Source organism: Mytilus trossulus, chromosome 5 (assembly GCF_036588685.1).
Source record: "Mytilus trossulus isolate FHL-02 chromosome 5, PNRI_Mtr1.1.1.hap1, whole genome shotgun sequence".
Classification (NCBI taxonomy): domain Eukaryota; kingdom Metazoa; phylum Mollusca; class Bivalvia; order Mytilida; family Mytilidae; genus Mytilus; species Mytilus trossulus.
The window spans coordinates 17,417,849-17,695,070 of NC_086377.1; the positions used below are offsets into that span (position 1 = coordinate 17,417,849).

The 277,222-nt window shown below is 32.4% G+C and overlaps 10 protein-coding genes and 1 long non-coding RNA gene across 13 annotated transcripts; 6 read left to right on the forward strand and 5 right to left on the reverse strand.

Annotated features, from left to right (window-relative positions):
* Positions 1 to 10,893: 10,893 nt before the first annotated feature.
* On the reverse strand, positions 10,894 to 34,358 carry LOC134717671 (uncharacterized). The gene is made up of 16 exons (XM_063580169.1): positions 34,148 to 34,358; positions 32,896 to 33,018; positions 30,645 to 30,717; positions 27,502 to 27,584; positions 26,062 to 26,247; positions 24,711 to 24,929; positions 23,951 to 24,070; positions 23,423 to 23,590; positions 22,413 to 22,528; positions 18,761 to 18,932; positions 17,506 to 17,672; positions 15,511 to 15,622; positions 14,182 to 14,380; positions 12,712 to 12,781; positions 11,802 to 12,031; positions 10,894 to 11,089 (listed from the first exon to the last, which is right to left on the reverse strand). The coding sequence occupies exons 1-16, from the start codon at positions 34,356 to 34,358 to the stop codon at positions 10,894 to 10,896; spliced, it is 2,445 nt and encodes an 814-aa protein (XP_063436239.1).
* Positions 34,359 to 53,040: 18,682 nt separating this feature from the next.
* On the forward strand, positions 53,041 to 61,540 carry LOC134719468 (DNA ligase 1-like). Its single transcript, XM_063582458.1, has 6 exons — positions 53,041 to 54,115; positions 54,495 to 54,693; positions 56,191 to 56,260; positions 58,720 to 58,779; positions 59,550 to 59,682; positions 60,975 to 61,540. Exons 1-6 carry the CDS (start codon positions 53,421 to 53,423, stop codon positions 61,210 to 61,212), a joined length of 1,395 nt encoding a protein of 464 aa, XP_063438528.1. The 5' UTR covers positions 53,041 to 53,420; the 3' UTR covers positions 61,213 to 61,540.
* A 777-nt stretch (positions 61,541 to 62,317) lies between these two features.
* LOC134718607 (low-density lipoprotein receptor 1-like) lies at positions 62,318 to 68,531 on the forward strand. The gene is made up of 3 exons (XM_063581238.1): positions 62,318 to 63,004; positions 65,641 to 65,766; positions 68,286 to 68,531. The coding sequence occupies exons 1-3, from the start codon at positions 62,920 to 62,922 to the stop codon at positions 68,432 to 68,434; spliced, it is 360 nt and encodes a 119-aa protein (XP_063437308.1). The 5' UTR covers positions 62,318 to 62,919; the 3' UTR covers positions 68,435 to 68,531.
* Positions 68,532 to 74,421: 5,890 nt separating this feature from the next.
* On the forward strand, positions 74,422 to 83,827 carry LOC134717672 (uncharacterized). The gene is made up of 10 exons (XM_063580170.1): positions 74,422 to 74,426; positions 75,712 to 75,821; positions 76,860 to 76,874; positions 78,633 to 78,692; positions 79,788 to 79,868; positions 80,356 to 80,403; positions 80,877 to 81,011; positions 81,429 to 81,464; positions 83,205 to 83,231; positions 83,703 to 83,827. The coding sequence occupies exons 1-10, from the start codon at positions 74,422 to 74,424 to the stop codon at positions 83,825 to 83,827; spliced, it is 642 nt and encodes a 213-aa protein (XP_063436240.1).
* Positions 83,780 to 90,152, forward strand: LOC134718606 (uncharacterized). Of its 3 annotated transcripts, XM_063581235.1 has the most exons (7): positions 83,781 to 85,748; positions 86,511 to 86,525; positions 86,880 to 86,930; positions 87,240 to 87,260; positions 88,573 to 88,626; positions 89,082 to 89,363; positions 89,988 to 90,152. In XM_063581235.1, exons 1-7 carry the CDS (start codon positions 84,395 to 84,397, stop codon positions 89,996 to 89,998), a joined length of 1,788 nt encoding a protein of 595 aa, XP_063437305.1. In that variant the 5' UTR covers positions 83,781 to 84,394; the 3' UTR covers positions 89,999 to 90,152. The 3 variants fall into 3 exon arrangements, with proteins under 3 accessions (XP_063437307.1, XP_063437305.1, XP_063437306.1); XM_063581236.1 differs by lacking the exon at positions 86,511 to 86,525; XM_063581237.1 differs by lacking the exons at positions 86,511 to 86,525; positions 86,880 to 86,930; positions 87,240 to 87,260 and having other exon boundaries at positions 83,780 to 85,748.
* A 1,824-nt stretch (positions 90,153 to 91,976) lies between these two features.
* On the reverse strand, positions 91,977 to 123,067 carry LOC134717673 (immunoglobulin superfamily member 10-like). The gene is made up of 16 exons (XM_063580171.1): positions 122,923 to 123,067; positions 121,842 to 121,889; positions 120,558 to 120,634; positions 118,650 to 118,721; positions 117,101 to 117,197; positions 115,014 to 115,186; positions 114,110 to 114,254; positions 112,988 to 113,106; positions 112,087 to 112,228; positions 110,295 to 110,461; positions 107,927 to 108,074; positions 102,919 to 103,061; positions 98,296 to 98,422; positions 97,553 to 97,671; positions 94,465 to 94,633; positions 91,977 to 92,042 (listed from the first exon to the last, which is right to left on the reverse strand). The coding sequence occupies exons 1-16, from the start codon at positions 123,065 to 123,067 to the stop codon at positions 92,017 to 92,019; spliced, it is 1,917 nt and encodes a 638-aa protein (XP_063436241.1). The 3' UTR covers positions 91,977 to 92,016.
* Positions 123,068 to 123,554: 487 nt separating this feature from the next.
* Positions 123,555 to 124,725, reverse strand: LOC134719469 (uncharacterized). Its single transcript, XR_010107595.1, has 2 exons — positions 124,404 to 124,725; positions 123,555 to 123,604 (listed from the first exon to the last, which is right to left on the reverse strand). It is a non-coding gene; the product is annotated as an uncharacterized LOC134719469 (long non-coding RNA).
* Positions 124,726 to 128,864: 4,139 nt separating this feature from the next.
* LOC134717674 (uncharacterized) lies at positions 128,865 to 129,716 on the reverse strand. Its single transcript, XM_063580172.1, has one exon. It carries the CDS (start codon positions 129,714 to 129,716, stop codon positions 128,865 to 128,867), a length of 852 nt encoding a protein of 283 aa, XP_063436242.1.
* An 8,112-nt stretch (positions 129,717 to 137,828) lies between these two features.
* Positions 137,829 to 147,889, forward strand: LOC134717675 (fibrinogen C domain-containing protein 1-B-like). The gene is made up of 6 exons (XM_063580173.1): positions 137,829 to 137,984; positions 138,658 to 138,745; positions 139,419 to 139,549; positions 140,615 to 140,717; positions 142,473 to 142,637; positions 147,648 to 147,889. Exons 1-6 carry the CDS (start codon positions 137,829 to 137,831, stop codon positions 147,887 to 147,889), a joined length of 885 nt encoding a protein of 294 aa, XP_063436243.1.
* A 70,248-nt stretch (positions 147,890 to 218,137) lies between these two features.
* On the forward strand, positions 218,138 to 256,037 carry LOC134718608 (dTDP-D-glucose 4,6-dehydratase-like). Its single transcript, XM_063581239.1, has 12 exons — positions 218,138 to 218,195; positions 223,344 to 223,405; positions 224,537 to 224,593; positions 225,155 to 225,209; positions 226,321 to 226,412; positions 229,774 to 229,887; positions 236,454 to 236,607; positions 237,289 to 237,468; positions 242,448 to 242,533; positions 243,839 to 243,952; positions 245,427 to 245,528; positions 248,941 to 256,037. Exons 1-12 carry the CDS (start codon positions 218,153 to 218,155, stop codon positions 249,064 to 249,066), a joined length of 1,185 nt encoding a protein of 394 aa, XP_063437309.1. The 5' UTR covers positions 218,138 to 218,152; the 3' UTR covers positions 249,067 to 256,037.
* Positions 256,038 to 260,659: 4,622 nt separating this feature from the next.
* On the reverse strand, positions 260,660 to 270,722 carry LOC134718609 (serine-rich adhesin for platelets-like). Its single transcript, XM_063581240.1, has 3 exons — positions 270,542 to 270,722; positions 265,340 to 269,365; positions 260,660 to 262,576 (listed from the first exon to the last, which is right to left on the reverse strand). The coding sequence occupies exons 2-3, from the start codon at positions 269,360 to 269,362 to the stop codon at positions 262,364 to 262,366; spliced, it is 4,236 nt and encodes a 1,411-aa protein (XP_063437310.1). The 5' UTR covers positions 269,363 to 269,365; positions 270,542 to 270,722; the 3' UTR covers positions 260,660 to 262,363.
* Positions 270,723 to 277,222: the final 6,500 nt, after the last annotated feature.

The window sequence follows — 277,222 nt, forward strand, 5'->3', positions numbered from 1 at the left end:
TATTGATCCTTTTACGTGGTTCCCAAATAGATGTTCAAAGGGTTATCGCCCCTGTAATGGATGCGCCCATGATATTTTTATAAGAGTTAGTTTTTGAGGCATTTATACTGTTGAGAGGGGCAGAGACACATATGTATGTGTTAGATATGTTTATGTGCAGTTAATGCAGTGCGTGTAAAAACAATACAGTACAAAAAACGATATAATTTACGATTTTCAATGATATTCCCAATCGCTATGATGCCAATGTTACATGTACACTATCGTGACTATTGAAAGTGTTTTTGTAATTTACGCTTGACTTTTTTGACTACTTGATATGAATTATAGAATTCACATAACTTTGAGAAACGAACCATATATATCTAGACTAAACTCCGGTGTCGTACATAGATGAACAATACTGTATACATGTAGTAGCAACTGTTTACATGTAGTTACCAGTGTGTGAAAATATTTGAAAGTAAGCAACCTAATATAGCATCTTTTCATACAATTTAAAGAATATCCAAATTACATATTAATATTAATATGGCATCAGCTGACTTTAAAGAGCTCAAAAGCCTCATAATGGGAGTTGATAAAAAAGTAAGTGACTTTTCACAGCAACTTAAAAAAGTTGAACATAATTTAACAGGCATGATCAATGAAGTGAAAACTGACGTTAATGTACTGAAAACAAAATACGATGAATCTCAGGTAGAAATAACCACTTTGAGACGAGACTTCACAGAGTTGGAACAGGGTGTTGCAGGTATGGATCTGCAAATACAAGCAATTGAAGGTGAAAAATTACAAAAACAAAAATATGAGCTTCAAACTCAGATGAATGAGTTAAAGGATCAGGTTACAATGCTTGAAAAGCACGAAAGAAAATATAATGTTATGATTTATGGTATTGATGACAGTAATGCAGACGAGAATATCTATTCTGTTACTCGTCAGTTGTTTAGCGAAAATTTAAAAATTGAACAGAGAAAAGCAAATGCCATTCCAATTGCTAATGCTCACCGCGTACCAACAAGGGGTAGTGGACCCAAACCAATTATTGTTCGATTAATCCACTATGGAGATAAACAACTCATTATGTCCAGTGCCCACAATTTAAAAGGTAGTCAAATTCGTATTCTAGATGATCTACCCGTATCCATGAAAGAGGAAAGATTCCTTCTGTCTCACGTAGCCTACAAAATACGCAAAAAAGAAAAATTGCAAACACGTATTCGAGATGTCGGGGCACATATGACACTCGAAACCCGTAAAAATAGAGGGGAACCATGGAGCACAAGAGAATGATCAGCGATACAAAACAATATACCTTTTTCTAATAATTTACATGTCTTTATACAAAATTTTACTTGTAAAACAATAAGCCATTGCCATAGTTATTTGTTTAAATACATACATGTACATGTATAACCTTTTTCTTCATCATATTTTCACAGATACCATTAATAAATTGATACCAAATTGTAAGTATAGAACAGGGAATTTCATTCCAGCTTTATAATCTATTTATGCAAATACTTAATTTTTGGTTTGTGTTTTTTTTAATTTATTTTTTATTTGTTATTTGCTTTTTATTACTTTAGTTTTGCTTGTTCTCTATGCTTTCTTGCATGATTATCTGCAATATATTGGCAGACACATATCAATGTAAATGCTAATTCTGATTTATATATACATATACTCATTTTCCAATTTTTTGTTAAAATTTTTGCCTTTATTATTCATTTATATGTTTATTCTCTGCTGCTTATACATGCATAGTTATTTATAATTTTGCTATTGCTAGTTATTTACTTTTATTCTGAACTGCTATAATGTGCTTAATGCTGTGGTTGCTATATGCTTTACTTTATTTTATCAAATGCAGACTGACACAAATGAGTTGAAGTTAGAATATGTAAAGTACAGACCACTTTTAAAGTGATGTTTATTTCATATTTAAGAATGAGACGCTTGTTTAAAATTATCTTTCCTTGGTTGTGTTTATGGTACATGTACATTATAATGAAATGACTTTACTGTAGTAAGTTTTACACAATCTTTGCTGAAACTTACTCATTAATAAGATATGCATACACACACTCAGAATGTGTAGTCTGTGTTTGACTGTTAGATAGTTTTGTTAGTTTTCAAGATATATTGATCATGCGTTAATTTGATTTACACTGTGATACAAAAGTTTTGCTACATATATATAGTGACACTACATTTGAAGTCAGTCAGAGTTTTTAAGTTTTTGAAATCATCTCTCAACTACGCACTGTTCTTTTAAGCAAGAAATATTAATATTTAGATAAATCTTATATATTTACAACTGCACCTCATAATATCATAAAGAATATTGATCTTTAATGGTACAAATGTATCAGAGATATATTGAGTATAAAACATCTCTGCCTTCTTAAATAGACATAGGATTATATAAATCTGTGTATTTGACTTGGGAGTTTTAATACATAAATACAAAGGACAAACATCGAAATTCCAATATCTACATGTAGTCAATTGAACAACTCTGACAGTCTTGAAATATTGTACATAATAGGCTTATTTAGAATGCATCTAATAGTTCATTTAACTAAAACTGTTTTTCAAAATGAATGAATGCGTTATAAAGACAACATATTATGATAAAAATATTGACAAATCTGACTGGATCAGATTTGAAGGCAGAACAATGGACATTTGTATACTTGTGCTTCTTGTGTGATCTTTTCTTTTTTGCCATAACCACATATAATGGAAAAGTATCTGTGTGTGTTTGAAAGAATGACAGTAAGAAAATTAAATGTAATATGAAATTATAGGAATGAAATAATCTTTCAAAATATGTACATAACATGAACTATACAGATATTCACTGTTGGGTGCTCAAATTAAATTTCCATCTGAATCCAATGTATTTATTGAAATTTCTTCTGAGTTATCTCCCATAGACCATTTAGAGTGACTATCCTATACAACAACAGTGAATGTCTCAGTGTGCAAATTTAGTATTTGATTTTAATGTTGGACTTTGTCTTGCTATTGTATTTTATGTTTTCTTATATATGTATTTATTGTAAATTACAAATATGTCTTAAGGTTTCACAGATCTGGAAAAACTATACAGTTTTAAAGGAAAAGAACTTTAAAAGTCCCTTGATTTCACAAATTTCATGGTATATTTATGTATACTCACTAATCATTAGAGTTATAAATATTGATAAAGCTAAACGCACGCATGAAGGGTGATATTCTTAAAATAATTTCTTATAATTGTCAAGGTCTGTATACAAAGGAGAAACGGAGAGATGTTTTGAACTATTTAAAGTCGAAGAATTTTAATGTATATTGTCTTCAGGACACACATTTTACAGAACAAGATGAACTAAATATTAAAAATCAGTGGAAGGGAGAATGCCTTTTCAATTCATTTACATCCAATCAGAGAGGGGTGGCCATCTTTTTTAATGAAAACTTTGATCTTCAAATTCACAAAGTTAAAAAAGATGAGGGTGGAAATCTTCTTGGATTGGACATTACAATTGAAGAACAAAGAATTACTTTAGTAAATATTTATGGGCCAAATGTAGACACTCCTTGCTTTTATCAAAAGGTGGCTGACATTATTGAGGAATTTGATAACCAATCTTGTATTCTTTGTGGAGATTTTAACCTCATTCAAAGTTTTAATCTTGATACCCATAATTATGTTAATATCAACAACCCAAAGTCTAGAGAAAAAGTATTACAGCTAATGGAAGACTTTAATCTAGTTGATCCATTTAGAGAATTATACCCCAATCTGAAAAGATTTACTTGGAGGAAAAAAAAGCCCTTTAAACAATCTCGTTTAGATTTTTTTCTGATTTCTGATAATATTTTTCACTTTGTTAATGATGTTAAAATTGATAATAGTTACAGGTCTGATCATTCACCTGTGGTCTTTTCTTTCAAGATTAATGAATTTATAAAAGGCAGAGGCCTTTGGAAGTTTAATAATTCTCTTCTTCATGATACTGACTATGTTAAAGAGATAAAAAACCTCATAAATATAGTAAAAGAACAATATGCCGTCAAGATATATAGAGATGAAAATTTACAAAATATTGACAACTCTGAAATTGAATTTACTGTTGATGACCAGTTATTTTTAGAAACTCTACTCACAGAAATACGTGGCAAAACTATTTCATATGCCTCTTATAAAAAAAAGGCGGGTATAAAAATTGAAAATGAAATTATTTCAAAATTAAAACAATTAGAAGAAAATGCTCTAACAGTAGAAAATCTGGAAGAGATTGATCAGAAAAAAGCAGAACTTAAAATGTATAGACAAAAGAAGGTTCAGGGACAATATGTTAGGTCAAGAAGTCAGTGGATTGAAGAAGGAGAAAAACCTACTAATTTTTTTTTAAATCTAGAGACTAGAAATTATATTAATAAGACTATTCAAAAACTTACTTTAGAAAATGGTGTTATAGTGGAGGAACAAAAAGAAATCTTAAATCAGACAAAGGTGTTTTATGAAAAACTTTATAGAAAACAAGATTGTTTAAAAAAGGTTGATTTAACACGGGAATGTTGTTATGACGAGATACCAAAGCTTAGCGAGGATGAAAAGCAATTATTGGAGGGAAATATTAATTTTTCTGAATTAACTGCAGCATTAAAGAGGATGAAAAATAACAAAAGTCCTGGATCTGATGGTTACACTGCAGAATTTTTTAAATTTTTTTGGATTGATATTGGTAAATTTGTCCTTAGATCTATAAATTTTGGGTATGGGAAGGGCCAAATGTCTGTCACCCAGAGGCAGGGAGTGATTACATGTATTCCAAAAGATGGTAAACCAAAACAATTTCTTAAAAATTGGAGACCTATTACTTTACTTAATTCTACATATAAATTGGCATCAAGCTGTATAGCAGAGAGAATAAAATCTGTTTTGTCAAAATTAATAAGCTCGGATCAAACTGGTTTTGTTCCAGGTAGATATATAGGCGAAAATTGTCGATTGATATATGATATTCTACATTTTACTGAAGAAAATAATATTCCAGGAATTCTCCTGCTGATTGATTTTGAGAAGGCATTTGATTCCATATCTTGGTCATTTCTTTATGATACATTAAGATATTTTAATTTTGGTGAATCTGTTATATCCTGGGTTAAAACCTTCTATAACAATATAACAGCTGCGGTGACACAAAACTGCTGTCTGTCAGAATTCTTCACTATAGAGAGAGGCTGTAGACAGGGAGATCCTTTATCCCCTTATATTTTCTTGCTATGTGCAGAAATATTAGGCATTTTGGTGAGAAATAGTAGGGAGATAAAGGGTATTACTATAGATGATACAGAGTTTGTACTTTCTCAATATGCAGATGATACATCCTTGATATTAGATGGCTCGCCAGAATCGCTCGATGCATCTCTTCGTGTTCTCCAATTGTATGCTGAAATCTCGGGACTTAAGATAAATATAGAAAAAACAAGTGTTATTTGGATAGGTAGCAAAAAACATAGTCAGGATCAAATTTGTGTAAAGTGGGGATTGAAATGGGGCTCCAGTACATTTAAACTACTTGGAATTACTTTTTCAGTCGACCTAGATAGAATGATTAATTTAAATTATAGGCCAGTTTTAGATAATATAGACAACACTTTGAAAAAATGGTCAAAACAGTATCTCACCCCCTTTGGAAAGATTACCATTTTAAAAACTTTGGTCATAGCTAAATTAAATCATCTGTTTCTATCTATCCCTAGTCCAGATGAGAATATGTTACTTAATTTAACAAATAAAATGTATGCTTTTATCTGGGATAATAAACCAGATAAGGTCAAGCGAGATCTTTTATGTCAAGATTATTATAAGGGTGGTTTAAAAATGCTAAATTTAAAAGCATTTATACAGGGACTAAAACTTACATGGGTGAGACGTTTGTATAATTCGAATTCAAAGTGGGTGAGATTAGTCTCTATTGTGGAGCAAATAAATTTTATTGAAATAAGTTATATTGGGCCTATTAAAAGGTCATCAAATAAATTTTGGCAAGAAGTTTTTGATGCTTGTAAAACCCTTAATCAAATTAGAAAACCAAGATGTATTGATGAAATTCTATCTTATTCTTTATGGGAGGTAGAAAACTTTAAAATTGGTGGTTCAAGAGTCTACTATAAAAACTGGGCAAATGCGGGAATTTGGACTGTGCAAGATTTGTTAGATGACCAGGGCAAAGTTATGTCATTTCAAAATTTCCAACAATTATATCAATTTAGGCCAAATATTTTACATTATTATGGAATAGCACACTCGCTTAATGAGTGGTTAAACACGATAAATATTGAAGTAAACGAGAGAAAAATTCATGCAATAATACCTTTTAACATAAGTATCTTTTTTGAATCAAAAAAAGGTTCAAAAGACATGTACAACATATTGAATGAAAAATATATTACATTTGCTGCAAAGGAAAAATGGGAGAACCATCTTAATATGACTGGGATTAACTGGAAAAAAATACACACTTCGTGTACAAAATATAGTAAAAGCACTAAGCTTAGCTGGTTCCAATATAGAATTATCCATAGAATTTTGGGAACTAATTCACTACTTTACAAGATGAAAATAAATAGTAACAACATGTGTACATTTTGTAAAGAAGGACCAGAGACCATAGAACATTTATTTTGGAGCTGTCCGATGGTCGCCAGTCTCTGGCATGCACTAAACATTTGGATTTTTGAAATGACAAATATTGAACTGCCTTTGAATATTATGATTATTTTATTTGGTATCTTAGAAAATGTTAAATTGAATTTTGTTAAAAATAAGATTATTCTTTTTTCAAAATACTACATCTACCGAACAAAACTACAAGAAGTTTTGCCAAATTTAAATGCTTTAAAAAACTATTTAAAGGAACACTTGAATTTAGAAAAATACATTTCATTTAAAAACCTCTCTGTAGAGGAATATAACAAATACTGGAGTCCCTGGGCCCCTATCATAGAATAAATAATAAATGTTAAAATTTGATTGAAACACCACTTATGCATATCGCAAGAACAAGTAAGACTTCAATGTTATAAGATATTTATTTATTTTCAAGCTACTATTGCACCACCATATATATTCAATTGTTGTTTTATTATATAATACTTCTTTTGTGTTAAAATGCCATTCTGTACACCTTTGTTCATACATGTTGTGTTAGTCTTTTTGTTACAATAAAGAAAATTCATTATAAAAAAAAAAAAATAGATGTTCAAAGAGTGAAAAGTTCACGGACGTCCTACCCCAAATTAGGACATTTAATATGATATCTTTTTATCATATGCCTCTACAGAGAAGAAAAACCTTAAAATTTTGACGAAACAACCAAAACAAAATTCCAAAATATACATAATAAACACTGTTTGAAAAAGTCAACATTTTTGTAAAGTAACTTTCTAAATTATGTTTGAAACTTTTAAAAAATGCATTTTTTTTATAATTTGATTTCTTTCTTTTTTTAATTATTTTACAAAGTATTCTTTTCAGTATGCAAATAGTTGTTTTGTACACTACTTTGTAAAGTTTTTTAGTGAAAACGTAGCATTGAGTTGTATTTTCCGGAATTTGCCGAGCTTCACTTGAAGCATGTGATAAACTTTTCATATCAGCCCGCTAAGCACAAATTCGAAAAATATGGAATTCACGTTAATTTAATGCTATTATCATACAGTAAAAATCATATGTTATTAAGTCTAAGTATATGATAAATATATATATATATCTCTGTCAAAATGCGCAACAAACAAAAATGTATTTAGTAGCATTGCAAATAAGACTCATTGTCATTATCTTTAAATTTTTCAAGTCTATTGTGAAATGAAAAAGATATGTTGTGAACATTTCTTATTGGTCTGTTCTGTGTACCATTCATTGATGTGATGCAGTATTTCTTCTTGTTATTCTTACGTCCGAAATATGTTTTAGTTATTACACCAATCAATATGACTATACATAGCAATAAGACGCACCCACTGACAGCTCCAATGACTACATATGACTTGTTGGAGTTTGTCTAAAAGAAAGAAAAGTTGGAGTTTATAGACTTATATGGCATATCTTCATTCAAGCTTGGAATTTTAATGAAGCTTTTTGCAATGTAATTTGGGGGTTGTGTTGTTATGTTTCCCTTTATCAAGTTCACACAAATGCTTTAAAGTCCACCTTATTTTTTAATCAACATGTATTTTGACATATTTGTAGAGATTAATTTTACTTAAAGTCAAATTAACTTAGTATGTTGTCACCTGTACCAAGTCAGGTATATGACAGTTCTTGTCTATTCGTTTTTGATGTGTTTTGTCATTTGATTTTGCCTTGTGATTATGGACTTTCCGATTAGATTTTCCTCTTAGTTCAGTATTTTTGTGATTTTACTTTTGTTCAGTTTGTAGATTCAGACGTACATTTTGATTGATTGATTGTTGGTTGATTAACGTCCAGTGGCAAATATTTCATGCATATTCAGGACGAGAACAAGTTCACAATAAATTCAATAGGTAGGTCTGGTCATAGTAGAGGCCATTCAGGATGATGGTCGGGAAAATTTGAACTGCCACAGGAAAATGAGGGTATATTGAATAGGGACCGAAATTTTGCCTTGCAACAGGCCACCTACGTAGATTTTGAAACGCAGGCATTTTTTTAATAAATTTTACAATTGAGGGATTGTTTCATTTTACTAGAATATATATGTCTTACACTGTATTGACTTCTTAACTACAGCTTTGTTCTTTATTGAACACTATGACGGGTGCATCATGGTTCGCAGAAACTGTTTACCCTTTACAATTAAGTTAACCGCAATTTATTGTAGGATTCTTGTTGATATATATTTTAGTAGTTTATGTTGAAATTATACCCCATTTCGTTGTAGTTTTTGGTGAAATTATACCTCATTTCATAGTAGTTTCTGGTGAAATTATACCTCATGTCGTAGTAGTTTGTGTTTAGTTTGTGTCAGGATGTTGTCATTTTTGTTCTACTTGAGCGTCCCCTTGTTCCCTTAACAATTGTCGCTTGGTGGCAAAAGCGGAATAATTAAGTTTTAAAATCGGTTGTTGCCAGTGGCGTTAACATTCTGATTATTATGCCTTGTGCAGGTTGTGAGCACTTGTTGGTTTTTTAGTTGATAAAGTAACGTTTAAATCGATTAAATAGGTTAATACATATCACTGAGTAATGCCCTTCTTTTTCAACGCACCTTCACATTGATATGCATTCAAAAAGTAAAATCACAAAAATACTGAACTCAGAGGAAAATCAATTTGGAAAGTCCATAATCACATGGCAAAATCAAAAAACAAAACGCATCAAAAACGAATGGACAAGAACTGTCATATCAACCGAGAGATTAAAGACTTGCATTATTTACACACATTGTAACTTGCTCAATCAAAACTGAAGTATTTATGGTAAGCGTTGTGAAGACAAGGCAGTTTACGTTTTGTGTGTTCCCATGTTCATACACACACTTCATATTCTCTAATATTTCCCTATGCATTTATTGGAATGAGTATCAATAAACTCATCATAGATACCAGGACTAAATTTTGTTTATACTCCAGACGCGGGTTTCGTCTACAAAAGACTCATCAGTAACGCTCGAATCCAAAAAAGTTAAAAAGACCAAATAAAGTACGAAGTTGAAGAGCATTGACACAAAAAGAGATGCTTCTCGTACATTATTGATTTGACTTTTTCAGTGCTGAATGATAATGTGAGGGTTAAGGTTAATTTCAATATTTCAATCTTTAAGCTACATTTCCATCAGATAACAGTCATATGAATTCTACTAAAGTACGAAAAAGTAAATTGCGTATGCCAATACTCTTAATAAAATAAAATAAAAACAATTAAAATACCCGATGAGGCTACACGATGTCCCGACCAAGTGTAATGTTTATATTTACGTACAATGAAAAATAAAGAACTGCAAAACCTTAAAAGACATGAATATCTTAATTACTTTGTATGCTTTGTAAACCGCTTTGATTTAACATATTTCAGTCGAAGTCGAAAATAACAGAAAACGTATTGTTTTGGTTTTTTTAATAACGTTATAAACAACACAGCGGTGTCTAAGTTTTATTTTATGAGCCTCCATGACAGAGAAGTGTAATGCATCACTTCTCTGTCACAACGTAGGTTGTAAGTTCGATCCCCGTAAGTTACAGGTGCACTCGACCCCAATGATAATTTATTAGGATTTTCACTCTTCCTGATTAGAATCTCTTGTTTATTTCGAGCACTTTTGATTCGTTCACAAAGTAAAATTGACCGCCATTATATAGCCAATTTGGCTTTGGAAATTCAAAAATACTCAATTCTACTACAGAACAGTGTTTACCAAAATATTGAACATATATTTAATGAACAAGTTGTTCGAATTATTCTAAAATGATCATCATGTTTTACCATCTGTACATGTAATACTCAAAGAAGTAAAACTAAATTTGAATTAAATGTCTTCTTTTGATTAACAAAACACTACACCTAATCCATGAGACAAATATTTGCATAAACACGACACCACATTTTACATCTTTTCAAATGTTACTTCTCTGAAATTAATTGGTCGTCCCTTGCCTAAAACGTTTTAATATGAGACAAACACAATATGGTGAATGGTGATCACCCCTCAACTGAGAAACAGTTTACCGATTGAAAACATTAAAATCTCTCAAATTCATTTAGAATTCGCCGTTTTAGAATCTAATGCATCCTGGGTAATATTTCAAAAGTGTACACCAAAACGTTGTGATTGGTTGAAAAGGTTCTATACAATTGAAATTCAATCAATGACGTAATGTTATTTTCATTTTGTTGTACAAACAATGAGATTACCCATAGACCTCTAGTTTCTTAAAAGGCAAATTGCACTGGCTACTTACAGGTGTAGATGGAATTGTAACAACATCATCAACTGGATCGACGGGTTCAACTTCAAGTCCGTCAGATAAATCTAGTATACAATGTGACATGAAGCCGTCAACATCGGTTGCATCAATTGTTACATAAGGTGTACAACATACACCACTAAAATACAAATAATTATAACACATTTAAAAAATACTTAAGGAAAAACTGCAATATTTTGTCTGTCTATGAAAAATGGCATCAAAAATGTGGTGCACACTGACTAACTCGCGTAGCGTGTTTGTTGAAAGTGTGCACCACATTTTTATGTAATTTCGAATAGACAGAGAAAAAAAACTAAAGTCGTTCCTTATAATTAAATTCTAATAAGAAGTAAATAATGATAAAAAAAACGTTGATGACGTCACCGTCACATGACTAAATTATGTCTATGAGCTGATAAACAAACCGCTGTCATTCAGTAAGTAGACGTGTTACATCCAAAATTAAATTATTTCTATATAACATGTATAATGTTGAACACACATTCCACAAAGTAAGATCGTGGAGCAACTTCGAAAACTTCGTATGTGTACGCTCAGTATTACCTTTAAAGGTTCACATCTCGTTTTAAATATAACTTCTTCCTTGATTGAATTGGTTATATGTTGTTCCCCTTAAACAATATGATGACCGTTCATTTGTCTAGTCTATCAACGGTGAATTTGGGCGTGTTTTACGTATATGTATATCATGTGCACTGTAAATAAATTAAGTCTCGTCAATGAACCTATCAAAACGTTGAGTTGAACTGTGTTATGAATGTTCTCGTTGGTAGTCGGAAAGCTTAAATAAGAAACAATACCTGAAAGTCAAAGAATAAAATATTTACCTTATATTTATTTTTAGGGGTCCTTCAGTGATGTCTGTTAAATTCTGATATTCCAAATGAACAGCCGAACCACCGGAAGACGATATGCTTTCAATTTCTGTTCCACGAAAATATACAGAACTTTCAGCATACCAATTATATTTTGAACAATTTGCAGTATTTAGTGAAGGAATTTCACACTTGCCAAAAACATATACTACTTCACAGACTGGCCGCTCAGTTGTCGTTACCTAGAACAGAATTGAAGAAACTACTGTTACTTCGAACTTTTTGTTTGTACATCTAATTTGTCATCTATTATAGACGGATAAATCATATTACCAAGATGCAAAGGTAGAAAATTAATGTGATTAATGAATCAAAAACATAATAGAAGGAAATTATGAAGCGTTTATTCTAAGGCCTCGTGTAGTTTATATAAAATAAAAAGCACCAGAAGGACAATAATGACTTATGACGGTAGCAGTAGTTTACGATGACCATTATCATTCTGATATATAAAAAACTCAGAATGAACCCATAAAAAACTTGTAAACTTGAAAAAAGAGTTCATCAATGTTATAGCATGTAATTTTACACGAAAACTAACTATGTCTGTCCTCAAAAAGTGTGGGCCGATCAACGCAAAAGAAACAAATTCTAAGCATACCATTCGATGCGAGTGTCATACAAGTAAGAGGTTTAGTGCCATAAAACCAGGTTAAATCCACCATTTTCTACATTTGAAAATGCCTGTACTAAGTCCGGATTATGACAGTTGTTGTCCATTCGTTTGATATGTTTTATCATTTGATTTTGCCATTTGATAAGGGACTTTCCATTTTAAATTTTTCTCGGAGTTCAGAATTTTTATTTACCTTGATGTGTTTCATCGCAAATCAAAACTGAAGACATATCTGCTAATACTTACCGATACCCTTTTTGTTATAGTTTGTCGTCTTTCTGACGTTTTATTCAGTTCTGCTATTACTTGGTACGTTCTATTTAAAAAAAAATGAATTTAATAAAGTCACATTACGCACTATTTATTTTAAGCAATTCTAATCTTATAAATGTCTAAGTTTATTTTGGACAAGACGAGTTTACAGGACTTATTTTTAATCGTGTATATAACGTCAGTCTAATTACTTCCCTTTCTTTTGTTCAAAAGTTTCGCTTGTTAAAGGGTTATAGGCATGTATTGTCTTTATTTAGTTATTTCAAATTTGAAATAGTGGAACTTTTGTTTAGAGTTTACTGTTACGATCTCCATCTGTTGTCAATTTAGATCTAGCACACATAGATCATTTAAAGTGTAGGAATTATAGGAGGACACCTCTCTGCAGTGGATTTGTTAATCTTTAAAATTCGATAAAACATATATACGAAACTCAAATTATAAAAGTCGTGTTCCTGTAAATATGAAGGGTTCCTGGTTGGTCAAAACAAAAGTTCAGATAATTCTTGTGTCGCATTTACAAACATATGTGTATACTAACATGTATATTACGAAAGTGTTATTCCTACAAACATTTAAATATATAACATTTCCAAACAAAAAGACTGCCGATTAACAACGAAATGGAAATATACTTTTCTGTTAACCATTTCTTAATAACTTAGAACTAGTAGTATACTGCTGGTCAATAATCATTAAACGATTTAACTTAAGCAAATCCGGGTCAAGAACTAAAACCGATCAAGTTTAAGAGCAAAACAAAAGAACAATAGAAACACTGAACTGCAACAAAAACAAATGCCACATTATTGTAAAACGCAATCTCAAATCTGACAAATATTATAATTTAAAGTTGCTTTATTAAAGCCAATGCTATGGAATACTAGCGTCTTTCAATATCACATTTTTGTTCAAATTAGAGGAAACTTTTTTTCTTTTTTTTTCTTAATACAATCATTAAATAGTATAAATAACTACTTCCATTTTGATGCTACTAGTCCTGCTATTTCTATAACAACATATGTTACGAAATTGTACCCTTAACGGTTGTTATTTTGATAAAACTATAACGCTATTGAAAAAGAAAAAATATAATAAGAATAGATTTGTAATTAGATTCTGTATCCCTCCTCTTTTTAACGTTAAAGTTTTAATATTTTACATTAAAAACATTTTTTAGCAAAACAATTGAGAAAATAGTTTGGAGTGTTTACAATGTGTAAACCTCCATTACTAAATTAAAATATCTAAAAAAAAACATTTATGAAGGATGACCGGCGTCTTTAAAAAGAATAAAAGCTGGCATTTGACCATAAATATATGTTAAAGAAATTGAAAGATTAAACGTTTTTCCAACAAATCTTTGGAATATAAGTTTGACAAATGTAATGAAAGACTTTTGAAACCACGACCAAGTGTAAATCATTATAGATTTTTACTTACAGTATTCCAACATCGTTTTTCGGAAAGAAGATAAAACTTCCATTTGCTTGATCTCCAGCATGTAAGGTATGGTAATGTGTCAGAGGTTCAAGAGCAAAGGATTTATCGTCGTGCAATCGAATATTGTACATCTCTGTATTTGTCCCTGTATTAACAACACTGTACCAGACTTCGTGTTCCTTGTCAAGAGCAATGTCATCTATTTTGAAAAAAAAGCAAAACAGCAAGATAATGAGCTGCTTATCTGACGTTTACACTATAATACACACAACATTCTGATAGATCATAGATATCATGAAGCCCATGCCTCGTAAAGTGTTCATTTGCGACTTTTTATCATTTGTACACTAGTATACGTTTTAGTATGTCATAAAACAAATATGAGAATTTGAGTCGAAACATTGAACATGAATTTGAAAGAGTAAGCCCCTAAGACGGTCTTTAAGAAATTATTGTTTATGATGACCTTTGTAAAACATAACTTAATTCGAACCAACTTAAACTTGATTTTGAACTTCCTATCATATGCAAAAAACCTATGCAAACTTTATTTTGTAAAGTAATTTGTCAAGATCTTCATTACAATAATTTGATGTTTTTTTCATGTAAGTTTATTCTAAATATATTCGACCACTTAATTCAAATACAACGTATGACCATGATGACACACAGACTATCGATCTTACGAACTGCCAGAGGTGGATTAAGGGTGGGGGCACGTGGACCGCCCCCCATTTTTTTTGGAAAAAAAATGTTGATCATATAGAGAAACACTGAAGCGTGACCGGAGCGGTCCCCCTCTTAGGCAGTCAGTGAGCCCCGGATGACAACCGAAAATGTTGGAAAAAAGAGAGTGTACGATGTACATTCAGCATGTGGAATATTTAAGTCAATTGTGAACATTTTTACATAGTGAACATAATTATAAATAGTTTTGACAGTGTCTATAAATCAACAATGATGTGATCAGAAGTACATATAGTCAATCATTTTGTTTTATGCTGCGTTTATGTCGAATCTATAATGTATACTACATATAGACTCCTGTAGAAATGTGTAGCTGCTTTAAAGTCGTCCATGGTCTTAATTTTAAGTATCAATCAGACTGTCTTCCTCATATATTCATAATTGTTACAATTGTATTTCTGTAGCATTTTTTTCTGTTTGTATAAAGATTTGTATTGTAAACGTACTATGTACGACATTTGAGATACTATGAAGATAACGTAATTGCACAAACTTGCACTTGACATATCATATGTCATAATAATTAAACAACTTTTTATATAACTATCAAATTCAAGTTAAACACCAACCAACGTTATATACCTCTATATGATGTAATTGTCAGTGCAACACTAGAAGGTCTTATGACCGATGGAACAGTGCGAATGATTATGGTATTGGACTCATCTATAGCAACTACTTTAACTTGAAATGCCTACAAAAAAAATCCACATGTACTTAATATATATTTGAATGCCTAAAAGAAAATCCGGATGTACAAATATGTTCAACACAATTATAAAGATGATTTATGCAATTCTCTGGAATGTTTTTGTTCCTCATTGTTTTTAAGGATGTATGCTTCTGACGTTTCAGTCTGATTAAACTCTCGTTTTAGAAATAATTCCAAAACATATGATACAAATGGAAAATATCAATTAATTTAGAAATTATTGTAATCACACTGAACTCTGTGAAAAAATTGGGTATGAACAATATGTGGTTTTTGAGTAATTTTCAAATTTTATCACCCCTCAAATCAGTCTTAAAGAAATGTCGAAGAAATGAGCTAGGGTTACAATAAATGATATAACATGAAACATGTACATCCCATACAATTCTTTCTAAATTTCTCAGATGTTTTCAATCATCCATAACAAAGATTTTTTTTTTGATTTTTTTATTCTTAATTGTTTTTTACAGATTTGACAGCAGGGTGAATTTGATATGAAATAGCAACAAACTTTTAAAACCTTTTCTTATTTATCTTTAAACTGGTTCAGATTGGTCAACATCACCTTTATTGAAAGGATGAAAACAGTTTATTTTAAGAACTGTAATTTTTTATGATAAAAGCCCAAAAGTAGGTAAATATTGATGGAAAAAAGTAAATCTTCAGAACAGGATACTTTCACATGGCTGCAGCAAAAAAGGGCAGTTCAACACTATTTGATTTTTTCTGCACCAATTACCTTTTCAGAGTCATATTAACCCAAATATCAGGCCACGGAAACTTTTAGTTCTAGACTTGTTGACTCCTCAGAAGTGTTCATCCTTTATCGTTCTATGAGATATGAATATCGGAAAACTATTGTTTGCAAATATTGAAAGTGCTTGATAAACTCATTGTTGAAGGCAATACGGTAAAATGTAAGTTGCTTATATCGTTTAGTCTCTGGTGGAAAATTGTCTGATTGATTTCGCCATCTTTTCTGCGATTATGACCATATCAAGAACGACTTACCACTGTCAATGAACAACCTGACCATGTGTAAGATATAAAAAAAAACTGCTTCCGAGTCACCTAAGATCAACCCTTATTTTGTGTTTAAGGGATTAAAGTTGATTTAACTTTTGACTCTAGTTTTTGGGTATTTTATTTTTTAATTTCTGTTTGGTTTAATTCGCCTAAACTCTCCCGTGGAATCTGTGTCTGCATTTCAAACTTTCATTTTCTGTCAGGTATTACAGTTGGGAAATAAAGATGTACCAGTTTTGATCGTAGTAAAGTATGTACACATGTATTTATTAATAATTAACTTTGAAATTACAATAAGATTCGTATCCGTACAATACAAAGTGTCGTTAAATTTATAATACGCAAGATAGACGCCCAAAGTGTCATTCATCATGGACGATTTGATAGTTGATATATTATTAGTTAATCATCCATAAAACAGTAGAGATACTATAATGTGAATCGTATTATACCCTCTACCACATGCATAATAATAAATATATGGTTTAAAGGGAATATATATAAGAAACGAATGGCAAATGTCGATTGAGCGGACGTCTCTTTTGTGTATTTTTTCGTTTATACTTCACTAAAATTAGAACATTGTATAAATATGGCACAACACCGGTTTTAGCTAGGTTTAAGGGGGGTAGACCTAGGTTCAGGGAAATAACTCTTCAAATCATCAGTACGTTTGTCAGCCATTTTCATAAATACGTTCTAAGCTTCTAGGATACATTCTAGGATAGATGATCAGGTAAATGCTTAAAATACATTAATAAAACTTGACTATTACAAACGCATTACTGAATTAAAGAGTCATCTCCCTGGACCAAGGTCTATCCCCTTAAACTACTTACAGTGTTTGGTGCAACTATATCTGCAGAACACAACATATCAATGTAAGAAAATGTCACAGCTGGTTCGTAGCTCATTAGCATATTCCCATCCATATCCACGATTGAAAGTTCAGTGCATGTGCCGTTACCAAAATTAACTATTGATACTATGTACGTGTATTTGTTACCTGTTAAAAAGTAAAATTACTGGGTTTTTTGGTGTTTTTTCAAAGATGTATTCAATGCACAATAAGGCAACTCTTTATTTAAGTCACAATTTGTGAAAAAAATACCCCTAAAGGTCAAAGGACAGTCTTTAACACGGAGTCTTGGTCAGCGTCACTATTAATCGCAATTCCCCACATGGATGTCTTTTAAAACTTCATATCATGCATATTATCAACTTGATTGTTTACATAAACTATGGGATATCCTAATTTAGAGTCATTTCTCGCAACTCGATTGGCTAATAAATTTCAGTACAACTTTTTATTACGTCAATTGGAATTATCTCCCTTATTTATTACGTCAATTTGAATTATCTTCCTTATACCATTGACCTAATAAAAAGAATGAGATTTGAATTGCTTTATAGTCCTAATATTTTTAATTTTTCACAGTTTTTGTTTAATTATCTAAACTATTTGGTTGATATTGTCCTAATATTGATTTTTAATATTATAATATGTAATAGATCAAAATCAGGATAAATTGGTTACACCGTATTCAATTGTCCTAATACAGAATTTATCGCTTCACCCGATATGAATTTTTATTGTCCCTATAAATTCTTGTATTAAAACAATTGCACATTGTGTATCTAATAATATCGTAGGTCCAATCTTTAGTGGTTCATGTATGTGTAGTGTTTTGTTGATTGTTTTTTGTATTTTTTTTTTCTTTTAATTGCTTCTTGTTTTCTCAAGCCCTGGTCTGATTTAGTTTACCATATGGTATGCGTACTGGTAATTGTTCCAAGCTTCATAATGTTCTGTCATTTTCGTTTTTCATTGATGATTTTCATTTGCAATAAAACCACTTCTCCTTTTCTACAACTTTTTATCATCTTTTAATTGATATTTAAGGCATTGTCTTTCTGTGTTTTAGACCAAATGGTGGCCGTCGGTTGTTTTTCTCTTTGATCGGATTGCTGTCTCTTTGGTAAAGTCCTTATTTCCATTCCCAATTTTATTTAAAGAATTCATATGAAAATTTGATAACTTTTTTGACTAAGACAATTCCTAATGTTAAATAACAGAATTGTATCGTGATTTACAAATAGCTCCTGTACTATTACCAACTATTGGAGACCCTTCAACTGATATCGATGATCCATTCTCGTTTTCCTCAACAATTTCACCATCAACTTCAATTGAACTTTGAGCTGTTATATTCACTTCATAAGCTTTTTTCGTTCTAAGTAAGTAATACTTTTCTGGAGATAGCTTCTGCAATTAATCAAATGTTATATTATAATGATTGTGGCGAATAGACGACAAAGAAATTTGTTTTTGGGACCACCATAAATTGAAAGAACTGACCAAAATTTAGTTTTTCTCCGCTACATATTATTCAGATAAGACGGGATTTTGTTTTTCATTTGATTTAAAAGGTACTTCAGCATTAAAGAGTTGAAGGATACTTCATGATTAAATACTTAAAAAGTACGTCAGCATTTAAGATGTAAAGAGCACTTCAGCATTTAAGATTAAATAGGTACTTCAGCCAGTTTCAAAATGTATTTAAGCAATTAAAAGAAAGTACATGAGAATATTTATAGCGCAAATACTTCAAAGGTAATCTCGCAATATATCTTACGTACAAAATTATGTTTCTAGTGTATATTTTATTGTTCGAAAAAGTTACGAAGACAAAGTAAGCGATGTTCTTATGTCATTAATCAGACTGATGTTTTCTCTTTGTCTGGGTTGTTGTCTCTTTTACACATTCCTCATTTCCATTCTCAATTTTATTTATATATACATATAATGATAAAATAACACTTTTATTATCAATAGCATTAATTTAAAACGAAACGAAACGAAACGAGATCATTTTTTTTTAAACTGGGTCAACGTCAAAAATACTCTTCACACGCAATGTGTATTGCTGAACATCGATTTGAAACTACAAAGGTTCAACAAAATGTTTTATCCGTACTATCACATTGTATAACGTATAAAGGCGCATTTAAGAAAAATGTCAGAAAAAACTGTCAAAATCAAACGCTATCGATTAACGGAACTAGTGAATATGAAATGCATATTACTGGTTTGGTACATATATTTTCCGAAGAAATGTGGGTACAGAAAATTGCAGCCTTTTTTTGGAAATTACAACAGTTCTATATTAGAAGCAGAAGATTTTTATTTTAGTTTCTTGATCTCTTTGTATAAAATAGGACTCGAATCGACATTGATTTTGGAAATATTTTCTCCCTGTTTCTTTTTTTTATGTCAATTCGGTTATTTTTTATTTTATCTTTATAGTTTTTTCGCTTATGATATAGTTATTTTTGCCCTTGTCTTGGTCTACACACAATTTACAAATAAAAATTAATCAAACCTGTATAGACATTATTAACTCGTTCTTGTCCGTAAATATACGTGATGCAGTTGGTGTTGAAAATGTTTCTTTTGTCCCTATTATACAATAAATGGTATACCAATAAGTTACAATATGTATCCGTCAAACTATTTTATTCATTTATACTACTTTTTTTCTGTTTAGTGTGATTTAAATGATATACATTTCACGTGAAACTGTACTTATGTATCCCGTCATACTTTGAACCACACAATTATTTTATTTATTATTATTACTTTATGTTAAGTCTGTTTTTTGTTATATCTACTTTATATGACTCTGCATTAATGTATGCCGACATACTTTGAACGACAAAATTAATTTTATGTCTACCTGTGCGAATTTCAAACTCGCAATTTTACACCAGGACTGAAAACCTTCTATCCTTTACGGGAAGACTTTACATAAATAAATTAAGTCGTATTAGAAAAAACAAAATGAGTATGTAAAATTTGATGTATGCCATTTTGTGCTTCTTTATTAGATTTGTTGATTTTATAGTGATATTAAGATGATAACACAATATTGACTGCTGTATCCCTATTTTTTCATTTTTACTCTTTGAGTATGTTTGTTTTGTTCATGTATCGTTGACAATGTAATGAAATTTGATGCGACTGTCATACAAGTGTGAGGTTTAGCTAGCTATAACACCAAGTGCAATCCACCATTTTCTACATTAGAAAATGCCTGTACCAAGTCAGGAATATGATAGTTGTTATCCATTCGTTTGATGTGTTTGGACTTTTGATTTTGCCTTTTGAATTTTGATTTTCCTTTTTGAATTTTCCTCAGAGTTTAGTATTTTTGTGTTTTTACTTTTTTTTCACACCCGATAGTGGATAGGTTCCTAATGTCGTAGCTACAATTTCCTAAAATAAGATTTACCGAATTAAGACTTATTACCAGATTTGTTTCAATATTAACAACACAACGAGTAGCACATGTGGAACAATATATGAGCACCTGAAATTACCCAAAGTTATTGGTAGGGTTGATAAGTCTTCAGTTTTCGGTGTTATGTTGTGAGTAATATTGTTTGTATGTTGTTGTTTTTTTAAAAGGCGTTGTCCGTTGATTTTTGACTTTTGAATGAGTTTGAATTTTCTTCTGGTCTCTTTAACATATGATCATTCTCAAAATAAACGCATATCGTATATTATTTAATGTATTCTTTCTTTGTAAACCAATATTTTACAATATATTCCTTCAATTCTTTGATCTTATATCGCCTATTGGTCAGAATTATTCTGCCTTCTTCTATTGCGTTAGAATTTTTTTTTTAAATATTCAACTAAGCTTGCATCTCTAAACTTTCAACTTTAACTTTGGTGCATGATGTTTCCTATATTAACTACAAAACTAGCTAATAATAGTTCAGTTATAATAACAGCTATGTAATGAGTTCATTACTTCAAATTATATAAAAGATGTGATAGTATATTAATTCTTGAATGAAATGACAAGAAAATAGTTTACCATTTGGATAGAGGAAATCAATTTCATCTTTTCTCGATGCTCCTTTGATAACAATTTTCAAGACTTGAATTGATTTGTCGACAAACACAGCTCTAGTATGATTTTCTTCTGAGTTCCATGAAAATTTTTCTAATATGACCTCTGACGTTGGGAAATCAATCTAAATAAATTTTACTCTTGGATACACATAAAGATTTCCGTAAAATTGCAAGAAAATAATAAATTGAAACCACGAATATAAAGTAAAAGGTTCATACTTTATTCTATTATCAAGCAAAAGAGTTTAGAATACCAAGTTTGTTTTTTCCTTTCTTTTAAAAGTTATGTATAAGAAACAGGAGATATTTAAATTATAAAACTATTTGCCATGTTATTAATTGTATGTACGTCATCAATTATACGTATTTCAAGTTTCAATGTTTAAAGGTAATGACTCTACAAAAACAAAAACATCTGATTACTTTTAATCATCATTTAATATAAATTCTATAATACATTCATAAACGTTTCGTCCCAGAGGGTATCACCAGCCCAGTAGTCAGCACTGGACATGAATATCAATTATATGGTCACTTTCATAAATTTCATGTTACAAAACTATAAATTTTTCAAAAAAAAATAAGGATTTTCTTATCCCATGAATATATTACTTTAGACTTATTTGGCACAACTTTTCGGAACTTTTGGTTGCTCTTCAACTTTGTACTTGTTTGGCTTTATAACTGTTGTGATCTGAGCATCATTGATCTGAGCGTCACTGGTGATTCTTATGTAGACGAAACACGCGTCTGGCGTAATAAATTATTATTCTGGTACCTTCGATAACTATCATGCACATTGTAATGGGTATCAATTATAGATACCTCAATAACTTCATCCAAAATATTTCCTATATCTTCCTTGTTCGTTTGATAAACCTTGCCTCCAGTGGAAGCCGCTACAGTCTCAAAGAAGTTTGTGTCACGTTGATATCGGTAATCTACAAGATAAATGGGGTATTTCTTTTGAAAACATTAAAATGAATTAAATAACATCCCCCAAATAAGCAATTGATATGTTTATATAGTACAGGCATTTAGTTTATTTGGTGAAATAGTTCATGCAATTCAGATATGAATCAGAGTCACCGGCTGTGGTAAATTACAATGACCCAAGATTTGAGCATTATTCATATCCAATATACATTATTTTGTCTTTACCTTTATACACCAATACAACTACAATTAGTTTGTTTATTTAAAATACATGTCCACATTTTCAAATATCTGTTTGCGAATGAGTTTACTAGTATTGAGAAACAAAATAATTTACACCATACGAACAAATTAAGAATACAACAGTCATGCAGAGAGTCTGAACAAAAGTTCAAAATACCGAAGATGGTGATCCTTATTCTTTATTTACCGTGATGTTAAAAGGTGTAAACGATAGCCCAAAAATACCAAGAAACATTGAAATTAAAAAACAAAGTTGCAAAGTATCATAAAGACAATTAACAGTACACAAAACAACAAAATAACAAAATGGAAAATTAAAGACTGAGTAGCATAAACCACACTAAAACTAAGATAGCAGGTGATATGGCAAGGTAAGCAATCCCACTTGAGGTATGACATGCGTTATGCATCATTTAAGGTGTTTAAAGATTGACGTAGCATGTGTATTGATAGACCAATTATTTGTTCTAAATCCTGATTATGTAAACAGACTCACTGTCTTAATTCATTCCAAAAGAATGTTTTCTTTCTTGCATTTAACCAATTCTCCCAAAGTTTCCAGGCGAATTATGAAATTGTTTGAAACTATTTTTTTAAACCTGTTTTGTTCATTAACCGGATAAGGAAAACCATACTGTTTCAATTTCTTAATTCACCTGAATCCGAATTCCGCTTTCTTCTTGCACATTTATCAGTCTGAAGTGTAGTAACTTTAATTTGTTTGGATTTAGCTGCGGTTTGTATCTCTAATATCCTGTGTGCATCTTTTGCATCAGCATCAGTGAAAACAAAAATTGTTGAATCGGGTAGAGACAATTCAATAGCTGAAAGAAATAGTTAACAATAATATCTTACAAATGCATTGAATTTCTGGCTGCAGTGGAAAAAGGGAATTAAAAAGTTGGTGTTTTTAGTCAGTTTTGTGCGCTATTGTTGTATCTATGTATAGAAGCAGTAAGGTTTGTAATGCGTCAAAAGATTTGTTAACCAAGTACCACATACGTTTGTTAAATGAATCATAAAAATGATAGAGGCATCGGTCAAAATATAAATAACAAAATCAGTGCACTTTGACAACAAATGTCTCTTCGGTTTTGCCCCGAGGCAAAAATATCCCAGGCACCTGTATAAAAAAAATAATGATATTTAAAAATCTAATACTTCATGAAATATTTGATATTTACCATTTAATATTCCGGCTGCTGCTAGTTCTGGACAATCATTTCCTCCTCCAACTATTACATTTGATATGTTTTGTATCATGTCAGATCCACTGCTAAATACGTTGGCCTTATTTAGACTAGCTGAAGTACGGTTTATAAAAATTTAATTTAACTTATTGTGTGCAGTACTGTGATTTCCGTTGAAATTGTAGAAATGCATGTTTTCTTATAACTATAATGTAGTTGTCATTATAATATTGTAAATACCACTAACGTCAGAAAATGTGATCATAATAGGTAAAAAATAGATTACTTTTTTGGAAGGTAATTTTGAGATAATGAAGACTGAAAGACTGAACCATTATGCTTCCTGATTAAAGCAGTATACAACACGACACTGTATGCGTGTCGCGTAATGGCTGAAAAGGTTACATTACAGATGTATTTATTCATTTTTTTTTAATTAGAAATCATTTAAGCATCATGCTATTACCAGGTTTTTTTTAAGATAATGTACGCTGTTTATTGTAGTTTTTGGTCGGTTGTAGATTTAGTAATTTTAACTATCTTTTTTTTTTTAGTTTTCATGTTTAATTATCATTGTTTTGTTCGACCATTGACTTGTGGTGCTCGGAATCTCATTGATTTCCTGTTATTGCTGTTAATCTAATATGTAGAGGCTGTTATTTCATTTTTAAAATGGATATCGAGGATTCAATACCCAGTAATAAACATTAAATAATCGTACACAAAATGTTGTATAAGGCGACTAATTACTTACCCGGATCATTAAATAAAGATAAAACGTAGTTTGCCGGTTCATTTTCAGACCCTAGTGTACTTGTGACAATTTGAATTATTTTCTCCTTGACTGCTGCTATTTCTGATGCCATTGATCCAGAATAATCAAGAGCAAACGATAATGATACTTTTCTCCGTTGTTTGATATGAAAAAGCAAATCAAATGTTTTGTTTCCGAGGTGTTGAAGAATACCTGTATCTGAATTTGAAAAATGGAAATTCAACAAAAAGACGAAACATTGTTATCCTTACTCTTCATTTCACATTTTAACTGAGTTTAGATTTAATACATAAAGAGACCAAACACAATACATTCTTTTATAATACTTTATTTTATTTTATATAAGTTACCATGTACCTTTAATTGTACTTGAACTAGTTTCGAGTCGTTAAACATAATAACATAACGTAAATTCCCAGGAAATTAAACGAGCTTCCACGTGTATTTAGTGTAAAATCGACGAGTACTTCGTTCTTTATTATGTTTTTTTTTAAGAGCATCACTGAGTCTTTTTAAGACGAAACGCGCTTCTGGCGCATATACAAAAATTATATCTTGTTAAATTCACAGGAATTTAAAATATCATCTTCATTTTCAAATGTATTCACCTATGAAAATAACTTCTTTTTTTCAAAGCTCAAGTGAAGATATTTATTTTAGATTTATATTAATCTCAATATGTGTGATGAATATATATCCATTAAACAGAAACCAAGAATGCATTATATAATACCAGACTTTTCGAAGAACTGTAACTGAAAGCAGCAGACATCCTTTATATAAGTAAGTAGAAAGTACCCCTAGTTTTATTCTATATTCATCAATACAATTATCAAAACGGGAAAAACACATATATTAAAAAAATAATTATATACATAAATAAAAACTCACAGCTATAGTGCTAAAAAACTTAAGTTTAACAAACCAAAAAACGTGTATTTATATATGTAGTTTTGACCGTTAAATTGTTTTGTCTTCACATGTCATTTTTATCTATTGCAATTTTGTTCTTGTAACCCCTAATCGTTCGAAAAAAGCATGAATAACATTATTCAGGTGGTTTCTTAAAACTATGACAAAATATCCACTTTCACCCTTTGACAATATATATATTAAATTATTAAAACTTGAACCACACACTATATTGGCAAAACACCATTGAAAATATAGCAATTTGTCGGACACTAAATTTTGATCACTAAGAGGCTCAATATTTCCTTAACAAAAACACGTTATTAAAACGTTTAGCTAGTTTCAACTAAATTACATCCCTGTAGTATTATGTTTCACCTTTGCGCAAAACAAAACTGCGGTTCCTCAGTAATTTTACCTTTATCGATTAACAAATGTTTAGTTGCAGCTACAGCTGCGAGATAAGCATCGTCGTGTAGATGGTAGTGTGGTGAAAGCTTTTCTACTGTTGTATCTTTATTAATTCCACACTTCGCTGGCAATCGTCGGCTTGTATCGGCCGGTCCACCATGACTACATTTTCCTGTCTTGGAACCTCGAGATCCTCAAACACAATTCAAATGATTTATTGAAGATCGTTAAAAGAAAGCAAAATGGTTAAGTAACATATGATACAATTGACAATGCATAACATCATGTCATTGTTTATTCTTCATATTAACAATGTAAATACTTTGATGCACAGATTTTAAATTCATAAAGCGAAATTTTAACGTCGTTTAGTTTTTCAGCGCATAGACATAATTTTGTCAACGTTTTTTCGTGATTTTCTCCGGTTTAAAATAGAATTAAGAATTAAATTATAAGAAATGACTTTAATATTTTTTCTGCCTATTCGAAATAACATAAAAAATGTGGTGCACTCTTTAAATAACCCGCTACGCGCGTTATTCAGTGTGCACCACATTTTTATGTTATTTCCTCATAGACAAAAAAAATATTACAGTCATTCCTTAAAAACCATCATATGCACATGGGCGTATTTTTCCTTTCGACAGAAATACATAACTTTTTTGTTTTAAAAGATAAACACAAGATGTTTAATTATGTGTAATGTTCATGAATACAGAAAAATAACGTAATTTTTGCTGTATACATGTATTTATCAAATTTAAATAAAATTCCACTATTGACATATTTATGAAAAATGGTATACATAATCCTTAAACGTAATCAAACAAAATATCACTTTGAAAAAGAAGGATCAAGGAATTCGTTTCAAATCAAATCAGTTTGAATGATACAAATCAGTCGAAAAATGCATCTGTTCCCGATATGTAACAGTTTAACGTCGAGAAAATAAATACGTTCGCAACGGTATTCCCTTCCCTGTAACTGTATCGTATACCCCTATAATTTGGCTTTAGCATGTGTTCCCCTATCAGTTTCGAAAGAGCAAATTAATCAGATTAAAATTGTCTACTGTGCTTAAGGTGGAACCCAAGACTTTCGCATAAATTAATTTGGCTCGTTTGATTTTTATAAAATTATGTTGGAGTATTTACTTTGACCCTTTAACAAAAATATAAAAATTTCAAAAATTTTGAACCAACTGTTTTGTCAGAAAAATTACACTGGTTGTATAGCAGTTTGACAAACACCAATTTTGATCATTGAGAAGCTTAATATTCCTTTTACAACACAACGTAATTAAAACGTGTAGCTGACTTTTCCGAGTTATCTCCCTGAAGTGTTAGGTACCACCTTAACATTTATTACTTTAAGCACACAGTAAAACACCGGAACTTACACATTAATTACACATGATGCAAAAACTATGTTATATAACGTTACATACTTGGGGGTTTTACATTTCCTCGACCATGGTGATAGCCACTCGTCAGTTTGTTCTCTACTAACATGTTATCTTTACAGCCTTTACTACAACAAATACAAAAAAAATGTTCAGATAAGCATCTACAGATAAGAGGCAAATTTCGAATAACATTTAAATATATGGTCAATGGTGTCAATTACAAAGTTGACTTTAGACGAATTGGCTATTATTTTTGATATTTTTTGTCGTATAGCTCTTCAACGGTTTCGGTACTTATACATCCTCGAATTTCAAACTTTTGGCTGTGAGCGTTCCTGATGAAGGTAAATAAAGCAAAGCGCTTCGGACGCATGAAATTATTAAACGTGTTGTTCTCAATTTTTATACAACTTACAGGCACTTTCGATAGTCATTTCTTTTATATATTTTTTTTATTTGAGCGTTGCTGGTGAGTCTTTTGCAGACTAAACACGAGTCCAGCGTAGTCTTTAAGTGTGTCTTTCAGTGTGTAGACTATAGCTTGTGCCAATGTTTTTCATTGTTTGAAAGAGCGTTGTTGTGGTATGATGTACCGTTCTTTAATACTATAGAATATACACAAAAGTTTGCTAAATAACTCAGCATAGTTATCCAATAATTATCATTTACATATGTTTTTGTTCATTGGTAACTGTTCACTGTCACACAGACGAATGAAATTCTCGTATTCTAAGACCCCTGATCACTTAATCAAGTAACGAGAATCGCCATGATATTGTACCATCTGAAATATAATGAGAAGAATAAAGAGTAGGAAGAGAAATATTATTTGGAGGATAAGTTACAATGAGTATATAAAAAGGCATGAATGTAGAAGAGGGGGAGAAGGAAAGGGTATAAATATTTAGGAGGAGGAGGAGGAGGAGGAGGAGGAGAAGGGGGAGTAAATGTAAAAGGTGAAAGACAATGCACATCAATGAAGGGAGGAGGCGAGACATCAGTAGGACAATTTAAGAGGAAATAAATGTCTGAAATCACATACATGATCATTTATCATGTCTCAAGTCATAAATCAAATCTTGGATCTGATCAAAAGAGAGAGATTTTTTAATTTCACAATATGACCTTCGTGAGCTGATCGATATACAGAGGAAGTATTTTATCATCCTCATTTGAAAAATGTGTGTGTCAGATGCTTTGGCGAATTCCAAATTCGATTGTTTGATTTTTTTCATAACTCCCAATGATTACGATAACTGATGTAACCTTCATATGACATTTGTCCTCTTGAATCTCAATATGTTCAATGTTCGGTCATATAAGAAGTTAAATCATTTTATATTTATTATTTGCATGATAACATGTCTATACATAAGTGGACGCCTATTAGTTTTTAGACCATTATTGATACAATAAATTTATTTATGCTATTCAGCATATATAGAAAGACCGAAGAAACGCTCTCAAAATTTCTTTTATTCAGTCATATTTTTCATTGAATGTATCATATTTTAAAGTATTACGACACAATGAATAATAAAATATGATATTATAAAGGACCATTCAATAAGTATGTCATAACAAACAAAGGATAATAAAAGTGACATCGCTTATCTATCTAATACATTTTGTTTACCTTTCCTAATTAGGACTATAGTTTTTCGTGTTTGACTATTTGGGAAAAAATATTTTACTTTTTCATTTGTGCAGTTCTTCTATATCTCTGGTTTATCATATTATATAGTACACAGAATGTTTATTTGAGTTTTTTTTGTATAAGAGTATGAATACACATAAAACAAAATTATTTTACATGCTAACACCAGTCGACTCTTTACCTCTGGGTCCAAAACCACCACATAACACTACCGTTAACTTATAGAACACCGTAGCTATTAAACCAAGAGTTCCAAATGGTGAAGTTGAAATCATCCCATCGTAAATTTTACGGACGTCATCACGAGTTGGTTGACCGTTATGGAATAACCGTTTCACAAATGATATAGAATATGTTCCTTACGTCGTAACTACAATCCCCTTCCCTTTCATGAATGTGACCTACCGAATTTGACCATTTACCGGATTTGTTATCACATACGCAACACGACGGGTGCCACATGTGGAGCAGGAACTGCTTGCCCTTCCGGAGCACCTGAGATCGACCCCAGTTTTTGGTTGGGTTCGTGTTCTTTATGATTAGTTTTCTATGTTGTGACATGTGTACTATTTTTTAGCCATGGCTTTGTCAGTTTGTTTTAGATTTATGAGTTTGACTGTCCCTTGTCAAAATTGAAATTGTTCATACTACAGAATATCTTTCAATGTGATACAGATTTGTATTACCTCATTTTGTAATTTTGTAAAGTTTGCTAATGCGCAACACCAATTCACCATTTCGTTGTATAGCGAAAAATACTCAAGACTTCTCTTTTCCTTAATTAAATTGAAACTGTTATAAATTATCATGCGTTAAACTAACTAACATGGTTATAAATACAGTGACAAACATCGGGCAAAGGTTTGAGCAAAATATTCATGTGATTTGTGCAGTTTTGCTTACTGCATTAAGTAAAGATTTAGTGAAGAAATCGAACAAAACTATTAAAAATAAGTGTTAATAAAACATAAAGCAGAATATTGCAGCAGCGATTATTTTCCAAGAATCTAGAATTCAAGCATTTTATGACACATTTTTTTTTAGATCAAGCCCTTGGGCCATTTCTTGAGAATTCTGGATCTAAATTTTGTTCATAGTAATTTTTTAAAAAGTATTCCAAAAAACAACGTAGAATTTAAGTTTATGACTGCATACACGCTCAAATTGATATTAGAGAACCGTATCCTCATGCATACTTAACCACAAAAGATAAATTACTTTGAGGACACTTCAGGAAGAAATAAAAGTGTTACAAAAACCTCACTCGAAAATAAGACATATAGTTATAAGGGTGCTTTTTTTATACTTTGCATTTATTTTGAAATTCAAAACGATAGCTTGAGTTAGTCACAGGTAAATAATAAACTTTTCACAACAAAACTGTATGATTTTGTTAAATCAAAATGTTGTTTACCAACGAATTCCATTAAAAACCAAAGGTATACAATGTAAGGAACAAATTTCAAATACACCATTGATCAAGTTCGTTGTATGATACAAGTAGTATGCTGCTTAGACGTCAACTTACTCTATGTTAGGTACGTCTTTACAAGTATCTTCCTCTGGACTTGCTATTGTCATTAATTGCTTTCCTTTAATACCTTCAAAATTTTAATCAGATAAAACAATACATACAGAAGATGAATAGGTGAATTTTTCCGAAAGTAAAAGGGGTCAAACAGCAACCTCTGTGTGTTTGATACCTATATTATAATGTTTTCCTTCTTTTTTTTTTCTTTTTTTTCTTTTTTTCTTTTTTTTCTTTTTTTTTCCTTCTTAAAATGATTACGGATTACATTAAGTCCGGAATGTATTCATTTGTATAATCATTTATCATTTTTATTAGTGTGAATTTGATATATTGTTTCAATTAACAGCAAATTTAACTTTCGTCATGGAAGTATATATAAAACGTTTGTAACCATAATTAAAGACTCCATTCGAGTTTTTGGCATTGTTGTTTCATACGTAATGCAATATATCATAATGTGCAATAGATTACGTTAATCGTCTTGATTTGTAAATAACGTTCTCAAAAGGCAAAAACCAGAGCATTTCCATACATGTTTGCATGGTTTAATTTAGCTAGATGTTGCCATTTATTGTATATACATGTAAATCATATAAAAACTTGAAACTGAATCTAAGGGGGCCAGCGGGTATAAATCGCTTTTAAAAATATAGGGCTGCGTAATTTTTATCTAAAAACTAACTTTATCGTATACTTATAGAAAAATAAAATAAAAAAATTGGGGTCCCCTTCATTTAAGCTCACAATCTGTCTTCGAAAGAAGCATGCACTTTTGTTAAGTTGCTTTTTTCTGTTAAACTAATAGGAGAAATATGGGTTATATCGAAACAAAAAAGAACTAACTAACATTAGATGACTTAATTTTACAATTGTTTAGTTTAGGTACAGCTTATTTGAAAATAATAATTAAAAAAAATAGGTCACCGATGAGTTAAAAAAAAAAAATTAAGTTTAAATGCAAAAAATGACATTTTTGCAAACAAGGGGGGGATAATTCGGAGCTTTTTCAATAATATAAACATTTTAAAAGTCAACTGGGGCCTAAAAGAATTGATTGTATGGGCCGTTTTTCCCACCATATTATAAAATAACAAGTATATAAATAGTGTAATAAATAAATTTTATAATGAAAAAAAAATGTTTAAAATTTTTGTGAAATTTTTGTACTCTCGAGCCTCCTTAAGATAAAAGATGTGATCCTTAACTTCAAAATCAGTTTCGAATTGAAAACACGTATATATAGGTCATTAATTTGAAGAAAAAAACACGGTCACATGAATACCACAACTTTTTTCTATCAACCACCAATGAATAAAATCCCAAAACAATATCAGGAAAAGTAGGTATCATATATGTCTCAACATATTATTTACTCTATGTCTATATTTCAACCAAATTATGAAGTCCAAAAACATAGCAATCATTGCATCGTCATCTAATATTATGTAATTTCATATTTGACTTCATTTCCATTTCGCAAAAGCTTTCTCAAATTTCAACCATTTCATTTTGATAAAACCACAATAAACTGCAATGCGTCTAATTTTGAGATTGAGAAAATGTTTAACTCACCAAAATCCAAATATGGCTTCGGTCCATACATTTCAACCCAGTTGGTATTGCTATAAAATGATTGAATTGTATATAAACATTCACCAAGCTGTCTTCGTAGTTCGGTTAAGTCCTCTTTTCGTTCTAGTAATTTGCTTCTACAGGAAATTATACTGCTATGTGCTGCAATTTTATATGGATATAGGGAACAAATCATTTAAAAAAATATTTAAAAAGTAAAAACACAAAAATACTGAACTCCGAGGAAAATTCAAAAAGGAAAGTCCAATTAAAAGGCAAAATCAAAAGTCCAAACACATCAAACGAATGGATAACAAGTGTCATATTTCTGACTTGGTACAGGCATTTTCTATTGTAAAAAATGGTGGATTGAACCTGGTTGTATAGCTAGCTAAACCTCTCACTTGTATGACTTGTAAGATTCTTACATCACTGGTTTAAATAACTACCTAGGTAATCCAACTGTCATAACAGCACTGAATACATTTTGAGAATCTTTGTGATATAGTTATGATTTTTGTTTCTGTTTTCTTCATTTGTTTTGGTATTAACAAGTACTATGCCAAAAAATATGACAAAAATATCGGGAAATTCAAACAAAAAGTCCCCCAAACAAATAGCAAAATCAAAAGTCCAAACTCATCAAACGAATCGATAACATGAAAATATAATTTACCAAGCTTGATTTGATCTGCATTACAATGAACATAACCAACAGTTCTTTTGTTTTCTTGTGTGTCTGCAACTGCAGTTCTAACGTGTCTAACTGTTTCAAACATCCTTGCCATTCCATTATAATCTAAAATGCAGAAACAGTTATAATCATACACAAAAATGTGTATAAGAAAAAAGCAAAACGGTGAATCTTTATTCTCCTAGATTACGAATATAGTCGCTAGTGTTGTCAGTGGGTTACTTGCCATTAATTTTTATACCCCTTCCCAATTTATTTCTCCATGTTTAATGCCTCAAATTACAAGTAAAAAAAATTGGCTCTAGAATTTTAAAGGAAAGTAGTGATTTGGTCCAGCTGAAAAAGGTTAAAAATTAGCACTTCGAAAGCTGTCAAAAGATTTCAAGACGCCCTAAACATAAAATTGTCCATATTTTGAGTAAGAGCCGATGAAGTTTTTTATAAGTTTGATATAATTTGTAAAACGTAGTACAACACACTGTAAAAGTTTTTTTGAGAAAGCGCAGGTGGGATTTCTTTTTTATTTTCATTTATGTTCTAAAAGAAATGCACTATGAAATACTTGTGGTCTCGGACCTACTGTCCTAAAATTGACATATGATCACGTCACAACAATGCATAGCACAAGACAAACAACGCTCTTGATATTATTCAGAATATCATGGTTGTAATTCCTTAGGGGTTAAAGTGTTCTATGAGCATAATATTTAATGTGAATAGCTTCCATGCTTCATACAAAATGTGGTTCTGATTATACTTGTACATCGCTATAAAATTATCAAACGAAGAATATACTTTTAAAATAACAGAATATGTATTAAGTAAAATCACAATTATAATACTGAACTCCGAGGAAAATTTCAGATGTAAAGTCTCAAATTAAAAAGCAAAATCAAATGATAAAACACATCAAACGAATGGACAACAACTGTGATATTCCTGACTTGGTACGCGCTTTTTTCCAATGTAGAAAATGATGGATAATTTACTAAAGCGCAAATACGAAATCGACTTTCCTTTACCAACTGAATATATAAAAAAAAGATGTGGTATGATTGCCAATGATATAACTCTTCACAAATGACCAAGTGACACAAAAATTAACATTTACATGTTATCGTACGGACTGCAACAATGAGCAAAACTCATACTGCATAGTTACCTATAAAAGTCGCGAAATTAAAAGTTAATTTCAAGATCTCCTGGAACAGAATTGGCAATATTACAAACTTACCTGTACCGAAGAAAGCATTTAAAGCAAAACTTGGAGATGAAGCACTGGTATTTTTTGTCTCGAAAATGTACTCAGAAACTGCTTGTAAAATTCCAGTGTTGGTTATATCAAAATGGGTTTTCGTTTGCCAATGACCCGGAGGTGGAGTTCTTGGTAAGAATCCATTTACCAAATGAATGGTAAGAATAAAGATGTATATACTTGACTTCATTCTTGCGTTCGCTGCTGTGAATGCGCTGAATTTTGAGTACTATGACATTTTATCGTTATGAGACCTCGTGACAAATTACCCAAATAAAACATTACGTATTTATATATTGCGTTCACCCGATTATAAAACAATCAGGAAGGGTGTTTTCTACAAATAAGAGTCGCTAGTAAATCATACAAAATATAGAAGCACAAATACGTACACTGCTTAACAGAAAAACGTCTCAAATATTCATGTTCATGACCAAATTCGTTAAATACATGGTGCAGAGTAAATAAGATAATTTATCGGACCACAGATGAATTATCACGTTGTGATTAGTGAAACGCCGTCACGTGGTGACCCTCTATGAGACCGTATGGGGTAAGTAAGTTTCATTTGGGCTTCATGACGCGTTAATGGCGACGTCATCGTTTAATGTTGTTGTGTTTCATTGTTTTTTTTTTCAACAAAACGCCGCAGAAAAAGTCCAGCGTCCGATAAATTCGTTATACGGTTAACTACTGACCCCCTACGGATCCATAGAGGATGAATAAAATGCATAGGGGACTCGGCCTCCGGCCTCATCCCCTTATGGATTTTACTAACCCTCTATGGATCCGTACGGGGTCAGTAGCGAACCATATAACTTATATTTTTTAAAAGTGAAGTGTTGCATTTTCACACAATTAAATCAAGTTTCCATGGTGATTTAATTGCTTTTCTAAAACTATTTTTCGGCATGACGAAATCCTGTCTTGTAATATGAGTGTACATGTTAAAGGTTGATGCCTACAATGCTTGATTGAGGAAAACAAAACGTGTGTTTGGGCGTCAATCTTTACGATTAAAATCCCCTGAAAAAAATTAAAATGCATAAATTTAAACACGTAGATAAATTAAATCAGAAAAGAGAAATAGATGAAATTCTAGTAATAGAGGCAACAAAACATAAGAGTAAAAAAAAAAATACGACCAATACGAAAAAGGTCGTGTTGACAACAAACACTGATTATACATTAATTTAAACGAATGATTGAGGAGGAGGAACAGTTCAAAAGAAAGAAAATACATTATTTTATGGAAACACTAGAAATCCCTTCAGCATTTGCATACTCTTGACTTTATAATTTAATATATCTGTAATGCAACATTTGAGAAAAAAATACTTTGATTTAATATATCTGAGTATACTTTTTCCCAAATAAAAGCACCTAAATATATAACTATTAAGAACACTGTATGTAATGCTATACATATTAAAACTTCAAGTTTAAATATAAAAATATAGGGGTACGGTCGTAATTCTGCCATTTAACACGATACTCTCGAGCTCATTATAAATCATCATGTGGGAATTAAAACAAAAATGTATTTCGGTTTTGATCAGAATATCAACTGTTAACCAATGCGTTTCAGAGGTAGAAGAAGATTAATAACAAAACCTTAATGAGTATATTCTATAAATTTATAATGACCATATGTAACATTAGCGTATATAATTTGCTTTAATTTGACTTTTAGTCGTATTACTATATATATTTATTATAATATATTTAACAGCCAGTTGGTTCTGAACATTGGTAAATAAGACATCTTCATATGTTATTAAACATGTAGCGGTCATTTGCTCAATATAAAAAAAAGATGTGGTATGCTTGCCATGACACAACTATCCACAATAGACCAAAATGACACAGCAATTAACAACTATAGGTCAATGTACGGCCTTCAACAATGAGCAACGCCCATACCGCATAGTCAGCTATAAAAGGCCCCAATTGACAATGTAAAACAAATCAAACGAGAAAACTAACGGCCTTATTTATATAAAAAAAAAATGAACGAAAAACAAGTATGTAACACATAAACAAAAGTCTGCCTAGGTTGAGCAATATTTGACAGAGTTTTTTACTTAAGAATTTTGTCAAACAGACTGCACAAATGAGGAATTATACTGACCTTTTTAGCTACAAATATATTGTTAAGGTGGTGCCTATCACTACAGGGAGATAACTCTATAAAATCAGGGAAAAAAAAAATTTAAATGACGTTGTGTTGTTAAGGGAATGTTAGACTTTTCAATGATCAAAATTAGTATTTGTCAAACTGCTATATAACCAATGTAATTTTTCTGATATAATGCTTGGTTCAATTTTTTTGAAATTTTTATATTTTTGTCAAACATGTCAAAGGGCCAAAGTTAATACTTTGTCCAAATTTCATGAAAATTAAACGAAACAAATTAATTTTAGTGAAGATGTTAAGTACCACCTTAAAGGGAATGATACGAGACAAAATTTATTATACAAATGTAATTAATGCATTTCCGTTTCGGCAGGTGAATGCTGATTTACGATAGTACATTGTACATGTTTCAACCATCTGAGTCATAGGCTTCTTACCCTGTACACAGGCATAGTACGTAGAATATAAGAGACGAACTGCTAGAGAGTGGTAGTATGATCAGGTCATTGTCGAGGTTTTCATAGGAAATTATATCTTTGTCAAAAACAGATCAATTTATGTTTTTATTAATAGTTTACTTGTATAAGCACTATAAAAGTTTGACGGTCTAAAAATGCATGAAATATTTGCCACTGGATGTAAATCCACGATTAAACTTTCAATTCGTCATTGGTGTTTTGATTCAAGGAAGTACATGTACATGTACAATGTAGTTAAAGGCCACACTTGGCAAAGGGTTTACTTATCGAAAATATATTTGTATACCTCAGATATATTCTTGGGCGAGGATATTTCGGAGTTTGAAGAACAGTGTCTCGTCGTAAAGAAAATGTCCAGACTGCAATTTACTCTTCGAAACTAGAAAAATTTCATTGATAAACAAAAACGAAAACCTTACTTTAATCAAGCATGTTGGTTTCAATCTCCACCGAACTTGAATTTGAAAATTTCTCATTGTTGAAGACAAAACGGTGACCTATGTTTGTTACTCGCTGTGTCATATGTTCTCCTGTGAAGAGATGTCTAATTGGCAATCACACCACATCTTCTTTTTTATACTTGCAGTGTATAATATTACTGCTTCATATTACAGCTCTTTGCTTGATATAAGGGGCCACGGTGGCCGAGTGATTTAAGTAGCTATTTGTGTATAATCACTAGCCAGACAATTCTGAGGTACCGATATTGGTTTCGAACCCCGATCGTCCAATCTTAATTGACTAGTCTAGGATTGTCAGTGTTCCTATCGAAGGCTGGTGATTTTCTCCAAGAACTCCGGCTTTCTCCATCAATAGAAACTGACAAAACAGCGGATGGACTTTCAGATGATTAATATCATCTTCACCTATAAACGGCTGGGGCATACAAATATGTATCTGCGTACCTAGCCCCTGTGCAGCGAAAGCGTTAAAAACAAACTAAAGAGTATTGTTTAAAAGAGAGTGACTGTGTTCTGTCATAATGTTCCTCTTTCTTACATATTGTATCCCATATATACAAACAAAACATGTGTTCTTCTTCAACTAATGGCATTATACTAGTACTATTATTGTTTAGCTCCTATCACTGTGACAGTGCACGTCGCGTTATACTAGAGTTATCGTTCTTACTCCAGACAGACTTAGTAACTATCTGAACTAGTATATATTTGTTTAGAGGCCAGCTGAAGGACGCCTCCGGGTGCGGGAATTTCTCGCTACATTGAAGACCTGTTGGTGACCTTCTGCTGTTGTTTTTTTTATTTGGTCGGGTTGTTGTCTTTTTGACACATTCCCCATTCTATTCTCAATTTTATCTAAATCCTATACACACATAATTAGTCCATATTATTCACTATCTTTAATAAATCATTCTTATGCGGCCGATGCGATATAATTATTTTTCGAATATAAAATTAATTGAAATTTTGTAAAAATTAAGTATTAAAAACTGTTGCAAAATAAATTCAATGCTAACATTGATAGATGTTACAATTATTAAAAACACAATATTAATTGTTTGTTGGTTCCTACACGTCCAGTGGCAAATATTTAATGCATGTTCTGAACGAGAATAAATTAACATCACACATAATAGGTAGGTCCGTAAATAGAGACCGTCCGGATGATGGTCGGTTGAATGTACACTGCTACTGGAAAATAAATGTATATTGGATTGGGACAGCAACCTACATTTTGTACGAACCCATAACAGAGTTGTGAATCATGCAGACAGACCATATAACTTTAATGTCCCTATTTGTAGGAATTATTTGAAGTTGTTATAGCTTGTATCTAATTCTATGATATAGACAGACATTAAAATATGTGTAAACTAAATTAAACGTATATTTATAAGTGATCAAGTTATAACGCATTAGGATAGTGTCGCTATAAGTTTGCATAAAATTGTATAAACGGCTAATATATTCTGTTAAAAAAAACTGTCTCCTGGAAAACATTACAAACTAGTAAATCGCCGCTAAACTTGTTAACTTTAATGTAGAGAGGATCGATCATTCAATTTAAAGGTAGTGTTAGTATATTTTGCCTCAAAATATATTCAGATTCCGAACTTTAAAAAAAGAAGTTAAGTTATAGAAAGAAGGAAATTGTATTTTCCGATTTCGATTTTTTTGTCATCTAATTTAATGTAAAAGTTCTTGAAAAAAAATTAAGTTGTTGCTTTCAAAGTACAAAGAATTTTTAGATTAGAAATAAAACATACCCTCTCCCTCTTAACCAAATTTAAATAATTATGTATTCCTAAAGTAAATTGATAGGTAACGCTTTTTTCGAAGGTAATTCAAAATCCTTTTCACAAAGTATAAAAGGTTGACGGTTTAATTCTATCTGGCCTTGTCCATAACAAATCGACCTTTTTATTACCTTTGTTCGAACCGTTGGTATCATGTTCTCGCTCGAGCTGATTATTAATTAATACACAGATGGACGGCGACCATGGCGGGTTTATGACGGATTTAATTTGAAAAAGTAAGTTTTTTTCATTTTTCTTTCAAATAACCACATGCATTATTCCAGGATATTTTTCTAATAGCATTTTATATTCATAACTTGGAAACAAGCTTGTAGACCGAATTTAAGATTTCAGTTGACACGTTGGAACTAAATCTGGCAAAGCAGGAATGAATTCTATTTGTTTCTGCTTAAATTCTCATACTACAATGTACCTTAATATAAAGTACGGAGATGTGGTATGGTTGAGTCTAAATGAAGTGGATTTTGTTGCTTAACTCGCATATGTTTTTTGTCATTGCTTTGTACATAAATCAGGCTATTGGTTTTCTGGTTTTAATTGTTTTACACTTGTCATTGTGCGGCCTTTAATTGCTGACTTTGCGGTCTAGATTTGTTCATTGTTGAAGGTCACAGGAAGATCAAAAGTTGTAAACTTCTATGTCATTGGGTCTCTGGTAGCGAGATTTCTCATTTCATGGCAACTACATGTATATCACACTCTACGGTTTCGGAAAAGATTAAACCCACACATTTAGTCAAATAGAAAAAGGTACTGGTATATATACATGTATGTAACTGAAGAGAAAACATCTGCTTATTCTGCTATTGAGTAATGATTTGTTCTTTTTGTGAAAATATTACTAGTTTTCTTCTTTTGGATTGAATTCGATGACGGCTTACGGATGATCGCTACTTTATATTTAATTAAGATGGTACCTAACACGACAGGGAGATAACTCTGTAAAATCTATAAAGATTTTAATTACGATGTTGTTGTTAAGGGAATACATGTATTAAGCTTCTCAATGATCAAACGCAGTGTTTGTCAAACTGCTATATAACAAGTGTATTTTTTCTGATGAAATGGTTGGATAAATATTTTTTCAAATTTTTATATTTGTGTCAAAGGGTCAAAGTAAATACTGTGTCAAAATTTTATGAAAATTAAACGAGCCAAATTTATTTTAGGGAAGGTGTTGGCTACCACCTTATTAATGTGTATAACGTGAAATTTTTATTGGCTGTTCTTATTTTATACATATATTGCATGATTGATAGTTTCATTAGTGAGGCTTTGTTGACAAACAAAATGAAGTGTATATAAAAATGCAGATGTGGTATGATTGTTTTAATAAGACAACTCTACACAAGACACTAAATGTCTCAGAAATTAACAATTATAGGTCATTGTATGGCTTTCAACAACGTGCAAAGCTCATATAACATAGTCAGCTATGATAGTCTATTTTGATCTTTAATATCACCAGTACGTATACAGACTAGACAAATACAATGTACAATGTACAATGTACCAACGAAAAGAATAGGGAGGAAAAGGATGCTTTACTAAATTAACAATGTTTATGTTTTCTTAAAAGCGGATTTAAGCGGTATATTCAGTACATGTACATATAGTTTCAATTTCATGTTGCCGTTTACGATAAGAAAAAATTATCTTTCAAGCTTAAAACTTAAAATCGTATTTCGTATTTAATGTTTAAAATGCATCGAGACTCTTATTCGGTAAACAACTAAAGGATTTTCAGCACTAATTAATGGCCCCATTGCTTTCTATGTTAAATTCCTCAATTTTGAGTGGTCACAGCTCTTTTATCTTAAGTTCAAATAAAGTGACAATCATTGCATGTCAAAGCAACACCTTCTTGTGTCCTGTACTGACAAAATCAACATACCTTACATGCCATATAAGAAAGAACTGGTTCCCGGAACTTCGGATGTACCAAAAACAGGTACTTCCAATCTGACAAAAAGGCAAAATGTACCCTCCTTTTTAAATTTCATGCAATTTTTTTATTATTCAAATTTATCAGTCAAAAATTGTTCTACAATGATCACCAGTCATGCAGCTTTCATTTGATACCAACATTAATAAAATATTTTAAACATTTTGAAAGTTATGTCCATGGGTAGGAACTATTTTGTGTTAAATATGGTCTACTTTCTGGTATGTGCTTTCTGGTCGCGCCCGAATTAGTGGTGTTACACCTAAGCATGCATGTTTATATATATATATAAAATTTCATTTTTAATATCATATTGCTCGACAATAGATATTTCTTAAAATTCTGTAAAAGACTTCTGGATCAACAAACTTTAAAATTTCGATATAAAGGAACTGGGTTTTTAGCTTCAAAATACATTCAAAATATCAAAGTGTGTAAGGGAAATTTTTTTTTTTTTATAAAATAGAATTGCTTGAAATTAAATTTCTGAGAGAAAAGTGCTTTTCGTATATTCATCAGAAAATTTAAATAATAATATGCGGTCTCTTGCCTTATTTTTAAAAATGCAAAATATAACAAGTTGTACTATCGAATTCAATCTGATTATCAATTCAATTCGATACTTTATTAGACATGTTACGAGAAGGTATATTCACGACGCTGAGGTTGAAAAATTACATTTTAAATGTGGGGTTGTGTCAAAACATAAAATAGATAACCTGTGTATACATTGAATATAATTTAAAAACCTGCATTAATCGATCCTTTTGGAGGAAATTCCGCATGGAACGAATATTCGATAACAGTTTTACCATTAGAAATATGAGAAATAGATAGCAATGAAAAAAATGAGATTAGGGGGGGTACGTTCATGTAAATGCAGTAGATGTGCGGGGCAACGGAGACACGGGGTACATACATGTGTGAATTCTTCGGCGAGCCCTTAATAGGTCTTTCAAATAATTTGGTTTTATAATCTATTTTATACCTACTCGTGAATAAGTTTCTTACGGTAATTTTTACAAAGCATTTCGATCCACTTGTTTACCACCTATTTTTTTATTTAACGGGGTCTATTTTAAAACACCTTAAACAGGATTTTGTTTTACAATTTCAACTAATTGAAATATGTTGCATTATAGTTTTAGGAAATTTACTCGCGATCATATAGCTTCGAATACATGTATTTTCCCCTTTATTTCCTTACAACTTTGTCTTAATTTGAACAGTTACAGCTCAATTTGTATTTTCTTTATAAGGGGTTTGTGATTTTTTGATTATTGGTTGCTTTACATCCAGTGGCAAATATTTCATGCGCGTTCAGAACGGTAAGAGGTTTGTGTAATACATGCCCCACTACTCACCGGTTGAACATCCCTGCAGCGTTTCAAATGCATGATAGCATAATGACTTTACATTTACACCTTAACACTGCTTTATGAAGATATTTTGTATTTTATAAATTCCTGAAACGATTTGTGGAAATTCGCCAACCGTTTCAATAAAAAATGACGATAGTAAAATTAACACCGATAATCGATGGGTCTTTTCTCCATCTAAGATAATAATGCTAGGTGTTCTCTAAAAATATTTATGCCGTTTTTATATCAAATCTGTTGGGTGTGTACCTATTACTACTCTACGGAGGTACCCTTTTTCAGGGAGGGGAAGGGGGCAAAGATTAAATTTGAAAAAAGGCAGGACAGGAGTTTCGAGATTAAAAAAATGGCAGAACGAGCAACTCACACAAAATAGACAGGATGGCAATTCATGTCAAACAAGGCTGAATAAACTTTAAAAAAAGTCCGGATAGCATAGGGCGATAAAAGGGCAGGAAATATATAACGAAAGTGTTAAAACCCGCAATACTTTTCATTAGCCTGTCCTAAGTCAGGGCCTGTAGTTCAGTGGTGGTTGTTAGCTACTCTCTGTCATATGTGTTCTTCGAAAATGTTTACCCCTATAGACGCCACCAACTTGGAAGCTTAACCACGAGTAGAAAGAAGAAAATGTAAACAAATGAATTTTCTATATCAGAGTGTCGGATATATGTCGAACACGCTATAAAGGACTTAAACACTTTCCGTCATTGGAAGCTTATAAAGACACCCGAGAGAAAAAAATCAACCAGACTATAGAGCTCTGTGTATGATGAGTGGAGCGACAGAATGAACTTTTTCAGGAACTGTAATACAACAATAAAACTAATATCTATTTAGCTTAATATATATATTATCAATCTATAATCGAATGAACTTGTATAACTCTCAGCCCCCCTTTTTCTTGCCCACCCACTCCTGCACGAATACACTTTTCATTTCTAAATCTAGCCAGAAATGATATCACAAAAGCAATTACCATCATAGGATGTTACATTATGATGTTCTAGATAAATGTGACTTGAATTTACCAAGACGCACAAGAATTAAATTTTACCTGTTTAAATTATAATCAATGTTTTGACACCGTCCCTTAATTTAAAGTCTAATTTGTCACCCTCAGCGTCGAGAATATACCTTTTCGTAACATGTCTATTAAAGTCTCATTCTCAACAAGTACAATCAATAATCATACATTGTAAAACAATAAAGCAATGATCTGTCTTTTGATTTTAAAAGGATGCTTTTCGAAAATTTAATACACTTAATACTAAAGTTTATGGTGGATTTAACATACGTTAATAAAATAAAAAAATAAAAAAAGCAATGATCAAGTTAATGAATATAAAGACAATCTTGACAAAGAAAGTATATCTCAATTGCTATCTTTTATTATGACAAAAACTGAAAATGTTCAAAATGTTGATAAAAATACTATTGATGAAATTGTAAATGAAATAAGAGATGTTTTACTCAATTCTGCTAGAAATACATTTGGGGAGTTCGTACAGAAAACTTATGCATTTGATTACACGGGAGGGAAACAAAATCACCGTGATTGGTTTAACACAGAATGCCGCCGCGAAAGGAGGGCGTTTAGAAAATCAAAAAGGTTATATAAACGATATGGTTCACGTATATTCAAGGAACGTTTGAGACGTAGTGAGACTTTATATAAAAAAACTATGGATAAATATATTAGATCATTTAACGTTGATTTACGTTCAAAGATGAAAAAGATGCGAACAAAAAACCCGAAAGAATTTTGGAAAATTATTAATCGGGGTAAACGAAAGAAAAAAAATGATATTAATATTGAAGATTTGTTTTCTTTTTTTAAGGATCTGAATAAAAATAAAGAAACAAATGATCGGTATATTTTAGAAAATGATGTAAACGAAAATTCATCAAATGTATTTCTTAATGCTTGTATTACAAAAGATGAAATATTGAAGGCAATAAAAAGCCTGAAAAATAATAAGACCCCTGGTGATGATCTTATTGTAAATGAGTATATATGCTCGTCTATTGAATTTTTTATTGATGTTTATGTGTGTTTATTTAATCTTGTTTTTGACACAGGATTGTTGCCCGAGGCATGGTTAATAGACATGTTACGAAAAGGTATATTCTCGACGCTGAGGTTGACAAATAAGACTTCAAATTAAGGGACGGTGTCAAAACATTGATTATAATTTTAACAGGTAAACTTTAAATCTTGTGCGTCTTAGTAAATTCTAATCACATTTATCTAGAACATCATAATGTAACATCCTATGATGGTAATTGTGTTTGTGATAGCATTTCTGGCTATCATAAGACATGAAAAGTGTATTTTTGCAGGAGTGGGTGGGCTAGAAAAAGGTGGGCTGAGAGGTAAACAAGTTCATTCGATTATAGATTGATATTATATACATATTAAGCTAAATAGGTATTAGCTTTATTGTTGTATAACATTTCCTGAAACAGTTCATTCTGTCGCTCCACTAATCATACACAGAGCTCTATAGTCTGGCTGATTTTTCTCTCTCGGGTGCCGTCATAAGCTTCCAATAACTGAAAGTTTTTTAGTGCTTTATAGCGTGTTCGACACTCTGATATAGAACATTCATTTTTTTACACTTTCTTCTATCTACTCGGGGTTAAGCTTCCAAGTTGGTGGCGTCTGTAGGGTAAACATGTTCGAAGAACACACATAACAGACAGTAGCTAACGACCAACACTGAACTTCAGGCCCCTGACTTAGGACAGGCCTATGAGAAGCTTCAACATTTTTGTTATATGTCCTGCCTATTTATCGCCCTATTCTAACCGAACTGTTTATTAGCTTGTTCAGCCTTGTTTGACATGAATTGTCATCCTGCTTATCTTGTGTGAAGCTGCTCATTCTGCCATTTTTTTAAATCTCGAAATTCCTTTTTTTCAAATTGAATCCTTGTCCCCTCCCCCTCCCTGAAAAAAATACCTCTGTAGAGTAGCAATAGTGTAGAGTAGCAATAGATACACATCCAACAGATTTGATATAAAAACGCCATATATATATTTTTAGAGAACCCCTAGCATTGTTATCTTAATAGAGAATAGACCAAATGGTCATCGGTGTTGATTTTACTATCGTCATTTTTTAATGAAAAGGTTGTCGAATTTCCACAAAACGTTTCAGGATTTTCTAAAATACAAAATATCTGCATAAAGTGGTGTTAAAGTGTAAATGCAAAGTCATTATGCTATCATGCAAACCATCATTGAAACGCTGCAGGGATGTTCAACCGGTGAGTAGTGGGGCATGTATTACACAAACCTCTTACCGTTCTGAACATGCCTGAAATATTTGCCACTGGATGTAAAGCAACAATCAATAAATCACAAACCCCTTATAAAGAAAATACAAATTGAGCTGTAACTGTTCAAATTAAGACAAAGTTGTAAGGAAATAAAGGGAAAAATACATGTATTCGACGCTATATGATCGCAAGTAAATTTCCTAAAACTATAATGCAACATGTTTCAAGTTGAAATTGTAAAACAAAACCCTGTTTAAGGTGTTTTAAAATAGACCCCGTTAAATAAAAAATAGGTGGTTAACAAGTGGATCGGAATGCATACACCCCTTCTTTTATTTTCATAACTTTATTAAAATTTACCGAAGAAACTTATTCACGAGTAGTATAATACCAGATTTTTTGAAAGACTTGTTAAGGGCTCGCCGAAGAATGCACACACGTATGTACCCCGTGTCTCCGTTGTCCCTAACATCTACTGCATTTACATGAACGCCCCCCTCCCCGTCTCTCCTTTTTGAATTGCTATCTATTTCTCATATTTCTTATGGTAAAAATGTTATTGAATATTCGTTCCATACGGAATTTTCTCCAAAAGGATCAATTCGGGTTTTTAAATTATATTCAATGTATATTCAGGTAATCTCTTTTGTGTTTTGACACAACCCCACATTTAAAATGTAATTTGTCAACATCAGCGTCGTGAATATACCTTTTTGTAACATGTCTAATAGGAAATGTAATTCCATTGTTTAAAAACAAAGGCTCTGAAGGTGATCCACAAAACTATAGGCCTATAACGTTATTGTCTACTCTGGGTAAACTTTTTACCTCAATATTGAACACAAGATTATGTAATTATCTTGATGAATTGTGTATATTGAATGAAAACCAACCAGGTTTCAGAAGGAATTATTCTACAACTGAACATATTTTTACTTTACATATTTTATTTGAATTGTTAAAATTGGGAAAGAAAAAGTTACATTGTGCTTTTATCGACTTTGAAAAAGCGTTTGACTCTCTACAGCGAAATTTACTTCTGTTCAAATTATTGCAGAATGAAGTAAATGGGAAATTTTTTCGAGTTATTCAGAGTATGTATGATTATGCCAAATCGCGTATTATACATCAGGATAAAAAATCTGATTTCTTTCCTTGTGAGATGGGGGTGCGGCAAGGGGAAAATCTTTCACCTGCTTTGTTTTCTATATTTTTAAATGATCTTCAAACTTTTTTTGAAAAGAAAAACATAACAGGCTTAAAATCTATATCACAAGAAATCGAAAATGAGCTGACAGTATTTTTGAAATTGTTTTTACTTTTATATGCAGATGACACTGTTTTATTAGCAGAAAATAGCACTGATCTACAATACATGTTAAATACATTTTACGAATATTGTGACGAATGGAAAATGAAAATAAATACAAATAAAACTAAAGTTTTGATCTTTTCGAGTGGCAGAATGCCAGCAAATCTCAAGTTCACAGTTAATTGTAACGACATTGAAATTGTAAAAGAATACACATATTTAGGTATTTTATTTTCTAGAAGTGGATCCTTTTTATCAAATAAAAAATATTTAAAAGAACAAGCAACAAAAGCTATGTATAGCGTTTTAAAAAAAGGTAGACAAAACAATTTGTCAATAGAATGTCAACTTGATTTATTTGACAAAATGGTTGTACCAATATTGTTATATGGATCAGAAATATGGGGTTTTGAAAATATAGATATTCTTGAACGTGTACATTTACAATTTTGTAAAATGATTTTACATTTAAAACAGTCTACTCCAAATTTCATAGTGTATGCAGAACTTGGCAGATACCCTATTACTGTGACTGTAAAACTGCGAATGATTAATTTCTGGAGTAGACTTCTTAATGGAAAAGAAAGTAAAATTTGTGCTGTATTATATAAGCTTGTATTTTTATATTATAATGATTACGGAATAAACACTAAGTGGATATCATGTATTAAAAATATTTTTGATAATTGTGGTATGTCCAATATATGGAATGCACAGTTTGCTGATAAATGGGTGTTAAAATGTATTGAGCAAAAACTTAAAGATCAGTTTCAACAAGAATGCTTTGCATTTGTTGCCGAATCACCTAAAACTTTATGTTATCGTATTTTTTAAAATAATTTTCAACTGGAAAAATATTTTTCTGTTTTACCTTACAAATTCATTTATACATTATGCAAATATAGATGTGGTAGTCACCACTTGCCGATTGAGTCTGGAAGGTGGCAGGGTTTACAGAGAGAAGACAGAATCTGCCGTCTCTGTGACTCAAACGACATTGGTGACGAATACCATTATATTATGAATTGTGGATCTTTTAGGTTTGAAAGAAAGAAATTTTTACCTACATACTGCTGGTCTAACCCTAAAATCTATAAGTTTGATCAACTGTTTAATTCATGTAATATTGTAATATTAGAAAAACTATGTAAATTTATCAAAGTTATAAATGTGAAAGTCAGTCCTCCAAGTTAATTTCATTGTATTGTTCACACATGCATGTAAAAATTGTACCTTATAGTTATATTTATGTATGTTCTCTATAACTATGTAATTGTAGTTTTATGAGAAATAAAGTATTCGTATTCGTATTCGTTAAATTTAATTTAATGCCTTTTTGTGTTCCTTTGTTAAATATGTGTTTGTTTTTATTGTGATTAAGATACGTGTGGTACTTGTACATCCTGTCATTATTGTTTATGATATTCTCGTATTCTTTTCTTTCAATTTTGCTAATGTGCTTTCTCTATATGCCTTTTTGTGTTACTTAAATACATATAGCGTGGCTCTGTACTTATACATCCCTCTATTGTGCTATTGTAAAACATGTTAGTTGTTTGTCTTTCATTTTTGTTATTTGCTTTGTCTAAAATGTATATGCCTTTTTATGTTTCTTTGTTACATAATAATATGACCTGGCTCTGAACTTATAGATCCCGTCATTGTGATATAGTACTATGGTAAACTTGTGTATTCTTGTCTTTAATTTTTGCTAATATGCTTGGTCTATGTGTCATTTTGTGCTTCTTTGTTACATATTTGTTTTTTGTTTTTTAATGATTTAGATTATAACACAATGTTAACTGCTGTATTTTTTAACATTTTTACCTATTATTTCTATTTGTTTTGTGCACGCAACGTTGTCAATATAATGGAAGTTGATGCGACTAACATACAAGTTAGAGGTTTAGCTAGCTATAAAACCAGGTCCAATAAACCATTTTCTACATAAAAAAATGTCTGTTGTGACCAAGTCAGAAATATGACAGTTATTTATTCATACGTTTGATGTGTTTGAGCTTTTGATTTTTCGATTTGATTATGGATTTCCCGCTTTTAATTTTCCTCGGAGTTCAGTATTTTTTTGTGATTTTACTTTTTAAACACTTACCAATACCTTATTTTTTTATAGTTTAATCTTTACCTTTCACTTTTTGAAATGGGAAGATGTTTTTGATGTTTATAGAATGATACCTACGGGCGTTTTTCTCACAGTGACTATGAATCACTTGATATATAACTTATTAACTTATTTTACGCAAGCAACTCGACGGATGTTACATGTGGAGCTAGATAAGGTTAGTGGCCTTCCGGGGAAACCTTGGCTCATTCCTTAAATTTTTGATTGGGTTCATGTTGCTAAGTATTGGTTTTCTGTGTTGTGTTTTGTGAACTGTTGTTGTTTTTTGTTGTTTTGTTTTGTTTTTCATTTTTTGTTGTTGTTTCTTCTTTCTTTTTTTTTCTTTTTTTTTTTGGGGGGGGGGGGGAGATTTCTATTGTTAGTTTGGTCATTCCTTTGATATCTTTCACCTCATTTTGATAACTATAAACTTTGTTGTCAATCTAGACAATAAAAAAGGGCCATGACTTAAATGTGATAATTCGGGACAAGATCAAGTTCGACATAAAATCTCGCGATCTGAAATTGCGCTACGAATCGCAAATTTATTTTAAATCCTAGTCTACGAAAAATTGCAATTTTTTGGGGGGTTTCATTCCTATTTGCCGTGATACGTTGTTGTTATTTCTACTTTTTTAATAATATTATTAAAACCATGTAAAAAACGTAATTCATTTTTATTGAATTTAATGAATTATTTTATTTATTATAGATCTACATCATATCTTTTGTTTCACCAAAATGTCATAAAATGGCGGTTCGTTACGATCTGGAATTGTAAATGAATGATAGAATTGCACTTAATCATTATTAGTGAGATCTGGCTTGAAGATGAACTTTAAAATTGAAACGAATTATGTTACTGACGAGGAGATGATACCAATGAGTATGTAACTCTATATTATCCATTGTGTATTGAAAAGAACAATTGTCCTTCTCTGTTTGTTTACTAAATTACAAGATTGTCATTTAAAAAGGGGTCAATTTACAATAGGTACGACTGCGTGGTACATACCCACTTAAATCTAAACACAGTAATTATACTTTTGACGATTAACGTCTTTGTATAAAAACACATCACTTATGTTTAGTTGACTCCTGCCATGTGAACGGACCCTTATTAAAAATAACGGACTTTCTCTCATTCAACAAACGGATTATGTTCACATGTGGTCACTTAAAATTTGTCTAAATATGTGTACCAAAATGTGAGTTAATTTTCGTCATTTTATCGGTTATATTTATTATATTATAGTCAAACATATAGTACACTTTTTTGAATTCACGAAATCGATAAGTCTGATTAGGGGCGGATCCAGCCATTTTAAAAAAGGGGGCCCCAACCCAGGATGAAGGGATTTCAACTGTTTGCCAGCACTCAAATGCATTGATCGGCTAAAAAAAAGGGGGTTCCAACCCCTGGAACCCCCCCCTAGATCCGCCGCGTTTTGGTAGTAGGTGATATCGGCTCTTACATTGAGTACCCTCAACCTTTTTGTATAGTTTGAATAAACCCTATCATATATATATTGTACAGAAAACGTACGATATTTCATGAAGAGAGAATTACATTGGACATAATTATATCTGATAAATTGGTGTAAAAAAGGGAGGGGTAACATTTTAATCTCATTAATTTCTGATACTTATTATTTTAAAAATCACCGATCTCTAGTCGTAATATATTTCATCTTATTTTCTCGACCATATCATAAACGTTGAAGATCGAAAACTCTGAACTATTTTAACGACTCATCCCAACCTCAAATAATAAAAATGTTGCCCCACCACAGAAGAAATTATTCAAAATATTTCTGAGCTAGCATCAAACACGTTAGGATCCCGAAAGGATCAGATCAGTCTTCCGACAATATAAAAAAGAAGATGTGGTATGATTGCCAATGAGACAACTATCCACAAAAGACGCATAATCAGCTATAAAAGTCCCCGATAACACAATGTAAAACAATTCAAACGAGAAAATTAACGGCTTTATTTATATAATAAAATGTCTGCAACCGATCGATCTTGATTTTGACGGAAATTATTCCATATTGTAAGCTTAGGAGTAAGTTTGATAAGTTTCCGATATTGACGATATTTTTAGCTAAAATTTCTAATACGAATTTATTGACAAATTTTCAATTTAATAATAACAAAAACAATAACTGGATTTTTTATTGGTAAAACTCTTTTTAGAACTTCTCAAAATCACTAATAATTATTTTCTACGAAAATTCAATGAAAAAAGACAAATTTACATTAATTTTTAAACTTCCATGATGTCTCTTATTGTAATTCAAATATCTGACGTGAAATTCTAGCGATTTTGTCAGCTTACAAAAATCACCACAATCTCTATATATGAATTGGTCTTATGAACTTATCTTTTCTTTTATAAGCCAAATTTTTCTACTAGATCTACCATGAGCCATTCAAATTTTCCAAAAATCAAGATTATAATGAATTTGGGAAAAAAAAATGCAGAATAAGGGTCTAAAAATATTTGATTGACGAATATACATGTATATCCCATTAATTATATTGACTGTCTTTTTTCTATGTAATTCGTTCATTTCTCAGTTTTATTGGGTGAAAATGAAAAGAAGGGTTTGAAGTTATTTTTAAAATTTTTCAAGTTGAAGTAAATTAAGTTATGTTTTATAATAGCCAGTTGTGATTAAAAGAGCGATTTATATGACGGATACAAAAAAATATAATAGGAGCTATTTTTAACTTTACTACAATCGCTATTTTTTGTAATTTTTTCAAATATAATATTGTGGCTTTTAATCTAACACAAAAAGGAAGCCCAATGACCTATATCCCTGCTTATGTTTTTTTTTATAAAAGCACGATATAATTGAACTTTTCAAGTGGTAGAGTAATTATTTTCATCTATTTGTGTTCTTTACATCTTTAAATATTTTCCTACTGATATTTTACACCTTTCCATTATGTTCTCAGGCAAAAAACTCAAATATCACACAATACACTATTTGTATTAATTCAATGAAAACAAACAGAACGAACTTTTGATAAGAGTAAATACGTGAATTTCAAGGTTTTTTTACGATTAAATTAAAACGCAATCTAAAAATGTTTTTAAAAGTGTTTAAATTTAATTCAAATTGTATTTACTTTTCATTAAACCATTTTCTTTTTAAAAAACATGATCGATTATTGTAGTGTCATTTTTCATTTAGTATTTGTTCTCGGTAAGCACCCATATTTGCTGAACCTCAAAAAATAAGTTCATTTAAGGTGTATGATCCCAATTTTGTTGATGCTATTAGCCAAATAGTTACATAGATTACTAGCTTAAAAATAATTCATACTTTTTATCATAGGATTATATACAATATGGAATTTTTTCATTGTTGAGAGTAGTTTTCGTCCGTATGGTGATCTATATACATGTAGTTGCTTACATCACGTGATCTTTCTTTATTCTCAGGTGGTAAGTTGTCTCCTGTATGCCACACCTTCTTATATTTTGATATAAATTATAAACCCCCCGACCCCTTTTCTGGGTTAAATATTTTATACTCGGGGTTTACCTAACATTAATTTCATTTAGATAGTTGTCTCATTCTCAATCTTACATGCCTTCTTTTTAAATTTTAACATTGGAAATGTATCAAAGGAAGATATTTATCATAGTCAATAAGTCGAAAACATTTCTTATGATTTCTGGAAACTGCTAGGTGTATTGTTCTGGATATATATATCAGGACAATAATAGCACCAGAGTAGTTTAATCAGCATGTGATCTCGGACTGAAATTTCAACTTATGCTGTAGTCGAAGTGTACTGTAGTTTCTCTGTAAACTTGTATTAAGTTTTTAGAGAATAAAGTATCTATCTATCTATCTAGCAATAGTTTTATTTTGTACTTTCATTTTATGAACTTCATATGTGTTATCATTTCAGCTAGAAACTTTTTTTTAATCAATTCTATGGACAAAAAGTGGATATATTATGCTTAACAATTCTACTGAAAATGAGATAGGAATATTTTGCTGAACAATTCTACGAACAGAAAGTTTTCAATATTTTGCTTTAGAATTCTAAATACAAAAAGCTGGAAATATTTTCCTTATTAATTATACGGACTAAAAGCTGGATATATTTGTTCCGAATTCAACTGATGAAAAGTGGATATGTTTTCTTTAAAAATTATACTAACAAAAGGCAAGAACTATAGTTTGTGTGCTTAAAAATTCTTTAGACAAAAGACAAGAAATAGTTAACCTAACAATTCTTCGGACAAAAGGCAAGGAATATTTTGCTTCACAGTTCTACGGATAAAAAGTCACATGATGCAAACGGATGAAATGAATCAATTAATAGAAGGTCAAAAAGACCAAAGAGAAAATACATTATTGTGTTCGTTTTGCCTTCGTATTTTTGACAACTTTAATGATTTGCAAGATCACCTCATATTACACGACCCGTTAAATCTATCAAATGGCCAATGTGAGGATTACGGAAGCTTAGACTGTGTTAGCGAAAATATAAACTTCGATTCACGGAATTCTATGAATACAGGTGCGTCTAAATTAATTAAAACAAAACAAAACTATGTTGGCACACAACAACAACTATCGCCAGCGATACATTCATTACTACAGTTGAAAAACGTCATGTTTAAACGAAAACGTGATAACCATGACAACGAGGAGGACGACGATGAAGAAATGTACAACGAGGAAGAAGTTGACGAAGAGGATGAGGACGCTGACGAGGAGTTAGTGATTGAAACCGAGGAGGATGACGAAGAGGACGACGACAGTGATGATGATATGGAGGGAAATGATGACGAGGATGGGAATGCAGACAGTGACGATTATCAGGACGAAGATGAGGATGACGGAGAGGAGGAGGAGGTGGAGAGATTGTACGACGAGAAGGATGACGAGTGGAACGAGCAAAGGAAAGCGGTGAAACTGGAACGAGATAAAATGGGAGTAAAAAAAGAAGATAAGAAAACATGTACAGATGTTAAAATTAAGTAAGTTCAAATTTGCTATCGACAAGCTATCAAACAATGCCAATGGGTAGTTTTTGAGTCAGAAAGAAGGAGATGTTAAATCAGCGTATATATATGACAAATTACCCTAAAGAAATATGGTATATTTTAATGTGAACTAGTTTTCTTGCTTGAATTATTAGCATTTTTCGTTTTCGTGCCTTTTATAACTTGCTCTTCAGTATGGGTTTATTCGTTGTTGAAGGCCGTACGGTGATCTTTAGTGATTAACTGTTACGCCGACTGGACTTTGGTGGATAGTTGTCTCGTTAGTAATCATACCATATCTTCTTAATTTTACAGCCATTAACTTAAAAAAAAAATGTTCCTACTAGTATATTAAATGATTTTATTTTTTCAGGGAAATAAATCACGTGGCACAAACTGAGTCTGTTAGATACAAATTACTTATGCACAGTGATATTGTACGGAGATTAGAAACTATGGTAAAAACTATGAAGAAATCACCGAGAACACATGAAAATAACAAGGAATTACATCGAAAACCCGAGAATAAGATGGACTCACCTAGAACACATAAGCACAAAACCCGCCTGTTTGTGAGTAACACTATTGCAAATAATGATATGGTCCGATTACACAGTTATCGATATCGTCACGAATATAGTCCCTAATGTGGACAGTGTGTTACTTGTCAATTTTTTTTATACTACTTCCAAATTTATTTCTTTATGTTTTATGCCTCAAGCATCTTCGCTAGCCAAGGGTTACGATCCACTCCCGCTCTCTTCAGATGAAGAGAGCGGGAGTGGATCGTAACCCTTGGCTAGCGAAGATGTGCCTCAAGTAGCAAGAAGGGGGATAAAATTACACTATAAAAACATTTGATTCATGAATTATAAGGTAAAGTAGTGATTTGGTTCAGTTGAAAAAGGTAAAAAATTTCGAAAGCTGTCAAAAGATTTCAAGACTCCCTTTACATAAAATTGTCAATATTTTGAGTTAGAGCTGATGATATAATTTGTCCCAACAGTAGTACAACCCACTGCAAAAATATTATTGAGAAAGCGTAGGTGGCATTTTTTTATTACATTTATTGTCTAAAAGAAATGCACAACGAAATAACTGTGTACTCGGACCATAAACCAATTGTACAAAGTAGCTGTTTTATGAGGTTGATACGCTAACATATTGACCTCGGACTTTTTCCGCTGTCAATATACTTCTTTTGGACTGAAATTACCATCGCATGGACTTATACAAAGGCTATGAGTAAATTATATTGGTCCCTGTATTTACATTCGGGTATGGATGCTGTAATATTCCCTGAATTTGAATAATTCAATCTGGTCAACACCCATCAGTTTTTGCCCCTTTTTGTTCGTCAATTATTATTTCAAACACTTGACAAGATATGGTGTTTAATTCCCAATATACACCTGGATAAACATCAACCAAAGGAACAGTGCTGTTGTTGATATTTTTTGGTTAATATTAGTATCAATTCATAATGTGTAAACGATAGGGGTCAGTAAATTCCATATGGGGTGATAACGATGGAATTTACCGAACCCGTATATATCGTATATATCGTATTAGATCACTTGCACACTATGTAATGAATTTATCCTACTGACTTTTTTTAATTTATTTAATTCAGACTAGAGTTGTCTTATTTGCTGTCATACCACATCTATTTATTTTTATATTGAAGTGTTCGAGTGTTAAGTTTTAAGAAGTTCCTACTTTCATTGGTATGCACACAAACCTAATGTCAACAATAACAATTTTATATCAACAACCTTGATGTAACAGTATTAAACAGACCTTTCGTTACTTTTAAATAAACAAATAGTGCCAAAATAAACTACTAAAGGTGTATTGAATAAGCCCCGCTTCCCTAATAACCTAATATGGAGTATGCACGGTCTCCGAGCAGACGCTTTTAACTAATCATTTTTCTAGAAATGTATAAGAGGTAAGATCATTTTATGCCTTTGGAATGGACTAAACGCTTGAATCGGTCTGCCCTTTATATTTAAGAGCTTGCTTAAAAAAGTTCTATGGTAACAAAACAATCGTTATTTATTTTTTAGGCACTAGATGGCAAAATGACAATCCATAAAAGTACACAGACAGATCCACAGACAGAGAGCATTAATGAAGGTAGAAACAAATATTGAAATACTGAATATATGTACTTGGTAAAATATCAAAACACGTGTTTTGAATGTCGTATATTTTAATTATTATTTGTACATGTATAACAATAATATTAGGTACAGTTTTAATAGCACAATAAACATTGTTCCGCTGTGCACTGTAACACAAATGTGTACAAGTTCAGTGATAATGGACATCATACTAAACTCCGAAACATATTAATGAACTTAACTTACAAATCACACAAAACTGACAAAGACCAGAGGTTTTCTTACTTGGGAAACTCTTGCACAAAAATACGGCGGGGTTAAACATGTTTTATGATATCTCAATCCTCTCCTTCACCTCTAGCAAATGTAGAAAAAAAAAAAAACGCATAGCAATACGCATGTAGTAAAAGTTTTTAACTCGTTTTTAGGGTGTTTGCTTAAAACATAAAAAAGATTTTATTTAAGATTGGTATAAATTAAAAGAATATAAATAAAAAAAATATAAAAGCCGAAAAAAATGAAGAGTTCGTTTGCTTGTTTTCGAGATATAATAAGCCATTGAAAATTTGGCAGGAAATAATTCTATCAAGACTTTTCATACAATTAACATGGCCACCTGTTTCTTTAAAAAAAAAAACAATGAAATAATAACAAGGATTTGATAAGATTTTCAAATATGAAATTTCAAACTATGTGTATTCAAATCATGAAAAGAAAAGTAGAGTTTATTATGTTGTACTGTTATACCACTGTCCCAGGTTTGGGGGAGGGTCAGGATCCCGCTAACATGTTTAACCCCGACACATTATTTATGTATGTGTCTGTCCCAAGTCAGGAGCCTGTAATTCAGTGATTATCGTTTGTTTATGTGTCACATATTTATTTTTCGTTTATTTTTTTATTTAATAAAGGCCGTTAGTTTTCTCGTTTGAATTGTTTTACATTGTCATATCGGGCCTTTTATAGCTGACTATGCCGTATAGGCTTTGCTCATTATTGAAGGCCGTACGGTGACCTATAGCTGTTAATGTCTGTGTCATTTTGGTCTCTTGTGGACAGTTGTCTCATTGGCATTCATACCACATCTTCTGTTTTATATTAATAATATATTAGGCAACTTTGAAGACGAGAATTGTGTATTTAAATATCAGCAAACGCATTGAAAAAAATTAAGCAGACGATGTTTAGGTTTTAAATCTTAAGTTCTTATATCGTTTCTTGAATTTTTGGGTAAAAAATACAATTTTTTAACAAAAGAAAAATTCAATAAAAAAAGATTCGCTATATTGCTTTAATCATCTGTAAAAATTGGAATAATTGGTCAATTATTAACCCTTGGTACAGTGTATAACCAATTTCATTAGGCCACACTTAAAAATATTTTGGTTTGCTCACACCCTACCCAATGGTTGAGATAGTGGGTAGGTAGGTATAGGCATTTTCTTTTTTTTCTTTTTTCAAAAAAAGATATTGAAGTATCAGATATTTATTAGTCTTCATGCCTATTTGATTAAAAAAAACTTCTTAAAAGAATTTGAGTAGGCAGCTTTTTTTCTGGATAGGTAGCGTTTGGGCAAACAAACCTATTATTTATTATGGCCTTATGTATGGAAAATACATTGCTTTAAGCTTGTATGGTTTATTTTGTTGAGTATGTTTACATTGTTCCAAAGTAGGTTAGTGATTTTTTCAACAGTAAAAATAAGTATGATTGAATAACATGTATCGTTCTAAATTACGACATAGTTCCTTTTATTGAAGTGTAATCATTTATCAGTGCAGAAAAGTACCGGTGAAATAAGTACACATTTTGACGATTTAACAATAAATTCTTTTAAATAGACAAGATTGCAGCGATTTATATTGCCACACAAAAGCTTTTTTTTCAATCTAATCTTCACACCATCTTTACGTGTTAATGTCTGCGGTTGAACAATTTGAGGTTAATATGACACTTTTCTTGTTTCATCATAACTGATCGCTCTTTTTAGAACACGAGAAAAGACTGAATATTTATATTTTACTTCGTTTGAGATCAGATGAAATCGTGTCATATCGTCGGGCTTCCGCTACTCAGATAAAAGTCAAAGATAGTATTGATATAAAATCCAAAATCTGCATTGTCATCAACACACAAACAAAGAACAAACAATAATCATTACAATACATAACATAACAAAAATATCAAGATAAATATACAACTCGTCTAAACATCAACCCAACAATGTTACATCTGTAAATTTGCTTTCACAATTTTTTTATTCTTCCCTTGCTGGGATTCGAACCCATGCTACTGAGATATCGTGACACCAAATCGCCTGCACTGTAGCCGTCCCGCTAGACCACATGACTATCTGGGCTATATATAGTTTTGTAATTTTTCAACACCTCCCTCTTGCCCGTTTGTATCTATTTGCAAGAGATAACTTATTAATAAGAAGTTTACATCTAAGTATATTTTTTTTTATCTAGATCAAGGTTGCTGTCAGTGTAAGACGTGTACCTGTAAGTGTCACGCACATTTGCAGAATGGTATGTGTATTTTTAGATATCTATTATTTATGTTACCCCCCCCCCCCCCCCCTTTTACTCCCATTATTCTCTACTCTTTATATTTTTGTTTATCTATATTTATTTATTTACCCGTTTTTCAGTAGACTTGACTCATTATTTTAGATCCCTATTGTGTAAAATGTCATCCAAACCGGCAGTATAACTTTCTATTAAATGTATTTGACTGTTACTTTAAAAAAAACATAAATGTCAGAGGGAAAATTCTGAGTTAAATCGTAGACAATTCTAAATCTTGAGTTGCAAAGAAGTTTCATATTCAGTTAAGTGTACATTGAATTACTTGTAATTTAGAAATCCGGATCCTGCATGAGATGAGGAACCACTGGCATCTGATGCAACTGTCATACAAGTGAGAGGTTTAGCTACATGTAGCTATAAATCTAGGATCAATCCACCATTTTGTACATTTGAAAATGCATGTAGTTAGGCATATGCCAGTTGTTATCCATTCGTTTTGATGTGTGTGTGCTTTTGCCATTTGATAAGGAACTTTCCGTTTTGAATTTTTCTCGGAGTTCAGTATTTTTGTGATTTTACTTTTTGTGTCAGCGTCTTCTAATTACCAAGTTAAAAAAAGACATTAGAAAAAAGAAATACTTTTTGTCGAAAAAATATCAAACTAGAAGTAACTTATGAATTATATGAGTACATATGAAAAAGCCATTTCGATCATTTAAAATAAAAATAAGCTAACATCATTGAGTATGTGTACCCTTTACTTATTTTAGATATGCAGAATGCCTTAAAATGTAGCAAACAAATGTTCCAGTCAAATATATTTCCAAAAGAGAAAGACAAGAAAAAACTTTTAACAAAAACATTGACAATCCAAACTGTAAATAAATGGTTTATAAACTATAGGTGAGTATGTTATCTCTGTTTGATTTTTAAGGCAATAAGAATCGTCTTAATAAATCTCAGTCAGTAAGCTTTGACCGATAGGGGTCAAGAATCGTCTATGAAAAAAATCAAATGCTCAGTATGAAAAACAATCTTCTGAAGGCTTGTTGTTAAGTTTTGTCATATTCAAAATATACTAGATATTCTTTGCTTATTTTTTTTTTTATGGAGAATCGTATTTTTATAACAAAATCATACACAAAAATATAGACTTGTCATTGTATACATAATTCAATCTGTTCACGCTTCAGTGTGTAGATATCTGTTCGGATGTCGAAGTTGCTTCTTTTAAAACCCCAGTCCAACTAGACCATGATTGCACAACGCTCACTGCGGTCTTAAATTACTTCAGATTGTGGTGAGATCGCATATGAGCAGCATAAAAATGTTACTTTTCGTTGCTTTCACGATGATACTACGTTCTCATTACGCTTCTACAACGATCCCGCTTCGATTATACCAAGTTCTCACCACGCTTTTTGTACGATTATCATTATCTCACTACGCTCATCACGTTCTCACTACGACCATACCAAGTTATCTGATTGTAACACGATCTTATCACGCTTCTACTGCGATGATAGCACGTTCTTACCACGATTTTATCAACACTGCTTCATTCCTTCTTTTTCTGATGAATACGTATATTTATCGGAAACATCACAGTCATGCAACCAAAGCTACAAGAACACACGGGCGTGGTGGTAGGGGTAGATGTGCAGGCAAAGGGAGCTTTGATAGTAACAAATATAAATCGAGCAGACTAATCCAACCTGAATCACAACCTATCACGCTCAAATTTCGATATTTTTAGCAGGGATGACACAGATGTGGCAATTATGGTTGAGCCGTTAGAGAAATAGGACAAAAGGTCCAAAGTACATACAAATGAACAAAACCTGAGAGCTTTTATATATTTTAAAATGACAATGAGCATGATGGTCGTAGTATGAACGTAGTCAGGTCGTAAGCAGAGCTTGACGAGAACGTCATGGGCGTGCTAGAATCGCAAGCTTACATAAAACAAACCAAAATGTATTCATGTCATTGGATAGAAAAATAACTTGAAATGATGGGCACAAGATTATTTTAAAGAATATACACATTTTCATCATGATAAAAAAAATGTACGGGTTTTACTCTTTATTGAAGGTAGTACGGTGGCCTTTAATTCCTGATTTGTTTTGGGAGTTGTCTCATTGGTACAATGTAATCATACCGCATCTTCTTATTTTCATGTTTTGTACTTTCAGATATCACTTTTTCCTCCACATTAAAAAGATTGCAGTTGATACCATCTCATCAAAGTCAACAACAATAGAAATAAACAGATTGACAAACAAACATTATACTCAATGTTTTCAATGTGTTTCCAAAAAGCCTAAACACCATTCGAAACAACAAGTGAAACGGGCTTTCATGGCGTGGAGATTTGCCTTGCAAAACAACCTTAATCCGGAAAAATACATGCGGCAGGCTTTAAAGTCGTAAAGAAAAATATAGTCCATATTCATTCAAACCAAAGATCAGGATTTAAGACACAGATCGTCAAGCGCTGCAGAAACGGCAAAGAGACTTCAGATGACAATCGATACAAATTATCTCTGCTTTTTACTTTGATTTAAGTCATATCCATTTGTTAATCCGTCTTTGGACTCTTTTACCACCAATTGAATGTGTTTTTAGTGTGATCTTCATCTGTAGAAATCAAAACGGGATTGGATAGACTTCATAAAGTCGTAACGATAAATATATTGCATAATCATGAAGAATTCAAACCAAGGACCGTGAAATAAGCAGTAGATCGTCAAGCACTGCAGTAACGGCATAGAAACTATAGATGATGTTCGATACAAATTATCTCTGCTTTTTATATTGATTTATTCATATCCATTCGTTAATTTTGGGATCCTTTTATATAATTTTGGGATCCTTTTACCACCAATTAAATGTGTTCAATGTGATCATTTGTGTGTAAAATTCAAAATGTGATCGGATGGACGGTACACTCCATTTAAATGCATGATTTGTTGTAGACGCTAAACATGTATGAGAAATGGGAGTTGTTAGGGGATTTTTTTTTAACTTTATAGTATTGTTGATTTGTATGATATAATGTATGACATTGTACTATGCAATCTACTGTCATGGAGCAAAGAATCGATGTGATTTTATCCGGGTTTTTTTTTACCAATAAAAAATGACATCACAATATTATAATCGCACACAGGTTGAGCATTGATGCGTTCCAATTCTAAAAACATATTTGTATTCATTTTATCTCAAGTTTCGTCTTCGGTAAATTCATTTTTGCCATGGAATGATATAAAAAGTAAAATTACAAAATACATGAAAGGTACATTGTTTTTGTCAGCTGAACCCTTAGAGGTAGAGTTTACTTCCACGCTAGACAGTATTCAATTATGTGTATCTGGGAACTAACTATATGTCCCCATTAGGGCTACATTTTTTGCATGTATATTTAGATCCCTACCAAAACGAACCGAACACAAAACATTGTATAGTCAGTTCTACTTTATTAAGTTTATATGTAAAGACTACAACTCGCTGGGAATGGTCAATTATCGACCGTTCCAGTTTCTGTATCACTTTGCTCAGCTAAATAAAAAAAACTTCCAAGTGCAATATTTCTTGTACAAATTCAAATCAACTTTCTTGTGCAAATATAAAATACAATATTTTATTCATTTTCAAAGACAACGTGGGAGTTCCAAGTTAGCATATGATTAGTTCGTCGCGTATTTTGCGATTCAATTTATGACTAAGGCTCGTTTATTACTATTATATTATTATATTTTATTATTTTCTATAATTCGTACATCAGTCACGGCTAGCGAACTTAATAGCATATAATAAGTCATTTAGAATTGATTTAATAATGATAATGATTTTGTCCATTAATTTGCCTTTCCTCCCTCTGATGATATGTTTATTTTACCGGAATCTGCAATGCAAATCGAAATAAGTTTACATTTAATATGATGACAAATTGAGTAATTCGTTGTTTTCATGTGTGACATTAACTATATAAACACAAGTTTTAATACAAAATGATGCTGACATTTTTAGTTCGTATTATAAGGGAAAAGTCAAAGTTATAAAATTACAAACACAGATTTGCTGTACAGGATGTGAAATATTAAATGCTAAATAAAAACATAAACAAGATTGACAGTCATGACGCGAGTGTTTGTACGAAATTGTCTTTTTTCAGTCATTATTTTGACATTTAGTGGATTAGTTACAGGAAAATCAGTTAATGGTAAGAAAGTTAATTGTCACTATTTAAAACCTTTTATTTTCGTATATAGTTATTTGATTTATTACAACAAAATAGAAATGTTTTCTTTATAGAATAGAAAATTGTATTTTGTAATTGTAAGAATAAAGAGATCTGAATATTTAAGTTACTCTCATAGTCATTTGATGTTTTACCACAAAACAGAAATGTTTTCAAAATAGAATATACAATTATTATTGTAAATATAAAAATAAGAAAATCTGGTATGCCAATGAAACAACTCTCTACGACCCAATGGCATAGAAGTCAACAACTGTATGTAACAGTATGGCCTTCAACAACTAGCAAACATATATGACAAATGTAAAACAATTAAAACGAGAAAAGTAACGGTCTAATATATGTGTAACAGTTTTAGACAGTTCTACCCTAGAACTCATCCTGACAGTTCTACCTATAACTGATTTTGTCAGTTCTGCCTAGAACTGGTTCTGACAGTTCTACTTAGAACAGTTCTAAGGTAGAATTGTTCTAGGACAGGTTAGAACAGTTATATGACAGATTATTCTGACAGTTCTAATGAGAGATTAGAAGTGATCTCCACTGAATGTACAAAATGTTGAACGAAAAACAATCGACGGAAAGCAGAAATACATCTAACATAGACACAGATCGGACGTGTACATTTGTAAGCATGTAGTTCTGGTTAAGCCGATGTCTTGACTATTGTTTTATGCTGTAAGCCTTTAACCATTTTTGGAGGAGTCTGTGCAAATAGTTGGTGTTGTGTGCTAACCAATAATCTAGTAGCTTCTTTATTTGTTGATCCTTACCAACCTAGAGACAAACAATATATTAATAGAAGTAAAGGTTTTTGAAAGAAAAAAAAATATTTCAAAAGGGTTAGTTGTGTTTGAATGGAAACTCTATAATGCTATCATGTTCCGATACGGACTTTAAAAGCATCTACATTTCTGAAGTCAAGTGAAAAATATCAATCATCTATGCAAATCGAAAAATAGAACAGACAACAGCAGAAGGTCAACAACAGGTCTTCAATGCAGCGAGAATTTTCCGGACCCGGAGGCGTCCTTCAGTTGGCCACTAAACAAATATATATACTAGGTCAGTGATAATGAACGCCATACTTATCTCCAAATTGTACACATGAAACTAAAATTAAAAATAATACAAGACTAACAAAGGCTCCCGACTTGGGACAGGCACAAAAATGCGGCGGGGTTAAACATGTTTATGAGATATACACCAGTGGCGGATCCAGGGGGAGGGTTCCGGGGGTTGGAACCCTCCTTTTTTTGGACGATCAATGCATTTGAATGGGGACATAAAGGTGGAACCCCCCTCCTTTTGTCCTGGGTTTAGAACACCCCTTTTTAAAATGGCTGGATTCGCCCCTGTACCTCTGGCCAATGTAGAAAAGTAAATGTAGGTATGAGTTATATGATTTGTACTGCTGATCGACCGATCTCATTGTTCACGCTAGAAAATTGTAAACCATTAGAACAAATGTCCTGCTGATGAAATTCATTAAAATATCAAACGTATTTGTGCATGGTAATGACGCCAAAAAAAAGTCTCTGTAATACATTTTTGTATTTGATTAATCATTTGAGCAGATTGCTACCTCGTTTTCGATGGTTTTTATAGAATGCTGTACTTATTATCTGCCGCCGCGTCATAAAAAAGTTATAAGACAAATCAAAATAGTTTGTAAATATATCAAAAAAGTTGAATATTTGTTTTTGAGAATTATTCAAATGATTATAATACACAAACAGCTTCTAAATCAAAGCAAAACAAAATTAAGTCCACATTTGCTCCTGTAAGTCAAGATGGTAGGTTCATGTCTGTCAATTTTTGTTCGTAAATTGTTTATCATTGCATGTTTTTTCTCATCTGAACTGTAGTGCATGGTTGTCAGTACACATCTCCTTATTCATTTAATGATGCTATTTTCAATAAAATACATATTACTATTAATAGAGGTCGGTAATTTGAAAAACGCATCAAACATATCATACACGCTGACGTACCAAAAAGTATTACATGATCCCGAGCTTAAGGGAGCTACCATTTGATTATTATGGGGGGCTAGGATGAAATTTGAAAAAAATAGGCAGGACAGGAGTTTTGAGTAAAAAAAAAGGCAGGATGATACACTTGCAAAAAAAAAAGTCAGGATGACAATTATTGTAAAAAAAAAGTCAGGATAAACTAAAAAAAAAAGCAGGACCGGATAGAGTGAAAAATAAAAAGGCAGGACAGAGATTACAACTAAAAAAAAATGCAGGACAAAATTTTTCATCCTAGCCCCCCCCCCCCCCCCCCATAAAAATCAAATGATAGCCCCCTAAGACTATTAAACGTTTTCCCTCTGTCCCTCTGGTATCTTTCGCCCCTCTTTTCCAACAAATAAGTTAAGGTCAAAATTAAATACTAGCCTTAGAAATTAATCAGTTGCCCATCTGCATCAAAGTGTATACAATTAAAGCTCGGGATCATATAATGTTTATTGGTAACTCTGCAGATGCGTAAACATACGTCAACGTATATGAAACGGTTGATACATGTACGTCTTTAATATGAACGACCTCTAATATAACAAAATATTAGCTTGTGTCTGTTTTTCTGTCAAGGCGTTTCGTGTGGATCTGACGAATTCCGTTGTAAGAATGGTAAATGTATAGCAAGTAACTGGAAATGTGATGGTATGGTAGATTGTGGCGGAAACGACCAATCGGACGAAAAGAATTGCAAAGGAGGTATATCATGATACACATTCATATTATTCAAAAATAGTATTTCCTATTACAATGGATCTAAATTTATTCGCAGAGCCAAAATCTGACAATGAATGAATCCTAGTGGATTTTTAATACATGTTTATGATAGTAAGTCTGAACACATGAACTAATATTTCGTTTAAATGCATATACTAGTAATTACATTAGATGTTTGTTTCATTATGATACAATACTCTGATTGGCTAGCTGCACATAACGTGTAATAATTCCTTAAGCAATTGCATCACACAATAAAATTGATTATTCATGATTACACGAGGTCCCATAATAAAGTTTGTGTTTTCATGATCCTATCTAAAAAAAATGTAATTATTAGTATTGATACTTCTTTTGTAACTTCATAGGGTTGTAAACCTATTTGATAAAGTTGAAGCTGTGTGACAGGATTTATATGGTAAAACTCAGATGTTCAAATTAAAAAATTCCTGTAGAAACGGGAAGATGGTCCGGAATTCCAAAAAATGCACGAATTTGTCATCTCTGTGGAAATGGAATAGGAGATGAATTTCATTATCTTTTTAAATGTCAAAAACAGGAAATAAAACTGCTTAGAAATAAATATATTCCACAATATTATACTGCAAATCCAACGGAGAACAAATTGAAACAGCTTTTAACATTTTGTTATGTAGAACTTTACAAAAACTTAGCAATATTTTTAAAAATTCTTACACGATACTTGTGATTTATGTTGGTCTTTTTCTTTTTTTTTAAAGTTGAATGTTATGGTAGTTTGTAAATTGACAATTTGCTATCTTTTCCCATGTATATAGCATTAATATGTTTAGTGTGAATGTATTGATTATAAACATGTGTATACGTTTATATATGATGTCCTCTTGTACACCTATGTGTCTGAGGTTTTTTAATTAATAAAGTATATAAAATGTACTTCGGTCAACGCTTTTTGTCAACAAAATTGTGTCATCATTTATTATTAATCATGTGTTTCTTTGTCTAATACATTCTCCTATTTATTTGTATGGAAGTCTTGTAATATTATGTTGTCATTTCAATGTTATATTTAGCATTGCCATTAAAGTGCGAGGTTTGGCATGCCACAAAACCAGGTTCAACCCACCATTTTTTCCTTTAAAAATGTCCTGTACCAAGTAAGGAATATGGCCATTGTTATATTATTGTTCGTTTCTGTGTGTTACATGTTAACGTTGCGTCGTTTGTTTTCTCTTATTTTTTAGTGTAAATTCACATTGCGATAATACGTGTCACGGTACTTGTCTATCCCAAACTCATGTATTTGGTTTTGATGTTATATTTGTTATTCTAATGGGATTTTGTCTGATGCCTGGTCCGTTTCTGTGTGTTACATTTTAGTGTTGTGTCGTTGTTCTCCTCTTATATTTGGTGCGTTTCACTCGGTTTTAGTTTGTTACCACGATTTTTTTTGTCCATGGATCTATGAGTTTTGAATAGTGGTATAATATTGTTGCCTTTATTTACACCCCAATAAAGTTACAAATAGAAGCATTCAATTCTTAAATGAATTTTTGTTTAGACAATAAATTCAAATTAAAAAAAAAAACGCAACTGCTCTATCTCAAAAAGATTTTTACAGTTATAAACCAAAGGACGATAACTGTATCCTTGAACCAGACTAAGTCATGTAGATATATAAAGAGTTATAACTATAAGATACCATCTACTTTTAAATTAGTGCAATTGTTATCTGTAAGAAATGTTAAAGAGCTAAACAAACTAAGAAAATATTTATTTTCTGCAGAAAAAGCATGTAATGGTTAATTATTCAAATGTTTATTTTTAGTTTAATATGTCTATATGTCACACTCCGCTTAATTCTTTCATTGATATGTAGAACTTGTGTATAAATGTTATATTATGTTGTATATTATCTAAATGGATAGTTATATTGTGTTAATCCAATAAGCTGTATTTGCTTACGGAAATATAGTGTTATTATTATATACATGTATATAGGTCACAATACGGCCGTATGCTAATTTTACTGTCTATTATCCGTACTGAAAAGACCGTATATAATAAATAATCTTTATTGCAAAATTACACCCATGAGGGTCAAGCAATACAATGAAACAATAATTTTATACTATACAATGCAATACAATGAAATACAATGTAATACAATGAAATACAAAATAATACAATACAATATATGGAATAATAGAACATTAGAGTTCAATTATAAATGTATGTAAAAAAAAAACACCATCATAACCTTGCCTGACACGGGTCTGACTCCCTCAGTTCTAAAGACTGTTTAATGAAGACTCCAATATGACAAACAAGTTCAGGGATGGGGTTTAGAATGTGTTTAAGTTTATTGAATGCATCAAGATGCTGAAATAATGGTACATAGTCTTTTAGATAAAAAAATCGGTTGTTTGGCATTTTTATCGACGTTGTATTCGAGAATGATCTACTCTGATATTTTTTGCTGTGTAAATTAAACTTACATGCTGATTAGTTTTTTTTTGCAGACGATAAGTGTGATCAGTTTTCATGGTACTACTTCCGGTGCACGATTACCCATCGATGTATACCCAAATCGTGGATGTGCAATGGGGTACCAGATTGTCTTTACAACGACCGTTCTGATGAAAGTCATTGTCAAGGAAATACAACATAAAAACTGAAATTTTATTTTGACATCTAATTGTTCGTTTTTATATGTTTGTTATTAAACTGCGTGAACTTTTAACAGTCATATATTCATTAAAGAAATCATCAGCCTCTTTGTTAGAATACTGTTAATTTAGCTTATAAAAAATATGTGGTATGTAAGCCATTGTGACAACTCTTCACAAGAGACCAACTGACACAGAAGTTTACAACTATCGGTAACCGTACGGTTTTCAACAATGAGCAAATCCCATACTGTAAGTCGGGTACTAAAGTCCCTGAAATGAAAAATGAAAAGAAATCAAATGAGAACGGCCTCATGTATGTACAAAAAAATATGAAAAACAAACATGTAACACAGCAACAACAAAAAAAACTACTGAATTGCAGGCTCTTGAATTAGAAATAGACACACACGTACAGCATGTGACGTACATAATGTGGCGGGGTTAAACGTGTCAGATGGATTCCAACACTTTCCTTAACCTTGGACAGTGATGCAACAGTACAGTAACAGTACAGTAACAGTACAGTAACAGTACAGTAACAGTAACAGTACAGAAACAGTACAGTAACAGTACAGTAACAGTACAGAAACAGTACAGTAACAGTACAGTAACAGTACAGTAACATTTCAGTAACAGTACAGAAACAGTACAGTAACAGTACAGTAACATTTCAGTAACAGTACAGAAACAGTACAGTAACAGTACAGTAACATTTCAGTAACAGTACAGAAACAGTGCAGTAACAGTACAGTTACAGTACAGTAACAGTACAGTAACCGTACAGTAACAGTGCAACTACAGCACAGTAACAGTACAACATAGTAACAAACTATGAAATCATTTGAAAAAGGCTAAAGTCATTAGATGTATATAAATAGAAATACATCTAACAAAAACACAGAGTGAACGTGGTCGGGTACTTGTACATCCCAACAACAAAAACAAACACTTACTAGTCTAAGTACTCTCAGTTACTGGCAGCTAGTTTAAAGACAATAACAACTAATGACAGTTACATGTTTTTGTTCATTTATATATGAAAATAATGAGATGTAATATGATTGCCAATACCAAATACAGAAAGCTCATTTCAGATGTGGATCTCAATAATCACACACCGTGTGAGACCCTCGTGGGTAGTCCAAGTCGTTACCCTCCCCTCCCCAAACCCTTTTCCGTCATCGTCTAAATGATTATTTACATGTATCAAGGTATGATGGTACTTTTTGTAAAGCTCGATATGAACATTGATACAAGTTAATGACCCGATGTTAACCTTACATGACATACGCAAACTGCCCCGAGCATTAAATATTGCTTTTGTTTATGTATTTGTTCTTTACGTCAACAGTCTGATAACATACCCTATATCTGTCAAACTACAAGTTACAATTAAACCTGTTTAAACCGGACCTATTCAGGACTTAAGATTTTGTTCGGTTTGGCTGATGTTCGGTTTTATCAGGTTCACAAAGCATAAAATTTGATATGACGGAGCTTACGGACATATTTTGTTTATACAGGGTTACGGTTAATGCAGGATTCTGTTTAGCCAGGTTTCACTGTAATTGGATATTAGTAATGTATATTGGACATTTGCGTAACAGGGACAACATTCTGGATTTATCACGGCAAGGGCAGGAGCAGTTTGTTTTGGCGACCCGATTCTCCTACATTTTTGTTATGAATAAATTACTTCAATTGCAGTAAATATCGGAATTTCAAGATGATTTCAAGATAAAGTAAAAAATCTTATTTCATTGAATACAAATAATAGTGTTGATTTCTCCAAAGTCATGCAACAAATGGCGTTGTAAAATAAGTTTACATGTAGAACTCGAAGAAGAGATATAGTTTCTTGTATTTTCTAATTTATTTCCATCGAAACTTGATTTGTTTTATCTACATATTTATACAAAGAATGAAACATAAAAGAAGAAGAAATGGCTTGAAAATAAGAATAAAATCATCATAAAAATAGCTTTGCCTTTTCTCCCGATTTAATCATTGACTTATTGGTTTGACCTACTGCCGCTAATACAATCTTGTAACGTTAGACCTTGACCTAGCAAATTCGTACATATATTACTATAATACATGGTAATATATTCAATATATCATGAACAAACCATAATATTTGCATACAATGTGTTTAAATTGTGCATTATGAGATAGTCACAAATACATGAGAACCATAAAGGTGTATGGTCAACCCTGGACTTCGCAAGATCCAGTAGTTAAACCCTTGTCATAGAGGGGTTTTTGTGTGGCTGTCCCGAATGTATAAATACGCAGTAATAGAAACTTCAATCGGATGTATCTTGCAGGCAGAAAGACATGTTAAGGCTTACTACACGTTAAAAAAAACATTGCGACATTTCTCCAAGAGGCTTGTTGATAATTATAACATGTTGTAAAGGAAAATGTCCGCATCTTTTCAACATGTTCCTATAGGTGTTATTCGTTGTGTCCGCGTTTCATCCTAGCTGGTCGGCCTGCATGCAATACCTACCTTTTGTATTAATAAAAGAGTATTAACGTCCCAGATATGAATGAAATAATTGCCACTGGACATTTTGCATATAAAAATCAATGTATCTATTATAGGAGTATCGTCAAATTACTGAAGTCAGCTGAACTCATGAGAAAGATTTATCACGTTAAAAAAGGTTGTGCTCTAGCCTTTATACAAAAAATAAGGAGATGTGGTGGTATGATTACCAATGAGACAGCTTTTCACCAAAGTTCAAATGATTCAGAAGTAGATGTAAGCTAAATGTAGTATAGGCGACCTATATGTTTATACTTATTGTATAATTTCACCCTAAATGCGACTGATGATAAATCATAATTATCTCGAGGCACCAGATTGCAAGGGTACAAACTTATAGAACTTTTTTTTTATTTTCCTGTTCATGATTTTTTCTTATAGTCGTTGTTTTTCGTCTGTGAACTCATAACCTCGCTCGTGGCAATCATCATTCGACTGCGGATATTCTGTGTATCTCCATCAAAAACAACTGGCAGTCATTGTATGGCTCAGTGTACTGGAATAACCGTTATGTGTATACTAGTACATAATTAACAATCAATTTTGTCTTTTTAAAACCGTGAATATGCTTCGGTGGCCGAGTGGTCTAAGCAGTCGAACCAATAAACGTATTTACACTTTTGGTATTTAGCTGTATTTTGCCTCCGAATGACCTTACATCACCTCCAAATAACCTTTTGACGTCAAGCAACAATCACTTTTTAGTTGTGACGTCATATGTTTTGAATTATGAAGTCAAAGTTTACGGGAAACTGTGTGATGTTATGTAATGGCGGACAAATTTGCATACAAGTGTAAATACGTTTCACTAGCCAGTCATCACTGAGGTATCGAGTTCTAATCCCGTATGTGGCAGCACACGATCGACCCGAATCTTTATTGAATTGAATTGCTATTTTTCTTACCGAAAGTCATTGGTTCTCTTCGGGGACTCCGATGTCCATCACATATAAAAACTGACCGCCACGAAATATCACAAAAGTGTTTAAAATGGTGTTTAGTGCTCATCAATATTCTTCGAAAGGACTGGTACAATTTGTCTTATCTTTGCAACGTGTTTCATTTTCAAAGTTATGAACTAGCTGTCAGTAGCTGCGAGAAGTCTCCGATCTGAACTTTATATTTTTTTTTATTGTTGGGATGTACAAGTACCCGGCCACGGTCACTCTGTGTTTTTGTTATATGGTTTTTTTATTTGTATTCTTCTGTTGCGTTCAGCCCTTTTCAACTGACTTGTATAGTTCTTATGTTGTACTGTTACATCACTGTCCCGGATTAGGGGGAGCGTTGTAGTCCCACTAAAATGTTTAACCCTTATATTCAGTATATTTGTGCCTGTCTCAAATCTGGAGCCTGTGATTCAGTGGTTGTCGTTTGTTGCTGTGTTCATATTTGTTGTTCGTTCATTTGTTTGTTCATTGATTTGTCCGTTCAACTCGTTTGAATTGTTTCACATTTGTGATTTCGGGGCCATTTATATATAACTGTGGTTAGGGCTTTGCTCATTGTTGAAGGACAAAAATCTTCTTTTTTTAATATTTTGTACGATGTTTCTCAAATTTAGTTAAACAACATGTATTTAGTTCTTGCCTATAAATGGGCGTTTTTAAGGCTTTCCTTAGTTTATATTTTGTTTTAGTTTATTGTTTGTTTTAAAACAGAAAAGGTAGAATACTATATGTAGTGGTCAAATATCCATTAAATTTGTTTACTCGAGAGCCGTTTAAAAAAGGACTTTTATCTTTTTAATATAAAAATTCGGCAAGCTTGATGCGTATTTGTTAAGGTTTTAGTACTACATTGTATGATGATGACATTTTACCAAACTTATGACGATCAAAATTAAACTCATCATAGATTCTAGGATTAAAATTTATACGCCAGACATTAGTTTCGTCTACAAAAGATTCACCATAGACGCTGGAATCAACCGAGATTTAAGAAAGCCAAATAACTTACGAAGTTAGCAACATGTTGTACAATGAATATATAAAATAGAAGATGTGGTATAATTACAAATGACACAACTCCTAAGACCTTATAAGAGACCAAGGACACATATTTTTTGCAAAATATTGAGTATATGTATCAAAAAATGAATACACTGAGGCCTCTGGACTTTAAGCAAGTCTAGGCATAGCTTAATAGTAAATTTTTATTTCTTGTTTGTCAATTTCTAGTTTTGGGTTTTTTTCATTTTGCTGTTGTTGGTGTACTTTCATGTAGAATTTTACAAAACTATATAGAATTTACCGTTTTGCTTCCAAATGCCTTCGACAGCTGAACAACATTTCTATTGTATGGACACATGTTGAAAAAATATTATAGGTTTATGATTTATGATTTTTTAATTCCCTGTTTGTTTATGATTTTTTTCGGTCAGTTTTATAATATCAAAAATAGTCTAACTGGTTAACAACATTGTAAATGATTAGATTTAAAGTTAAAGGAAGCTACTTTCATAAATCACAGAATTGTTCTCTTGCCTTTTTTTTATTGGAGAAAGGGTATTTGAATCCATCACTTCATCGAAAAGATTTCAGTGACAGTTGCAAATGTTTTATAATCGTGGTACCTTTGATAACTATTTACACCACTATAGGTCGATGCCACTGCTGGTGAACGTTTCGTCCCCGAGGGTTTCACCAGCCCAGTAGTCAACACTTCGGTGTTCATGAATATCAATTATATGGTCATTTTTATAAATTTCCTGTTTACAAAACTTTGATTTTTTCGAAAAACAAAGGATTTTCTTATTCCAGGAAAAGATTACCTTATCCGTATTTGGCACAACATTTTGGAATTTTGGATCCTCAATGCTCTTCAATTTTGTACTTGTTTGGCTTTATAACTTTTTTTTATTTGAGCGCCACTGATGATACTTATGTAGACGAAACACGCGTCTGGCGAATTAAATTATAATCCTGGTACGTTTGATTACTATTACTATTTATATATAGATTAGACCGTTGGTTTTCCCGTTTGAATGGTTTTACTCTAGCAATTTTGGGGCCCTTTGTAGCTTGTTGTTCGGTGTGAGCCAAGGCTCCGTGTTGAAGGCCGTACTTTAACCTATAATGGTTTACTTTTTAAATTGTTATTTGGATGGAGATTTGTCTCATTGGCACTCACACCACATCTTCCTATATCTATATTATGATGTTCTACTCGATTAATTGCTGTTCATAAACTTCCATGCATTGTATTTCATATGCTGCACAGTTACTGCACCTGAGCTGATTTTTGAAACAAAAGTTTTAGTTCATATTGTAAAGTTTCATTGTGTATTAATTTTTATTTTTTTTTATTGTATTTCATTCTGCAAGATCTATTTATCTATAGAATATTAAATTACGTTTAATTTATTTCACAATACAATATATATATCAACAAGAGGTTTTTTTTTGTGAAACTATAGAAGTTAGATATAAGAGGATGAGGTATAAGTGATAGTCAATGAGACAACTTTCCATCCAGTCATAATTTATAAAAGTAGACCATTATAGATCAAAGTACGGTCTTCAACACGGAGCCTTGGCTCACACCGAATAACAAGCTACAAAGGTCCCCCTCCCCCCAAAAAAACAAGCTAGTATAAAACCATTAAACGGGGACACCAACGGTCTAATCTATATAAAAAACGAAAAAAGCGTTGTGGACTTTAGCGGGAAATTGTTGTGGACTTTAGAGGAAGTGTGGACTAAGATGCCACTAATGAACCACATCGACAAACAACAGCTACAGAACATCAGATTCCTGACTTAAGACAGGTGCAAACAATTGCCGCGGTTAATAGAAGTCTTTGTTTTAAATTAATGTTCACTTGTTTGTTTAAAACCTATTTGTCTGAAGGGGTATAATAACAACCATTGTACTTTTGTATTAATTTCGTTATTTTTCGTTTTATTTATATAAATCTTTGTTTTTTATTTTATTTTTTGCAATACAATTTAGTAAATAAATGATTAGGTTTTTTCAATTAATCTCGTACAGTCTTATTTTCAAATGACATTTAACAAATATTTGATTTTCACCTCATTTGTCTGAAGTGGTAAATGTTACATTGATATTAGACTACATTTTGTTTTATTCTATAATATGCTGCAAGAACTATTTTTTCATAAAATATTAGACTTAGCTTATTTTATTTTGCGATACAATTTTATAGCATTGATGAGGTGGTTTCTTTTTGGTGAAACTGTTGTGGTCTTTGTTTCAAAATTAATGTTAACTTGTTTAATACATATTCCACCCTATTTGTCTGTAGGGGTATAATAACAATTGTACCAGACTACATTTGTCTGTACATTATGTAAACATATCAAATTTAAACAATACATAATTATATGTTAACTGACCATTGACATCTGATTTACATGTTGTACATGCATGCAACTGGTCATGTACATGCTTTATGGTGATATATTGTTAACATCACCATGCACAGTACCCATCCCGAATAGGGGCCCCGTATAAATAAAGGGGGAAGTGTGCAACAACATTATAAAAAAAACAAATAAAAAGTTTAAAAAAATATTTCAATTTGATAAGTTTCAATATTTGTAAGTTTGTACAAGTTTTGAGAAAAAGAAACACTTGTTAAATAATAGTCTTGACATTTATTGTCCAAGGTGTCCCCTAAGATGGCCTCTGATCTTTAGAGTTGACAGTAGATAGTAATAAATCATTATTTTATAGTAAATATGTATAAATATATGTTTTCAGCTTATGTAGATTCGCTCATTACCAGGAAAGATCCACCAGTGATTCAGTCGACTTGCCCAAAATGAACAAACTTATCTTGTTAGCGCTTGTTGTCGTAGCATTGGAATGTGGTAAGACTTTTATTTGCATGTGCATTCTATACAAATATGGATTTAAAATTTTCTTGTTTACTCAATTTTCAAATTTTTAAAATGTTTTTTTTTTTAAACCATTTTTCTGTTTATTCACTTAATTTTTCATGTGAGTTCTATATAAATATGGATTTATCATTTACTTAAGTTTTCTCAATTTTCTCATTTTGTTTTTTATTTTTTGTACATTGGAATGTGGTAAGACTTTTATTTTCATGTGCATTCTATATAAAAATGGATTTAACATTTTCTAATTTTTCTCAATTTTTCTCATTTTTTTAAAATATTTTTTGTACATTGGAATGAGGTAAGACTTTTATTTTTCATGTGCATTCTATATAAATATGGATTAAGCATTTTTTAGTCTACTAAATTCTCTCATTTTTTTAATGTTTCATGTGCATTCTATATAAATATGGATTAAGCATTTTCTTGTTTACAAAATTGTCTTACGTATTTTTTTTATTTTTCATGTGCATTCTTTTATCTATAAAAATATGGATTTAGCATTTTAGTACTTCAAAAACAAACAAAGTCTACGTTTATAGCCAAATGGTCTACCACAATCCTAAATGTGTTGTACCGTTGATCGGGTTGTTGTGGCTTTGACACTTTCCCCATTTCCATTTCCATTCTCAATTTTATTTTATACACGAGCTATCATAGAATGTCAGTTGTTGCTATTATAACTTAGCAATGATATGTGGTATTTATTTGTCTCGTTATATTGTTTCTCAATTAAGTTATGTATTAAAAGAAGCCTAATGAAGCCCAACAATATTAATGTCAGCACAGAAACTTTGCTAAATAACATTGTTCCCCCAAGAAAGATTCGAATTCATAACGCAGTGACATTTGCTGCAGCCCTGCCTGTGCAGTGCCCCAAACCTTAGATAATTCCATCATCTAGGTTTCACAATTATTTTGGGTTTTTTTCTAAAAAAAATGAATTGAAAGTATATTTATACATGTACATTTTGTGAGTACAATGTTATTAAAATTATTGTTACTTTTCAGCATCTGCCTATAAGAGTAAGTAAAGATTTGGTTTAATCTTGAACTTCATACTTTAATCTTGAACTTCATACTTTAATCTTCACCTTCATCTTCATCTTCATTCTTGAAATGCTCATTTCTTCTAACGCACGAATTATCCTTTTTCTTGACTTTCTTCTTTCAGTTTCGAGTCACCAATGTAAGTATTCACTGTCTGTCTGTCCATCTATCTGTTGCATGTGTATCTTTTCTTTTAAAATTAAAACTTACCGAAAAAATTTATGTAGCCTCGAAATTTTCAGTAGAAATCCAACCTTCAAAGATCTATGCGAAATTATTTTCTGAATTTGTTTAGTTTTATTATCTACAAAAATGAGAATAATTGTCAAAAAGAAAGATAATAATAGAGGGGGTAAGGGAGAAAGTTAAAGGGTTTAGGGGGGGGGGTATAAGAAAGGAGAAGTATTGGGAGCGCCAAAATAAAGAAAGAGAATTATAGGCAAACAATTTAAATATTCGAGAAAAATGGCATAAGACCTAAACATGTGGTTACAAAGGCGTTATCCACATTTGTAAGTTCTTTCTCATGTAAGCTGTCTGAAATATGTAAATAGTGTGTGTATCATTTAAACCAGTTTAAGGTTCTCAAGTACTTTTGAGGGAAATAAGTTAATGTAATATATTTTGTGTGAAATTTTGTTTGTGGTCAAGAGTAAGAAGAACAGATATCTATTATCAACAGAGATTAATTGAATAGATCTTCTGTTCCCATCCATCACCTTGTCACAATGTTACAATGACGACAAGTTGAATGTAAAAAAGGAAAAACTTTGATAGATATAAAATATTTTCTCATGGCATAATGTGAATTATATTTATTAATGGCGATTCGTATAGGTCTGTATGAAGACCATAAAAGGCATTAAAATCACGAACCATAACGTTCCGATAAATTCACACGTACAATAACGTTAGTGTCAATCATCTGTCAGTACTTGTCTTTGTCGGACCATTGTTAAGATATGTCCTCGCAGACCCTCAGGCTGTACATTCTAATAGAGGATTTATTTGATGTTCCATAGCTTTATTATGATGCAATAAATATACGGATAATTGTACATTTTCTCGACCAACTGTTAATTTCAGTTTAAGACATTTTAATAATCATATTCGCAGGAATGGTTAACTTTTTTGATATAGAAGAATTTCAATTATTGTCTATTCTGCCCTCGTTTTCAGTTTTAAGTAAAACATTTCTGGAAAAACCTCCCATTTCAGCCTCTGGATAGAACTCGGTATCATGTAGTTTATGAATTGTTATGTTGTTTTCTTATTACCAATTATAAGTTCTAACCAAATTTTTAGTCTCCTTTTAATTCAAGTTGATACAGTCAGCTGAATGTATTTGAGTTAAAGCTTGTAGTGTTTGTTTTTTTTAAATTTTCTTGTCCTATGCTTTATTTATAAAGGATAGTTTTGGGTTTTATATTTTGGAGAATAAGTGATTAGTTCGGTTATGAATTTGTTTACATGTATATAATACATTGTATGCCTAAAATGCACCCCAAATCTAATCAATTTTCTTCCTTTTTCATTTTTGATAATTTGTGTTTGATTTTGTTGACCTCTAAACCTCAGAGATTTCCATTTGTTTTTGCCTTTGAATTAAATATAAAGTTTATGCACCCCACAAATTACACCGTCCTAAATATCAATGCTATATTTGCTACTGGACGTTGATCAATTTACAATCAACCAATCACTTAAGTTATAACAAAGTTTGAATTCATTTAGATCCATACAGACGGCGATACTTGCCTAGATCAAAACTTGGTTTAAGATATTCTAAAAAGTGTAAGTACGGGAACGGACATGTGTAGTATACGTTTGCGGTAACGGACCTGTATTGTCCATATACAATAGCGCATTTATGTACATGTATGTCAATAACACGTCGATGTAAATCTATGTATGTCAAAAATGTAACATTTTACCCGCGTATAGCAATAACCATGTCATTTGTACGTTACTAGTAGTAGTATATATATAGTCTGTTTTGTATTTGATATAATCTTTTGAAAATTATATGCATTTAAAATTATATTACCATATCTCGTCAAAATATTTATTTATATCTAATTCAATTTTTAAAGTATATTTGAATTGGTGGAAGCAATCCATAATATTTATTGTAGCATATCTTACTCTATATATACTTCCGGTCTCGCTCCGGTCTCGCTCCGGTCTCGCTCTTTTCGGAATTTATACAGATAAATGGCTTTTTAATAAAGACTGATAAGGAAATAAACGGCGACAACCAGTCCCTTATATAGTACGAAAATCATCACTCGTAGATGTATTGCTTTTCTCCTCCTCCCCTCTTTATTCTGCTAGTTTCTGTACGCATTCACTCACTAATCCTAGTCGTGCTTGTCAGCAAATAAGTCCTCGTATGCACTTGTGATTTAATAGATTCAGCATTCTTTTTATTTTCAACCCAAATTATTTTGTCAAAGCGCAGTTGCTTATCTATAAATAGAACACTGTATTCCTCTAACTGTGTTCGTAATAATACTGTGTATAAAATTCTAGCTAAGTTCGTCTACTAATGCATGTACAACATCATATGCTTCTGATTGTTGTAGTTTGTTTGTAGAATATTTTTTTATGTAATTTTGGATAGTAGACTTTTATTGTTAACTTCAATCATCGATAGTGAACAAAATCTAAACTTTATTGAATACATTTTTATTTTTGTCACTTTTATAAATTTGACAAATTATATATATTTTAGATCAAGTGATGCATTTTAAATAATATATTTAATCACGTTTTGTTTTTACATCTGTATTATCATTTTTGTGCACAAGGATATATTTAACAAAATTCATTGACTCACCACGGAGTATTATGATGTTAAAAATAATTAACTTGTATATTTTTTTACAGTGCCAGTAAAGTATGTGCCAATTGTAAAGCATGTCCCAGTCTATAAAACTGTTCCAAAATATATTCCAAGATATATCCGAGGTAAGTTCCTTTATAGGAGGACAAATATTTATACCCAAATCGTAACAACTCGGCTGATTCCGTACCTCCACTCGTCACAATTCGTCCATCTAACGAAAGACAAGCGGAGTCACCCGAGGTTTGCCGATTGGTTTATATGACTTTACCAAAGGGAGATAATAAATGATATTTGTTTTTGTCACACTGTAAAGATGTGTTTTTGTCTTCTTATAACTCAATAACTAATTTGTTAAAGGATTGATTACTATTTTTATATTTACACTGAGCTATACATACTTTAAATTTGTGAAATCGATCATAATACAGCTTTAAAAAAATAAGACCTTTTTTTTCGTTACTGACTTGTCTTGTTAAAAATAAAACTAAGTTTTAATAACAAACCTAAGACAATGCCATATATGAAGATCTTCAGTCGCAGATTAGAAAAAAAAACTTTATATCTGCTGTTTTAGCCGCGTTTTAAACATGCTTGGTTTTTATCTTTCAGTTCCAGTTATACAAAAGATCAAGGTACCTCACACAGTTATCAAAAAAGGTAATTATTCATATATCTACACATGTGTTTTAAATTTAGTCTTCCATACATGAAACTTATAGACACTGCTTATATAAATCAGTCATTTTTTAAAGAGCATCTTACGTATAATAGATCTTTTAGTATTTCGGTCAGGGAATATAATATTTCACAGAAGCAATTTTCTCAGTAGACGAAATAGTAGTAAAAATGACAGTAATGATGACATCAGAAGAACTTTCCTTCTTTTAATCAGAGGAACATTCACATGAACAATTGTGGATTGTTATAATGTAGCAGTATACATAATACCATATACATACACATAACCGGACGCTAGATAATGAGGCAAACCTCACTGACATGTTTTTCTTAGTGTAATACAATATACATTTCCGCTCATACTTCGTCCATTCCTTTATTGTTTACACAATTATCATTGGTCAATTTGTTTTTCTTCTTCAAAAATTAATACTTTTGTTTCAATCTTTCAGTACCCGTTTACAATACCATCGTGAAGTACGTACCTAAAGCAGTTAAGGTTTACGTGCCAAAGGAGAAAATCGTAGAGGTTCCAGTACATCACCACACAGAAAAAGTTATTGAAGTACCAGTTCCAGGACCAGCAAGTAAGTCCAGTCATATGTTTTTGTGGGATTCGAAGTTTAGGGGGAGCCTTTTATGAATTTTTAGATAAACGATTATCCAGTAATACGTTAATGAGTTAAAAAATATTTTCTCCGTGGCATTTTACCACAATTATGTCAGATACTGGTATAACCTGATATAAAGGTCTTTTCAAGATTTATAGGTTGCTCATTGTTGAAGGCCGTACGGTGACCTAAAGTTGTCAATATTTGTGTCATTTTGGTCTTTTGTGGATAGTTGTCTCATTGGCAATCATACAACATCTTCTTTTTTATATTAGATAATAGCATCCTCTTTTGCTAGTTTCTAAGTTGTTTTTTAATGGCAGCGCTATGACAAAATAGAAAAAAAAAAAAAAAATAGTATTATATTTTCATTGTTGTCATTATTATTTACAGTTCACCATAAACCAGATGTTATTGTTGCTGGCGGTGGTAAGTTCCTACTTAGATAAGCTGTGTACTCATGAATTTTTCAAAATAAGGGATATTAGATATGAAGTACATATTGTAATTAAGGTGGTACCCAACACTTAAACTAAAATTAATTTGGCTCGTTTAATTTTCTTGAAATTTTGACTAAGTATTGACCCTTTGATAAAAATATAAAAATTTTGAAAATTTTGAACCAACCGTTTATCAGAAAAATTATACTGGTTATATAGCAGTTTGACAAACTCCAATTTTAATCAATGAGAAGCTTAATATTATCTTTACAACACAACGTAATTAAAACGTTTAGCTGACTTTACAGAGTTATCTCCCTCTAAGTTAAATACCACCTTAAATACATAATTCTTTGATTTCTTTTTTCCTCGTACACAAAACAGTTTCAAATTCTTGCATTATTATATTGGATTATATTCTCGTAAAAAAGAATGAAAATATGACATATCGCAATCACTGAAAAACTCATATATATATACAGTACTTTTGTGCAAAGAGAAATACTATATGGTCCATGCAAATACCACTGACAACTCTTACAAAAAGTGGAATACTACAGTCTCGGTTAATAATTTACCATCTCATGATAAAGATTATAATATTTTAAAGAAATTATCACACTTTTATATAAATATGTAAGAAAGAAGACTTGGGCTATATGTCAATTAGACAGAGACAATTTGTCAAAACAACGCAACAATACAATACAAATGTCATCTAGATAAAGTTTTAAGAACAGTCAAATGTTTACCATACAACATACAAAACACATGCCTAATATTCAAGTTTAATTTTGCAATGATATCGTTTATTTCTGTTTGCGCCAAGCGCTGCTTGCTTAGTCGCTGCAGTCACGCAAGACTATATGGCAACTGTCTTTCCATAAGGATAATTGAATAGCTTCATTCAAGCAAAATGCACTTCTGCTAGAATGGAAGACATCTGTCACCATAATGTATAAAATAAATCAGTTATGCATGCAAATAGATTTTTTGTTCTATTTTTTTTTTGCAATTCATTTACAATGCTTAATCATTTTGACGACCAATACGAAATATTCGTCAACTTATCTAAACTGGATGTTGAACTGCTAGTGTGTCCAGATCTTAACTGGTTAATTTAAAAAAAAAAAGATCCCCCATAAGGGAAACATTTCATCTGTCAAGTTTTGATTAATCTAAAGCACCAGACAAAAGATTCTTCTTTTAATGCTTAAGGCTTATAATGAGTATGTTTTTCTGTCATATTCATCTGCTTGACCGGCTTATAGAAAACATGACAGGTTTCAATCATATTTTTATTCTCAGTGTAAATAAATCTGCATTGCTATCAGTCAACATGGGATCGTATAATTGCTCTTTCTCCCCGCTTTTTGAACAGTGTTTGTCCATACCTGCCAACTGTCACTATTTGCTGGGGATTTGCCCCATGAAAGCTCCCAAATGGAAATTTCAAAAGAACAATTGTGTCCACAATTATAACAAAACAGTTAATCTTACAATTGCTTTAGTCTTTTAACAGTATGAAGTATCCAAAAAACAACATTAAAACACATTTGAAGGCTCCCTTGAAGGTTTTTCAAGACTATAAAAGCAATCTTGCACGTAAAACCACCATGGTCGTTTTGAAAAGTTGGCAGGTATGCCTGTCTAAGTATAATATGTTAACAAACACACACACACATATATATATATATAGCTATACTAACATGTTATACCTTGCTTGTAGACAACATCCAGATTGGAGGCGGCAACGGTAAGATTGGCTTTGCATCGCTTAAAATTTGATTTACTTATTTTAGACCAAATTTGCGTGCTTTTTCGTGTTGATCGCAAAATAAAACATGAAATAAAATAAGCTAAAGATTTACATGTAGTTTAGTGTGGGATTAATTTAAATGTTTGATAAATAATGTTTTCTATCAAATTACACGTCTGTTTTTGAATATTTTTAACCAAATTAAGATAAAGGCACAACTAAAATTAAATTAGTTATCAAACACAACTTTTGCTTAATTCAAGGAAAACGCCTTTTCCCTGAAATTTCCAAATAAGGGATCATATACAAATGATTAATAAATGATTAAAAGATAATTTATTTAGATTTCTATAAACTTTGCAACAAAATAATAATAATTGTCCTTTTTGGGGGGTTAAACGTTTTCATTCGTAAAATTGGGATATTTAATAAAACAACAATACTAACCTTAATTTAAAACTATTTTAGATTTTGGCTTTGACGGAGCATGGGGTAACGATTTCCAGTTTAACGGTGGAGTCGGTAAGATATTGTTGCGCACAGACGCACTGCGCATTATCATTATTAACATCGGTCAGACAAGTTTGTTGTGATTGATAGATAAAATTGTTGGTTTCAGCCAAACTTTAATCTTTCATTTATTAAGGCATTGAAATATTAAAATTAAATGTTGATAATGATAATTTCCATCTTCATATTTGACTTGACAAGCCGACTTGTCTGTTTAATGCGCATGCTATTTTGTTTACTTAGAAAGACATACAGTGACATCAACATTTCATAAACCTCATTTCGATATATAAATTCAATTACAAGATATTTCTATTTTCCTTTTTTTTACGTTGTAATTTTCTCTTTAATTTAAACATTCTTTTCACTAACAACCTGCATGCGCATGCGTTTATAATCTGCTGTGCGTACGCACCAATTTTATTTACAGTTCCAACTCAGCAAACAGAAATATGCGACTTGCAAAAAGAATCAAATACAAAAGGATGATTTGTTTACTATTTTAGGTTTTTAGATAAACATCCTTATAAGTATACATTATAGAGTTAAAACAACAAATGTAACATTTAGCAAATATATACTTTGAAAAAGAAATAACTGCATACTTAAAAAGGATGTTTATTTAAAGAAACTGTAACTATGATTTTAATATGCAACAATCAGTTATTTCGTCCTATTTTTTCACTGGTGGCGGAGGAATTTTTTCCTCTGGTGGCGGAGGCGCCCATGGTGCTGGAGGAGCCAATGTTATGAAACTAGGCAATGGTATAGAAGTTATCGATACCGGTGCAGCCAAAATATTCGACCTTGGTTTCGGACCTGAAAACCTTGAAAAGATTCTTCAAACTCAAGCTGTTCAGGCCATACTAAATGATGCCACTGTTACTGGTGGTGGCCATGGAGGCGCTGGCGGCCATGGTGCTGGCGGTCATGGTGGCGTTGGAGGTCATGGTGGTGGTGGCGGCCACGGTGGTGCTAACGGAGGTCATGGTGGTGGTAATGGCGGCCATGGAGGTCCAAGAGACATTTTCATTGACCAAGCAGGACACGCAGGTGGGGCTGGAGTTGATTTTCTAGGTGGGGGACAACAACTTGTCTTCGATCAAGGAGCTCCAATTGGCGGGGAGGTTGGTATAAACGCAGGTCAATTTGTCGACTTTGGTATTGGGGGTCATGGTGGACAAGCAGGGGGCGGGGGCCATGGTGGGATTGTAGATATGGGACATGGAGGTGCCGGAGGACATGGAGGTGCCGGAGGCCACGGCGGACTAGGAGGAGGAGGAGGGCACGGCGGTCACGGTGGATTCGTAGATGTTGGACATGGCGGTGCTGGAGGTCACGGTGGACTCGGAGGAGGAGGCCATGGTGGACACGTAGATTTCGGACACGGTGGTGGAGGCAATGGTGGGCAAGGCAGTGGGAAAGGAGATATAAATATTGGAATCGGATTAGGCTCTGGAGGCGGCATGGGTCAAGGAATTGCCGGTGGAGGAAAAGCTGTCGGAATAGGAATGGGAGGTGGTGGTGGACACCATGGCGGCGCCGGTGGACATGGAGGCAGTGGTCATGGTGGCTCCGGGGGACATGGAGGCGGTGGTCACGGCGGTGCTGGTGGACATGGCGGCGCTGGTGGTCACGGAGGCGCTGGTGGACATGGAGGCGGTGGTCACGGCGGCGCTGGTGGACATGGAAGCGCTGGAGGTCACGGAGGTGCTGGAGGACATGGATTAGGAGCTGATTTCGGATTTTTGCCTCAAGATATAGGAATGGGTTTCGGAACTAAAGATCTAGCACTCGGTGTTGGAGTAGGTCCTGGAAGTATTGGAGCAGGAATCTCAGGAGGTCAAGGAGGAGGAGCTGGGATGGGAATGACCCATGACTCAGTCGGCATTGGTGGAGGAACTCATGGCGGTGGTGGAGCAGCAATGGGAGGTGCAGATGCCCAAGTTGGCCTTGGATTTTCGGCTGGTGATGGCTTGGGTCTTGGTATGAGTAAACCTGGAGGTAACAGAAATGTGTAATGTGTTCTGTGTAGCATGTGACCTAACGCAAACTTACTAACATCTGACCTTTCTCACTTCTCTCTCCCTTCTCTATATGTATGAATTCATTCATTAACCTTGCCATCGTTACTATTTACAGGACAAAACGCCCCTCGAGCTATTGTTATTTGTAAGTATTAAAGGAACGTTTTGGATACTGGGTTCTTTTGTGATGATGTTGGTTTTTGTTCCTATCAAACAATCAGTTTAAGTTAGCGCATGCCTATTAGATAAAAAATGAAGAAAAAAATATCAAAATACTTGAAAATGAAAAGAATATGTTCATCTATTTAAAAGACAAAAATGTTGGTTTGCCTTGTTGTATTTATTCATTTCTGTTTGTTTGTTTTGTATTTCAAAAGTTGCATTGTATTTAAAAAAAAATCAAATTTTGGTTATAGGACATGGTCTCGAAATTTATGGTTGTGGTGAAAGTTGAATTGCAAATTTTATAGCACTTTTGTCGAAAAGTTCATTTTAAGCCTTTTGAAAACGATTATTAATATAAAGCATCATTAGTATTACTTTCCTACAACACTAAATAAACGATAAATTATCTAAAAATAATTTAGAAAAATCCATTGCTCTTTTAACATCATCTAGTTAGCATCAAATTAAATGTATGTGTGTGAATGTGTTGTTTTGTTCTCGTTTTATATTAACACGTGTTTTATATGTTGTGTATTAATATATCTGTTTTTATCTTTTTTCGTCACGTGATCAGCTGATGCTGACAATGGTAAGTCTTCCTCGCACTATTTTTTTTTTTTCTTTTTGAATTTGATTTAAAAATATAATTCTTTTCATAAGAAATTGATAAGAGATAAAAAAAAAAAAAAAAAAAAAAAAAAATTGGAAGGAAATAATACAGAAAGTAATTCGCCATTTTCCATTACATTAATTCATTTCGATTTATTTTTTTATTTTTATATTCAAAAATATAAACAAAAAACCCTTTCTCATTTTGGCATTTCCTGCTTCAATAAATTACGAATAAAACAAAACAAATTTGACAAAATGTCATAGAGGAACGATGATTTTGATTGGTCGCTTGTATTTACTGCTGTACTAACATTTATTTAACTACTTGTAGTTCAAGTGAACGCTGCTCCCGGCGGTGGTGCACCAACTGATCTAATTATAAGTAAGTCTATATATTTGCATTATCGCATAGTTCGCCATTAATGTATAAATACAGTAGCATTGCTTTTGCTTGTTTATTCCCATGTTTTGAATATGGAAAAGTTAATATTCATTTTTTATGCAAATTTATATATAAAAAAAAAATACAAGCCATTTAGATAAAGCATTGAAAAATAAATCATTGAATAAAGTCAAAAGTCCAAATAAAAAGAACTCATGAGTTGAGGTTCATCGTATTGTGACTTTGTTGTTTTATACTGCTTTTTTCATTTCTGCTCATTGTAACCATGCTTATTTTATCTGCTTTCAGACGGCGCTGATAATATCAATGGTAATGTAAAAAAAAAAACAGCACGCTTGCAAACATTGAAGGCGCTTTACTTTTTATTTCTATAAAAAATAAATGATGATCAAACACTGTTAAATGATTGATAAAATTTTCTGAGAGTTGATATATCGGTCACACGATGCACTTAGTTGACACACGCCAATGCGATATCCATGGCTGTTTGTTGACACACGCCAATGCGATATCCATGAATGCTTTAAATGTAGCATCATTCCATTCAATCTAATATTTAAACAGTTTTTGATCATCTTCTTATCTAACATATCCTTAATTCATGACTGACAAATACCGTTTCTCCTTCTTCACTAATTTCTTATTCATAATGGTGATATCATTTTTTCTTCTTATTTTGCTGCTTTTGTATATACTTTTTTCTTTTTATGTATTCTTGATCATCTGATTTATCTAACATATCCAAAATTCTCATGACTGTTACTGACAAAATTCCGTTTCTACTTCTTTCCTTAATTCTTATTCATAATGGTGTTGGAATTTTACTTCTTATTTTGCTGCCGTTTTTATCTACACGTTTTTGTTTGTGTTTAAAACCTCAGATAAACATTAACAGTGAAACCAAAAAAAAAAGAAAGTTAATAAGTGGAAATGTGTTTAAAACAATAACTTATTAAATCGGAAGTGCGTTTGTAACAAACAGCTACCTCAACGTTTTTTAAGCATCAGTGTGAGACAGAGTTTAAAAACAAATCTTAATTAAAGTTATGAAAAAATAATTGAAACATTTCTAAGAGTTATGTTCCTTACCAAAGTAAAAATCTTTTTTCCATTGATGATCGATATCGTTCGAAATAAATAACCACAAAGATTAATACATCTTATTGCATTTTTTGGTATTATTCGTTATACTATTTGGCTTGACATTTGTTTTGCAATGACATAAGAAATAATAGACAATTTCTGTTTCATCTCATTAAAAAATTTTAAACAAAACATTAATGTTTACAAGAAAAGAATATTACATTTCCTTAAAATATTTTTTTTTAATTTTCTTTCTTTAGACTCATTAACGTTGAATATGACTGTGCACGTGTTTATGGAATTGATGCAGATGAATTTGGACAGCATCTGTAAAATATATATTTGCGTTGGGTTATTTTTTTTGGCCGAATAAGATAAAAATTAAACAAATACTACTAGAAGTTTTTAGCAAGTATCTACTCAATGATGGATCAACCAAATTCTGAAAAGATTAAAAAATTATAGTTCAAATGTAGCTTATAAAGCGGGAGTTTTAGATTTTTCATTTGGTTTATGTACATGTATTTGTCTTTTTCAGTGGACAGTGGCATTAACTTCGGACATTTAGACGGAAACGGAGGTCACTTTGGAGGTAGGAATTTAATAAAGTTTCTTATATGCAAATGATCGAAAAAGCATAACATATTTGATATAAAAGATTTTTTTCACGAAAATGAAAACAACGAACTAAAAAAAGCAGTTAATAAACAGTTTTGTTTTTCATCTTTGAACATTTTTTGATATCTACTCTATATCTTTCTTTAAAAAACCATTGTGTGTCCGATTTAATAGTTTGATGTTTAGATATTATTAAGATATCAAGCACATATATTAACATTTAGTTCATGTTACATTTATTTAGCTGTTTAGTAATGAAAATATGCATGAATCTCGTTTATCGTGTGGAAATCTCGTTTAACATGCTGAAATCTCGTTTAAGCATTGTCTACAGGTACCTGAGCTGCAGTTGGCAAAACCTTTCCGAATTTGGTGTCAACAAAAAAGTATACACGTATTAATGATAAGTTTATTTTGACCTATTTATAGCTGATGCTGGACACCACGGTTCTCAACACCCAGTAGCAATCATTGGAATCGACAAACACGGTCAAGGCGGACACGGTGGTCAAGGTGGACATGGTGGTCAAGGAGGTGTTATTGATAACGGAGCTCAATGGGACCAAGGATTCGGACATTTCGATCAGGGAGCAAATGGAGCTTGGGACCAAGGATTTAACGGACACATCGATGCTGGTCATGGTGTCGTAGACCTCGGAATCGGACAAGGATCTGGACATGTTTCCGGACATGGAAAATCTGGTGGCAAAGGTCAGTATATTGTTTTTCCGCAAAAGATTTATTATACACCTTTATTACCAATACTATTTAAAGCCTTTACTTTTTTTTATCTCGCCCTGTCAGCGCATGTGGTCAATCAGTTCGGATTCCATACGTGTCCGTTTGGTATTGTTTTATATCTGGACTTGAGTAATAGTACTTACACAGTGGTATATGACGGCTATAAAAGTCAAAGTTATTGTTCCTTCCAGCAGATATAAAACAGGACGCGTGTTATAGACATATAACATAGTTTATTGAGCAATTTCCGCAATGGTTATAACAATAAATATGAATAGTTATTCGATGTGCATGTTGACCGAATGACTTCTGTTTTTTTTTTGTTTTTTTTTAATCATAATTATGATGATAACATAATGCAGAACACATTATAATCCATACATTTAGGTGGACAAGTAGTTGATTTAATAACAAAATATCGCTTTCATATGACAATAAAGGTACAATTTTATGTTATACGTTTTAAAGATTAAAAAAAGTGAAATAAAAATTAATCTCAAATCAAGTTTATTGTTTTTTCATGTTAATGGATGCATGATCATTTACATGAATTATATATGTCAAACCAAATTAATATTTTTCTTTTTCTTACAGTTCTTCATTAAGAATCATTGACGAATATCCATTCATATCGCCTGAGAAGCACGCGCATCACCCAAGGACAGTTCATTCCATTCATCAATCATCCTAACTTATGTAAAATTCATTCATTTGTACAATAAATGGTGTTTAATAAAAAGTTATTTTTATAAATAATAATGTGTTCTTATCCTAATAAACCCTTTAAGTAGATAATGGTGGGTTAAACCTGGTTTTATAGCTAACTAAACCTCTCACGTGAATGACATTCGAGTAAACTAGTTTAAGCTTACTTCAAGTAAACGCGTCTGTACAGACTCTTATCAAGCATGCTGTTGTATCGCTGCTATAATAATTCTTTGTTTTATTTTGTGTTTCCAGTACACAATTTATTTTCCTGAACTGTTATCTTTATGGTCCTTTTTGTTGGTGTTGCAATGTTGAATTAAATAGGGTACTTTATTTAGAGAGTATATTTTGCTGACAGATCTTTGATAGTGCATTATATATATAAAGAAAGAAGATGTGGTATGATTTCCAATAAGACAACTGTGCACAAGAGACCAAAATGACACGGACATTGACAATTATAGGTCACTGTACGGCCTTCAACAATGAGCAAAGCCCATACCGCATACTCATCTATAAAATGCCCCGATATGACAATGTAAAACAATTCCAACGTGAAAACAAACTGCGTAATTCATGTACAAAATATTGAAACACAACAAATATGTTTCACAGCAACAACCGACAACCACTAAACTACAGGCTTCTAGCAATAAAAGGCACACACAGAATGAGGCGGAGTTAGACTAGTTATATGGCGCCAAACTGTCCCCCTCACCTGGGACATAACAAATATTCATTAATTGTATATAACAAGATGTGGTATGAGTGCCAATGAGACAACTATCCATCCAAGTTACAACTTATAAAAGTAAACCAATATAGGTCAAAGTAAAGTCTGTAACACTGAGCATTTAGGTCACTCCGAACAGCAAGCTATAAAGGAACCCCAAAATGATTAGTGTAAAACCTATCAAACGGGAAAACTTACGGTATAATCTATATAAAAAACGAGGAACGAAAAACACTTATGAACCATATCAACAAAACCTGTGTCCTTAACTTTAGGTCATACACTGATGTGTATTGTGTCACATGTATAAGAACAAAATCACCTAGTTGTGTGGATTTCAGCGATGCTCCTGCTCCTTTTTATAAGGAATGGTTAAAATAACTAAAAAAAATATATGAACAAAAAAACTGAACACCCAACGCACGTTCAAAAAAGAGAAGTCCAATAAATCTGACTCAATCAACGTTCGATCATATCAACCAACGGAACAAAAAGAAAACCAACCGTTTTATTCCTAACCAATCGGCAACCATCGGGTGAATCCGCTACTCTAGATGAAGGTACGGAATCGACCGAGTTGAGACGAATGATTCCAAACTTGTACTCGGGTGAATCCGCTAGTCTAGATGAAGGTACGGAATCGACCGAGTTGAGACGAATGATTCCAAACTTGTACTCGGGTGAATCCGCTACTCTAGATGAAGGTACGGAATCGACCGAGTTGTGACGAATGATTCCAAACTTGTACTCGGGTGAATCCGCTACTTCAGATGAAGTTACGGAATCGACCGACTTGTGACAAATGCTTGTACAGGCATTTTCCAAAGAATCTGGTTTTATAGCTAAAGAAACCATGGTTGGACAATTGCTTATATATCTTTGATAATGAAAAAGTGGGGAGCGGTATATTGTCGATGTGTTAAAGACCCGTTGGTGGACGTTAGCTGTTTTCTGCTCTTTGGTTGGGTTGTTGTCTCTTTATCACATTCCATGTTTCCATTCTTAATTTTAAAAGTGGGTGAGCAACCCAAACACACATTATTGATTATAGTGGCAATGCGAGGTTGTGATTTTGCCTCTCTCCCATTTTCTATGAAATATAAAGGAATTCACTCAACCATTTTCTTAACATTATTATATTCTTTCGTGAATGTCTTTCAATTTTGATATCGTCAGTCCTTCTCATCGTCCTACGACTAGATCGTTCCCTGTAAAAAGAAGGAAAAAAAAATTCATTGAGGTAAAGTTTGTTGTACCCAATATTTAATATTTGCGATTATATTGGAATAAAATTTTAACAAACAAAACATTAAGGAAGAGCAAAATTCAATGATTTAACCTTTTCGTTGTTTAATTTTGCTTGAGAGGGGAGGATGGTATACACATAACAGCGGCACGTGTTGATATACATATAACAGTGGCACGTGTTGGTACAATGTATACACATAACAGCGGCATAAATATAAATATAAATTCATATTGATAAATAGACTCAAGTAGTTGGTATCGATTAATTAACAATTTTAAATTGATAAGGGTAAATTAATTTTTAATTTGTATGTGAGGAGAATTATTTCTTTATAAAGACAATAACAATCAAAACCAAGGAGTAAACAAAGACTTATAAAACCAAAAGACATTTACATCAACAGTTCCAAATAATTAATAAGAAACAACACGAACTCCACTAAAAACCGGGAGTGAAAGCAGGTGCTCCGGAAGGGTAGGCATTTCCTGCACCGTATACGTTACCCGTCCCTCAAAACGTGCCGGTGATATTGGTCACTTTTTTAGGTGCCAAATATATCAATGGTTTTAATTTCGAGGAGGACATATAACACTGCTAAGAAATATACATGTATATGTGTCAATGGGTCATGCATATTCAACGTATGGTAAGTAGTCTGTAAAAAAACCTAAGCACTTATTTTTTATATAGTTATTGTGAATAAATCATGTCGTATACATCTTATTAAGGAGGCTCGCGGGTACAAAAATTTCAGCAACAAATCAAACATTTGTTTTTTCGATACAATTTGTTTTTTGTTACATAATTAGTTATTACTTTTTGGTATGGTACAAAAATCACCCACAAAAATCGATTCGGTTAAGCCCCAGATGAATATAAAAAGGTTATATCATTGAAACAGCTCCAAATTAATTTAGTTTTTTTTTATTGCGATATTATCTCCATTTCTCCTATTAGTTCAACATAAAAAAAAGGACATTAACAAAAATGTATGCTTCTTTCGGAGGCAGATTGTGAGCTTAAATAAACGGTGACCCAATTTTTTTATTTCATTTTTCCATTAACAGATTAAGAATATGATAAAGTTCATTTATAAAAAAAATATAGCGAGATTCTATATTAGATTCATACCCGCGAGCCTCCTTAAGATGGTACCCAACACCTTCACAAAAAATGATTTGGCTCGTTAAATTTTCATAAAAAATTGACAAGTATTTACTTTGACCCTTTGACAACATTGAAAAAAAAATAAAAATGAACCGACAGTTTTATCAAAAGAATAACACTGGATAATAGCAGTTTAACGCAAACAATTTTTGATTAATGAGAAGCTTAATATTAACTTAACAACACAATGCAATTAAAACGTTTAGCTGATTTTACAGAGTTATCTCCCTGTAGCGTTAGGTTCCACCTTAAGGTGGTACCTAACACTACAGGGAGATAACTCTGTAATATCAGCTAAACGTTTTAATTACGTTGCTTTGTGAAAGCAATATAAAGCTTCACAATGATCAAAATTAGTGTTTGTCAAACTGCTATATAACCAGTGTAATTTTTCTGACAAAACGGTTGGTTCAAAATTTTTAAATTTTCTATATTTTTGTTAAAGGGTCAAAGTAAATACTTTAACAAATTTTTATAAAAATTAAACGAGCCAAATTAATTTTAGTGAAAGTGTTGGGTACTACCTTAAGTTGTCAGTTGTAAGTTTGATAGCTGGGAAATATATCATCGCTTGGCTTCTAAAATGTCGTATATGACTTTTTTGGCTAAAAATACTTTTTGACACCACTGGTTTGGGCGGGAGGAAATCTTAAGTATTACAAAATAGCATACAGTTAGACCAATCAAAACGTTTGAAATAAGACACATTACAAAATTGCCAATTTCGGTTGTTTGTAAGGTTTGCTTCCAAAATGTTGTATGAAAACTTGAAAATCGTTGTATAGTGACTTTGGAAATTATACATCTCTTTATTTCTGTGATGATAATTTAAGTTCTAGGATAATCCAGAAATGTCAAAGTTTTTATTTCACTGAAATTTGCAAAAATGTTCACATACGACATTTTGAAAACATGCATTTTGTCAAAATTTTCAAAGCCTGTTTGTGAGATATTTTTTCTTGCAAATTTACAACATTTTGGAAGCCCAGCGACGATATGTGAATGAGGAGTTTTCCTATGCAAGATAATAATGTTCAATTGGTAGGGATGTTTTTAATAATTCAAAATATTCGCTACTTTGAAGACCCATTGGTGAACTTCGGCAATTGTCTGCTCTATGGTCGGTTTGTAGTCTCTTTGTCACATTCCCCATTTCCATTCTCAATTTTAAGGTTATAATATCTTGGGATGAGAAAAATAAGTTATCCACTTACTATCAGACATTAATATATTTGCATGTGCCGATACTGTTCCGTAAGGATTTGTAACTGTACATTTAAGTATACCAGAATCATGGATATGAGTCAGCTGAATTCTCCCGCCATCTGAGCTGGTCACGTGAGATGGCATAGTATGGCTATCACGGCTACTAGTATGTAAATACTTGAAAAAGAAAATATTTTGTCTGTGAATTTATCAACAAAGAAAACAATAATTTAATGAAAATGTTTATATACAAAGAGATTTTCTTTTTGTATTCTCGAACACTCCTTGGACACAAAAGACAGAAAAACCATAAACAAAATCGACAAATATATGGGGAAAAATATGGTTAGAGAATTCCAATAGAATCACATAAAACGGTTTGTACATACTGATATGCAAAAAAAGTTAATTAAGAAATATACCAAACTATTTCTATATATTGTGATTTTCTTTTCTCTGCCGGGGTATTTGCCATAAGGGAATTCCATGTTCCGGGGTATTTGCTAGCAAATACCACGGCAGATGGGAAATACCCTAGCAAATACCATGGCAGATGGGAAATACCCTAGCAAATACCATGGCAGATGGGGAATACCATGTCGAAAAATAACTCAATGAATTGTTTTTATTCTAATATGACAAATTCATTGTCATTCTAAATATATGGTTTCAGATGAAATATGTAGGATGAAAAGCATCATTATTGAATTTGGACCGAATGACGTAAAAATTCCGAGAATGACGTCATAAATAAAACTCAACGGAAAGGAATTGTCAACCGGTCATATAAAACTGGAATCCACTTGTAAATACACTTCACTGAAACTGATGAAAAAAGTGAAGAAGTCAGCCGAGAAGCAACTTATTATCATAAAAAGGGAGATATAAATACAGTCAGTGACTGTACATAAAAAAATGATAAAAAATGATTACAAGTATACGGTCAATGCAATTTGACTGCGCATTTAGCACAGCTGCAGTGTATACAAAAATTATACTTTCAAGTCGAAATTTCATATGATACCTGATTATAATAAACTTTCTGAGGTGGAACATTCGGTGGAATTAAACAATTATATCATGCTTACAAGGGGTATTTGCCAAAAATTCCGGTTTCGAGGTAACCAAATTTCCCTCGCCTTACGGCTCTGGAAATTTGTACCTCTCAATCGGTATTTTTGGCAAATACCCCTTGTAAGCATGACATATTTGTATACAATGTCAGAACCGAAGCACTGTCTACTAAGCTGAAAATACCTCGGGTTCTGACCGTTCAGATGTATTATCATATAAAATGTGAATGTGTTAAAGATAATCTCAATGTGTAACATGTTTCCGTCGATCTTGATATCTACATGTATATCACCAACGGAAAGCTTAATACTAAAATTTATGATAAATGAGATCATTTTTTCCTTTCCTATCGTTAATTATCCATTTTTAGATGGTGACGTTCCCTTGTCACCATCTTACGGTGTTTATATATCTCAACTTGTATGATTCTTTCATGTATGTGACAATGTTTTAGATTTTAACGAGAGACATTCATGCATTACCTAAAAAATAATACACCAGGGTTTTCGATATCACAAACTAGTCAAAACATTTACTAAATTTTATCATCGGTATAAGGACATCATTCGTAAATATAGCTCAACATGCAGACTTCTTATACATTCAGGTATTTCACATCCAACATTTTATGGAAATATTGTTTATAAATCACAAAAATGTCAGTATTCACCTCAGAAACTAACACAACCTATAAATAGACTTATTAAGAAGGGATATAGTTACGATACTGTTGTCACGTCATTAAAAATTGCATAGTTTGGCGTTATTATTGATTCACTTATAGAGTCTTTGCATCGGAACTAAACAAATTTATTCAAAAACAAGGGTTATGTTCTTCTCATATATGTTATGATGGTATGATACTAAACCCCTAACGGGAAGGATTATGCCTAATATTCATATGATGAAATCATAATCTTTCAATCAGTTTAATTGAAGTCTGGAGCTGGCATGTCAGTTAACTGCTGTTAGTCTGTTGTTATTTATGTATTTTTGTCATTTTGTTTATTTTCTTTGGTTTCCTCTTCTGACATCAGACTCGGACTTCTCTTGAACTGAATTTTAGATGTACGTTTTGTTATGCGTTTAATTTTCTACATTGGCTAGAGGTATAGGGGGAGGGTTAAGATCTCATAAACATGTTTAACCCCTCCGCATTTTGGCGCCTATTCCAAGTCAGGAGCCTCTGGTCTTTCTTAATCTTGTACTATTTTAATTTTAGTTTCTTGTGCATAAATTTGGAAATTAGTATGGCGTTCATTTTCACTGAACTAGTATATATTTGTTTAGGGGCCACCTGAAGGATTTCTAGTAGCCGTTCTCACATGCATAGTTTGTTTACTTACTGAGGTGTAAGACCAGGTAATGGTGAGCTGAGAATTTCCAGTAGCCGTCCTTACATACATAGTTTGTTTACTTACTGAGGTGTAAGACCAGGTAATGGTTGGTACGAAATTTCTAGTTGCCGTCCTTACATACATGGTTTGTTTACTTACTGAGTTGTAAGACCAGGTGATGGATGGCTGAGGATTTCTAGTAGCCGTCCTTAAATACATAGTTTTTTTACGTACTGAGGTGTAAGACCAGGAATTGGTTGGCTGATGATTTTTGGTAGCCGTCCTTACATACATAGTTTGTTTACTTACTGAGGTGTAAGACAAATTATTGGTTGGTTGACGATTTCTAGTTGCCGTCCTTACATGTATAGTTTTGTTTACCTACTGACGTGTAAGACCAGGTAATGGTTGGTTGAGGATTTCTAGTAGTTTTCCGTTCATACATAGTTTGTTTACTTACAGAGGTGTTACACCAGGTGATGGCTACTTGAGGATTTCTAGTAGCCGTCCTTACATACATAGTTTGTTTACTTACTGAGGTGTAAGACCAGGTAATGGTTGGATGAGGATTTCCAGTAGGCGTACTTACATACATAGTTAGTTTACTTACGTAGGTGTAAGATCAGGTGATGGTTGGCTAAGGATTTCTAGTAGCCGTTCTTTCATACATAGTTTTTTTACTTACTGACGTGTAAGACCAAGTAATATTCGGTTGAGGATTTCCAGTAGCCTCACACAGGAAGCTTTGTACGTCTCCTGCATGTTTAACTACAGATGAAGGTGGAACAGTGATGTGTGGTGCATCTACAAAAAAATTAATAACAAGATACATGTATTATATACGTGTGCTATAGATTTGAAATATTACTGCCTAACGAACTAAATGATATTAACAGTCTTAGTTACAAAATACCTGTTGAATTTATTAATCAATATTGAACAATCCTTTAGTTTAGTTTCTTTATCTCAAACGTTTTTTCTTGTCTAATTATAAAAGCAGATGTGCATTGCCAATGAGCAATCTTACGAAAAAGATGACACAGGAATTAACAACTATTGGTCACCGTACGTCCTATAATGATGGAGAAAGCAATTAAAAAAAATATGAAATTCCGCATAATCAATTAACTTTATTTTTAATTAATAGAATTTAAACATATTAGCAGTGTAAAAAGGGTCCCTCATTTATTCAATCCTTTAATATTTGAGACCATTTCTTTTTGTCCTTTATATTTTGGATTCTAAATCATCTATTATCTATATTACAGCATCCCATTAATTTCTAACCCTTATCTTATTTTACATATTACAGAAATTATTTACTATCCTCTTTCTTTTTTGTTTTGCCCATTATTCTGCCTAATTTTCTCATTATTTTGTAAACTATAAACCCCACCTAGACCCCATGAAGTAGATATGAACTGTTACCTCCTGTTACAGATACCACTGTGCTGGCTTGTGTTTGTCCAGCATCATTAATGGCAATACACAAATACAACCCATTATTATCTAAAGTGGCGTTGGAAATCGGAAGTGTCTTGTGATGAATAGTTTTCTGCAAACATGGTACATTAGTTATAAAACTACATTAACACAACTGCTTATACTCTAAGATATATATAAGAAGTGTCTTGTTTGCTGTAGTAATGTAGAATGGCTAAATACCCCACAACGTCCGGTCTATGGTTTTGTTTGATATTTTTCTACTTTGTTTCGAACAGATGATATTAATTTTTTTTCAACTGATTTTCATAGTTCTTTTTTATATGTTGTCACATCACCGTATAAGATAGGTATGCTTGAGCGCTCACAACATGTTTATCATCGCCAGATTTGTTCTATGCTTTTCCAACTCAGGTTCTGTAGCAGATGATTTTATTCTTTTTCAATTGATTTTTATAGTTCTCTCTAATGTGTTGTGTGGTTACATCACTGTATTAGATGAGGTTAAGATTGAGCGCTGACAACGGGTTTATAACACCGCCATACTCGTTATGCGCTTGTTTCAAATCATGAGTCTGTAGTGTAGTGATTGTTCTTGCCTGTCATGTTTGTTTTTAGTAAAATGTTTTGTTTAACGTTTGGCCATCTGATTTATTAATTGATTTAAATCCAGTTTTGACTAATGGTTGCTTTTAAAGCCGCGAGAGCCGTGATGTTGCCTAACATTTAATGTTGGATATATTTTTCCCTCACTGGCAACCATACCAAATCTTCTTATTTTTATTCAAGCATTAAATATTAAACTGTTATGTTCATTTGTTTAGTCCTATAATACATGCATTTAATTGTTCTCATCTTTATTCCACATTTTTGTTCTACTTATAAATTGTACAATGTTGTATTGCGATATTTTATTTTGTCTCAAAAAGCAAAGCAGTATAAAACAAAATAAAAAAATAATTGTGAACAATTTGCAAAAAAAACTGTGTCTAACATAAAAAAACTGTTAGATGGTAAAATGAATCAGAGACATACTTAAACAGAAGTACACGCGGCACTCAACCCTCAGCTCATACGTTGATGTTATAAAGGTAAAAACACAAAAATACTAAACTCCGAGGAAAGTTCAAAAAGGAAAATCAAAAGGCAAAATCAAAAGTTTAAACACATCAAACGAATGGATAACAACTGTCATATTCCTGACTTGATACAGGCATTTTCTAATGTAGAAAATGGTGGATTGAACCTGGTTTTATAGCTAGCTAAACCTCTCACTTTTATGACAGTCGCATCAAATTCCATTACATTGTCAACGACGAATGAACAAAACAAACATACTCAAAGAGTAAAAATTCCAACAATAGGGGTACAACAGTCAATAATGTGTTATCATCTTCAAATCACTTTAAAAACAACCAATGTAACAAAGAAGCAAACAAAGGCATACATCAAATTTAACATACTGATTTTGTTTTTCTTATGCGACTTAATTTATGTATGTAAAGTCTACCCGTAAAGGATAGAAGGTTTTCAGTACTGGTGTGAAATTGCGCGTTTGGAATTCGCACAGGTAGACATAAAAATAATTTTGTCGTTCAATGTATGACGGCATACATACATGCAGTGTACGTAAAGTAGATTTAACAATCACAGATTAAACAGTAAAAGTAATAATAATAAATAAAATAATTGTGTGGTTCACGTTTGACGGGATACATAAGTACAGTTACACGTCATAAAAAACAGACTTAACAGAAAAAGTAGAGTTATTGAATAAAATAGTTTTGTTATATTAATAAAGACAACTAAAAGAACACTTTAACACGTTATGAAGATGATAACCAACGTCAGTACGCAAAATCTATACTTAAAGACCATCTTGTATTATTTGTGAAGTTGATACGGAATATTTATCAACAAGTTCTGGGCATCTTCCGATGAACTTTTTTAGAAAAAGGATAAGACGTTCTTTGACATTCCCCTGGTTCGTCAACTTTCTGCTCAGACACTGGTGACGTTTTACAAAGTCTGAATAGGAGCTGCAAGCTCTTGAATATCTATTAAGTTGGGAAATGTATATTCCATATGCAAGTCAAGTTGGTATATTACTACTAAGGTGGAGGAAAATTGATAATATCAAAATTAAAATCGTCTCGTTTGTCATAGATTCTGGTACTGAGATGACTGGGTAAATCAAATTCGAGGTATAAATCTAAAAATGAGGCGGAGGAAGCCGTGTCTGTGGTCTCTTTAATTTCTAGTTCTGGTGGGTATATTAATGGAACCCAATCGGAAATGTTCGGATTGTTAATGGAAAGAACATCATAATATATCTGAAAGTGAAATTAATTAACCTGGCTTCTTTGATCTTCTTGTTTTTGACAAGTGTATGAAGGAACTCCGATTCATATGAAAATAAGAAGAGGTCGGCAAGGAGAGGAGCACAGTTCGTTCCCATAGGAATGCCGACAATTTGTTGAAAAAGTCTACCTCCAAATTCGACAAATATGTTGTCAATAAGAAACTCCAGCATACTGATCACTTGTTCCTCTGTGTAGTATGTTTTACCCTTTTGTTCCTTATTAACAAAATATGCCTTATGGTATCCCAAAGTGATAAATTTATAGCGTATTCTAACATTTTTATGATGAAAAGCATTGTGGATTATTTCTTTTAGACGGTTTTTCAATTTCACATGGGGAATGGTTTTTACTTCAGTTTCATTATGTATATCTCTTTCATATTCATTTGTTAAAATTTACTGTTTGCAATAGTGTGAATTGTTTTATATAATATGAATGTTCTTATCCTGGGCATACAAACAATGCCGTATTTGGCAAAACCTTTTCAACTTTTGATCTTCAGTGCTGTACAATTTTGTATTTTTTTCGTCACTGGTGAGTCTCGTGTGGACTAGACGCGTTTTTGGCGTATTGAATTTTAAACCTGATGCTTTTTGTTATCTATTAATCATGCTTTTCTTTGTCTAATATGTTCTGCTTTTTATTTGTATTGTAGTCCTGTAATATTTTGTTTTCATTTCAATGTTATATTTAACTGTGCCATTAAAGTGCGAGGTTTGGCATGCCTTAAAACCAGGTTCAACCCACCACTTTTATTCCCCTTTAAAAGTGTCCTGTACCAAGTCAGGAAGATGGCCATTGTTATAATATTGTTCGTTTCTATGTGTGTGTTGCATTTTAACGTTGAGTCGTTTCTGTTTTCTCTTATTTTTGATATAAGACGTGGCACGGTACTTGTCTATCTCATATTCATGTATTTGGTTTTGATGTTATATTTGTTATTCTCGTGGTGTATTGTCTGTTGCTTGGTCCGTTTCTGTCTGCTGTTGCGTTTCGGTGTTGAGTCGTTGTTCTCCTCTTATATTTAATGCGTTTCCCTCGGTTTTGGTTTGTTGCCCCGATTTTGTTTTTTGTCCATGGATTTATGAGTTTTGAACAGCGGTATACTACTGTTGCCTTTAAGTCCTCCGATTTGTTGTCCAATGCAATGTTCATAGAAGCCATGAAGGACTTATGATTCGACAAAATCTCATCCTTGTCAAATGGTATGTTTTTGTATGTGGGATTACCTGCGTGCTCATTTATTTCTAATTCTTTTATAAGACACTCGTAGTAATACGATTTACATACAAAGACAATATTATTTGAAGCTTTGTCCGCAGGAACAACAACATACTTATCTTGAAGAGATGATAGACATTTTACAGCCTCTTTCTCACTGAAAATGGACTAAGGTCGATCATTCACACAGTTTTTCAACTTATGAATGCGACGTTTATCAGAGACCTGATCGTTTTGACCCATTCTGACAAAGTGTCCAGTTGAACTTCTTCTCGCTTAGCCAATGCTCTGGCGTAGTTCTCAATGGAATCCATAACTATTTTGAAGTTATGGTTCCAATTGATGTGTTGGGGTTCTCTAAACTTAGGACCACGAGAAATCACCTTTCGGAGATTTTCATGTTGAAATATGTTTAGATCCCCAGTAGTAACATGTCCAGAGGGGCTATAATTGTAAGGCGAGCGGGAACAGTCACATGTCAGAGGTTGTTTTAGGTATTTTTCTAAATAAAGGTCCTGTAATGCTTGTTTATAATCAAATTTTGTGGGTGCAATGGTTTTGGTGTAACTGTAGGATACAATAGGAACATACTGATTTTGAAAATAAATCGGAATTTTAGATGTTATTTCCTTGTGATGTAGAACGTTGCTGATGTTGATTGCATCATTTCCTCTATTGGTAAGGTGAACAGGAAGGAATTTCCTCTTTTCCTCATGTAAAGGTTCCGATCTTACTGGTTTAAAGAGACGGAAAAGAGCTACATATTAAATTATACTGACAAGTCTGTATATTGGAGAAAATGTATTGGTGCCTCCTTTGTCAAGTGCATAATCATAAGGATGATTCTTTCTATTAATATATATTGTATTAAGTTTCGTGAGTACACTTTATAGTAAGATAGCACAGACCGATCATTTCTTTCCGGAACAATATTGAATCACAAGGTTTATCCAAGTCAGCTTTGAAAATCCTTCTTTTTTTTGGAGGGGGGGTAAGTTTAAGTTTAAACATATACTGTACTTACGTGATGTGCGTGCCACGTGATCTGTGGCTCCGGATATCCGGTTGCATTGCAGTTCAATGTTACAGACGATCCAAATCTCACTTCGACAATTTGTCTTGAACTTATAACTGGAGATATATGTGGACGCAACGTTGTTGGTTTAACTACAAATCAAATACACCTATGTTGAAATATGCTTAACCAGAATATCTAATGATATGAGTTAATGATGAAGTTTCAATAAACGAGCATGTAAGGGGTTGATGTTTCAATGACAAAGCCAGGTCGTCCGATACCAAAACGACTGTCAAGAAATAAAGGCAGAAGTTTCAAAATTCCAGCATCATCACGTGATTACTGGATAATTGTTTTTCTAACTTAAAGTTGAACTTATGAACAATATGCGGAAGGGGTTCGTTTACGCATAAACAGCATGTTTTAAGTGGTAATTTCTATAATCATATTAAACATGTTAAATTCAAATACATGTACTTGTCTTTTTAATGAGCATGAATAGGTAAAGCAACGAAAAGTAAATTGAATCTTGGTAAAGTTATTCGTGGTTGTAATTCGTAGTAATTCTTCAATCTTACTTAACATGCTTAATAGATAAAGGAAGATGTGGTGTGAGTGCCAATGAGACAACTCTCCATCCAAATAACAATTTAAAAAGGAAACCATTATAGGTTAAAGTACGGCCTTCAACACGGAGCCTTGGCTCACACCGAACAACAAGCTATAAAGGGCCCCAAAATTACTAGTGTAAAACCATTCAAACGTGAAAACCAGCGGTCGAATCTATATAAACAAAAGGAGAAACGAGAAACACGTAAATATTACATAAACAAACGACAACTACTGTACATCAGATTCCTGACTTAGGACAGGTGCAAACATTTGCAGCGGGATTAAACGTTTTAATGGATCGAAACCTTCTCCCTTTTTACTGAAACAATAGCATAACATCATAACATAGAAAAATATACGATAAAATATCAATTGGCAGACTTAACTCAATAAAAAAAACGTATGATTACACAATGAACGAATAAATTTGATTAAGCCTGGCAGGAATATTAATTTACTGGCATCACAACCCTTACCAAGTTTGTCTGGTTTGCTTTGATTATGTAATATTTGTATATAAAGTCTCTTTCGACGACATATCTTTAAGTTGATGCATGCAAAATAGCAGTTAACCAGAAGAGTAACAAACCGATCCTTCAAATAATTTGTCTGAAACCTTATGCATCTACTAAGATTAGAGATTGAAAAAGATTTTTAGAAAATTATTATTATGTTATTACATGTATAATTTACTATGACGTAGACAAATTTGGTATCAGTTCCAGCAGTAGATATATTAACGTTATTACCTGTATGATTTACTATGACGTAGACAAATTTGATGTCAGTTCCAGAAGTAGATATATTAACGTTATTACCTGTATGGTTCACTACGAAGTGGACAAATTTGATATCAGTTCCAGAAGTATATATATTAACGTTATTACCTGTATGGTTCACTACAAAGTGGACAAATTTGGTATCAGTTCCAGCAGTAGATATATTAACGTTATTACCTGTATGGTTTACTATGACGTGGACAAATTTGGTATCAGTTCCAGCTGTAGATATATTAACGTTATTACCTGTATAATTTACTATGACGTGGACAAATTTGGTATCAGTTCCAGCAGTAGATATATTAACGTTATTACCTGTATGATTTACTATGACGTGGACAAATTTGGTATCAGTTCCAGCAGTAGATATATTAACGTTATTACCTGTATGGTTTACTATGACGTGGACAAATTTGGTATCAGTTCCAGCTGTAGATATATTAACGTTATTACCTGTATGATTTACTATGACGTGGACAAATTTGGTATCAGTTCCAGCTGTAGATATATTAACGTTATTACCTGTATGGTTTACTATGACGTGGACAAATTTGGTATCAGTTCCAGCAGTAGATATATTAACGTTATTACCTGTATGATTTACTATGACGTGGACAAATTTGGTATCAGTTCCAGCAGTAGATATATTAACGTTATTACCTGTATGGTTTACTATGACGTGGACAAATTTGATATCAGTTCCAGAAGTAGATATATTAACGTTATTACCTGTATAATTTACTATGACGTAGACAAATTAGGTATCAGTTCCAGCAGTAGATATATTAACGTTATTACCTGTATGATTTACTATGACGTGGACAAATTTGGTATCAGTTCCAGCTGTAGATATATTAACGTTATTACCTGTATGGTTTACTATGACGTGGACAAATTTGGTATCAGTTCCAGCTGTAGATATATTAACGTTATTACCTGTATGATTTACTATGACGTGGACAAATTTGGTATCAGTTCCAGCAGTAGATATATTAACGTTATTACCTGTATGGTTTACTATGACGTGGACAAATTTGGTATCAGTTCCAGCTGTAGATATATTAACGTTATTACCTGTATGGTTTACTATGACGTGGACAAATTTGGTATCAGTTCCAGCAGTAGATATATTAACGTTATTACCTGTATAATTCACTATGACGTAGACAAATTTGATATCAGTTCCAGAAGTAGATATATTAACGTTATTACCTGTATAATTTACTATGACGTAGACAAATTAGGTATCAGTTCCAGCAGTAGATATATTAACGTTATTACCTGTATAATTTACTATGACGTAGACAAATTTGGTATCAGTTCCAGCAGTAGATATATTAACGTTATTACCTGTATGATTTACTATGACGTGGACAAATTTGGTATCAGTTCCAGCAGTAGATATATTAACGTTATTACCTGTATAATTCACTATGACGTAGACAAATTTGAAATCAGTTCCAGAAGTAGATATATTAACGTTATTACCTGTATAATTCACTATGACGTAGACAAATTTGATATCAGTTCCAGAAGTAGATATTTTAACGTTATTACCTGTATAATTCACTATGACGTAGACAAATTTGATATCAGTTCCAGAAGTAGATATATTAACGTTATTACCTGTATAATTTACTATGACGTGGACAAATTTGGTATCAGTTCCAGCAGTAGATATATTAACGTTATTACCTGTATAATTTACTATGACGTAGACAAATTAGGTATCAGTTCCAGCAGTAGATATATTAACGTTATTACCTGTATGGGTTACTATGACGTGGACAAATTTGGTATCAGTTCCAGCTGTAGATATATTAACGTTATTACCTGTATGATTTACTATGACGTGGACAAATTTGGTATCAGTTCTAGCAGTAGATATATTAACGTTATTACCTGTATGGTTTACTATGACGTGGACAAATTCGGTATCAGTTCCAGCAGTAGATATATTAACGTTATTACCTGTATAATTTACTATGACGTGGACAAATTTGGTATCAGTTCCAGCAGTAGATATAGTAACGTTATTACCTGTATAATTTACTATGACGTGGACAAATTTGGTATCAGGTCCAGCAGTAGATATAGTAACGTTATTACCTGAATGATTTACTATGACGTGTATAACCTTGATATCAGTTCCAGCAGTAGATATATTAACGTAATTACCTGTATGATTTACTATGACTTGTATAATCTTGATATCAGTTCCAGCAGTAGATATAGTAACGTTATTACCTGAATGATTTACTATGACGTGTATAACCTTGATATCAGTTCCAGCAGTAGATATATTAACGTAATTACCTGTATGATTTACTATGACGTGTATAATCTTGATATCAGTTCCAGCAGTAGATATATTAACGTTATTACCTGTATAATTTACTATGACGTGGACAAATTTGGTATCAGTTCCAGCAGTAGATATAGTAACGTTATTACATGTATGTCTTACTATGACGTGGACACATTTAATATCAGTTCTAGCAGTAGATATATTAACGTAATTACCTGTATGATTTACTATGACGTGGACAAATTTGGTATCAGTTCCAGCAGTAGATATAGTAACGTTATTACATGTATGTCTTACTATGACGTGGACACATTTGATATCAGTTCTAGCAGTAGATATATTAACGTATTACCTGTATGATTTACTATGACGTGTATAATCTTGATATCAGTTCCAGCAGTAGATATATTAACGTTATTACCTGTATAATTTACTATGACGTGGACAAATTTGGTATCAGTTCCTGCAGTAGATATAGTAACGTTATTACCTGAATGATTTACTATGACGTGTATAACCTTGATACCAGTTCCAGCAGTAGATATATTAACGTTATTTCCTGTATGATTTACTATGACGTGGACACATTTGGTATCAGTTCTAGCAGTAGATATATTAACGTATTACCTGTATGATTTACTATGACGTGGACACATTTTGATATCAGTTCCAGCAGTAGATATATTAACGTTATTACCTGTATGGTTACTATGACGTGGACAAATTTGGTATCAGTTCTAGCAGTAGATATATTAACGTATTACCTGTATGATTTACTATGACGTGGACAAATTTGATATCAGTTCCAGCAGTAGATATATTAACGTTATTACCTGTATGTCTTACTATGACGTGGACAAATTTGGTATCAGTTCCAGAAGTATATATATAAACGTTATTACCTGTATGGTTTACTATGACGTGGACAAATTTGATATCAGTTCCAGCAGTAGATATATTAACGTTATTACCTGTATGTCTTACTATGACGTGGACAAATTTGGTATCAGTTCCAGAAGTATATATATAAACGTTATTACCTGTATGGTTTACTATGACGTGGACAAATTTGATATCAGTTCCAGCAGTAGATATATTAACGTATTACCTGTATGATTTACTATGACGTGGACAAATTTGGTATCAGTTCCAGCAATAGATATATTAACGTTATTACCTGTATGTCTTACTATGACGTGGACAAATTTGGTATCAGGTCTAGCAGTAGATATATTAACGTTATTACCTGTATGTCTTACTATGACGTGGACAAATTTGATATCAGTTCCAGAAGTAGATATATTAACGTTATTACCTGTATGATTCACTATGACGTGTATAACCTTGATATCAGTTCCAGCAGGATTCGTTGCCTTGCAGAAGTAAATGTTGCTATCGTATACACCAGCGTTATGAATTATTAGATATGGACCATGAATTTGGACATTGGATGGAAACTTGTGCTAGAACGAAAAGTATATAAAAAAGACAGCCTTCAATAAGGAACAAAGCCCATACTGCATATAAAAGGTCACGAAATGACAAATTTTATACAACTAAAACTCATATGTTCATATAGGTGTAGAGTCGAAATGAAATAAAATAAATCCGTAAAATGTATGAATGAATAAGAAAATCAAAGGACAAACATACGCGCACATCCAAAATAGACGCATTTTCTAAAAAGATTTGTATTTTAATATTTTCCTTTTGTTGCCCCAACGAGGGATGTTTTTGGTGAACATCAACCCAATTTGTGTCAGGAGTAGACACTAGTATCCAATATCCTTTGTTCTTCTTTCATTGTTAAAAAGTATAGAATAGTGTAGGGATACCGCTAATATATTTAACCCCGCAACATTATGTATGTATGTACCTGCCCCAAATCATGAGCCTGTAATTCAGTGGTTGTTTTTGTGTTACATTTTTGTTTTTCGTTCATTTTTAGCTCACATGGCACAAATGGCCAAGTGAGTTTTTTCGTCACCTGGTGTCCGTCGTCCGTCGTAGTCGTTAACTTTTACAAAAATTTTCTCCTCTCTAACTACTGGGCCAAATTTAACCAACTTGGCCACAATCATTATAGGGGCATCTAGTTTAAAAATTGTGTCCGGTGACCCGCTAACCAACCAAGATGGCCGCCATGGCTAAAATAGAACATATAGGTAAAATGTATATTTTTGTTTAAAAAAAATAAACCAAAGCATTTAGAGCAAATCTGACATGGGATAACACTGTTTATTAAATCAAGATCTATCTGCCCTGAAATTTTCAGATGAATCAGACAATGGGTTGTTGGGTTGCTGCCCCTGCATTGGTAATTTTAAGGACATGTTGTCCCTTTTCGATTAATAATTTGAAGATCATTATAGATAGCGATAAACTGTAAACAGCAATAATGTTCAGCTAATTAAGATCAACAAATAAGTCAAATGATCAAAATGGTCAGTTGAACCCTTAAGGAGTTATTGCTTTAAAAAGTTTTAAAAATGTGTGCTGTGACCCGGCAAACCAACCAAGATGGCCGCCATGGCTAAACATAGAACATAGTGGTAAAATGTAGATTTTGGCTTATAACTCTGAAACCAAAGCATTTTAAGCAAATTTTACAAGGGGTTAACTTGTTTATCTAGTAAATAAATATCTGCCCTGAAATTTGCAGATGAATTGGCCAACGGGTTGTTGGGTTGCTCCCCAATTGGTAATTTTTAAAGAAATTTAGCCGTTTTTGGTGATTATCTTGAATACTATTATAGATAGAGATAACCTGTGAACATCAATAATGTTCAGCAAATTAAGATCTACAAATAAGTTAAATGACCAAAATGGTCAGTTGATCCATTAAGGATTTATTGACCTTTATAGTAAATTTTTAACAATTTTCATTAATTAAGTAAATTTTGGAAAGTTTTTACAAAATGTTTTCCTCTGTAACTAAAGGGCCAAGTTCATTACAGATAAAGAAAAATTGTAAGTAGCAAGAATGGTCAGTAAAGTATGATCTACAAACATATCACCATCACCAAAACACAATTTTGTCATAAATCCATCTGTTTCCCTTGTTCAATATGCACATAGACCAAATTTTATTTATGTAAGCGACACAGGCTCTTAAGAGCCTCTAGTTTATATAAATAAGATCGTTAGTTTTCTCGTTTGAATTGTTTTACTTTGTCATTTGGGGGCCTTTTATAGCTGACTATGCGACATGGGCTTTGCTCATTGTTGAATGCCGTACGATGACCTATAGTGGTTAACTTCTGTGTCATTTTGGTCTCTTGTGGAGAGTTGTTTCAAAGGCAATCATACCATACCTTCTTTTTTTTTATAGTTGAGCCTTTTAGTTTTGGTTCATTTTTTTATATGATTACGAAATTTATAAGGTATAAAAACTTTGATAACATCATTGATAAGTAGCATAACGTGGAATTGCGAATAATATTACATTGCATGCAGTGAATTACCCTGATTTCCAATTGAAATAAAAGTGAAAATTTCACTGGGTGATTTAACTCTCCTGACGTCGTACAACAATAGTATTTGATAAGACGTGAATTACTTATTATTTATTGGAATAGTTCGATTATTTATTCCGTCATTAATATTAGATAAGTGCCCATTGTTAAACAATCATAGTTGTACAAATACGTTAAAATTTGTGAGTTTAGAGTACTAAGACATACATCGAAAGTGTCCCAGGTAACAGTAGGTGTGGGAAACCCTTGTACTTGACAGGCTACAACTGATGATGGCTTCCCTTCTGGTATGATTAACTTCTGTTGGAGGGTAACTATTGGTGGAATCATAAAGGCTGTTGTTGGAAGAGTGGTCACAGAAGCTACAGTAGTTTCTGAAAGCATATATAAAATAGAATCAATACCAATAGACATAATCTGGAATTGTGCCACATGTGGAACAGGATCTATTTACCTTTCCGGGGCATCTGAGATCACCCCCAGTTTTTGTTTCGGGTTCGTGTTGCTTACTGTTTAGTTTTCTATGTTGTTTCTTGTGTTATATAATATGTCTGGGTTTTTTTTCATTTTATGCCATGGGGTGTTTTTGATTTTATAAGTTTGCCTGTTCTTATGGTATTTTTTGCCTCTCTTTTATCTTTCTTTATCTTCCCATCAAAATCATCTTTGAAACTTCCCACCGATGCTTGCAATTGTTATCAGAAGTACCAGGATTATATGCAGAGTGCTAGCAAAAACGGTAATTATCATCGTGAAAAGACATCTTGGTATTACGTAGTTTGACAAAAATATTTTTCGGGATGCGAAGGGAGTAGTACGATTTCAGAACTTTATCATAATAAGAAGTCAAGCAATTGTGCATGCATTTTAATTCTAATTTGACATTTTTCTAATGTTTCCAGTATACAATCGTGATATAATTCAAATATATTCATATGTCAGCTAAAAGAAAAATTCATGATTTATTTTACCTGTTCCAAGAGTACTCCCATATTAGAATGATTAACTCTCATTTCAAATGGTTTAAAGGACATCACTGAACGATGACGTAAGAATGACAGGATTTTACAGAAAATGTATTTATTTTTACAACGGGTTGTCTGATATTTGACCCCTTGTTTTTACTCGTGTAGCCATATTTTACACAAAGGGTTAATCTGTGGCAAAATCACGATAAATTCACGCCCCGGTCAATTATTCCTTAAACAGAAATGGGGACCATAAGAGTAAACTTATAGAAAATACCAAACTTCGAGGTAATTCATAACGGAAGGTGAAAACATCAAGCGAGTAAAACAACTGTCATATTCCTTTTGTTTTGATTTTTGTTGTATTGTCCTTGATTTGTTGTTCTTTAACTTAGCATTATAAAATTCAAAGGATTAAACCCATTTAGAAATTACAATGTAAGATTAAACCAAACTATTATAGTCAGTTGAAAAGGGTTTTACTCATCAGATCGACACAAAGGCATTCACAAACGACAGTGTTTCCAAGCCTATTAGTATGAGATGATTAAGGTACTGAGTTGTTTTTTATACTGCACTCGTTCTATTTGAGCAGCCAAAATGCGTTGACTGTATATTTCTATGTCATATACAGTCACATAAGTTTCATTAGTGCATCATATACGTTGTACTTGGAGTTTTATTGGTTCATGATACATTGTCATAGCAACAGCTATAATTTATCTTATCAAAATCCAGATGTTGCTTGAGAGAATTTTCCGTTATACATTTCGTAGAGTTGCCTTACTTTTTTAAGCTTTTGTTACAATTGTACAATCGCTGGTATGTTTCTTAACGTTGGATTTTTGAAAATGTCTTCTTGTTTGATTCGAAGTATTCATTTGTTATACTTATACTTCTGTAATATTTGGGTGATAAGTAATGTGGGATATTTTTTTAACGGTCAAAAGTCATCTTTTTATGTTTATTTTTCAAAATGATTCCATTTGTTTAAACATAACATTAACATATAATTATTATACTATTCTCACCTGGAGAAATATACTGAATGATATACTCGGTTGACGTCGACCCAAAGTAATTATGAGCCGTACACGTGTATTTTCCCGCCATTTCGCTATTCATTTGATTTATATGCAAGTTATGTCCGATAGTACTCATATGTCCTGCGAGCTGTAACGAAATCAGGAATGTTTGTTTCTATATATCTAACAAAATATCTAGTGTGTTTCTATCGAACAAAATATATAAAGGGATACATATGTTTAATCGATATAATTAACGTTATTTGACTAAATACATTATAATTGAAACATGTTTTTTTCATCTCATAGTATTATAATTGTACTCCTGTCTTATAAGTATAGCGTTAATTTGATTGACTATTGCTGCCAAAAAATAAGGTACACACCAAAGGGTACTAGTTAGTTTATGTCATTTCACTAAAAAAATTCCAAATAACACTTTGATTTAGTCAAATGTATTCGAATATCTATAGTGCCACTTTGACAGAAAACAACGAATATCTTTTAATTAGGATTACAGTATCTAGTATACCGAATGCAATTTAGCACAAAACTTTACCTGCTATGAGCAAGACGCCCGATGCCACGAAAATAATATGTTAATACTCATCATTTTCCGTTTAATAGAATTTTATGCGACTGAAAAACAAGTAAAAGGTTAAGCTAGCTTTTAAATCCATCACCAACAAAGACAATGCCTGTAGCAAGTTAGGAATATTACAGTTGTTGCTCATTCGTTTGATGAGTTTAAACTTTTCATTTTGCCATTTGATTATGGACGTTCCGTTTTTAATTTTCTTCGGAGTTAAGTATTTTTGTGATTTTACTTTTTAATAATATACCGTTTTATTAGTAAAGACATTAATATTAGAGCAATATACAATTATGTGTGTAATATGATAATAACCCGTGCATAATGCCACGTAACTACAGGTGAAGGGAATCCTTGTGGTGAACATAAAAGTGCTTGATCTTCTCCTTCATGCAGGGATATCACCTGTCTTGCATGAGCGAAATAAGGTTTATCTGAAAAGCAAGAAAGAAAAAGACACACTAGTAGAGGAAATTATTTTTATGATGGCGGCTAGTCTTAAAAAGGAATTTATACATGTAACTTTTAGTACGTGCATGCACTATTGATGTTTTTTTGTTGAAATAGCACATTAGTTCAAAATTGAATTATATTGTGCCAAGCAGCTGATATTTAACATGAAAATTTGCATTTTGCGCTGGTCTTAAGTCAGGAGCCTCTAGCCCTTGTTAGTATTGTATTTTTTTTAATTTTAGTTTCTTGTGTAAAATTTTGAGTTTAGTATGGCGTTCATTATCACTGAACATGCATATGTATTTGTTTATGGGCTGAAGAACACATCTGAGTGCGGGTGTTTCTGGCTACATTGAAGACGTTTTGGTGACCTTCTGTTGTTGCTTGCTCTATGGTCGGGTTGTTGTCTCTTTATTACATTCCACATTTCCGTTTTCAATTTTGTACAAGTAAATAAAGACAATTTGAAGTTCAAGAAATCTAGTCGTCTCGGAATAGAATATAACGATTAAATATACATTGAATAACAACCTCTTCAACTTCAATTGAGAACAATGAAGATGTATGTAGTACTATCTATGCAGAAATAACTTTTTTTTTCATTTTTCTTCCAAAATTTGCCAAACAGCCAATAGGAGTATTGATAACTTTCCCAGTTCTTTTTCATGTATGTTATATATGTTCAACTTGGTAATAGTATCGACATTAAATTGTAATACCGATATATCGGTTTGAAACTATTTATTAATCTGATGTCGATTTTTCGTTTTGATATCGATATTTCACTTTGAAACCGGTATTTGTTTTTGTGTATCTGGGTAGTGATATTTCATTTGAATGCAAATATTTGACTTGTGAATCAAGGAAAAGGAAAATACAATTCTGTATATATTAAATATACACTTAACTTAATTTAAACACCATCGTTACTGTAATGGATTATTCTTAATAAACTCGAATATTCATATACTAGTATATATTTACCACCGGTTACAGTTATTTGTATATTTGTTGTTGTAACAGCTTTTAGCTGTATGTATCCTGTGCAAATAATGTACATATCACTCTGTGGTGTTATATAGGCATGTGGTGTCGGGGATTTAGTTGTGGGTATTGCTATTTTTTTACCCTGAAACATGTTAATCATTAAAAACAATTACTTAAAATACAGAATATGAAATTAATTCAATGTTTAAATACGTATGATTTTGTTTCTTGTTTTGTTTTCCCACATACCTTCAAAAAGATAAAAATTTTAAGTAATCTAATTTAAATTTTCTCTAACCAGTTGGTTGCGAGTTGATATAATTACATCGTGAAGGTTTGTAGATTATTTACCGGGTTTGTTATAACATGAGGAACACGACGGGTGCCATATATGGAGCAGGATCTGCTTACACTGCCGGAGCACCTAAGATTACCCCCAGTTTTTGGCGGAGTTCGTGTTGCTCAGTCCGTATTATTCTTTGTTGCGTTTTGAGTATTGTTAAATTTGAAAATCCTGAATCCAAAAGTGAAACTATAAATCAGAAGAGTAATAAGTAATAGTTAAAAAAGAAAATAGGCGAAACATATTGATATGTTATGAAACTTTATTTTGAATTTTTGATTTAACAATAATGACATAGAAAGCCATTTGAAGGCTAACTTTAACTTGTTCCTATATCACTGTGTTTTTTGTTTTTTTTCGTAGGTACCAATTTTCATGGATTTATGAAAACTTGCATATTCTTGGATATGTAAATTCGTTGTTTTGGCGAATTCTGCATACATTCCTTTAGAAAATCTGTATTTCGTTGAATGAAATTCGTGGTTCCCCAGTCCCCACGAAATCCACGAAAATTGGCATCCAACGAATATTAATGAATTCGCAGTTAGCAATGCTTACATGTAGTGAACCAATTTGCATCTGCATTTGCACCAGGTCCACATTATGTCCATAACAGGATATTTCCAACCTTGTTCCCCATCTTGTTGTTATACTGGAATGGTCAGTTGATATATAGGGACGTTGTGTTGGTTTTATTGTAGTCGTTGTAGGTAACATTGTGGTTGTTGGGGCTACATTAAAAAAGTTTAATTTACGGTATATCTAGATATCAATATTAACGCCTATTATTATATTACGTCTACAGAATGCCCATCAGCGTCGCCAAAATAAGAAAAGTACGAATAAACTCTTTTAAGATACTAGGATTACAATTATGTACGACAGAGGGGTGTTTGGTTAAAAATGACTCACCAGCGACGCTCAAGTAAAACACTTTAAAGGGACCAATAAGTTGAGAGATTATTGTAACTACAATTTCCAAAGTTAAAGAGTCATAAGAACACACAATTACAATGTTGTTCATTCTGTATTAAAGTTTCCTTTTTCTTCTATTTCTGGTGTTGTATTCATGTTGACAAGTTATCACAGTAAATGAAGTGTAAAAAGCAATACGTTTTCTTACAATAAAACAAATTAAAGACATATAAATATAATTTGTTAAATTGTTATTGAATCATAAGCTTACGACAGATACGACCTTGTTCTAATAAGACAATTTTGGAATTAAGATAAGTTCAAATACTTTTGTCAGAATAAAGCATATTTGAATACACGTTGCGATTATTGAATCAATGACCTATCTGTTCAAAACTGAACGCAGTGTTTATGACTGTCTTTTTGTTAATACATATTATAACATGACGTTCTTCCAACGCTTTGAGTACACACCCGTGGTAGAATATGAGTATATTGCCAAGGCTGTTCCGATTGTACCCCCATGTCATATGCTTTTTTATGAATGTGGTAACCGACGTCATATAACGTAAGAATATAAGCATTTAACGGGAAAATACACGCTTATGAAACCGAAAATCATCACAACAAACGTAAACAAACGATGCTAAAATGTGGTAAAAGCCATTTTTTTATACATATAAGACATATAAATAAAATTATCATTTAAATTCATCCAAAATTATCTGAATACGTCATTGTAAATAGTTTAAGCATGTCAATTACTCAGTTTGATCCGTTCTTTTACGTCAATTTAATAGTGCGTTTATTTTTGGGAACGGTACATATTTGCCTCCACCTATAGCTAGAGCGCTTCGATCCAAAATAATTGCTGTATTTGTCCTATTAGAAATGAAATAATTCAAATGGGCTTACATATATCGTGATTTTACTACGGGTTGTCCCTTTTTGCCAATATATTACCCCTCGCTATCGCTCAGGGTAAAATATTTGTCCTACAGGGCCAACCCGTGGTAAAATCACGATATATTCAAGCCCCCATGAATTATTTCTTAAATGAACGATGCACGTTGATTATTATGTGGATAATTGTTATGAACAGACACTGCTGCCCCATGTCAGGATCCTGTAAATTAGTGTTACTGTATCATAGAAAAGAAGTATGTAAATGGGGAATGTGTCAAATAAACAAAAATCCAATCATTTGCCAATAAAAGAGCTCAAAACATCCGACGGTCACTAATATGTCTTCAGAACAAAGCGAAATATGCACTCGAATGCATGCTTCATCTGGCCTCTTAACAAAATAACATTTGTTTTTATATAAACAAGAAGATATGGTATGATTGCCAACGAGACAACTCACCACAAGAGACCTAATTACACAGAAATAAACAACTAAAGTCACCGTACGGCCTTCAACAGTGGGCAAAGCCCAGCACACATATTCAGCTATAAAAGGCTCCGATGTAAAACAAGTCAGACGAGAAAACGTTTTATGTTCATTATTATGTTGAATTTTATCCCATTATTTTTCTCGTTTGAAATGTTATACTTTTGTCATTTCGAAGACTTTTTTTAACTCACTATGCGGTATAGGTTTTTGCCTATAGTCCGTATAGTAAAATATACTTGTTAACAGCCATGTCATTTGGTGTCTGGTGGCGAGTTGGTAAATTTACAATCATACCATTTCTAATTTTCATATCTATCATAACTCGCAGACTCACCCGATGAACATAGTTGATTGTTACATTTATTTGAATCACAGCAATCCATACAGAACGTAACGCTCAATCCAGCACTGCCCATGATAGCATTACATTGCTGAAAATAGAAACACATTGTGTCAGTACAAAGATACTTTTTTTTCCATTTTAAAAATCAAATTTCGTCGGTTTAATGCTAGTCCCTCCTTAAATGAAATACAAAATCTTCAGATTTATTGCAGGATAGAATCGGTATCAAATCACAAATATCGTTTTGCTATTTCTAATGGAATTTTAACAATGACTAACTTCTCAGGCGAATATATATACACTGTAGCACTGTCTGGCCTTTGAATTTCCTTTCCCTAAATGTTTTGTCTTCAAAGAGTTCAATACGAATTTAACATCTGGTCCATACCTACCTTAAATCGTGTGGCGGATAAATAGAGGCAACAATAGTCCTCGGCTGTTTAAATTCATAAATCGATAAAGCAAATTTAATCAGGGCAACAAACCTAATAAAACCAAAGGAAACGCATGAGCTTTTACAGAACAGATCTATCATGAAACCCGCTATTCATACTGTATCCATGTTTAAGTTATCTGACAACAGTATATCAAATAACATTTGTTGTCGTTCGTTGCTGTAAATGCTATTTATATTTCCGTTCATTATTTTTAATAAAAAATAGTCCGTTATTTGTCTCGTTTGAATCATTTATAATAATTGTCATTTCGGGTTTGGGGTCTTTAATTGCGTACTTTGCTGTATATTTTGGCTTATTATTAAAGACCGTACGATGATAGTAGTTGTTGACCTGCATGTCATTAGGTCTTTAGTGAAGATTTGTCTCATTTGCAATTATACCACATCTTTTTATTTCTAAATTTAGTCTCACTGAATTACTTTTTACATAGCATAATGACACAGGATATCTTTTTAAGGTCGCTTTTACCCTTGGAATATATAACTGAATGTGAAAAAAAAAAAGAAAAAAAATGTAAAACGGGCTTTTAAGAAGTTTTAATTTATGTCATCTAATGAAGCTTTGTTATGTAGATTTCAAATATGTAATACGATATGGCAAGGTTTTTTAATATAAAAAGTAAAATAACAAACATATTCTACTCTAAGGAAAAATCAAAACGGAAAGTCTTTTATATCAAATGGCAAAAGTTCAAACACATCAATCAAATGGATAACAATCGTCATATTTTTTACTTGTTAAATAAATATAGGCAGATGTAGTGTGAGTGCTAAAGAGACAACTCTCCATCAAATTACAATTTATAAAAATAACCATTATAGTTCAATGTACGGCCTTCAACACGGAGCCTTGGAAAAACAAACTATAAAGGGCCCTAAAATTACTAGTGTAAAACCATTCAACCGGGATAATAACCGGAGGTGTCCTTCAGCTGGCCCCTAAACAAATATATACTAGTTCAGTGATAATGAACGCCATACTAATTTCCAAATTGTACACAAATAACTAAAATTAAAATAATACAAGACCAACGAAGGCCAGAGGCTCTTGACTTGGGACAATCATTAATTGTACGTATTTACCCTCTTTGAATGACAGCTGAGTTTGAATCTTCTTTCACCACCGATACTCCTTATTTCTTGTGTCATACACATCTGTTTGAATAAAGAATCATATAACCTTCTTTGTGATGAGTTTGTTATAATGGTCTTATATGATCATTTATACTGAACTTAACTTTCTGGTTTGTGTGGTTTTGTCTATTTAAAAAGTGTATTCTTTTTGTTTTAAATGCTCTACTTAATGTTCTGTTTTATTATAATTGTCAACATGATGTTGATGATATCTTTTCTATTGGTTCATTGAAGGTGGTACCGAACACATACACTAATATTAATTTGGCTTGTTTAATTTTCATAAAATTTTGACAAAGTATTTACTTTGACTCTTTGACAATAATATAAAAATTTCAAAACATTTGAACCAACCAATTTATCAGAAAAATTACACTGGTTATATAGCAGTTTGACAAACACTAATTTTGATCATTGAGAAGCTTATTTTTCCCTTAACAATACAACGTAATTAAAACGTTTAGATGATTTTACAGAGTTATCTCCCTGTAGTGTTAGGTACCACCTATAATGCCGTGGATAAGTCGTATATTACAATATGTGTAGTCTATTCTTATGTAAAAATGATGAGTTTCAAATTTGGTCGATGCAAGTATTAATTAACATCTTGGTTTTTCAGCGTATAATTGGTCCAGTAGTTAGAACTACTATGTGGAATTGCTATGTAATGGAGCGTATAATTGGTCCAGTAGTTAGAACTACTATGTGGAATTGCTATGTAATGGATGCAAAATCTTTTACATCAAGTGTTCCTAGAAAGTACAAGAAAACATATAAACACCAGAGTTTTATATTTCAAACGCGTGACTGCCTTGTCTCGTATGGTTTGATAATTTTCTGTTTGTGATTCTCTATAACTTCATTATTAATTTGGCCTACTTACATTTTTTATTTCATATTTCGGTGATAAATTTCATTTAACTAAGTCAAGCAACTTCCGTACTTATGCTAGTACTAGTTCTTTATGAGTTTTTATTAAATCTTAAAGTTCCCTTTTAAAGTGTTTAACGATTTCTCCAAAACTTGTCGTCTATTATAAATGGCAATTTATTTGATGATCAAAATCTTAATAGATGTTTAGGAAATGTCATGTAGTTAGGTGGAATTCAGATGGAAATCATCTACACTACACGGTGATGAGGTAGTGTTTATGGAAGTCAAAGATATAGAATACACCTATAGAGTTTACTTTTTTCATCTTCTATATTATTTATTAAATCTTACAGTATTCACACGGGTGTCACATGTGGAGCAGGATCTGCTTATTCTTCCGGAGCACCTGAGATCACCCCTAGTTTTTGGTGGGGTTCGTGTTGTTTATTCTTTAGTTTTCTATGTTATGTCATGTGTACTATTGTTTTTCTGTTTGTCTCTTTTATTTTTAGCCATGGCGTTGTCAGTTTGTTTTAGAATATGAGTTTGACTGTCCCTTTGGTATCTTTCGTCCCTCTTTCACATGAAGTATGTATGGACATCAAAGTAATAGAATATAGCTTGAAGGTACACATATTGTTCATTTCCTATATTTTAAAGTAAATCTTACATTCAAGACAAAACATGTTGTTCAGGTACTAGTAGTATGTATATACCTCAAAGTTATAGAAAATACCTAGGGGGGTTACTTGTTTCATCTCCTTTATTATTCTGGATTTATTATTATTCGTTGGATTTCTATTTTCGAGAATTTGGAGGGTACAGGGGAACCACAAATATAATGTTCAACGAATTACACGTTTTATGAAAGACTGATGCAAACTTAGTCAACAACTTAAAATTAAATATCCACGAATATGCAAGTTTTCCAAAAAGTTGGTACCCACGTAAATAAATGAATTGATTGTAGTTTGTAAAACTTACATCATCTACACCACACGTTGTGGAGGTGGAACAGTCTGATGGGTGAATTACATCCTCACAATGTAAACATTCCAAAGCTGGCACACAACAAAATTATCAAATATAGATTACACATATAGTAAAAAACTAACTGAAACATTAACGGTTTTAATTTCAGTGCACCAGATGCGTATGTCGACAAATAATATGTTTTTCAGTGTATCTAGATGACATAAATATTAGAATGAATATTTGATATTATGGAGAATCAGTAATCTCATGACTATCAAATGTTATCATAAGGAAACCCTGTAATTTTTTTACATTTGTCAATATCGGATACTTTAAGAGAACTGTAATTTTTAATCAAAATTCTATGATATTTCTTTTATTTTGGGCCTCTTCTTGAAATTAATATTATACACAAATTTATATTTTGTTTATCAAAGGAGGAGTTTCAAAATATAACTGATTTAGATTCTAAGTTCTTAGTGGTGTTGAATATACGTCTGCGACAAAAATATGCCGATATCATATGTATAACAGGTTTTAATTGAGGTATCTTTAGTTTTTTTCTAATTTTACTGGTTTACTCAACTTTTATATCCTTGACATTGCTGTTAATTCGTTTGTCTATTGTGCTATTGATTTCAATGAAGATCCCTTATAGTAAAGTTATTTCGGTGTCTTTAAAGTGTTATATTTTTGCTTGTATGGCCGTTTTGAAATCAACAGATTAATAAAGGAAGAGAAATTGAAAAATATGAACTTGTATTTTCAGAGGAAATGTTTTGTTCGGCCTTTTCCGATAATGTTGATATTCGTTGACTGTTTCTGTGCTTTTTTAAACCTTATTTAATGAATTAATGAAAGTTGTCCATGAACAATGTTACGTGACTTTTAATTTCAGCTATCTTGTATTGTCTGACCTGCCAGAAACTTTAAATGGGTATCAGATTGTAAACTGCTTTTTACAAGGTATACTTTTGATATTTTAATAAAACATGCACTATAAACATTTTCTCAAACACGACATTATAAGGATCTTTATACGACAGTTCTCATCATTTATTCAGCCTATCCTTCCTGAAATTACCAATAGTTTTCAGTAGGGTTCGTGTTGCTCAGTCTTAGTTTTCTTTGCATTGTTTGTGTACTCTTTTTTTCTTTCTTTTTTAAGCCATGGCGTTGTCCATTTATACTCGACTTATGACTTTAATAGTCTCTTTGTTATCCTTCGCTTCTTTTCTTCTTTTTTTATTTTCTAAATATGACCAGTTCGTCATAAATTTATTCATTACTTACATTTTGTTGGTAGTAAACATGAAAACAACACGGTTAGTTTCAGCCAGACTAAAACAGACGATTCATACAATTAAAGCTTTGTAGGTGCTTCCATGTAATGTCATGTTGTAATCATGTGTTTCGGTTTCCATACAACAACACGTTAAAACTATTATGATGCGAACAAATCAGTTTCAAAACTTTTATCACATTGATGATATAAATACCCTTAAACAAAGACTACAAAAATGTTTTGTTTTGCCTTGTATTTATTACTGTTTTAATATATATAAATGTAAGTATCTTCTCAGAAAGAGTTCACCTTGCAACACAAACTTTGTATAGTCAAATGAATCATCATTTATGTTATACTACAATAAAATGTGATATCGGCATATATATTATGAATTGAGGCCAGTGTATTCAATCGTATTACACAGTTACTATTTAAAATTCATAATTAATTGCCTTCTCACGTCGTAATGCACTTGTGCCTATTTCATTGCATTCTTTAATGTAACACCGAAAAGTTCACGTGAACTCAAACCATTTCGTTTATCTTTAAACGTGGACCGAACACCTTCCTAGATATATCGGTTACATAATAAATCAGAAATTCTATAGTGAAAACAAAGACACTGTTAGCTGAATGATTTACGTCAAATTTCCAAATTACTTATATCTTTATCAAATACTGAATTTGTTTGCTATAAAGATTGACAACGCATACGCATTCTGATCGGCGTCAATACAATTAAGTTAAAAATGTGATTTGAACAGATATTTTCAAAGGATTAACAAGCTGTATTAAATCATTGAAGAAATTTATATATAGCAATAATGCATGTACTTGTTAATATAAAAAAATGTTGTATGATAGCCAATGAAAAAACTCTCAATAAGATACCAAAATGACACAGACATTATCAACAAGTCGATGAACATCCAAAATTATCAACCCGAGTACGGGTAATTAATCTAGGACTAAAGTCCCTCATAGAATAACCCTTACTCGGGTTGACAATTTTATAAATACACCTCCTTAGTAGGCAATACACTGTTGGTTTTAAAACTGAGATTAATAAACGAATAGATTTCTTACCTAGCATGTTTATTTCTTTATCTACAACATGTATAAGACAAGGTAAAAGTGTGAATCCTTCTATTTCAGTAGGACATGAACTTGTTATCAATTCAACAGATCGAAGATTATACTGTTCACACTTTGATATACATATTACTATCATTATAATTAGTATCAAAGTTTGTATCAATAAAAAAATGCTGACCATTGTTAATTTATCCAGAAACCGTCTGCACTCCGTGCGAATGAAGCGATGTATGGTGTAAAATCTATTCGAGTTTTCTATAGTGACATTTTATCAAAAGTCATACATCATTTTGTTGAATAATATATTTTATTGTTAAAAAAATTATGGTATTGTTAAATTACATTTTGTGTTCTTAACTACTGTATTATATTGTTAAATATGATGAATATTTTGAAATGTTTAATATGCCAAATGCTTAAGACTTCATAAGTCTGTATGACTGGGATTATCATTCAATTTGTTTTTATGCATGGTTTTTACCTAACCAACATTCATCCAATATTACACATTTGAGGAAAGAGACAGAAACAAAGGTCTTTACAAGAAGACCGAACGTAGGAAACATTGCCATAACTTTATATTATGTAGCCAGGTGTATAGTGAGGCTGATAGAAGTGACATATTGATGAATGATCTTTATTTCATACTAATTAACAAAGGTGGCAGGTAGTCCTGCAAATACACAAAAAGAAGGTTTTTATAATACAATTGTCTACATGTAGAACACAACTTCAGTTATAATGTACACTATAATGTAAATGATATCAGCAAAATACATAATTACAATAATTTGCTTGCCATAGCCAATATTACTCAGTATTAATACCAATAACTCTTGTATACATTTAATATGACAAAGTATGGTTAATATGCAGTAAATATTGCTTAAATCATTTCATTAACTCTCTTTCATATTCAAAATGAAGTTTACTTAATCAAAACACTCATTTAAATAGAATTACAAAATATTGTTAAACCTGCGCTCCATAACATTACACATTAATGTTAAACAGGCTTTCCATAGTTTTTATAGCAATTAGCTCTCGTTTGTGTACAAAATAAATGTTAATTAAACTTTGCAGAAGTGAACACGGATGGTTATTATTCCATCATTATAGATGCATGTGATTAATATACCAAAACAATTATTTAACAATGAAAAATTCAATGTTTATGCAACAAAAACAACTAACCTAAATTATAGTATTCTACGTGACATAAATTATGTGTCACATAATTACAGAAGATATTATATGATATGTTTGTCAGTGTTATTAATTCATAGTGCTGCTGTTTACACAAATAATGGTACAAAAATATGAAAATACGTCGGCAATGGTTTGCCGTATGAATATTGTTTGTTTTGATGTGTTTCTCATGTTTATATATGTGTTGAAATCTTTACACAAACAATAAAAGCAATTTATAATAATATAAAGGCCAGGGAATAATTAATACAGTAATAATTTACCTGCAGATGGTATAAAAAGGCTTATTTTAAGATGTTTCTTTGATTCATTCCAGCGTTATCATAAGTGCATATTAATACGTCATCAAAACGGTGGTTCCGGTTACAATAAAAATAGAAAATTACCGGTTACACATGAATAAATTCCGGAAACGTTAGTGACTTGCTCACATACTCCCCTGCTTATAAAAGTAACGTCCTCGTTACTGCAATCATAACACAAAAAGTACAAATTTACAGTACAGAATTGAATTTTAAAATATGATACATCTCATAATATAATAAGACACACACAAAAAATTGTTCTTACTTGCAAGGCGTGATTATCTTCAACTAGAAATGCAATTCCAAGTTATTTTTGACTAGAACTTGACTTCAAAACTTTCAATGGGATAATGTTTAACACAAAAATGAAAAAAATCAGCAAAAAGTTAATGTTATCAAGTTTCAAGAAAATAAAAAAATTCAAACAGGCAACTTTTAAAATTGAATTAAACAAATAATCAAATAGCATTAGTAAACAACCTTGACTAGAAAATGTAACATACATCACTTTAAAAGTCATTAAACATTTCACATTGGTACAATATCAAAAAAATATTTGATTGTCAAAAATTGTCAAAGGCATGAACATACAATTTTAAACAGTTGACCTTGGTTCATTAAAAACATTTGAGTGTTCACCAAAGTTAGTTCTGTTTGATCGTCTCAGCTGTCGGTATCCGTTGTATCCAACTGCAATAGGGTCTTCGTATGAACTACTGTCACTGTCTGTTTGTGGTTTGAATTTGCACACTTGTAAATTTGTTCTATTTTCGACGCGAGGTTGTCCAGATTTATCAATTGGTTCAATGAGATAAACATGACGGTCAGCGTCTAAGCACTTTATCACTTGATATTGTAAAGAATTCCACTTGTCCTGAATTTTATTTCGGCCTTGTACTCTATTTCGAATACGTACTCGAGTACCAACTCCAAGTTTATGTTCAGACGCTTTTGTGTTATGAGCTTTCTCTCGTAAAACAGCTTCTTTCCTTAAGTGCTCCCCTGCTTTTTCATGAACAATCTTCATTTTACTAAGATGTTCAGAAATATACTCATGTCTATTGTCACTAATATTTCGATCTTCTTCAAAGTCAAAAAGAGAGTCAACAGGTAATCTAGGCTGTCTACCCATCATAAGATAAAATGGAGAAAACCCTGTAGACGCATGAACCGTTGAGTTGTATGTAAAGATTAATTCTGGCAGAAAATTTGGCCATTGTTGTTTCTGTTTTGGTGTTAGTGTTAGAAATAGGTCATGTAAAGTCCGATTAAACCTTTCACATTGACCATTACTTTGTGGGTGATAAGGAGTAGTTCTGCTCTTTTTGATGTTGTAAATATTGCAAAGCTCACTAATAAGTTCAGATTCGAAGTTTCTCCCCTGATCCGAATGGATACGTTTAGGTATTCCATAACGCATGAACCATGAAGAAACTAGTACTTTGGCGGTAGATGCTGCGGTTTGATTTCGTGTCGGAATCGCTGCTGTAAATTTCGAAAATACATCTGTTATAACTAAAACATTTTCTCTGCCATCACTTGCTGGTTCTAGAATCGTAAAATCTATAGCTAGGATTTCATTTGGTTTGCTTGCTAACAAATGACTCATCGGAACTGATATGCGCGGACATGGCATCTTAGCAACATTACAACGTTCGCATGTCTTGCAGTAGTTTTCGATATCCTTGAACATTCCTGTCCAGTAACACCTTGAACGAATCAAGCTTGTTGTCCTTTCTATTCCTTGATGACCTGCTTGTTCATGTAACATTTCTAACACTTGCTTTTGTAAAGCCTCTGGTACAACGAATTGATGTGTTTCACCTTGTTGTGGATCAGTTACCTTTCTATATAGAATCCCGTTTTTGAGGAACATTCTGTCCTTTTGACGTAACATAGATATTACTTTAGGAGACTCTTTCATTCGCTTGATGACGGTTTTCTTTGTTCATTAAAGTATATCAAAAACTGTTTAATCGTATCGTCACTGTTTTGCATTAGTTTCATGTCACTGTTACTATATCTAGGTAATGCACTTACTTCATTACATAACGCTTGTAATATTCCATCTTTGTCAGGCTGTTCATGTTTTCTCTCAACTTCATATTGAATTGATTCTATGGTTCTCTGGTATGCTATAACACGTAAATCGGTCGGTATATCTGTCGTGTAACTGGGTAATCGTGATAAAGCATCTGCGGCGCCATTTAATTTTCCAGAACGATATGAAATTGTAAAGTTGAACTGAGCTAACTGAGCTGCCCATCGTTGTTCTACTGCTGCTAGTTTCCCACTAGTTTGTAAATGTGATAGAGGATTGTGGTCTGTTATAATTTCGAACTTTGAACCAAGTAAGTAGTCTTTCAATTTTTCAGTTACTGCCCATTTGACGGCTAATAGTTCAAGTTTAGCAGAACTATAATTGGCATCATTCCGTTCACTAGGCCTAAGTGTGCGGCTTGCATAGGCTATAACACGAAGATCTTTTCCTTGTTTTTGCATTAAAACTGCTCCAAGTCCTCTGAAACTAGCATCAGTTTCTAGAATAAATCCAGATTTATAATCTGCAAACCAGTCGTCAGATTTTCTTTTAGATGTGTAAATGCGTCGGAGCATTCCTCTGTCCATGAAAGTTGCATTTGTTTGTTTGACTTCTGTTTTGTCTTTTCCTTGTTACAAACACTGATAAGATGATATAAAGGTCTAGCTACGTGTGCAAACTTGGGAACAAATCTACGATAATAACTCGCAAATCCAAGAAAAGAGCGCAAGTCCTTTACAGTCTCTGGTTGCGGCCATTTCTTTACAACATCCACTTTTTCTGGATCGGTTGCGATGCCATCTGAAGATATAATGTAACCTAGATATTTTACTTGTTCTTTGAAAAAATGACATTTCTTTCCTTTTAGTTTCAAGTTATGTTCTTTTAGCTTCGTTAGCACTTTATCCAATCTTGTCAAATGTTCTTCTATTGTTGAAAAGTAAATAATCAAATCATCTAGGTATATAAGCAAAATTTGGAAGACGGAATCATTAAAAATGTGCTGCATCAACCGTTGAAATGTGGCTGGACTGTTGCACAATCCGAATGGCATTCTAGTATATTCATATAACCCAAATGGTGTACTGAAAGCAGTTTTCTGTTGGTCATCGGGGTGCATTGCAATCTGGTGAAAACCACTAGCAAGGTCCAAAGTACTAAAATATTTTGCTCCATGAAGTGCATCCAAAGTCTCATCTATCCGTGGAAGCGGAAATGCGTCACGGACTGTCTTCAAGTTCAACTTCCGGTAATCAACGCATAGGCGTATAGACTGGTCTTTTTTCCTTGCCACAACAATTGGGGCCGCATACGGACTTATACTTTCTTTAATGATATTTTTCGCCAAAAGATCTTTGATATGCGCTTTAACTTCTTCGTATTGACTTGGTGGTATACGTCTATAGGGCTGAGCTACGGGTTTATCATCAGACAACTTAATTTGATGTTGCATAGTAGTGGTGTATCCTAGGTCAAACTCTTCGGATATGAAAACATCTTGATGCTTCTCTATCAAATCCACTATTTTCCGTTTTTCAGTTTCGGTACAGTTTAATTCTTTTAAGAAGTCCAGAGAAATGTCTTGTTTAAAATTGATTTCATTAATTTCAGCTTTAAAACTATTGTCTCTTCATTATCATTGGTTTTAAAAAATTCTACTTCTGATTCCTCTTGGTTTACCAAACAAGTAACTTCTCTTATAACACCAATCCTAGAATTTGGTTTTAGCCATAAATCAGTTGATTTCAAATTTGCTATCCTCACCGGATATCGGTTTCTTTCTGTAGTTGACACAGAGTCAATTACCATAACTTCTGTATTTCTAGATAACGGTTCAATGTTTATAATTTTGTTCTTTGACCTTTTCTGTGTTGGTCCTACAACTGTTACAATACTAACAGAACTAGCTGGTACACAAATTTCAGAACTTCCGGCTACTCTTGCAAATCCCTTAATTTCAGAATGTTCTGGTTTAACTGAGTTGTTTATAGTTTTGAAAAGATCCATACATTGAGATATAATGTTCATACCAATAAGGCCAGACGAGTCCTTCCTGTTTACTCCAGGAGAATCCTTTAAAATCAAAATTCCTCTGTCCTTAATAGTTTCACCAAATAAAGGTAAGTATACATCTGTTTCTATATATCCAACGTACGGAATGTCTAATCCATTGACTGTCCTAAGCCGAAGCCAACACTTATCTTGATGCAATTCAAAATTTGACTTTAACATCTTATTGAAAAACGATTCGGAAATAGTACTAACCATTGATCCAGTATCTAAAATACATGATTCAACAACATCTCCAATTTTCATGTCAACAATAGGACTACTTCCAACGGATTTCTTAACAAGGGACGAGCCATTTGTACCAGCGCCTACGGACCGGCTCCCTGCCGTAGACTGTTTTCGTTTAAATCATTTGTTTCATTTCTTTGGTTATGTGTAGCATTACCTTGATCTCTGATGAAGCTGCGACAGTTTCTTTTTATGTGCCCAATCTTACCACAATAGTAACAATCTCTTGGTTTTCTATATGCTCCTTGTTTTTCTTCTTTTAACGTTTTTACCTCTGATTTGATGCTTTGGAGTTCCGATTTGAGATCTTCAAGTACTTTTGCTATGTCGGAAGCTCCAGATGGTTTGGCTTGAGTAGCGAAAATGGGGACTTCAAAGTCGTCTGTCCTGTTGTCTTGTTGTTGGCTAGTTTCTTGTACATCGCCGTTCTCCATGAGCAAAGTTGCTTCCTCCCGAATATCATTAAATGAAATTGTGTTTGTACCTCTTATGCGTTTCTTTAATTCTCTTTTGAGCCATGTTGGTCTTAAGTTCTCAGCAAACTGGTTGCGCAAGACAATGTCTCGATCTATTATGCATTTGTGGTCTCGCTTGCATATCTTGTCTAGCTTACACATGAGGATATGTGAAAATTCTTGTAGTGTCTGGGTTTCTGCCTGTTTGCAAACATAGAAATCTGACAATAGTTCTGATATTGTTTCCCTTTCACCAAATACTTCCCTCAGTATAATCAACACACTTTTTGTTGTTTTCTTTTCAGAGAGTGGTCGGTACCTTATCTCTTCTTTAGCTGGACCCTCTAACAGACTTATTATAAAGTTAACCTTTTCTTCCTCTGGGGTGGGCCTACTCTTTATTGTCAATTCAACGTCTTCGATAAACTCCTCTAATGTTTGCGAGTCCTCTTTGTAGGTGCTTCCATGTAATGTCATGTTGTAATCATGTGTTTCGGTTTCCATACAACAACACGTTAAAACTATTATGATGCGAACAAATCAGTTTCAAAACTTTTATCACATTGATGATACAAATACCCTTAAACAAAGACTACAAAAATGTTTTGTTTTGCCATGTATTTATTACTGTTTTAATATATATAAATGTAAGTATCTTCTCAGAAAGAGTTCACCTTGCAACACAAACTTTATATAGTCAAATGAATCATCATTTATGTTATACTACAATAAAATGTGATATCGGCATATATATTATGAATTGAGGCCAGTGTATTCAATCGTATTACACAGTTACTATTTAAAATTCATAATTAATTGCCTTCTCACGTCGTAATGCACTTGTGCCTATTTCATTGCATTCTTTAATGTAACACCGAAAAGTTCACGTGAACTCAAACCATTTCGTTTATCTTTAAACGTGGACCGAACACCTTCCTAGATATATCGGTTACATAATAAATCAGAAATTCTATAGTGAAAACAAAGACACTGTTAGCTGAATGATTTACGTCAAATTTCCAAATTACTTATATCTTTATCAAATACTGAATTTGTTTGCTATAAAGATTGACAACGCATACGCATTCTGATCGGCGTCAATACAATTAAGTTAAAAATGTGATTTGGACAGATATTTTCAAAGGATTAACAAGCTGTATTAAATCATTGAAGAAATTTATATATAGCAATAATGCATGGACTTGTTAACATAAAAAAATGTTGTATGATAGCTAATGAAGAAACTCTCAATAAGATACCAAAATGACACAGAAATTATCAACAAGTCGCTCAACATCCAAAATTATCAACCCGAGTACGAGTAATTAATCTAGGACTAAAGTCCCTCATAGAATAACCCTTACTCGGGTTGACAATTTTATAAATACACCTCCTTAGTAGGCCATACACTGTTGGTTTTAAAACTGAGATTAATAAACGAATAGATTTCTTACCTAGCATATTTCTTTATCTACAACATGTATAAGACAAGGTAAAAGTGTGAATCCTTCTATTTCAGTAGGACATGAACTTGTTATCAATTCAACAGATCGAAGATTATACTGTTCACACTTTGATATACATATTACTATCATAATAATTAGTATCAAAGTTTGTATCAATAAAAAAAATGCTGACCATTGTTAATTTATCCAGAAACCGTCTGCACTCCGTGCGAATGAAGCGATGTATGGTGTAAAATCTATTCGAGTTTTCTATAGTGACATTTTATCAAAAGTCATACATCATTTTGTTGAATAATATATTTTATTGTTAAAAAATTTATGGTATTGTTAAATTACATTTTGTGTTCTTAACTACTGTATTATATTGTTAAATATGATGAATATTTTGAAATGTTTAATATGCCAAATGCTTAAGACTTCATAAGTATGTATGACTGGGATTATCATTCAATTTGTTTTATGCATGGTTTTTACCTAACCAACATTCATCCAATATTACACATTTGAGGAAAGAGACAGAAACAAAGGTCTTTACAAGAAGACCGAACGTATGAAACACTGCCATAACTTTATATTAGGGGCAAACCCACCATTTTCTTGTTTTGAAATGTCTGTATCAAGTCAGGAAAATGGCCATTGTTATATTAAAGTTCGTTTCTGTGTGGGTTACATCTTAATGTTGTGTTTCTGTTGTGTTGTCATCTTATATTTGATGTGTTTCCCTCATTTTTAGTTTTTAACCTGGATTTAGGTTTTTCTTCTCAATCAGTTTATTAATTTTGAACAGCGGAAAACTACTGTTGCCGTTTCCTATATAACTATATCACCATTTATTACAAGTTTTTTATTACAAAAAAAGGAACATAAGAGTAATCCGACACTAAATGATACAGATAACACTAATGTCAATAAAACAACAAGACGAAAAGGTAATAATAATATCATTCACACAGAAGTTCGACCAGCAACTTCTATTCTAACTTAGAAATAATAATAAAAAAAACTGTTGTCTCGAACTTGTTATGATTTAGAAGTTGCGTATAATGTATCGTTACAATAAAACCTCTAAACTTTTTATAACATTACAAGATTTTAAAAGTAAGGAATAATTACGGGATTTAATATAACATTTTCACCGACGTTAAATTAAATTCAATTGTTTAATTTTTTTGGGAGGAGTTGTCAATTTAAAACAAATATAATTATAACTGCAGCATCTAATTGATTTAACAAGAAATATGAAACATATATGCTGTTATACATTTTATTTCGAATGTCTTGTAACTTTATCACAAAGTAGCTAGCAATTAATTGCAAGATGGCATAGAACTGTCAACGAAACATACATTTATATCTATTAAAAGCCTAATAATTACAGGTTTTTGATTAAGTAGCACTGACGTTTAACAATGTAATTATATCATGCATGTAATTATTGACCTGCTGGTTTAATAAAAGCGGAATTTTCATGCCATTTAATCAATTTAAAAATTACACAGAAAAAAAAAAACACGTTTATAGGCTACATTAATTTAGAGTTCAACGAGTTCTAATTTACGGAAATTGGCAGTCTAACAAACAACGTCGAATATGAACAAATTTACTGTAACGGGTGCATTTATATATCTAATACTTTCTACCTGTAATTGTAATATCAAGATTGGAAGTTTAAGTGAAAACCTTTATCGAGAATCACATGTCATCAAAGCCTACAACATCATGGAATAAGAAAACTAATCAGAAATATTGCACTGGCATCAATTACAATCATGCATTGTTATCTTGTGATTTATAAGCTGAAATACTATATGACACAAATTTAAGAGTTGTAGACGGTATATTCTCAATAATTAACGCATGGTCTCTGGTATGATGTTTTACTGCAATAAAAGAACATTTTGAATGACCTGTTTGTTTTAATTGGTTCATGTTGGGTTTTTTTTCTGTTTCATGCGAGTATTGAAACTATCCTTTATCATGTTTATGATACTGAATGATTTTCAAAGAAACCACAACAGAAATTACAGTAGCATATATTTGGTGAAAGCAGATGTTTAATTTTCATGGGAAAATATTAGAATAAAGAGATGTGTTATGATTGCAAAATGAGACATATCCACCGGTCTTGTCAGTCCTGTATAACTACTAGTAGTAAAACCGCCATATGACAAAACATTAAACAACGAAAAAAGAGGTCATCAATGTCCTTATCTGCTAAAAACAATTAATGATAAACAAAAATCAAGTATCAAATATCTTTAAATCTAATAGCTTTTGGTAGGATGCTGAATCAAATACATGTTAACATGTTACACGATCCTGAATTTGGTTTGCTTGCGTGTTAAACCGCAAACTTCACATTTCCAAAGAATTATATTATCAGGCTTCCTTCAAGGTAGTATTTACCAAAGCAGTTTAATTGTTGTTCGAAAATTTGTCAGAGTATCAATAACATATTATACGTACAGACTCGTAATTGGTTTAAGTCGAAATACGCGTGCTGTGTTTTGCTATTTGTGTGTTCTTGTGGTAATGAGATGATGTGTCATGTACGTATACTTCTACTTCTACCATATAATACCAAAAGTACATGCATACGTTTCATGACATATCAACACATTGCCACAATACCAAAAAAAACCTGACTATTCTGTTCTATATATAAAAGGGATGAATTGAAACCTTTATTATCTTTATTATATTATCTTAAATGTTACATTTGTACCAGCATACGGATTCTACTTAACTTTTTCTTATATATGTATGTATATATGTTGGTTTTTATTTTCGTCAGAATAATGATCCATGCAACTCGAATCCATATTTAGGTTTCGAAAGATGAGTCAATACACAAAGAAGTGAATATTACTGCTCGGGTAAGAAAACATTATACGTTGAATAAAATAGATTGAAAAACTGAGTTCGAGTAGAAGCAAGTATTTTCTAAGAATAATTTAAAGGTAGAGTTCCAGCAAGTGCAATATAAATCCGAAATAAACACGACAAAATGATTATGAATCACACGAGACCAAAACCTCGATAATTATAAATCAAAATATATATGACTATCTATCTAAACTACAATATGACGAAAGTCTTTATTTGCATTTGAACTATATATATTAACTTATCTGACTTTAAATATATTTTCGATATAAGAAAACAGACTAGTATAAACTTCAACATGTCTATCTGGGTATTCGAGAAATCAATGTAAAGTTGTTAATTCAACGCAATAATTACAAAACTTGTCAATTACTAAGTGATTAATTTCGTTACTATTAACATCTTTTAAAACATGATGTCATATATAACAAAAGATATGCTTTTAAATTTGGTTTCATATGAAGAATTCAGACTAAAAAGGGGATCTCGCTTTCTTTTTAACGACAATATTTATTATACCACATTTAATTTAGTAGCGATCCATATCAACATATTTCTTTTTTTAAACAAACTTATTTTTAAATATTATCACTGAATAACGTAGTAATATAGGGTTATTGCATAAATGTTCCCCAATATTTATGCAATAACCCTTTTATTGTATAACAATATAATATTTAAAAATAAAAAATGGTTTAAACTGATATTTTTGTCGTTGATGACGTCATGATTTTTTCAAAATTTATTGCACTAGTGCAATATTAGAATTTATTGCACGCTAGCTTTTGGTTCCTTTCTGTGGGAAATGTTATATTGCTATGTACTAATATCATTTACTATGTTTCATTTGCTATGATATTGACCGAGTTATAAATAAACTTTTAACCTGATTTTCTCAGAGAAACAAATATATTTTCAGCTGGACCTTGTTCCTATCAACCATGTCTAAATGGAGGTACTTGTTTGGAATCAAATCTATCTTATTCTGTACATGTCGAAGAAGTTGTTATGGGACTAATTGCCAAAGTAAGTTATTAAAATAACAGCTATGTATTAGGTAATAAAAATACGTAGCATGTTTGCTAAAGAGACAAGTCTCCACCAGAGAAAAAGTTATGCAGACAGACGGAATAAGATCATCAGAATTTCAAAGTAATTCACTAGTTTTCTTAGAGCTCTCATCGAGTTTTCTTCATATATTTAATTCAGTTAATGCGTAGTTAATTCAAATTCATGTACAGTAAAACATATAAAGTATTGTCATGCATTTACTGAAAATTTGAGTTCGTTACCATTGATGACACCACACTTGTACTAAATCACTCCATTGACATACATATTTGATTTTGAAGTTTGACTGTACTTGCGTAATTCTTTAAACGTGATATCATATCCATGCAGTTATGTAATTTATAAAGCCAATATTAGTTATCCTCCATATAAACCCATTGATTCTTTGATAAATTGTTATACAAATAATATCAATTCAATACAGTAGTTAGATCTTTGGATAGTTTTTATATCGATACTTACTTTGACTTTGTATATAATTACTTAAAACGAAATACCACAGCATTGTTATACATTTATTTAGTCTTATGGTCTAACATCTAGTGGAATCAATTTTAAAATTCTAAAACTTCAATGTTTTGTCAGTCCGTTATGACGTCTTCTCACTTATCCCTTTGAATGTTGTTCTTATTCATAATTTGCTTATAAGGTGTAAAAAGTTGAGTGTTCGCAAAAACGTTTGACTGGCTATCTTTCTCTACAAATCGTCAGAATCGGACATTGCTGTACCTCTTCCACGAACCATGTGACGAGTTTGAATTTAATAGACACTATTGTACGTTCAACTTTTAATTTGACGTATTCATAGAACAAACGTATTTCTCAAAGAATGTATGTAAATAAAGTAGATAAACTGTACGGCGAATAGCGATACAATGCTGTTTACTGGATGTTATGTTTTGTTTGTTTTTTATTCGGGGGGGGGGGGTGTCTTCGGGGAGACCTATGTTGTTACACAGTTATCAATTATTATCTGTATAATAATAAATTTATTTTCTTTATTTTATTACCAATTTAGAAGACGAAACGCAATTTTACAAGGAGTGTAAAGACGACACCTGAACGACCAGAATTCAATTTCGAGCCAGGAAGTGCCCAAAGGACAACTTAAATGTTAAAACAATTGTTGTACAACTATTTTTGCAAATAAAAAGCTTTCCATCATATATGTATAAGTGATTTTTTTCAATAAGAACAAGAAAGAAAAAACTATCCTCTAACCGTTGAGTATTGGCAAGAATAAATTGCAGAGTTTCAAAACTTATAAATCCATAAGAAGACACACACCAAGGTTTAAAATCATGGTCTACACTTTTGAAAAAGATTGCACTCGATAAAAAGATTGTACTTGTTTTAAAGATAATTTGTGTTGCTTGTGAATGCGTCTGCATCTACATTACATGTATCGTGTGTCATGTAAATCTGCAACTGGTCAAACTAGCAACATCAAGTATATATGACATCAACTTAAATTTACAGATCAGATGACTGTTCTTGTATATTACTAAATCAAAAACAGAAAATAGTTGGCTGGTGAATTAATACAGAGACACATCGTTTTGGTCAAACGACCGTAAACTTACGTTGCGCACAATTCAGTCGTGTGTTCTCATTTGTCTGTTAGAGATGCCTTTCTAAACTCGAAAACATTCCTGTAAATGAAGTCTATGTAGTTTGAACATGCACTAAGCTAATGTTTTAAAAGCAAACAATAGGGAAGGTGGTATGTTTATTGGGAGAATTAGGAGGTTGACAATTGGGAAGTTGAAATCCCCACGTTCTGCATATACCTTGTTTAAGGTCATTTGTCAGTGTCAATATCTAGAAAAGGGTTTCACAAGCCTATTAGTCAACACTTCGATGTTTACATGAATATCAATTATATGGTCATTTTTATAAATTTCTTGTTTACAAAACTTTTAATTTTTTTGAAAAACGAAAGTTTTTCTTTGCCGAAGCATAACTTACCTAGCCGTATTTTGCACAACCTTTTGAAATTTTGGGTCCTCAATGCCCTTCAACTTTGTATTTGTTTGGCTTTAAAACTATTTTGATCTGAGCGTCACTGATGAGTCTTGTAATCCTGGTACCTATAATAACGTTTAACACCACTGGGTCGATGCCGCTGCTGGTTGAACAACTCAGTCAAACGTGTGTCTGCAAATATCACAAGACCCAATCTAAAATTGTATTCATTTCAATTCTAAGAGAGGAGCTCAACGCACATAATGCTCACAAATAGTGGTTTATCGGATGTCACTGTTTTTGAAGTATTTGCATTTAAGATATGTGTTTGTGAAATTTAAGCTCATTGTAAAAAAGAAGAACTGAAGAAAATTCATTGAAAAACACTGAGTTAAAAGTGTTAAAAACATTTTGAATTTTGGTTGTTGCAGGTTATGTTTTAATTACCGCATAGAGAAATTTGTGATAAAATCACATGGTTTACACTTCTGTCGGTTTTCGCATGTCTTTAATAGATTAAAGAAATTATAATTCATATAATTATAATTAATTGCATGTTTGTTAGAAAACGACTAGGCGGTATTCAAATGCATTACAATCAATTTGAACTTTGGTATAATTATGTTTTTAAACAATTCTGATTATATTTAAATCAGGTATCAATTTTAATGGTTTTCAATACATAATCATATGTACCCATGTTATATTAGGAAATAGAAGTTATTGATTGAATATCATGTTGTACTAATTATACCTTTTGCAATATAACCATGGCATAAAACAAAGAACCATAGATTATGTATTAAAATAAAACATGTGTCTTGTAATTACAGGATATCAGCTGCTGTCAGTTTTCAGTGGTTTTTGAGAAAATAAGCCAATGAAAAACTTGAATTATACTTATTCAATTTTCAAGTTAGTAAAACAAAGCCGTGAAATACAATTTCCATATGATTCTACTGTTACCGTCGCTACTTATACAGAATAGTTTTTAAAAGATTTATATCATGTATATAACTTTATAAGAGTCTTCAGACTAAATTTAATCACAGCAAGTATGAATCAACTTAATTTGATTTTTACATTTGTATATCTTTTAATACTTTCTAAATGTCGTTGTGATATCCAGATTGGAACTTTAAATGAAAACTGTTACAAGAATGCACATGTTCTGAAGACCTACACGAACATTGGATTAAAGATGTGCGGTCGTCGATGTCTGCATCAGAAATTATGCAGTGCTATCAATAACAATCCAGTACAGTTGTATTGTGAGCTATTACATGAAACACTTAAGGACAGGAAAGTATCCTCAGTTCCAGACTTTAAATATTCAACAATTGATACGTGGTCTTCGGTAAGTTGTTTTAAAAGATTTTACAGACCGTTTACAACTGAGATTTTTTGGTTGTGTTCTGTACGGATTTTGTTTCGTCATAATAGTTCTTAAGATTGTTTTTCTTTTATCGTGGAACACATGACACTGTTAAAGGGTTCTATTTTTAAATAAATTTGACATGTTACAGAGAAATTTAAATTAGTGGGTGTTTTTTTTTTGTTGTAATTGTTGCTTTTATCTGCAAACAAATATATCTATAAACACATAATAATAGTCAATTGAAGTTTTAGCAGTCAACTTGATGCATTTAATATACAACTAATTTAACGGTTCTTTAAAACGAATCAATACTCATAAAGTATTAGTTCAGAGAAACAAAAGCCGACTGTACATTGTTTCGCGTAAAATGCAAACCCTTCGAAAAGTGCTAACTTCTATTTAAAGGAATTCACCCGACGACCAAAATACCAGAATATACACAGAAGCGACATACAGCATCCGACATGCGGTGTCTGGTCCTGGTTCCTTTATGTTTCAAATAGAAACAGATAACAAAGTGTTAACAACAAAACTAAAATATATAAAAGTTATCATGTGTTGGTTGTGTCGTGTCGTTGCTGTCTCATTGATGTTTAAACCAACTTATTTAAGGTATTATATCATTTTGATATGTCAAATTGTTTTTCATCAGAGTAACGATCCATGTTACCCAAACCCATGTCCAGGATACGAAAAATGTTTCAAAACACAAATTGATGGATATTACTGCCAGAATGTGGGTAAGTGAATATAAAAAAAAATACAATCATAAATGAATTCCAACATCTCTTATAAAACACGAAAGAACTTATACATGTATGATGTGATACTGGAAAGAAAATAAAAGATGTTATCAAAGAGGGTCGAAAGATACATACATTTATCAATTTACGCGTTTCAAGTGTCTGCCTTCTGTTTTTTGTATTAATTTGATTTTAAAGGGGTTTGTGTTTTTAAAAGTAAGTAACTTTTAAGCTATTATTATATGGAAAGAAAAACTTCCTAAGGACTGATACAAGGTTACATTAATATTAGTGTAGCTGTAAAAGACCTTCCATTTCGCTGCTATAAATGATTTTACTTTTAATTGTGGTCACACCGAATGTAATTTACAGAAAAAATATACAAATATATTTGGAATATTTGTACATATTATTCAACAAATTGTTTGATGAAGGTTTATTATGAGTTATATGTTCCTTAACGTATGCTAAAATAAACCAAAGGGTGATGTATATATATACACACACTTAAAAATGGATTTACTAAGCACCTTGTGATCTGTTGATTCTCAAACTTCAAGTTGCTAGAATAGTATATTATATACAGATTCATAGCTTCACAAAGTAACATCTTAAAAAAAAGTTGAATACATTAATATCACATGTTAAAGTAGCTAAACTCATTTCGTAGCTCCACGCCCACAAGATTGTACTGACCTTCAAACAGCTGGTGTTCCTAGTGGTGTTTACAATATTTACATCAATGGTGGAATGAATGTATCAGTTTACTGTGATATGGTGATAGACAATGGAGGGTGGCTTGTACGTATATATATATATATGCATTAGACCGTTGGTTTTCCCGTTTGAATGGTTTTACACTAGTAATTTTGGGGCCCTTTATAGCTTGTTGTTCGGTGTGAGCCAAGGCTCCGTGATGAAGGCCGTACTTTAACCTATAATGGTTTACTTTTTAAATTGTTACATGGATGGAGAGTTGTCTCATTGGCACTCACAACACATCTTCCTATATCTATCAAAAATTCTAATCCTGACTTTTTAAGAAACATGGTAATCGGGTATATTTTTATGTCAATTTATGGCGGACATTTACCCAAGGCAAACTTTAAGTTTATGACTTGATATGATTTTCATCCCTTAAAATAAAAGTCAAACTGTGATCAGCCTTTATGATTGAAAGACATCATAATTTAGATTAACAAGGTGAAAAACATACAACTCCAAAACAGTTATCCGACGACTCTGATGTATACCTCAAACCATGTATTCATATTAAACACAATAACGTTGCTAATTTATTTAGAATGATATATTTTAAAAGTCCCAACTAGGTCTGTTAAATGATAATAGTCTTTGAAATAAAACTGTCATGTTCACCCGTTAGATTACAAAATAAATAAACCAACACGTATTAGACTTCCAACGTCAGAGGCATTTTTTGTTGTTGTACGTCATCAGGAACACTTAAACACTTATTATAAATCATGTCAATACCGAAGTTCTGACAACTGCGTTGATGATGAACTGTTAGACTGATGCAATGTTATCCATCAGCAGCTGTATATACCACGATCTGTAAAAAAGCAAAGCAATTTTTTGGTACAAAGCATTCACATAATTTGTTTATTCCAGGTTGTTTACTACTTACCGATGCATGTGTTGAATTAATTCATGGCGTTTACATACACATATTCGAATCAATTGAGCGTTTCATATGCTATGCACAAGAAACTTGTCTACTATTGAAATATATGGCTATATGTTGATATTTAATTTATTTTTTCGTCTAAATAAGTTGTTTATTGTTTTGATGTCACATATAAATTGCTCATGCTTATTCATATTTAATACCCGTATGTTGTACAGGTGTTTCAAAATAGGTACGATGGTAGTATTGAATTTCAAGTTAATCGAACATGGTCAGATTACAGAAATGGATTCGGCTTATATTCATCAGAGTATTGGCTAGGTGAGTGAGCTTTGAATGCATGGTAATGGTCAATAGTTTCTTTAAAAATTAAAATATTAAAATAAAAGCGAATGATATCAGGAACAAAACAAAATATTTTAATGTGAAACACTCAGGAATGCTCAGTATTTGCAGGCAGTCTTTGAATGTTGCTATATACAAATTTAAAGTTCACAGTCCGTCTTCTAATCGTCTCTCTATTTGTAAAGTTTTGTTCAGATCCAACTTTCATTGTCAATTTCTACATTTAAGTGGACTAAGTTCAGATATGAGTCGACGCGTTCGAAAGAGTCAGCAAAAGTTGTTAGTTGTCAAGAGGGAAACGTGAAGTTAAATGATAACGCTAGCTTCTTTTCATTATTCATAAGACGATCATACATGCAGTCATCGAGCTTTAAACATTCAAAATAGTTTGTCAATTAAGAATGATGCATCTTGATTATGTCAGTTTAAGGGAATGTTCTGTTAGATTCAGAGAACTTTCGTACAAAAATCTGTTCTCCCCTAAAACAAAACACTGGCAACTACCCCGGCCATCCAGTTTAATGAATCAAAGCAGAACCATTTTTTTTTATATTATCTCTTCAATCTTTTTAATATGCTTGTTTCTTGATCGTTCATACGTATGATAGACACCTTATATCCAGCGTGCTCATTAGTTTCATGAATGTCATTTTTCAGATAACAATTACTTTTCAGTATATAAGCTCTTCGGTTTATTTTCTTGACACTTACATAGTATAGTATATATTGATTTTTGCCGTAACGCCACATTTACTGTACCTTTTATGCAAATTGGAAAATTGTCAGCCTCTCTATGTTTGAATAGTGTTTCAAAATATATTTTGTTTGACTCTATACTTTTCTTAATTGAATTTAATTCAGGCGCTTTCTTAATTAAACAATCCCCGCGATTCCAATCTAATATAATACGCAAGACGTGCAAGACATCAACACAAGACAAATCAGTGACGCTCGAATCAAAACTGTGTGTAGCTCATCTCAAATACTAAGAGTGTTAACTGGAATGCACAAGAATGATATAGAATTGCTTCATGACTCGCGTTTTTGTTCCAGAGATCGTACAATTATTTGTTATACTGAACACTGGTGATCTGGTTCAACAAATTGTTATACAATAATTTATGTTTTCAGGTGATGTTAATTATTTTGAATATTAACTGAAAATTGAGTTAAGCAATTTCAATTGATATTTTATCGTTTATCTTTATATGTTGTGTTCTTGCACTATTGATAATGGTGTGGGTTGGTACAATTAAAACATTGAACCCGCTGCTATTGTTTGCACCTGTCCTAAGTAAGGAAACTGATGTTCAGTAGAGGACGTTTGTTGATGTGGTTCATAAGTGTTTCTCGTTACTCGTTTTTCTATATATATAAAACCGTTTATTCTCCCGTTTGTATGATTATAGTTATTTTTGGAGGCCTTAAAAACTTGCTGTTTGGTATGAGACAAGGCTCCGTGCTGAAGACCGTACTTTCACCTTCAATTGTTTATCTTTATAAATTGTGACTTGGATAGAGAGTTGTATCATTGGCACTCATACCACATCTTCAATTATCTATTTGCTAGCTTTAAAACGTTCGGACATTGGCAGACAGGAAACAGCACATTTAGTTGTTTACGCCTACTTTGATAACATTAGCTGTTTGAATAAGGTACTTTTGGCTTAAGATTTCCTTAGAGATAAGTATTTTTGTTATTTCTATTTTATCATGTTTACATTCAAACAGGTCTTGAATACATCTACTTACTGACCAGATTTGACCTGTACATGCTAAGAGTTGACCTTAAAACCAGTGGTGGATGGTCGCTGTACGCTACGTATTCAATTTTCAAACTCAATAATGAAGCTGATCAATACAGGATGACTATCAATAGGTATAAAGGAACTGCAGGTAAACATTGCAAATACATTTGAGGGCAATACAAAAAGTCCAAGAAAAGCAGACAACACAATGAATATCAGACAGTAATCAATCTATTTTAAAAAGTTTTAAATAGTTATCAAAGGTACCAGGCTTTTAGTTTTAATACGCCATATGTCCGTTTCGTCATCAGAAGACACATCAGTGACACTCAGAGTAGATAAAAAGAGAACAAGTATAAAGTTGAAGAGCATAAAACACTACTCATTAAAGTTAAATACGTTCAATGCGAACTACCAATAAAATGGTTTAATGGCGTTTTTGGGAAAGTTTCGTCTACATTTTGATTTCTATTTTCTGTACTTCAAGCGATTAAAAGGCATGACGTAAGGTATATACAATTTATATTTTAATTATGGTAGGATACTTTAAACTACGGAAGCGTATGAGGGACTAAGTAAAATTAGAAATTGCAGGGAATATTTTTTCAAAGTCGAAATTTTGGCATATATTTTTATTTTTACGGTACTTATTAAAAGGCAAGTGTACACATCTTTTTATTGTTAATATCATGAATATGGTAGAATAAGACATATGTCGTACTGTAACAAGTTAATATGGTGATATTTCCATTTAAATAGTATACGTTAATGCAAAAACGCATACCGCGTAATTCAAAGTCGGAAGCGTGTAATCGCAATAAGCCAATTCGGAAGAGTCTTCAATTAATTTTTAACATGTTGAAGGCATGTAAACAAAAACAATTGAACTTGCATTTCTGATTTGAAAAAGGTAATTACAGTAAACATAATCTTTTGAATATTACCAATATCCATATTTTAGAACATTTGTCTTCTTCATTGTTTTTTCTACCTTTTATATTTCGGGTAACATGGGTAAGTTGGGCTTCGTAGTTGATGTGGACGACATTCAGATGTATTAAGATCTAATTATGACCAAAATAGTATGTCGATAGTGAAACGAAACCAATGTGTGATTTACCACAGGAATGTTATTGTAGGATAGTCTGGTATTAAATGACATGATTATAACAAACATTTTTAAAAATGTCAGTTTATAAATAAGCTTTTCAGAAGTTTCGGTTATCATACATCTTTTGCTTTAAGATACTTGGCATTAAGTCTTCCTGTTGAGGTAAATACAGACAAGCGCTTCGGATGCATGAAATTTATACAGCACTGGCTCGATAACCTACTAATGGGCTATCAGTCCCCGAAGGTATCATCAGCTCAGAAGTCAGAACTTCTGTTCTGTATTAATTTATAACAAATCTTTATAGAAATGTCCGTTGATATATTTTGAAATTATTTAGAAAATAAGGTTTCATCTCCCTAAGCCAAATTTAAGCGTAGCTGGATTTGGCTGTTTAATGTCCTTGTGGTCGTTTAACTCTTCTAAATGTTCAGTTCTAATACCTCCGTCAAATTTTTAGCAATAATAAGCGTTTCTGGTGAAAGTAAAAAGGGCTTTGGACGTATGAAATTTATCATGTTTTTTTTTCATTTGTTTAGGTAGCACAATACAAAGATTTTTCATCCCCAATCAGACATCTTTAAACTGAAGTAATTCCACTCATTCTTCTTTGAATTTTATAAATGAGGTACCAAAATAAAGAAGATTGAATAATCTTTCACATTGGGATAATTTCATTGACATAATTATTACATAATCAATTGTTATGTTATCAGTTGCCATATTGTGATGTCCATACTTGAATGAATTTAGCTTCTTTGTTTTTCATAGCATCCCAAAATAGTTTATAGATTCTTGCATAACACAGTTTGATCTCTAAAACTGTGTCTCAGATTTTTCCTATTGTATTTCATTCTCTCATAAATCTTCAATGAAGTTTGCAACATCAATTCATAAGAGATCACATGAATATAAAATTTGTTCTATTGGTGTTTTTGGAAATCTGAGACACATTTTGATCTTTCTTTTGGTACCTCATTTAAAAAAATATAAAGAAGGATGAATTGAATTTCATCAGTTTAAAGTTTTCTGATTGGGAGTGAAAACATCTTTGTATTGTGCTACCTTAATGAAGATTATCGCATTAAAAAAAATATATAGCACTCGTTCTAGTTAATAGGATCTCAGGAATTCTGTACCAATCAACCCTAAATTACAACCTATTGCTGGTCCATCAAGCTCAAATGACGATATTTTAGTGAACGATAGCAGAGATGACACAGATGTGTCAATATATATAGGAAGATGTGGTATGAGTGCCAATGAGACAACCTTCCATCCATCGACCTCACTACGCTTATAAAGATCTTAATTAGATCTTGAGAATGATTTATAACAAATTTTTAAAATAAAATAGTAAATAAGGTTTCAACTCTCTTAGGCAAATTTGACCTTAAATGGATTAATTGTTTAATTTTATTTTTACCGTATAGCTCTTCAAATGATCAGTTCCCAAACATCTGTCAAATATTTGGCAATAATAAGCGTCCAAGTTTATATGAGCTCTACCTTTAAACGACATATATAAAAATCATATCAGGTGTTTTCGACTTTGACTTGTCCAGGTTCGGCTGTATGCAGAATGTCTTAAGCCCCAGTCCCACTTCACCACGATCGCACCACGCTCACCGCGATCTAAAATAAATTTATATCGTGGTGAGGTCGCGGTATGAGTGGCATGAAAGTGCTAATTTGCTTTCACGATGCCACTACGTCCTAATCACGCTTCTACGACGATTCCGCTACGATTATACCACGTTCTCACCGTGCTTATTCTTCGACCTCACTACGCTTATAAAGATCTTTCTACGCTTTTCACGTTCTAACTACGATCATACCACGAGTTATCCGATTGCAACACGATCTTACTGCGATTATAGCACGTTATTATCACGACTATACTAAGTTCATACCGCATTCTTACTACGTTCTCAGCAATACCGACAATATCGTGTTTCATATCAATAAAGTTCCATTCCTTCTGTTTCTGATTAAAACGGAGATTTCTTGGAAACAATACAGTTGTGCCATCAAAATCTACTAGAACACATGGGCGTGGTGGTAGGGGTTGGTGTAGAGACAGAGAGAGACAGAGGGAGCAAGGTATGAACGCCATAATAAACCCAAATAGTACACAAGAAACTAAAATAAAAAATAGTACAAGACTAACAAAGGTCAGAGGCTCCTGAATTGGGACAGGCGCAAAAATAGTGGAGTTTAACATGTTTGTGAGATCTCAAACCTCCCCCTATACCTCTAGCCAATGAAGAAAAGTAAACGCATAACAATACGCACATTAAAATTGGGTTCAAGAGAAGTCCGAGTCTGATGTCAGAAGATGTGACTAAAGAAAATAAACAAAATGACAATAATACATAAATAATAACAGACTTCTAGCAGTTAACTGACATGCCAGCTCCAGACTTCAATTAAACGGATACTATACACATAAGTAGTATAATACTTGTCATCAAGAGATGTCAGAACGACCAATCAACCCTAAATTACAACCTATTGCTGGTCCATCAAGCTCAAATGACGATATTTTAGTGAACGATAGCAGAGATGACACAGATGTGTCAATATATATAGGAAGATGTGGTATGAGTGCCAATGAGACAACCTTCCATCCATCAAAAATCTATAAAAGTAAACCATTATAGGCCAAGGTACGGCCTTCAATACGGAGCCTTAGCTCACACCAAACAGCACGCTATAAAGGGCCAAAAAAAATACTAATGTTAAACTATTCAAACGGGAAAAACTAACGGTCTTATCTATATAAAATCGAGAAGCATGGTTGAGCTGCTAGAGCAAATGGATAAATACATTCCGACAAACAAAATCTAGGTTTTTTTATATATCTTATGTGAAAATGACAATAAAAATGATGGTCGTAGTGTGAACTTAGTAAAGTCGTGAGAAGATCGTGATGATGACGGCAAGGGCGTGCTAGAAGCGTACTATGGTCGTGAACAGTGTGGTAAAGTCGTAGTGGAAGCGTAGTTGGGTCGCAGTGAGAACGTGATGGTCGTAGTAAGGTCGTGAGAACGTCATGGTTGTAATAAGGTCGTGATTACGTCGCTTTGAGATCGTAGCGCAATTTCTCCGAATAGAATCACGCTTTCACTACGCTCTCGCTACGATTGTACTGCGACCTTTGTGATCTTACTACGATCGTAGTTCGCTCTCACTACGTTTCTACTACGACCTAATTTCGCCACGACCGCACCACAATTTTTTTGAACATGTTCAAAGTTGGCCACGCTCTTCACGATCTTGAAGACCTCACCACGCCCGTGATACGACATAAATGCGACCTACACGATAGTACCACGATCTTCAAAATTTGCAATTTTTACACAGATCGTAGCGCGATCGTGGCCTAGTGGGACTGGGGTATTAGATATTTATCACATTTTTAAACGTTTTAGAAACACTTTGATTTCGCTTAATTAACTTTAAATGTAGTATAGATAAACAGAAAGGTGAATATACGTAAATGAAAAGGGAACAGTAGTTCTGATAAAGTACAAACAAACCAAACAATATTGAGAGATGTCTATAAAGATATTTGCGCTGAGTCTTACAAAATTGCAACAAGTTACTAAGATGTGTTAGTCTCGATCTATCGAGTACTTAGAGTAGACAGATCCTTGTTCAGTTTAATGGAAGCACTTTAACAAATGACAGATGAAACGGGTTCAAGTTATTTAATGCTACACGATACCATAACAAACTTGTGTCGATTATAAATGTTCTTCATCATTTCATATACCGTCCGAGTAAGTAACGTTCATGTTCTTATAAAGAAATCATTCTGTCTGACGCCATGAAAAGAAAATTCAAATATTCATTTGAATGAAACAAACATTACATGTACATCCATAATCGGGTTAGGTCCGAACTAATCAATTTAATTCCATTAGTTTTATGTGTTTTGTCATTTGGTCTAGCCATATGATTAGGGACTTTCCGTTTGGGCTTTTCAGTATTTTTGTGATTTTACTTTTTAGATGAAGTAATGTTTTTACTTTATTATTGTAGGAGATCTAGAAGGTAAAACTGGTATGATGTTCACCAATGGAACTATATTCAGATATCCTGGATATGACGACTTTCGTTGGTATGATCAGACGGGAGGATGGTGGTACAGCTTGTATACTAGAGTGTACTTAAATGGTAATTATATGCCTGGTGTCAAGGACTACAGTTCAATGATATGGTATGGCTACCAGAATAACACAGCTGGGATGAAGGCAACTTCTATGAAAATCAAAAGGAAGTAAATGACATTATTAAGCAATGATTTCATCTCTGAACATTGCACAACACAATTTTTATTATTGTTTATATTTTTGGTCATATTTTACAATTTCAAATATGACGTCACTTGGCGTTGATATTTTGACTTATTCGGATCTGTCTATCTTTTGTGTTGCACTTTGTCGGGTTATATAATGTATTTCGGTTGTTTTCTGTAATTGGTTAATACTCCAGTTTTATCATGTATATATTTTGTATAGTCATTTTTTTTAAATTTACTGTTTGCAAAAGTATAAATTATTGTAAATAGTAGGGATATTCTGGTACCTAACAGAAAACCCTGGCCGTTTTTGGCACAACTTTTTTGAACTTTTGGTCATCGATGCTGTTCAACTTTGTACTTGTTTCGGCTTTCAACTTTTTGTATCTGGGCGTTACTAGTAAGCCTTGTGTGGACAAAATGCACTTTTGGCGTATTAAAATTTTAAACTTGTTGCCTTTTGTTAGCTATTATTCGTGTGTTTCTTTGTCAATTGTGTTCTCCTATTTATTTATATTGTAGTCATGTAATGTTTGGTTGTCATTTTAATGATATATTTCACATGGTCATAAAAGAGAGAGGTTTGGCATGCCACAAAACCAGGTTCAACCCACCATTTTTTCCTTTTAAAAACTTACATATAACATCGTATTACATTTGTAATCATTTCACAAATAAAAATCAACTTATAATTGTACCATTAATATGTCATTTTAAAACAGGAAATGAAGTCATTCCTGTTCATTTTATTGCCTTAAAATTATGAAAAAATCTCTAATCATTGTTTATTACCGTCCTTGGATGTTTAAACCTTCCAATAACACCATACATCATTACATTACTCACTATACACCATTACACCATATTTCATTACACCAAGCACCATTACACCATACACCATTACAACATTACATCATACACCTTTACACCATACACCATTACACTAGGCATCATTGCACCATACACCATATACCATACACCATTACACCGTACACCATATAACATATGTCTTAACAATATACACCATTACACTATACATCATTGCACCATACATTATACACCATACACCATATACAAGTACACCGTACACCATACAACTTATGCCTTTACACCATACACGTTACAACTTTGCACAATACACATTACACATTCTATCTACACCATGAGACAACTCCCGATCCAAGTCATAATATACGCAGAGGTAACAATAATATGTCAAAGTACGGCAATCAACACCGAACCTTGCCTCACACCGAGTATCAATCTAAACGTTCTAAAATGGCTAGTTTAAAAACATATCAATCATGAACACTAATATATATAATAAACGAAAACATATATGAACAACAACCAACAAACGACAAACCCTGAACACCAGGCTCCTGGCTAAGAACATGCGCAAACAAATAAAGCGGTTTTAAAAGTTTTAACAGGTATGCTAGTTCTCGTTTGTGGATATAAAAAAATCATGTTCATAACACATATTCATATTCCTGACTTGGTACAGTGACATGCTGATGTAAAGCATGTTCTCTGAAAAGTTAAGCAGTGCCAAATCTATTTGCAGTACCTGTGATTGCAAGAAAAAATGGTTGAAAGTTTGAATAAAAGATGTTACAAAAATTGATAACAAGTACAGAGTCGTAGTTAATCATTAATACATGTTGGTAATATCCATGGTCAAATCTTTAGATTGACCATGAAGTAACCTTTTTACATTTCCATATTACAGTCAAATACAATCAATACTGTCAACTGGAATTGCAATATACTGTTTATCAAACTGTTCATGTATTATATAACACTTCACGTCTATGCCGGAACGCTTTCACTGTATACTTAGCCAGCTTTCGAGGATAGTTTGTCATCAAAAAGATAACTTGTTCATCGTTTGTTATATCTATTAGTTCATTGCCAGAAAATATATAATTAAAAGTAGATTCTCTCAAGTCATTATATAAGGAGCAGTGGAGAATAAAGTGACACTCGTCCTCCATGGATTTGCTGTTACAAAACTTACATAAGCGTTCATTTGGTTGCTCGCCGCTATATCTACCCGTCTCTAGTCTCAAAGGAAGAATTCCACATCTCAGCTGTGTTAGGAAAGATCGTTCAGTTTTGTTCAAATTTAATTTAACATAAGTTTCTATTCCAAAATTAGTCTTTAGTTTCATATAAGTTTTCAACTTTGGAGTTTTCACAATGTCATTTTTCCATAAACAGTTATAGTGTTCCTTCAAGATGGATTCGAACAAAGTCATACTTATAACGGCCTTGCGCTCAAAGTAGTCCACAATACCAAGTTTCATGAGTATGTCTTTGAAGTCAGAACACCAATTATTTCTACATTTTTCATAGTCGTGATTGAAGGCTTGTTTTGTAATGCGATTGTCATCAAATTGAACAAGTCTATTCCAGAGACGCACAGTATTAGTCCAATGTCTGTAGTGGCACAGGATCCATCCGATATCCCCATAAATACCAAGAAGTGGGGCAAAACGATGAACTCCTTAAAAGTAACGTATAGATCGGTTCTGGATGTTCTCTATGGCTTGAAACGTTCGGTTACCCCAAACTCCGGATGCATAGTCTAGTATAGGCACAACACACGAGTAAAATAGCTTTTCGAATGACTTTATTTCAATCTCTTTAAACGAATGAATGTTAGAAATTATCTTTCCAAGTGCTCTACCAGCTCCTTTTGACAGTGCTTCGGCGGTTTGTGGTAAAATTTTCGTTAAATGTAAATATAACACCCAAGTATTTGTATTGGTCAACAACTTCAAGTTTATTTCTTCCGATCATGAAATTGTAATCAGTCTGCTTACATTTTGTTTTTTTGAAGTGAACACATTTAGATTTATTGGTGTTGATTAAGACTCTCCAGCGTTTACACCGAGCTTATTTAACAATAATTGTAGATCGTCTTCGCTTTTAGCCAATAAAGCTATATCGTCTGCATAAAGTAACGCCGATAATTTCCTGTCTGAGATGTCAATGCCAATATTCAATTCATTCAGTTCAGCTATTAGGTCATTTATGAAAATTGAGAATAATGTAGGGGATAAATTGTCTCCTTGTTTTACACCAGTTGTACAGGGAAACCAGTCAGTTAACTTTCCATTCAGTTTAACACAAGATTCGGAACTGTTGTAAATGCTCTTTATAGAGTTGTAAATTTTACCATCTATGTTATTAATTAACAGTTTATAAAGCATCATTTCTCTGTCAACAAAATCGAAGCATTTTTTAGGTCAATGAATGCCACATAAAGTTTATCGTTGTTTCGAATTGCACTATTCAATGTAAAAATGTGGTCCTCACAAGAGCGGTTTCTCCTAAATCCGTTTTGCTCGTCAACTAATTTGTCGTTGTTCTCTAAATAGTTCGTAATTCTCTTATTAACTAAAGCGCTGTATAATTTACTAGTACATGATAACAAACTAACACCTCGATAATTCATAGGATCTATAGTGTCCGTATTATAGTCTTTCAAAATAGGACAAATAATTGACTTTCGCCAGATCGACGGAATAGTACTAGTATCGAAAATCCACTGAAAAAGTTTATGCAAGGCATCTATTATTACGGGATTCTTCAAAACAATATATGGTATTTGATCATGACCACAGGCAGATTTGTTCTTAGCGTGCATCACTATGTCACTGATTTATTCACGTGTAATGTAACGGTTAATGAATGCATTTGGTTCATATAAAGGGTCATTCATATTTTGCTCTAATAAGATTTTATGCACTTTTGTTCGATTATAATGATCGCTGTCAAACTGTTCACTATTTCCACCATGATATAAGTTGAAAAAATCCGTTCGCCACTTTTCTAGAATATCAGCTTCTTTTCGTACAGAGTTCCCGTTATCGTCAATAATTTCCATTGGAATAGATGTATCCCTTTAGGTCCAAGCCTACTTATTTTCTCCCAAAACTCGTTCGGATTATTTACAGATATCGATTCAAAGTCCAATAAAGACAACAGAAGTTTACAATTTGAACCACTTCACAATTTTCCATTATGTTTTTTTGTTTCAGTTTAACCGCAGTTCGATTGCATGTATAATGTGCGTATTGTTATAAGTTTACTTTTCTGCATTGGCTAGAGGTATAGGGGGAGGGTTGAGATCTCACAAACATGTTTAATCCCGCCGCATTTTTGCGCCTGTCCCAAGTCAGGAGCCTATGGCCTTTGTTATTCTTGTTTTATTTTAACCTTAAGTTTCTTGTGTACAATTGGAGCTGAGTATGGCGTTCATTATCACTCAACTAGTATATATTTGTTTAGGGGCCAGTTAAAGGACGCCTCCGAGTGCAGGAAATTTCTCGTTGCATTGAAGACCTGTTGTTGACCTTCTGCTGTTGTCTGCTCTATGGTCGGGTTGTTGTCTCTTTGGCACATACCCCATTTTCATTCTCAATTTTGTTCGATAACAAAAATTATATCATATTAACCCCCAACAGTAGCGAGCTATACAGGTTCAGCATCTCCTGCTATACATGCGTCACCAGTTATGCGAACACATAGGGTAAACACGATAGGTAAGTAATGGCAACGGCGTTATACCATTGTTTAAAAGTCATAACTCATCTAAGAAAAAACAAATCCGGACCACAAACTAAAACCCAGAAAAACACATCTCCTTTAAGAGGAAAAAGTAATACAATACGACTTTTCATGAATCTAATGATTTAGGACTGTGAAAACCGAACAAATCGAGACACATATCTTAGAACTTAACTAATTCCTGAAGGTGACCGAAAAACTGGAAAAGTGCAAATTTAAGTCGTTTCTTGATCTTGGAGATTATCTGTAGAGAGGGTATCACAAGCCCAGTAGTCAGCACTTTTTGTGCTGACATGAATTGTCATTGATATGGTTATATTAATTAATTTACTGTTTACAAATTTTCGATTTTTTTGAAATACTAAGACTTTTCTACCTCAGGCATAAATTAACTTAGCTGTATTTGGCAAACCTTTAGGAATTTTGGTTCTCAATGCTATTCAACTTCGTACTTTATTTTGCATTTTTAACTTTTTTTAGATTTTGTCCATTGTGTTATTAACGCCACATCATGTGACAGAAGATATATAACTGCTTAAAATTGAGGAGTCTGGCAAGTAATATTTGGTTTTTTGAGAGTTCATCGGGAAGCTTGATCAAGAATTTTTTTTAATAGGCATTGAAATGATAAAGTGTTACCTCATGCATTTAATTTATCATCACGTTTGCCATATGCAATAGGAAGTTGTCCGTCTGTGTAAATATCGAGGATGAGTCGATAATAAAACAGACCAGATGAGTCAATAATGAACCAGACCAGATGAGTCAATAATGAACCAGACCAGATAAGTCAATAATGAACCAGACCAGATGAGTCAATAATGAAACAGACCAGATAAGTCAATAATGAACCAGACCAGATGAGTCAATAATGAAACAGACCAGATAAGTCAATAAGGAAACAGACCAGATGAGTCAATAATAAAACAGACCAGATGAGTCAATAATGAACCAGACCAGATGAGTCAATAATGAACCAGACCAGATAAGTCAATAATGAAACAGACCAGATAAGTCAATAATGAACCAGACCAGATGAGTCAATAATGAAACAGACCAGATAAGTCAATAATGAACCAGACCAGATGAGTCAATAATGAAACAGACCAGATGAGTCAATAATGAAACAGACCAGATGAGTCAATAATGAAACAGACCAGATAAGTCAATAATGAACCAGACCAGATGAGTCAATAATGAACCAGACCAGATGAGTCAATAATGAAACAGACCAGATAAGTCAATAATGAACCAGACCAGATGAGTCAATAATGAAACAGACCAGATGAGTCAATAATGAAACAGACCAGTTGAGTCAATAATGAAACAGACCAGATGAGTCAATAATGAAACAGACCAGATGAGTCAATAATGAACCAGACCAGATGAGTCAATAAAGAAACAGACCAGATGAGTCAATAATGAAACAGACCAGATGAGTCAATAATGAAACAGACCAGATGAATCAATAATAAAACAGACCAGTTGAGTCAATAATTAAAGACCAGATGAGTCAATAATGAAACAGATCAGATGAGTCAATAATAAAACAGACCAGATGAGTCAATAATGAAACAGATCGGACGAGTCAATAATGAAACAGACCAGATGAGTCAATAAAGAAACAGACCAGATGAGTCAATAATGAAACAGACCAGATGAATGAATAATGAAACAGACCAGATGAGTCAATAATGAAACAGATCAGATGATTCAATAATGAAACAGACCAGATGAATCAATAATAAAACAGACCAGATGAGTCAATAATTAAACAGACCAGATGAGTCAATAATAAAACAGACCAGATGAGTCAATAATAAAACAGACCAGATGAGTCAATAATAAAACAGACCAGATGAGTCAATAATAAAACAGACCAGATGAGTTAATAATGAAACAGACCAGATGAGTCGACAATGAAACAGACCAGATTAGTTAATAATAAAAACAGACCAGTTGAGTCAAAAATAAAACAGACCATATGAGTTAATAATGAAACAGACCTAATGAGTTAATAATGAAACAGACCAGATTAGTCAATAATGAAACAGACCAGTTGAGTCAAAAATGAAACATACCAGGTGAGTCGATTATGAAACAGACCAAGTCGATTCGATTGATTTCCTGAATTGCGTGTTCCCTTTGATAAGTAAGATTCTACAACTCATTGAAATGAAAGAAGTTACATCATCAATATGTTTGACAAACTTCAATTTGTGTATATTTTTTTACTTATTAGCAATTTAGTCCGCTTTAGATTTGTACAAAAATAACAGAAAGACCATTTGGATTGCAGACTTTTCATTCATATGCAAATCAAACAAATCCAACAAAACAGTTGACAATAAAAAAAAGTGCAACATTATAAATGCTTGTTGCATTGGATTTCTTTACGAATTCAAAATACAATACTGTAACTTTAAATGGTTTGCATAAATCATTTCAGTTCTTCATAAAAGAAGAAGATGTGGTATGATTGCCAATGAGACAACTATCCGCAAAAGATTAAAATGACAGAGACATTAACAACTATAGGTCACCGTACGGCCTTCAATAATGAGCAAAGCCCATATCGCATAGTCAGCTATTAAAGGCCCCGATAAAAACAATGTAAAACAATTCAAACGAGAAAACTAACGGCTTTATTTATGTAAAAAAGAATGAACGAAAAACAAGTATGTTACACATAAACAAACGACAACCACTAAATTATAGGTATTTATGTCCTGTTGAATGACCTTTTTTTCATTTTAATGTTTTATACCAATTAACTGGACTGTATTTGCATTTCGACAATAATTGTATGTACCGTAAATAATAAAGTAAAAATGTTTAACAACCAAAACCTTATAAGAAGTTGCGGAACTGGCATAATCTAAAAGTACCAAAAGCATTGCCAAACCAGATCAAGAATTCACAGCTTTGCCTGAAAAATATATTTTTCTTAATTACCAGGCATTAAAAAGTTCACATATTTTGATCAAAGTAGAATCATAGTAAAATCATTATACCACGACCCTGTAAACGTATAGAAAATATACATCTATATCATTTATTGATCTACAAATAAAAATGAAGTTGAAAATGATAACGGTAATAATATCAAATAGCAATGCACTAAATGCCGTTTAATTAGACACAATAGCTTAGTTGTTAACGATTCCCAGCTGTTGAAGTATGTACATTACGTTCTATGAGTAAGAAAACAAAACAACAAAACTTAGAAAGGCAGTACATATTGAACATCATAGGTCAGTCTATAGTGAATATATATTACAAATTTGTTATTAATAACATCTTAGTTCGGTGCTCCTTATATCGAAAATGTCAGACTATTCTTTTTAATATATATATAAATGATTAGTTCTGAACAGTATTATATGAATTCTTTGCAACTATTTTTAATTAAATACATTTGTAGATTAGAAGAATTTCGTATATGCATTTTGTTGGGCATCTTCTTTTCTTTTGTTCATGAACACTTAACAAGTTTTATTTATCAATGACATGACTTTAATTTTTTTTGGTTAAAAGCATTCATTAATTTGGCATTTCCACATTTTATCTTTGTATAAGTCTTTGTATAAGTCTCCTCCTAATCATGGGAGGTTTATTTACATAATTATAGTAAAACATGTTGCAATTTGCTTAGTGAAATTAAAAAAAATCCACTATTTTTAATTCCTACAATATGGTCTAGGCAAATTACATCAACTTGAAATATGTCATTTCAAATTCTAGCTAGTGTTCAAGTTTATATGTAATTGACTGCTTTGTAGATATGAAAAGTATAATTGTGAAACATTTCCGCTACATTTCCCGCATGACAATACTCCTGTGCTTATTGATATTCGTGTGGTATGGTATTGCAACTAACAACGTCTTCGTCGCCTTATTTGATGCAAATCTTTTGGAACTGGATGAAAATCACGAATCAACAGACTCTAGAACCAATATGATTGGACGACAAAGGTCACATGACAAATCAACAAATCCCGCTGAACCAGATGATTACCTTTTTTGGAAATTTAATGAATATCAACATATATACGAATCTGACATATATTTGTACTCTGCAATTTCAATACAGGAAGAAACAGAAAAATTCATCTTGATAAATGGTTGGGAAAGAAAAAGTTTGTTACATGTAAAGAACTTCACGTGTTGTCTCCATGATAGAGATGGCACAAACCTCTTCATTAATTCAACTCTTAAATCAACGTTTGAATTGTTTGACAATGTAACATTGCATTCTGTACAGTACGTATGCCCCGTTCAATCATCGTCAATACAAAGTGTATCTGTGTCCATAGGGACATATAGGTGCGAGGAAGGTGAACAGCACAATATCAAGGTGGAATCATCCATGCGAAACAAATCGGGTTTGGCTATTTGTGGCAAAATCAGTTACGGCAACATGGATGCCGAACTGATATTAGAGTGGTTTGAAGTTCAGAGGCTACTTGGTGTTGATTTAGTATTGACGTACACCTATAAACTTAATGATAAAGCTATGGCCGTCTTAGAATATTATGAATCAATCGGCTATGCTGTTATAATGCGTGATTTTGAGTATCCACTACAAGGTAAAGTATTTCAAGTCTTTAATATTTATATGCCACAAAATCGGATACAGAAAAGTAAAAATTAAAAGAGAGAAAAAAATATTAAAACTCATCATTTGAAAATGAAGTGACAATTCCATCACAAAAAAAAAGAAAAAAATGACAAACAACCATACAAAAATACAAAACAAAACTTCAAGCCCTAATCTACATGAAACTAAAGAGAAGAGAAAATCATAAATTGAAAAGAAACCGACAATATCACGAAAAACGACAATTCACCACAGAAAGACCTTCCAAACATTCTATCAAACCTACCAAAAGAATAAACAGTTTTCACGTTGTCTTACGCTTGACAATTAGAAATTAGGTCAAGCTGTGTTTTTACTGTAACAATCATCCGCAACAGTTAGTGGGTTAGGTTGTTTTAAAAAATATATTAAAAGACTGTTATAAATTGTATGTATAGACATGTAGATAACAGAACTAAATAAGCAGAAAAATGAAATTTTCGAGATAAAAGCTATCAGAAATTTGGCAGGAATTATTCTCTGTAGAATGTTACATACATTTAATTTTCTGAACTGTTTTCATAAAAACAAATATATTATAAGATTTTCAGATATAGCTTTTTAAACTGTATTTTATAAAATTACGAAAAGGAAAGAAGGGTTTAGCGGGCAAGATGTTAATGGCACTATATAGATAGATCAGAGGATTCCTAATGTATGACAACAATTCACAAACATATCGTATAGCGAGTGTAAAATTTCGCAATTATCATTTGTTAAGGTATACGAAATATTTTGGTGGATTCAAAACTTTCTCAATACCTTTGCAAGTGCGCTTTTAAATTGGCGTTATTTATTTTGTCGATTTTTTATCTTTCTATCTGCGAAAATAAGTGAAAATTTACGCCTCGCGAAAATAACCCGCTATATGGTAATAAACGAGCAGCAGTATAGAAAGAGTATAAGAGTGCAAGGAGTATATGAAGTGGTATTTATATATGTCAAACATGAAGTCATAGTTATTTTAGCGGTATAATGAAGAATAATCATTAATAGTTATACTTGCAAAAGTGATAGTAGTGCGAGTGGTGATGAGAAGTTGGCACTTGCTGTTGTTGAAAATAAAAGATGGCAATGATACCACATCTCCTTATTATAAATAATAGCCACTTAAGGATTCCCTCTACAAGTGACACATTGTATTCTGTTGATAGATAAGTCTACTGATAGTCAACACATTCTTCTGTCGTGTAGTTATATCATGCATGGTATATGTGTAATGTATATAAATGGCGATATAGTAAAATTCACTTGCTATATGAAATAAGGAGATGTTGTCTGATTACTAATGAGACAACTATTAACTAGAGACGTTGCAGTTATGACAAACATGATACATACTCTAGATGTTACATAGGACGATACATATACTTGATATATCAAAAACAAAGATGTTGTAGGCTTCCCATTTAAAAATAGTCCACTAGATCACCATTTAAGTGTATGCTAGCAGTTTAAGATTACCGTACGGTCCGAAAACTATAGGAATGTGAATAGGAAACAGCAAATAATTTATGAAACAAAAGAGGGACGAAAGATACCAAATGGTCAGTCAAACCATCTTACCAAAAAAACAAAATTTTCTCACCATCTTACCAAAAAATAAAATAATACTCATTTTATGTATAGTTGTATTTTTCTGGTAGATGAAATCAAACGATCTGTCGGCGAGAAGGCTGAAAGTGCTTGGAGCGACTTACAAGTACTTATACATGACTGTGAATCACGTCTCCATGGATACAAATATGTTGCTGTACTAGATAAGGACGAATTTTATATACCAAATATTACAAAACATGGATTCTCATTAAAATCAGCGTTAGTGAGTATGTGTGAGGGAAACATTTATTTGTTTTCCTTTAAGATGATACGTTATTTAATCAAATATAAAATGAAAAACAGTCTATCAATAATGTCCTATCATATTCACCAAACATTTCATGTAAATTTTCGTCTATAAAAGAGAGGCGAAAGATACAGAATGGAAATTCAAATTCAGAAGTCGACAATATAAAAAAAATGTCAATGCAAAAAAAAAAGGCAAGAAACAGTACACAAAACAGCACACAGAAAACGATATATTAAGCAACTCAAAACCCCACCAAACATCGCGGTGATCTGAGGAGCTCCGGAAGGGTAGACAGATACTTGAAAGGGTCTGATATAAGTAAGGATATAATGTGAGTTGTTATCAGATAAATAAGTTATTGAATTGGATTTGCTCTGAGACTCTATTGAAAACAACCAAAAACTTTCAAATTACCACACAAAACAATCTTTTGAAAAGGAAAAGGGGCAACTTTTTAAGAACTAATGTATGCTGATGTTGTAATATTCAAATAAACAAACAAAAAGAATACATCAATTGGGTCCCTTTTACTTTTTTCATTAACATAGGGAAAAGGTATTTGTGTGCATGTATATTAATAAACTAAACATGCGTTAAAACATGTTATTATGATCGGTTTCAGTGAAATGCCGCATGCTTCAAACGCGTATACTTGATATGTATGCATGGTCAGCTACTTTTTCTTTTCCTCGGATTTGTAAATAGTCAATGATGATTTTTTTCGTAAATGAAAACAGAACATATTGTAGTGAAACTAAAACATATTATTGTTAAAGATCACTTCAGTATATGTTAATTATTCTTCTTTTGTTAAATTATTGTATTCTTATTTTGTACATGTTCAGTTGATTTATCATTTTTCATTTGTTTGATTGGTTCCAATCGGCAATTCTCGGGTGACTCCGCTTCTCTCCTTCTATCTTTAGATGAGTTACGGAATCGGCCGAATTGTGACGATTGTGATTGGTTTATCCGCTTGTTTTGTAGTCATTTACAGAACTGGCATATTGCAAAACGTTAGAAGTCATCAGAAGCTTCTTTTTTTTCAGAATTATTATTTCAGGAATGATTATGCAGGAATATCTGCTTTAGTCAAAATGCATATGACATCGTGGAATTCTTCCAATGAATCGAGTGAACTTATCATTGGGAAGTATTTGTTGAGCACAGCTCCAGTCTACGATAACGTTAAGTATATATACATGCCAAGTAAAACAAAGATTGGCTCAGTTTCCGTTCATTCGATGTTACCGAAAGGAAAATATGAAAGGTATATGGAGAAATGTTTTGTTCATTTTATAGCTTGCTGTTTGTTGTTAGCAAATATTACGTGTTGAGGACCGTGCCTTGACCTATAATGGTTTACTTCTATGAATTGTAATAGTTGTCTCTGTGGCACTCATTCGATTCACCATAAACACTACTTCGTGAATGTTAGCAATTAAAATTCTCCCTATGAACTTAAAAATTGAGTCCATACCGTATTCAAAGCAATACATGTACCCGATATATCATAACAAATTGAAAACCATTTGACCGATTAAACCATCGGAATAATTCATGCGAAAATGAAACACGAAAAAAAATTTACAGACAGCAATCAACGACAACCTCTGAACTGCTGGATCATGACTTTTAACAGGCAAACAACAAATGAAGTGAAGCATTTCATATTGTTGAGAGCTCAATTTGGGACGATGGTGTAACACAAGTACCGATCTGTGTTACTGTAATTTAAGAAATTTAAATATATATTTAACTAAAACTTGTTATCTCTCGTTTTGCAAGCCAATTGGATTGTTAATTAGATTGAATGTATAAACGAGAAGAAAGTTAAGGCAAAGAGAAAACGATAAAGATATTATAACTTGGGCTTAAAACGGTTGGCAGTTTTTAAACTTATGAACATATATGATTTAAAACAAATCAACTGCGTTTATAAAAAAAATTTTATTATTACATTAGTAAATATAATCAGTGAGCAAGCAACATCATATATAAGTAAGGAGAGTGTCAAGCTATTTTATAACTATACCTACTACAATCTACTTAGTTTTATGATGTATTTCCAAAAATGAAGAACAATTGACAACATGAGTTTTAAATACACTTAAGATGTATTCTTATTTTCTTCAGCATCGTTTTACCTGATTCGGAGATAGTTCTACATCACTATAGGAAATGTAGAAATGATTACTGGTTTGACAGATGGAGTTTTTCCGCTAAAGAAAGAAAAGTTGTATATGACACTAAATCAAAAGATGACTTGTGTTTTGGTTTCAGAAAATATTATCAGAAAGATATGGATATTATTATGGAAAGAATCAGAGATAATGTTTTAAAAATACGAACGAAACTTAATGTGACAATGTAAATTAAATAATTAACATTGGTTTGATCTACTATCTATTTATCATTTTTTTTTAATGTAACCAAGTTTCATTTGACAAAATTCTAACAATACACAAATGTGTATTCAAAGACACTTATAATCAAATAATGATATATATTTCAGTATTTTATGTCGGTTAAAAGCTCATTAGAGCTTATGTTATATAAAAAGGAAGATGTGGTGTTATTGCCAATGAGACAACTATCCACAAAAGACCAAAATGACACAAACATTAACACGTTAGGTAACCGTACGGCCTTCAACAATGAGCAAAGTCATACCGCATAGTCACCTATAAAAGGCCCCGATAAGACAATGTAAAACGATTCAAACGAAAAAACTAACGGCCTTATTTATGTAAAAAAAAATAACGAAAAACAAATATGTAACACATAAACAAACGACAACCACTAAATTACAGGCTCCTGACTTGGGACAGGCAAATACATAAATAATGTGGCGGGGTTAAACATGTTATATTTTTGTTTGAATACTAGGTAAAGATTCAAAATGTAAACGACCAAATGCATTATATGTTACTGGCTCATTGTTAACTCTGTTTTTTTGTTAAGAGTTTTCTCATTGGAAATCATTTTTTATTTTAAACATAACCAATTGCAACTTTAAATGAAGATTTAGTATGATTGTCAATGAGACAACTCTCCACAAGAGGCAAAATGACACAGAAAGTAACAGCTATAGGTCAACAATGAGCAAAACCCATACAGCATTGTCAGCTATTTGAGACCCGGAAGTTACAAATGTAAAACCGTTCAAACGAGAAAACCAACGACCTGATCAATGTACAAAAGGGAAGCAAAAACAAATATGTAATATAGCAACAAACAACAACCACTGAAACACAGACTCCTGACTTGGGACAGGCACATACATACAGAATGTGGCGGGTTTAAATTTGTAAGCGTGATCCAAAACCGCTCCCTAACATGGAGAAAATGGTGTAACATTACTACGTAAAAACGAACTAAAAAATCAGATTAAAAAAGCTTAACTTGTCAGTAGGATACAAATAGAAATATATCTAACAAAAGCACAGAGTGGCCGTGGTCGAGTACTTGTACACCCAAACAACAAAGAGACACCAATAAAATTGAGAATGGAAATGTGGGAATGTATCAAAGGGACAACAAACCGACCATAAAAAAAACAAAAGCAGAAGGTCACCAACAGGGTCTTCAATGTAGCGAGGAATTCCCGCACATACAATTTTCAGCCAATAGCAACAAATAAAAAATCATGCATCTAAAACTTAATTATCTATCATCGGACATCAAATAAATTTAGTGTAAAGACGTTGTAAACACTCAGAGAAAATTACGACCTTGTGCAATGCCAAGATATAGGGGTATACAGATTGTAGATCTATATTGAAATAAATATGTATATAAAAATAATTACATTAGATGTATGTTTCATTATAATACGTTATTCTGATTAGCTAATTGCGCATCACATGTTATTCCGTAAGCATTTGCATCAGACAATAACTTTTCATTCATGATGACACGAGGTCCCACAATAAAGTGCACAGGTGAATTTAAAAATTTAACTTCATGATCCTAGCTAAAAAATGTAATTATAAGTATTGAATGCTTCTTTTTGTAACTTTATAGGGTTGTAAAAGCGTTGACCGTGCGTACATTTTTAGAATGAAGCGCTTCCGGTCAATGTACTTCGGTCGACGCTTTTACACCCCAATAAATTTACAAAAAGAAGCATTCAATTCTTAAATAATATCTGGTTTGCCTTTAACATACTGATATGAAAGTAAAATCAATATCAATACCAATAAAAACAATATCATGAGATTTAATGACTGTGTTGAATTGGTAAGTTTTTAAGATAAGTCTATTACATGCAATGATTGATAAGCTTACCAGGTTTCTAAATTTCTGGGCACGGTATTTAACCCAACCTCTTCGTAAAAATGAGGATGTTATACGTTTGAAATCAATATTCTACAGGTACAACCGAACTTCAAACATAACCGCTATAGCTGTGGAACAATTAAGTAAAAAATTGGAATGATTTGTGGTAACGAAATTCCTAAGATGATGCGTAAGAAACATCACAATCTAAAATAGGAAAATTAACAATAGGGAACGAAATATCGTCCCTTTCATCGTTTAAATTTGGTGTGAAATTTACCGTGTAAAACTAAAATATCTAAATCTAGGGAAATGACAGTTTTTAACGTTTACATAACATTATTTTAGAGAAAAATCTTTTGGGTAAATTTCGGCAGTATATTTGTTAATGCTTGATTATTTAACGAAAAAAAATCACTCAAGATAACGGTAAATGTTGTTTAATTTATCAATTAAATGTAATTTTGACGGGTCCTTACTGAGTTTGGTCATAAACTGTGATACTTAACAATACAAAAACAAGTTTGTTATCAAAGGAACAGAGTTAGTGCCCATAGGAATACTTACAATCTGTCGATAAACTTTGTTGCCGAAACTTACGTAAATATTAACAAGGAGAAAATTATTTTTATATATATATTTTTATATATTTTTTTATAATTTACATGTACACAAATAATTTTTACATTAGAAAATGATTGAACCAAGTCAGGAATATGACAGTTGATATCCATTCGTTTGATGTGTTTGGACTTGATTTTGGACTTTCCATTTTGAATTTTCCTCGGAGTACAGTATTTTTGTGTTTTTACTTTTAACCGCTTCAATCATCTCATCACACCTCAAGTAAGTATATCCACCATATTAACCTTTCGCATTAGAGAAGACTTTAAATGAGTTGCATCAAATATATTTGCATTCAGATTTACCAAACGACCATTTTTCAAATAGAAAAACTTTTATTTAATAAGATTGTCTGGAAGTGTAATGTTTTAAAGAGTCGAAAAGTCAAACTGTCATCAGAATCAAAAAGACCTGTACATCAAAAGCACGTAATTTATCTTAAACATCCGAAAATCTTTTCAAGCTCTCTAGTCCGAGATTACTCTGAGTGACGTCCGACGGCTGTTATGCCAGACAAGCTGGGGCCGTCTGGCATCACAGCCGTCGGACGTCAGAGTAATCTCGGACTAGCTACTCTCCAAAAATAATCAATTTCATTCTTTCCAAATATGTTTTACAAAAGTTTATGATAATTAAAGAACTGTTCTTTGATAGCAGTTAAGGAAACACTGAAAGAATAGTTTTAAAACACTTCAAGTCTAGAGGCCGAGATGAAACTATTGAGTTTAGTTTATGTAACCAATACACATGGTACATAGCAGCCTGGACCTTCAAATATAAAAAAAGAAGATGTGGTATGATTGCCAATGAGACAACTATCCACAATAGACCAAATAGTAAAGAAATGTTTGTTTTACTGTATGACTCTCTGTGGAGCGCACGGAATTGTAGATGAATTTAAAATTAAAGTTAAAGAATGTGCAATATTTTTATATCATTATTGTTTTTTTAATAAATTATCATGACTAAAAGTGTAATCAATTCAGAAAGGTAGATGAATGAAAGTATATACAACAAAATTCTCATTTAATATAAAACAAGGATTTTCAATTTTGTATAGTAAATACAAATCCTTGTATAAAATAAAAGTATAGAACATGGACACCCCCTTTCTTTGGATGAGCAATGCATGTTTGCTCCCTAAGACAACTTTTGGACTAATGCTTGTAAAACGTATATGCATTTTTCATAACCGTAGCTCCATTAGGGGCCCTAAATCAACCTCTGTTTTCAAATAGCAAATAAAAGGAAAAGGGATTTTTTTTTCTATCAAGGGATATCATTGTTCCGTATTTGATATGTATGCATTTTTAAGTTATCGTACGATAATCAACTTTGAGCAAAGTAAAAGAACACAGGTACATGTACGTCCAATCAGAATAGGGCGTGTAAAGAGAGTACATACTGGCACCTGGATGATGGACTTTTCAATATTGACCATTCACCAATGTTGCTCACGAAAAACCAGTGACAATGTAAAAATCCATCTATAAGGGCTACATTGCCTGAAGGAGTTGGATCCCAGGTTTCTTTGTAATTGTACGTAAACAACCTATACTAAATTATCGATTTTTTTTATGCCAGTAACAAATATTTCATGAATGTTCAGGAACAATTAAGCAATAAATACAACAGAGAGGGAGTGTGCATAATGAAGACATAACCTTTCAACTAGTTTAATTGAGGTCTGGAACTGGCATATGGCAGTAACTGCTAGCTTTATATATAGTAGTCCTTGTTAATCTATTATAGGTATAGGTGGAGGGTTGTGATCTCACGAAATATGTTTTACCCTCGGTTTAACCCCTACCGCATTTGTGCGCCGGTCACAATGCAGGAGCCTCTGTCCTTTTCAGTCTTTTAGGATTTATTTTATATAGTTCATTATTAAATTTCGGAGTTTAGTATGACGTCTATAGTCACTGAAACAGTACACTTTTTTGTCTAGGGACCAGCTGAAGCAAACCTATAACAACGTTCATTGCGACGCTATACATTTAAAGTATTCCTTCCGTATCAATTCTGGAACTGCATGAAACAAATCATTAAAGGCAATATATTATCGTCATGCAATCGATAAAAAAGAAACAAAACGTGTAAAGTTTCATGCGACCGAAGCGCTTTTCTGGACCTTCCTTCATCAGGAACGTCCAAAAGGCGAATAATATATATAGTTGGTCACTGTTACTTCTAAATGTTGGGCAATGGGGACACCAAATAGCTCTGAATTATTTATCTCAAACCCTAACCTTATATTAGAGATTTAAATCATTTTATTTGATTCCGGGTTAAATAGGTTAATCTTTTTAATAGATGCACACAACCTTAAGATTTCAGGGTACTGTTATCCTATATGATGTCTTATATGTTTTATAAAAAAAAAAACACTTCTTCCATTTTGTATTTAACAATGACTTTATATATCTCGTGCTATTTATTTATATTAAGAATGATTGTTTACAGAGCCGTGTTTACATTTAATCCTCTTTTCGCCCCTTTTCTTTTTGATATTTTAATCAAAAATTGAAAAAAAATCTAAATTTCAAAAAGTTAAATAACCAAAATTGCACGTTTGGTTTAGTATTTTAAAAGTTTGATCAAATTCCTAAACTATCAAATTTAAAAACGATATTTAGAATTTTAATATTTTAATAAGTTGGTTAAAATTTCAAAATTTCAAAACTTTAACACAATTTGAAATTTTGGTATTTTAAAACTTTGATCAAAATTCCAAAAATTTAAAATTTCAAAACTTTTTAAAACTTTGAATTGATAAGTGTTACACGGACCCATCGGTGTTCAAATTTCACACCTGCATAAAACCTGGGATCAAATTACTACTTTTAAGGAGGCTCGTGGGTACAAAAAAAATCAGCAAATATTTTAACATTATTTTTTCTTAACAAATTTTATTCATTACACTTTTAGTTGTAACATTATGATATGGTTAAAAAATCAGCCCAAAAAATCAAGGCGTCTTAGCCCCAAATGATTTTTAAAACTTTGATATCATTGAAAAAGCTCCAAATTATCTCCCTTTGGTGAAAAAAATGACTTTTTTTGGCATTAACATTGAAATATCTATTTAAACTCATCGGTGACCTATATTTTTTATTATTTTTTTCAAATAAGCTGCACTTTAACTAAACAATTGTAAAATTTAAGCAATTTCTTATATTAGGTTCTTTTTTATTTCGATTTTACCTTTTTTTCTCCTATTAGGTTAACAGAAAAAAAGTACCTAAACAAAAATGCATGTTTTTTTCGATTGCAGATTTTGAGCTTAAATGAACGGTGACCCCATATTTTTATTTGATTTTTCTATTAGGTATAGTATAAAGTTCATTTAGAGAAAAATATATAGAAATCCTATATTAGAAAAAAAAAAATTATTTATACCCAGGAGCCCCCTTAAATGAAGAGCCTAATCCCTTTGTTTCATTCCCCTGCACCAATTCATCCCCAAAACACAGAAGGACCGTCATCATGTTTATACACAGAACGTGGTACACGTGCTATATGTAGGTTGATACCTCAAGAAGCCTTTGTTGTGATTATTAGACAAATAATTTTTGATTATTAGATATTGTAGACCATTGTAGTTCCTTTGTACAAATATCTACTGTAAATACATGTAGTTATAAGTCGTCTGAATTGATTAGTATATAAAAAAGGGGGAGTGTATAAATGAAACTATGATGTGAATAGAGTATTTGTTTTGTTTAAGGTTTATACAAAAAAGGATATTTTGAAGGAATGAAATTGTTTATATTTTGGAGGGTTACAGGGACAGTGACCAGAACATTGAATTTACATAGATATATTTTGTTTAATACTCTAGTTCAGGCAGAGACATATAAATACAGAGATTGGCAACTTATCGTTACGGCTATTAACCAGCGATCAACTTCACGTGTGTGCACGAGATTTCTTGAGAGTAGAAAATTCGCCAAACTATCTGCCATATTGATTATTTACAAACAGCTTTAATGTACAGAACTGACAACCAAATTATTATAAAATACAATCTATATCAACACAATTCAGTTAAGGATAATTTAAATTTATATAGAGGCATAGTTTATTTGTAATTTTAAACTTTCTTTAGTAATAGTTAATAAAATTATAGACGAATTTATATCACGATTCAAGAAGCCCAAATTTTAAATTCTGTACTCGATAAGGCACCCGACTTTTGGAACAAAAATAAATAAAACTAAGCAATATTTCGAGGTTGTGCTTGTTTAAACAATGACATATAAGGTTTATAAAACGGTTTCTTCTATTATAGTTGGACTAGGATAATCCTGAATAAAATTATCGTTGGATAACAAAACTACTTGAATGGCCTCAAAATGGCTTCTAGAGGTCACTATTTAGCACAATTTTGAGTGAGGATTTATATCCACACATATATATGTAGCTGTGAAATATTTTAAGAAATAGTTTTAATATCTCTTTGCTCTTGGAGGTTTAAGCTGGTTTCTGAGGACACACGAGAGAGATAAATTATTTATTAACCGTCTTTTTTATTCATGATTCATTCATGTCATTCATGGTATATAATCTTGAGTTTATCACAGTATAAACATACATTTTTACATGCTCATCCGAAAGTAGCATATTTAAAGAAAAAATGTTGTTTTATTTTGTGTTCTTAGTTGTTGTTTTCACATACTGTTTTAAATTTTAAAATATTGACATAATCAGAGTCATAATGTTCTTTTACTTGACAATTAAAGCTATGATAATTAAATTACTAAACACATGCTAATGTTCTTGTTAGAACATACTCACCCCTTCTCGTCCAATGAAAAGTCAGTTTTTCCCCCTCTAATTTTCATAGTACATGGTTTTCCATGCACTATGAAATGCTATACATGAATGACTTTTCATTGTCAGTTAATTATGAAAGTGAATTCTTTATAACTGCACTAAAAAAGTATACAACTCCCTGAGGCATTTTCCTTGGAAAAAATGTCTACTGATTAAAGGTGATAGAGCAAAGATTAAAACAAAACATTTTTAATTTTGCAAATTTTCATACATTTTCTAATGTTACACATACATGTATATAGAATTATAAACAAAAATAATTGGGGTAACTTAAGGATATAGGTAAAAAAAGTATTTATTTACTTTATATACCTGACATTTGAGGGATTTTTTTTCTTTCAAGAAAACAATGTCAGACTGCTGATATATACAGCTAAGGATTTTTTCAGAGAAACACATGTGCAATACACATACATGTACATGTACATTTATCAATAAAAAGTAAGCATTTAATGTTGAATGGTCCGAAATCAAATATTTATACGGAGAGTTTTATATTTATAAAAAAAATCAAAGTTCAAAACGGGAATTTTATAATATTATATTGCTTTTTAAAAGAAAAAAAATCTCAAGATAAATAAATATTAAACTTTACCTGAAGCAGAAGAAAAACAATTTATCCATTTGGTCCTGACAAACTATGTCAGAGCTATTTCATTCCATCCATTGTAATGATGATTACCTATGTTTTACATTTAGTTCATTATAAAAAGTGAACTCTTATTCAGGTTTGACTATAACAATGGGAAAGGATCATTTTATAAGGTCACTCGAAAGTATGAATATGTTCTAAATTGGTCAGACAATACTTGGTCATGTTTTATGAAGATTTAAGCCCTCGGCTTCGCCTTGGGCTTAAATCTTCATAAAACATGACCAAGTATAGTCTAACCTATAATTGTTAAGCTCTATTGATTCAGGTTTTAATGTTGGTAATTAAAAATCTTGATCATGGTAATAAAACTGTTTATAATTTGACACCTATTAATAAGTAAACATCCTGTAAGGTACATGAAGTAAATTTCAAACATGTTATGTTATCAGTAGCTGTATGATTCTTCCACTTAATAATATAATGATTTGCCTAAATCTTTAATATAATGTTAATATGCATGAAATGCTTGCCACTGAACATTTATCAAACACCAAACTATCAATCTCTAAATGTTGTATATGAAAAATTGTCCCTTGTGACAAAACATCCATGAAGTTGTGTGAAAGTACTAGGGACAATTTTTCACTAAGTGGGACACTATTTTATAGTTTACAAATGTGATATTCTGTCCCATGAACAAAATTTAATTTCACAGATTAATTGTGAAATATAGTTCAAGAAGACACATGCAATTTCATGGGACACTTTTTGGGGTTACATATGTATATGTGGTAATTTGCAATTTTTTATAATTTTTATTTTGAAATAGAGAGTGATATTATTTATTATATATACCTGATGAGTTTTATATATTTAATTCTTAGTATTTATTGAGTTAAGTTTCTAGTCATGCATCAGTGGTTATATTTAGTGTAAGACTTTGTCATGGCCCAGTGAGTTTTCTTTTCATTGGTTATAACTCTCTAGACTTTACTAGTTTGTATTGAGAAAACTCTGTTCTGTATGATAATTGGTTAATTAAGTCACATGTCTATTTTAGAGGGAAATTCTTTTGTTTGGATAGAATAGGATTTATTTTGAACTGAGTAGTGTATTCTGTTCTATGATATAATTTGTATTCCTATTTGGTGGACAGCTTAATTTATTTTTTTATAAACACATAAGGTTAGTTTTCTCAACTTATAGATAGCAAGGATTTCTATAGTTAACTACTTGTAGATAAGGATCAATGGCATAGGGTTGTACATAAAGCAAAAACATTCAGCATCCATATTTTGAACTTTTTCTAATTATGATTAGAAATAGTTCAGTTTAATACTTATTTTAATTGAAATCTTAAATATTTGCACATTTTTTCCTATAGTTGATGTGTTATAGAAGCTTTAATTCTCAATGTTTTAATTAAACAGCAAATGTATTTTTTGAAGTCTGAATGAGGGGGGAAAGGATTTCGGGATTGACCCTTTCGGGATCCGGGAATTCTTGTTTTCGAATTTCGGGACATGGGGATTTACTTTATTTAAATTTTGGGACTTCGGGATTTCGTGTTTTTAAGCCTGGGATTTAGGGATCAGGACCCCTCCTATCCCCCCTCCTGAATGATAGTGCATGATGTGCATGAATGTTAGATAGTTTATTTTTCGGAAGTATTTCCATGAACTCAGAGAAATAATATATCATAGATATATTATTTACATGATACATGTACATGTATTGGTACATGCAGCTATATTATTATAAGAGGGGTGAAATGGGAGGTGGGGTGGGGTATATGTACATGTACAGAAGAATGTGAAATAAAATTGCCTTAAAATTTCACAATGAATGAACAATTAAAAAATTTCCTGCACGTTTATCTTTTTACTAATTTCATGAAACACAGTGAACATGGTGAATAACAAACTTTTTGAACGGCTGCAAGTGGAAAAAAAGGGCAAAACACATTGCTTGATGAATAATTTACCTTAACCACCCTCTTATAACAAAAGACCCCAAATAACGTCTTGTAAATGCTATGCAAGTATAATTTAGTTCATTAGTCTAGAATTATCATATGTAGGTTATAACCATTAAATATTTCTATTTTGTACAGGACCAGAATGTTAAAATTGAGAATGGAAATGGGGAATGTGTCAAAGAGACAACAACCCGACCAAAATAAAAAAAAAAAAAAAAAACACAACAGCAGAAGGTCACCAACAGGTCTTCAATGTAGCGAGAAATTCCCGCACCCGGAGGCGTCCTTCAGCTGGCCCCTAAACAAATATACATGTACATGTATGAGTGATCGGGTGATGTTACCAAATAATAGGAGATGGACCATTGTCATGTTTGTACAATTAACATGGTAAGATCAGTGTTTTCATTTATTTTAGTTAGTCTGTGTGCTTCAAAGGGGAGCTATAATACATGCTGGAAAGGCATCCAATATGATTTGGTGAACAGAAAACTTTATAGAAAATCAGTTATTTATAAGTGAAACAAATGAACAGATTTAAATTTACTTTTTAGTTTTAGAATAATTTTATTTAATTTCCTATTCAATCATGTGCAGCCCATGTTACATGTGTTATATTTGAATTTAAGACTTATTCAATGCCAAAAAAGAATATCATATTAGAAAATAGATTTTAACAGGCTTACTATGTAATGTTGCTTTACAATAAATGCTTAATGTACTAATACAATGTTGTTAGTCATTTTATATAAAAATGGAACGGTATAAACAGGACTTCTGTCAGAAGAATATTTTGTAGAATTTAATCTGTTAAAAATTAAGATGTAATTGATATATAAAGAACTGCATTTCTCATGGTTTATGTTTACATACATTCTGTACATGACAAGACTTATAAATTAAAAACATGAAAAACCAGTACTGTCATCTAAAATGAAAAGAGTTATATTTCTTCCTACATAATATTTGTTTTGTTTTATAAAATAACTGCACAATTGACTTATTTTTTACCTAAGGAGTTATTTTTATCATACAACCAACATGCAGGACCTGGCTACATATAAATATTTCAAAAATGTTCATATTTGTAATCCTAATTCATATTTGTATGCTATAAAATTGAGAATGGAAATGGGGAATGTGTCAAAGAGACAACAACCCGACCAAATAAAAAAACAACAGCAGAAGGTCACCAACAGGTCTTCAATGTAGCAAGAAATTCCCGCACCCGATGGCGTCCTTCAGCTGGCCCCTAAAAAAATATATACTAGTTCAGTGATAATGAACGCCATACTAATTTCCAAATTGTACACAAGAAACTAAAATTAAAACAATACAAGACTAACAAAGGCCAGAGGCTCCTGACTTGGGACAGGCGCAAAAATGCGGCGGGGTTATGCCTGAAATCATTAATAGTGACAGAATCAAATTACTTATTTTCAGAGTAAAAGGATTAGAAAGGAAACATAAAGAGGTTCCAATGTAAGCAGTAATGAATTTAGATATTTGTATAAAGGAGAGTTCATACACCAGAGAGAACTGAAAGTGTACAGGTAGGCATCTTGATTGGTTGATTTTAATCCAATGAATTAAGGAGATGTGGTAGGATTGCCAATGAGACAATTATCCACCATTGTCCAGTTATAAACAACTCTAGGCCACGATAATCACAATAAATACTGTATAGTCAGCTATGATGATTTATAGAATTGGTATACACACAAATCAGGAGTCTAGATATATAAAAGAAATAGAAACAGATATATTGGTAGATGTTCACCTCTATGCAAAATAGGACTGTGAAACATAATATTTAGTTTTTAGCTCACCGGGCCCGAAGGGCCAAGTGAGCTTTTCTCATCACTTGGCGTCCGTCGTCTGTCGTCCGGCGTGCAGCGTTAACTTTTACAAAAATCTTCTCCTCTGAAACTACTGGGCCAAATTTTACCAAACTTGGCCACAATCATCATTGATGTATCTAGTTTAAAAATTGTGTTTTTTGACCGGGCAAACTAACCAAGATGGCCGCTACTGCTAAAAATAGAACTTAGGGGTAAAATGCAGTTTTTGGCTTATAACTCAAAAACCAAAGCATTTAGAGCAAATCTGACATGGGGTTAAACTGTTTATCAGGTCAAGATCTATCTGCCCTGAAATTTTCAGATGAATCAGACAACCCATTGTTGGGTTGCTGCCCCTAAATTGGTAATTTTAAGGAAATTTTACTGCTTTTGGTTATTATCTTGAATATTATTATAGATGGAGATAAACTGTAAACAGCAATAATGTACAGCAATTTCAGACTCAAAAATAAGTCAAAATGACCAAAACGATCAATTGACCCCCTACGAAGTAATTGTCCTATATAATCAATTTTTAACAATTTTCAGAAAATTTGTAAATTTTTACTAACATTTTCCACTGAAACTACACGGACAAGTTCATTATAGATAAAGATAATTGTAAGCAGCAAGAATGTTCAGTAAAGTAAGATGAACAAACACATCACAATCACCTAAACACAATTTTGTCATGAACTGCCTGCTTCCTTTGTTTAATTCACATATACCAAGGTGAGCGACACAGGCTATTTAGAGCCTCTAGTTTGTTGAGCCTGCAACTTTTGTTGCATAAAGATTGACATAGGGATCATAGTGATCCGGCGGTGTCAGCGGCGTTAGCTAACTTCTTAAAAGCTTTATATTTTAGAAGGTAGAAGACCTGGATGCTTCATACTTTGTATATAGTTGCCTCATGTATCAAACTTTCATGCAGCCACATGTTTAGTGTCCTTGACCTCATTTTCATAGTTTAGTGACCACTTGAAAAAAAAGTTCAGAATTTTTGTAATGTTGAATTATCTCTTATTATTAGTAATAGGATAACTATATTTGGTATGTGCGTACCTTGCAAGGTCCTAATGCCTGTCAGACAGTTATCACTTGACCTCGACCTCATTTCATAAATCAGTAAACAAGGTTCAGTCTTTAATGGTCAAGTCCATATCTCAGATACTATAAGCAATAAGGCTAGTATATTTGGTGTATGGAAGGACCGTAAAGTGTACATATCCAACTGGCAAGTGTCATCTGACCTTGACCTCATTTTCATGGTTCAGTGGTTATAGTTATGTTTTTGTGTTTTGGTCTGTTTTTCTCTAACTTTAGGCAATAGGTCTACGATATTTGTTGTATGGAATGATTGAAAGGTGTACATGTCTAGGGGGCATATGCCATCTGAGTCCTGACCTTGACATCATTTTCATGGTTCAGTGGTCAAAGTTAAGTTTTTAAGTTTTGGACTTTTTATCTAATATTATATGTCAAAGGTCAACTATATTTGGTGTATGGAAATATATTATGATCTATATGTCAGTCCTGCAGGTTTTATTTGACCATGACCTCAATTTTATGGTTCATTGCACAGTGTTTAGTTTTTGTGTTTTGGTCTATTTTTCTTAAACTATATTAAAGTAATAGGTCATCTACATTTGTTGTATGGAAGCATTGTTAGCTTTAAATGTCTGCCTGGCATGGTTCATCTGAAATTTTCATGGTTCATTGGTCTTTTTTTAGCTATCTTGGTTATTGTAAAAGCTATAGAAATGAAACCTCAAATTAAAAAAAAAATATGCATATGTTTTTTTATTACTAAATGGATAGTTTTCATTATACAGCTTATGTACCCCGGTACATATACTTTTTTCTGAGGAAAGTTCTTCAATTTGTCCACATTTAGAAGAAGTTTACTTATTTTGAATTGCTTGCTTCAAGGTACATGTAGCAATTCGCCGACCTATTTTCCCTATTCATATTGACCTGAGCGTGACCTTCCTCGTAAAAATCCGGTAATCACAATACGCATGGATCTGTCATTGAAATAAACAGTTATCTGATTATATGTTTAACACGTTCTCCTTACCCATGCTTTTTGTGATTTGTTTACTATAAGGTGACTATCGGTAAACTTTGGCTTCAAAACACGGTATTTAATGGGTAGCCATATTTGTTAAATCACAGCAGACAGAGAGAAAAAAAATTGACTATTAAACGATATATTTGTGCAAAAAATGATAAAATCGTGCACAGAGGACTAAGTTTATGCATTGGTTCAAGAATTGGATAAACATTATTTTTTACCACGCTCTCGTTTTATATGACTAAGTTTATGTGACAGTTGTAATAAAGCTTTATACTTAGAAATATCAACATAATATCAATAATTAGTAAAGAAGGCGAGTCATTTTAGTGTGTGCACTCCTGTGATTACCAATGATCGAAGAAAACAGAGAAAATGTAATTAAAACACTAAGGGGGCTTTAGGTTATAAGTTCATTTTTGTCGAGGCTTCAACATTTGTTGAACAAGCGAGACATAGGGATTCTACATTCCATCGTTGTCAGCAGCAGCATCCATAACTTATAATGCGCTCTGTAGACAAAGTTTTTTAAATTTTGATAACTTTCTTAAACTATCCTGGATTTCTATTTAATTGGACAGAAGCTTGTTTATTATCATAAGATAGTATGCAGAAGTAATTTTTATAAAAGAAAAATCCAGTTTTTCCGTATTTTACTTATAAATGAATTTAGTTTTTCTGTCAGGAAACATTAAATTTACTCTGTGGTTAAAGTTTTTTAAATTTGAATAACGTTCTTAAACTATCATGGATTTGTTCCAGACTTGAACCGAAGCTGGTTTATGATAAAGATCTAGTATCTGGAAGGAAATTATTTTAAAATTTTTTACCTGTTTTTCCGTATTATACTAATAAATGGACTTCTTCTAGATAACATTACATACAGTCTGCAGTGATTTTTTTTTAATCATTTATCAGATTCATAAACTCTCCTGGATTTGTACCAAAATGTGAGTGCCACATGTGGAGCAGGATCTGCTTAACCTTCCAGAGCACCTGAGATCACCCCTAACTTTTGGTGGGGTTCGTGTTGTTTATTCTTTAGTTTTCTATGTTGTGTCATGTGTACTATTGTTTTTCTGTTTGTCTTGTTCATTTTTAGCCATGGCGTTGTCAGTTTGTTTTAGATTTACGAGTTTGACTGTCCCTTTGGTATCTTTCGTCCCTCTTTTATAACAATCGGAAGATAGTATCAAGAGGAATGTCTTTACTTATTATGCTCCACCTACAATAGTAGAGGGCATTATGTTTTCTGGTTTGTACGTCCTTTCATCCATTTGTCTGTCAGTTTGTTCATAGTTCATTTGTCACTGCTTCAGGTTAAAGTTTTTGGTCAATGTAGTTTTTGATGAAGTTGAAGTCCAATCACTTTGAAACTAAGTGCACCTGTTCCCTATGATATAAAATTTTATTTGATATACCAAATTAGAGTTTTTACTCCTATTTCACTGTCCACTAAACAAAGAAAATGATACTGTGAATCTGTGTACTGGGGACACATTCTTATTTTTTCCCTCATTTTTGTTGAGACAAAAGTAGGCGAGACACTGGGTTCCAGGGAACCCTTATATATGTCTTTTATTCATAGGATTTCACAATTTTTTACTATTAATAAATTTTATGATATGCTTAATAGAAAAATAAAATAATAAATTGGATCACTGTTCATTTAAGATCACAATAAGCCTTCGGAAGAAGCATGCATTTTTGTTTTAAGGTTTTTTTCCCCTGTTGAACTATAAGAAAAAAGACATGACAATATCAAAATAATAAAGAAGATTGTGCAATAAAAATATTAGAAAAATATAGGTCACCGATGAGTTAAAATAAAATGAATTTCAATTTTAACGCCAAAAATGGCATTTTTGAATTAAAGGGAGATAATTTGGAGCTTTTTTTCAATGATATTAACATTTTGAAAGTCATCTAGGACCAAAACTAATTGATTTTTTGGGTCAATATTTGTACTTTATCATAAAGTTACAACTTATAGTGTTATAAATAGAATTTGTAATGAAAAATATTTTTTTTTATTATTGATGAAATTTTTGTAATAAACAGGTAATCTCACTTTTAGACAACTATCTGTTGGTTAAAACTTGAACAGAGGTCTGAAGCAAGGTTGAATCTTAATCATTTAAGCAAGGATTAAACAAAGGGTTATATTAAACCACAGGATGGACAACAAGTAACCTGGTCCAAGTACACATATTTCATACATGTCATAGTGCTTTTCTTTTAGACAATAAATGAAAATAATTTGTTTTTACGAAAACACAAACAAACAAGGCATTCATGAACCAACGACAATCATGCTCATTAACCAATTGAAATATTCAACTGAACTTTGCATATGAACGTTTGGTTTTGGGATGATTTAAATGATTATGAATTTTGTTTTTACTTTACAGTATTTAGAGAGAAGTTCATGACAAGCTATTGTTTGAAGAGGAATTACAGCCGCAAGGAGTTAACATTTGAATAATCTTAGTACAGCACTGAATCATGAGACAATAATTCATATTTGATTGTTATTACAAGAGTGGATGTATATAGATATAGGAAGATGTATATGACTAGCATTTGTATGACATTTATCATATGAAGACTTACAAGGCAAAGAATTAGCTGAAACATACAAATATGTGTGTATTTAAAGACATGAATATTTTAATTTTACTTTCTTCTTTTGATTTGAAGAGAATTTATTTTAGACACTAACTTATTGTGTATAAAATGAAGAATGTTCTTAATGCTTTTTATAGTTACATGATTGTAACCTTTAATCTATTAATAAAAAAAACCCAGAAATGTTAGAAAAGTTGTTTTTTTCATGCCACTTATAAACTAATTATTGATAGATGTGCTTAGGGTCACATACCACACGAATAGACCTCTGGAAAATGTATATATATGTATTCTTCCTTTATCTTTATTTCAGATTCTATAAGATGTTTTGTATATATTTTCAAAGATTGATTTACCTGAGTTAATGCCACACTTGTTTCATTTGTAAGCAACACAAAATACTACAGTTGACCTCTCAGCTAATGAGGAGGTGTGATAGGATTGCTAATGAGACATTACAATGTCTAAAGACCATGGATCAAAGATAATAAATTAATAATAAATTATCATGGATTTCAATACAAAAAAAAGGTCACTTTATAACATTTGAATACCATTAATACTATAAGCTATGATAGTTAACTGTTAGAAACTGTTTTGACATCTTCCTGTATTTCTGGTTGAGCTGTATTGTTCAGTTTCTGTCACACTGTGTTTAAATAAAAATAGAATTGAAAATGGAAATGAGGAATGTGTCAAAGAGACAACAACTGGACAGAAACAGAAAAGAGCAGAAACCAACCAATGGGTGTTCAAAACAGCAATAAAATCATGTACCCAGAGGCACGCTTCAGCTGGCTCTAAACAAAATTATGTACCAGTTCAGTGATAATGGACTAATTAATAAAACTTGACTTATAATACCAAGAAAAAACTGGTTATTAGTTTCTTCATATGTTACATTTAAAATTATTTTCAGTGATTGACAACTTTGTGTATCAGTAAGCATTGGATACTTGTGTATACGTATGGGAAGTTAAGTCGCCATCTGTGTTTAGGGTTCACAGATACTATACCTCTCATTTAGGTATAGTAACGTCCCCTACCATACGTTCCACAATGCATCCACAAACTGAGAGTGAGGAGGCTCAGTTTGACCCAGTGAGGTTGCTCACTTAAAAAAGAACAAAATATCTTATCCACGCCGTACAATATGAACCAAGTAACCGCAATTACTGGTGCAAACTGAGCGGGGCCTCAGTCAGCATGTGTACCAAATATGCCCTAATACGGGTACAAACTGAGCGGGGGCTCAGTCAGCATGTGTACCAAGTATGTACAAACTGAGCGGGGGCTCAGTCAGCATGTGTACCAAGTATGCCCTAATACGGGTACTAAATGAGAGCGAGGAGGCTCAATTTGACCGATATAGGTCACTCTTTACCTACCATGTGAACTAAGTAACGGCTTTTACTGGTAAAAATGGGGATGTTTTTTTTCTGTTTTTGTAAAGTTTTTAAATGGGGAATTTAAACTGTTTTTGTAAAATGTTTAAATTTGAATGTTTAACTGTTTTGGGAAAGTTTTAAATTCGGATGTTTAACTGTTATGGGAATTTATTTTAAATGGGTATGTTTAAATGTTTTTGTAAAGGTTTTAAATTGGGATGTTTTATTGTTTTTGTAAAGTCTTTAAAATAAGTGTTTAATTGTTTGTTTAACAAATTTTAATTGGGGATTTTGAACTAATTTTATCAAAGAATTTAAACTAAAGTGGTTAATTTTTATAACTTTATGCCCCACTAATCGCATTATGTTTTTTGGGTCTGTTCAATTGAAAATGATAATGCCCCCTTCAGGTTAAATTGTTAGGTCAAGGTAATTTATATATATGAATGATTACTTGTCTGGAATCGTCGTTCAAAATCAGAGACTTGAAACTGGCACATCGAAAGGAAGACTTTAGAGACAGATGTCCTACAGTTGGCATTTGTCTTGCTCTACATGCCCCGTTTAGTCCAGACAACCCATAGTTCAGCTGGCTAGTGCAAACAGACAGGTTAGTTTATAACACTTTTTTTCCATTTTGAGTTACCTATTTTTGTTGAGTTTGTGTTTTCGTTGTAAAAATGAGACATAGCAATCCCACATTCTGTCATCGGCAACGATGGTGCCCACAAATATTCACTCTGAGGTTAAGGTTTTTGAAATTTTTATATCTTTCTTATACTATCCTGGATTTTACACCAAACTTGTCAGAAGCTTGTTTATGATCATTAGATAGTTATGATAGTATCCAGAGGTAAATCCTGTTTTTTCCATTTTACTTATAAATGGACTTTTTGTTTTTTCTGCCAGTTAACATTACATCCACTCTGCGGTTAAACTTTGAAGATAACTTTCTTAACCTATCCTGGAGTCGTATCAATCTTATATGTTCCCATTCAAATGCATTGATTGTGCAAAAAAAAGGGGAGAGGTCCAACCCCGGACCCCCCTCCCCTCCTTGATCCGCCAATGACATTTGTGCACCATTATTTGGGAACTTTTAAATCGAGTTTTTGCCACTGTCTGTACCAATGATAGTGATCATAAGCTTAAGCTTTTTGTGCTGACATGAATTATCATTGATTTTGTTATATTTATAAATTAACTGTTTACAAAATTTAGATTTTTGGGAAATACTTAGGCTTTTCTATCTCAGGCATAGATTACCTTAGTTGTATTTGGCAACTCTTTTAGGTATTTTGGATCTAAATGCTTTTCAACCTGGTACTTTATTTGGCTTTTTTTTTTAAATTTGGAATGGAGCGTCACTGATGAGTCTTTTGTAGACGAAATGCGGGTCTGGCGTATATATAGAATTTATTCCTGGTATCCATGATGAGTTTATTTAATTCTTTAGGTTCGTCTTCCTAAAGCGAGTATCAGGATGTCCTTCCACAGAAAAGGTAACCTGTCGGCTATTGGATTCTTGTTGTTACACTACTATATTATAATCACCACAAGGTATAAAAGTAAACTAATTACCAAAACCTTCTATAAACTGGTAATTTATTTTAAGGCTGTCAGTATGAGGACTTCTATCTTTGTTTGTAGGATGGGTTTATTTTAATCATGCATTTAATGTTATTGTTCATCAAATTTATAGAGATTGGACTGAATTATTTAATTTTTTTTAAATGTTAAGAGTTTAGATAATGCTAGGAAATATGTATTTTACCACCCAAAATTAAGATACTATTCATTCCAAGGTTACATGAACTAGAAAGCGCATGTAATAAAGGAAAACCTTCCCATCACATAATTACACATTCTAAAGTGGGCCAAATCCACCCATAACCTTTTGACTACACTGTTTCAAAACACAACATTAGCAAAAGAGAGATGAAGGAGAGCCGGGTAGCACCTGTGCTTTATGATGGTAAGTATTCAGCTGTGCAAAGGACATTAGATACTACTGATCTAGAAAACAGTGGGGATATAAACTTGTTTTAATTGAAAAAGTCACTTTTACTTTTGCCATATGAGTTTTGAATCTGCCATTTTAACAAAAGATGTCTGTAGGCATATCCTATTTTTAAAGACAGATCAAATGGAACTGAAGTTCTAACCATTATTGTTAAGGGATATAAGCTAAACTACCTCCTGAATTTGATTGCAAAACCGTAGCTAATTTGCGTTTTCACCATATATATAGATATAACCATCCTCACACCATCAGTTTCCCAGACAACAATCTTCAATGTCTGTCCTCTTGACTAGAAGACTGTCTAGAATCCTTCTTATCGAAGGCATTATACTGATAGTGTGAGATATAACCTACCTCACACCATCAGTATCATTGACATCAATCTTACATGTCTCCTCCTGACTAAAAGATTGTCTATGATCCTCCATATGGAAGGTATTAGACTGATAGTGTCAGATATAACCTACCTCACACCATCAGTTTCCTTGACAACAATCTTCTTAGTCTATCCTTTTGACAAGGAGATTGTCAAGGATCCTTCTTGTGGAAGGCATTAGACTGATAGTGTGAGATCTAACCTACCTCACACCATCAGTATCCTTGACATCAATCTTAAATGTCTGTCCTCCTGACTATAAGATTGTCTAGGATCCTTCATATGGAAGGTATTAGACTGATAGTGTCAGATGTAACCTTCCTCACACCATCAGTTTCTATGGCAATACTCTTCTAAGTCTGTCCTCTTGACAAGGAGATTGGCGAGGATCCTTTTTATGGAAGGCATTAGACTGATAGTGTGAGATATAACCTTCCTCACACCATCAGTTTCCTTGGCAACAATCTTCTAAGTCTGTCCTCTTGACAAGGAGATTGGCGAGGATCCTTTTTATGGAAGGCATTAGACTGATAGTGTGAGATATAACCTTCCTCACACCATCAGTTTCCTTGGCAACAATCTTCTAAGTCTGTCCTCTTGACAAGGAGATTGGCGAGGATCCTTCTTGTGGAAGGCATTAGACTGATAGTGTGAGATCTAACCTACCTCATACCATCAGTATCCTTGACATCAATCTTAAATGTCTGTCCTCTTGACAAGGAGATTGTCGAGGACCCTTCTTATGGAAGGCATTAGGCTGATAGTGTTAGGTATAATCTTCCTCACACCATCAGTATTCTGGACATCAATCTTAAATGTCTGTCCTCTTAACAAGGAGATTGTCGAGGACCCTTCTTATGGAAGGCATTAGACTGATAGTGTTAGGTATAATCTTCCTCACACTATCAGTATTCTGGACATTAATCTTAAATGCCTGTCCTCCTGACAAGGAGATTGTCGAGGACCCTTCTTATGGAAGGCATTAGACTGATAGTGTTAGGTATAATCTTCCTCACACCATCAGTATTCTGGACATTAATCTTAAAAGTCTGTCTTCCTGACTATAAGATTATCTATGATCCTCCATATGGAAGGCATTAGACTGATAGTGTGAGATATAACCTACCTCACACCATCAGTTTCCTTGACAACAATCTTCTAAGTCTATCCTTTTGACAAGGAGATTGTCAAGGATCCTTCTTATGGAAGGCATTATACTGATAGTGTGAGATATAACCTTCCTCACACCATCAGTTTCTATGGCAATACTCTTCTAAGTCTGTCCTCTTGACAAGGAGATTGTCTAGGATCCTTCTTGTGGAAGGCATTAGACTGATAGTGTGAGATATAACCTACCTCACACCATCAGTTTCCTTGACAACAATCTTCTAAGTCTATCCTTTTGACAAGGAGATTGTCGAGGACCCTTCTTATGGAAGGCATTAGACTGATAGTGTGAGATATAACCTTCCTCACACCATCAGTATCTTTACAACAATCTTCTAAGTCTGTCCTCTTGACAAGGAGATTGGCGAGGATCCTTCTTGTGGAAGGCATTAGACTGATAGTGTGAGATATAACCTACCTCACACCATCAGTATCCTTGACATCAATCTTAAATGTCTGTCCTCCTGACTATAAGATTGTCTAGGATCCTTCATATGGAAGGTATTAGACTGATAGTGTCAGATGTAACCTTCCTCACACCATCAGTTTCTATGGCAATACTCTTCTAAGTCTGTCCTCTTGACAAGGAGATTGGCGAGGATCCTTTTTATGGAAGGCATTAGACTGATAGTGTGAGATATAACCTTCCTCACACCATCAGTTTCCTTGGCAACAATCTTCTAAGTCTGTCCTCTTGACAAGGAGATTGGCGAGGACCCTTCTTATGGAAGGCATTAGACTGATAATGTGAGATATAACCATTATCACACCATCAATATTCTGAACATTAATCTTAAATGTCTGTCCTCCTGACAAGGAGATTGTCGAGGACCCTTCTTATGGAAGGCATTAGACTGATAATGTGAGATATAACCATTCTCACACCATCAATATTCTGAACATTAATCTTAAATGTCTGTCCTCCTGACAAGGAGATTGTCGAGGACCCTTCTTATGGAAGGCATTAGACTGATAGTGTTAGGTATAATCTTCCTCACACCATCAGTATTCTGGACATTAATCTTAAATGTCTGTCCTCCTGACAAGGAGATTGTCGAGGGCCCTTTCTAATGGAAGGCATTAGACTGATAGTGTTAGGTATAATCTTCCTCACACCATCAGTATTCTGGACATCAATCTTAAATGTCTGTCCTCTTGACAAGGAGATTGTCGAGGACCCTTCTTATGGAAGGCATTAGACTGATAGTGTTAGGTATAATCTTCCTCACACCATCAGTATTCTGGACATCAATCTTACATGTCTGTCCTCTTGACAGGGAGATTGTCGGGGACCCTTTTTATGGAAGGCATTAGACTGATAGTGTGAGATATATTCTCACACCATCAGTATTCTGGACATCAATCTTACATGTCTGTCCTCTTGACAAGGAGATTGTCGAGGACCCTTTTTATGGAAGGCATTAGACTGATAGTGTGAGATATATTCTCACACCATCAGTATTCTGGACATCAATCTTACATGTCTGTCCTCTTGACAGGGAGATTGTCGGGGACCCTTTTTATGGAAGGCATTAGACTGATAGTGTGAGATATATTCTCACACCATCAGTATTCTGGACATCAATCTTACATGTCTGTCCTCTTGACAAGGAGATTGTCGAGGACCCTTCTTATGGAAGGCATTAGACTGATAGTGTTAGGTATAATCTTCCTAACACCATCAGTATTCTGGACATCAATCTTAAATGTCTGTCCTCTTGACAAGGAGATTGTCGAGGACCCTTCTTATGGAAGGCATTAGACTGACAGTGTTAGATATAATCCTCCTAACACCATCAGTATTCTGGACATCAATCTTAAATGTCTGTCCTCTTGACAAGGAGATTGTCGAGGACCCTTCTTATGGAAGGCATTAGACTGATAGTGTTAGGTATAATCTTCCTAACACCATCAGTATTCTGGACATCAATCTTAAATGTCTGTCCTCTTGACAAGGAGATTGTCGGGGACCCTTTTTACGGAAGGCATTAGACTGATAGTGTGAGATATATTCTCACACCATCAGTATTCTGGACATCATTCTTACATGTCTGTCCTCTTGACAAGGAGATTGTCGAGGACCCTTCTAATGGAAGGCATTAGACTGATATTGTGAGGTAATATCTCCCTCACACCATCAGTATCCTTGACATTAATCTTAAATGTCTGTCCTCCTGACAAGGAGATTGTCGAGGACCCTTCTTATGGAAGGCATTAGACTGATAGTGTGAGATATAATCTTCCTCACACCCTCAGTATCTAGGACATCAATCATCGTAATCGGATAAAGCAGAAGACCTGAGGTCAGCTATCCTTCTGACTAGAATATTTTCGAGGATCTTTCTTTTGGAAGGAATAAGACTGATAGTGTGAGATACAACATGCCCTCTTCTCATTCACAAATTTAGTTCAGCTGAGCCAAAGGCCTGGAACGTCAATTCCATTGGATCTGTCTATCAAAATTGATCAAGAAATTAAGATTGATGTTTGACTTTCTCATATGGGCATAGCAGAATTGAATCCTCAAATTTAGGAAGCTACCATTTGATTTTTATGGGGGGGGGTCGGTCCTGCCTATTTTTTTTAACTCAAAACTCCTGTCCTGCCTATTTTTTTCAAATTTCATCCTAGCCCTCCTTTTTAGATTCTTTCAGTGACCATGTTGTAATGGATGTGGAGTAAGACTGGATGGTCCAATACTGCTAATATTTAGGTAGGTTTATAATTCCTCTAGTGAACATATTTTATTTTTATCATAGAATAAATTTAAGCTTTACTTTGAGGTTGTTAAAGGTCAGAAACTTTTTCTTTATATTTTTACATTTTATGACTATAAATGTTATTAAAATTTGAAGTAGATGTCATATTTCTTTGTGTTATTGGGAGGTTCTCACATTGTGTTCCCTTCATCTCCTATCACCCATTTGTCATATATGACCTATTCATATTCCTTGTGGATTTATTATTAGTTTTCTAAATATTTTTTGTGGATTTCAGTGAACAATATATATGAATGATGAACAGGCACATTCACCATTTCCTTTCTCAATTTTAAAGTACAAATTTTCTATAGTCTTGTATGCAGACTTTGACAAAACACAGAATCAAATTCCCACAAAAATACAATTGAACCTCAATTCATGGAAATTGTCACCCACGAAAATACATTGTTGTTCCTCAATACATTGAAATTGTTACCACCAAAAATACAATTGTTCCTAAATCCATTTTTTTTTAACAATTCTGAATGATTTATCAATTTTTCTTTTCAGGCCAGCATTTATTATAATTTGTCAGTATGGATTGATGTTTCAAATAGCCATTGGAAATGACTTTTAAGGTACGAAAGAGTATTGTAACAGTATCACAGTCTGAATGCAACTCCTGGGAGCATTTGAGAGACAGCTCTCATACATGGTAGGATTGTTTACCATCATGTGTAGTTTATTTCCATTTTTACAGGAATTTTACCACATTTGTCTATTTTTCTAAATTACACATTGTGACACAATTGATTTCCTCACTTAAACAGTGCATGGGATGTTTCACTAGAGCATAGCAATCTTGATTTGATTTCAATATTATTTTGTGACTCTGAATGTCTTAAAGATTTCAATTAATAACATAAATGGTATGTTTTGGTTTTGTTGGGATGTTGCCACATTGATGTGTTCCTCCTTTTACCTTCATATAATATAAATCACTTTGTTAGCTCACCTGGCCCAAAGAGCCAGGTGAGCTTTTCTCATCACTTGGTGTCCTTCTTCTGTGGTCATGATCATCCATCATCGTCTGTTTTACAAAAATCTTCTCCTCTGAAACTACAGGCCAAATTTAACCAAACTTGGGCACAATCATCATTTGGGTACCCAACTGCCAAGATAGCTGACATGGCTAAAAATAGAACATAGTCGCAAAATGTAGATTTTGGCTTATATTTAAAAGAACACATTCTTTAGAGAAAATCTGACGGAGGTAAAAATGTTCATCAGGTCAGAATTTATCTGCCCTAAAACATCTGGCGTATTGGACAACCGCTTGTTGGGTTCCTGTCCCCAAATTGGTAATTGTAAGGAAATTTTTAAAGTTTTTGGTTGTTATCTTGCAAATTGTTATAGATAAAGATAAACTTTAAAAAGCAATAATGTGAAGCAAAGTCATATCAACAAAAAAGTTAAATGACCAAAATGATCAATTAAACCCTTAAGGATTTATTGCCCTTTAAAGTAAATTTTTTGGCACGATTGATTTTTTAACATTTTATTGAAAAATCCTATGCAAGTCAAGTATGCAAAAAAACAAAATTTCCATTGAGGAAAGGGTTAGAGTAAATTTTATACACTCATTTACTAAAGTCTTCTGAAACTAAAGCAAAATTCTAACAGTTGCATTAATGCATGTATCAATTGTATATGAACATACCAGGTGAGCAACACTGGCTCATTAATGCCTAAGCTGAAGCTTGTTTGATCCTCTTGTTCTATTATATATAATGTACTTAAACATACCAACATTGGTATTTTTTACAATTTTGATTGACCAAGACATTTCAAATTCCAGGGTACAGCATTTCATCTTTTGCATTTAAGGATTTATGTTGGAAATGGCCATTAACATTGACTTTTAAGGTAAGAAATAGCTGTTACAAAGATTTATAACTTTTTTGTATTTTAAGGTCTTGTACATGCACAGGATTTTTATAATCTTCTTTCAATATAATTGTTGTTTGAAAGGATGTGTCAAGATTAAGAAAGGCAAAACAGATTATTTTAGGAGTGTCTCTTTCTTTAAATTTAATATCAAGGGTTGTCAAAGTTTATTTGGTTAATTTTTTTTTCTTGGGTATTAAAGCCTGCAGTTCAAAATGTATAACAATGAATCACTTCAAGAGTATTTGATGAAAATTTAACCTTTTTATTGTGATTCCCAAATTAAATCTCTGAAATAAAGATTTTAGTATGATCCCCCTGTTTAAAAGTAAAAAATCAACTTAGAGAAAACAAATCTAGGTTACAAAAAGAAACCACATCAACAACGGAACAACAGAAACACTCTTAAAAGTAAAATCACAAAAATACTAAACTAAGAAGAAAATCAATTCGGAAAGTCCATAACCATACGGCAAAATCAAATAACAAAACAAATCAAAAGCGAATGGACAAGAACTGTCATATTCCCGACTTGGTACAGGCATTTTCAAATGTAGAAAATGGTGGATTAAACCTGGTTCTAAACAGTGCAAGTGAAGTACAACACAAATTGCCAACACACATAGAAACAGACTATTTGATAACAAGTGCCATACTCATGACTTGGTATAAGACATTTTACGAAAAAAATCATTGGTAAAACCCGGACTTATGGCTGATCAAACCTCTTGCTCATGTAATATACCAGAACACTAAATGTCATGTGTATGTCATGTGTACTATTGTTTGTTTGTTTGTCTTTTTCATTTTTGGCCATAGCGTTGTCAGTTTGTTTAATATTTATGAGTTTGACTGTCCCTTTGGTATTTTTCGTCCCTCTTTTAAAATTGTCTTAATTCTTTTTCAGGCTATCATTACCATGATTACTGTGGCTGCATAAAAGAATGGTGATCAATTTTGTATTATCTTAATGATTGCATACAGTTACATGTAGCCTATCATGCAAGTTGCACTCAAAGAAACGGCTTTCAATCACACAACATTGTGCTAGCACTTGATAACAACTGTTGTGCTATTCCGGTAATGTTATAGACTTATCTGCTGCATTTGAAGTAATTGACTAGCCAATTCTGATTAAACATCTTGAATACTCCTACAGAATATCTGATAATGTCCTTTCGTGGATTAGATTTTACCAAAGCTATAGAACAGAACTTATCTGTAATACATATTGATAATGGTGATATGTATGCAGCTACATTTTGGTGTACCACAACATACACAAGGGTCTGTATTTATTTTTAGGATTGTAAATGTACTGTATGTTTTTTTAACCTATTGGTGGTGCTCCTACTAAAGGAGGAAGATACAGAACATACATACATTGATGAAATTAGCAGAAGTCACAATATGAAGTTTAAATATTCCTATCCTGAAGATAGTGAGATGTATTTTGAATGAACAAAAGACTAGAGGCCTGTATGTAAAATGACAATGTGTTAACTTGTTACTTCTGGCCTTAACATTTGGAAAAGCCTACTCTACGGAAGAAAGACAGCCAAACTTTCGCAATTGCAACATATTCAGCATACAGACATAACAGATGCTAAACTGATCACACAACATAAGAAATACCAGCATATAACAAAGAAGAATCGTCTCTTTTGTCGTCCTAACTGTAAAAATATAAGGCATACACTACAGGCAAGGGGACACATTCTACTGAATCCACACAGCACGAGTAACAAACCCTGCAAAAAATATAAAAAAGAAGAATCGTAGTATACCTGTTCTTGTATCACTATATATATTATGGTAACATTTCCCTGTTATTTGTTCCAACCCTGATTTCATTATCTCTGAATTCATATAGTTATTTTCATACAGTTTTAATGGTGATTCCTTTATGTTGTTTTATTGTTTCATCCTTTTTATTCTATCTGATGTGCCATATTTTAGTTTGTTAATTGATTATATTATTAGTTATATTATTTTTGTTATGAATACTGCTCAGAGTATTTTTTTTTAGATAATGCCCTTTATAGATAATTTGTTTAATAATATTAATTCTTTCAGTAATAGTAAAGAATATAGCCAGTCATAATTAGGCAATTTGGCTGAATTTTATACTCCTTGGGGTTTCCTTGGGGATACACGGGAACAAAATTGCCCTTGAAACAATTTTTGTCTTGAAATTTATTGCACGTTGAAATTATTCACATGAATTTCCGTTAGGTAAAAACAACTTGATATTAATCAAAATTGTGTGTGGTGTTTGTTATATATTTTTCTTGTTCATTATGTCTTTTAAGGCATTTTTTCAATTTTTAATTCCCACAAAAATTTAAGCTAAAGGAACCTACAAAATAAGATTTTTCTTTCTTAAAAAACTGATTTGTTAAATAGGATAATGTCTGTATTTGTCCATATTTGTCCTCCATTCAAAACTCCAATACAATATAATCTGAAAAATGGATCCCTGAATCACGTATAAGTTGGATTTTAATAAAACACAGAATTGAATGATTTATAAGAACAAGACTTTAGGAATTGCTGCGGTGATTTAATATGATAAACTTTTTTTGGTTCCTATGACACCTTAATCAAGATTAAAACTACAGAAGAGTACACAATCCTGTAGTGATAATTTTCATTTCGCAATGTCACCACCAGGATAAATCATAATTAGGGAGTAAAGGTAGATGTGAAAGTTAACTGGATCAAGAATGTTAAATAAAATATGTTTTTTTGTAAATTTGGATGACATTCGACTTGCAATTATGTACTATTTACTACACTGGATGTAGTACAGACTTGCTTATCGTACCATTTCAACACTGGAAGAAGTACGTTTGTCTGAGTGAAGCTTATTGGAAGCACGTACCTCTAAGTGAAGCTAATTGGGAGCACATCCTCTCTGTCTTGTTGCGAAGCTGATTGGAAGCAGTACATATATACCTCTGTCTGCTAAAGCTAGTTAGAAGTAGTACCCCTGGCAGAGCGGTCCCAATTAGAGGCATGTAACTCTGAGGGAAGCCAATTGGAAGCATGTACCTCTGCCAAATTTGATATAACACTACTGAACAAATTTTATTTAACATTCTTTTTAAAGTTTACTTTCATAGCTTTTTTCATTTTTTATTTAGATTTATTCTGCCTGTTGACATTGTGAAGTGCAAATTATCACTTCGTCATTTTGCACTCTTCTGTAGTTCTTATTCTGATGAAGGTGCCGTAGTAATTAAAGCATGCCAACATAGTTAAAGTACTTTAACAATCCCTGGAGTATTGTTATAAGGACTTTAGAATATCATAAAAAAATCTTTAATTTTTATTTTATTAGTTTGACTGTCCCTTTGGTATCTTTTGCCCTTCTTTTATATACCATTCAAATAAAAAAAAAATGCATTTTATTGATTAATTATTTTATTGGGAATTTCACTAAATGTAACTTAAAATGTAAATACAATAAGTACTTTTTTTTAGCTCACTATTTCGAAGGTGTCTAGAATAAAGTTAGTGTCTGTTTCATTAAAAAAAAAAGGCCTCTCCCTGCTCGTCCAAATTTAAAGTATTTAATCTCTAAATTCAATAGGCTATAAACAAGACAAACACAGATGTAGGATTAGTTGCTCGCAGTAACATCTTACTTTCTCTTGCGATACACTATTTTATTTTACTTTATTGTACATATTTCTTCCATTGAAACAATATATAAATACATGACATATAACATTATTCCTCTTTCACATCCTTTCTTTTTCCTGGGCTTATACATCCAACGCCTGTACGTACAATACACATAGCAGCAACTGCATATATACCTATGTGACCAACTTCAATTCGATAGAACTGCGAGCACCTTCTATACTAATACATTTAAATGACAAACTTTATTTAGTACCATTAAACCCCATTCGTTAAAATTGCCAAAACTTTCCTTGCGCCTTATGCACCTTTTTATAAATTTATATGTATTTTATGATAATACATAACATATATAAAGGTTGGGGATGAACACGGATGTGGCCACTTTCATTCTTGACAAAAAACCTTCTGAAAAGTGCATTCTTTGGCATATTTGATAGATTTTTCACATATAAGCTAGAATCGGAGCGTTTTTAATGATTAAATCATTTAAAATCTGTTACATATATTTATTGAAACAATTAAAATAGACACTTTTAAAAGTGTTTCAAAAGTGTCTAAAATCTTTCGTCAAATCAACTTGAAATTTGAGGCCAAAATCATCCCTTACCAGACCTACTCCTTTTGAAAAACATCTTGCTGAGATTGTAATAAATATTCATATATATATTAGAGACACAATAAAATTGAGAAACAAATATATTACCAGTGTCAAATTTGAGGAAATAAATGAGTATCGTATTTGTTAAAAAAAATCTTTTTGTGTAAGAATTGTTATAAAAATTTATATACAGGTATGAGCTGCTATTCCAAATTGATTTTGCTATGTCCAAATTGTTATTAAACTTTATATGTACTTAGATCATATCCAATGTATTATTTCCGATTGTCAAAAATTGTGAAAATTGAAACCCTTTTTATGATCTTTTTTGTTGTAATCATGTCTTGTTTAGAAATTTATGTCAGAGAATTATTGTTTGGACTTCTATGGTTTCTTCCAATAATACAGTGTAAAATATTTTGTACTAAATCATGCACCAACTTCTCTTTTGCTATAAATGCACTTCAAAGCTCTAGATTTTAATTTTTTTTTAAGGAATTTAGAACCAAAGAATGCCAATGCTAATTAGAAGGGAAAAGTCTGAGTTAGCCATTTCCCACCATTTTAGTGAAAGGTGGTACCCAACACTTTCACTAAAATTAATTTGGCTCGTTTAATTTTAAGAAAACTGTAACAAAGTATTTACTTTGACCCTTTGAAAAAAAATACAAATTTCAAAAAATGTGAACCAAGTTCCCCCAACCAATTGATCAGAAAAATTACACTGGTTATATAGCACTTTGTCAAATACTAATTTTGATCATTGAGAAGCTTAAAATTCCTTTAAATGCACTATGTAATTAAAAAGTATAGCTGAATTTACAGAGTTATCTCCTTGTAAGGTTAGGTAACATCTTAACCTATGCTCCTCTCTGCTGTATAGTAAAATTCTAATTTTAGATTTTCAAATTTCACCTGACTACATTCTTAAATGTATTGCTTAATTTGTTTGTATCAAAATAAAAATGTATGTATATGCCTCACACAAAAATGTGCAAGCTAATCACTAGTTTTCTTGCTTTTTTTAAAACAGCCAGACTGCATTGGTATCCAACAAATAAGAATTATAATGAATGAACAAAACTGTCATTAATTTTCCTAATGATACCTTAACCATGGTGGCGTTCCTACTAAATGAGCATACATACATACCTAATGGGAGTTCGCTTCTCAGTTGCAAAGTATAAAACTGTTCAAAACACTATAGGATTAAACACATTTTTTCTAGAGATTATTGATGTGTAAACCGGGCGGTTAACTCACAAACTGAATAAAAGTCCGAAGGACTTTTATGTCAAGTTTGTGAGTTAGAGAAATCTATGAAATTTAAACACATGGTTTATAACGAAAAAATGCAGGTTGGGATTGATTTTGCAGGTTGTGATCGTAACAGTTTAGGAATTAGGGGCAAACGTGGGGCTTAATTAAACATTTTTCAAGTTTCTAATATTTTCAAGTTTCCAATATTTTATGGAACGGCTCATATGGATCTCTCTGAAATTATACCACAAAGTTCCATGACAGGAAGGGATGATGGTTATGATTGGCTTTGGCCGGTTATGGCTCAAGCCGTTAAGGAGTTTCGGACAAAAAAAGGTGGAAAACATTGGTGTCCTGGTTAATGGACGATTACTTTTAGGTAAAATTTGGATTAACTCCCTTACACCATTTACACTGTTTTTGAATAATTAAATGGGTAATTATGGTTGCAAACCCCATTTGAAATTTGGATTGAGATTTTGGCCATATCTTGAGGGAAAGAATTGGGTTTTTTTTCTGGAACAAGAGGTGGAGTAAAAAAGATATTCTGGGGGACAATTTATTCTGAAGATTTCAATAATGAAAAAGAAAATTTCTTCAAGAATTTTTTTTATTTTACCAAAAAAAAGGATTGGGTGGGATTAAAAATATATGTGAGTTTTTTTTTAGGGGGATTGGTTCTCATCAGCTTAGTGTATTGCACAAAATAAATAAATGGGGAGGGGGCAATTTTTTATTATTTTTTCGGGGGTAGGGGATAGGGGGTCAATTCACAACAGCATGGTGTATTGCACAATAACAAACATTTAATATAAAATACAAATCCTATAACCAGTTCTATGTGTTTTGAATAGAGTTATTCTGTGTCAGAAACCTAAAATGTGTCAAATATTTAATTACAATCCAAATTCAGACCTGTATCAAGAGTGAATATTGTGTCTATTTTCGCTCCAACTTTTCAGGGTTTGACCTCTACGGTCGTCTTCAGCTGCACTCGGCAAAGCAATTTATCTCATTTATATTGTTATAAATAAATTTTGGTTAAAATTTTAAGTTTTATTTTCAATGTTGTCAATTTTTATGGCGACACGCCCACTCTGACGTTGTGTATTCATACGCCAACATGTGTGTACGATGTAATTGTTAAGATAAATAATATTAAAAGTTCTTTGAGCCTAATTTTTGATAGAAATTTATTTATAATGAATGGCAATTATTAATTTTTGATTTTATTGAACCATAAAACTAATTTTTGACTCCTCACATTTTACATAATCCGCTTCGCGGATTATTCAATGTGAAGAGTCAAAAATTAGTTTTATGGTTCAATAAATTCAAAATAAATAATAGCCATTCATTAAATGATTATATTTATGCTTATGCTTTTGAGTTGTATTGATGTATATTGTTTTAATATTTATTGAAATCCAGTGCTGCCTGGGTTATTGGCAATATGAATATATTAAGTTATGCATTTAGAAATGTTTAGACCTTCCACTTGTACATTTACATCAAACATAAAAGACTACTCCTCAATTGATGTATTTTCTTAAAATGACATTTTATTCTTTTTTCTTTTTTTTTTATCAAAGTATAGAGATGTGATATGATTGCCAATTTATAGATAACTATCAACCCAACTGAAGTTGATGTAAGCAATCATAGGCAACTGTACGATCTTCCATTATGACAAAAACCCATACTATATAGTCAGCTATAAAAGGCCCTGACATGAAAAATGTACAAACATTCAATAGAGAAAACTAACAGCATAATTTATAACAAAAACAAAACCATTAAAGAAAAACAAATATGACAGAGAGGAAACAGCAACAACCCCTGAACCACAGTCTCTTTATATGCACATCAATCTTGTGACAGGATTAATATAAAGAAGAAGATGTGGTATGATTGCCAATGAGACAACTCTCCACAAGAGACCAAATGTCAAAATTAACAACTAAAGGTCACCATACAGCCTACAACAATGAACAAAGCCAATACTACATAGCTAGCTATAAAAGGCCCAGAAATGATATGTAAAACCATTCAAACTAGAAAACTATTAGCCTAGTTTATGAACAAAAAACAGAATTGCATGCTCCTGACTTGGGACAAGCACACACATACATAATGGGGGAATATATATGGGAGATCCCGGCCCTCCCTCTAACCTTCAACAGTACAGCATAAGAACAAACTATAAAAGTTGAAAAAGGCTTAACTCATCAGATGTTCATGCATGATACAAATAGAAATACTACTAGTCAGACCATTTTGGAGCTAAGTTGAACAAACCTCTAAAATCGAGATGGTCCAATGTACACATTTATAAACTAATGAGTACAAACAATGTTAAAGAGCTGTACGTCTAATTATTTAGGTAAATTAATTTTATGTTTAGATCTTTTAACATGTTTAAGCTTAAAACCGAAATGTTAAAATCTACCTATGCAAATCCTTGACTTTGGTAACAAAGATATATACAGTAAAACCTGACTAAACCGAACCCTTTCGGGACATGAGATGTTGTTCGGTTTTGGCAGGTATTCGGTTTCATCAGGTTCACAATGCATAAAATGTGATATGATTGGTCTTCAGAACAAGTTTGGATTAAACAGGTTTCTGGTTCATTCAGGGTTCGGTTTAATCCGGTTTCACTGTAAATACACAATTTCAAGCTGCCAAATACCGGTATTTATGTGAGTGGTACCATAACGGTTATATCAGTAGTCCAACAACATGATGTCAAGAAGTGAAAGTTGTGTACAAGAGGACAATATATACAAACATATTAAGATAATACATAGCGAGACAGGACAAACGAAACACAAATACATAGTATATTTTAAAAGACAATTGGTATAATTAGATAAAGTATTTTATGATTTTCTTCACAAAAATTGATAAATTCCTTTGAACTTGTACGTTACAAATAGACAACAAGCCAGTGAACTTGTTCTTGCTTGGATTCATTACATAGTAATTTGGTATAAAATTTGATCTAAGAGCAGAAACATCAGCATTTTTACAGGTAAACAATATATGAAACTCATCCCCTATTCCCTCATTACATAATGTACATATTCTATTTTCCCTCGCGATCCCCGCCCATCTACACGTCTCAATAGGTAACTTCAAATTCGAGCATGATGAACTCATTAAACTGGCCCACACTACAAGAAAGAAGAATACGTACAAGATGTATAATATTCTACAACATAGTACATAAAATCGTACTAATCCCATCTGCTATTCTCATACCATCAGAAAGTGAGTAGAACCCGCAAAAACATAAAATCATTTTCAGACACATTTCAACCAAAAAAGAAACATATAATTTTTCATTTATTCCATATACCAGAACACATGGGAATATGCCTTTTTTTGTATAGAAATAACTCATATTTATCAATAAAATCAACGATACCAATGTTCTTGCACCAGATGCACATTTCGACAATACATTTCTCTTCAGTGATGCTCGTGGCCAAAATATTTGAAATCCAAAGTTTATATAAAAGGGGGCACGGGGTTTAATTGTTATGCTGTTATGGGGCATTTTAATTCTTTGTTAACTGTTATTTTGAAAATATATTTGCTGTGAGCTGTTATTGTATTATTCTTTGTTAGCTGTTATTGGGCTTTTAGTTTTTTTGTTATCTGTTATTGTGATAATGTATTTGCTGTTAACTGTTATTGAAAATTGGAATGTTCAATACTCGGTAAAAATTGACGATCATTGGACATTGGGGTTTACCACTACTGAAAAACCACTTAACCTTTTATATAATATGGTACATAGACTCAGCTCTGTGGTTTTTTTCTAAAGCGGAACCAAATGCATTGTACAATGAAAGCTCCAACCATGTACAATGTACTTGGGTCCGAAGCTGCACAAAACTCATTACAAACAAAGATTTATTTCGTTTCAAGCCATTGTTTCCCTACTTAACTATTTTTTCTACTTACTAGTACACTTGGTACCATCAAAAACCTGATAACAAATTGTTCAAATAAGGCCTTTGAAAATAGTGGAATAAATTGCTTTCTGAGTGTCAAATTTCGTTCGAAGTACTCGATAAATTGAATGCTTATAATTGGTGCTTTTGATTTTTCTATCCTATATACCACTTTGCTTCATAGTCTTATTAAGAAAGATTCACACACCTTTAATACTAAATGGTCATTTAGAAAAAGTCAGAATATTCAAACTCCTTTAGGTCATTTTTTTATTAGCAACAAAGGAAATTCAGTCAATATATATAACATGAATAAACAATACACCAACGTTTCATGAGAACTGCTGAAAACATTTTTGTGTTAATGTCTGAAAACTGGAAAATCCCCACTTTTTAGCTCACCTGGCATAGCCATGTGAGCTTATGCCATCACTTGGCGTCCGTCGTCTGTCGTAAACTATTTCAAGAATCTTCTCCTCTGAAACTACTCGGCCAAATACTTCCAAACTTTAACTGAATGTTCCTTAGGGTATCTAGTTTATAAATTGTATCCGAAGTTTTGATCTATCAACAAACATGGTCGCCATTGCTAAAAATAGAACATAGGGGGCAAATGCAGTTTTTGGCTTATATCTCAAAAACGAAATCATTTAGAGCAAATCTGACATGGGGTAAAAATGTTCATTAGATCTATCAGCCCTGAAATTTTCAGATGAATCAAACAACCCATTGTTGGGTTGCTGCCACTTAATTGGTTATTTTAAGGAAATTTTGCAGTTTTTTGTCATTATCTTGAATTTTATTATAGATACAGATAAACTGTAAACAGCAAAAATGATCAGCAAAGTAAGATCTACAAATAAGTTGATATGAGTCAATTTGTCAATTAAGGGGTTACTGTCATTTAATGACAATTTTTCACAATTTGTTCATCATATTTGCTAACTTTAAAAAATCTTCTCCTCTATAAAACTACTCAACCAAATTCAACCAAACTTCAACTGAATGATCAGTAGGGTGTATGAAAGAAAGTTTGTTATTTATTTTATATTTCGTCAAGAAGCATGGCCGTCGTGTCTAAAAATATAACACAGGTTAACATGCAGTTTTTGGCTTATATCTCAAAAACTCCAGCATTTAGAGCAAATAAGACAAGAAGTTAAAGTATTTATTAGGTCAAGGTCTACCTGTCCTGAAATTTTTAGCCGAATCGGGTAACTGGTTTTGCAGGTATAATGCCCCTGAATTGATGATTTTAAAGAAATTTTGCAGTTTTTGGTTATTATCTTGAATATTATTATAGATACAGAAAAACTGTTAATAGCAAAAATGTTAAGCAAAGTAAGAGCTACAAATAAGTCAATTTGACCAAAATTGTCAATTGACCCCTTAAGGAGTTATTGCCCTTTAAAGACTTTTTTCACAATTTGTTCAACATGTTGACTTACTTTAAAAAATCTTTTCCTATGAAACTACTGTATCAATTTCAGCCAAACTTAGGCTAAATGAGTTTCAGAGTATCTAGTATAAATTTTATTTTTTATTTCCTTGTATTTCAAGAAACATAGCTCCTATGGCTAAAATATATAGAACATAGGAGAAAATGATTTTTTTTTTTTTGCTTTTGAAGAAAATAGGACGATTCAAAGAACATTTAAATAAATTTAAAAGCCAAAATAATCATTGATGAGAGATTTAACCAAAAAAATTAAGGTGAGCGATTCAGGCTCTTGAGAGCCTTTTGTTAATTAATAAAATCCGTTAACTCGGAAACGTAAAATTTTATAAAAATTTAAAGCGACCTCGTGTTAATAGATATAAACAATTCCCCAAAATTTCTTGCTTTGTGAAAGCATTTTTGAGATATTATGAGAAAACTGAAAAAACACCAATTGTATTGAATAAAAACCCATTACCCAGAAACTTTATTAAAATCTAAAATTTATAAAAGAACCAAAAAAGGAGCTCACGTCAATAGATATAAACAATTTCCTAAAGTTTAATGCAAATTGGTTAAAGAGTTTTTGAGTTAATGTCCGACATGTTGACAACAGACGGACAACAGTATACAATAATACGTTCCGTAAACGAGCATATAAAAAATATTATAATATATTGAGTAGTAATTAAAAACACATTCTAGATACATAGATTAATACTAAAAACATAATCATAGAAAAATCAATAAAATATGACAAATAACGTCACTTTTTAGATAGTTTTTGTCAAAAATGAAAGTGGCCGCATCCGTGTTCATTCTCAACCTTTTTATGTTTTGTATTATTATCAAATACAACTGACATTTTAATATTATGAATGAACACGAATGCGGCCAGTTTCATTTAAGACGGACACCGTCTAAAAATTAACCAAAATGCTAAGATTTTGAAGATTTCAGTAATAATTTTACCACTAAATGATGCTAGAACGCGATATTGGTGCTTTGTATTGTCAAAAAGAGCTCATATTTATGAAGCAGAAGCATTTTACTTTCCAAAATATAGCTTAAAGACACCATTTTCACAAATTCCTAAAACTGTTATATTTTGGGGCGAAAAAGGGTCTTACTGAACCTGCTCCTTTTATTTAAAGTCGGCATTGTTTTTCATGGTTATTTCGGAGCCTTTTATAGCTGACTATGCGGTATGGGCTTTGCTCATTGTTAAAGGCCGTACTGTATCCTATAATTGTTAATTTTTGTGTCACTTTGGTCTCTTGTGGGAGAGTTGTCTCATTGGCAATCATACCAAATCTTCGGGTTTTTTTACCCCAGAATCTTACCCTTTGGACCATCGCACTTTAGCGTAATCACACTAACGTACTTTAGCAAACAACCAACAATCGCACTTTAGCTTGAGACACCATCGTACTTTTATCCTATAATTGTTTATTTTAGTGTCAATTTGGTCTCTAGTGGGAGAGTTGTCTCGGGAGTTGTCTCATTGGCATTCATACCACATCTTCCTTTTTTTACCCCCCGAATCTTACCCTTTGGACTATCGCACTTTTGTGTAATACACCAACGTACTCAGTTTAGCGAACAAACAACAATCGCACTTTAGTGTGAGACACCATCGTACTAGACCATCGCACTTTAGAGTCCTACATATTTACTCGTACTTACATGTACATAGTAATAGATAAAACATGAGGTCTGGTGAGCTCTTGAACCAGCGGTTATCATATAACTTCTTGCAGCTTCATGCAAATATTAATAAATAATAATAAAAGTACATGCAAATATAATGAATGCGAATATTTTCCTTATTTCTGAACCTCCTGGCAGGGTCAATACACATGCGGCAAACACCTCTTTGTGCATTAATTGAGGAAACCAGCAAATACTGAAATATCGGGGGGGGGGGGGGGGGTCACTTCATTAATTAATTGATAGGAGGTGCCGCTGGGTTTCCGTTACACCACCCTTTTCATATTCAGATTTAGAAAATTTATACCTAGCCAGTAAACTTTGAACTAGCTGTCAGTAACTGCGAGTATTGACAGTACTCTCAGTTCTTTCTTTCTGTTGTGTGGATGTGAGTAATTAAATTTTATTTAGAGTCTGCATTGTTTTACATTGTCTTCATGATCGGGGCCTATCATAGCTGACTATGCGGTACATGATGGGCTTTGCTCATTGTTGAAGGCCGTACGGTGAATTGAATAAACTTTAGTGATCTTTATAGTGACTTTAGTCTTTAGTTAGTGTCCCAAATGACACTGTAAACACTTGTGTACGTTTCCTCTTTTGTAGTTTCTTCACATATGTAATGTTCACTCATGTAATTTATTGAAATGGTGGCTGCTGCTTAAAAAATTTTGACTTGAATTTTGATTTAGATTTATAGTGTTTTTTGCTGTATAGTGTTTTTGAATCTACCAGACTCCGTTAAATAATTTCCCAGATGGCACAATATCTCATTTCGATTGTCTCTATTAATGTCTTCTTCATCGATTCCTAGTAAGGTGTCTAAATTCATGCGTATATTTCCTGTAATAAAGTAAATAGATGTGCTCATCCTCTCTCTAGCCTCCTCATAGTTAGAAAAATGTAAAAGGTAGTGTTCTACAGTTTCTGGCTCTCCACAGGAACAGTTTTTGTCTGATGATGGTATGATTTTGGATTTATAATCATTTAGATCACAATAACCTGTTCTCAAACTAGTAATAATTGAAAACGACCATTTGGATGGTAAATGTTTTGGTATTTTTTGACAAACTTTTTGATGATAGTTATAATAATTTCTGCCACGTTAACTTGATTCCCATTGGTTCTGTCATTTTCTTAAAACACTTTCTCTTGCTGCACGTTTTATATCCTGCCTGGTTACTTCTGATGGTTCTTCTATTTTTTCCAACATGTATATTACCTGAGACTACTATAACTGTTATAGTAGTCTCAGATATTACAAAAGTTGAGCATTATATTTTTCTTCTTCATTTAAATTAATTATTATTTTCAGTACATTTATATTTAAGAAGGGCATTTCTTAGTGCTTTATTATATAATCTCAATAGATTAGAGTAAGGGTAAGGGTGCAAATTTGAAATACGCTATATAAGCAAAAGTGTATTAGTGAGGCTTGAAAGGTTTTAGTGAGGCTTGAAAGAAGTGGAAGTGAAAAATTTTACGAGAGAAATTTAGAGAAATTGTTTTAAGTTTGGCATCTTATTTAATGCACATTGTATAAAACTTGTACAGCACACATACATACACATTGAGACAAACAAAACAAAACTTGTATTAATCCAGTTTTTCCCAAAACAAAAAAAACATAAATATATTTCATATTGACCGCCATTTTTGATTTTTGTCTTGAATTTTTTTTTTTTCTTTCGGTCTTATTTATTTTCTCCGTTGTTCATATTAATATTTTTTTCTTTGTCTTGTTTCATATTTATAAAATAAACGTTTGGGCTTGCATTTCGGGTGATAATCCGGAAGCTTATTATTATTACAAAGTCTTTATAAAAGAAAACAACCTACCTGTATGTCATTGATAAAGCTGAAAAAGAGCGCTAGCAGGCCAATTCCAACACCAGAAGGGCCACAAAAATACAAACCAGTTCTTTTGAGTGACAGCATTGGGGCCAAAATACAAAAACAAAAATTTCATCAGCAGCATAGAGAAATTAGTTTTTGGTGTGAAGGAGGGCTTAACGCTAACTCAGCAGTGTCTTGGCTAGAAGACAACTTAGAAACAGAGCTACAACTCATAGATAGGAATATCTGGTTATACATTCTTATTGGTACCTGTGATTTTACTGAACTGAATAAAAGAACAAGACAGATCAAAATACGGTACCAAGATACACAAGATATTGTTGAACATCTTACTACAAAATACAGGGAAATAATAAAACAACTCGAAAAGCTCTCTCCACATAGTAAATATACTATCCTTGAAATCCCATTCTTTTCCATGTGGAATAAAATTCAGAAGTCAAAGAAAAAGGACCAAAATTACAAATTGAAAGACACGGAGGAAAAAGAACAACAAGACGAAGACCATACATTAGAACATCAAATCATAGAGGTCAACAAAGCCATCAAAAATATAAATTTAGAAAGTCAACATCATCCTTCTAGTCTTAACAGTGACCTGTATAGAACGTCTTACAGGCAAGCAAAAAAATATAAAGGTGAAGGAGAAAGTAGCAGACACGCCGGCGACGTCAAAAGCAGGCGCCTTTACAACATCAGTCTGTTATATGACGGGATTCATCCTAACTATCATCTAGCCCGTGCTTGGTTAATGAAGTTCACTCTTCAGACTATCAAAGATTGCTGGATAACAGAAAAACAAGGGGAAGAAAAAGAAAAGGACCTGAATAACAACTAGAGGATAAAAAAAAACAAACAACAAAATCATAACATTTTATTATAGTGATCAGGACAACAAAATTTAAGGTCAGCGTGGGACTCCGCGCTATACCACTAATTACAGTTTTCCAGATACTGAGTATCAGGTCAGTGTGGGACTCCGCGCTATACCATTTGGCTCAACTGGAAAACTTGGTTTAGATCTCTGTCCTGAAACCTATAATAAAAGTCCATTACAATAACCAGCATATCCGAATATATATTTAAAAAGTCAGGATATAGGATTCAGAGAACATAACAATATTTAAAAATTTGCTACACCATACATAGTAGCTTACCATCCACAATCAGGGTTAGGTCAGCGTGGGATTCCGCGCTACACCACTATACCCCTGTGGATAACCATATATAGATTTTAAAAGTAGACAGAATTCTATGAGTTACTGATTAGTTAAAGAGAATAAAAAAAAAAAATCCAATATATATCCAACAACAAAACAATATACTGATAAAATAGACAAAAAAAATATCAGAAAGTATGGAATTAAGGAAATTTAGGAAAACAGCCTCAACAGGAGATCTTCAACCATCAACAATTAACACCAGGCTGTATACCTTAAATAAAGAGAAAGCCCTCCAAAAAAAATCAGATGCCTGCCAGAGACAACATTTAAAATACGAACTTAAGGCAGGAAATAATTTCGTTGTAGAAATGAGTGCAGGAGCATATGAAATACTAAAAGGAGAAATACACAAAATATTGAACTCTACAGATGAAAACAGCCTTGCCGTAGTACAAAAACAAGATGGAATCGAGGAGGCAGGTTTAACAGTTGACTCATGCTACCGAGTATATAACAGGAAACAAAATGGTCAAGCCGGCAGCGTATTGAAATTCTCCATTAATCTATACCATACCAGCTGTTCAATGAACGTTAATGGAAAGAGAGTAGATATATTTATCAACGACATTTTTGATAAACTTTGTGAAAAAATTAGAAAGGAATATTGCGAGATACAATTGCTTAACAACAGTATTCATACCTGTATATCTCAGATGAAGAAGTACTCTTCAAAAGTGATACAAAAGTCTATAACAAACAGCGACAATAGGCAGAGTAGTCATCAAAAAGACAATGAAACTAGTTTGAATATATACAATAGAAACAACCAGAATGTAGAGGTACAAGGAGCTGAATCAGACACAAGTATATGTCCATCCTGCAGAAAATATGTAGAAGATGGGATAGGCTGCGATAGGTGTGACTACTGGTACCACTATGAGTGTGAAAACATCTCGAAGGATATAGGCAGTGAAGAGCTAAAACATATAGAATACATATGCAGATTCTGCAATGACGACATGCTATATGAGAGCAGAAATTACATGGAGTGCGATGAAGAACAACATAATTCTCCAGAAGAATCAAGCACAGATGTAGAGACTTATCAAATACATAATATAGAGAGTATACAGGAAATTCAAGATCAGAGCCTAGAAAATAATAATACAGAGAACATCAAGGAAATATTGATAGAGGAAAAGGAAGCCATAAAAACCTTGAATCCTGATGACCAAAATAAAGATCAGAAAATGCTGCCAGAAGCAACAGAAGATGAGACTCTGGTCAAAAGGGCAATATCACCAATTCAACCCATAATAAAAATGAATACAAAATCCCATGAGAAGAAAGCATCAGGACAATCATATGAGAATAGTCAGAACATCCATCGACAAAACATCAATGCAATCCACAGACAAGAAAAAGGGTTCCAAATCAACAACTGGGACAAAAAGATCAGATAAAGACGAAATTATAGTCTCCCAAAAGACCAGAATACTGAATCTTGAAAATGAAATCAAACACATGAGAACTGTAATAGAGACAATCAAAACGCAAAATGATCAACCAAATAAAAACCAGACAAGAACTGATAATACAACCAGGATTGATAATAACCAACAAGAATGGAAAGCGCATAACAACATGAGAGAAATGCTGCTTGAACATCGATTAAGAGCAATTGAAGCCCAAATGACACAAAATATGTGTATTCAAACAGCACTCACAACGCAAATTGCGCTACAGGTAAAAAACCATCCTCCTACAAATCCATATATGTGTACAGGAAATTTTCCATCTCACCCACACTTGATGAATCATGGATTACCACAATATACACATACAGCATACACAAACCAACATGTGCCAACGACAAACATACCAAGGTATATGCCAACTGGAATGTACAATCAATATGCTATGCCAACTGAGATGCATAATCCATATACTATGCCAACTAGGATGCATATGCAAGGTCCATATACTATGCCAACTGGGAGGCAGATGCAAAGTTCATATACTATACCAACATATATAAATCAGCGGCAAACATCAGGAGTTTATATACCAACTGCTCCATTTGAAGTACTGCAAAGACAACAAGGGCAATATCAACACCACAACTTGTCAAATACACATATCAATCCAAACATAGGGCAACAGAATCAACAAAGAATGAATGCAACAAGCCATCCATTGAATCCTGAGCCTATACAACAGACAACAAAACCAGGACTCCTGCCACATCCTCAAAATTTCAACAAGAATATGAATCATACAGGTCAACAAAACCAAAAAAATGCAGTAAGAGCTAACACAATACAAAAGCAGCAGAACATCAATACTCAAAGAGAGAGAGATAGGGATATCTCTATAAAAAGCAAAATAACAACCCTTGACAGGAGAACACACAATCAAGGATTGACTGGCATGCTCGACCAAAGCCAGAGGATGGACACACATAATGAAATAAATATACCATCACAGGATATTGAAAAACATCAAAATACCCTGTCAGAACACTTGTCTTGTACACATCCAACATCTGACAACCTAAAAGTACAGACAATCAATGACACCAGTGCTACGGATAAAGAGCAGGGAAATTTTCGTGTACTAGCCCAAGAAAGCCGCCCGCCAGATCAGGAACAAGCTGCAGGAAAGGTAAAAATTATAATCCAACAATAGAGATTATCACAAACAACATTGAAGGATTAAAAACAAACATTACATTCCTACATTCTTTAGACCTGTCAAAATCAATAGTATGTCTTCAAGAGCACTTCCTATGGGATTTTCAAATTAGAGAAATTAAAAACATACTGCCAGATATGGAAAATCATACAAGATGTTCGGATACCAATGACCCAATAGACAGTTTTAAACTTCCTAAAGGCAAAGCTGGAGTCTCCATATTATGGCCAAATGCATGGACTAACAGCATTAAAAAGCTAAAAGATGGCAATGAAAGAGTAATTGCAATACTAATAACAGCCTCACAAGAACTATGTTTTATAAATGCATACATGCCAACTTGCAATACAGACTCCCAATTTGAATATACAGAATGTTTGGATATAATATATGATATCATACAAAAGTATCAGGAGACTCACAAAGTTATACTTTGTGGAGATTTGAATGGGACACTCCTATCTACGAGAAGTAACAAACATGACAAGATGCTGAAGAACTTTGTGGCAGAAATGGGTTTATCAACTTTATCAACAGGACAAGATATATGCGAAAAGCACACATTTTTCCATCATGCTTGGTCATCTTCATCACAAATTGACTATATACTAGTCCAAGACAAAAAACTAGTACTAAACTACACTATAGATGAAAAATCCAGTATCAATCTGTCCGCTGTTATATATCTGTATGTTGAATCCGTACTTTCCGGAAACGTTGTATTGTCTTAACCATGATTGTTGTGATGATTACATGTATCAGCCTCTTTTGGCGTTTGCATCCAAAGTAAAGGATCATAATTTGAAAGTTCTTCTTTTTATTTGCAATATATATACTTCGTCTTTAGTCCCCCAAACCTAAGTCAGGTATATCACATGGTGGAGGAACCAAAAATCGAACAATTGGTACCTAATATTACAAAATGAACATATGAAACATTAAAATGAAGATAATTGTCAACAGTGCAAAACACGTGGTATGACTCGCAACGTTACAAAAGGGCAGAAAATGGCTGTATATTTGAATAAAACTGTTTATTTATGTATGTGAGATTTATCTCGTTACATTTGAATTTTCTATGACAAAAAGCGTCACCCATGAACCGATATGATAGTGAAGACGATCTAGCTCTTTTTCATGACACTTATTTGCCACGAAATTACGAATCTGAGGATGCCGAATTCAACGAATTACTTTCTTTAGTTCCTAAAATAAACACTCCCAATAATTCTGTTTCATTGGCAAATCAATCAGGAAGTTTCATTCGAGATTCAGATACAATAATGGAAAAATTGGCTGCTTGTCGCAAATTTGGGGGGTATCCTCACGAAAATGCGTCAGTGTTTATGAAAGAATTTACTTCATTTGCAACTCTTCACAAAATTGACCATATCGATGATCAGAGAATGATTGCCGCTTTCCACCTTAATTTAACAGGGCCTGCATTAACATGGTTTAATTCACTAGATTCGGGAAGCAAACGTACATGGAGACATTTTCTTACAATTTTTGAAGAAAAGTATATTGAGTTAGATTGGCAAAGTCCGACTGTGTTCCTTGAGAGCGAAAATTTTCAAAATATGAAATTAAGTAGGGGTCAAATTTTGGAAGATTTTTATGGACAGATAGTTGAGAAAGCTCAGATTTTGAAAAAGAAGGACCATGAAATTCTCTCTCAATTTATAAAGGGTTTACCGGAACAGCTTGCGTTTTTCGTTAGGGCTGGTACACATAAAGACAGTGTTAGTGCGTTGGCCGCAGCTAAAATGGGCGAAGCCTATGGGTATAGGAAGAATGATGAAGTTTGTGTTGCAGCTGCTAAGCCAATGATTGCTAATGATAATAATGCGGTTCAAGATTTACAAAACCAAGTTAAAGAGCTCACAAAAGCATTATCAGAATTAAAATCACAAAGTACCGATATCAAACCAGAAATGCCTCCAAAATATCAAAAACCTCGTTACAACAACCCTCGTTACAACAATAACTTTCCAAGTCAGGCAGGAAATAACCGACCAAAAACATGCTTTAATTGTCAGGCTCCTGGTCATTATCGAGCAATTTGCAACTGGAATGGTCACGGTGAAATAAGTCCAACTACGCAGTGTCAACTTTGTCAGCAATTCGGTCATGGTGCTTTTCAGTGTTACCGTCATAGTAATCCGGGAAACCAGTCGAACCCGGGGGTCATAGGGCACGCTCCCCCGGGCGTTCATCCATAGGTGCCAGAAAAAGGAGTCCGCCTCAAAGTCGTCAAGGTGAAGAAATAAACTATGTTAATTATTCCACTGATACTGAAGACTGCGAATTTACTGATGAAAATTTAACTAGTTTCAAATCTCAATTTATTCATATGCCCGTCAAGGTCAATCACATATCTGTCGCTGCACTTGTAGACTCTGGAAGTTCAATAAACATTATTTCTAAAAGTTTTTATGATTCTTTGCCTGACACTTGTAAAACGTCAATATGTTCAGTATCAGAGAAAATAGTTTTGGCGAATAACCAGTCCGTTAATATTGTTGGCAAATGTACCGTCAAAATACAAGTGCCACAGGGCAAGCATTGGATACATACATATATTCTAACTCAATCTTCACATCCATTGATTCTTGGTACAAGTTACTTAATTTCAAAGAAAATTGTATTGGATTTTAGTAGTTTATCTGTCTCAAATAAAACAGCGAAAATAAAATTACAAAAGCATGTTACTGTAGATCCAAATTCTGAACTTTTGATATGGGGTAAAGTGGCCAACTTTATTCTACAGGGACAAACAGGAATGTGTCAGAATAGTTCTCATTTGTTGAAAAGCGGACTTCTTATTTCAAAAGCCGTTGTTACTGTAAATAGTCATAAAACTGTTCCGATCAAGTTATTAAATCCTACTAATGACCAAATATTTATCTCACGTGGAGACATTATTGCTAGTTTTGAACCGTTCACGGAGGATTACATGTTAATCAATGCAGATGAAAAAGACAAACACTTTGTTCAAAATGTACAATTAGATAAAAGTAGTCATACTTCAGGTGAAGAAACTGAGTCCAAGTTTTTGTCAAACTTTGAATTGCCGAAAAATTTATCAACCGATGAGCAGCGGCAAATATCACAATTTTTAATTGAATATAAAGATTTGTTTGTTACGGATGAAAATCCCAGGTTAGGATATACAGAACTTGTTAAACATAATATTTGCTTAAAACCAGACTTTAAACCAAAGCATCAGCAACCTTATAGATTGTCACCGGACAAGAAAAATGTACTACGTGATCACTTGGATGAATTACTGAAACAGGGCATTATTTCACCGGTTCAAGAAACGGAAGATATACCGATTACTAGTCCGATAGTTCTTGTATCTAAAAGAACGAGACCTCAATCTAAAAACACTTTAATGAATAAATCTACAAGTTTGTCTCAGTTCAGATTTTGTTGTGATTTTAGGTACTTAAATAGTCAATGTCAAGACTTCCGGTATTCAATACCAGATTTACAAGACTTAACCGAATCTTTTTCTGACCGAAAACCAGTTTTTCTTACATCAATAGATTTGAGCTCTGGATTTTTCCAATTACCTATTTCAATGGAAAGTCAACGATATACTGCGTTTAACACTTGTTTTGGATCTTATAAATTTCTCCGTTTACCAATGGGTTTAAGTTCCGCTCCAGCGTCCATGCAGCTATTAATGGACAAAGTTTTAAAGGGCTTGACATTTCGATCTTGTTTATGTTACTTGGACGATATACTGATAGTTTCTGAAACATTTGAGGATCATATTGGTGACTTAAATGAAGTTTTTAATCGTCTTGCCACTGCCGGATTAAAGCTCGGACCTAAGAAATGTTCATTCGCACAAAGTTCTTGCGTTTTTCTTGGACATCTGATATCAAAAGATGGAATTCAACCTCCCGCCGATCGTGTTAGTGCAGTACTAGATATGCCATCGCCAACATCGGTTAAAGATTTACGGCGAGCCATTGGACTTTTTAACTGGTTTCGAAAGTACATACAAAACTTTAGTGCAGAAGTTGACCCAATGACCAAGTTACTGAAAAAATCTGTAAAATTTAAATGGGGAATCGAACAGGAACAGGCTTTTAAGAAAGTTAAAACATTACTAGCAAACTCACCAGTTCTTGCGTTTCCGAAGTACGACCTGCCGTTTTACCTTGCAGTTGACACATCGTGTAAAGGAATAGGATATATGTTATATCAACAACACCCAATGGATGATTCTAGTGAAGAATTGCGTGTTATTCGTTTTGGTTCAAAGTCTCTAAGTAAATGGCAGAGGTCTTATGGTCCCACAAAATTGGAGCTTCTTGGTATGGTAACAGCAATATTAGACTGTTCAATGTATTTAAGGGGACAGAAATTCGTAGTTGAATGTGATCACCAAGCACTTAAGCCACTTTTTCAAAAACAGTTAAAAGGAGCAATCTATGAAAGGTGGATCGCCATATTACAGCAGTTTAATTTTGAATTGAGATATAAACCGGGTAAAGACATGCAAGTCGCCGACGCTCTGTCCCGTGCGCCTAACAAATCGTCAACAACAGGTTTTGAAAGTCCGGACCAGCTTGATCCATATTTTCCCTATCACACTGAAAATGTCGGAAATATTATTACACCGAATGGCATGCCTTTTACAAACTTATTGTGTAGTGACAAATCAAGTGACACCGACGAGCTACAGCTTAATAATATTGATATTTTGCAAAATTTGTTTAGTAGGTCAGTCAGTGAATCTTTCAAACAAACAGACTTTGAATATGATGGCGATACCGAGGAAAATGATGATTGTGTTAAACGCAAATTTACTAAGAAACGAATTCGCACGAATCAACCCATATCGATAGTCGAAAAACCGATGGCGTCTGACATTTCCGACTCAACTGCAAAAGTTTCCGAAAAAGAACATTCTGTTCAATCTTACGATAAAGGTGAAACAAGTGATGAAAACCTTATGATGAACAATTCAAGCGAAGCAAGTCAATTTATTACAAATAACGTCGAAACGAGCCAATCTGCATTAAGCTCATCAAATATCTCTGAAAGTGATAGCATAGTATCGACAACTGTAGACAATTCGTCAGATGTTAATTTTATTTCCGATGAGCAAACTGTCCAACAGAAAATAGAATCTATGAAAATTTTCCGAAATTGTGATTTCAGTCCGAAAAGTTTAAAACAGTTACAAGTTAATGACCCGCAATTTGGCAATATTTTCCGATATTTAGAAAATGGTGATTTACCACAATCACAAATACTAGCTCGTAAAGTTCTACTTGAATCAGGAGATTTTTCTTTATTCGATGACTTGCTTTTTCACACTAGAGTCGCAAGATCTAAGCGAACACAACAATTTTGTCAGTATCAGCTTGCGTTACCTGAAATAGCCGTAAAAACAATTATTTCGCTTTACCACGATTCACCACTTGGAGGCCATGGCGGCATACAGCATACAATAGATTTGATAAGGGAACATTATTATTTTTCAAATTTAGCAGGAAAAGTGTCCGACTTCATAAAATCTTGTCATGCTTGCCAGTGTCGTAAGATGACTACCAGAAAGACTAAAGCCGGCATTGTTGCTTTTCAAACTCCAATTCGTCCTTTTCAAGTTTGGGAAATTGACCTTTTTGGTCCTGTTCCAGTGTCTAAGTCAGGCAACAGTTACGTGTGTACTGCAGTCGATATGTTTAGCAAGTTTATTTTTACAGAGCCTATACCAAATTCCGACCCAATTACTGTTTCGCATGCACTTTATAAAATAATCACTCAGTTTGGTGTTTTTGATACTCTTATTAGCGATCATGGATCCGAGATGATAGGAAAATGCACGAAAGAAATATGTAGACTTTTAGATATCAAACAACAATTCACACCAAGTTTTACACATCACTGTTTGGGAACTTGCGAACGCTCACACAGAACCTTAGCAGAGCGAATTACACCGTATTTGTTGAACAATACAAATTGGGAGGATTTTATTCCAAGCATCGTCTTTTCTATGAACAATTCCGTAAATGAAGGAACAAAATATTCACCATTTGAGATTATCTATGGACAAAGACCATCATTTCCCTTATCGTGTGTATCAAAAACCGCATTTTCAGAAATTCCCAAAGATTATCACAATTATATTCGAGAGTTTGCTGACAAACTTGAATTCATTCGAAAACAAGTGCGTGAAAATTCAGAAAAATCTAAAATATCAATGATTGAAAGGGCTAATCAGAAAGCTCATAATTTGTCTCTAGAAAAAGGGGATTATGTGTACTTAGGAAAAGACCCAAGAGGAGCTGGTCAGAAATTTAAGCTAAAACATGCAGGACCGTATTTCATTCATCAAATAGACAGTCCTCATCTTTATTCGTTAATGGACCCAAATACAAACAAAATTATTCCAAAAGTGCATATAAACCGTTTAAAACCAGCGTATATTCGTGTACCAAATCCATGTGAATATTTTATGGATCGTGTTATAAACAAACAAGATACCGTGGATACTGCGTCAACAAGTCATGATAATTTGATTAGTGAACAATCTAGCACAAATAACGAAATTCAAGAAGTGCCGAATCTCCGAAGATCAACAAGACAGAGACAAAAACCTATTCGATTCAGAGACGATTATTTTGTAACATCAGGCAATGAAACAAGCTCTGCGTCAGACGGGACATTATTAAAAGTGAAAAGATTTTTAGCAAAGAAAAATCACGATGGAAATACTCGCTACCTTGCGCATTTAATAGGGGAACCGGCGCAAAACGCAATTTGGATCGAAGACAATCAGTTAGGACCAAAGGCGCGTGCCTTATTGAAGTCGAGACCACCTCCGATTATTCCGTAAACGCATGTCTGTGAGATTTATCTCGTGACAACGCAATCAGAAGGCTGAATAAGACATATTTTGCTGTGAGATTTATCTCATGCATATCGAAAGTTACAGAACAAGATACAATTTACTTGAACTGTTTTGAAGATACATTTTATTGATACATTTTATGATTAGTACATGAAGTAATATCATTTATTGCAAACATATGTTAAAGATGTTGTTTTTTTTTGTCACAGAACTGTTATTTTTTTTTTAAGTATTTCAACTATTTGAATATAACGACATACAAAGTTTTGAGAAAAGTATTAATTTTTCTTTTTAAAAGTTTCCATTTGAAAAGACTTTCATGTTTTGGCTCACTTGAGACAGTAGATTGTTTTATTGCTAAAAAGATTTAAATGAATCAGTTAATTTTTTTTAAATACACTGAGTGTGAAAATACCGTCAAAGTTCACTGTGTTGAATGATTTTTGTTTTTTGTTGGTCCACCTGTAAATATGTTGATTAGATTAGATAGGCAAGCTATTTTATTGGATTTATTGTTGTATTTTTTAAGTAGTTGAGTTGCTAATGGTTAGTTTTATGGTATACCTCAATATGTGAAATATTTTGAACAGTCAAAGAGGTAGTAGTTAATGTTTTGAAATGAAGTACTGCGATACTTAAATTTACTTGTTAGTAAAGATTGATGAAGAATTGATTTGGTATGATAACGAACATTTTGTATGACTGATTTGATGGAAATCCTAGCATTTATAAATTTTCAATCTGTCTGTGCACAGTAAGAAAAGGAAATCTGATTTGTGTGTTAGTGTTGCATTAGAGATGACTCAGAAATAAACCCTGGTTGATAGTCTTGTTCTGCTGAAATTTATTTGTATCACTTTATTGTTTTATTTTATCGAGAGAATCTGTGTATGATAGGGATGGTACCGTGAAAGTTGGCGCAATAGTAGATTTTTTTTTTTACATAGTGTAACCTATAAATTTTATTCATTATAAGGTGTATCTAACCATTAGCAGGAGTAGGGACTCCACTGAATCTAATCTCGTACTGTATATCAATCACTTTTTAGCAAGCACACTAAAATTCAGTACATGATGATATGCTATATTTAATAAGATTTCGCCACATCATATTTATGTTGAAGTTAAAGAGTAACTAGCATTTGGTCATATGTATGTGTATTTACATGTCTGTGAAACATGGGAAATTAATAGATGATGAAGTTTAAAGGTGCCTGTTTTTTTTGTGTTGAATTGTTATATATAAAATTTTGAATCTTTTTCTTTTTGGAGTACGAATTCAACATTTTTGAAAAATATGGGAATTTTTCATTTTTGGGCGGGGATGTTATATATCTGTATGTTGAATCCGTACTTTCCGGAAACGTTGTATTGTCTTAACCATGATTGTTGTGATGATTACATGTATCAGCCTCTTTTGGCGTTTGCATCCAAAGTAAAGGATCATAATTTGAAAGTTCTTCTTTTTATTTGCAATATATATACTTCGTCTTTAGTCCCCCAAACCTAAGTCAGGTATATCACACCGCGCATACCTCAGTCAGAGTCATTACAACAATAGACATACCAGCAAAAGTGAAATCTGCAAATAAAAACAGAAAAGCCAAGTATAAGTTACAATGGGACCAAATGGATACAAACCAATACAACAGGCTCATACAACAGGATATAACTGCAATAGTGGATGAAAATAACATTAACACACAGGTTGATATTCTAACAAATAGCCTTGTAAGAGCAGGAAATATCACAATTCCAACAAAACTCCTGCAACTTAAGGGTCCAAAATGGAAAGCATCCCCAGAAGTTCAAATACTTATAAAATCTTGCAGAAATATATACAAACAGTGGCAAGAAGCTGGTAAACAGAAAGAACATCCATTAGCTACAACACTTAAGCTGCATGGAGAAGAGAAAATTGCGTAGCAAAGTAAGAATGGAACAAGCTGTCAGTAGACAAAGTTTATATCAACAGATAATGGACAACCCAAATACCCAGCTTTTCTATAGACTAATCAATAGGAACCGTAGCAGCCAACAAACTTCTACAAACTGCTTAAAAATCAATGGGGAATTGAATTTCATACCAGAAGATCAAAGAAGAAGTTTTGCATCCTACTACGAGGACCTGAGTGTCCCAAAGGAAGAGTTATTTGACAATAGCTATCTCAACCTATGTAAAATCAGACAGCAGCTATATGAACAAGCAATGGACCAAAGTATTGTGGAAGCAGAACTTTTTACAGATACAGAAGTCATGAAAGCAATAGATGAGCTTAATACCAAAAAAAGTGCTGATGAATTTGGGATATCAGCTGAACATCTAAAGTACTCCAAAACTACTATTACCCCTGCATTAACATCAATTTTTAACAACATCCTACTGAATAAAGCAGTACCAACAGCATTTACTTTTGGCCTACTTACTCCAGTACTGAAAAAACAAAAAGATCCAACTATCATGGGGAACTATCGTGGTATAACAGTCACAGCTACTATTGGAAAAACCTTTGAATATGCTTTTATAGGAAAACTAAATCTAAAATCAAAAACATTGCTACAGTTCGGATTTACAGAAGGATTGTCACCAATAATGTCAAGTCTGCTTATATCTGAAGCCCGATATGAAATCAAAAAGTCAACTGAAAATTTTTATATATCTGTTCTAGATGTTCAGTCAGCATTTGATGTTGTCCAGCATATAATTCTTATGGACAAGGCCATTGATCAGAATATTCACCCCACCTATTGGAAGATCCTAACAGAACTATATAATGGGCTTAGCTCCAAAGTAAAATGGCTAGATGGAGTAAGCGAATCCTTCACAATAAAACAAGGAGTTAGACAAGGTGGGATACTCTCTACTCATCTATATAAAATATTTGTGCAAGATTTGTTAGTTGAGCTAGAGCAGAATTCCTTGGGTTATCATCTAGGAGACATCTATATAGGAGCACCAACCTGTGCCGATGATATCGCCTTCATCTCAAATAATGAGCATGAGCTCCAAATAATGTTGAATGTTATAGACAGGTATGCAAAGGAACATCATTACAAAATACATCCTACAAAAACTGAAATAATCGATTGCTCAAAAATTAAAACTGATTACAACTGGACTATGGATGGTAAAAAAGTAAAAACCACTGATTGCAGTGAACATCTAGGAGTAAAAAGAACAGATGGTTCAGAAAATAACTTCAACGTAAAAGACAGAATTCAAACAGCAAGAAGAACAAGGTATGCTCTGATGGGATCTGGAGTACATGGCACCAATGGACTCAACCCAGAAATCTCCTACCAAATTTATAGAACATATGTTATACCAAGATTAATATATGGATTAGAGGTACTTCCATTAACAAAATCTAATCTTGAAGATCTAGAGAAATTTCACAGGAAGAATCTGAGACACCTACAGTCCTTACCAGAAAGGACATCAAATGCTGCTGTCCTACTGTTTTTGGGAGCCTTGCCGATAGAAGCTGAAATACATAAGAGACAACTATCACTACTATATTCCATTATAACATGTGACAATACCAAAATCAAAGATGTCATGAACAGACAGATAGCTACCAATTTCGATAACAAGAAAAATTTCTTCAGCAAAACACTGAACATTTTAGAGTTATACAGTCTACCTTCAATCAACATACTTCAAAATAGCACACCCAAAAAAAATGCATGGAAGGAAGAAATCAATAGACAAATTCACAAATTTTGGAATGATAAATTAAAATCTGATGCTTGTAATAAAACCAGTCTTAAATATGTCTGCATAGATAATTTGGAAATAGGAAAAACAGAACATGTAATTTTGGAAGCTAAAAAATCAACCCAGAATTGAGATAAGAAAATCCATTGTGAAATCCAGAATGATGACTGGAACTTATATATTGCAATCAGACAAACATAAGTTCACACATTTCTCAACAGAAGCAACATGTCAACTGTGCCATACAGAAAGTGAAGACATAGTACACATGATAACCACCTGTCCTGTACTAAGCACTATAAGAGAGAAATATTTTATAGATATAAAAAAAGTCATTCTGGATAGCTGTGGTCCTGCAAAATGGAATACATACTGCAACAATAAGATGGAAATTACACGTCTGATATTAGACTGGAGCAATTTTAAAGAATCCCTTAGTATAGGAATGGAACTGGCAGAAAAGTTAGAGCAGAAAGCTAGAAACCTACTATTCCAACTACATATCAAGAGAATTGAAATATTAGATGCAAGGAACATCAAATAATATTGTGTAAAACCAAAGTGTACAGGTATATGAACAATTATACTGTGTATTAATATTCAATATTCAGTGATTAGTGAAGAAGCAAAAATGGATAAATGTTTATACATATAAGAACTGTTTTATTAAAAAATGTTAAACATGGAGAAACAAATATATTCATATTCTCATTACATGGACTAGAGATAGATGATTCAAATAAGTGTGTTAGTAAAGAAGACAAAAGGAGGATATTCATCAAGATGAATTGATAATCACCCGAATGCGAGTTCAGCTCTAAATTTATGAGTATAATTTTAAGTTTAAAATTTCTATAAAATGAGAAATGTTATCATATAATTAAAATAATTAAAATTAATGACAAGCTCCTGTATTATAAATGATAATTTTATATGATGCCAAAATATTTTTAACCACATTTTCCACTTAAAACAAAGTAAATTTATTACATGATACTGAACCTAAGAATAAGAACTTTGTTTTTAATGACTGTCTTATTTTTAATTTTTTAGCTTTTTAATTAGATAAAAGATTATAATTTTTATCAATGAAATTCCACATCACCAGTCAAGAAAATTGATGTTCACTATTATGAAATATTTTATCATATTAAAATTGATGCAAAATATATTTTTACTTTTTAAAATACATACTTGTTTTTTTTGTACAACTTTTAAATATTGGATGTTTAAGTTTTAAAACAAACAAATAAAACAACAAAAAAACATGTATATAAGACCCTCACATGTAAATACTGCTATGGTGCACGTTTCTTTTATTATATTAAAAAAAAAAAAAAAAAAAAAAAAAAAAATAGATACAAAATAAAACAGTCTGTATATATATATATAAAAACAACTTATAAATGAAAGTAAACCTCCTACATAGTGTGCTGTACATAGTTATCTACATACAACCAAAAAAAAATCTTACAAAATTTACCCCAAATACTCTAATAATATATATATTAGAGGTGTTCCTATTTAAAGGAAGCTAATACAGAGAAGAAGAAGAAGTATAAGCGAAGCACCTGCTAGAGGAGGAAGATAAAGACTAGGTAACAGGTAACAGTTAAAAATGTTTCTCGTCCTCTAGTACTTAATTTTATGCTTTATATGACAAATTCGTTTAACATAAGACATTTTAAATAAGACTTCACTAAAGCCCCCCACATGACGTACCGTTCGTAAATTTCGCGCGAGTAGAGTTTCTATTCCTTGTAGGTCACATGATTCACAATCTTTAAAAATGGCGGAAGCCAGTACCCGTCCACGAGTTTTAATCCTGGGTGGTATGAATATTTGACTATAAAACTTATAGTAACATGAAAATAATCCCTACATTTAAGCTAGTATATGTATACAAACCGATATTCTCGAAGTATGGCAATCAAAATTGTAAAATCTGGGCTAAAAATGGACTAGGGTCAAGACATCCTACTATCATACATGTAGTTAATGAACATCTCATGTATCATCAATGCCCCACCCCCATTTTCTTGGGTAAAACATTGGTTGATTATATAGGGAATCACTGAAGCATGACTGGAGCCCCCTTCAGGATCCGCCACTGCATTTAAAAATGGAGTGGGATACATCATTTTTACACATGTATACACATGTAAGGCACAAAATGTGCACCATAACCTACCTTGTTTTGTAACCTTTGTTGGGACTCTGGGATCAGGTGTTCTTAAGCTCATGATTTCGGGAATCTTTTTTTTTTTTTTTTCAATTTCAGTATTATGTCTTAATATATAAGCTTGATCTGACTTCATTTAAATTCGGGACTTCACATGATTTTGTGTTTTTAAGCCCTGATTTCAGGATCCTGACCCTTCCTACACCTACTCCTAGTCCAATTAATTATGTCGTCTGGCAAGGCCTTAGACCCCTTCATAAATACAAGGATATAGAATTTTAGGAATATATAAATGAAAGAAAAAAACTGTTGGATACTGAAATTTTCAAAAGTGCAGATCCTTTGACTACCTAAGTGGGTGCGCACCCCTGTCATATTTTTACCAGATAAAGGGGGACTGGGCCTGCTCTGAATTCCCCTCAGAAAAGACAACTTTCGAGTTGTATGCATTTCCGTAAAAAAAACTGGTTTTAGGAAAACGTCACTTGTGCGTTGATGTGTGTCCAGGGATGATTCCAGGTGTTTTCAAATGGGTCCCTTGAACATCAAATTGGGAATTTTTATCCCAATAGGGAATTTTTTATGCATAAAATCTAAGACGAAATCGATCATTTTCCTATAAAAACAGGAAATGGATATTAAGTTTAACCTCTACGTAAACTGATTTAGGAAGTTGTAACATTTGGAATAATTATGGATGGGCTAATGATTATGATATATATGATTCTAATCTCATAGATATGACCACCAGATTACTTGAAAGTTATTGGATTGAGACCAGGGAAGTTGTATTACATGAATATCATTGCACATGAAGCACTACATGCACTAGTCCTAATAATTATGACGTCTTGAAAGGCTATTATATTTTTTTTCTTTGACGCCTTACTTCGAAGTAACTTAAGCATATTACATATAGATACACATATATGACAATTAAATTAAATAGCAAATTGGCTTGCCATATGAACCAATGAAAAAAAAATCATCCATAAGGTATTTTTTCAATAGGTCATCTTTATAAGTTTACCTAGATTTAAATGGATTTCAAATTGAACTGGTCCATTGTCATATTCAGAAAGACAATTACAAAAGTTACTCAATAGATAAGATATCTAAAGCAATTGACCAGTGAACTTTAAAATTATTTGGAAAAGTTTAAAAGATCTCATAAATAAATAAAAAGAATATTAGAAATTAACTTAAAACGATTTATGCATGCGCCGGAAAGTAATTCTCAAAAAGTTGATGGTATTCTAAAGAAGAAGAAAGGATCATTTTCATAACTTTTGAAACAGTTCCATATTTATGAATGGTAACATATCGTATTTCATGAATGGTCTAATCATCAACATTATTTTTCAAAAACGCTCAAACTTGTGCCTTTTGATGAAATAGAGCAAAATATGAAATAATTTATTTTCATCAAATTAAATATATAACCTTGCAGCTCTTCTGGGCGATCTACTTTTACGAGATTGGCGCCCATTAAAATCATTTGAAAATGGATTTATCAATATTATATCAAAATTTGATTTTGCTCCTAGCCGAGGTCTGCTTTCACACCAATTTTAACAAACATGTTATTGATCAACCTGCTGGGCGATCTACTTTTACGATATCAAATAAATAATCCCATAACATTTTAATCAATTGAATCCGGCTGCTATAATTGTTTACCACATGTTGACATAATCATAGATATCTATGACATTATCAAATCGTCCACTAATGTCAAAACATGGGACACTTGATAAACATCTATACTTTGCCTTTATTTTCCAACCTTTAAAGGATAAAGTCCTATACTTTTTCGCAAATACCGATTATTATTTTATTTTCATGAATTGGGAATTTATATTTACAAATATTTTTTTGGGGCCACTGGCTGATTTCAGGGCCCTCAAGCGGCCCTAAACTATATAGTGGAATCATCCCTGGTGTCGTCACTACCACTCTAAAGTTGAGCGAGTATTTGGAAAACTATAATTCTATATAAATTAACGACTTATTCTGCAAATTGAATTCTGAAAATTGACACAACAGCACTGCTTTCATGAGGGAATTGTCATTAAGTACCTACACAACAACCATTATTTTTAGTTTATCCTGTACAATGACCATCAATATGAAAGAGGCTTGATGAACATTAATAGTGTAGGGATACAGGCGAGCCCTTCTATATGGCAGACTACACGAAATACGTCTGACCGTTGTACAAATCCGGTGAATAATGTTCAATTCCTGTCCGAGTGTCCGATGTTTTTTTCCATGGTTTTTTTCTAACATTCTAGCAAAATTGCCAAACAATCTCAAATTCATTTTCATCTTTATTATTCCTCACAGCGATGTTTATTTTGTTCAACCTCTTAGCTTTATGCCACAAATTCGCCAAACAGAAATGTGTAAATCCGGTTAAAAACATATCTGACTGTCAAAAACAACAATGGCTGCCATCATCAGCACAACTGGAAATGTAAATATAACGGTTAAAACTGGATCCGATTCTGGAAACAGATAAGGATAATTCTGAGTTTGACGATTTAAAAATATAATAAACATGATAAATGAAAACGAATCCAAGCAGATCACAATATTCAGCTATGAAATATAAACACTAGAATTGAAAACCAAAAGATATATGAAAAAGAAAGAAAACAGGAAATGATATTTTATACAGAAACTCTAAATTATGTTTAGTTCAATAACATTGTCAAAATCCAATAAAATGGGACATTACTCTTCACTGAAATGCATTCAAGCAATTGTGCACAACTTTCATAACAATATACCTTGTTGTTACATCATTTTGTTTTTGTGCATTTTGGGGAGGAGTAGGGCACAACAAAGTCATATTTTTTTTTTTTTTTTTTGGATGATATACAATTAGATGTAAAAAAAATTGGTCAGGTAAAATTTCATTTGGTCTGGTAAAGCTAGGATGCTTACCAGACAGAATGACCTGTAAAAATAGAATTCATTTGTGTAGTCTGATGTATGGTAAATGACGTCATTAAGGCACGCATAATTGACGAGTTTTTTCCAGTGACGGAGGAACTGAAGAGTGATCTTTTGTACTTACTTTAAGACATAAACAACTTTGACAACCTATGCACTCGCTAAAAATGTGTCTACAGTTTGTCACGTTTATTTCTATGAGACAGATATCATCACATGACAAATATACATCATCATCATACAAAGGGACACAACTCTCACAACTTAACTACAAAACACATATGACCATACAATACAGATACATATACTTAACAGTTTGTTATTACAAACGCTGCATTTCTTTCTTACTTAAATGAATCATCTAAACATATTTTTCCCACTAAAAGAGCTATGTACTTGAGTGATAACCATGATAACTCTAAATAATGTCTTAAATTACTAAATTTAGGTATTGCCTTCATTTCTTTCATTACTGCTAAACTTTCAACAAAAAGGCTTTATCATTACTATCGTCATACATTCAAGACAAAGAACTTGCATGAAAGGGCTCTTAAGTGGTTAAATAAGTATAAATTTAAAGCTTTCATTAATTATCAATACTTGGCATTTAGAATATATATATTCATTTTTTGTTTGGATTTCTAAAGCCACTAGTTCTGAGGGTTTGGAGGGGGTTAAATGATTAAGAAATAATTCATGGGGGCTTGAATATATCGTTATTTTACCACGGGTTGGCCCTTTATGACAAATATTTTACCCTGAGCGATAGCGAGGGGTAAAATATCGGCATAAAGGGACAACCCGCGGTAAAATCTAAATATATTCAAGCCCCCATGAATTATTTCGATTCTAATAGGACAAATACGTCAATTTTTTTTGGATCGAAGCCCTCTAGGTGGAGGCCATTATTTGCCGTTCCCATAAATTAACGCACTTTTAGATTGGCGTAAAAGAACGGAGCAAACAGAATAAGTGACATGCTCAAACTATTCACAAAACTTATTTAGATAGATTTGGATGAATTTTAATGATAATTTACTTATATGGCTTCTATGTATAAAACAAAATAGGCTTATACCCCATTTTAGCATCGTTTGTTTACGTTTCCTTGTTGTAATGATTTTTGGTATCAGAAGCGTGTATTTTCCCGTAAAATGCTTAAATTATAAAGACATCATTCTATGACGTCGGGTACTTCTTTCATAAAAAAACATACATATGTGGGAGTATGATCGGAACAGCCAATGCAATATATTCATATTTTACCACGGGTGTGTACTCAAAGCGTTTGAAGGACGTCATGTTAGAATTAAAGAATAATGCCCTTTAAAATGAAGATTAGAGATAAACAGGCAAAAAAGAATGAAGATTGGAGAAATGCGTTGTCTAATTTTTGAAGATTATAGAAAAAAGGGGTTAATTTTTTTGAAGATTAGAGAAAAAAAAGCATGAAAATTAAAAATTTTCAGAATAAAAGCCCCCCCCCCCCCCCCCCCCCCCGCCCCATCCAGACCCTTATTTCTTGTTGCAATGTTTTTTCTATATAATGTTAATTCCCATTAGTTATTAAAATGTATGTACTCCTTTGATCTGATTTATAAACCAAGACACATTATTTTTCAAAATCATTTATATTTAATTACAAACTCATTAGTTGCATAAATAAAGAACAAATGAAGAAGATTGAGAAAAAAAATGTGATTTACGGTATAAAATGATATTGTATTTTGTATGATTTACGGTATAAAGTGATATTGTATTCTGATTTACAGTATAAAGTGATATTGTATTTTGTATGATTTAAGGTATAAAGTGATATTGTATTTTGTATGTGTTGTAGGTACAGGATTTATAGGAAGAAATCTGGTGTCATACTTGGTGAAAAATAATCTCACTAGTAAAGTATGTACATTTGTGTTTATTGATTATTCGTATATATTTTCCCTTTAATCTTACTGCCTAATATCTCCGAGTATCAACGTACTGTCTGTATCACTGAAAATATTAGGCAATACATTGTGTGACGTCATAATTACCGATAAACAGAATAATAAGTAGTTTCGTTTTTCGAAACTGACTTTATCATGTGGAATATCTAAACTCGCCCTAACAGGCTCGTCTAGATATTTTACATGATATACTAGTCAGTATCAAAAAACGAAACTACCTTTTATTTATTATATTTTATGTACTTAAACTAAACCCTCATTACAAAACTAAATCATTTTTTTGTAAATAGATAGAATTTGATTGACACAGTGTGTGCAGAGTTACTTCCCTTTTACCACTATTTTTGAGGTCTAAGTGCATATATTCCTTCATAAATCATGTAAATTAGCCTAATTCAACCAGTTATACTGACCACTAGACCTTTAGACCTTAAAAAAAGTTGTTTTTTGAACAGTGTTTATTTCCTTTAACCTTGGTTAATTCTTCAATACGATCTAGTCAGGATCTTTTTTCATACTTTGTGAGGTATGTTTTGGTGAGTCAAATAAGTGGCCATTGCAATATAACTCAAGCTCATCATAGTTAAACCTATCTGTCCTAGTGGATTTTGACATTTCCACATGCTATCTCAAACAGCCCGCTACCTCCACTCAATTGTAATCTCTGATTTTGCTGAAAATATTTAATAATTATACAAATGCCAATATTCATAATTAGGTATAAAATGGTTAGTTACAGAATTTAAATTCTACATTTGAAAGTATACAACAAAGACTGGATATTTAAATTAATGATAGAATAAATCATTGAAATAAAAAAAATGTGTAGAACTAAGAAGTAAACATAGTTATTCATCTTGTACAACATGTAACAATTTAAAACAATTAATACATTGTAATACATGTTTATTCATGATATTAAATGCATATGAGATGAAAATCCTTAATTTTACAATGTATTTCAAATTCTAAGTTACACAAATGAAATTTAGCCACTTTCTAGCAGAATGCAAACATGTGTCTCTTCTTAAATGTTGCATTTTATACATTATTTTGTCTAAACATGTATATGTAAATTTTATAGGTAAGAGTTGCTGACAAAGTGCCACCTCCCATGGCATGGCTTAGTCCAAGACACAAGGTTAGTCAAGTATTTATATTTAACCTTTAAATCTACAGAACCCAGGCTAAATTCTATGAAATTTAGTTGGTTTCTATTGGCCTGTGGAAATGTGTTTTTTTTGTCATTGTCATATATGATGGGAATTTTTTTTTTAGCAAATCAGTCTTAGAATAGCAATAGCCCCACCTTCCATCACATCTCTAAGTTTAAGGTTAAGCAACACTTAATCATTTCATAACTTTTCAGTATTTCAACACTTTGTTCTTGTTTTCAGTAGATAAAAGGAATAACATTATTAAGGTGGTACCTAACACTACAGGGAGATAACTCTGTAATATATATAAAGTTTTAATTACGTTTTGTAGTTAAGGGAATATTAAGCTTCTAAATGATCAAAATTAGTGCTTGTCAAACTGCCATGTAACCAGTTTATAGTAATAAGTCAATGTCTGTCACAATGCAATATGTAATTCAGTAAAATAAGTTTAAAATTAAAAAAAGGTTAAGAAGTTCATCCATTTAAAAAACTTGCTTGATTAACATAATTAAGTATGATATTTATATATCTTTCTTTTGTAGGAGATATTTGCTCTGCCTCAAGTAGAATTCAAACATTCCAATCTTATAAACCCAAGTAAGTAGATTTGATGTTTAATCACAAATATTTGTAAATTTTTGAATTATTATGAAAATATTAACTGGCATTTTAAAAATTTTGACGGCATTTATATTAGTATGCATGCAGCATTTAAAAAAATAACAGTATGTATCCATGCATTTGTGTGCAATGATGAAAAAGTAAAATCACAAAAATACTTAACTCATGGAAAAATCAATTTTGAAAGTCCATAATCACTTGGCAAAATAAAATAACAATGCACACACAATGTACACACAAGTTACAGTAAATAAAAGGAAAGATGAGGTAAACACCAAAAAGAAAACACTTAATAAAACAATTTCATAAAAATAAACATGCATGCATATAAAGTCTTGATAATGATTTGAAAGCAGAATAATTTCAGACTATTTTGAATAAACCAGAAAGAAAGAAAAGATAGAATTGTATAATTGGGGCAATCAAAATCATAATTGAAAGTGAAACAAATTACTCAATGGTCAAAAACAATCAAAAACAAAATAGACATAACAGTCCACAAAGTACTACACATAAAACTTAAGATTTAGCAACATGAAACAGAATCCAAACAATAAGGGATAAACAAACAGCCATTTTATTGCTAATTGCAAGTAAAATGTTCCTCAGAAGAACCTATAAAAAAGTAAAACCACAAAAATACTGAACGCCGACGAAATTCAAAAAGGAAAGTCCAAAATCAAAAGTCCAAACACATCAAACGAATGGATAACAACTGTCATATTCCTGACTTGGTACAGGCATTTTCTAATGTAGAAAATGGTGGATTGAACCTGGTTTTATAGCTAGCTAACCCTCTCACTTTTATGACAGTCGCATCAAATTCCATTACATTGTCAACGATGCGTGAACAAAACAAACACACTCAAAGAGTAAAAATGTCAAAATTAGGGGTGCAGCAGTCAATATTGTGTTATCATCTTAATCACTAAGTGGTGTTTAGTTATAAGCTGTGTTTGCAAATATGATTTAATGACTAAAAGGTAAAGGAAAACTAATCATGCAGAAGTTTTCTTTTATTGTATTTATTAAGTTTTGTTAATTTGTTCGTGATAAAATTGACATTATTTATGATATTTAATTACAGAGTCAGTAGAGAATGCATTTGCCGACCCTGATGGAGAGTTTGATTATGTGATAAATCTGGCTGCTGAAACGAAATATGGACAGACTGAACCGGTATAGGTTTACATCATGTTTAAGAAAAACAATAGAAATATGAAAATAAAAAGATCTAGTAAAATATATGCCTTCAACAATGAGCAAAACGCCTACTGTATTTTTGGCTATGGAAGGCCCAGATATAAACAGATTAAAAAGATAATTAGTAACAGATTAATTTCAAACTGTAATTTGAAATTAAACCAATTATATGACTAGACTTTAACCAACAACAACCACTGTACTTCAGGCTGAAACTAAATATGGACAGACTGAATCTGTAGGTTTCATACTATTTTTAATTAAAACAATTGAAATATAAAAAAAAAGTATTTAAGGAATGACTGTAATATTTTTTCTGTCTATGAGGAAATAACATAAAAAATGTGGTTCACACTGAATAATGCACATAGCGGGTTATTTAACAGTGTGCACCACATTTTTAATGTTATTTGGAATAAAGACAGACAAAATATTACAGTCATTTCTTATAATTCAATTCTAACTTCCATTTTAAACCGTAGAAAACCGTGAAAAAATGTTGATGTCATGGTCACATGACTAAATTATGTCTATGGGCTCATAACAAAATAATGAGAGCCACGCAGAAGACGTGTTACATCCATAATTAAATTATAAGAAGATGTGAAAAGATTGCCAATGACATAAATGAGACAAATATCAACTAGAGACCAAAACACTTAAAAATAACAACTATAAGTCACCAATAACCACTTGTGTGCCAATCATGAATGGCCTTCAACAATGGGGAAAAGCAACACTGTATGTGCGACTGACAAATGTTTTGACATGAAAAATTTGAAACAATTCAAATTTATTTTATAACAATATTATTTAAGAAATTCAAATACAAATGTTTATTGGTAATTCATATATTTTCCCTTTGATCTTACTGCCTAATATTTTTAAGTATCAACATACTGGCTGTATCACTGAAAATATTAGGCAATACATTGCGTGACGTCATAACATTGTGTGACGTCATAATTACGGATAAACAGAATAATAGGTAGTTTCGATTTTGATACTGACTACATCATGTTAAATATCTTAACTCGCCCTAACGGGCTCGTCTAGATATTCCGCATGATATAGTCAGTATCAAAAACTCAACTACCTATTATTCTATATATGCATGGTATGACAGACATGAATCAACGACAGCTACTGAATTCAAGACTCTTGACCTGGAATAGGAACATATCAAAAGTTCATCATAATATGATTATATACAAGATTAGGATTAAAAACCAACAGAAAAACAATAGTCATAGGTTTTGTAGCTCTTGACACTGATTGGTTGAAAGTTTGATGTTGACCAAAGAATTTTGATTTTTATATGACCGCAAAATTTGAAAAATTTTTGGTCGTATATTGCTATAACGTTGGCGTCGTCGTCGTCCGAATACTTTTAGTTTTCGCACTTTAACTTTAGTAAAAGTGAATAGAAACACAAGGTTTATGACCACAAAAGAAAGGTTGGTATTGATTTTGGGAGTTTTGGTCCCAACATTTTAGGAATTAGGGGCCAAAAAGGGCCCAAATAAGCATTTTCTTGGTTTTCGCACTATAACTGTAGTTTTAGTTAATAGAAATCTATGAAATTTTGACACAAGGTTTATGATGACAAAAGAAAGGTTGGGATTGATTTTGGGAGTTTTGGTTTCAACATTTTAGGAATTAGGGGCCAAAAAAGGGCCCAAATAAACATTATTCTTGGTTTTCGCACAATAACTTTAGTTTAAGTTAATAGAAATCAATGAAATTTAAACACAATGTTTATGACCACAAAAGGAAGGTTGGTATAGATTTTGGGAGTTTAGGTTCAAACAGTTTAGGAATTAGGGGCCAAAAAGGGACCCAAAAAAGTATTTTTCTTGGTTTTTGCACCATAACGTTAGTATAAGTAAATAGAAATCTATGAAATTTAAACACAAGGTTTATGACCATAAAAGGAAGGTTGGATTGATTTTTTTTGATTTCATCAAAATTGAATAATTGGGGTTCTTTGATATGCCGAATCTAACTGTGTATGTAGATTCTTAATTTTTGGTCCCGTTTTTAAATTGGTCTACATTAAGGTCCAAAGGGTCCAAAATTAAAATTAGTTTGATTTTGACAAAAAATGAATTTGATATGCTGAATCTAAAAATGTACTTTGATTCTTGATTATTGGCCCAGTTTTCAAGTTGGTCCAAATCAGGGTCCAAAATTAAACTTTGTTTGATTTCATCAAAAATTGAATAAATGGGGTTCTTTGATTTGCCAAATCTAACTGTGTATGTAGATTCTTCATTTTTTGTCTTTTTTTCAAATTGGTCTACATTAAAGTCCAAAGGTTCCAAAATTAAACTTAGTTTGATTTTAACAAAAATTGAAATCTTGGGGTTCTTTGATATGCTGAATCCAAACATGTACTTTGATTTTTGATTATGGGCCTAGTTTTCAAGTTGGTCCAAATCAGGATCTAAAATTATTATATTAAGTATTGTGCAATAGCAAGTCTTTTCAATTGTACAGTATTGCGCAATGGCAAGAAATATCTAATTACACAATATTGTGAAATAGCAAATTTTTTTTAAATTAGAGTTATCTTTCTTTGTCCAGAATAGTAAGCAAGAAATATCTAATTGCACAATATTGTGCAATTACAAGATTTTTTTTTAATTGGAGTTATCTTTCTTTGTCCAGAATCAACTTAAATCTTTGTTATATACAATATACAATGTATATTCACTTTTTACTACCAACTGATAAATTAAAATAATCTTTACCGTTCAGTGATAACAAGCAGTTTTTTTTACATCTTAATATTTTATGATGTATTTAAATGAGTAGTTATTGTTGCAAACTCCATTAGAAATTTTAATTGAGAATAGTTTTGGAATAAGGGAAAGGTGGATGTGATTAAAAGAATTGGGTTCAATTTTCTCATTTGAAATTTCATAAATAAAAAGAAAATTTCTTCAAACATTTTTTTGAGAGGATTAATATTCAACAGCATAGTGAATTGCTGTAAGAGAAAACAAAATTTTTAAGTTAATTAGAACACATTCATTCTGTGTCAGAAACCTATGCTGTGTCAACTATTTAATCACAATCCAAATTTAGTGCTGAATCCAGCTTGAATGTTTTATCCATAGTTGCCCAAACCGTTCAGGGTTCAACCTCTGCGGTCGTATAAAGCTACGCCCTGCAGAACATCTGGTTTAAAATGAGTGCAGCATGGTGTAATGGTACTTTGCACTATAAAATACAAGACTCACTTTGAAAATTTATGAAAACTACACTTTAATGGGCACTGTAATATAAAAAGGTGTTGCAAAATTAGGTTCTGACATTTTTATTATATTTACAGGTATATCAAGAAGGTGTGGTCAGATTAAGTGATAACTGTGCCCAAGAAGCAGCGAGATGTAATATTAAAAAATATATCGAATTTTCTGCTGGTCAGATGAATTCTGCCGAAAAGGTAGGGTTGAATAAGGGCTAGTTCATTAAAATGGATGTGGGAGGGAAGAAGGAATTTTCAAAAAACCCTAGCACAAACAGCATGCATTTTAAAAAATTTAATTTTGGATGTAACACGTCTTCTGATTGGGTGACGTTATTTTGTTTTATCATCCCATAGAAAAAAATTGGTCATGTGACAGTGACGTCAGCAACGTTTTTTCATGTTTTCTCTGGTTTAAAATGAAATTTAGAAATAAATTATAAGAAATGACTGTAAAATTTTTCTGTCTATTCGAAATAACATAAAAAATGTGGTGCACACAGTTAAATAACTCGCTATGCGCGTTATTCAGTGTGCACCACATTTTTAGGCAGTTAGGCTGCCTGATGCAAGCACCCTGGATGTGTGTGCTACCCAATAAATGCTGAAATACGTGCCATTGTTATTATCTAGCTGTCTACTATATTATTTATAACTTATTGGACAGTTTTTTCATACTTTTCATTCTGGATTACAAAAAATATGACAAGAAAAACCTTATATGATCGTCTATTTTCCCAAAAGTTTTGAAGTTGCACATAGGAAGTAGAGCACATTAGGAATCCTTATGTAGTTTATTATCCCCTGAGCTTTTGGCTAAGATGTCAAAGAACAAATGTATGAAATATTTCATCGACGAAAATTTCTGAAGACAAGTTGTTAAGATTTCCCAAATTGCAAAACTCGTAGGAATATTGTTTGTCGTCAATACGTAGTCAACTACGTATATAAGTTCAACTGATCACGCTGTTGGCGGCAATTTTAAATTAGAAGACGAAATTTTCGTATCTTTTTAATTTGGACGCAGGGGTTCAAATTAGCGGTGGTCTGGGGTCTGTGACCTTCCACTTTTGCAGTCGGACTTTCTACTTAGTTACTAGCTACGCCTGACGGACCTTGAAAGAAAATAAAAACAGAACTTTGCAAACATTTTTACCAAAGTTTCCTAAAAAACAATCTCAAACTTATTTTCATCATTACTATTCATGACAGCGATGTTCAATTTGTTCAACCGCTAGCTTTATACAGAAAATCGCCGATAAATAATGTGTAAATACGAGTTAATTCGTATCTCACTTTCTGTCAAAAACAACATTGTAAACAAAATGGCTGCAGCGAGACTACAATATCGGATCCGATTCCTGAAGCGGATAAGGGTAATTCGGGTTTTTTGGAAAATGACGCAGTCATTGTTCCATAACTGCCGACCTGATTTCTCTGCCTACCGCGCTTGGTTTCGTATTTACTAATTTCAATACAAACTGGAATGTGCTTGTGTTATCATTAATATGCATGAGCATTGTGTAGTAATCAGCCAGGAACCAGTTTACAAACTAACTGGTTTCTGTTTGTATTCCACTACAGTCGAACAAAGTGTTGTAGTTTGACAGAAACCAGTCCCGAATTTTGAAAACTACAAAACGTAATCGGTTATTATCATTCCGTTTTGGTGTTTCATACCGACTTATATGGTTTGAATAAGCTTAAGACCCTTCAAACATTAATGTGATATGTATATTAAAGACTGTTTTACAAAAGGATGAAACTGTTTTGCTTTAAAAGTCGTACTATAGTGATATATGTTATGTACGGATTTCCACTCTCACCGGTTAATTTCTTCTTTTACACGTGCTTTTGAAACTTCCTGTTTAAACATCGCAAGTTTTAAAATTGTTTTTTGAGTGAATTAAACTTATTTTAACAATCACGAAGCGTTCGGGAATCATTTCAAGCAGTTTCTTCTTCTCTTTGATGATCGAAAATAGGTTTTCTCAAGAAAATACCGCAAACGATCAAAAGAGGAATTGAAACGTACAAGTCAAGTCGGCACCTGGTTAAATTGGCATCTAGTCAAATCGGCACCAATTTGAAAATTTACAACTGCATTTAAGTATTGAATGCTTTTTTTTTGTAAATTCATTGAGGTGTAAAAGCGTTGACCGAAGTACTTTTTGTATGAAGCGTGTAAGCGTAAGCGCTTCATTCTAAAAATGTGCACACGGTCAACGCTTTTGCAACCCTATGAGGTTACAAAAAGAAACATTCAATACTTATAATTATTTTTTTTAGCTAGGATCATGAAAACACGAATTTTTTAACTTTTTTATTCAATTCATCTGTGCACTTTATTGTGGGACCACGTGTTATCATGAATGAAAAGTTTTATTGAGTGATGCAATTGCTTGAGGAATAACATGTGATGTGCAGTTAGCCAATCAGAATAAAGTATTATAATGAAACATATATCAAATGTAGTTATAACAAAATACATTACGTTGTAAGAGTTATCTCCCCAAACACTGTTTTTCTTGTGGCCACCTCTCCTTCGTAACCGTAAAAGATTTTATTTTACCAAATTGCTCGTTACATATTTAGGATAAGAATATTCGTTTGAATCATAGCTCTATGGGGACTCCATATGAGAGTTATTCCCCCTTTTCATTTGATTCAAGCGATATGCATTTTCAACTGGTAAACCATAACTGATAGAGACCTAGGGTCTTCATGAGGTCATTGGTACTAAAAATGAAAATGAGGTCAATGTCAAAGGTCAAGGTCATATTATAAATTTTGATTTTGGCTTATTTTCACTTCTTTTCAAATACTGTATGACATTTTGACAAATAATTTTTCATAAATTATTAGTTGCGACATGTCCTTACTTGTATATTTTGGTTGAAAGGCTGCACATACAATAAAAGGGAGTTTTTGTCCATCTTACATTTAAAATTACGCGTCAAGTGGTAGTACTCATCACCCCTTTACCATATTAAAGACCTAGGATATTTTGATTCAAGGTCCATGGTTTGTGACCTTGAAATTGAGGTCAAGGTCATAGGTTAATAGGACGTCATAAAGCCATAGGAACTAACATTTTAAACTGATTTTTCATATTTCTCTGAACAATTTGTTTTTAATTTACTTCATATTTTGTGGGATAAGGGGGTTCAGACTATGTGGTATCAGGTCTGTTTGCGCCCAATACACTTTCGCACCTCGCACGTTCACAACCAAGGTCCCTTCGCACTCTACTCATTCGCGCCCAATTTTAATTCAAATTCAAGTTGAATAATTGGAAAATCATGATTGTTGTTTTAAATTGCTTTGGTGTAAATACTGAATGTATTTATAGCTTGGTATGAGTAAAACATTGAAGATTTTGAAGGAAAAACACAAAAGATAATTGTTTTTAAGCCCTTTGATCTGAAACAACGAAACAATAAAATATAGGAACCAAAATATAGCAATCCACTATTATAACCAAAACATGATAAAATTTATTCAACACACAGAAAAAAAAATAGTCAGAATCTCGCTTCATTATGAAAGAGGTCAATGAAACAAAGTATAGCAATACACTAACCAAAACATGATTAAGAGTTATTCCACGCTAAATAAAACGTTGACAAAATACCACTTTATTTAGAAAGGATTATTATTATCTTTAACAATACGCTATCCAAAACATGATTAAGATTTATTCAACACAAAAAAAAATGCTGTCTCACTTTATTTTGAGACAATGACAACAATTATACTTATAAGAAAACACTTGCTTACAGAGTTATTAAACACAAAACCAATTAAGATTAGTTGCGAACATGTAGGGTGTGAAAGTGAAAGGGGGCGAACATGAGTTGGCGCAAACGTGAATGGGCGCGAACGGACCCGGATTCAGCCTATGTACCAGTGAGAAATATAGAAGCCTTTCTACAGTATTTATTTGTACAATTCAGGTAGTCTTGACCTATTCATTTGTCTTAAAAAAAAAACAGCCAGTTGGCACCTTCACTTCACACACACACATATACGAATATCAATTATATGCTTACGAGACATGTTGCATTGTTAAACTTATTACGGTATGTGAAAATCAAGACTTGCATAAAAACTATCCCAATATTAGAGACAGTGGCGTCATTTTTTTTTCAGAGCTTTCAGCTCTTTGATTAACTAAAAAAATCCAGATAGGTGACAAAATACAGCTATGCATGTTAAATAAATATAAACACTAGAATTGAAAACCAAATTAAGAAAGAAAAAGCAGAAAATATTTTGTACACCGATTTTAATGTCAAAATCCAATACAAGCATTGACAAGTGACAACTGGGAACAGTTTATCTAACAATATATATGTTCCTGGTAACAGTATAACTTTTTTTTATCAGTGATAAATGTTGGTAATGCATGTTAAATGCTTTTCAAGTTAAACATATTGCTGCAATTTCAAGGGGTATTTTTTTCTCTCAATTTTGATAGGTCAGTTAAAATAGCTGGAAGTTTCTTCAGGAACATATATATTGACTTTATAGATATACTGTTCCCAGGTTTCTTATATATAAAAAAAAGAAGATGTGGTATGATTGGCAATGAGACAACTATCCACAAGAAACCAAAATGACCAAAACTTGGTAACGGTCAAGATCCCCACCCCAAAACAATATATATATTCATGTATGGGACAATATAACAAATCATATGAAATATAGGTGGAGTTTGTGAGGCCACTCTACCCCTTTCTGTTTTAGAATTTATAACGGTCGAGATCCACAATCTTAAACAATATATATTTATATATGGGACAATATTACAAATCAAATAAACTATAAGGGGGTCCCTATGGTCACTGTACACCTTCATGAGTGAGAACTTGGAAAAATTTGAGATCATCACCCCTTTACCATATATACTCATGTATAAGACTATATAACAAATCAAATGAAATATAGGGGAAGTCCCTGTGGTCACCCTTCCCCTCATGTTTAAGAACTTTGAAACAGTTGGGATCCCCAATTCTAAATTAAATGAAATATAGGGGGAGTCCCTGCAGTCATCTGATTGATAAAATTGGAAACAGTCGAGATCCCCACATTTAAATTAAACCATATATATATATTCATGTGTGAGAACTAATCATATGAAATATATGGAGAGTCCTTAGGGTCACCCTACCCACTCCTGTTTGATACTTAGAAACAGATGAAATCCCCACCCCTCAACCATATATATTCATGTATTGGACAATATAACAAATCAAATGAAATATAGGGGAAGTCACTAGGGTCCCCCACCCCTCTTGTTTGAAAACTTGATAACGGTCGAGATCCGAACCCATAAACCATATATATTCATGTATGGGACAATATAAAAAATCAAATGAAAGTAGGGGTAGTCCCTAGGGTCACCCCACACCCTCTTGTGTGTTTTGAAAACTTGAAAAAAGATTTAGATACCAACGCCTAAACATGCATATTCATTCCTGCTTTTCATTTCAAAAGATTGAATGACATACATGTTTGACTGCCTTCAGTGCTTACAGTGCTTTGATTTATGTTATTTCTTCGTAGACAGATTTTTTTTTACAGTCATTCCTTAAATAATTTTGCATATTGTGGAAAAAATGATGAGTCCACAGTACATCAAATGAATATACAAAAAAAGGGACCAACTGCTAATGTCAAAATATAAAAATGCTCTTCCTACCATTCCACGTTTAATGGAATAATCCTTGTAACCATATAAATAACTGAAAGAATAGATGCAGTACCTACAAAGAGATTTTCATCCTGAATATACATGAATAATTTGCCACTGGACATTAAGCAACAAACAATCAATCAATACAAAAAGATTAAGTTGGAATTATTGATTGGAGGGTATAGTTCATCCAGAAAAGGGCTTTTGAAGGTACACCACAGTAATAAACAAGAATGTGTCCATAGTACACGGATGCCCCACTTGCACTATCATTTTCTGTGTTCAATAGACCGTGAAATTGGGGTCAAAACTTTAATTTGGCATTAAAATTGGAAAGATCATATCATGGGATACATGTGTACTAAGTATCAAGTTGATTGGACTTCAACTTCTTCAAAAACTACCTTGACCAAAAACTTAAACCTGAAGCAAATGGACGCACAGACGGATGAACGAACGGTACAACAAATGGACATACGGAGGCACAGACCAGAAAAAATAATGCCCCTCTACTATCGTAGGTGCGGCATAAAAACAACAAATTAACTAACAATATCAACAACAGAAAGAAAAAAATTAAAACATTTAAAGAAGATTAAGAAAAAAAGGGAAAGAAGATACCTAATGGACATCTAAATACTGAATAGTAAAAAAAAACGGTAAAAGTAAAACAAAGCACATGAATTAGGCCAAAAATTAAATTTGAATTGTATGATGTTGTATACCTATCCACCTGAAATGCAGGGTTGAGTTCAATATTGTAGCTGCTACGTACCTCATATCAATTTGTATGAAGCAGCTAGTCTAGAGCTACACTTTCAATAGTAAAAATCTACGTAGCACTATGTAGCAGCTATGATATTGAACCCAGCCCAGCTCACCTGGAAAAAATTATGATGCATTGTTTCATATTTCATTTTTGAACTCATGTTGTAGACAACAAAAAATCCGTTCCTTCCTACCTAACCATCCAAGGCATGGTGAGACATCAAACAAAGTATATTTTTAATGGTGTCTTGTAATGAAGTATTTCTAATCTTATGTTGTTGTTTTTTGTTTTTTTCAGAAACCTTGTAAAGAAGACTGCAAATGTTCTCCATGGACCAAACTTGCCAAACATAAATTATTAGTAGAAAATCATCTTCAAAACATTCCAGATCTGAATTTTGTAATTATCCGACCTGCTATAGTGTATGGTATTGGTGATAGAAATAGCTTAAGTAAGTTGTAATCACAAAGCATGATGTGGTTATGATACAAACAAAAAATGCTTTGGTGGTCTCATTATAGTTTGCTCAGGTCATGGATAGGAAGTCAGGACTTTAGGTTTTGATCTGTATGGGTCAAATCAAGTACAGTAAATTCTGAGTTTAAAAAAAAATAAAATTTAATTTTGCAAACATTTGGGAAGGAAAATTTATTTTATGTAGTCTTTTCCCGAAATAGGAATAATCAATATTACATACAGTCAAACTTTGTGTAAGGGTCGCCTAGTTTCAGCAGTCACCTGCCTCTAATGGTCACTTCCACACCCACTCAAATGTTTTTTTATGGTCCATTTATGGGCATTATGTTTTCTGGTCTGTGCATCCGTCTGTCTGTTTGTCCGTTCATCCCGCTTCAGGTTAAAGTTTTGGTTTAAGGTTTTTGGTCAGATAGTTTTAAATGAATTTGAAGTCGAATCAACTTGAAAATTAGTACACATGTTTACTATGATATAAAAACAAAATGACCTAAAACTAAAAAATAAAGCTAGACATTGATACTGAACATAGTGCTTTTTATTTCTTTTATGTAACCCACAATTTCAAAGAACCTACACATTTTAAGACTCATTCCTATGTATTATGTATATTTAAATATAACATCCTTTAAAAGTAATTTTCCTTTTATTTTTCTAGCTCCTAGATTACTAATAGGTGCTATATACAAATACATCCGACAAAAGATGAAGATGCTATGGACCAAGGATTTAAAGATGAATACAGTGCATGTAGATGATGTCTGTAGAGCTGTGTGGCATCTTTGTCAACATGGTCAGAACGGGGAATTGTATAATGTAGTGGACGAAGGCAATACTAGTAAGTACTATAAAAAAGAAGATGTGTTATGATTGCCAATGAGACAACTATCCGCCAAAGACCAAAATGACACAGACATTAACAACTATAGGTCACTGTACGGCCTCCAACAATGAGCAAAGCTCACATCTCATAGTCAGCTAAAAAAGGCCCCGATAAGACCATACCTGTCAACTCACCCGTTTTTTGCGGGTGACACCCGTTATTTTCACCTCTCACCCGGGAGTTTTTCTTTACCCGGCGGGTCCCGGGAATTTCTAACATTACCCGTTTCACCCAATTTCTGACCGGAATTGTTTCCGGTATTTAGAAGTAATACGACCTTCGGTTTTATCGGTCTTTTTAGATGTAACCAAAAGTCAAAATGTAGGACTGTTTACCTGAGCTACGTAACGATATTTTAAACAAGCTACAAGATGAGTTCAGTGACTATCAGTCGACCCCATAAATGAACTTCCACTTTGCACTTCCCCTAAAACTGACATTGGTACATTTTGGGGAGAAATGTCCAAGTTGCATGACATTTTTCTTAACAAGCCAAGATTTTTTGTTTTGTCAAAAATTGCTAAAACATTACTGGTTTTGCCAAACAGCAATGCAGACAGTGAGAGGGCATTTTCTTTAGTAAAGATAATAGCTACAAAGTTTAGGGCTGATCTTAATAAGGATACACTGTGTGCTCTTCTTTCTTGTAAAATGAATACACATTTGCATTGCTATGAACTGAAACCAAGTGCAGTTCTTTTAAAGAATGCCAAGTCTGCTACTATGCCTATGGAATATAACAATAGTCTGAAATAAACTTGTATACATGTTCTAACTGTTTCATATACATATTGACTATATAAATTATATGTAAACATATTTTTGTTCTTCAATTGAGCCCACAAAATGTCGTACGCGTTATGACCTGAGATTTTTTTTCTCAATGCAGGTCATGACCTGACTTTTCATTTTCAGAGGTTGACAGGTATGGATAAGACAATGTAAAACAATTCAAACGAGAAAACTAACGGCCTTATTTATATAAAAATGAACAAAAAACAAATATGTTTTCATCCAAGACTTTGAAATTTTATTATTTAATTAGGGCTATTACATTAAAATGTTTTTGGGAGGGTAGGTGGGGAAGTTCAATTGTTGAATGGAGGTCATGTTTTTTTTTTCAGTATGCGTCTGTTTCCTTTATGCAATTATCTAAAAAAATGGTTCTCAGTTGTAGGGATATTTTGAAAGTCCTTCCTACCCTCCCACATACATTCTTATGGAATAGCCTTTATTGAGATCGAAAAGATCTAATAATCCATGAGTATCTATATATGTAAGGCAGTTTTTATTTAATAAGTTGGTTTACGGACATCAGCCCAAAAAACTTGGGGTAGGAGGAGGGATTTTTTTTTTTTTAAACTAGATCTTTCCAGTTTTGTTTTTTTTACTTGGTTAACGGATATCAGCAGGGCTCCACACTTTTTCAAAATTATAGGGAGAAGTGACTTCTCTTTTTGAAACTGATAGGGAGAAGTGGTGAGATTTGAAAGAGAAGTGCTCATTCGCGTGGTGCCCTACAATGTTTGGATTTTACTATAGTATAAAGGGTCATATGTAAATAATGTTCTTTTTATATTGTTCAATTCATATCTGAGTATACAATTAAAGTAACATTTCAAATTAAAAGTTTTACTTAGGTTTTTGTGAGAAACTTCCAACTAAATATTTAATATCTAGCACTAAAAAAAAAAAATTTATTTGAAAAATGTAAAGAAATTATAATATATCAATTTCAATTTAATTAAAAACTATCTTAAGTATGAAATTCAGTGTTTCTCATCAAAAAATATATAAGTTATTAAGCTGGGCCATAATATATTGATATTAGCTAGTGTAATAGTCTCAGAGTTAAGCAACTTTAATCAAGTTTGAAACCAATTCAATCCATAAAAAAATATAGGGAATTATATACACCAATCAATTAGATGTAACTAAAAGTCTCTTAATGCATGTGAAATACGTAATTTTTCCCTTTGTGGTTAATATTCGTCTGTCAGCTGTTCATTCCGTGCGTCCGTAATAATTATTGTAATAGTACAGATTTCGGTCTTAGCTGGTCCTGTTCAGATCCGTAATTTAGAAATCAGTAAATGGCGGACGAATGCAAGAAAATTTACAAAAAATAAACGATGTTTGACAAGTTATTTGGAAAGGAACATGACGTTTTTAATGCAATTAATGGATAAACATTTACTAGAGGCAACTTTTATCACTTTTAAATGAAGTAACAAACTTATTTTGCCGCCGAAATTTAGGTTGATGTACATTTTCGAGTAACAAGCGCCGGAACTTGCAAAAATGTTCGAGGTGATAAAAAGTTGTATTTTTTATCAAATAAACTGCTACACACTGCAAATACAATGCTTCAGCCAGTTTTCTTAAGATAATGAACCGTTTATGTCTTAATTTCTTTAATTATCAATGAAAAAATGATTTTTCATTAACTTGGTAAAAATTGAAAATGTCCGATGACGGAAGCGACTGAAAGCGAGTATCGTCAAGAACAGGGCGACTTGTTTTCGCTTTTGGGTGTCAGGTAAAGCTAACCAGTCACGTTTCTGGTGCACTGGTTAACGATTTTTTAATGCAGTAATAGGAACCAGAATACGAAACGTAAACACAAAAATTCCGTTTAAAATTTCCTTAGTAAATCGATAAATATGAGGTCTGCGGAAATGATTTTTAAGGACAAATGTGTGTTTATTTTTATTTGAATTAGCGAAAATTCGGGTCGGCGGATCTGTAAACCAACTTATTTAATAAAAACGGCCTAAGAATCTGTTTCTCTAATAAACATAAAAAAATATATATAATTTTTCATATATGGAAATCCTTTTCAATAAGTTCAAGTGCCTTCTTCATTCAGTCATACTTGTGAAGTTGTCACATTCTCTAGCACATTTTGACATAATAAAAATTATAAATTTAATGCATGAGTGCATAAAAAATATTTAGAGAAACACAAACCCAATCTGTTTATCACCATAAATATTCCCAGTTAAGTCTTCAAACCGCTGGTTCAGATTTTTTTCTGGTGTTTATAATGCTAAGGCTTACAATTAGGACAAACAACCGTCTAAAAACTAGTGGAGACATCAAATATGCTTAAAATTATTTTCTCATATTATAAGCCAGCTTTAGTGGGGACATTTATAGCTTCTTACAAATTCTTCTTTTATTGGCTTTAAAAAATATTACATTGATGTAAATAGTTTATGTAAATCTTAAATTCAATTATATAATATTAGTGTTCTCCCCAGATATTGTTTACAGTTTCTTGGTAATTAGAAGGAAATTTAAAAAACAGTGTACCATCATGTTTCTAAATATTATAGCATCACACCCATAACACAATGTACTGTGGATTCACTAAAATTGGTTGGATACCAATTTGGATGGATTTTGTGGGTACAGTGGAACCACGGATTTAAATGTTCAACGAAATACAAATTTTCAACAGCAAAGTATGCTGACTTTGCCAAAACCACAAATCAAATATCCATGAACATGCAAGTTTTTATCAATCCACGAAAAATTGGTACCCATGAAAACAAATTAATCCACAGTATAAGAAAATCAATTCAGATTGCATCACATCAAGAAATATAGCATGACATTAAAGGTCCTGGGGAGAATACTGAATATAAATGCTTGCAAGAATTTCTAAATATACAGTTGTGAAAATATAGTGCTTGTTCAGCCAACACAATATAATTAAATCATGAATTCATGACAAGATAATTGGCTCAAGGGTCCAGAAACGGTCATATTTGCCAGTCATGTCCTAAACTGAAACTATGATGTCCTAAACTTTTAATTTGGATTTAGGTCAAATTTTATTTTTCAACCGAAATAATTTCGGTCATTTCGTTGAGATCTACTTTCAAAATCGCCATTTTGAACATATTTTTGTTTTGTTATCTATTTCCTGTAATTAAACTGCCACTTCAATAAAGTGTTATAAACCTGAGGGCCCTCCTAATACATGTAACTATATTAATGCCTCAGGGAGCTATTGGCTAATGATTGCTAATCTCTTTACCTGTGTTTTTAATTCACACCTGGCAATTAATCACAAGCTCCAAACTATTATTATAAAGAAATAAAAAGTCCATACCAACTGGCTTCATTATTTAATTATTCAACAGGTCAGACAATTGTCAATTATGATTTTAAATTAAATTAAAACTTGGTTAAATTTACGTAGAAAAAATATTTTTTTACTTCTAACACACGTGCTTTGTTTACTATGTAATACGCATGCTTGAAATTCTCTTCCACAGATTTAGACAATTAATTGTAAATTAAAAAAAAAATCATCCTAAATAAAGCTAGTACAACTATTTTAATTAATATTCTAACACTATTAAAGGTAAAATATTAAAAAGCCGATGATTTCCTGTGATTTGGATAAACAAAACTAATCCCGGAAATGAGTCCGGAATTGTTCATTTTACTATTGTCGCAGTACATCCGGGTTTGAATTTTGACTTCAGAATCAAAGGAAACGTAAGCGATAACTGAGAATATTATCGTTTTGAGTCATTAAAATCATTTTATTTTTAAATTGTTGCCTCTTTTGATTGCTCTTAAATGATTTTTGGAACATGGTAGGACAAATCATGAAGTAAATGCGATGCAACAGTGAAACAAGTTGTTGATGCTACGAACATGACGATCGAGTATGAGCATACTCATAATGAATCTCATGCAGTAATGTGATTTTGACAATCATTTTTTGAAAAGGGGCATCAACTTTTAAGTTGTATGAAAATGACCGAAATTAGGTGAAAAAATTTCCGGATCCTTGAATTGGCTATATCTGAATACCCATGAACTTAACAGCTCAATTATTCAGCGTCCTGAAACATGTGCTGCCTCTCTTCTGAATTATTGATATTGACCTAACTGTTGTTAATTGTTTGTTTCAGCCCAAGGAAGAATCAGTGAGTTAGTGTCAGAAATCTTCAGTATTAATTGTTCCTTTGTAGGATCAGCTTTATCCAATATAGCTCAGGTAACTAGTTTTTACTGTAAACTTGATGACAGTTAAACCTTTGTTCCTTTGTAGGATCAGCTTTATCCAATATAGCTCAGGTAACTAGTTTCTACTGTAAACTTGATTACAGTTAAACCTGTATATAAAAGTTTCCCTGTAGATCATTAAGGTAGTACCCAACTCTTTCACTAAAATTAATTTGGCTCATTTAATTTTTCATAAAATTTTGTCAATGTATTTACTTTTACCCTTTAACAAAAATATGAAAAATTTCAAAAAATTTTAACCACCCATTTTGTCAGAAAATTTACACTGGTTATAGAGCAGTTTGACAAACACCAATTTTGATCATTGAGAAGCTTAATTAATATTCCCTTTACAAAACTATGTAATTAAAACATTTAGCAGACTTTACAGAGTTATCTCCCTGTAGTGTTAGGTACCACCTTAAAACATATTTTATGATAGATGTGACATTGAAAAAAAGGTTCAAAATGGATAAGAACATTATAGGAGGACTTAGAAGAGGCCTAGGCTATCTGACTTGACAGTTATTTGCTAAATAGAGGTGGCCTTTTTAGATGTAATCTGTCTTCTGATTGGCGGACGTTATTTTGTTATCAGCCCATAGACATCATTTAGTCATGTGACAGTGACGTCATCAATGTTTTTTTCATGGTTTTCTACGGTTTAAAATGGAATCTAGAATTGTTCTTTAAGAAATGATTGTAACATTTTGTCTGTCTATTTGAAATAACATAAACATATGGTGCACACTGTTAAATAACCCACTACACGTTATTGAGTGTGCACCAAATTTGTTATGTTATTTTTTCATAGACAGAAAAAATATTACAGTCATTCCTTAAATAAATCATTATTATTAGTGTGATATTGATTTTTGTTGATTTATTGTTTAGGTTTACATAAAATTAAAAGTTTAAAGAAATATAAATTTCCTATAGATTTGTTTGCAGACTACAGAAACAATTTTTAATATTTCATTTCTGTCTATTTTTAATAAGGGCTATTCCATTTAAACATACATCAACCCCCAGGAAGGCACTATGACAATAGGGCAGCCACCCAGAGAAGCATTTTTACAAATTTTGAAGGATTGTCCTCATCAAAACTTTGAAAAGGGCACCCACCACTAGAAGTGGTTTCAAAATGCCTTCCTGGGGGTTGATCTATGTTTAAATGGAATAGCCCTAAATTGCAATTAAGAATGCCCATAAATTTCTGAATTTATAGCATTTGGATTTTAGAACATATGGAGTTTACAGTAAACTAAAAAAAAATTATTGTATGTTATTATTTAAGGTCAACATGTCTAGCATAGTAGAAGAAATAAATGATAAACACATGGAACCCTGGGTAGATGCCTGTCAGAAAGACAATATAGAAAACACTCCATTAAATCCATTTATAGATCAGGTAAGAACCCTGTATATAGTTCTGTAGATAACATGTAACACCAGGTAGATGATGACAATTTATACCAATATTAAGCATTTTTATACGACCGCAAACAATTTTTTGTGTGTCGTATAATGCTATCATGTCATAGTCATTGTCGTCGTGCGATTACGCATTTAGTTTACGGACAATAACTTTATAAATTTTTATCAGAAGGTTCAGTACTACTAAAGAGAGGTTGGGATTGATTTTAAGGGGTTATGGTCCCAACAGTTTTGGAATTAGGGTCCAAAAAGGGGGCCCAAAATAAGCATTTTTGTAGATTTCAAACAATAACTTGTGTTTGAGTTTATTAATCTCTCTGAAATTATACCACAAGTTTTCATACCATGAAGGTATAGTTAGTATCAACTTTGGGGGTTATGGCTTAAAATGTTTTTGGAATTGGGGGCAAAAAAAGGGGAAAAGCTAGGGTTTTCTGGTCAATGAACAATTAAGACAATTTAAAAGCAGTGTAAGGGAGGTAATTAATTTTTTTTACATACAATGTTGGGTATGTTCAGATTTACCTCCCTTTTCACTATTTTGTAAATTATATATAAAGAAATGTCAGGTTTTGGACTAATTTCAATTTCCCCCCTCAAAAAAAATTCTCAAATTTCAAATCTTTGAAAAGTTTGAGGAAGAAATTTTTTATTGCATAATATTGTGCAATAGATTTGTAAGACCTTGATATTTGTTTTGTGTAAGAAACCCATATAATGTCAAAAATATGATCACAATAAAAATTCAGAGCTGTTTTAAGCTTGAATAATTTGTCCGTACTTGCCCCCAACTATTCAGGGTTCGATCTCTACAGTAGTATAAAGCTGTGCCATGTGGAGCCCCTGGATGCCTAATGTAAAAATCATGATAGATAGTTAAATATGGATAAATAATCAGCAAGACAAGATCAATTCGCCTTTTCAGAATCTAATGCATTTTGGGTAATATTTTCCAAAATGACTAATGTTGTGATTGGTTGAAAACGTCCAAAACAATGGAAATTCAATCAATGTTTTGACGTTATTTTCATTTTGGGGTACGAACAATGAAATTACCCACAATCATTTAGATTCTGAAACGGCCAATTATTAAGTCTTGAACCAAACAGATCAATAGTCCATTTTTTAAAAAGATTATTACTTGTGTTTGTTATATAGATCAAGTCATTTTCCATTAATTTTCAGCTAATACTGTAAAATCATTATTTTTTGTTGGATACCAATTTTGTTTCGTGTGTATTGGTGAACAAGGTATTTAAATGTTAACAAATTGCAAATTCAATATAGGCTTGAATTTGAGACATTGGCAAAGCCACAAAATCAAATATCCATGAAAATGCAAGTTTTCCCCAATGCATACAAAAATGTGTACCCATGAATGAAGAAAAATAATTGAATCCACTACTTTCTGTGTATACCATTTATAACTATTTATTCTTCTTTTCTAGGAACTTCTCTACAATAAACATGTAAACTTAGATGGCTCCAAGTTAAAACAGACTGGGTTCCAGTATAACATTCCAGAACTTAAAACAGATCACCTGAAAGAGGTAAGATCAAGTACATTGACATCATTATTGTAAATTCAGAAATAATTGTGTGCATTTATTATTGCGATTTTGTCATTTTAGACTTAAATACGATTTTAATTATTACAATTTTGAGAAAAATCCTGTTTAATTCATATAAAACATTTCAAAATGAGAGTTCAAATTATTGCATTAAAAACTCTTTCACATTTTTCCCAATAATAAAAACAGCGCAATAATTCTGAATTTACAGTATTCTGTTATTAAACAACTGTAATCATAGTTTTTTTTATTTTATTTATTATACCCTCGCTTTAAAAAAGGGGGAGTATACTGTTTTACCTCTGTCTGTCCTTCCATCAGTCCGTCCGTCCAATTAATATCTATTGTCGCATTTTTCTCAGGAACTACAATACAAGGATTTCTGAAATTTGGTTTCAGGGTTTATCTAAGTCAGCTATACCGTGTGATGTGTTTTCAGATTGATCACTTGACAACTTCCTGTTTACCGAACACTTGTACGATTTTAAACATGATAGCCAAGTTGAAAATTTTCGTCACATTTTTCTCAGGAACTACAATACAAGGATTTCTGAAATTTGGTTTCAGGATTTATTTAAGTCAGCTATACCGTGTGATGCTGTGTGATGCGTTTTCAGATTGATCACTTGACAACTTCCTGTTTACCGAACACTTGTACGATTTTAAACATGATAACCAAGTTGAAAATTTTCGTCACATTTTTCTCAGGAACTACAATACAAGGATTTCTGAAATTTGGTTCCAGGATTTATTTAAGTCAGCTATACCGTGTGATGCGTTTTCAGATTCATCACTCAACAACTTCCTGTTTATCGAACACTTCCATATTTTTACATTAGTATTATCCACTTGCGGCGGGGGTATCATCAGTGAGCAGTAGCTCGCAGTTTCACTTGTTTTTTTATGCCCCACCTACGATAGTAGAGGGGCATTATGTTTTCTGGTCTGTGCCTCCGTTCGTCCGTTCGTTCGTTCGTTCGTCCGTTCATTCGTCCCGCTTCAGGTTAAAGTTTTTGGTCGAGGTAGTTTTTAATGAATCTGAAGTCCAATCAATTTGAAACTTAGTTCCCTATGATATTATCTTTCTAATTTTAATGTCAAATTATAGTATTGACCCCAATTTCATGGTCCACTGAACAAAGAAAAAGATAGTGTGAAGCTCAGGTTAAAGTTTTTGGTCAAGGTAGTTTTTGATGAAGTTGAAGTCCAATCAACTTGAAACTTAGTACACATGTTAACTATGATATGATCTTTCTAATTTTAATGCCAAATTAAAGTATTGACCCCAATTTCATGGTCCAGTAAACATGTAAAATGATAGTGCGAGTGGGGCATCCGTGTACTATGGACACATTCTTGTTTATTTTTTTTTTGGTGTGGGGGGGGGGATATTCACAGTGGTATGTAGGAATCACCTTGACCTCTGTCTGTCTGTCTGTCTTTGCATTGTAACTCCTTTGAAGGACAGACTGATATTGATGAAAATCTAAATTGAAAAAGTTCTCCTGTCTTCTTGTGAAAGGTATGGGCTCCCTCCAGACACTCAGGTGTTCTCTACCAATCATAGCTGGCAACGGTTTTTTAGCTGAAATGTGGGTTAAATATGTATTTTAACCTTTAATGGTTTACTTTTATAAATTAATATTTGGATGGAGAGTTTGTCTCATCGGCACTCACAACACATCTTCCTATTTATCTTAACACTAACAACCAATCCCATATCCTTTTTTATACGTTTGTGTAACACTACCATTTATATTTATACACCAGTTTAAAAAAATTAAATCATCATATCTTGATACTCTGAATCAGTTAATCCCGTTAAAGTTTATTTTGTAAGAGATGAAATTTTATTATGATTAAACACTTTTTAAGCCTAGCAATTATTTCTCATCTCTGCATGAGCTTGTTATCACATTAGAAACTCAAGTCAAGAAAGTTCAATATTTTTAAATGACATCTAGTACCCAGCCTTTTTTCATAAAGTGTCACTTATGTTGTAATTTAAATCATTGACATTTAACTATTTAAGACATAGGACAGTGTGATTGCAAAATATCTCTTCCAAAGGTTGAAGGTTTTGATATATTATACTTGTAGGGGATATTTAGTATGTATGTATGAAGATTTCCCAGAGTTATGTCCCTTAAAAGACAAAATCAACTGCCTATAGTTTCTTTTTATTATTACCTTTTCCAGTTTTTTGAAGAAGAAACAAAAATTATAACCCCTATGTTCTATTTTAAGCCATGTTGGCAATCTTGGTTGAAGTTATTTGCTATCCAATGATGTCCTTCACTGCTTAGCAGATTATGTTCATATTGAAGGTCAATTTAAAAAGCCAAAAATATGTCAAACAATATATGTTATGAACAATGATGAAATATCTTGATCCTTTACACCTGAATCAGGCTTTCTATTGTATGGACATCATCAATGCTGATTGGAAAATTGTAAATGAAGCATTGTTGTTCTTGTCCCTCATCACTGCAGTGGAAGAATGCAGTATGATTGAAATTTATACACACTATTCTTTGAATCTTTTCATAATATTGATTTTTTTATCACTACGTTTGAAATTGAGTGTTTTACTGTTTACAAATTTTTGATTTTTTTTAAAAACTAAGGATTTTCTACCTAGAAGGCATAGATTTCCTTTGCTGTTTGCAAAACTTTTAGGAAATTTGGTCCTCAATGCTCTACAACTTCGTATTTTATTTGGTCTTTTTAATTTTTTTGAATTGAGCGTCACTGATGAGTCTTTTGAAGACGTAGGGCGTGTCTGATTTATGTACTAAATTTAGTCCTGGTATCTACCGGTATGATGAGTTTATCTCTATAATTTTTTTCAATATTGCATACTTCACTTTCTTTTCATGCTTTGTTGTGACTGTTGCTAGTCATATTATTTTAGGGATTTCATTAACCTCTTGTTGTACTTAAACATCTATTTAGATCATATCTCTTTGGTTTATAAATACAAGCGATGGTACTGGATATATTTATTTCATAAAGATAGTAATGAGAAATATTGATTGTTTTTTTTTCACAATGTCGTGTCTTCTTACCAATATCCCTGAAAAAATCAACCTCAAGTACAAGCTCATTCAAAAAAGATTTAAATAATTACTTGTTGGAACATTCAGAAGCTGCGCGATTTTATATGCATAATAATTTTCTCACACTTACTCAAACTTATGATATTGTTTATGTTCATAATAATTTTTTTATTGCATTATTCATGTATATGTGTTTGTTTGATATTTTGTAATTGTTTGTTATATGTCATTGTATTTCATGAGGGCCTCAGGGAAGATTAGCTTTATAGCTAACTGTGTAACCCTCTTTAAATAAAAAATTATTATTATTATTATTATTTATTTATTTTCAGATGTTAGAAGATTTTATCCAGATGAAACTGTTCCCATTGTCACTGTTGTCTGGTGATGTAGTATGGTCAGGTGAAGAGAAATCGTTAGACTTCGAAGACGGTGCAGACGAGGAGGAGAAATCTTAATGTTTATAACTTTAGCTCTGACAAGAAGTCACATGGTTTTATGATATTCTATTAGTCAAAAGATAAAAAAACGTTTTTTTGATTTAGGAAAAACATCAATGTTTATAACATTAGCTCTGACAAGTAGTCACATGGTTTTATCACATTCTTTTAGTCAAAAGATAAAAAACCTTTCTGATTTAGGAAAAGCATTAATGTTTATAACTTTAGCTCTGACAAGAAGTCACATGGTTTTATAATATTCTATTAGTCAAAAGATAAAAAAACGTTTCTGATTTAGGAAAAAGTTAATGTTTATAACTTTAGCTCTGACAAGAAGTCACATGGTTTTATAATATTCTATTAGTCAAAAGATAAAAAGATGTTTCTGATTTAGGAAAAACATAATTAATGTTTATAACTTTAGATCAAGTAGTCACATGGCTTAATGGTATGGTGTTTGTCAAAAGATAAAAAAATTTGATTTAGATAAATTTTTAATGTTTATAACTTCGGCTCAAGTAGTCATAGTTTTATGATATTCTAATGGTCATAAGAGAAAATGTTTTGGATTTAGGAAAATAATTAATGTTTTTAAACGTCAGATATTTTACTCTAAAAGAGAATTAAATAGACACATTTAAACAAAGCAAAACAGATAACACACATTTTTTTTGTCAAATGATTTTTGAGGTTTTGCAAAGTTTACTCTATTTCAAAGCAATAGGAATATTTTAATCATAAACTTTGGATTTTAGTAGATGTTGCCAAAATTCTAATTTGGAATAATATGTAAAACAAATTTTTATTGACAATCTGCTTTAAAAGTGTATTAGTCATAATAGAAATTAATCATTGGTATTTGTCGTCCTGAATATGCATGAAATATTTGCCACTGGACATTAAGCTACCAACAATCAATCAATCATTGGTATTTGGCTATTATCATTTCTTATGAACAATTCAACTCCTTTCAGGATTATCAATAGATAATTTAATTTTGGATGTAACACGTCTTCTGATTAGCTGACGTTATTTTGTTATTAGCCCATAGACATAATTTAGTCATGTGATCGTGACGTCATCAACATTTTGTCATGGTTTTCTACGGTTTAAAATGGAATTTAAAATTAAATTATAAGAAATGACTGTAATATTTTTTCTGTCTATTCGAAATAACATAAAAAATGTGTTGCACACTGTAAATAACCTGCTACGCGCGTTAATCAGTGTGCACCACATGTTTTATGTTATTTTTTCATAGACAGAAAAAATATTACAGTCATTCCCTCAATAAAGATTTATATTTTCATTAAGAACTGCATATTGCAATGGCCATTTATATAATACAACAAAATAACTTGTATCTCAAAAATATATGCCATGAAAAAATTAAATATTTTATATGTTTTCGAAAAACAAAATAGGCTGATGTAGGAGATACCGTAAAAAAGCAAATGTCTTTTACCTCTCAGCTGTGTTAGGCTTAAAGGGAGTTAGCTTCTCAGTTTCAAATTAATTAACTTTTCAAAACACTAGTTTATATAGATAGGAGATTGATAAGGGAATCCAAAGAGTAAAAAAAATATATAGGTCACCGTGCTTGGTCCAGATATTAGCCATTGAAATTTTGGTGGGAAAATATACGCTCTTGAACTTTCTTAGTTTTATCATTGACAAGTTGAAGTTCTCCAAAACTGTTAAAAAGTAATCAAAGTTTTATTAGACTTTTACAGATGGCTTATATATCATTTTACATGTAAAAGATTTACAAAAAGAAAAATGAGGGTCACCAGGCAAATTCTTTCAAGGCATTCAAATGAATAAAACCAGAGGATTCCCAAAATCTGATAAAATCTAAAAGTAAAACATGACAAGCCAGCCTTCTTAAGAAGAAGGGTCAGATCAGTTATTAACACCTCCACCAAAGTTGACAATTTAAATATTGATGCAAATACCTTAAAGCTTTAGATGTTTTAGTGCAGTCTTTAATGTTTACTCTTAGGAGTATAAATTTAGAAACACTTTAATATTTAGTCATATAATGTTCAACAACAATTTTAAGTTGCAAAGAAAGTGTGGACCATTTAATAGACAAGGTAATGTATATGTTGACCACAATTTTGCCACAGTAATGTCTTTTTTTAGACTATAAGATGCCACAGTATAATATATTTAGGCCACTAGATGGCCATATTAATGTCTTTTTTTAGACCATAAAAGGACCAAATTATTTTAAATATAGACCATTAGATGGCCAAGATAGTGTAGACATTTTCGCTCTTTTCAGCCAAATGTTAAAAATGAACATATTTTTCATCTTTTACTTACTGTTTTTTTTTCTCATTTCATAATCTCATTTACATCGTCAGAATTGAATAGAAAATTGTGTGTAGAAGGTAATTCCCTATTTCAGAATCAAAAGAACAATTTGGATGATACCCAAAATTTAAATGACATCACCTTATTGGTTGAACTTGCATTGTTCAGGCCTTGGATAGCCAATCACAGGATTTTGTTTGCTTTTGAAACATTTAACAAGAATGCACTACATTCAGAAATTGCAAATTGCAGGGAAAAGTGGGAACAAGAATTTGGGGATTTAATTGAGTGTTGCCTTTTAATATTTAATTTGTTTATTTATGAAATATAATTTATTATATAACTATATTGATGACCATTATTTATGTAATGTGTTAGCAATGGCAAAATTATATTAGGGATTCAAAATTTAGATTCTCTTGTTTGGTTTGAAAATATGTAACTACATTCCAATAATGTGATCTTAAAAACGTTTATTTGCAAGACTGTTATGAGATAGGGGATGTGGTCTAGAAAGTCACAAGGATCATGATTGAGAGAGGTTATAATATCTACTTATATGTATTTTGTTCAGATATTGTTTTTTATCATTTTATATAGTTTTATACATGTTTTATAATTGCTCAAGTTGTTATGTTTGTGTTAAATGTTATTAACAGATATCATATGGAGTTTCCAACAAGAAATAAGGAGTTTATGTACACAACAGCCCCGGTGGATTTTGCTTTTTCCACCAGCCCACCGTGGACAACCAATCTGTGCCGACTCCAGCTATAATCTCTTTTTTCTGTAAAAAATATTGATTACAAATGCTCATCTGCTTTTATCAATTGATTTTACTTGCAAGTCTTTTGATTAAACAAAAGAAATTGCATGCCCACTCCTATGGGTGGGCAGAGTGGACAAGCTAGAAAGTTTGCCCACCCGGTGCTCACTCCCAGTGATTGGTAGGAAAAAGCAAAATCCACCTGAGCTGTATTGTATATATGTTTGTGTATGTAACTAATGAGGTTTTCATGTCTTTGTGTTAACTGTTAACAGACAACATTTGGTGAAAGGGAAAGTATTCATCTGTTGTAAGTTAGAGTATGTGAAGAACATCTTCAAAGTGGTCAAAATCAGTCAAATTTTGACCTGTAAAATAAGATTTTCATTAGACCGAATATTCACTAATTAATAGTCAAATAATTGAATATTCAACAGTGTTTATATAAAAAAGAAGAAATGGTATGATTGCCAATTAAACAACTCTCCACAAGAGACCAAAATGACACAGAAATTAACAACTATAGGTCTCTGTATGGCCTTCAACATGAGCAAAGCCCATATCTCATAGTTAACTGGTTTATGATAATTGTCTAGTTACCCATCAATCTTCAATTCCAACTATAAAATCTGTAAAATCTACAAATACTAAATTGAATACAACAGAAATCCATTTTACGGTAGTACCTAACACTACAGGGAGATAACTCTGTAAAGTCAGCTAAAAGTTTTAATTACGTAGTGTTGTAAAAGGAATATTAAGCTTCTCAATGATCAAAATTGGTGTTTGTCAAATTGCTTTATAACCAGTGTAATTTTTCTGACAAAACAGTTGTTTTAAATTTTTTTAAATTTTTATATTTTTGTTAAAATGTCAAAGTAAATACTTTGACAAAATTTTATGAAAATTAAACGAGCCAAATTAATTTTAGTGAAAGTGTTGGGTACAAACTTAAACAGAGATTTTAATAAAATATTTAGATTTCTAAGTGAAGGTTTTTATGCTAAGCTGCTGGTGTATTTGCCAAATTTAGCCTAGATATACCAGAATGTGCAATCAGGCCACAGGGAAATGTTTTAATGTAAAGACAATCTTGTTTATAAAATCCTTTGTATCATACTGCAATCATATTTAGTATATCGTGTTTTCAAATAAAATATGTTTATAAACTTATTATTAATTAAGTCAAAGTTTCTTCCAAAAAGATTGAAGGTAAAACAATTGGAAATTGAAGAAAATATTCTACCCACAGGCACAATTTTCTTAATCATTTGACATTAAGTTGTTGTATTTTGGATACATTTTTTTTATATTGCCTTAATATTTTTTATTAAACAGTTTTGAATATTTAAAATAAATTTAACTAAGCTTTTTCTTAAAAGACCAATTTTGCCATTGTTTGCCATTTTGAGATTAGCAGCCATATTATTCAATACTAAAATATATGATTATTGTAAAATTTTACTTAATTGAAAGCTACCACTAACTGAAAAATATTAAATTGAAGCAATCTCATTATAAAGCAAATAAAAATGACAAATGTTAAAACAACAGTAAAAGGCTTTTTATATATAAAAAGACTGTCACTGTCACACCAATCATATCAAATTATACACAAATGTGTGTAATACATATTCACATATTACAGCCAAATCTCTTTCATATTACACATATGTGTAAAAATAGATATTGATGCTGGATCTCTTTCTTATAAAACAAATTACCTCCTGGTTGAGGCAGTGATTTTTTTTATGCTGTCTATTTTTTTATAAATGTTTTGACTGACCACTTGTTTAGATACTTTACTTCATCAAATACCTTAGTATGCATCCATCCTTGTTACATATTTTATTGTATGTATTGATATATCAAGTGGCATTACCTACTTAATATTTACATTATATTTTGCTATTATGCTTAGTATGTTTATATTGTATTAAGCCGTTATGCCACTTATTTTTATATTGTTTTATACGATTTATATTCCACACATGGTGATATTGTATTGGGCCAAGAAAACTAAATATTGATAAGTATCTGTGTATACTACTAATGAGGGAATTTTTATTTATAGCAAAATATGAAGGAAGTCATCACATATTAAATCAGTTAATGCAACACATATGTGAAGAAAAATTTAGTATACAAAATGAAACACTAATAGAAGAAGCTTTTAAATAAAAATATGGTTTATCACATATTTGCCATCGTACTCTTAACATCACAAGAAAAAATAATGGCATTTCTAATAATTCAGAAAGTATATTTTAGTACTTCTTCCTTTGCTTATTCAATGAGATTTTACATGAGTGTTGAAGTTTTGAGCTATGCCTATTTAAAATAATATTATATATATTGTTCAAGCCATTCCTGTGATTTGTGTAATACTGTAATTGTACCTTTTTTTTTTACTGTATTTATTTTCACGAATTTCAAGGTTGGTTTATTATTGGGGAAAAAAAATACATGCGAAACAAAATCAAATCTTTCAACTTTAAGGCAATAATTAAAAAATCGTGAAAATAAATGAAAAACACAATTTGCGAAAAATAAGTACCCGCAAAAAAAAAATAAGTACCCGCGAAAAAAAGTACAAGTACAGTAAGATTGTTGTTATCTGTCATACTGTTATTCCTATTTTCCAGTAGTGAATGAATAGGAGTTCTAAACTGCCTTTCATAGTATATCTAAAATGTATCAAAGTTCACTGAATTGTTTATGTCAACTGAGAAGAATTTTAGTTGATGGTGTTTTGTAAAACAAGGACACGATACCAAACTTAAGCTGGAAATGTCTACAAAAGTAATTTTCAGAAAAGTCAATAAAATTTTGTAACAATCAAACTCATGATGCTGAAAGTCATATTTGACTGGTTGGCATGGAATATGTAGAATATTTGATAGGTTATTCTATAGAACATTATCTTGTGGGCTAGTATGTTTACAATTTTGACTACACATTGTCTTTTTAGAGCAAAGTATCATATAATAATACCTCATTAACATATCTTTCTGAAAATGCATTGAAATTACCAACTAGAATTTAAACAATTTGATCAAATATCTTTAAACATATCTCTCAGGCACAGTAGCATATCCATTGTTGAAATTTGTTTAAAAATATTAAGTCTATGGGAGTATGTTACTATATTTTATATGTTAAGTAAAAAAAAACTGGGTATATATTTTATACTCCAGATGTGTCTTCGTCTTGTATATTTACTAACTTGATATATACAAGTTATTCAATAATTTGGATAAGGAAACAAGAGCTGTGCTCTTTTTATAAATTTGTTTCCCTGAAATCACTATATAAATTGTCAGGAATGATTAAAAAGTTTTCTAATATATTACTGATGATCATCTACAAGCTTTGGATTTCAAATATTTTGGCCACAAGCATCACTGAAGAGACATATATTGTTGAAATGCGCATCTGGTGCAAGAAAATTGGTACCGTTAATTTTTTTACTACAAAATAGTTGATTGTTGTGAATGTAAGGATTGTAGAAGTAGAATAGAACGCAATCTTGCTTAATTATAGAAAATTGCATCAGCATTAGCTTTTGTAGACGATATAGAATGCATAATTATATCCATTTATAATTCTATAAGTCAGCAATAAACTGTGTAATGTTTTGCTGCTTTAAAAACATTTTTTCCTTTCTGAGAAGTCCCCTATGATGTCTTTTTTATAACTGATATTCTATTTTAATGTACAAGCCGAAAGCTGTAGATGCAGAGCTAAGAGTTTGATAATACATATTTTAGACATTTATAAATTGTGTGCTTCCATTTTATATGTTATGTCTTTATGTAAGAGCATTTTATATCATTTTATATTGTTCACATATGCAAAATGTGTATGCTATTGTTGGTTATTAAAATACAACATAAAATTACAATTTGGTTTTGTTTAATGCTAACTGCTGATAGCCTTTTATTCGTGGTAAATGTCTTAAACCTTTTATACTTAAGGAGATAGTAAGATGTATGTCAATTAGACAGCAAACAAATGACATAAAAAGATCAATATGCCTCATAGTGGTTTGTTATCACCAAGTTAAATTTTTACAAAGATCAAACTTTCTTCGGAATCCTTTTTTTTGTTCTTTGATATTGATCTTCTTGTGGATCAATATGTGAGTAAACTCGTCAAAGATAGAGGATTGAAACTTTGTATTTGTGCCAGACGGTCATTTCGTTTACTTGTCAGTGACGCTCAAATAAAAAAGTAAGAAAGTCCGATTAAGAATGCAGTTGAGGAGCATTAAGGACCAAATATTCATAAAAGTTATTACCAATACAGCTAAGGTAAAAACGCTCCGATTCAAGCTTAAATATGAAAATTCTACCAAATATGCAACAAATTGTTACTTTTCAGATGGTTTTTGTCTTAAATGAAAGTGGCCACATTCGTGATCATTCATAATATTGATATTTAGCTCGTATTTGATGATAATACATAACATATAGAAAGGTTGAGAATGATCACGGATGCGGCCACTTTCATTTTTGACAAAAAACATCTGAAAAGTAACAATTTGTTGCATATTTGGTAAAATTTTCATATTTAAGCTTGAATCGGAGCGTTTTTAATGATTTAATCAGTTACAATCTTTCACATAAACTAATCGAATCAATAGAAAGACAATTAGGTGTTTAAAAAGTGTCCAAAATCTTTCGTTAGATGAACCTGAAAATTGAGGCCAAAATCGACCCTTACCTACTCCTTTCCTGTTACAAAACTTTGAATTTTATTTGAAAAACTAAAGATTTTCTTATCCTAGGAATAGATTACCTTAGACGTATTTGGCCAAACTTTTTGGACTTTGGGTCCTCAATGCTCTTCAACTTTGTACTTGTTTGGCTTTATAACTATTTTGATCAGAGCGTCACTGATGAGTCTTATGGAGAAGAAATGCGCGTCTGGCGTATTACATTATAATCCTGGTACCTTTGATAAAAATTTGATAGTGGATAGTTAATAAGAGACTCAAATATTTGCTATCAACAATAAGTTCCCCATAAAGACAGATGACAATACAATAACCTTTATGAGCACACTCACATCGCCCACATATACACATTGTCACTAGGCCAACAAAATATCAATTTAGTCTTGAGCTAAGAGACTCCAAGTTCCTACTAAAGACAAATAATAAAATTTCTTGTGGGTGTGCACATCTACATATTATGTCTATTATCTACAACGTTTCATATAATTAATTCTGTTGAGTGGATTAAGAGGAGTTGCGATAACAAACTGTTGCAGTAGAATATTTAAGTTCAACCTCCAAGATATAGAAAAAAATGCATCATGATTTTATGTTAATATACATCTCTACCTGTTATATCCTTATTGTCTACATCATTTCATGACATTCTGTTGTATGGATTCAAAGGAGATGCGATGACAAACTAGTTTATTTAGGCTAAAATTCTAAGTTCAAACTCTTAAAACAAAAATAAATCATAATTTCCGGTTGATACGCACACTTAAGTATGTCCTTATTTAGAAAGGTTCATGATATTCTGTTGTGTTGATTCAGAGTAGATGCGATGACTAACGATTGCAGTAGTATATTTTGAAACCTTTATTAGTTCAAATTAGTCTTCAATGGTTTGTTCATGTTTTACTTTTCCTGCTGTTATGATCTGAGCACCGCTGACGAGTCTGATGGAAGCGAAATATACATGTAGCATACCAAATTAAATGCATGGTATCTTTAACGAGTTCATAAACTTGAGAACGGAAATGTGGAACAACAACCTGACCAGAGCAGACAACAGCCGAAGGCCTAGGCCACCAATGGGTCTCTAATGCAGCGAGAAACTCCCGCAACCGGAGAAATCCTTCAGGTGGCCTCTAAACTAACAGGTATACTAGTGAAAAAAGGCGTCATAATAAACTCCGAATTATACAAAAGAAACTAAAATTAAAAATCGTATAAGTCTAACAGATGCTCGATCCTGACTTGGGAAAGGCGCAAAATTGTGTCAGGGTTAAAATGTTTTTTGAGATCTCTACTCTCCTCTATACCTCTAGCCAATTTAGAAAAACCAAACACCCACCAATACGCACATTAAAACTCAGATTAAGAGAAGTCCGAGTCCGATGTTATGTAGAATAGGTAACAAAAGAAAGTACACAAAATGACAGTCACTATGATACTTAAATTAACAAAGGACTACTAGCAGTTACTGACATGCCAGCTCCAGACCTCACTTAAACTGATTGAAAGATCATGTCTTCATCACATGAATATCAAGCACAACCCTCCTGTTAGTGGTTTACTATAATACCATCATAAAATATATGACAAGAACATAACCCGTGTCATGCCGACAACTGGTTTTAGAATAAATGTATATATTTGTTTAGGTCCGATGCAAAGACATGTTCTCTATGGTTTAACATGAATTTGTCATTGCACAATGTCATGTTAATTCTCTGACTGTTTTGACGTCTTTACACTAAATAAATTGGATGTGTACAGATTGATAATTTAGATGCATGATTTATTTTGTAAGTTGCTATTGGCTTTGACCTAGCTGTCAGTAACTTCTAGTGTTATCAGTTCGTTCTTGATGTTTTTTTGTTGTCGTGATATACATGTACCCGGTAACGTCCACTGTGATTGTGTTAGATATATTTATATTTGCATCCATTTGATGAGTTAGGCCCATTTCAACTTATTTTTAAGCTCATCGTTCCAAAGGAACTAGGATTTAAAGCAAATCTGCGAGGTCAAAATGTTTCTTTAGTCAATTTATATCAGCCATGAAATTTCAGATGAATCTAACAACCTATTATTGGGTTGATGCCACTAAATGGGTAATTTAAAGGAAATTTTGCAGTATTATTTTGAATATTATATATGATGAAGATAAACTGTAAACAGCAACAACGTATTTATCATGTTTTCTAAATTTTAAAAATCTTCTCCTTTAAAACTACTGAACTAATTCCAACTAAACATTAGCTGAATGATTCTTGTGGTATCTAGAATAAAACCGTGTTTCATTTTCTGTTTCGTTAGAAAACTTGGTTGTCATGGCTTTAAATAGAACATAGGGTGAAATGCTGTTTTCGACTTATTACTAAAAAAAAAGCATTTAGAGGAAATTATACAAGAAGTTACAGTATTTATTAGGTCAAGGTATACATATCAGTCAAACCAGTCAAAAACTACAAGTGAGCGATTCAGGCTCTTGAGAACCTCTTGTTATAGTTCTTTGTCATGTTAAACTGTAACACCATTGTCCCAGTTTAGGGGAATTGTTGGGAACCCGTTAACATATTAACCCCTCCCCCCAAAAAAAAAATAAGTATTATTTGCCTGTTAAAGTTCGGTGGTCGTTTTTTGTATAAGTTTGTACTATTTATTAAAATCAGACCGTTAGTATACTTTTTTGAAATGTTTTACATTTGTGATTTCGCAGCCTTTTTTAGTTAACTATTCGGTATGGGCTTTGCTCATTGTTGCAGGCCGTACGGTGTACGTATCGTTGTTTTCTATGTCATTTTGGTCTCTTGTGACGAGTTGTATTATTGGCAATCATACCACATCTTTTTAATATTTTCTTTTTCTGTAGGTCCATTAACACAGATGCCGTTTATGGATGTTAACAAATTTACCAAACTGAATATAGACGTCAGTGGTTTGATAAGACTGTCGTAATAGTGAGAGGGTAAGCGCTAAACAGGTTCAATCTACCATTTTTACATTTGAAAATGCCTGTACCAAGTCAGGAATATGACAGTTGTCCACTCGTTTAATGTGTTTTGTCATATGATTTGCCATGTGATTAGGGACTTTACGATTTATTTTTCCTCGGAGTTCAGTATTTTATTGATTTTACTCTGTACAGTAGTTAAAGTCTCAAAAACTGATCAAATAGAGAAAAATATAGGTATAGACACTTGGACACTGGTGGAACCACATGAATGCCGAAAGGGTAAAACTTGTTTATTGACAGGGTAATGTCTTCTGCTATGCATGCAACACCTTATATCGTTTAACAGTTAATATATTTCTGCTGCATGAAATAATTTACAAAACATTGTTTGATCGTTTGTGTTTAATGCCAGTTCTAGTACTAGTTGTGCTATTGTTCCATCGTTTTCCTCTTATAGTCTTATATGTTTCCATCGGTTTTGGTTCACCGGATTTGTTTTAATTACAACGATTTATGGCTATTGGAAACGCGGTACACTACTATTGCCTTTAATTGTGCTATCTGTTCGTTTTTTTTGTGGTTTAAACCATCGACATTTGACAAAAAAATAATTTCACATTGAGCTGGAAAGCACTTGTCTTCCAAAGTGCAGGGTTCGAACTTTAAACAGCATCATTACTAAAAAAAAGTAGTATTCATACCCTAGAATTACGTGGTGATAAAAAACGAGTTATGTAAAGGTAAAGTAATAAGATGGTTTAACATATTCTCCATAGAACGTCTTAGTCAAAGGCAGGTTATTTTGTAAATACTTTTATTGAATGAGTGAGTACTTCACTAAGAACAAAAACAATAACAAAACAAATAAATATGTCATACCATACAACAAAATCAGACACATGTAATGCTATGTTTTATGAATGCTACTGAATCATCACGATAAGAATTATATCTAATTAGCACAACATCACCTGCGAATTTTTGCTAGAGAAAACAAGGCAATTACTTTAATGAATCTCCAACTTCGGACATTCGAATATGAATATATATAAAAGGTGAAAAACAAACAAAAATCAATTTGCATCAAGGTCGGCTAAAAAGGGTTAAAAATAAATCAAAGTATCTGCGGAATGAGTCTGGTTACAGTATTTCATCACATTTGCAGTAATATAAATGCACACAAAACATTATCACAGTGAGTTTGTATCAACTTATCTGTATACATTGATGTATGCCTTTAAATTTCAGTTATCCAAGTTTAATATTGCAATAGAAAAGAATGGCGTGTACAACAAGAGAAATTTACACATTGTATTTAAAACAAATTCATGTTGCCACTACAAAAAATATTGAGGCGATTCATCACAGTAGAAGTCTAAAAGTAGATAGATTTCTCTACACTTCAAATTAATACCACCAAAGGTAACAAACATGACAAATGTTCCAATCTAGTAATTCAATAAAGAAGAGACAAATCAAGTAAATAATAAAACAAATACTGAAAGCCCCTTGACCGAACCCTAAAAGGAGCGAGACATGATGAGTCAACAAAAATGAGCGTTTCATGGATAACGTACCAAGCGATTTCCACATGTAATTTCGGTACCCTAAAACTAATCAGTTGCTCATCATGAGCTGTAATACACATCTAGATGAAGGACATTATGATGAATGAATATGTAGATACGTCGATAAAACAACGTCATATTTAATATCTAGATGTCAATAGTGTGTACATTTTAGTTGCGCGCGTTATGATCCTTAAATGCTTCCTTGTGATACGAATAAAAATTCATATATATGCAACAAGAATTAACATAAAATTTTAGAAAAAAAGTTTTAAGAAATACAGTCGTTTTGATTGTCGCTGAAAGTCTTAATATGCCTGTGCAAAAAAGAAATTCTGAAGTAGGATCGCTTCTCAATACATAAAACACAATTGGCGTTCCTATCCTTTGCCTTTCAAAATCGAGCATTGAGCGACTCCATGCTCGAGCATCCATGTATCGTTTATCGTTAAATTTAAAAATTATTCCTCATTTTCAAAATGAATTAATGATAATAACTCAATTCAGAATAGTATGCAGATATTTGAACTATGAACTATGTAGCTAAACAATGTGTATGTTATGCAAAGATTCCAGCCAACAATTATATGTTACATTACTCAGATCCAGATCCTTTGCCTTTGACGGCTAACATTTCAAACTTCTGGCATATTAGCAAAGTTAATCTATAATAAACTTGCACAAGTAAATACATCATAGAGGGGGCAATACCTTTCTGTGTTAACATGTTATTGGCCGTTTAAAGGTGTTGTTAAATGTTAATTGAGATTAATTTAAGCTGTTAACTGTTTTCAACCCACTTTGTTAACTGTTATCATCATTTTTGCATTTTTTGTTAACTGTTTTTGCCAAAATCGAGGTGTTGTTAACATGTTAACGGACCCCCTATTGCCTCCCTCCCGCTCCATCATAGTAAATTAGTGTGGTGGATAATATAACGAAACATTGCCATCAACATATAACTAACTTATACACCGATGTCAATATGTAATCCTACATGTGAATGGACTATTTTGTACATTTTCATCCGACCATTTGACGCAGATGATGTAAATGCCCGGATGTCTAACCTCATATATGACTTCATATAGGTTATCTCCCGTATAAACTACACAGGTTTCTACTACACTGTGTGACCTCGGACCATAGATGTTAACAGACAGGGAACCATTATCTAAAGCATTTGTCCAGACCTAGAAAATAAAATAAATGCTCTTTGAAATGTAAGTATCACAATAATCAAAAACAAAACAAATTGCAGAAAGTACTAAAGTGTCGGCAGACAACCTTACCACGTGCTGAAGACCTCACTATGATTTTCAGATTAAGAACAGCAATAACAGCCCTGTCCCGTTGCTTTTTATGATTTTTTTTAGGGTTGTTGCTGTGCATGGATTGATTTTTTTTGTCATGGGTATGTACCCCATATTTTCTATTACCAATGTATACGGTACCATTGTGTACTCGACTCGAATCTTAACTGACTAGAATTGGATTTTTTTCTATCGAAGGTTATGTGATTTTCTCCGGGCACTCCGGTTTCCTCCTTGAAGTAGCCCACAAGTGGTGTTTAAAGTGGCGTTAAAACACAATAAATCATAAAAAATAATATATTTTCAATTCATTGTTCATACGTTCAGAAATAAGTATGAAATCTTGGACTCCAATTCCTTTAGGCAAAGTTGACAATGGATGGGTGTAGCTTTTGTATTGCTTAAACTCAATTTCACTTTTACACGTTTGCTTTCTTGTCAATTGTTTGTTTCTGCCTAATAAAATCATCATATATACCAGAATTAAACTTTGTATTTACGCCAGACGCGCGTTTTGTCTACAACTCTTGGGACTCATCAGTGACGCTCGAATAAAAAAAAGTTAAAAAGGCAAAATAAAGTACTTAGTTGAAGAGCATTGAGGACCAAAATTCCTATGAATTTTTCAAAATACAACTAAGGTAATCTATTCCTGAGGTAGAAAATCATTAGTATATTCAAAATTAAAAAGTATACTTTATGTACATATATTGCATCTGCGTATGTTATCTAAGTCATTAGTTTGAAAATTCAATACTATATAGATTTTGTGATAAAAAATAAATGATTAGCCTAGCTATTACAGTAAGTCCATAATTTTGTTGGCGTTGTATTCAAGATAATTAAAACAAAAAAGGAAGTATTAGCCAAGCTATTACAGTAAGTCCATAATTTTGTAGGCGTTGTAACCAAGATAATTAAAACAAAGAATGAAGTATTTTATACTGCTTTCTATATATATAACTCAATAACTCATGTGTGACTGTTCAACTACACTTAGTTGTCTAAAATAGGAAAGATAATATGGGTTGATTAAAAACCATCTATAATAAACTTTATTATCTTTAGGGTTGGTCATTTACCGACTGAAAACGTTGACATTTGATTTTAATGACATCCCTTTATCTCTTTCATCCAAATGTCAATGTATTTCAAAGAGTTCTTACAGAAGAGTTATTACAAAAGTAATTAGTTTGAAATACCATAAGTTTCCTACTCACAAGAAAAACTCAATATTTTCCGAGTTTAAAAAAAAACATGTTGAGACATGCAGTATAGTTTAGATATCTTTTATAACGTTGACTTGGTTTAAAGTTCACATAAGAATACATTTAAGACCAAATTTCTAGAAACGTTTTGTTCGGACAAACTATGAAACGAATTTCAGAAATTAAAAAATATAATACTGCAATACTACCTGCATTTCATCCACTCTTACAAATTCTGACAATAACAAAAATAATGAACATTTTTGTTTAGAATTTATTCTCCCTAGATATTTTTTTAAGATCACACAATCGATCATAGTGTTATAATGTACAATTATAATATGTCATGACTCAAATTAACGAAATAAAATTGAGAATGAAAAGGGGGAACGTGTCAAGAAGACAACAACCCGACCATAGAGCAGACAACAGAAAAAATGTTTCCTTCTTACATATGTCTTTGAAATTCAAATTCTGAATCTACTTATTTTAATAAAACATCTGTGTGTTAGTTTCATTCTTGAATAAGACGACTATAACATGACAGAAACTATACAAAAGATTAGAAATTTTATGCAAAATAATGTCTGAAACATGAGTTAGTATATACTAATCAGCTTCAGGAACGCAAAACGCCACATGTTTAAAAGCCAATTACGTATTAATACCGCAATGGAGGATCCAGGAGGGAGGTCTGGAGGTTGGAACCCCCCTTTTTTTGGCCGATCATTGCATTTGAATGGGGACATAAAGTTGGAACCCCCCTTTTTTTAGGGCCGATCATTGAATTTGAATGGGGACATATAGTTGGAATCCCTCTTTTTCCTGGGTTGGGAACCTTAAAAATGGCTGTATCCGCTTCTGTACCCTAACATGCAATGAGCTTAGTAACAATTTTATTAATTGAGTACGAAACTTGAATGTAGATTTTATCGTTACTTATATTCACTATTTGGCGTTAAATAAAATCAAAAGATGAATATAAATATGTACTGATTTACATTTAGTAAAACTTATGTTCTTACATCATGTCGATATGATGCACTTATATATTGGCCTTGTAAAAGATTGTGTATTTTCGAACTGTTAATGACATCTTTACGCTTAATTCGTTGAATGTGTACCGTTTTTCATTTTAGCATCGGAGACATTGATTGATTGATCATTGCCAGTAACTGCGAAAACTCCTAGCTCGGTTTCCGTGCTTTGTGTCGATTTGATTCTAGCCGTCTGATACTAACAGTTTGTTCTTGTGTAGTGTGAGTGAACCATTGCATCGGTTAAGAGCAGAGTTTAGAGATTACAAACATTTTTAACATCACCTACTACACGTTATTGCATTCAGCCTATTGTTGAAAACCGTATGATGACCTATAATCGTATATTTTCAAGGTACGGTTTTATATTACAAAAATAACCATAGCCAGATTCTTACCTGAAAATTATTTTTCATTCCGACATGACCCTCAACTAATCCAATGCCATCCGCCTTGCACACAAAATCATCATCTTCTTCAGTCGAAACAGAAGATGAAAATGCCTCGTTCTCGCCGTCGCTGCAAAACATTTCATCGTGTGCAAAGGGGGGTATCGTGCTGCGTTCCATTACAATAACGTCATTAATTTGAAGGAAAAGTGGATGATCCAATGTGCTTGTATATCTTTTCGAAATGTCCTTAGACAAACTATTATTACTGATTTCCGAAAAATCTTCAGAAGAAGATATACGTTGACTGCGACTGGAGTGTTCACTTTTCGGAGAGAAGGACCTACAAGAGTCATTAGTAAATACCTCATCTGCCATTTTGATTTTATACATAACATCGATGTCACGTCCTTTTCGGTGTGTTTGAGTGGATTTCAAATCTAAATTTTGGAAGTCGTTCAAATGAGAAAGTAAATTGGTCCTATTGTCTTTTGTAACGCCAAATCCATAATAAGACTCGTCAATACTGATAGAAGAAGATGTGGATTTCTTTTGTAATGCGTTTTTACATAATGCCACATTTGAGTTGATATTTATAAGATATTCCGTGTGTGTACGTTGCGTTGTGTCTTCTAAATTTATTTCATCATTGCGTGAACAAGTTACGTTGTTTATATCTTTATCATCATATGCAGCCTTATCGATTGCATCGACAAAGTTATTGTGAGAACCGTTCTCATTTGATTTTGAGTGTAGCTTTGCATCATCAATGATGTCATTCTTTTCTATGTCATGTCGCGTTGCGTTCTCATTAAAACATTGTCGATCTGAAATCAAATGTTCTTGCATTTCTGGATTTGCATGTGATTGCTGTTCTTCGTCTTGAGAATTTTCAAACTTATCTGTTGTCTCTAGATCATATACATTTGGCTTACTACTACTTTTAGTCAGTTTCGGATCCAGGGGAATCTTTCCTTTATATGGACGTCTGCAAAGAATTTGATGTTGATTATCCCCAGTAAACCGGAAGTTGCTGTACAGAGACGCGCGTCGTCCTGACAATATGCCGTTATCGTCATCAACGCCACTGTCGGTTGTTTCCGTAGTAGATTGACGAATCGGAGCATTATTAACTCGGAGTTGAGGATGCTTTTCTATCCATGCATGTACATTCTTGTCTCTGCTGCGCGAATCAAATACAGATAAACTCCGCCCTCTATTCGTGATGCATGGTATCAATTCATCATTATTGTTATTAAGTTCGTTCGTCTCTGCCATTTTCATACACGTTCTACGGCGAAATATGTTACAGTAATCAAAGGCGGAATCCCATTTTGTTTCCTCTACGATATCCTTGGCGTATACAACTGTACCCTTGTCACATTTAACCCTTGGAACTACTATAGCAACTCGAGTCTCAAATGGCTTGACTTGTTTGGTCTCATTAGAGATAGTCCGAAATACTGATGAATGATCGTTCCGCATGTCAGTATTTTCTATTTCAATGCTATTGTTTGTACTACATAAATAGTTTGTTGATGAATTATTTTTTCTAATATTTGTACCTTCTATTTCATCTTCAAGAAGATTGTTCGATGTGGATAAAGTTATACTGTGACAATCATTTGATAAGAAGCTACTTACATCGTCTAACGAAGGGTCATTGTCTGCATCTGGGAACACAGAAGCCTGTTTATGTAAGTTTCCTCGTTTTGAGTCACTGCTAAATGTTCTCCGAAAATAAACCTTTTCCTTCATATCTATGTCATTACTCCTTGTTCGTCGTGCTATAACCTTTTCTGTTGTATAACGTGGAGTTGTAAATTCACCTGAAGATTCGACCATCATTGGCACAGCTTTAACAGAATATTCTGTAATCTGTTTATCGGGATCATTAGTATGTGAGAGCGGAAACGAATACATCGAATTTGAAACCATGCAGGAGGACGCATGCGGTTGCTTGGTGGAACTTAGTTCGTCATCATACATTTCAGATTTGTCGGGCTCAATAAGTGGTGAACTTTGAAGCCAGCTTTCAACATCAAATTTTTCTGAGGCTTCTTTTATGTTTAATTTCTTTAGAGGTTTCAAATCTTTATTCTTTTTTTCTGTTAAATCTTTAGGAAAGATATGAATATTTGAACATTTTGTTTGGTAATCGCGGTCGCTGTTCAATGTTCCGTCTTCGTTAAAATGGGTCAGATTCGTCGTTTCTTTGATTTCAGTTTGTGAATTTGAGTTCTCATTTTTACATTTATCAGTATGATGTAATCCATGATCTTCATCTTTCATAAGTAAACATTTAGATCCTACATTCCGCATAAAACTTGGCGGTAAGTTTACTTCAGTCGTTGATTCTTGTCGAGACCCTGACATCGAATCCGATATGCTACCACAAGAGGCCAAGCTTTGTGATGTGGTGATTGCTTTTCCACTTATGTAGAAACATGCTTTCCGTAAACTACTAGACTGTAACATTTTAAGATTAGGGGAAGCTTTCGGACTACCATTATCATGGTCTTGTGATTCTGGATTACGTGACATTATATCACCATGCGCACACACAAACAGTTTTTTCAGTACTTTGTCTTTGTCTAGACTTGATTCTGATAACGAACGATTAAGTACAACTATATTTGAAAGTCTTTTATCTTTCCCTGGTAGTTTGTTTTCTGTATTCCCTAACTTTGGAATAGCGCTATCTGAATTTTGGCGTGTAATTCCATATTCCCGCTTAGCCATGCTTTGAAGACAGCAATCAAGAAATTTCTGGCTTATTTTATTGCCAAATCCTGAAACTGGTCTCTTGACGTCACTTTCGTTTGAATTACTTTCCTGATCTGAAGTAGTTACAGAACTCAAAGTAAATGAAGATTCAGTCCGAGGAACATCGTTATATGCGGATTTCTCCGTAATTCTTGCCATCGTTGGTTCTAGATTCATTTTTCGTTTCTCCACGTTCGGACTAGACGACCTTGACCTTTGACGTCTCAGACTAGATATATCCTTCGCTGCTCGTAGCAAAGCAGGACTAGATGACCTAGAAGAATGGGCAGTTCTGTGATATGAACTTCCGTCTTCATCTGTATAATCAGAGACATCGGTTAGACTACTTTGGCGAGAAAGGGGTGGGGTTTGACTTTCAGTGATGATAATTTCTTCTCCATTTCGTGCTATGACTTTCTTTAAAATCCTACGTTTTGTTATAGTATATTGTTTACGGATACGTTGTGGAGATGCAGAGACTGTTTCTGAATTTTTTTTACTGTCATTTTGTATTTTTCTTTTATCTGGAGTAGAGTTGTGTTCCTTTAAGTTATTTCCATCAAAAGACATTGAGAGTGAATCTAATAAAAGACGTTTACCGGTTGACTCTGATATTCCGCGTCTATTGACGTCACTAAGTTTATAAACTTTTATTTTGAATGGAGATCCATCCACGTGTTTGTCTTGCCAACGAAGTGACAAAGTGTGAATACCTGCTGACACAGGTGTAAAAGACATTGCAAAACAACCCTCACTACTGCACGTGCAATTGAAATCGAATGCGTTATATACAGCATGGCCACCGTATTGTGTTACATTCTTCCATCTAACATAAGTGTTGCCATGGCTGTCCTCTAAGTAGGCTAAAACCTTTGTATCACCAGCAGGTATTTTTTGGTCCGGATTCAAACGTTTAACGACTTTATTTTTATTGTTTAGAATAGTTTCGCTGGATTGATGCAGACTTACAATTTTTTCACTGTATACTTCATTTCTGGGACCTTTCAGTTGTAAATACATGTCGAACATACCAAAGACATTGGAGATGGTAACAGTAAACTTGGTCTTACGACCAACTACTCCTGCCTTTAACCCTGAACCCTGAACCGTACAGCAGGCAACTGGTTTACTAATTGAACTGGATCCAGTTATCTCGATTTCATTTTTCGATTTCTTTTCAGATGCCCACTTTATAGTAGAAATGAAATTAAAGATTTTACGTTCTGTACGTTTGTTTGCAATGGCCATTTCTTCTGGTGTAACCATATCCTAAAAGAAAAGATACATTAAATATAGCAGTTACTATGTAATTGATACATTAACTATAGCAGTTACTATGTAATTGATACATTAAATATAGCAGTTACTATGAATTTGACCTACCGAATTAGACTATTTACCGGATTTGTAATCACATAAGCAACACGACGGGTGCCGCATGTGGAGCAGGATCTGCTTACCCTTCCGGACCACCTGAGATCACCACTGGTTTTTGGTGGGGTTCGTGTTGTTTATTCTTTAGTTTTCTTTGTTGTGTCATGTGTACTATTGTTTTTCTGTTTGTCTCTTTCATTTTTAGCCATGGCGTTGTCAGTTTGTTTTAGATTTACGAGTTTGACTGTCCCTTTGGTATCTTTTGTCCCTCTCTCTTCTTTTACTATGTAATTGATACATTAGATATAGCAGTTACTATGTAATTGGTGAAAAGGAAACAACGCCAAAAACATATAAAAGAGGGACGAAAGATACCAAAAGGACAGTCAAACTCATCAATAAAAAAAACAAACTGACAACGCCATGGCTAAAAATGAAAAAGACAAACAGACAAATAATAGTTCACATGACACAACATAGAAAACTAAAGAATAAACAACACGAACCCCACCAAAAAATAGGAGTCATCTCAGGTGGTCCGGAATGGTAAGCAAATCATGCTCTACATGTGGCACCTGCCGTGTTGTTTATGTGATAATAAATTCGGTAAATAGTCAAATGTAAATTTAACAACACAAAGTGCTAGACACCCGATGCTTATATTTGTTTTGCTTTGTCGACATCGAATGAAATTAAGCAGCTGCACGTAATACGAGAAGTATAAATGTTCCACTGAAAATAATTTAGCCGATTTAAGATTGACGAGAAAAGATACTAATCTTACCTCCTATACATTTATTAAACTATGATTGGTTAAAAGTGACAGTGTGACGATATTTAATAATAAGGTAAGTGGTATGGGGTTATGTTTTTTTCAGTGAGATGAATTCGTTATACAGTGTGCTAGTGCTGTTCTATAATTTTTCTAGAGTGATATCGAAGACCTGACTTAGAGCAGCAGACACATGCTTGTGTTATCGTTTATTAAGACGTTCAATCCATAGGCATCCGCCATTGAAATGTATATTCATTAATAATGTTAACAGTTCATTCTTTCTACATCTCACTTACCTGGGGAATCTTTAGATATTGCTGTGCCAGTCTAATTCCAAGTCGACAGTTGTTAACTCTATTGTGTGTTTTTAAGTTTTTGTAACCTGGACAGGAGCTGGGTAACACAGATTCCAGTAAGGCACAAAGTGATATACCATCATGCCATGAGGACGAAAAATTCTCAACTGATCGGTCTGGAATTTTGGTCTTTATCCAAAGCAGAATGGACAATTTTCGCTTTGACTCTACAAAACAAAGAAATTGTGTAACGAATTTGTTTATATTTCTACTTTTGACTGCATTTTTTGTCAGATAAGTAAGGCAAATAATATCTATATGAATCGTGAGAAAAAATCGTCACGGCTTTCTTCCTGAAAGTATATATATATATCTCCCAAACTATATTTCCGGAATTGTATTTCCTATCATGATTTCTAAAATAGAGGATTGCTGCTTACAAGGAAGTTTTCAAACCAAGAGTTCCAAATAATGATGTTTAAATCATCCCATCGTAAATTTTACGGACGCCATTACGAGTTGGTTGACCATTATGGAATAACTGTTTCACAATGGTATCAGACATGTTCCTTATGTAGTAACTACAATCCTCTTTCCCTATATGAATGTTAACTACCAAATTAGTTTATTTACCAGGTGTGTAATAACATGAGCAACAAGACGGGTATCACATGTGGAGCTTGTTCTGCTTTCCCTTCTGGAGCCCATCAGATCACCCTCAGTTTTTGGTGGGGGTCGTTTTTCTTAGTTTTTAGTTTTTTATGTTTTGTCTTGTGAACTATTATTGGTCTGTTTGTCTTCGTCTTTTTTAGCCATGGTGTTGGCAGTTTATTTTTCGATCTATGAGTTTGACTGTCTCTCTGGTATTTTTTGCCCCTCTTTTACGTAGTTGGAGCATATTTTTCCTCCCCATGCCGTTTTATATTTGCATGATATACATAAAGCACATCTATTGCCATGGTCCGTTTTTCAAAAGAGACAGCTAACATCACATGAAAATTATACAAAGCGACTCAACAGTCACGACTTAACTACAAAACATATACAATCATATTCAGACGTCACACTTAGTCGAGTGAAAACATTTTTTTCTGACAATATGCGTGTAAGTTTGATTTTAATCTTTAATTAATCAAAATGGCGTTTAAACCTTTCCTTTTTGTTTCATACCACATCGTTGTTTTTGATTTTTTTTTTATTAAATCGCCTATGGTTTAAGCTTAGATTAAAATAGATCGTACATAGAACTTCGTTATTAGTATGACGCAAAAGGTAATTCCAAAACATATTTACTGTGGATTCCGAACAAAAACAGGATATTACGGAGGAGATCATATTTTCGTTTTTTTTTAATTTTGTATATCATTTGTACGATTAATTTGTAGCTTAATTTTCTTAATCTCATAAAAAAATTCTAACAACATGAATAAGTTTTTTTGTTTTATTCTTTAATTAAACAAAATGACATTTAAAAGGCAATGTCGCTGCTTCAAGCTATTAATAAAATCACCAATACTCTTAACTTTAATATTGATTGCAAATAAAATCTTTAATTAATCAAAATGGCGTGTAAACCTTTCCTTTTTGTTTCATACCACATCATTGTTTTTGATTTTTTTTTTATTAAATCGCCAATGGTTTAAGCTTAGATTAAAATATATCGTAAATAGAACTTCGTTATTAGTATGACGCAAAAGGTAATTCCAAAATATGTTTACTGTGGATTCCGAACAAAAACAGGATATTACAGAGGAGATCATATTTTCGTTTTTTGTTTAATTTTGTATATCATTTGTACGATTAATTTGTAGCTTAATTTTCTTAATCTCATAAAAAAATTCTAACAACATAAATAAGTTTTTTGTTTTATTCTTTGATTAAACAAAATGACATTTAAATGACAATGTCGTTGCTTCAAGCTTTTAATAAAATCACCAATACACTAAACTTTAATATTGATTGCAAATAAAATCTCATAATAATCTATGACGTAAGTATGGAACGTAAGCGGTAATTTTAAGATACCGCTTTCTCTAAGGAGACGAAATGTTTTTTTGGTGTTTTTTTTTACAAATATTGTTTATCAATCATTTCTACGATAGTTGATTAAATATTTAAAACTGTATACCACTGTAATAAAACGATAAAGCTGCGACAACTCAAAGACGATGAAATACATTTAGACACAAACCATCTATCATTTGTTGGGATAAGTGATGTTTGGGTTTTTTTCATCTAATGATAAACCTTTCTTTATTATAAAAAAATATATTTAGTTTCAATGGAAGCGAACATTTTGTTTCTACTCTTCCCTCCAGAAACAGGATATTTCGTTCAGAAAATATTTTATTTAAATTATACCCCCTTTTTTCATAAAATGAATGGTTGGTTAATTAGGACTGCTTCTTACCTGAGTATAATAGGTTGACAAGCCTCTCTTTGTATCGTGGTTTGAAAGGTATATTGCCATTAGAATCATTGTAATAAAGTGCCTTCTCCTTCTCTCTGATATAATACACTGGGTTAAAGATGTAGATATAGGACATGTAATATAAAACGTAGGAACAACCACATCTTATCACCACCCATAACTTCTGGAACTTAGAAACTACAAACGAAAATTACAATTAGTTACTCATACATTTATATACATATTTAGCGGTACAAATAACTTCTGGAACTTAGAAAAAAAAGGAAACTACCGATATGTAGTATAATTGGCACACAAAAAACATGGGCATAACACCATTCATGATTCACTCGCTCTTACGTAGAGTCCTACAATCTTTGAAAGTGATTAAACCATGTTATATATATTTTGAATACATTTTGAAAATTATTTCTTCGAATGTAACCAACTGAATTTGACTTACAGCGGATTATTTCTTACGTGAGCAACACGACGGGTGCCTAATCTGTCTATCCTTCCGGAGAAATTGATATCACCTGTCGTTTTTGGTTGGCTTCGTTTTGCTTAGTCTTTGGTTTTAAGTTACATTTGGTATACTGTTATTTGTTTTTATGTCTTTTCGTGTTGTTTTTGTGCAATGGCTACAGTTTATTTTCGACTTTTGAGTTTGAATGTCCCTTTGGTATGTTTCGTCTCTCTATAAATACAGGAAGCTTCTTTTTCTAATTATAAAAAAAACATATAAAAAAGGCAAAAATATATACTTCTATTCAGTCCTAAACGCATCGATGACAGACAACTTAGGGACGACATTAAAAAATCAATGAAGGATAAACAATTTAATTCATATAGTTTTGGAGTGAGGGTCAAATTTCTGCAAGTTTTGTATAAATAGACATAAATTTTACATATTTCCTTATTGGTCAATCAATTTTTCCAAAATTAAATTAAGAGGGGGTAGGGGGGTCAGTGAAAAAACTATATGAATTAAGTTTTTTATCCTTCATTAAACTTTTGATGTCGTCCCTTACATAACACATGTGTTAAATATTATTTGCCTCGAACTTGAAACATACAAGCGAAGTTTTCAAACAGCGTGTAGGAGGATGAGTAAAAGGTACATTTGACCGCAATTACCTAGTGGTTCTGATCCGGCTCTATTTACAACATTTGCCTTCTTCTTCGATACTGGTGCTGGCATGATAGGTGTAGTTTTCAGTCCTCACTAACGAACTATATGGTAAACAATGCATATTATAATTTATTTCAAATATATGAAATAATTGCTTTTTTTAGTTCACGTATACAATTAATCAAAAATTTTTATTTAACTGCAACTATATCCCGCCCTTAAATAATCTTTTCTGTCGTGTTAATACGCTCCGACGCCATCTTGTTTTAAGGACGCCGTAACGTTTACCGTAGCTGATGCAAAAAAAAACGTCAATAATAATGGGTTGGACATGTGCAATGTGCACAAATACATCTAGAAACACACAAAACTTGAGCTTTTTTGTTATTGATGTCGGTGTGTCGTGAAAAATCGTCATCTTTATCATGGAATGGTTAGAAATCGTCATTGTTATCGTAGTATCGTGAGAAATTGTTGTTGCTATCGAAAATCGTGACAAGTTGTCAATACTATTGAGGTATCGTGGTAAATTGTCATTGATATCTTGGTGTCCTGAGAAACTGTCAGTGCTATCGTGAAACCGTAACGGAAAATTGTCGATTGCCGTCATAGAATGGTGAAAGAGATCGTCAATTTTATCGTAGTATCGCGATGCGATCGTTTGTTGATTATTCATACTTCGTTTCCCCTTAATTTTGACATACTAAGTATGGTGACCTATACCGGTAGTTGTTAATTCTGTGTCATTTTTGTCTCTTGTGGAAAGTTATTTTTTTTGTCTCATTGCAATCATACCACATCTTCTTTTTTTTTTTTATAATTAATCAACATTTCTCTATACACGAGCCTCACATGCACATAGTTTAAAAAACCTACTTACAATTGACATAAATTAGAATATGTCAGATGTAATTCATATATGACATATATAGCAGCGACATATGTCGGCATGCTTATTTAAAGGCACATGAGACAAAAGGAGGATTTTTAATTCTTAATGACTTAATTCACTTTTTTTAATTGGGTGAATATGGTATTGATTGCAGATTTATTTATAGATTCCTTTCATTTTATACATTTCTTTAGAAGATTTGGGACAAAAAAAATAGCTTGATATTTACTTGTATAGATAAAATTGAGAATGGAAATGGGGAGTGCATCAAAGAGACAACAACCCGACCATAGAAAAAAACAACAGCAGAAGGTCACCAACAGGTCTTCAATGTAACGAGAAATTCCCGCACCCAGAGGCGTCCTTCAGCTGGCCCCTAAACAAATATATACTAGTTGAGTGATAATGAACGCAATACTAATTTCCAAAATGTTCACAAGATTAAAATGTATACCTGTATACTCTTTTTTTTTATTACTATTGTTTTAGAAATGTTAAATTACGTTTCCCCTAATGTCAAATAAATATGAGTTACGAATCACAGAGGCCAAATATATTGTCTTTATCATTATGTCTCTGGGCAATATAAAATCGTGATTAACGTTCATTACAGTGTTCTTTCATACTCGACTGTCTTTAAAATGCTGCTTAACTTTCAATATAACTTAATTATACAGCTTTGCTATTTACAGAAACACTTTGTCACGAAGTTCGTGATATCTATTTACTCCTAACGTCAATGGTAAGAGAAGAACATAGATCACTAATTATTGTGTTTTATTTATAGTTTAGGAAATATGAGGACAAACAAAAAGGGTTGTATTTTAAATGTTCACTTAAAAGAGGAAACTCATTACTAAAATACTACCGCCTCCTCCCTCTCCCCACGGACAGATCTTCCTTTATCATACGCTTATTAAATACGTTTACAAGCAATACCACGAACTTGTATCTTATATTATCACCAAATTCGTAAACCATTGATTATGCAAATTTTGTTACCCAAATTTTAACAGAATGTTTTAATCGATTTCTTTTTCAGATATTTGTACAAAGTACAATGAATTTAGTTTTATTAATTTGTTTGGATGACATTATCATCTCAATGTAATTCTTCAGTGAGCAATGGGATAATTCTGCTGTAAGGTAGCCTTGCATTTATATTTAGGTGAACAGATTGGTGAAATCGAGTCATAAAGCTTTGAAAGTATGGAATTTGCGGCGAATTTCCCTTTTCATCCACTGATATACCAATAAACACAATAAGATGTGGTATGATAAAGAATGTATCCACCAAAGCCAAAAAGACGTGAATGTAGCAGTTCAGGGACGGATCCAGCCATTTTAAAAAGGGGTTTCAAACTCAAAGTAAAGGGGGAAAGAGGGGTTCCAACTATATGCTCCCATTCAAATGCATTGATCGTCCAAAAAAGGGAGATTCCAACCCCCGGAAACCCCTCTGGATCTGCCAATGCAGTTAAATGTCACAGTATGGTTCTCAACAGCTAGATTAAAGCCGTATTGTAAGCTCTGACATAGCCAATGTTAAAACTCAACGGAAAAAACAAATTTGACAGACAGCAACCAATGACAACGGCTCGATCGTCTATTGACTATCGACCGTGCTTACTATTACTATATTTGGATAAATGTCTAACTCTCTATCTTGATTACACGTCACCTTTGGGTAAATGTCGAAATATTGATATTGATTACACGTCACCTTTGGGTAAATGTCGAAATCTTGATATTGATTACACGTCACCTTTGGGTAAATGTCGAAATATTAATATTGATTACTAGTCACCTTTGGGTAAATGTCGAAATCTTGATTTTGGATACGAGTAACATTTGGATAAATGTCGAAATCTCGAGCTTGGGTACGAGTAACATTTGGGTAAATGTCGAAATCTCGAGCTTGGGTACGAGTAACATTTGGATAAATGTCGAAATCTCGAGCTTGGGTACGAGTAACATTTGGATAAATGTCGAAATCTCGAGCTTGGGTACGAGTAACATTTGGGTAAATGTCGAAATCTCGAGCTTGGGTACGAGTAACATTTGGGTAAATGTCGAAATCTCGAGCTTGGGTACGAGTAACATTTGGATAAATGTCGAAATCTCGAGCTTGGGTACGAGTAACATTTGGATAAATGTCGAAATCTCTAGCTTGGGTACGAGTAACATTTGGATAAATGTCGAAATCTCGAGCTTGGGTACGAGTAACATTTGGGTAAATGTCGAAAT

Excerpts from the sequence above, each read along its gene's own strand:
- LOC134719468 (XM_063582458.1), top strand. The coding sequence starts at position 53,421 with ATGATGCAAACGGATGAAATGAATCAATTAATAGAAGGTCAAAAAGAC. Across the intron at positions 54,694-56,190 it reads AGCACAAAACCCGCCTGTTT|GCACTAGATGGCAAAATGAC; the intron begins GTGAGTAACACT and ends TTTATTTTTTAG. Across the intron at positions 56,261-58,719 it reads GACAGAGAGCATTAATGAAG|ATCAAGGTTGCTGTCAGTGT; the intron begins GTAGAAACAAAT and ends TTTTTTATCTAG.
- LOC134717671 (XM_063580169.1), bottom strand. The coding sequence starts at position 34,358 with ATGAAGTCAAGTATATACATCTTTATTCTTACCATTCATTTGGTAAAT. Across the intron at positions 27,585-30,644 it reads AAAGACGTACCTAACATAGA|TAAAGGCTGTAAAGATAACA; the intron begins GTAAGTTGACGT and ends TATTTGTTGTAG. Across the intron at positions 17,673-18,760 it reads TAATAGTACAGGAGCTATTT|GTAACAAATACACGTACATA; the intron begins GTAAATCACGAT and ends ACTTTTTAACAG.
- LOC134717673 (XM_063580171.1), bottom strand. The coding sequence starts at position 123,067 with ATGATAGTAATATGTATATCAAAGTGTGAACAGTATAATCTTCGATCT. Across the intron at positions 121,890-122,922 it reads TAAAGAAATAAACATGCTAG|TCTGGCTGAAACTAACCGTG; the intron begins GTAAGAAATCTA and ends CGTCTGTTTTAG. Across the intron at positions 117,198-118,649 it reads TCAGCTGTCATTCAAAGAGG|CAATGTAATGCTATCATGGG; the intron begins GTAAATACGTAC and ends TTCTATTTTCAG.
- LOC134718607 (XM_063581238.1), top strand. The coding sequence starts at position 62,920 with ATGACGCGAGTGTTTGTACGAAATTGTCTTTTTTCAGTCATTATTTTG. Across the intron at positions 63,005-65,640 it reads TACAGGAAAATCAGTTAATG|GCGTTTCGTGTGGATCTGAC; the intron begins GTAAGAAAGTTA and ends TTTTCTGTCAAG. Across the intron at positions 65,767-68,285 it reads CGAAAAGAATTGCAAAGGAG|ACGATAAGTGTGATCAGTTT; the intron begins GTATATCATGAT and ends TTTTTTTTGCAG.
- LOC134717674 (XM_063580172.1), bottom strand. The coding sequence starts at position 129,716 with ATGACATTACATGGAAGCACCTACAAAGAGGACTCGCAAACATTAGAG.
- LOC134718608 (XM_063581239.1), top strand. The coding sequence starts at position 218,153 with ATGGCGGAAGCCAGTACCCGTCCACGAGTTTTAATCCTGGGTG. Across the intron at positions 223,406-224,536 it reads AAAATAATCTCACTAGTAAA|GTAAGAGTTGCTGACAAAGT; the intron begins GTATGTACATTT and ends TAAATTTTATAG. Across the intron at positions 242,534-243,838 it reads CTTTATCCAATATAGCTCAG|GTCAACATGTCTAGCATAGT; the intron begins GTAACTAGTTTT and ends TTATTATTTAAG.
- LOC134718606 (XM_063581235.1), top strand. The coding sequence starts at position 84,395 with ATGCAACAATCAGTTATTTCGTCCTATTTTTTCACTGGTGGCGGAGGA. Across the intron at positions 86,931-87,239 it reads ACCAACTGATCTAATTATAA|ACGGCGCTGATAATATCAAT; the intron begins GTAAGTCTATAT and ends ATCTGCTTTCAG. Across the intron at positions 87,261-88,572 it reads CGGCGCTGATAATATCAATG|TGGACAGTGGCATTAACTTC; the intron begins GTAATGTAAAAA and ends TGTCTTTTTCAG.
- LOC134717672 (XM_063580170.1), top strand. Across the intron at positions 81,012-81,428 it reads ACCAGTTCCAGGACCAGCAA|TTCACCATAAACCAGATGTT; the intron begins GTAAGTCCAGTC and ends TATTATTTACAG. Across the intron at positions 83,232-83,702 it reads CCAGATTGGAGGCGGCAACG|ATTTTGGCTTTGACGGAGCA; the intron begins GTAAGATTGGCT and ends AAACTATTTTAG.
- LOC134717675 (XM_063580173.1), top strand. The coding sequence starts at position 137,829 with ATGTGCGGTCGTCGATGTCTGCATCAGAAATTATGCAGTGCTATCAAT. Across the intron at positions 137,985-138,657 it reads CAATTGATACGTGGTCTTCG|AGTAACGATCCATGTTACCC; the intron begins GTAAGTTGTTTT and ends GTTTTTCATCAG. Across the intron at positions 142,638-147,647 it reads TAGGTATAAAGGAACTGCAG|GAGATCTAGAAGGTAAAACT; the intron begins GTAAACATTGCA and ends TTATTATTGTAG.
- LOC134718609 (XM_063581240.1), bottom strand. The coding sequence starts at position 269,362 with ATGGTTACACCAGAAGAAATGGCCATTGCAAACAAACGTACAGAACGT. Across the intron at positions 262,577-265,339 it reads GAATGAAAAATAATTTTCAG|GTCTGGACAAATGCTTTAGA; the intron begins GTAAGAATCTGG and ends TTTATTTTCTAG.